The 288,358-nt window shown below is 36.0% G+C and overlaps 1 protein-coding gene and 2 long non-coding RNA genes across 3 annotated transcripts; 1 reads left to right on the top strand and 2 right to left on the bottom strand.

Annotated features, from left to right (window-relative positions):
- Window positions 1–1,971: 1,971 nt before the first annotated feature.
- On the bottom strand, window positions 1,972–139,004 carry MAP2 (microtubule associated protein 2). Its single transcript, XM_032479968.1, is given in 19 exon segments — window positions 1,972–5,903; window positions 6,108–6,220; window positions 9,644–9,725; window positions 11,662–11,754; window positions 23,853–24,193; window positions 28,357–28,504; window positions 32,952–33,013; window positions 35,894–36,028; window positions 36,204–36,410; window positions 36,606–37,308; window positions 37,310–40,362; window positions 42,105–42,350; window positions 52,011–52,088; window positions 54,277–54,390; window positions 61,865–61,879; window positions 74,985–75,269; window positions 100,820–100,897; window positions 138,310–138,374; window positions 138,645–139,004. Coding segments are annotated over 16 exon segments (5,868 nt in total). The 5' UTR covers window positions 75,247–75,269; window positions 100,820–100,897; window positions 138,310–138,374; window positions 138,645–139,004; the 3' UTR covers window positions 1,972–5,687.
- On the top strand, window positions 30,780–37,043 carry LOC116663726. The gene is made up of 3 exons (XR_004320014.1): window positions 30,780–31,133; window positions 34,520–34,523; window positions 37,034–37,043. It is a non-coding gene; the product is annotated as an uncharacterized LOC116663726 (long non-coding RNA).
- A 2,161-nt stretch (window positions 139,005–141,165) lies between the features above and the next one.
- LOC116663725 lies at window positions 141,166–158,578 on the bottom strand. Its single transcript, XR_004320013.1, has 3 exons — window positions 158,569–158,578; window positions 157,354–157,360; window positions 141,166–141,255 (listed from the first exon to the last, which is right to left on the bottom strand). It is a non-coding gene; the product is annotated as an uncharacterized LOC116663725 (long non-coding RNA).
- Window positions 158,579–288,358: the final 129,780 nt, after the last annotated feature.

The following is a 288,358-nucleotide window of genomic DNA, read 5'->3' on the forward strand; positions in this document are numbered from 1 at the left end:
AAAAAAAAAAAAACACCCAAAATACTAATTAAAAGAGATACATGCACTCCAATGTTCATAACAGCACTATTTACAATAGCCAAGCATGGAAGCAATACAAGTGCCCATCAACAGATGATTGGATTAAGAATCTGTCATACATATAATGGATATTAATCATAATAGCCATAAAAAAGAATAAAATGGTGCCATTTGCAGCAACATGATTAGATCTAGAGTATTATGCTTAGGGAAATAAGTTGGACAGAGAAAGACTAATACTACATGATATCACTTACATGTAGAATCTAAAAAATAACACAAATGAATGTTTATACAAAACAGAAACTGATGTAGGAAACAAACTTATGGTTGCCAAAGGGGAGAGGGAGGTGGGGAGGAACAAATTAGGAGTATGGGATTAACAGATACAAACTACGATATATAAAATACATAAGCAACAAGAATTTACTGCATAACACAGGGAATTATATCCAATATCTTGTAATAACCTATAATGAAATACAATCTGCAAAAATACTGAATCACTATGCTGTACACCTGAAACTAACACAATATTGCAAATCAACTATACATCATTTAAAAAAAAAGACTTCTTGTAATTCATGCTACCAGACAAATAAATGTCTTACTCCCCTGTGGTTTAAAGGCTTCCTTTAGGAAGGATAACACAGATGCTAATCTTAAAAAATTATTTAATAATAATTTGACTTGTTCAAGATGCAAATCCTACTCATGATTTTGGCTAGATTGTACCAAATCTGCATTATTGGTAGAAGAGGTAGGTTTCAGCCAAGTGAGAATGACACATGTCTAGAAAACCTCCAATTCAAAAGTGATTCTTCCACCTGTCACACATTTCTACCACTTGGTGACTAAACTCTTACATCAGAGTTGATGCTGTCCTCTCAAATAGTCTTAGGGGTCATTTTTACCTGTGAGTAGGTGGCAATGAAGCTTTCTCCTCAAGCATATTCATAGCAACTGGATGAGCTGAGTGCTTCTCAGACTTTAATGTGCAGAGGAATCACCTAGGGGAATGCTGTAAATTGGTCTGGGTGTGGCCTGAGGATTGCTCAGAACAAGCTCCCAGGTGAAGCCTGGGCACAATCTGAGCAGCAAGGAGCTGAGGATGAATAAAGATAGAGAACAGGGCGTGTGGATGGAGGGGATGTGTTTCCATGGCCTGCACAGCACCAATTTCTCTCTTTTCTGGTGGTAGCAGCCTGACTTGAATTGGAGGAAAGCATTCCAGTCCATGATTAGTTTATGTAGTTCAGATGATGCCATTCTCGCTTTCCTCTCCACCCACCCCAACCAGCTGTGATGGAGGTAGGAATGTGACCCAACCCTGGCCGATCAGCACAATTGAGCAGGTGACCTAAATAGTTCAATGATTTTCAGACCCTGCATTTTGGCTAGTGTTTTTCGGAAAGAGGCTTTTGGGGGGAGGTTGTGAAACCTAGAGTTTCCAGTGATCACTATGAGAGGGGTGCCTGCCTGAGAATGAATTCAACACAGAGGAAACAGAATTAAAATTTGGAAAAAGAAAAATTCCTGGTGACATCTTTTGAGAGCCTGGATTCAGAGTTAAAAAAAGAAAGATTCTTAATGACCTTTTTTGAGTGCCTGGCTAGATCTGCCTAGTTGGTTACTTGAGCCTCAAAATTTGCCTTTATACTTAGCCCAACTTGAGTTTCTTTCATCTGCAACAGATAGCATCCTGCTAATACAGTGGGGATAGGGCCTGACACAGTAGAAAATTCAGCATATAACTGTAGCCATCTCTTCAAAATTTTTCTTTGGTTGGATCAAGCAATATATATTATATTATATTATATTATATTATATTATATTATATTATATTATATTATATTATATTATATTATATTTATATTTATTTTATTTATTTATTTATTTATTTTATTCTTTTTTTCCCAGAGAAGAAGAAGAAACAATCCCAAACTATCAGTTAGGTGACAAGCAATTTTATTTTGCAAAACAATCACTATACAGCAACAAATACATTTGCAAATTTTGATTGAAAAACATGAACTAACTACAACCAGCCATTGAAGAAATGCCTTTCTATGGTAACAGGCTCTAGAATTATCAGAAGAAAGAAACCCCCCACAGATTTGTAGCGGCATGTTGGAACCTTGGAATCCCAGCATACAGAGTATACTTTTTGTTGATTTTTTTTCTTTTTGCTAAAGTTGAAGTAGATTTCCATGATTGACATTTTCTGAGTTTAAAAATAAGCTTTTTCCTGCAGAGGGACTTGGCCTCAACCTACATACCCAGGCTAAAAATCCTAGGTGTGAAAAACCAAACATCAGTGCTGATTTTAGTGCATCAGTCTTTGAAGGAATGCCTAGAATTTGCCTTTGCAAGCCATAAATCTATCTTTTCTGGCTACTTAGACCATGAATAGTTTACTTTCCTCCTTTGTGTGGCATGAAAAAATAGGAGAAAATACTATAGTTGCAACTATGTCAGAATCAACCACATTGAGATTATTCATTTAATACTATTGACGTGATGTTATATTTTGGCTGATAGTCCCATTTCCTTCTGTATGACTCTGAGTGTGTGGAGAAGGCCAGCTACCATTAGTCCATGTTTCCATTTAACCAAGGGCCTGCTTCAGCCTTCTTCAGCTATACCTAGTTGGTGTTACACAGGTGTCTCGCTTGTGGGTGGGATTTCAGCCCATCACCCTGCTGGAACTCAGCAGGAGAATCCAGAGAGAGTTGGTTCCTAAATGAACATGGCCTTTGAAACTCATCATGAACTCGGATCTCTCCTGCATCGTTGTAAGGTACCCAATTATTGGCTGCAGGTGACCCAGAGAGAGAGTTGGCCTTTTAACTCTTCACAGCTCTGGATTACTTATGTATCTTTAAACAGGTTCTCAAAGGCTAAAGCCAGAGAGAAACTGGCATTAATAGATCTAGAAGTGGAACTATGAAGCTTTGATTTCTAGATCAGCGTATGGATGTCCCCACAAGAGTGGTGTTCAAAAAGCTTAATTTGTGTCGTTAATCTTGAGAGTGAAGGCAAGATGGGTTCCACCCTTTCTTCCCATAAGAAGACGTTGAGCCTGTGTTTCCCTCTTTTACAAAATGATCAGTTTCATTTTGTTAACTTTTTATAAAGAACTGCATTTCTATATAAAGCAAGGGCATTTATATTTTTATAAATCATTATCATTTTGCTGTGATTTGAAGCAAACATTTATTTTAATGCCAAATCTAATTTGTTGGTACTTCAAAAAATCTTTATTTTAGACATGTATTTGTAAGAAATATTTTAATATGTAGAGCATGTTTACTCATTCTTAGTGTTCATAAACATTTTAAACCAGTTTGAAAAAAAATACTTGTTTCACAGTTTAAAACTGTTCTAATCAGCTGTTAACTTCTTTCTAGACTTTTAATCACTATCTAACTCTATCAAACACATAAGAAAATACTATAAGCCTCCACACAGCTATTCTTCCTTCTCCTATTTTCTGGTGCATTTCAAGGGAAGCTGATGAATAAAATAAAATGCCCAGATTGGTCAAATCAAAACTCAAAGCAATTATCAGGCAGAAAATAGACACATCCATAGGCCTGATTAGTCATCTCTAAGTTTTTGACTGTGCTATAAAATAACTGACCTATAAATCGCTTCAGAAACATTTGCCTACGTAAAACCTCTTAGTTGAGAATGAATGGTGCACTTTTACTCTTAGTTTTCTTTTATGGAAGTCACATTGGTTGCAGTGTCCAATGGGTCACAAAATGGGATCCGTGTGTCTCTGTCTTTGCATCCCTTGGCTTCTTTTTAAGATGCTACTATATCCTAGCTTGTTGCCTCAGTCCATGTTCATCATTTCCTCCTTTATATATGAGAACTGACTTGGCTCAAAGGGACCAAACAACTACTGGACCATTTGCCTTTAACTGTTTAGATCCAGCCTACCAGCCCTGAGCAAGGAAAAAAAAAAAAAAAAACAAACAGATAAACTACTTAAAAGCATCCATCCATCCTGGTAACTCATTACCTTATTCAGGCTATTGACTATTTCATTGCTTATTCATAAATCTAAGATGAATGATTTGTGAGAAGAAATAACTGATTTGCGATTTCTGGACTACATATAAAGTCAGAATAGTATTATCTACTGATAAATAATAGTAAGTAATACAGTGTTGCTTTATAGAGTGCAATGTTGGAGTCCTGAAAAACGGATTTAGATATCTGCATCTCCAATGCTGTGTACCTACAGCTTCTCAAAATACCATCTATTTCTCTTCAGGTCAAGGGATCATGACTTTGGGTAAGAAAGCCAAATACTTCTGTTAGATAATTTAGTAAACAGGTACTATTTGGAAGAATGGGGTAACGTGCCCCAAACTCCCACTATAAGTTTCAACTTTAGCAAATGGAAAAAAAAAAAAGGAAAAGAACTCTTAAGAAGTCTGTTTCATGAATGATTACAGGAATAAAACCCAAACTATTCCATGATTCAAAATAAGATAAATCCATAATCCTAAACCAACAATCTGTAAACCCTTTTATGTATAACTGGACCCACCCCCACAAATTCCATGTTGGTGAAAGTAAAGAAAAATACATTTTTCTAGCATCACGGGAGAGACTTGTATCTGGCACTAAAACAGGGTAATAGCTTTGAGTTGTTACAGGAAGCAACTTCATGCTAAAACTTTTTGTCTTTTTTAACTTTTTTTTTTTTTTAAAATAGGGAAAGAACCTTGCTAACATCTACTTTCACATACCTAAAATTGCAACACCAAAGGGTGCAGGAGACACAGATACTGTGAATAAGGAAGTATAATATTCAAGTATATGAGGAAGTATCACAAATGGCCACAGAGAAATATATATATATATTTATATCTATAATACTGTATCAAACAGATGGAAAGGGAATGTGAAACTGGTAGTGTGGACACACATCTAGCTGATCAACTGACATTCTAATCAGACACGAGTCCATCCTAACGGAAGTGCTTCGTTCCTAAGAGATGCACTTTACATGGCTTCCTCAACCACAGCTCAGATGCTTTGTAACTATTTTGTAATTAGTTAAATAATTTATTGGATTGACTTATACTCTGATATAACTATCCAGGTCCCAAATGTTAATAACTTAATTGAATCTTTCTTCCCATTTATACAAAATAACGCTTAAAAAAAAAAACCTTATTTCTTACACGCTCTTCCCTTTCTGCAATCAGCCTCCTTGATTTAATTTAACCTGTAATAAGTTACAACGGGCAGCTTTTATCTTTTGACCCAGCAACAGAATAGTGAAATGAGCAGCTTGGATTTTTAACAAGGCTTTTCAGAATGTAGTGGACAGCCTTCAGGCACATGAAAGGTAGAAATGCAATTTTTAAAATAATAATACTCCATGCAAAACAGAGCAGAGCAAAAATAATTGTCCAATTGTACTCATGTAAAGCCAGTGTCTTCCTGTTGCAAATGGAAATCAAGTCAATTTCTGCATATACTATTCAATTTTTTTTTATAAAATGGTAACAATTACTACAGTTTGGAAATGAGATTATTTATTTCATGGTTTGTAAAGAATGAATATAACACCTGCTCAGAGCCCACTCCTGCCAAGCGCTCATGCCTAAATAGTATTACTTCAATGCTAAGTGAGAAGTATCTCACAAGCCCTGCTTAGCGAGTGCGGCAGTGACGTCCTCGGCCAAGGTTGCAAGCTGAGGGGACTCGAGCAGGTTGATGCTTCCGGAAGAGGAGACGTTGCTGAGCCGCCGGGGGGATGCCACGCTGGACCTGCCCGGGGACTGCGTGATGATCTCGGCCCCATGGTCCACACGGGCCTTCGCGTGCTCTCTGAAGTTCAGCTTTTGGCTGTCAATCTGTTCAAGACAAGCATCAGTCCTCATTAACTCAAGCGTCTTAACTGTCCCCACGCTCTCTCTCTCTGTATCCCAGAGCTGATATGTCACTTCTATGCAGCTCTGCTGTCCCTGCTCCTTGGGAGCCGTTATGATGAAGAGTATTTCAGAAGGATTTAAGAAAAAAGACAAGATCAGCTCTTGGCTTAAGATCTTGTTTCTTACCTTGACGTTTCCACCTCCAGGTACGTGGTGAGCGTTGTCAAGCGAACCGACTTTAGCTTGGGCCTTTTCTTTGAAATCCAGTTTCACGCTCTCAATTTTCACACGCCCACCACCTGTGTATGAGAGGAGAAAGGCTTTTTACATGCCTTGCTAAAATTAAACCTTATATTTGTGGTAACTATCTCCCCAAAATGATTATAGTAGACAGACCATCTGCAAACCACAAACTTAACTCTACTATCCTTCTGACCATGGGTGTGAAAGGAATCTTTTAGAATTTCTAGCTCATACCATTTTCTCCATACCATCCAAGAGAGTGATGGTATCTTGTACCATCCTTTTTGGTACCATTATATGGATTGCTTCACACAGTAATACTTTTCTCCTCGACTCGTGTCTAGCCTAAGATATCAGAGGCGGTTTTTCTTAAGATTGTAATGGAAGTATCATATGTATGCTTCCTAAAACTTGGAACATTTAGTCTCTTGTTCCTATGGGAGCAAATTAAATTGAAACGAAGCTTGCTATCTTTTTTCATGGTACTAGGTCACTTGTCCAAAGAACAATTAGGCTAGCATATACGTGCATACGTGGGTGAGATACTCATTTGTAAATTTTCAGCATTGATAGTTTGACTGAGGAAACTGGAGTCGAGAGCTAGGTTGTTTAAGAACTTCCGTTTTAATTAGATGGAGTGAAAGGAAGAGAATTTTAGGCGAACCCATTCTTGTACAGATGCCAGAGGACCAATCCGACACTGACTCTGATCTGATGATATTGAGACAGAGATTTGATCGTGCCACTTCCTTACATGCTAATGAGTCTGACACTCGAGGACGTGCTGACAGATGCGAGTGCCACGAGCCAGCCTTCAGTGACACTCCCCATCTCTGCACGCCTTTCTCAGGCTCGTGACTGCAAGGAGTTCTACACTGAGGAGGAATTTGTTGTTTTTTTTGCCTGTTCTTGAGTCTGTCTGCTGATGTCTTTCACCTGGAAAAATGAAGCTGGATTAGATGCCTTTGCCTGTCTTGGTTTTGTCTGTGTGCATTTTGGGGAAGGCCAGTGGTGAGCCATGTGATCCTCTACTCTCATCGCATCTGTCTTGGGATTTCGGTTTGGGAAAAATACCTGAGGGACTGACTCTATGGAAACGTGGAAAAGGCTTTCCAGTTTTGGACTCTTGATGCTTATTTATCTCTGTAGATCAAAGAGAAAGGTCAGCTAAAGCTTCACAGGTCTCTTTGGCCTTGTGGTATTTTTCTCATGTGATACCTAGACATTTATATTAACATCCAGTTACCTAGCCAGGGGCACCTTGAAACCGTATGGTGTTACTGGATTACATTTTGAAGATTCACTCATTCTTCTCCCAAAGGCTTAGGATGTGCATGATGTCATTTAACTCGTGCTTACAGGAGACATGCAGTGGTCCTCCCCTCACAGGGTACGGGGCTGCTATCCTTCCTACATTTTACCGGGCGCCGTGGGTCTCACTTGTTGGTTATAACAGGATTAGTGTGATTCATAAAACATACTTGTCTTGGTTAGAGGCTGGAGGATGTTGAGCTTTCAACTAGGTGAGATTAACTTTTTTTGGGATCTTGTTTTTCTATTTTTTGGTAGCCTCTGATAGAAATGATCTTTTCAAGTTTTCTTTTATGATGATATATTGTGACAAGGTAACCCAGTTAACATTTTTGTTGAATTGTATTTTGCGAGAGAGAAGAAAATAACAATGTAATATTGACCCAAAATATATTCTAAAAGGAAGCTGGAGATGTCTATTTTTGTTGAAGCCCTATTAGGTATTTTTATGTAACTATTAGAGAAGCCCATTTGAGTTCAGAGATCTTCGCCTTGAGTTCTGAAGAATTCTGGCTGCATCAGAAATAGACACTGTGAAAGACTATAATTCTCATCAAGCTTCCTATGTCCTGAGGTGAAGCTGATAAGACCAGATATGTCAATCTGTGCCTCTGGGTGTTGAATTGTTTCCTTTATTTTCCCCTGAGACATTCCACATTACAAAGTAACTTTGTGAAAAGCTTGCTGTTGTCAAGGATCGTTGTGCTAACACTTCTTTATGGATTTAGTCATCTGATTGATTTATTATGAAGCAAGAGCTAGATTTAGAAATATGTGAGAGCCCGTGACAGTAGCCTTTTCTAACCAGCAAGTCTTACACAGAATATTTCCTTATCTATGTAAGATTTTTCTCCAGATCCCAGGTGAATTTAACTAATTGTATACTTACTGTCTTGAATTAAAGAATCCAGTATTTTCTTTTGTGTTCTGGAAGAAAAGAGGCAGTGTGGCCAAATACTTCCATCACACTGTTGGCATAGTACAAAGTAAATTAAGTGTTTGTGGTCTTAAGTTACAGACGGGCTCCATGTGGGAGCGTGTCCTTGCTGTCTCATGAATGACAGAGAAGCTGATTCCAGGGTAGCAGCTCTGAAACTAGTAATGGAGATTCTTTATACAGAGTTCCTAACTCCTTGATCTGCTTTATGAATACTCTGCCAAAGTGAAACCCAATCTCTAGACATGTTCCCAATGCATGTATCTGTTTTGAAACTTACCTATCTACCTTTGTTTTTTAACTAATAAATTCTTCTTAATAATCTGGTTAGAAATCTCACTGGGCTCAACCATTCTTTTACCTTGTTCTGATAACATCTGAGACAGCGATGAATGGGAATAACCTATTATCTGGTTTAATTAAGATGCCAAGCATAGGTGGTTAAAACTGATTGCTTCCTCTTGTCCTTCAATTGTATTTATCAATTGTGTCAAAATATTCTGAAGAAAATTACAAATTTGATAGTTGTCCATTATTTACACACGCATGGAGGTGGAATTTAGCAAAAACATATTACATGATAAGAAAAAAAGGCTCAATATGTTAGATTCACAAATTAAAGAGGGAAAAAAACCGCAGAAAGTACGAATACAATTCTACTTCAGAGCACTAGTCCTATGAGATATTCTAGAAAAACAAGAAGTCCACAGTCAAATGAGTTGGAGAAACACTGCCTTCTACTAAGGATTCACAATGCTTATTGAGCTACTAAAGGATCTGGGAAATTCAGCTGAAAAATACATTTTTTCAGCTTTGCATAAGTCCAATTCCTTTTTCACATAATGTAGAAAAACAATTTCTTGAAAAATCTTTGGAAATGCTCCTTTCAGCCCATGTGTTATGTATGACTACATGGCCCGATGTATTTTATAGGCTATGTATTTCAGAAGAGCCCCAACAAGCATGCCAAGTGTATAGAGATAAATGCATCTTATGTACCTTTTAGTTTTTAACATGTCCTATGGTATGTGGCCTGTTCGTGGTAACTTGAGTTTACTTGTCCAAATGGAGATGGCTTGAAATATCTAATTTAAGTTTCTATTAATAAAAGCATGAAGTATCAGGTTTGGAAATGTCCTTCCAATTAGATACTTCACAGCAACAAATATTTTGTTTGTCGATTTCTTGAATCCAATCAGTATCTCTCAAACTACTGAAAAGCACCATTTACCTGGCCTGTGGCGGATGTTCTTCAGGGAGCCGCATTTGGAGGTCACATGACTCAGGTCTATCTTCTTGGTAACAATCTGCACCTGTGTGAGCCACAAAAAATACGCTTAAAATAGTTTAGACATGAACAAGCCCCCAAGCTCATACATAAAATCTAGAGACATATCCAAACTCACAACATAAAGCAACATAGACATACACAGGAAAATACAGTCTTCCATATGGCCTCCCATATGTTTGGTTGGAAAGGAAAACCCAAGTGAAAGAAAGTCCTAGAATAGAAGATTTTATTAGTAGAAAACAGATCATGCCACAAGGGGACAGAAACACCTGGATTAATAAGGCAAGCTTCCCCTCAGAGAATGAAGCCACACCGTGTTAACCTTTCCATAAGCAAAGAGCCACATGAACAGAGAAATTATTCTTTAAAAAGTGATATTTTACTTAAAGGTGACCAACACTGCTCATAAATAAAAAAAGCCCAACATTGTTTTAAGAAACAACAAGAAAGCTCTAAACGTGCTTTTCTAAAATATTATCGTCATGTCTTGGCTGAATGGAATTTTTCTTGCACACCAATTTATAAAGTGATTGCAACATTTTTTCTTCTGTTTTACTTAAATGATTTTATCTTGGTTCCCAAGTGTGGCTCCTGGTTCATTTGCATCAGAGCACATGGGTATTACTGAATCGGACACTGTGGAAATGAGGCCAGGGAACTGGCAGACTTGAACAAGTGATTCTTCTTTAGGGGAAAGTTTAGGACTACTGTTTTAGAGGTTGGAAGCTCCCCCACTTACTTTAAGATCATCAGTTGTCTCAGTTTATCCTTTTCTATGTGGGTGTTTTGACCAGCAGCACCTATAGCAGAGAGCAGCTGGGTCCACCCTGCTATACCCTCAAGTTATTTACCAGGACTGAGATTGCTCCTGTGAGAGCACCACGTGGTGTGCACGTACAGTCAGGGCCACAGGGAGGAGGGCAACCACGTCCCTGTAAATACTAAGCCCTGTACCCTAGAAGGAGCCCAGCAAACCTTGCTGTGTGGTCTTCCCACATGTGACACTTTCATGCTCCGTGGAGCTACTCTGAACATCAGGTGACAGCTCCTGCTAGGAGGCACTGGCTTGTCTCTCCGTTCACTGCTTGACTTCACCTCTGCCCAGCTGAAGAACAAGGAGCCAAGACTTACTGGACAGATGAGAATTCTGGGTTGGATACTCTGTAAATTACTTGAGTCACAGATGGCCAAAATCTGAAGTTTAGGTGACAGGATCTGTAGTACAGAGAGTCAGCCTGTTCACCTGTTTCACTGTTCTAATTTTACAGAGAACCACGCTTACTTTAGCTGGAGTTTGCCTGTTTCAACTCTTCCTCAACCACATTTGAGAAACGTGGATTCATCTTTTCCTTCCTTTCATAGGATATTATTTCCACTCAATTTAAGAGACAGGAAAAAAAAATCCCATCAAGACGAAGGGTGTACTGGGACTTGAATCCTTTCACGTTGAATTACAGATGAGCCCTGCTTCACCAGCTGTGTATTATTCCAAATGATATCCCAACTCTCATGAATAATAAAGCACAAAAGATTGACATTATATACTTTGGGTACTTTCAGGCACAACAGTCTTTGCCTCAAGAGTAATTTAAACGGAGCAAGAAAAGTGTGTGTCCAGCTGACGTTCGCAGGGCAGTAGAAACAGCGTGAGAAAATACCTTGAAGCCAAAGGCCAGCAAACAAAATCGGCAAGTGAAGAGGGTTTTCCATCTCCCTGAATCCCATGGCGTACCACCTTGCAAAAGCAAGAAACCCACTGATGATCTTACAGGGAAGGATGGGAAGCCCATTACCGAGAGTGCGAGGGTGACAAGCTCCCACGCCCGGGGGACCTGTGGAGCAGCAACCAGAAAGGGGGAGTGTGCTGGGGGGGGGGGAGGCAGGAAAGGAGATGAAGTGCTGGCTGTGCACGTGTTTCCACACACTCAGGACAGCTTCCGACAGAAGCTTCTACTTACATTTCCGCCCCCAGCAGAATGTTTGATGTTATCCTTTGAACCACATCTGGACTGAACCTTGCTAAAATCGATCTTCTTGTTTAAAATCCTAACCTAAAAGGAATTGGAGGTAACTTCACTGTACATTTTTCTCTCAACACGCTGGATGGAGGGAAGCAAAATGTGTGGTGCCGAAGAGGCTCCCAACACTCTTCCACCTACGTCATCATTTAAGAGAAAAAACTAACACCGAAACAGAAGAGCAGATCTAGCATATAAACATGAGCCATTTGCCGTCCCTACACCCAAAGGCCAAATGTATGAGATCTAGGTATCCCAGCTGCAGGCAGGTGTAATCTGGAGACAAGGAGAGAAATAGAAAAGTAAAACTGAATTATCTGGGTGGAGGAGGCTTCCAATACTGTGGGCCACACTGAGACTCAGGGCCACTCTCTGGAAGGTCCAGTAGTCTAGTTCAGCCCGGGGTCCTGAAGGATACGCCAGTGCCCCATTTCCCTTACCCCCTGCAGCGTTAGCCGTCACAATGAGGAATCACCTGCTACACCTGACGTGACTGGATGATTGGTCCACGTAGCACAGGTGAGGTTCACAACTGGCCTGTCTGGATGCTACAGGAAAGGGTTCTCACTCATTCAAGGGAAGGAGTCTTGGTTTCCCAAGAGGGTCACCAAGGAGGCTCTGGGCCTCCTTTATTGAAAGGGCTTTATGATTCCCTTGCAGATGTGGGTCGGATGCCTTCTGAGAGGCCTCTCTCTGACGACTGCCATTAGCCTTGGATTCAGTGTGGAAGCACTCTTCCCATTTTGAGAGGGAGAAGACCAAGGACCATTAGTTAGCTGACTTGTACTAGGTCAGGTAGAAGTGGTCCAGGCCTTGGTTGGGCCCAGCAGATTTGAGGTTAGGGTTTATTTCTGTTTTCAGCATTCATCTTGAAGACAACAGCAAATCCAGACACTAGCAAAACCAGATCTAGGAAAGTATTACTCTGGTGCAATGTCATGCGTGAAGTACTAACGCTTGTGACTTCTTTCACGTGTCTTCTGAATTTTGCACGTCTTGGAGGGCAGATAATCAGTGTAAGCATGGAAGGAAAGGTTTACCTTTGTTGTTATTTTTTTGTTTGTTTTATTTCACTTCGGCTACAACTACCCCCCAGTAGCTAAAGAGAAATGTTTTCAGTGCTTTAGGGGGCAGTTTATCCTCATTAGAAAAAAAAAGAAAAAGAAAAAGAAATTTACCCTAAATATAAAGCTGTCTCCAAGAATGGTATCACTTCTCTTGATATTTGCAAAAAAGAGTATAAAATTCAAGAGGACAGTAAATCCTGGCTATTTTTAACTAGATAAAACTTAAATTGCAGCGTCTGCCTAACACTGACAAGATGGCTTGCTCCTTACAGGGAAGTATCACCGACAGCTCCCATCAGCAGCCCCAGGGAAGTGCCTTCTGTCAAAATCTGAATTCAGAATATTTGATGATTGGGCCACTCTTTAGGGCATAATAAAAATTCCAATTTAAAAAAATGGGGGATATCACAGATTCTGTATCTAACAGTAAGTGTAGTGGCACTGTGAGAGTTTTACATAAACAGATAGCTAAAGTCAATAAGGGTCACTACATTTCAAACCTCCCAGGTAAGTTATTTTTAGGAAGCAAATATTTTTTACTTCTTATTTCTCATAATAATACTCTAAATGATTCTCCATAAGGATCTAATAATTATTTTGGCAATGAATTCATCTAAGTCATTTTTCTAATACTCAGGGATAGACTGGGTCTCATATTTCATTTAGAAATTTTAGTTTAGAGATCATTAGAGTTCCAGTCAAGTGACTCATTACCAAGTGATCAAAAGCCAAATGTTAAATCTGACTCACTTGTTGCAAAAACGGAAATTCCAAATTCAGTTGCATAAATTTGACTCTTCACATTTAATCAACTGTTTGACAATTTTTATGATTTCCAAAACAAATGATTCAAACCCAAAAAGGACACATGCAATGCCAGCATTATTTAAAGATATTTAAATCTTAAAATCCTAAAACTTAAAGGCCAGCTTCTGTTGACTTCCCCCAGAGTTTCTAGAGAACCATAGATTTTCTAGTGAAACCCCTAGCTGGTCTTCTTCAGTGGTAGACCTCAACTCATGTATGCTCAATCTATAATGTGAAGCAGACTTCTGACATGCATTAATGGCACATTCTTTACATAGTTCCATATTTGCAATAACTTTACAGTATATTGCTTTGGTCCAAAATAATGCAAGGTATAACGTTCACCATCTTGCATGATGGTTGAGTGGACAGAAACAAAACCACTTTGGGCAGTGAATGTTTGATGTTCTTTAAGATTTATGCTCTAGCTTGACAACTCGTATCTGAGCCCCCACCCAGTCTGTGTGGCTCATGCCTCAGCAAAATTACAAAATACTTCATTCCAAACATCTCTCGGATCATTTACAAATAACGCCTTAGTTAAATCCACAAATACCAGAAGTTCTCAGAAGTCATTCCATAAAATAGAAAAAGAGATGGGTGCTGTGAAGGATAACGCTTTATTTCAGATTAGTTTTTAAAATTTTTTGATTTTTAATTTTATCAAAGTTGAATTTTAGCTCTCTGTTCTCTATGGATAAATCAAAATAAAAATTACTCTCTTTGGGGAGGAATTTTCATTGAGCTTTTGTTTTCCTAAAACCTATGTCAAAGGAAAATTATTTTAACATCTGAGAGACTGCCTAGAAAAAATATAACCAACTTATATCTGACAAATGAACTAATTTCCTATACTCGTGATATGAAGGAGAAAAATATTTGAATAATCATTATCCAAGATTAACTCTAAACCACATTTTAATCTTTATTAATTTCTTTCAAGAAAAATTTTTACTTCTACAGTTAATGCAAAGAATGTGACAATTTTTCCTTTTGCATACTTTCCAGTGAAAGTTAAATGTCAACTGGATCATCTTCTTAAAGCTCTGCCTTGTTCAAGATTCTCCCAAACTCCCTATTTCCTATTACATCAACCAAAACTTTTAGCCAGGCAATCAGAATTCTCAGCAATTCTGATTTTTCAGTCCTCTCTTAATATTTCACATTTTGTCCAGACTGTGTTACAGTCCTTACTTTAAGAGTCTTGTTTACATCTTCAAGTTCATCCCTATGTTTTCTTTATGTTATTCTCTCTTGCCAGAATGCCCTCATTCCAAGCTGAGTCTGTTAACAGATCAACCTTCAATGCTCAGCCAAATCAGTGCCTGTAGCAGGAGGCTGGCAAAAAAGGATTTCATTCTCATGGGCAAATATTGGTGACTTACTTGCATATGTCATTGATTTTTCATTTACATAAGGGTCATGTAAGAAAGAAGAGTTATAAAGAATAGGATGATGTAATTGAATAATTAATCCAAATTATTTTATTTTACTTTTTGTTTGTTAATAATTCTGTCTATTCCTCCACCATGCCAAGAAAGAACAGAGTAGCTACTTTGTGGATATTCTTGGTGTGACTCTAGCTGAATTTTATCATGATGGTTTGGTTGAAACGATCTGCCACTGTATTCTCTCTGTATGAAAATTTAATTGCTCTTTTAGAGAACTTAGCTTCCCCACCCCGCCCCCATCTAAGAAAGGACAGGCAGATAAAATGCAGGACATATGCCTGCAGGCAAGAGTAAATCTTTCTAACTAGAGGTTAGTTGGAAATATGAAAGATGTAAAATGAAAGAAAATATAATCCTACCTTATACTTTCAGTAAAACAGTTTATAAACCAGGGGCATTAATCACAATGTCAACTTGAATTTCATGAGCAAATAGGAATTTGATTTTTTTGGACACTCTCTGCCTGCTGCTTTTTTAAAATAAAAATATTCACATGTCAGCTCAAGACAGCAAGATATGAAAAGTAACTAGGAATCCAAAAGTTTGGATTCTGTTCTTAGGAACATCACAATCTGGTGCCAGGCCCCTCAGGCATCCTCTAGCTATGAACCTCAATTACAACATCATTTCTTTCTTTCTCCATCCAAGGTTGTCTTAGAAAGAATTTTTTTTTTTTTAGAAAGGTGGTGGACAGTGACACTCAATTTCAGTTTTATAGGGGATTAAGCTTTTCCTTTGGGTTTGCATCATTTCTCAGGAATGCTTATGAAGCCTTGCATTATCAAAACACTTTTCTTTCTCAAAAGTGTTTCCTATTCCATAACATTCGATTTTAATGAAAACCATCCAGCCTCTATAGAGTCCAGAGGCATCATACATTAAAACAGAAATATGATCACATCAGCTATTCCTGAAGATTAAATGTTCCCTGGAACTGATAATGTTCTTCAAAGATTCACCCATTAACAGCTCTGTGCTCTGGGCAAAATGCATACAGGTACACAAACCTTACAGTCCTTTCCAAATTTTAATGAACTCTACCTACACTGACCAATAACTTCTTTAAAACTAAGTGTATCAAATATAAACAATAAATATATTTCAAGCACATTTAAAGAGACATAATATTTTATGTCAAAACATAACAGTTCCACAGAACTCTAAAGGAAAAGGATAGGGTAGAGGACCCATGAAGGTATCAGCTCAATTCTCCTGTGTAGGCTGGGTCACAAAGCACAGAAAGTAGCACCACAGTGAGAAAACCCTAGGGTGAGTGGATAATGCTGAAACATTTGGAAAGAACTTTCTGGTGAAACAGATACTGAGTTTAGTCATTAGACCCACTGTTAAATATTTTAAGTGGTCTGTCAATGGACGCTGGAAGGAAAGTTACAGACACAACAGTTACTGTGATTCATGAAACTAACAGATAATGAGTTTTATCAAGTTCATAGCCATAATTTCTTGACATTGCATTTTTTTCTTTAGTTTCGTTTTTTAAGATATTTTAAGGAATACTGGACCAAAATGGTAAGAAAGTAACTTTTCAAGAGTCTGTTTAGTTGTTTGAAAACAGGTACCTGAGAGTCAAGGCTGTTCCCATGCCTTTACTTGGTTTGTAAAAGAATAATAAACAAAAAGACTCTACAGGTCTCAACTTTGTAAGCCTAAAGTAATAATTTTCCCATAGTTTTTAATAATTAGTATTTATGAAGTCGAGCTTGAGAACTTTGCATTACCTTACAAAAGAAACTCGAATTATAGTTATAAAAGTGCTATTACATAAAGACTGGGTCCCCGATCTCAAGGAGACTTCATTTTGAGATAATGATAACTTTAACAGCAAAAAATGCCTTGTCAATAGAAAGTAATGTATACTGGTGAAGTTTCTTTTTTTTTCATGCTGGGTTGACTGACAGTATTTTAAAGTTAACAGGGTATTTTATTATTTGTCTTATTTAGCACTTATTTCTAATCTGAAGGAGACAGAAAGAAATGACTTGAAAAGAATTTTAAATAAAGGCAAGACACTCAGGGAGGACAAGAAAAGAAAACAAACAAATACTTCTTTTCTGCCAAGACTGTGGAGACCATGTGTTACTGTCATCTATTTCCCTTTTGTCATAGAGTTCCCAGCAGAGTCTTAGCAGATGATGAAAGAATAAATATGCAAATGAGGAAAAACTAAATACGCTTTAATTGTTCTCTTTTTGTTTATAAAATTTATAACTTTATAAATTTGCCTATATGTTAAGAGCACTTGGTCAACCTTCACAGTGGTGACAATCATAATTTCATATGAGAAAAAAAAATCCTATTTTGCTATAATTTACTAGCTGTCTCCAGAATTAATTCTGTTATTTCTTGAATATAAAATTGAAAGTAACCATTCAAATGATCATGGAAAAGCCAAAAAGGTCTCAGGATAATGCCTAAAACTTTATAAGAAAATATAAAAAAGATTCCACCCCATAGTTCACTCATTTCATTCTTTCCTTCCTCTCTCCGTTGCTCTCTCTTCCCCAATTACACTCCTATTTCAGAAACACTATTTTTTCACTCAACTTCAGCTTGCCCTTGTGGCACAAATATTTATAGAATCTATTAGAGTAGCTACATGAATTTTTTTGATGAGCTGCAATGCAAAATACTGTCACATTCTAAGTAGAACCATGGATTTGAGAGCTTAAAGGTAACCCCATAGTCTATATAAATGAGGAGGTACTATGTACAAAAACAAGTATTATTTTGTTGCTTCTATTCTACAAATAAGAAAGCTAAGGACCAGAGAGGCCAGTATCTAAGGTCACACAGTAATTTAGTAGAAAACCTGTACCAAGAACTCAGCTCTTACAATTTGATCTAATACTCTTTTGGCCAAAATTCACTGTGGCCCAAACATGGGAAATTTCTTTGGGTAATAACTGTATTGGCATTAGGTATTCATACTCACTCAACAAGTCACTAGAAAGAATGCATCTCTCCATGCATATGGAATACGACCTTCATTCAACTTTCATTCAACAAATACACAGAATACCTACCATGTACTGGACCCTGAGGACAAGATGAAACTCATATGTACTGGATCCTGAGGACAAATAAAAACCACCCCTGATTTTACAGAGCTTACGGTCTAGTAGGTGAGACAAGACAGACATTAAAAAACCCAGCTATACAGTGGAATGTACAGTGTATTGAGAGGCACTGGCTACAGTATTGAGAGACATCAGATAGAGAAAAGAACAGATGCATGGAGACCAGTTAACAACTATCTCAGCCACATCTGCAAGAGATAATGTATCCTGTGCTATAGTGGTGCAGAGGAGACTAAGAGAAATGGGCAGATTTAAGAGCTGTTTGGGGCACAAAATTATTACCACTTAAAGATGGCCAGGATATGGGATAAGGGAAAGGGAGATTAAAAAAAGAAGCCTCTTAGATTTTTGATTTGGCAATATTAAAGTTCTATTATTTGAATAGGTATAATAATATTTAAAAATGATAATTGAATGTGAACTTTCTACTCTCAAACATCAATATGGCATTAATCACACTGATTTTAGAACCTGCCAGGCCTGCTTCCACCTCAGGGCAATTGTATGTGTGGTTTTCTCTGCCTGAAATATATTTCCCCAGTTATCCATGTAGCTTACTCCTTCACTTCCTTAAAATCTTTATTCAAATATTACTTCTTCAGGCATTTCCTCATCACTACCAGAAATGCAATTTCTCCTGAACATATACAAAGTCTCTTCCTTGGCTTTGTTTCTCTCCTTCATACTTTCTTACATGTTTTTCTTATATAACTTTTTAGGGGGCTTACTTTTCCTTCCAGAAATGTAAATTCCATGAAGGTAAGAATTTCAGGAATTTTTGTCTGTTTTGTTCACTTTTATATTCTCAGTACCTAGAACATCTCATGGAATATAATAAGTACTCAATAAATACCTGTTGAATAAATGATTGAGTAAATAAATGTACAACTCTGAGTTTCTGGAATTATTGAGGAAATAGAAGACAGCTCACCACGTTACTTTAAAGATGACAAGTTGATTTTAGAATTAATATTTCATTAATATTTTAAAACCTTGATTTTTAGAATTATTTTAAAAATAATCTGTTGGAAAACACAAAAAATATGAAAAAATGCAACATAACTTTTCAAATTTAATGGTCTTAACTTCTCAATGGTATATTAATATGACATATTATTTACATCAAATTGTTTCATATAAATATTTAAAAGTTCAGAGACTTCAAATTTCAGTCCTGATATGATAAACCTGGCATGAAATGGAGTGTTAGATACAATTACCATTTTAGTGCTGTGCCACAAAAGTTGAAGCAAACAAAAAAAAAGACTAAGGTATATAAAGTTGTGTATTTGTAGACAAGTGATATTCATTAAATACAAAATTACAGAACCTAATTTTATAGCTCTGCCATTAAAGGATGATACTGGAAACCCTATGTCCAAGATGTGAGGACTTTTATTTCTTTTCTGTGAAAATGTGAAAGTTAGGTTATAAGGAGCTGAATATCTCTGAGTGCCAATTTTTCTTAATTCAGTGGACCCATACAGACCTGAGAAATAGAAATGAAGATTGCTTTTTCCCTAGAATGTAAGGATATGCTTCATAGGTTCTAGTCTAATGGATTTATCTAAATAAATTTTTAAGAAATGCTATGGCAACACCGACTGGGAAAGTAACAGGCTGATAAATTCTACAAGATTCTTTACATGAAAGCTAAGTACTATTCTTTCCTTGAACAGGAACGACTTGCTTGAAGATGCCACCATCTTTAGCCCTGCTGACCTAAAAATGACTGACAGCTCCATGAATAAAGCAGAAGTCCATAATTCACAAGGCAATCAATCAGATCCATAGACATGGCTTCAAAGAGATCATGACCTACCTAACCATGCTCTCCAACAAGCTAAGTGAAAAAACAGCCTCTGTGAAAGCACCTTATTAGTAACTTTCGACTATCACAAGAATACAAAAACTCTTGCTTTGTATCTTCCTAAAGCTGGTGGGGGAAAAACAAGAAACCTGTCAAAACATGTAGGAGTACTCCATATAAATCAAAGTGCCTATAAAAAAACCCTGACTCATAGATAGAAAAAGTACCATTCATTGAGTTGTTGCTGAAATCTTTTTATACCACACATTTAGATAAACACGTTTATTTTCGTACCTTTGTTTAAACCAAGCAGCTGAGTTCTTAAAAAGCTAACACCGTGTATTCTAAAATTTTGGATTTTGATTTACTATAGATTAGGGAGCTAAGTACACTGAGATTGTTTCAAACTAATGTACTTAATAAGATAGTCTTACCTATGCCTTGAGTTAAATTAACCAGGCTCACTATCTATAGTGAATCCAAGATTGCGTATGTTCTTTCCAATAGAATGAATTTACATTTTAGCTAAAAAGATTAACTTTGTTGCTTTCTGGAAAGCTCCTTATATCTTCAGCTAACTTATCTATTCCATTAGGCATTGATTTGCCTCGCTGAACTGAGTCCTGAGCCAAGCTTCTTTGACAATAGAAAATTGGACTTTAACAGAAGAGATAACGGCCATAAGCACAAAACGTGTACATATGCTAGAGCAGTAAATGTTCAAACTGAGGCAAATAATAAAGCTTCTCTACTTGGAAAGCTGCTGAATTCCCAAGACACATATATCTTTTATTATACATCTCCTCTGCCTATTCTTAGTGATTGCACAAACTTTAAAACAACAATAATAAAGCATTTAAAATTAAATCATACACACGCAATCAAACCAGTATGAATATTATGACAATAGAGCCTGTACAGATGAACTGAATTAACTGCATTAAGGTTACATCTACCAATTTACTCCCATCTTCATTAACAAGAGTTATGTGACTGTTTTTCATTATAACTATAGATGACATGTCCATGACAAAACTTGGCTCCTATAGAAAGTATTGTTATTGTCCTGTCCTCTTCAATGATTCTGGGTTGGCCACTGTCCATTCAAATATCCTAGTATATACAATTTACAACTGGGGACAACATGCTACTGGCTTCAATTTCCCCAACAGGGTGTATTTATGAATTCTCAATCAGATAACAAGAGTCTTTAGCATATCATCTTGATAATTTCTAAGAAGCTTTAGCATAAACATTTTTCATAGTCATTTTATAAAGTTGAAACTTTATAGCCCAGTCAAAATCCCCAGTTTAACATATACAGAAAAAGACCCTTTCCTCATGCCCTGTATTTGAGAAGATCATACAGTATAAGGAGGCTTTTTGGGGAATGGTGTTAAAAATGTTGAATGAGATATTTTTCCTACCAAGGCAGTTCAGCTGTAGTGCATCTCAACTTCCCAATTCACTTCCTCTCTAATTTAAATGCATTGATACCATCCATCGCAAAATAGAAGGCAAGTACCTTCCTTCCATCTTTTTCTTATCTTGGTGAGGAATTACCTTCTGCTTCTCCAACAAAAGTCACTTTGTAACTAACTCCAATGTTCTAGATTTCTCCCAAGTCATCTGAAGCTGCGACAGGACACTTTTGCATCAGGTTAACACTTGCATTATGGAGCAAGAGATTTTCTTCAAAACAAATGACATAGTGATTTTGAGGCTATTTTTGTTCTTTCTATAATTTTTATGTCATATGTCTTCACTAGCCCTTAATTACCATAATCTCTAGGGCAGCATTAGTTCCGCTCAAAAGAACATCTTGATACCTCTTTTATGAATTACCAAATATAGTAGAAGTCAATTAAAATTAGACATAGAATTATTCACAGCCAGATATCATAAAGAAGCAGAAAGAGAAAACAAATAAGTCTACATTTTTGGTTGGTTTAACTTCATGATTCTAGCAAAGCTGAGGCTAAAATCACTTTTTTATCTTTCTACCTTAAAGAGTTTTTAAAAATAAACTCATATATTGTCAAATTATATCAATGATTATTCCCTTTCTATTAGATTTTCTTTTTAGTTTCAATAAAATATCTTTGAGATAATTAATATTCCCTTGTGATTCTAAGAAAAAACAGATTCTTTTAAGCATCAATATTTTCCAGAAGATAAGCAAGTAAATCTCACATTTAGTTAAAGAGAATACTAGAATATTGGGATATGTATAAAAAGAGAATCACTTTTAAACACATATGATAATTACTCTATTTTAAGGGGTAGCTCAAAAAAGCTAAAATGATAAACTTTCAAATTGGTACTAAATCAATTTTATTCAACTTACTCTTTTCAATGAATTATGTATAAATATAAAAATAACGTGATATTTGGATGTTTTCAAAAGCCTCAAAATACTTCCTTCTGGAAATGCAGAACTATGCGTAAATGCAAGAGTAGGAGATGTTTGGAATCATAGGCTTAAATGTGGTAGAATTTGTTTTTGTTTCTTTTTCTTTCTTTTTTTTTAATTTTGCTTAAAAAGTGTTTCTTGTAGCTCATATTTTTAATAACATTTTTCTATGAAAAATCATCTTTTTGTGACTATATGATTATAGAATGTTACAGTTGTTCTGAAAAGGGCATAGTGAGTCCTTCCTCCCTTCTTTGAGGAAAATTTTTCTTAACTCTTTGGACTTTCTTAAGCAGAATCATAAGGAGAAAGCAGAGAAGTTTGTTGCTAAAGGAAAAAGCAATATTAAATTTTGGTTTCAACAGTGAGTAGGAGTCCTTGATAGCTTCACGTTTTGGCAAGATATTTCTTCTAAACCTGCTGAAAATACATTTTTTTTTTTTTTTTTGGCATGAAAGAGGGAACCAGAAATCAGTGGCAGAAAATATAAGACACAAGAAAAAGGGCAGAAGAGAATACTGAGGCTAAAAAGAAAGCCTTTCTTGAGATATTGAAAAGGCATCACAAATTTGTTAATGTATAAAGGAAATTACTGCTTTCTCTCTTCTTTCACAGCAAGGATGAGTGTTTTATCTCTTCATTGATGATAAAAGTCAGACGGTGGGTATATCAATATCACAAGGGAAATATTAAATGATACTTGTATTGTCTCCTTCCAGGCTAATTGCTTTGTCCAAACACATAAGAGTATAAGCAAGGTTCAGGTTAAAGTAGAACTCAAAGTCCCCTGGTTGGAAAAAAAATGGGAATGTTTGCTCTGAAGCTGAAGTTAAGAGTTAACTAGGTAGAGTTTTACTAATAACTGTATTCAATACAATTAATCTTACATAGAAGTTCTAACAGAACCACACATAACTGTCTGTTAATTATCAACACAAATATCTGCTGTTTGCGATGCTTATGCGATAGCAGCCAGAAAAGAAACTTGGTGAACCATGCTCTGATCTGGAGTGAACCTGGGGAAATGGTAGAAGATGTCCTAGGAAATCCTCGGAGAAAAGGAAGGAGATAAAAATCCAATCGCTAACAGTCAAATGAGCTCACAGTCAGGATCCAAAATAGATCACTCAAATTCATACCAGAGATGTAACTTTAATCTCTTAAGTTCAAATCCACAAAGCAATAGAGGGACACTCAGAAAAGATCTGTTAGATCAATTGAAAGAGGCTTCTACATGGTTAAATCAATTTTTATCTAAAAATAACCAGAAGGGATGGATATATCATATGATTTCCACCATATGTTATAAGCTAGCTTTCTCAGATAAGCTCCAAACTCTTAGCAATAAATCATAACCAGTAACTCTTAAAGCTTCCATCTCCCTTTTGTTTTAAGAACCGTTAGCCTATTATACGAAGATGGGCCCCATGATGATTAATGGGATTTTACTTCTACAGCAAATATGGATGTTCATGTGATTCTTACCTGTCCCCCTTTAGGCTGGTATTTGATGTTGTCAGTCGATCCAATTTTGGATTTGACATTCTTCAGGTCTGGCAGTGGTTGGTTAATAAGTCGAAGCTGCTTGGGAGTCGCGGGAGATTTTGGAGGCGTACGTATAATGGCGACTTTCTTCTCACTGGGCACCAAGATGGCAGACTTGGGGGTTCCTGGTGTGTGAGGGGTCCGGGGATAGCTAGGGGTTCCAGGAGTGCCTGGTGTGCGTGAAGAATAGCTTGGTGGGGTGCCAGGAGTGATGGCGGTGGATCCAGGCGTAGTGGGTGTTGAAGTACCACTTTTTCCAGCTCTGCGAATTGGCTCTGACCCTAAATTAACAAACAAAACCACAGTGTCAGAAAGTTCCCCCTCAAGACACTGGTCTTCCCGTCGATTGTTAGAATCCATATTCATTACATTTCTAAAGTGTTCAGAATATTTAAGAATTACAGCAATGCTCAAAAAGTGAGAACCTCCTATGTTTAGATTCATAAACTTGGTGACATTCGATTGAACATGCATTGCTATCAATGCGAAGATCATACCTGGAATTTAGTCTTAATTCTCATTAGGAGTGTGTCAAAAAGTATTTTCTATTTATGTGACCATTAAGTCAGCCTTTAGTTGGAAAAAGAGCCTGCACTGAATGTTCTTTGTGGGCTCAAATTTACTGAGGGTTCCTTGATTGATATGCAGACCATTTGTTCTTTTGTGTAGTAAGTTTATTCCAAGATCCAGGTTGATATACAATATAAAACTGTGTATTTAGATCATATACTTTTGGCCTGTGTAGAAAAGTATTCAGCTCTTAATAAAAAAAAAAAAATCAGTTCTCTCCTTAGAAAAGTGGGATGTTGTCACAATTTATTCACAGTGAATCTTGTCCCAGATTGTGTTTGCATGTATTTCCTTTATAAGGAAACTTGTCTTAGCTCTTATTTACCAAAAAAAAAAAAAAAAAAAAAAAAAAGTAGGCTATTTTTGCACCTTATTCACAAAGAATCTTGCACCAGACTGTGTTTTCTTCTATACTTTTCATTACTGGTTTGCAGTTTGGAGTCAAATCAATAATCCCTCACTGTCAAGTATTCAAGATACTGCAAGATGCATTTCTTTGCCTCAACTTGGCATTAACCTCATTTTATCATTTAATTCCTTTCCCCGTTTTCCTATGCCATATTCCTCTCATATTATCTTACAAAGCACTTTTGTGAATACCAAATATTTGATAACCAAACATACACACATGCAATAGAGACAGCTCTTACTATTTCTAATTTAACAATGGGGACATTGAGGCTCATTTACCCAGATACTAAACTCTAAGCCAGATATGATATTTAGCTTAATATTTGTTGAACTTTCTCTTAACTCTAAAAATCTTTTCTCTTAAAATAATACCAATAATAGAATACCAATTTATGTTGTTTACACTTATTATACAAATTCTTTCACTTTTAAAAGTATTTTATATAGGGGCATGATTTTTTTTTTTACTACAGATTTTTATTTTTTACTACAGATTATGTTTACTTTGTAAAATCAACGAGTCTTCAAGAAATTTTGTAGAGGATACAGATATAACTCATTAATTTTTAAAGTCAATGAGGTAAAAAGGATCTTAAGAGTCTTAAGATGATGTAATTCATCATCAGTATAGAAAGTTCTTCTTGAGATGGGGGACAATTAATCTTTGCTTAAATATTTCCAAGGAGTGAAACTCAAGAGCACTTCTTAGAAAACTGTAGTGTGCAGACAAGGTAAATCTATCCACTGGTCTAGGGTACATCTCCTGGAGAAACAGAACAATTTTATTTGCTCTCTCAGTCAACAGTTTTCACGTGAAAGTTGCCCTGTGTCCTTTTGATCTTTTGGCAGAGGCAAAGCATAGGTAGACTCTTCAACTGACACTATAAAATTGGATATGAGAAGAGTAAAGTGATAAACAAGTAATTTTTCTTGCTTTCCACAAATATGACATTTCAAGACCAGGATAATACAACCACATTCAACTTGGCTTTTTGTAGCTTCCTGGCCACAAAGTTTGTTCATGGACCAAAGTTTTGATGTTGGTTTGAGTCAGTCACTATGTCCTGAAAAATCTCTTCAGAAACCTTATTTCTTCCTCAAATGTATTCTTCATCACTTCATCACTTTTGGATAACTCAGGTCTTTTGGGGAGAGGGGTCATCTCTGTATTACTTGCTGCTATACTAGCGCTGGTGTCTTTCATGGGGTCTGAACAGTAGGAGTTCAACATATTTTCTTTATTAATGGTATGAGTTTGATTCAGAATTTCAGTGTGCTGAGGTGTTTTTTCACTTTATAGAGATTGAGTTGAGGGAATATTCTGGATGTGCATAACAAGTTTTACTAAAAGAAATATAATTTTCTAATAGTAAGAGTTTTTTCTTTATCCCTAGAAAATGGCTTTAAGCTTTGAAAAAGTAAAGGATGGAGGTTTTGTGTTGGATCTGGAGAATGAGGGGAAAAAATCACAAATATTAAGAAGGTCTTAACACTGCTGTTCCATAAATATGATCAATTTTTATTATAACAAATTAGTTCTAGTCATCAAATATGACAAATTTGAGTGTTTATTCTGAAATAGAAAAGGTTAGATCTAAGTTACTAAAACAATTAAAAATATTTATGGATTACTGTATTACACTATTTTTTTATTCATCTTGTCAACTCTTAAATGACAATATCTTTCCCTCTTCTTGGGCTAAATGAAGTTCCTGCATAGCATTTTCTTTAAACCTTCAACTGCTGTACAAAATGCTAGAACATTCTGGTGTGCAGTTAAGATGAGAGGCAAATGGGAGGAGGCAAATTGCTTGCTCTGCTAATTGTCCCTATGCCTTTTAGCTATAGAAATAAAACAGACCCATGTTCTTAGATTATCGGAGTATCAGTTATGTTTATTACCAAATAATACAATGCAGCATACTTATGACTGTAAGTAAAGTTAGAAGGTCAAAATAGAATTGGCTCAGAACATAAAAAGTAATTTGTATACAGATACATTTTAAAAGGCAGAGCATAGTGGCTCAAAGATGTGGATTTAAGGAGAAAGTGCCATTTTGCTTCCACAGCAACAAATACAAGCAAAATTCAAGGTGTGCCTTTGGGGAGCATTTGGTGCCTTTATGTTGTCTCAGCATCCCTGGTGTTATTGCTGATGCCTAATTCCAACTCCAGATATTTGGAGTTAAATTCTTTTCTCTGGAGATTACTAACCCTGAAATGTCTTCTTTGCTAGTTCATTTGAATACTTTATATGCGTTAAGGTGAAAAAGAGTTACAGTGATTTCAAAGTGTTCCTAGCCCGTATTTCAAAGGATGTTAATGCTTCACGAAACCAAACAGTGTAAGGTACAATTGCTCTCATTATAGTAAGCACTTTCATTGTAAGCAAACAAAACAAAACAAAACAAAACACTGTCTAAGTGTCATACAAAATAGTCACACTTGAAGTGGGGCAATTACTATTAAACATTTAAAAAATAAGTGGTGAAGTCAACGATGATGTGAGCAGCAGCGATTTCCACCACTTTGTAATGGATTTTGAACGACAGAGATGTGATTCTCCAAATGTTTCCACCATTTTGTAATAGTTTTTAAATGATAGGGATAGTATTCTCCAAGTGATTCTACAGAACAGTTCCCTAGCACTATTTCTTCCAAATAAATATTAAGAGGATAGGTTGTGAATTTATTAGTGGGCTAAAAACCAAATTCAACCACTTACTAGCTGTGTAGTATTGGATAAGTTACTATCTTTAAAAGATCAGTTCTCTCATCAGTAGATTTAATGAGTTTTTAAATGTCTAACCATAAGCATTGTTAATTAAATTGACTAAAAAAAGTGTGTTAAGATTTTAGCATCTATATGTGATCAGTAAATGGTATTTATTTTTGTGGTAATAGAAACACATTTGTGAAAATAATTTGAATTACTAGATGGTTTTGGTAGCAACGGACACATAAGTGGATAATGACTGGAACATTTTTATATTCTTTACATAAACTGTGATAATCGCCAACCAGTACATTATGAAATCAGAAGAGATCAAAGCTATTGCACAGAATGTGCTATGTTTACAGCCCCATTAGAATGCAAATTCTTAACAAATTGAGCAGGATCCTTGATTTTTGATTGTTGATTTTCTAGTTAGATTTTAGAATTGGGAATTCTAATAAAGGTTTAGCTTATATAATAGATCTATATTTAAAGAAATCCCTGAGTATTGGTTTTCTCTACTAATTAAATGGATAATAAGGCAGCATGTATTCATTTATTCCATCAGTTGTTTTGACTCAACAGTTGTTTTGGATCCATTGGTAGTCTGGATTTCTGATTCTTAGGACCAATACTTTTAATGCATGTTTTATTTGAAGATGTAAAATATAAATACATTATAATCTACTCCACTTAAAGGATTTTTTAAAAATGATTGAAAAGGAAGCCAAACCGAAATAAACCTACTAGTGGTTCGCCGTGCTGAGGAGGAGATAGAACTGTTGAGAGAGAAGGAGTTCTCATCTCTGTCTCCCGATACACCCCGGCGAGGAGGCAGAATGGAGGACGGTCTCGGCAGAGAAGAGCGCTTTTCTGGGCTCTTGGTTACTCCATCCTGATTGGGGAAAACGAAACAATGTTGGGTTCTTGTGAATCTTCGTTTTAATGATACAAAGTGATTACATTGCTCTGGCTAATTTTTCCTCCTGTGCTTATAGATGAATTTCTTTTAAAACATCCTACTGAATTTGATATACTTAGAAGCATTTCTGCTTCAAAACTTGGAGTTTCGATTTGCCTAGAGGTTTTATAAAAATATATTACTCTGGAGTTAGTGCCAAAAATTGATTGTGAAATTCAAATTCTAGATGATAACATGAGTAAAATGAATGTACTCAGTTAAGTTTTCTGTAATTAGTAATCTTAATGAAAAACCTTCATCAGCATGATAAAATATGAATAAGAAAGGGCTGGCAGTAGGGCACTGTATGCACAACATTTAATGGTGGCTACTCGCATGTACTGTGCACTTCTGTGACAGGAACGCTAAGCACTTTACATGCTTTTACAATTTAATCTTTACCAAGAAAATATTATATTTACTTTAGAGCTGAGGAAACAGGTTTCATCAGTTTACATAATTTTTTCACGATCACTGAGTTCGTGGATAGCAGAATTAGCATGACATCCTGATGTGTCTGATGCTGAGTCCAAATTATCTATTATATTATGTATAATATAATTTAGTGTTATTAGAGTATACAATATTGTATATATGTAATATTACATAATATATTTTATTTGTATGCTTATTAAATATCAAATAAATAGTAAATTAATTATGCATGGTATACTTTAGAAAAAGACATTTTCTATTTTTTAATGATTAAACTATTCATAACTATTGAAATATTCAATTTGTCTTTGTTTTTAATAAGGTCTGTTGTTTATATGTCAAACGCTTTAGAATTGAAAGTTTCTGCTTTCATACAAGTACTGAATTGCATCCTATACCCTTCTCCCAAATTATGTTCCTTTCTGCACCTTTGATTGACTTGCTGCCTTACCTTGTTCCCTGATTCTGAGTATGGCAAACGGTCTGTGGAGCCCGCTGAGCTGGGCTGTATTAATAAACTGTCAGAAAATGTAGCCCTTTTAGTCGTACTAGGGCTGGCTGAGCTGCATCGTGGGGACTTTGTGTTACCCTGTAAGGCAGGAATCTTTGACAAGGTAGAATTCTAGCCATGAAAGAAAACAAACAAAAGCACAAAATAAACCAAACTATGAAGCAAAAGGAAAATTAAAAAAAACACATAGACACATAAGAAATTAAATGACTACTTTAAATCAGAACACATGATAAGTGGTTATAACCAATGATAGAGATGTATATTTATGTGAGAACAAGAGATTTTCACTGAACTCTTTTTAACTAGAACTAACTTAAGAATACTCATATAATGAGACTATAGATTAAAATATTACTTGTAAATTCTATGCATAAGGTCTCTGATTAACCCATAGGTCTTATAATGATACCAATACCTTGAGAGTCTATTGGAATTATTCTTTTACTAAACACAGCCCTTAAATGGTATGTATAATTGATATTTTGATTACATTTCAAGAACTTTAGAACAAAGTATATTTAAGGCCTAATAATGGAAAATACTTTTCTAAGCTGAGAAATTGTGTTTTCAGATTATCTACACTGATTTCATTAGAAAATTGCAGATTTTATATATAATGAGTTCATTTTATGAGTAAGAGACATACCAGAGACCAAGTTATACCACAGAATAACATTTTTATGTATAGACTACAGTTTGTATAATGTGTTGTAAGTTCTAAAAATGAAAGTTAGCACTGAATAGATTGCCCATAAAAACCACAGGACTTATTTTACAGGTGTTGATAATGCCTGGGGAAACTGTTGACAAGTCCGAGTGTAAGTGGGTTGAATGTGTATATACGGCTTTTGGAGAAAGCGAGGCTGGCATGCCACACATCTCATGGGAGACTGTTAAAAATATAGACAACTATGGCAAAGCTGAGGAGATTTTACCTTCAAATAACTAATATGATTTAGTTGTTACAAAAAGAGAAATTGAATCTAAGATTTTTGTCTACTTTTAATCTCCAAAGCCACTTCAATACAGGCATCAGTATTCACAGATTGCACAAATCACTTCTGGTTTTACAGACCCAGCACCTTGAGTGGGAAATGTAACTGGGTCACCACAGGTCATTCTTTTTTGATTGACGCTACCCACAAAATCACGAATTTCAAGTGTGGTATAGGAAAGAAAAATAGAGTAATTGGATTGCTTCAAATTATGAAAGACAACTACTAATCTCTCGCTATAAAACAAACACAAGATAAAATGAACAAACAAACAAACCCAAATGAAACGAAGGATTATAGATCCGGTTTACAATAAAGATCAATTAAAAAATCAGAGAGAACTGTACTGATGGATGAACTGAGTATCAGAGATAAACAAGGTTTTAGGAAACATAGGAGGAGGATCAGGTTACAAGGAAAACTGAGGAAAAAAGCTGGAAAGAATGGTGGTCTAGTCTCTCCAGAAGGATGAGATGGGCATTTACAGGGGGAAAAAAACAGTTAGTTTCGTGTCAGATGCATATGGTTTCTGTCTGAGGTGTAAGCACTGAATGCTAATTCTTCTTTAGTTACTTGAAGACCAAGGGACTTGAAATTTCCCAAAGGTTTTTCAAACAAGGTACACTTAAAAATTCTTTTCCTAACCACTATTTTAATAATAATAATAATAACAATAACAACAACTATTCCGTTTATTGATAAATACTATGTTCTAAGCACTATAGAGTGTACTGTTTTATAAAATTACCATATTTAATGTTCATAACTCACTTATGATACAGGAATTTTTACTCCTCCCCTTATTTTCAAAAAATTAAGACACAGGAAGGAAAAGATCATATAGCTAATAAATATTCAAAATTTGGACCTAGTCTATTTCACAGCCATGCTCTTAACCAACACAAACTACTAGTTCCCCATCAGAAACAGAAGGTAAAGAGTACAAACCTTGAAATAACAGTGTGGTCAAAATAAAGGTGACAATTACCAAAGCAATAAATGGATTCTATTGCTTGCCATATGTTCAGGAATATGTTTGAAAAAATATATATATATAGATCAAATATACATATATATATTTAACAATATAAAGTCCCTTGGGTTCAAGATGATATAAAAGGTTTGGCTGTCGTTGAAAATGGATTCCTATTTTTCACAATAAAAAGCAGAAGTCTAAAATTTTATCAGTTTTTAAAAAGCTAAACAAATAATAATGATGTACATAACATATATGATGGCTAAGACCCAGAACATTGCGATACATTACTAATTAACATCACTCAATTTATTTGTTGTAATTTTAGGATTTCATTAGTAGCCTTTTAATTTTTTTCTTTCAATGAGAAAGAAGTAACATATTTCGTGCTGACTTTGGTCTTTCAAAAGTTTTAAAAAAATAATTAATAATATAAAAAATAAAATTTACAAGACAAGAGGTATAAAAGACTTATAAACAAAGAAGAAGCTAAACATTAAAACAATCAAATTAAAACAATAAAAAATTTCATCTCCATAAGTTGGCAAATATAGAAAAGGTATAGGAATATCTAGTAATAATGATGAACACAGGCATGTTCATTTACAGCTAGAGGACATATAAGTTCATATGCAGCTGGAGAACCTTTCTAGAGGACAATTTGATAATATGTAGCAAAAACTTTAAATATGGACTTTCTTCTTGAAACAATGATTTCACAACTAGAAAATTATTCCTAAGGAAATGCATATGGATACATTCATAGGTTTAGCCAAAAGATTTCTACAGTAATATTGCTAAAATAATAGAAAAACAGTTTGAATGTCAAATAAAGGAAATTGATTAAGTATATCATCATAAAACAGTAAAATGCAATATTATGTAGTCACTAAAATGATGTACAAGAATGTTTAATGACATGGAAATCTTTTTATTGTTTAGTTTAAAAACTGATACACAGTATTTTCATCTTTGTTATTAAACGTATAAATGTGTAGGAAAAAATTAAAAGATTTTACATCAAAATGGTAACTGCAGTTATATTTAGATAAGGATAATAAATAATACATAACTTATTTTTGCTCATATACACTGTTTTTCTCATATTCTTAAGTGTTGTAAAATATAGTTGTGTTGATCATAATGGTTTATCTTGATTCTATGAAAAGTAAATAAATTGGGCTCCCCAATTAGCCAGATCATTGTATTGTTTCACATGTTTTTGTCTTAATAACAAAGAGGCAGCCTACATCCCAGCTCTGCCCTCACCAACCACCATCACATTCCAAAAGATACTAGGACATGATTACACTGAGAATCCTTCTGGGTGAATGAATGATTTAAAATGATTTAAAAGAGTAAACCTCTAAAGTCTAAGTTATATCTAAAATTATTAAAACATTGCCACTAATACCAAAGAGAACTTCAAATGAAGAACAAGGAAAAGGTTATTTTACTCACAGAGACTTTGTCCTTTGCCTGTTTAAATACACTGGGAGCCTGAGCTGATTCACCACCTGCTGCTGTTGAAAGAGAAGATACAAACAAACAACCCCAAACTTAGTGGCTAAAGACCACGGAAGTACATTTATAACACCTTTTGGGTATTTAGTTGTGTCAACAGACAAATGCAAAATGGATTTTGCTTATACTGAGACTCAAATTCAGTAACTAAAGAAATCTGAATAATAATATAATAGCATGTGGCTCCCACTATAGCATGTGCTAATTAACATAACCTGGTGTTTACCAGAGCACAGGTAAGCACACCAAGTCATTTTCCATCTGTTACCAATGTACCTTCGTATTACTATAGATACAGATAGATCCTTTGGAATGGAAATCACAGAACAGTAATCTGAATGCTGCAAAATTTAAGGAAAAGGAGAGTGATTGGTTGCTGGGGTTGGCATCATATAAAGAGTATTCACGGAGATTCCCAAACTCTCTTTATGTAGCCACTGGCATACCTACGGACATTTCTGCATTTTATACTCTAAACTGTCACATGTGCCAACCCCTTTCCCTCTGCACCCCTTCATTTCACAATATGAATGACACATTTGCTTGATGGGAAACGCACCATGTGAGAAGGTAAAGGAAGAAAAATAGCTTGTCAAGAAAAGAAAACATGAGAGGAATTTTAAGTTCAGTAATATAGAATATGTTTTACACATGCACTTCCTGGAGGAAATTATGACCACATCTGTTACTGTTGTTTCTCTTCGTGCTGTTTTATACCTCTGGTTTCAATTTTCAACTCCACCACCTCTATCAATAATTTCTGTTGACAACTTTCCTGACCTGACTTAAGTATCTTTCATGATTGAACATAACCGTTTGTGTTTTGGAAAACCATCCCTATTTAAAAATTGGGCTTAGAAAATAAAAGGCATAAGCTCCACCTTCGTTTTCTTTCACAAGAGAAAAACCCTTAGGAAAAAAAGTGTTTACCCTTATAAGCACTCCGAATGAGTTTCAAAAAGGTTTCTTAGGTCATATGCAGTTTAACACAAAATAATGGTCTACGATATGTTCTATGCAATTTAGGACTGGCTAGTAAGAGTATTCATGATTCTGAAACTAATTTTTTTAAAGAAGTATCACGAATGATGCCTCTTTACTGCTTTTATACTACATCTCACGTTTCTGTGACAAGGATACTTCGCTGTAAGCCAATGGCACTCTTGTTTGATACATGCTCTCTGTTTGAGTATCTTAATATTTGAATAGAAAAAAGCGAGGATCCTAATTAGTCCAAAGCTCTTAAATTTCCTTTAATGAATGAATTAAAAAGGCAGTATACTCTCAGTGTGGCAAACTGAATACCAATGACACACAGGCACTTCACCAAACCATTTGATATTTCTTCTGATATTGTACAATCTTAATATATTTTTCACCTTTTCAGGTGGTATATAGGATTTTTATGCCCAAACCAAGAGATTCTGCCTGTGCAATCATTTGTCTAACTAGAAGAAACATTCCAAGTTCAGGGAAAATGTACTAAGATGGGCTATAAGATTTAGAGATGTCATGTTAATCCTTAACTCTTAACTTAGATGAACTCCTCATTCTAAACTTTCATCATCAAAGTTTGTTTATAACTACAAGCCTTCCACTTTCAAATCCTGCCTTAACACACTAGATCTTGGGAAAAAAAGTACATGAAATGATTCCTATATGAAGAACACAAATAAAAATACTTGAAATATTTAGTGGCTACCATAAAACCATCGATTGCCTTGATTTTCTTTTTCTTCCAAGGGTTAATGCTGCTCTTAACCCTTTAAAGCCATCCAAAGATTTACATAAAGGCACATCTAATGTATAATGGGAAGGAAAATTTTCTTTTCTGATTTAGCAATCTGAATATCTTCTTTTGTAGACTCCAAGGGTGCCCCATAATCAATGCTAAAATGAAATATATTCTAAATTAAGATTATCCTACTATAACTGTACATTAAAATAAATGCTTTGCCCTGAAATTTAGGAATAGAGTTTGCATTATAGATATTATGTATGGGCTTTCATTATAGTTTGTACCATGTTTCACTCCTTCATGCTACTACTTTTGTAAACAGTAAAAAACAGGTATATTTGAAGACGACAGAACAATAAGAAGGTAGCAAAATAGAAATAAACCACATTCTAAGATATTTAGAGGGAAGGAGTTTTATCCTAGAATTCTGAATACTAAATTATATAGGGAAATATAGCAGTTTGGATCCAACATATTTTAAAGAATCCCATGGATAAAATGTCAGTTAAGAGATACAGTACCATCGTTTGAAAGCCTGGCTAATTTGGGATATGAAAAATAAAATCTGATGGGATTACCAGACAATTTCATTTTCCTTTATTTTTTCCCCTTTCATCCAAAAGCAAAATAATTTTCCAACCACAATTTTACCCCAGATTTGCTTTGCATTTTCCATCTCAAAATCACTCTGCATTCTTGGTGGTTCTCAGGAAATTTATCAACATCAGTAACAGATTTGGCAGTAACAATATAGAAAATAGGACAAGTACGTATGGGTTGAAGCATGAGGGAGATAAATAAGCAAAATAATGAGAATGCATACCACGGTTATATTCATCGCCATCGTCTAACCAAACACACAGAATGAAAATAGGAATCCCCAGAACGTGACACTAGAGCACAATGCCAAGATACAATCACTGTTAAGTCTGAGCATGACAAAGAAACAGATGGTCATGACCTCTTCTGCAGGGAGGGAAGAAAAAAAAAAGAAGAATGATACAAGACACTTAATAGCGAAATTGTTCATGACTGCTGAGATTCTTGGAAGAAAAACAAAATGAAGCTGCCACAGTAATGAGGTAAAAAAAAAAAACACGTGTCTATGTTTGCCAGCCACATTGCAGAACTGAACAGTCACCTGTCGTTTTCCGCTTAACACAGGAGAGATGAGTTGGTCTAGTATATTTGATAGCAGGTTTTAAAATGAATTTCCTGGAGGGAGAGTGGGCCTGAACTTCTGTTTTTTTAGCAAGTTCAGCCTTCTTATAAACTGCTATGAATAAGAAAACACAAAAAGCATACCATCAGGAAAAAAATGAACACTTGGAGCAAAACCAAACGAAATTTCATCAATAGTTAGTTACCACGATTACACAGTTTCTTCTACAAAAGAGTAATAATGAACTATTTCAAAAACATTTTCTTAAAGAAGTGATTGTGAAATGAACCTTTTTTCCTTCTCACTTCATCTCTGGAGACTGTGCTAGGTTCCTTTTTAGCTATTTTTCTTTCAGGAGTGGAAATTCTGCCTCTCCCGGTTTTAAAGGGCTTTTCTTTTCTATGTTTCTCAAGAGATGGTCTCCGAGCTTCCTTTTCAGCTTTCTCCTCTTTAGGAATAGTTTCTAACTGTTCTGTCATGATGCTCCGATCATCATCTGCGGATCAAAGCAAACCATGACAACAACAACAGTGACATCATTAGTAACAAATGTACAACATCCTTCATCTAGTTAACAAAGTGCAAAATCAAGAAACAAAGGGACATTGTAAAATATTTAAAACAAAAAAAAAATTCCTTTAGGTTACTGGGTTTTATCTGAAAGTAGAAAATTTAAAAAAAGATTGCACACCTTGAGTGTCCACCCAGAGGCTGTCCGCATCCATGATGGAGTCATCAATAGTGGTCTCGTCTTTGTAATCGTCATAGGTTTCTGTCTTGTATTCTGAGAGTGCAACCTCTTCTCTCTCCGGGGAAGCCGGAGCCTCTGGGGAGCCCTCCTTGGGTTCAGCCTGGGCTTCAGCTGCCTCTTCGACTTCCAGCTCTTCTTCGGCACGGGGGGATGGCCTCCTCTCCACCTCAGGCTGCTCCAGGGCTGCAAAACGCACGCTGTGGGAGCCCGACTCCCCTTCATCAGTTGTGGTTTGCACTACAGTGATGAAATCGTCCTCGATTGTTACAACGGACTCAATCACTCCTTTGTGCTCACCTGGGCAAGTCTCCACAAACTCCTCCCTGACACCTGGGACACCCAGATCGGTAATCTGAAGGGTGTCTGAGCGGAAGAGCAGCTTATCATATTCTCCCTGGGCTTCTATCTCTTCTTCCTCGCTCGGAGCCTCTGCTGGTTCCGCTCCGGCGGCTTCTGGCAATGGCTCTGCAGCATCGGAGGGTGTGACAGATATATCTGGGGTCTCTTTGGTTTCTTCTTTTGGCGGCTGAATAAATTCCATCTGGACATCGGCTTTCTCATCTGGGGCTAAATCAGCTTCTGAAACAGCAGGTGCACAGGGAATCTCCACAGACAATTTGATGGCAATCTCGTCTTGAATTAAGGGAAGATTCTGGGGAAGTTTCCTTCTTGCCCTCATCAGCTTTCAAGGACTCCATGGTGAGGCTTTCATGCTCACCGCTGGACTCGTAGGATTCTTCTTTGTCTACTGCCTCCTGGTGCACCAGGTCAGGCTTGGCCACCTTCTCCTTGACTTCTGTCTCACTAACTTTGGTGCCTTCTTTCACGTGGCCAGACTCAACTCCCATAAATGCATCTGCCTCCTGAGGTGCTGCAGATGAGGGTGTGAGGTCCTGGGTAGCCTCAAGTTTCAGCTCTGTTGCTTTTACCGCATCTACGTTTAGCCCTGAGGCCATTTGTCCAAAGTCACTGATTTTAACATCTAATTGACCCTGGTCAGCTTTCTTTGCAGCAAAATCTAGTTCCGGTTCAGCTTTTTTAGGTGGTTCAACCTCAGCTGCCTCTGGCACTGAACTAAGAACTTTCTCTGCTTTCTCAGCCACGAGAGGTGATGCATCTTTTGATACAGTCAGTTCTTTGGTTGACAATTCCTGGAGGGTTACTCCTAACTCAAAAGTTTCAACTTTATCCCCCGCCTCTTCCATTTCCTTGTCATGTTCTTTTGAATCAGTATGTTCTTCACTTTTTTCCAGCACAGTATCCAGCTTATCATTAGCTTTCCTCTCCTGATCAGGCTCCCTACCCAGTCCTGATTTGTCACCAGAGATATGTGGGGATGTGTCTTTCTCAGCACTGAACTCATCTTTGACTCTTCCAGCAGCTGCCAGTTTGACTTCAATCAATGAAAGATCTGTGGCCAAATCTCTCCGCACTTTATCATCAGTGCCTTCATAAAAGGATCCACTCTCCCCAGATAAATTCTCACTGTCTTGGACAGGTGATGGGAGTGGGACTGTGTATTTATTGAACACACAGTAGCCCAGGTCCTCAAGCTGACTGTCAGTTTTAACAATGACATGGTTCTCATCAGTGACAGGGGGCAAGCCAGTGCTGCTCTCCTCCACTACAGTCTCTGATGGGACTGACTTCCTCCTGGCAACCTCAGCATCCGCACTCACAGAAGCTAATCTTGACCTTGTGCCTGCCAGATCCAGCATTTCAGGCAGGTCAGGGGCCATGACAGTGCCGTTTTTGTAATAATCTTTGGCTAGGAAAGGTGACTCACATGTTGTCTCCACTTGGGTACTTTCCTCTCCTGGAGCTTTCTCTCCCTCTATCTGCTCTTTTTCTTCTTTGCTTTCTGTTGGGAAGCAAGGGGCTTTGTCCACTGCAGGTGTTGTGGCTGGAAGGTAATCGTCCCCTTCGTCCATGCTTCCACTAGTGTTGGTTAGAATATCAGAGGCCAGTGGAGAAAGATCGTGCCCCCGACCAAAGTTAAATCCAAGGGCGATGGAATCCAGGCAAGACATGGGCAAATTGATTGACATGCTTCTTTGTTCAATTGCAGACCTACCACCAAGTCCTAAACTCCTGCTTAGTGTCAAATCGTCCTTATTCTTACTGTGGAGATCCCTTTTCTCCCCATACACTTTTGGATCAATAGTGAACATTCTTTCTTGAGGAGAACTGGGTTCTTCAGGTAACTCAGATGGATAACTTTGTGCAAGAGTGCTATACCCTGCCTCTTGTGCTGGAACGCTGGGCTGGGATTCTCTATCTGCCGGAAGACCCTTGTCGCCATTTTTATACGTGGGAGACACGGTATCAAAAGACTCTTGGGCACTTTCTCTTGTGTCACTCAGTTCATAGTAATCACTGCCTGGCTGGATGCTTTTTGTCACTTCTTCTTTCAAAGCAGATGTTTCAAAGTACTTGGACATTCCTGACTTATCTTCATAAAATGGCATGTCAAGCTCAGCTGATGTTACAGCTCCAACGGCTTCAACTTTACTGTCTTTGTCAGCAACTTTTTCTTCAAAAGGCTCCTGGGCTGCACTCTTTTCACTCAGTGCAGCTGGTTCGGTCATGACTGTCTCCAGTGTCTTATAGGTCATGGTTGAATCAGTAACTGCTTGCTCTAAACTTACAGGGAATGAGTCCTGTTTTGATATATCTGTGGTAGGTTCCTGGCCTTTCTGGTCTACTTTTGAGTAAGTGTGCTCTGTGGAGGGCTGAATTACACCTGTTTCTTCATCTGTCAGTTTTGGGGGTTCGCTCTCTTTAGGTGTGGCTTCTTTGTCAGATACGGTTGGTTTTTCTTCGAGTTTTAGGTGAGGTTCCTTTTCAGTAAGTGTAGGTTCCTGTCCAATGAGGGTGGGAGTCTCTTTTATCTGCATACTCTCTTGCTTTATTGCCCCTTTCTCTTCTAAAACTCTCTCTGGGACACATTCTTCCACAATTGAAATGTGAGCATCTTTGGGTGAGGTAATTGCCTCTGAGGCTGGTGCTTCTGTCATTTTGTCAGGTTGATCCTTCTGGAGCTCTTCAACTTTAGAACTATCTTTGGTTGTCCCTAGGATACCAGTTTCTTCCAGAGATTTTTTGTCATCCAGCTGTAATAGGGCAGGGGCAAAGGGTGATGCTTCTGCAATGACTTCATTTTTCACAACACCTAAAGGAAGAGTGAAGCTTCCACCCTGAAAGGGACTTGGCATGGGAGAATCAAATTGTTTCCCTTCCCATTTTGGGATATCCTCCAGTACGTCTTTTTCCTTCATGGGTGTGAGGGGGCCAGGAGATACTGGAGCAACTAAACCCCACTCATCCTTTTTGGCTTCCACTGGCATTTGGATGAACCAGTCCTTTTGCTCTTTTGCAGCTGGGGGCTCTGCAGGAAGGCCAATATCAGGTACCCCTAGGCTTGGTTCTGTCTTCTGTTTCATATCTTCTAGGCTGGCTTCGAGACTGTGCCCAAACAGAGTGGGTGGTGCTTGCTCTTCTCCTGTGCCTTGCACGTCCTTTTTTTCGGGGGAAGTTTCAGTTGTCTCAGGCTGAGAAACTAAGGCAGCATGTTTAAGGTCTTCACCAGGCTTACTTTCTTTCTCTGACTCCTCTTCCTTCTTGTCTAATGGCTCGGCTGGAGAGGGAGTCAATTCCTGTTGATCTGGGAACTCCATCTTCGAGGCTGTAAGTAAACCTGAAGTAATTGGGTTGATTTTTAAACAAATAATAGGCAAGTGCTTTCAGGCAGTAAGCTTAAAATCATATTTTGAAATGACAAATGAATGGTAGGGTACAAAGAAAAACTATGAAACATGCACGCATGCTACTTATCTAAAAATCAATATGAAAATGTCAGGACTGAGATTTATTTGTATGATTGCTAAAATGAATTGCCATCATGAATTAATGTGTACAGGAATTGTAATAAGAGTACATTTTGAGTAATCTTTTTTTCTTTGTTTGGTCTCTCTAAACAGTATGTGATGTGTACCATAGTAGAAAAAAATTTCATGTGCCTTCTAAAAATTACAAATTAAAGAATACTGAATATATAACCAATGTTAGGGTACAAAAAATCTATATACTGATCTAAATATGGAAAAGAATTGATTTCTACTGCAATCAATGAAGCATTTGTTTTCTCATTTAAAAGTGAATCAGCAGGCCATGGGCAGAAGCCAATTAATTTATAATAATATGTGTTAAATAGTTTCAGTTAACTTAATCAACAAATGCCAGGACCAATTTTCTGGGCACTGAAAGGTTACTAGAATAAAGTTTTAGAAGTCATCAGAGATTAAACGTCGTTAATACAAATAAATGTTATTGACTTTATATGATATGACCTAAATATTGACAAGTCAATTTCTACCACATCTCAAAAAATTCTTAAGTCCTAATCATTACTTAGTGTGTATGGTAGATGTGAGAAAATCTGAATATACTGTTAATACTGGGAAGTCATGTGAGTAACATGATTTTAAAAAGACATTAAAATATCTTTCTCTCCTTGAAATGACCTCATTCCTTGGAACATGACCAACTAGTTAGTGAAGCACTGACCAGTCCTGGCTTTGGAGATGCTTCACAGAAATTAAATGACTCTTTTAAATTTTAATCTGATCATCAGTCCAAAAGGCTTCAGAGTCTCACTTGTCTCTTAACATCAAAGTTATTCATTGTCGTCACTAAGGCTAAATGTAGTTATCTGAAAAAGATTTGGGGAAAAATAATAAAATTCAATCATCTCTCGAAGAGCAAGTGTATGGGTCATAATTATCTTAGATACTTGTGTGTCCTGTTGTCACAACAGAAAGGAAATACATTATGAACTTTGTAGCAAAGGTTAGATGAATGAAAACTCAAGAGATATGGTGATGATCAAAGGTGTTGGCTGCCATGGAAAGGAAATGATATGAGAAGCATCAGCAGGAGCTTTTAAGGAAACCAAACCAGTATTCATTGAAGCATAAAAAAATACAGCACATTGCGGTTGCAAACAAAAACAATTCGACCACTGAAGCCTGTATGTGCCAAAATTCAACTCTACGATTTGAAAGAAAGCATATGAATTGCTGTCCCCCCTCAAATAAAAAGAAAAATATACATGTATTAGCAATGTGACTGGCAAACATTTGAGATGGGGGCGGGGGGCGGGGGAGGCGGGAAAAAAAGCTCACACAGCGTCATCAGCCTGGCTGCAAAGCGTATTGTATCATGGCAAAGTCAAACCAGGAATCGGCTGCAGCAGTGGAAAACCAAGCTGCCACACAGCACCTGCATAAGCCACACTGTCTGCTCATTAAGTCTAAAAACAGTGGTCTTGGCATCATGAGAAGACCCAGCGATGGAACAGCATTGGAAAGGCATCAGGTTGGTAAGCTGCTGGAGAGATCATTTGCAACAAAACACATGCAGATCCTAAGAAAGACACACCTTCCCCGGCAGAGGAAGGGGTTTTTACTTCTGCAGACACCTCCGTGACCTCTTTTACACTTTCCTCCTGGGGGGCCCCTGCTGGGGCACTCTCTTCAGGAACTATTTGGGCCTCCGTACTAGACTCCACTTGGCCCTCACTGAGGCCCTTGTGTTGGTCTGAGGCCTTGGCAGCCCCACACTCTTTCCCAGGAAGAGTGGCAGGTTTCTCTTCCTCAGCCATTGGACTCTCTAGCGCTTCTTCTTCTTAGGGATGAAAAAGATGTTGACATCATGACCACAGAACAACACACGAAACAACAGAAATATTATTTAATGAACACTTTCAGCTCCATTATATTGACCTCACGAGAACCTCTTTTACCATTTGGATGAGCAAATTAATATCCTAATACAATGGACATTATGTATTGTTCGCAAAATTAGTACGTATAATCTGCTAATAACGATGCCTTTTAACGTCTCATTAAAAGGCTATTTATTTTAAAACGTGAGAGCTGAAAGGGTTTTATTGCTCTGTTACCCTCAGTGCAAATGGCAGTAAGTTATACACATGTGGAAAGCTTGCTGGAAATAAGAAATGGGGCTGCCGGATAACAGATGGTTGTGAAAAGATAGATGCACTGATGATGTACTGAAAAAAACCTTCAAATTTGTTAGACATGTGCTGTTTTCTCCAATGCAGGAAGCCCCTACATACGAATTTCTGATTACTGTATTTAAAACATACAAACTTCACTAAAAAAAAATCTTTGGGAATACAAATTCTGGCCTCAAAATAATATCCAATCAACTACCTTATTATCAGCTTTATTATGAAATCCATCAGAACTATTTAAACTGTAATTTATTTAGTATTTTTAAGGCAAAGACTAGCTAGCTCAATCTGTTTTAACTTCATTGCATTTTATGATTGGAAAATATAAAAATTTTTGAGGAGTAAGTAAAATATTTTGAAAAAACAAGGTCCAGGTAAAATTTAATTTCACTTACTACTTAGAAAAATCTACCTCTGGAACGCAACTGTTATCATATTGTTTAAACCACAGAAATATCAGTAACGTAGTTCTTGTAGAGTTCCCTTTGACAATGAATAAGAAAATGTGCATATTATCATAAAGTCTCATTTCTGCAATTGAAAACAAAACCAATAAGGGAAGATAATTGAGTGTCAACAAAACTGCCAAAATATCCTCCCAGTTGATGTATATCACACAGAAAAGTGTTAACAGTTACAATGTAAAAAAATAAGTTTCTAAAGACCATGAATTACTGTGTTCATTTGTTTCTCATTTACCCTTCAAATGCCAGTAAAATAAATCCCATTTTATTGCTCGAGAAATTTCAGGGAAACAGTTAAGCTGTTTTATAGTTCTGCAAATGGAAGACTTTTATGAAATTCCTATGAAACAATTATACGTTGTTTAAATGGTCCTATGAGAAAGACTACAGATGGAAAGGAAAGGATTTTTTTGAGAAATACTAAAACTCTTAGAGGGGGAAAAGAGAACTACTTCTATTTCCTCACATTTAGCACTCAGACATTTTCATTTTTGTAATTTAATTATGTCAGTAACATCTTAAACATTCAGATTCTAATTTATTATTAAGGCCATTTTTATTATGTCATAGAATTAGAGATTTTGATTACAGCTAAGAGACTTTTAATGTAGCTGCTTTACTAATGTCACCTTATTGGATGGAATCTAATCAACTTAATTTACATGTTTTCCAAATCCATGTAACTTTTTAGCTTTCCATTTTCTCACTTTGTATAAATCATGTTTATTTTCAACAAGTGTTCTTTATTCACAAATTCACATATTTTTCTGAATTGTTTTATGTTTACTTAGTTTTATTCAATATTGATTATATTTCTCTATCAGAGTGTCTGAGCCATTGAGCTCTTGTCTTCCAAAGGACTCCTGAAGGAGTTTATTATCATGAATGTAGTTGGTGAACTACGAGTTCATTTCCCATTGCCTTGGAACCATCTACCCTTACATTAAATATTGTTCCATCTGAAAATAAACTCTTTCCTTAAGCAAGTTATTTTTCCCTATTTGAAAATAACCTCTTCACTTAAGTAAACAAGAACAAAATTAGCTCTAATTTTTTCCTTATAAAAACTACCTTGTTAGAATGAGGCAAATTGCAGCCCACTGCCCACTTATTTTATCCTCACAAGAGCCAATTATACCCTAGCGTCTCCAACTTCATGAGGCTGGAATGACCAAAGTGTTGGAGCATTTCCTTCCTTTTATCCCATTTATACCAATTTGGACCAAGATTTAGTCACTCAGGGAAGTCTCTATTGTTTCTGTAGATGACCAAGCGATTTGGAGAAATAAATTCATTCCATAACATTTACTCTACCTTAAACAGATTCTTCAATCTTTCCCCTTTAAAAAGCTATCATATTAACATAGCACTAAAAAGAAGCCTAATTCTATTTAAGTCTGGTCCTAGTAATATTATACATCCAAGGGAAAAATTGTATTCAAGGTCATCTTCTTTGGTTTGGGTAAAAGAATATATTTTTCCCCTAGTGATTTATTTGCAAGGGGCAGAAAGAAGTCATACCTCATTTGAACTTTTTTTGTTTCCCTCTCAGAAGCAGTGATACAGAAAAAAGGAAGTACTCCCATGTCTCAAATAAGGCTTCCTACCTATAAATTGTTGAGGTATGGGGACGGACATAAGCTATGTAGGGACTTCACCTCCATATGGAAAAACAGGCTCCTGTCACTCCCACCCCACATGTGATGGCACACTTAGTATGATGCATGTGGTCAAAGCTGCAGGCTGGGGAGGAGGAGCAAAAGGGGACCATGCTGGGTTCACCTTTCTCCTGGCCTAAGTGGGCCTCTGCACTCTGCGCTGGGACACTGGGGAGCGCACTAGAGGCAGTCCATTGTGAGCTGAACAAAGGATGCTCATAGTACTCCTCATCGGAATTGCAAGGGTCATCATCAGGCACAGACACCGAGATGGAGGGAGCTAGGAGTCTACGCCTCTCCCCGCTGGTGGCAGGTTCGTGGCTGGGGAACCTGTGTAGAGGACCCACTTGATCCTCAGCCCCTTCATCTACAAACAGACATACAGGAAGAAACTGCAGGGAGAACTGGACAAGACAGACAAGATCAGACAGACAAGACAAACACCTGCACAAGGACACAGGACCACAGAAGCAGCACAGCAGGATGGAGGGGAACTGGCAAGACCAAGCTGATGGAGGATGGGAGACAGTGAATGTTCCATGCTTCAGTAGCCACTGAATTTCAACTATCCCTTAAGCAATTTTCCCCTTGATTTAAATGAATCGTATGCTCTGACACACCTACTGCATAATAGACATTATCTTTATATTCCCCTCAGACAAGTCAAAATAACCACAGAAACACTGGAATAGAAACAAAGCAGTATGCAAATGCATTTTTTAGAAGAAATTCAATTACATTCATTTTTCTCATGCTTCCATCAATATATTTGTAAGTTAAAATAGAGGAAAGTCGTTAGGATCTGATGCCTGTACAATTACAAGGGAAAATAGTCCTGTTGAAGTACAACCTTAATTATCTCACATGGTTAGCATTTTGGTTAATTTAATTCTTAGTTAATGACTTTAAGCAGAAAGTAATCTTTAACTTCAATCCTGTTAAGAAAAATCTACAAGGCATTATTTTTCCTTCCTGCCTTACTAAGGGGAGCACAGTCAGGACAGCCTTTTCTTTGGATGCAAGATCCTAGGCGTCCTTTACAGCCCTGGCTCTTATTTGCATGGCTGTGAAAGTATATGGGTTTCAGAAAGTACCTAGTAATACACACTTGTTTTCTTGTGTTCTGTTTCTCTTCTGAAAACTTAATAGAGATACACTTAGTGGAGAATGTCTACAGAGTTGGCTTCAGATTCATTAAGATTTTCTTTGATGTGGTTTAATTTACACCACTGGCTTTTGGCTGTTTTTATATCTCAAACCCCTCATTGCATATTGCTCATTGAAATGCTAAAGGAACTGCTCTCATTTCTGTCCTTTCCTGTGTCTTAGCTTAGAAATCTGCATTATTTAAATCTATTTCCTTAGATACATGAGTGTATATCCAACAGTTTGCTTAACATTTGGAGTCTTGCAAACATCAATGAGCCGTGAGGATGATGACAATGAACAATATTTGGCTGCTGATGTGGTGCAGAGACTGCATCTCAGGCCTACATGGCAGGTTACTAAATTTGCTAATCACTATTTATTTACTTACATAGAGAAATAATTTTAAAATTTTATAATTTTCAATAAGAACAAAATTTGTAGTATCTCTCTGTATAATTTTTATTTCAAGCAAAATTTAAGTGGACAGAATTGCAGCATTAATTTGAAAATGCACTGTATTTTTCGGGCACTAATTTATTTTCAGCCAACCGAGTGCTGACAACTGGAAACGAGCCTGAAATCAGAGGGATACGAAAATAACATTTTCAGGAGAGAATACTTTAATCTTTTGAGCACATTATTTACTGATGGTTCCATGGAACTTGTTTCTGGATGGATGTTCAGAACTTTCTCAGCCACGATGCTTATTATATCAAGGGATAGAAGAAACCTAAAATTACATTTGATATTCTTAGTTCAACTCGGCACGATTTCTCAGCTGAGCTGACAACTGTCTGAGATGTGGCCTACAACACTGGCTGAATCAGAAGCCCTGGGCTTGTCACATGCTCCCAGCCATTCATATTTCCTCTAGTGACTCCCGAGGCTGTAGACTACCCCAGGTACGCAACTTCCTTCTAAAACTTCTAATACGTTCAACAGATTGCACAATCAATAAGTGAAAATGGCATATGTGCCTCTCTGCTTTTCAACATTTTCTGGGGAACAGAGCAGACTACTGTACAAAACTAAAGAATGTAAAGCTGAGAGCTGATAGTTTAAAGGTAATACTCCTTGGATGTTTTAACCTTTTGAAGACTTTGGCTTCCTCTTTCTTGTTGCTCTTTTTGAAAGTACCAAAACGTGGAAGCAGCCCAGAGTCTTGCTTCACATCTGTAACACTTCTAAGAAACAGTACTTTCTATTCTGAAGACTTTGCCTAATCAGAGAACAACAAAAACAACGAAAACTTCAAGTGCTTCGGTGGAAAAGTAGCTTCTCTGTAGAATTTTTCTGGCCCTTAACCAAGCAACTTGAAAAAGAATATCTGGCAAAGCCCAGTCTTCTCTGGGTACTATGAGCTGTATGCACTAAGTCTCTGTTTAGGACCTACAAGTCAGCAGCCCATCTACATAAGTCCCAGAGACGTGCCAGGGAAGTGATGCTTAGAGGATCATGACTGGCTAAGTCCAAACAGTGCACCAGGTTCCAGTGATAATGATCGAAGACAAGAGATCCTCATTTGCTACAGAATTGTGTGTGGTGGGTGGTCTTCGTTCATATTCAAATGGAGGTGCAATACATAATTATAAATAAATACATTATAGATGAATGAATGATTTACTTGGAAGTGGTTTGGGGGAAAAAAAAAAAAAAAAAGGAAATCAGTCCCGTGTGGCTTATAACAAAAAAAACTCTCCCTGGACGATCACGTTCCTTTCATAGTCCCACAGTAAGAGCCTAGATAAGAGACAGCTTTAGGGATGCAGTGAGGCTGTGTTTGCAGGGACTTAGATTTGTATTTGAATGCTGGGTAAGCCACTTACTAGCTATGACATCTTGGGCAAGAGTGGAAGTGAGTATTATCTATCCGTGTGGGTTGCTCAGAGGATTAAATGGGAATAGATCTGAGAAAGTGCCAAGTATCTCAGTTCCATACACGCTAGTCTCTGCCTTCAGTACATCAGACAAGTTGCCATGTACCTCTGCTTTTTCCTTTCATTTGACACATCAAAGCTAGACTTGAGATTTATGAAAAAAATGAATTCATAACAGTTTTGCTCTTTAAGGTCAGGACTGAATGCTTCCTTTTACTGCAAGTACACAAATTTTGAAGGACTCTGCTTTTGCCACAAAATAGAATGTTTCGTTTAATAATGTGACATTTTAAAGGACAGGGTGGCCTTATGAACCTTGGACTTTTACATAGTTCTTTTGCATAATGATAAATCTTCAAAAATGAAGCTTACCTGACTTCAGTGGAGAAACACATTCCCCTAATTTGTTTTCATACAAACTTTTTTAAAAAAGTATTTGAAAATTTATATTGGGTTAAAGTAAGGTTCCCCACACAAAATTCAGCCTTGGAATGTCAGCCCCCTTTGGTACAAGGGAGTCGTCACTTTTATGAGAGAATTGAGTCTCTCGGGGTATCAGTGACTTGGCGATTTTGCCTGTCCTGGTATCACAGCTCCTGTCCCCTGGCCTGGGACAGCTGGCTCCACTGACATTGTTTATCACCATCTCTAAGCCCTTTCCATTCTACACGTTTTTGACTGATGACTCCCCAGTTTACTGACTACGTGTGCTGCCCCAATGATATGGAGAGAAATTGCTTCAGACTAGCAGTTATAATGTGGCCATGTCACTGACACAGGGAATCATCACCCTAGGATTCTGGAGCAAACCTAAGAGGGCAGAAGGATTCCTGGTTCTGTTTTCAGATGATTCCATTATTCTTTCACGGGCTTCCAAATTCTAACAGTTGAGTCCAAATGACAACTATTATAGTCAGACCAAAAAGAAAGAGGAGATTAATTTGAAAAACATAACTAGCACAGTTTTGGTTCATTGTACCTGGGTTTCCTTTCTAAGTGTGCTACTTGCTTAATTTCTTCATCAATTTGGATTTTTTTGTTTGTTTTTTGGGGTGGAGATAATTTGGTTTATGTATTTTATTATTTTTTAATGGAGGTACTGGGGATTGAACCCAGGACCTCGTGCATGCTAAGCACATGCTTTATCACTGAACTATATCCTCCCCCCTTAATTTCTCCATCAAAATCCCTTTGTTTCCCAGGATAAGCACATATTCTGGGAATTATTAGTATTATTTCAATTATAATAAATGAATATTTATACATGATAGTAGTTATCATATTAATTATTTTTAGTGGAAGTTGTCATGCTTCCTCTTGGGAAAGAACAGCTTTTAAAATGTTTGATAATTAATAAAAAGTAAGCATATCCTCAAAAATCACTGAATTACTCAATTTAATCTAAGAGCTCTCTTACACTTGTATAAAGGACTGGATGGTGGCATTCACTCTGCCTATAGATTAAAGTTGCTCTGAAGGTGTGTCGATGAGGATAAAAATTCTCCTAGATGAAAAACTCCACCTGCTTGCTTTCTACCAAATGTGCTACGATTAACGGAATTTAGGCTTAGTCTTTACAAACCGATTGGTTTTAAAAACTGAAAAATTGAATTCTGTCTTGTGACTTTTCATTCATCTTTTCCTCATAAAACAAAACAAAATAACTTGTTATACATACTTTAAGAGTGGTTTCAAATAAAAGGGAAGGGCTAATTTGACTGTCTCGATTACATCTCTCTCACATGTTTAAGGTGTGAACATTACCTGATCTTTTAAATAAATGAAGTAGAGTTTGTAAAATACATACCTTTTTCTATATAACTCAAAAATATGGTTATTCTTTTAAAAGTAAATCATTAGGCCTTCATACAGGATAATCCTTTCTTTTGAAAAAATAAAAATAATAATTCAATAAAAATACATGTTTAGCTTGAAAAATGTTAAAAGTAAAATATACTCCGAATTGTTTTCAGTAGGAAGTAGGCTGATATTTTCCCTGAATATACTGAAATAGTTTGGGGAAAGCAATCCCGAAACGTAAGGGAATAGTTACTCTGGAAAGTGACACCTACGTTACCTAAATCATATTTTATTTATATTTTCCTTATATCCATTGTATCATCCTCCAGAAACAGACCGGGTGAATCCCCAGGTGGATGGAAGCGCCCCACTATCTTTTTGGCTCCAGCTCCCACATAAGAGTAAGAAGAGTAAGTTATGTGACATCTGGCTAACTTTGGAGTCAACAACATATCCCTCTCCGTGTTAAGAGGATTCTCTGACACTCGAATGGCCTTAAGTTCAGGTTCCGAAGCATTTTCAATGACCTGAGGGAAGTGCAGCTGTCATGGAAGGCTTTCCACTGCGTTCAGAGTGAAATCTAGGTCCCTGAACCAAGCAGCCACTGCTTGTTCTCAAACTCCTTCACTGCTCTACCCCTTTCTCACACACTGGCCGTGGGACTCCTTCAGATCCCACAGTACTTCATGCTCCTGCCACCTGAGTGCCCTTGCACATCCTGGTCCCTCTGCCCCAAATGTCCCTTCCCTCCATCTTTGCTTGGCCAACACTCCTTCAGGCTTCTGAGATCAGCTCCCAAACTGTCCCCTCACCACCCAGTAAAATAAGATTTCCCTTCTTCTATCTTGAAGCTCCTTGTTCTTTCCCTTCCTAGTGCTAACCCAATTTGAGATTATTTGTAAGTTTATGTATTGGATTTCTGCTCTCTACCAGACTAAGTGCTTCTTACAAGCAGGGACTGTGTTTGTTTTGTCCACTAGTGTATAACTAGAAGTTGAAGAGAGCAGGAAATACTGCAGGTGCTCCATAAATATGCACCAAATGAATGGATGAACATAGGCCAAAAAAGATCTTTCAAACCTATGAATTAAAAGATCAAATCACATTTTCAGGAAATTAACTAAATAATAATCAGTGTCTGTAATGACACTAATGATATGCACTGATCATAGCCCCTAAATTTTCTTTTATTCCTTACAATAATTTAGTTTGTTTAACATTATTTCAAGCAGTAAAATTAGAAAAATGGCCTCAATTTAAGAAAGACTTTGCTAAAAAATGTTTAAGTTTATAAGTGTGTGACAGAAATAAATTGTATTTATTGATAGTTTATAGTTAATAATTTAGAAAAATCTGTATTTAGGAATTCAAAGAAGATTTCAAACAGATCTAATTACAGATTGTAAAAAAGACAGTGAGTCTTTTGTGATGTTATTTATTTTTTAACACAGTAAAGTGATCTCTAAAAGGGACAACAGAAGGAAAAATAAGTGAAGAAATAAATGAATAAAATGGAGAAGTATCAAAATTTTGATTTTAATAATATGAAAACTAAATTATATTGAAACAGCAAGTGAGCTGAAGCTTTCCTCTGCCTTCTCCTGTAGCTCTCAAACAACAGACAAAAGTTAACTGATCTAAGTCAGAGAACCAATAATAGTTCGCTTTTAAACAGTGCCTTTCATCTCAGATTCTAAATGAATATTCTTCAAAGGCATCCCTCTGCTTTATCATTGAGAACTGAAAGGCTGACATGGCATTCTACGTTGAGTAAATACATAAATAGATTCATGGACAATAACAGGTCTCAGCAGGAAAGAAGTCATGATCTCAGCTTCTGGCTCACTGCTCTCAATATCAGATTCATTCACTGACTTCTTCATTTATTCATTAATATTTATTCAGAGTTTGCTATGGGCCAGGCCCTGGGGAAGCCCTTGGCAATATAATAGTGAGCAAAACAGAGACAGTTCCTGCCAACCTTTCTGTAAAAAAAGTGTCGATTCTCATCAATAAATTTATTTTTGTGCAGTCACTCTTAAGATTAAACTGTATCTTCTCCGTCAAAACATTCTACATTAAGTAAACTGACTCTCTGTAATTATTCCAGCCATTTAAACACAAAGTTATCCTTTCCTCTATCAAGCAGATTTTTCCTTTTTTATTGACCATACTTATCTTTCGATTTTGTATAGGGAAATGATTATACATTTATTTAAACTGTTTCTTCTTGATTATTTGAAAGAGACAGCTCCCAAGCTGGGTCACATACTAATCCACACTGAAGTCCAGTGCTTACAGACTGAGGTTTATTCACCCTTTATTAGAAGACAAACCTCAAGAAGTCCAACGGGCCTTACCTTCCTCCACTGCGACGGTCTGTTCTGAGGCTGGTGACGGGGGTGGAGAAGGAGGCAGATTAGCTGTCTCTTCAGCTGCTAAAGATCAAACAATGGAAAAAATGAGATACGACAATGAATCCTATTAGGCCAGTAGATGTGTAGGCTGTCCTGCCATCTGTGAAAAGGACTCTATGAGATTCGGGGAAAGAATCAATAGTAAGCTGCATTTGACTTATTTTAAGCCCCATTATCTCATTCACATATTTTTGAAAACCTAAAAAAAAAGAAGAGCATTTAGTATTAAAAAGAAGATCATTTTGTCTTCTCCATAAAAATGGATTAGACATGGCTGCTAAAATCTGATCATTAATCCCATTAATTTGTGTCTGCTTGTTCAGTTAATACAATACTTCATTCTGGTCGTAAACTACTATATTCAAACACACACACTCAAGCAGTTTAGTTTGAGTTTGGCTTGACTGACTAGAAAAATATTAGGGCTCTCTATTGTCCACATTCTTGATCTGGAAACGAATGCTATCTAGATTATATAGTGATTTCAGGCACTATATTTTTTTAAACAACATTTTGTCCACTGAGTATAAAGTCAAAGCCCATCTTCAGTACGTATTCTCAGAAAAGAAGAATGAAACTGTCACAGCCTCAGGCAACCTTCAGATAGAAACCAGTACCAGCGGGAGATGAGAAATACTCTGGCCTCGGCATTTCACATGAAGAAGGACCAAAGAGAACGTTCTAAAAGACGGAATTCATTTGCACTTAAATCCAAGTTTTCCTCTTCAAGACACTTACCCTCTTTATGACCACTCATATGAAGTTAAGGGATTTCAAAAGGAAATATTAATCAGTCAAAGCCAGTGGTAAAATCTATTTTAAAGATGATGTGGATTTTAGTTTCATAAAACACTTAGTAGAGGCAGCTTTTGGATGATAGGCAGTGTTTTAGTTCCTTGACCCTGTGGGCTTCCAAAGCATATTTCAAACTTTCAAATTAAAAACTGGGGGCAGTTTCCTTTACTTCAAATAACAGAAGTAAACCACAGAAAGAAGGTTGATGTTTTAGATAATTTTTCCTCTGTTTTATGAGAAAAATAATCCAAGAATATTTTATTGAAAATAATGAGAGTACTGTTAAGAGTAGAATTTATTATTTCTGGAAGAGGAGAAATTTTTATTGCTTGACTTTTAATAGACAATGGAGTGCTAATCAGAAAATCAAACATTAAGGATATATTAGAGTTTAGGAGAGAAAAATAGATATGTACTATTTTTAGGCTTTAAAAACCATACCTTTTTTGAAAATTGCACCTCTTGGGGAGTGATGGAAATGTTAGCTATCTTGATTGTGGTGGTGGTTTCATTGGTGCATACATCTATCAAAATTCATCAAATTGTACATTTGAAATATGTATAGTTTACTGTACAGGAACCATACCACAATAAAGGTGTTAAAAATAAACAAATAAATAAAACCCATACCTTTCTATGGATTAGTTATATGTACCTATGAAATAAACATATATATGCTGACCTAAGAGAGTTTCCTTTTTTATGTCTTTGCAGGTATATACATCTGTATCTAGCATCTGTCTCTGTCTGTCCATTTATCTATTTATCTATCTATCTATCCATCTATGTGAGAGTATGGGCAGCAGGATTTTAGCTGAGAGGGCTTTCCTAGGCAAGCACCATTACATTACCTGTTTGGCCCTGTAGGGCATTTGACTTGTGATGGAGGGAAAGGGCAAATGCTACTTCATTGCTCTTAATGAATCAAGTGAAGAGCAGTACCTCATATGGGGTACAACGTCACTGATGATTCTAACAACGTCTGGCTATAGGTTTCATGTAGCCTGTTTAGGAAGACCCAAAAGAGACTGTGGAATAGACAATCATTAACCAAACTCTGTAAAGGTAAATAATCACCTCTAACTAAAGCATTAGAATATTTCCTTTATGAGTAGAGGCCATGCCATCAAAATGCATTGGCTTTATTTTTATAACTCTCTAGTGGCCTGAAAATAAAAAATTAAGGGCAATTTAGGGGCAATATCTAATTATAAATTTATTGTCCTAAAGGTTACCCAAACGCCACAATGAGCCTGTCGTGAAATCAGGTCCCAGGGCATTGTAACAGGTGTTTGATGAGTGTCACCATCTGGGGTGAAATATGATATATGGAGTATCTTTGAACATGGAGACCTGATCCTGTGATTAGGGTACAGCAGACACAGGCCCTGACCTGAGGCTCTTTCTCATTTACCTAAAGGCAGAGCTGCAGGCTGATCTTTATGCTGGGCTTCTTTTTCTTGTTCACCTTTCAGGACCGCTACGGCCTCCGCCGTGACTACTTGAACTATCCTTGCAGACACCTCCTCTGTAATAAACAGTGACAAAATAAAATACAATGATGAGACATCCAAAACAGATAGCAAAGAAGAAAAATAATCAAACAATATAATCAGTTAGAATTTCATTTTTACTGTCTTCCCCCCTCCAAAAGTACAATAGAATTTAAGCGGCAGATAAAACACATACATACACCCCACCACAAAAAAGAGAGAGAAAAGGAGCTGGCATTCTGAGAGTTAAGCAAAATAAACACAGAATTTAAAAAACAAATGCTTTAGATACTGAAACTAAACTAAATGTGATTTAATATTTCTTTCACGTTTGAAGTACAATTTTAAGAAGCTGGAGCCCTAATTCAAACTTCAAGTATCCAGAGAGCAAGTACTGATAGGCTAATTAAAATTTCTGAAAAAGCTTTAATTTCTAAGCAAGGCTCCAGCAAATTCTCTTCATATACTTATATACCAAGTATTTTTCATAAAGCAATTTTTAAGACAATACACTTTGCATTCTTAATTTAGTTTAAACTAGGAAGGATTTTGTTTTCAACTCCTGCAAAAATGTATGGGATAATTACAATATCAAATAGTAATGATTCAGTTCACCCCTAAAAGGATGTCTTATCCTATACAATTTAATTTATAGCATCACACAATTTTAGAGCTAAAATAGCTTTCAGAGAAGATTTTGTCTAAATCCTCTCATTTTGTAGATGAGGAAATAAAGGCTGGGTATAGTTTTGAGATTTGCTGCAGTTCACACAGCTGATGGAGGCAACTGACATTATTTATTAGCACACAGGTTTCCTAACTATTATGCTATTCTTTCTCCTAAGCAGAAGAACAGAAGGAATAATGGGAAAATAAGCAGAAAATTCTCTAACAGTCACGTGTGAATGATCAATGGAAATATACGAACTCTTTTAAAGGTAAGAACCAAGGAAACATACTCTCAGACATGCTTGTCTATTTGTCTATCTAACCTGCACTATTGCTCTTCCTGATTATATTTTGAGACTACGTAACAAGTGATTGACCACGACTGAGCAATATATCTATCTATCTACCTATCTACCTACCTAGCTACCTACCTACTTACCTTCCTACCTACCTATATATCTTGTAGACCAAGTTAGATACTGTAATAGATAATTTACCTCAAGAAGATGTTTTATTTCTAAGGGACAGTACTGATTTATTAGCATTTTTGTTCCATTTTTGTGTTTGAGCAGAAGTTTTCACAGTTATTCCAGGTACATAAGTAACAGTAATGATCCCCAAAGCACTGTAAGGAATACTAACTACCACGCTAGTGAGGGGGGCGCAGAGCGGAAGACAGGGCAGAGCGGGAGACAGGGCAGAGCGGGAGACAGGGCTGGGTGTTTTCATGAAGCCAGGCTGCTGGGTAGGGCTTCTCTGAACAGTCTCTGAAAGGCTCGTCTCCCACAGTGACATTTTCAATGGGAAAGAATATTGCAAAAAGGGCTACAGAAAATTAAGTCCACTTTGAGACAGCTATTAGATGTCTACATCACTGAACGATATTATTATAAAAAGAATTAGGTTCTGAGAATTGCCACGTGCATATATTCATTTTCAATGAAACTCAGATATTTAAAAATCAGTAGAGTGATTTTTAGAACTTTTAGAAGCTAGGTGTTTTATGGAAAACTGGGTGTAACGGAGAGGTGGAGCAAGCACTGCAGAAACTGGGGCACACCTAGAACCGCTGTACCTTCTGGGTCACTCCTGCACATCTCTGTCAGCATGCGTGTATGTGAAATCTGGCACCTCTCCATAGCACCTCACAGGTACATCTTGTGCGCAACTGTGCTGGCACACAAGCCTTATCTCCTCTACTATGTAAAGTTTCTCAAGTCTAGGACTCTCTCTCTGTCATTGTTATAATTCTCAAAGATTCTCTCATTGCTCTTTACCCAGGCTGGATGCTTAACAGAACATTTTGAAAGGATGAATAATGAACATGAAAGGCTTGTTCATGATACTTACACAAATTCAGAAATAATCCCTGCTTGTTACTGTATTTACTAACTTAAGCACCCCCCCATTTATGTCATTTACTATATTCTTGTTTAAGTTTTTGATGCATTTTAGAACAGTCTTTCTTAAATGTGGGTCCCAGATTCTTCTGTACCTATTGATTAATTTTCCAGGGTCTGAGAGTAGTTAACATAAATTAAATTTGATTAAATTGAGAAAATAATCCCCAAAATATTACAAGTATCTCCTGGTTTATGTGAGCAAATTACAACTCTACTACGTTATTTCAGTCTTTGTTTGAGAATGTATTTAGAATAATTTTGACATCATGGAGAATCAGTTTACATGTTGTTGGCTAAATAGAACAGAGGTGAACTTAACACAGTAAAAGATGTATTCACACAGGATGTAGGTCAAAGGACATTATGCACTGTACAAACTTTCAAAATATTCTAAAACAGAGATAAGTGAAGAGAAAATTGAATCATTACTTGTCTCCAGGCAGTAAGGACATGTTTAACCTAAATAAAATAGACTGTATCCGCTGGTACCACAGACTTGTAAGTGATAACTTAGTTGTACCAATTTTAGATAGGAAGTACCAGGATATTTGAATTTTATTGCTTTTGTTGTTTCAGAGAACATTAACTTATAAATGTGTTTGAGTTTCATAGTTGACTAAGTTGATTTTATATTTGTATGCATCTAATCAAAACTAGTTAAGAAAATAATTTAGCCTAATCTTGGGAGAATTGACCAATTTTTTTTTCTTTAAAAGATTTTAACAGATCATAAGAAATGCTCCTTTAGGATAATCGAACAGGCTGTGTGGGTTCCAAGTTCATGACACATTATCTTCCATTTCTGGGGAAAAATAATATTGTTAAAACTTTAAAAACAGGAAGTAACATATTTTTAAATATTAATTTTACAGTGAATTTAGGAAAACATGAGTATAGGATTGTTCTGGGGGATTTCAATTGGTCTAGTCAATTAAAAATCTTCCTCTAAGTAAGGGCTGTCATCAACGCAGAGAGGACAGCTTCCCCTGCGAAGGATGGCCTTTTCCCAATGAAGGCCTAATCAGCAGAGCTCCAGAGTAAGCTTCACTCTTGTAGCCTGGCTCCTGGAAAGGGAGCAAATTCACTCAGAGTTCAGGTAAAGTTCAGGGAAGATTAATGGTAAATGTGTCAAACACATACAAAAGGCAAAGGAAGACAGTCACAAAATCAGACCTATAAAAATGATAACATAAAAGGTACACTGTGTATGTGTTATACATATAATTATACTATATATAATTAGCTATATAATATTATATATATAATCTATTCATTCCACAAGTATTTATTAAATGCCTCCATCCATCCATCCATTATATCTTTCTACCTATCTAGGGGATTACTGTCTTTTATAGTGGACATTAGAGGAAGTCGCATGAACTTTAATTCAGAGAAATGGGGCTAAAAACTCCAGCATTTCTAGTTCCTAGTTACTTCATACTAAGAAAATTACTCAAACTCATTGAGTTCCAATTCCTTGACCATAAGATGAAAATAACAATGGTAACCATCTCACAAGTTGTTGTGGGGACTCAAGTATAAAAATACGTAACAGGCCTGGCACATCAAGCAACTAAAATAAAAAGACATCCAAAAGGTTCTTCACCAAGATGTGTTTATTTTCTCCTAGCCACACATCCCTACTTTAAAGAAAGAGCAACACAAATATGCAGGAAGGGTCCCATCCAACTAGGCTAGCCCTATGATGAATATCGGATAATATGGTTAATCTGTGAGCATCGATGTTGATGGCCGAGGGCAGTGGTCTTTTTTTGTTTTGTTTTGTTTTTTTCTAGACAAAGCTAGAGGGATGTTGTTATTTATTCTCTGGCTTCATACCCGCTCCCCTGGCTCTGGAGGCCCTGGGCTACCATCTGCTCTAGATTCCTGCCAGTAAGTCCCAATTTAGGGCTGTCTCCTAGACAATACTCCTAAAGGCACAATGGCCCCCATCTACTGCTGAGAACAATTAGCAACGTGAAACATTCTTTTTGAGACAAGAAGTTAGACTGCATTTTAATTTTTCATTGCTTACTTTTTCTATCTCCTTACCCCTTTCCTACTTTCTAATCTAGTTTATTTTTTATTCCAAACATAACATGAATAAAATTCTGAATAAGACTTAGCTGTTCAGAAGAATAAAGATGAATATAAATTACATAGAAATTGAAAAAGTATGATTCATTATACTTACTGAAAGGTAACACTGATCTTCACAGCTGAAAATATGACACTTCTTACTATAATCTGAAATTTTGAAAGGCCCAATTATCTGTCTTTTGAACACTTAAAATTTCTGGAAGTGGACGTTTTTAGTCTATGTTAGAAATTGTCTTAGTTAAGGAGTGTGTGAAATATGTATTTTATTCTACTTTGTTAATGTAAGGATTTCACATTTCAGTGAGAATACTTATGATCAGTGTTTGAATATTAACTTGGTATTATTTTATCAGCCGTGTTGTTATGGTAATGAGACAGTTTCTATAAGAAATACAAAAATATCTCATGGTGTGGCTGTAAGTCATGTCATGCCTAAATGAAATGAATGGCAACTTGGAATTAATCTGATAAATGATCTGCCTGTAAATCAGAGTGAAAACATTAAAAGCAACTTCTTTAAAACAAATTAATCTTATAATCTCTAAATAATGTTATTGATTAGAGGCTGATAAAAATAAGAGATTTAAAGATCCAACCCAGGGAACAGAGCAGAATAAGTATAATGAATAATACTTTTTAAATTTCTGTAGTGACATCATGTCATCACTATACAGAGAAACATCTAAAGGTAAGAAGTGAAGTCTGTCTGATAAATGTATTCTGGGTGACAGAGATAGGATCAGTATTCATAAGAAGATCAAAGTAATCTTCACTAGATTGAATTGAATTCTGGAAAGAAACAAGGTCTTTTTCTTGTTATTGGGGAAATGTTGGTGGAAACATATACCACCAATCGGAGTAAACAGGTATAAGAAACTAATTGAGATACTCTCTCATCCACAGAAACCTACTTGATAATACCCCAAAGATATCATGCTAAGCTACATACACTCTCCCAAATAATGAATAAACCTGTGATCCAAGGTTACTGAACAAGCTGTTACACTAGGCACCTGTATTTCCTGTCAATATCATCTATTTCACATAGTAACACATTTTTCAGGTTGGAAAATTGGCAAAATAATAGATAAAGGCAACGTCCTGTCCCATTTGGATATCACTTTGATTTGTATCAGTGTAGCACAAATATTTTATATCATAGTAAGTTCTGGTGTCAGAAAACCTGGAATCAAATTCCCTTTATCTCTTAGCTACAAGTAAATGACAATCTCTCTAACCTTCAGATGCCCACCCTATGTGTAAAGGGGAACAGCAGTACCATTCATCTTTCAGTGTGTTGTGACAATTAACTGAAATATATATATATATATATAATCTCAAGTGCTTATTTAAATTATATATCACTTTTAATCACTCTTACTGTCTTGTTATCATCAAGTCTACTATCATCATTTGTAAAGAGCTGAGAGTTTTTGTCATACATTGGGACTATTCTGTCACTTTTCCCAGCGAGTACCTCCTTGCCTCAATTTTGGGTCACTGCCTAAGAGACAGTGTATCAGTCTCCTGCCACTTCTTATTCGGACTACTATGCTACAGTGCATTTCACTCTATCCGTGTACCATACTATTCAGCATTTACAGTTGGGTTGCAGCTCTCTGGTTTTTTCCAGTGATGTGATTCATGCCGCACCACCACTACGCTCCTCTGTTCACAGTATTTTACCACTTAAAATTTTGTTGACAGTCTCAGGCCTTGTTTTAGCGTGTATTTTTAGTTGTGTTATTTTGCTGTATTAATCAATCAATATTGTTTGGTTAATTTATAACAAAAAACAATGGAGTTGAAACTTTCTCAGTGGCCCTGACAATACCATCTTGGTTCTGAGCAACATACGACATCGTTGGTGTACACAGAAGTCTGATTTTGAATGTGTACCTTTTGGGTTTTCATCAGGACCAGCTGTGATTACTTGAACCTGCACAGGCTCACCAATCAGACTGTGAACAAAAGAATCCCAGCAAGTAGGCATATGCCTGAGAACATATTTTTGTTGATTTCTTTCAGGTTGTTTAAGAGAGAAGTAAGAGCCGCAGACAATGAATTCAACCACATGGGATCCAAAAGCCAGTAAGTGTTTTTGCTTTTAAGAATAATGGGCGTAATAGTGCCGTGTTAAAAGAAATGACAAGTAAGCCTACCGTATGCTTGTGAAAAAAGGAAAACAAAACAGTTTTAGACAGAGTGCTCCTGTCAAGAAAGCGTTTTTCTCAGTAGGGTACAGAATGGTTGCCTAGGAAACCGGTGCTAATTGCTACTGCTGATGGAAGCTAGTCAACAAGGAAAGCACTGTGTTAGAAGCACTCTGCTAAACAAACACCCTGGATACATTCACAGAAACAGGGAAAGAAGGAAAGCTCTTTGCTCCTACTCCGTGCTTAATCTGGAGAGTAAATGGTCTCTCTGAAGCTATTTCCTATAATCAAGTGGTGATGAAGGAAACTAAAAGAGCAGATTGTATTTTGTTGTTGTTGTTGCGTTTAGTTTCCCTGGCACCTCAGCACTAATTAGAGACCAGCACTGGCATATCCCTCCTTCGTCAGACTCCGATTGATCCCAAAGGGTCACCTTGGCCAACACTGCAGCTGTAGATCTCTGCCTACCAGCTTCGTCTTCCAAAGATTTCTTTTAAAGATTTACTGATTAAAATTAGGATCTATTTAATTTATGGGGAGAAATGCCTTTGCAGTAAAGGTAGTCTATGGAGATAAATGCATTTTAAGATGCAGAATCATGATTGCACAAGGTTTGGTTCTGACTGGTACTTAAATTTAAGAGAATTTATACTGCACCCACTACAGAGGATGGAATTTTGCTTAGTCACTATGGGAGATACAATGATGAAGAAGATATGGTATTCCTACATTTAAATTGTGCTTGAAAGTGCGGCAATCTCCTTGCCGGACATGTTATTTGTTTTTTGTAAGATTTTTTTTAGTAATGGCCATAGATTTTAGCTGATTTATCCACAGTCACTTATATGGTCCTCTTCTGAAGTGCATCTGCGACCTGGTTGGGCTAGTACTGGGAGTACAGCCTGTGATTATAGGAGAATGTTCCCTCTCTCTCCATTTTTTCCTGTTTCAGCCCATGTGTTTAAATCCACAATCTTGTTTAGACTGACAATTTAACTTACTCAGATGAAGTTTTCAGAACTTGAACAGAATCGGCCTAACGTTTAAATTTAGTCAAGGGGGAAGGCGTAGTAAATTAAGACGGTTTTAGTGAAAGGATGGTTTACTGCAGGTTAAGGGTATTATAGTATGGAATCAAAAGTAATTAGAAAAGCAAAGTACAGATCAGAAATAGTACTTACTGGATAATTTTGCTTCTAATTTTAAGGGTCCAGCAGGAAATAGGAAGAAAGAAAATTTGAAGAACATTTAAGCAGAAGAAATATAGTGAGCAAATAAATACAGTCTAGCTTTATACTTACATATTCTAGTTAAAAGTCTATGCTGTTGGTGGTGCTGGGGGATCTCAGTGTAATCATGTGTGCATATTTATATTGTTGCTTGTAGCCCATATAATAAACATTTACTAATTAAATCATGTAATATTTTATTGATCTCAATTTGAGAAAAATTTCTTGGGGAATTTGTCCCTCTGAAATTTTCAAATTGCTTTAATATGAATGAATTGAATACGATAATTAATGCACTGAGGGAATTGATAATGCTTTTAGAGCTTTGAAATGCTCAGTTTTGCATTTTGTCAAAACCATTACCACTGAACTATTCCTTGTAGACTTGTGAGAAATTGGATTATTTTCTGCATTAAGTCTTGAACACACAGTCAAAGGAATGTAGCATGAGCATTATTAATAACATTAATGAAAAGATGAAAGTATCAATAAAACTAAGAAAGCCTGAATAAATTCATCCTTAGAGTAACTGTGAGATAAATAATACAAAACGTAGTGTGTGTGTAGAACACCACTAGTGCACACAAGTGTGCATGGGTGTGTGTGTGAATGTGTGCACGTGTCAGCATTCAAGCACGTAAAGGTCTCTCAATGTCGTCAAAAGTTTCATCAGTATTTGGGTACCTCAAAGGACTTGGGTACCGGGTGCGAGTCTAAGATTTCACATGGGCAAATCACTGCTTCTATAGTTGTAAAACCTAGGAAAACCTACGAAAACCTAGAGGATATGATGGAAAGATGAGAAAAAGCTCTGGATTATAAAAAAAAAAAAAATTATTGGAGTGAATTTTTAAAGTATAAGTGCTCTAGACACCAGGGAAAGTCTTTACTATTTACCTCTATAAACTTACATAGTTAATCCAGGAAAAACTGTTACAATAAAATAGTAAAAATCACCAGCTTAGCTGCCTTTGGTTTGGTAGTTCTAACTCATCCCCAGCATGATGACTTAAGTCAATCTCTGGAGGCCTCCTGACCTGGAAGCATATGGAATTTAGGAACCAGGTGATGGGAAAATCACTTTGTTCACAATACATCACAGGGTACACTCAATCAACAAACAGACAGACCAACATGACTTTTGTGTAAGTACAGTTTGCTTAAACCTCCAGGCCTGATGTGGTTCTAAGAATGAATGTGCAAATAGCAACATACATACAACAGCCGCCTGTGTGCTTTCTTCTTAGCAAGTCTCTCAGGAACTGTAAATGTTTTAAATAAGTGATTCTCCATCTTCTACAACTGCCTGTTTTATTTATTTATTTTTTTAGCCTTTGGAGCTATATAAAATACTGTCTGCAAATATTCTCTTTATATCAGTCCTGAAAGACTTGACAGACTATGTCGCTAAGTGCACATGGTAATTCTTTATACTTTTCAAATTATAACTAAATATACATAACCTGAGAACCATGTTTCAATTATCCTGTGGGTAAAGTACAATGGAATTAATTACATCATGAAATTCTGACAACTAAAATGCTATGGTGAAAAAGAAAACAAAACAAAAAATAAAGAAGAAAGATAATTTTGAGCCATCCTCCTTTTGTCCTTTAATAATGTTTGTTAAATAAAAAGTCTAAAGAAGTAAAATTACCAATAGTTAAAGACTTTTTTTCCCAGGGTCTCTAAGTAGCAAAATCAAGAGATTTTGAAAGTAAGAAAATAATTTTTTTAAGTAAGAAAATAAGTGTTAAGTCCAATGTTATATTTGTCTTTGGTGCTATTATGATTAGCAAAAAGCAAAGACTTTAATAGAATTTTAAAATTTCTTTATGCCAAAAATTATGCTAAAATAAAAATTTCTTTTATTTTCTGGATTGATTAATCCATCCCATGGAAAATACTATTAAATGAATTTCTCTCTAATCATGGGATACAATAGGTGTTCATTATGTTAAGACAAAAAAGGGCAAGTAATTTCTTATCTTCAGAAATTTGCAAATAACACACAAATCCTATTTTAGAAAATACCCCTTAGGGATTTGCTGAAATAAAATTTTACATTAATGATTTTACTTCAGTGCTATTTACTTATTTCAGTCTATGTCTCTTCTCTGTGTACTGGGTTTCGTTGTTACCAAGCACACCTCAAGACATAACTGCAAATTGTGAGTGCCATCTATATCATACTTAAATCTGTCAAAGTACCCATTCTTTATTTGAAGACACTGAAGCTTTATAGCAGAAAGCAAATGATATTTAGGAAGTTTAAAACTGTAACTCATTATGGCAATAGCTCTGATTGTTCTATTGCAGGAGCTCAGCAGAAAGAGAAAGGTAGATCAATTTTGATGGAGCAGCAAAGCTGGAAAAAAAATGCAGGAATGGATGCTATCTGGGTAGGCAGGCTGACATGGGGAAAGGCAATTAGGCTTTGCAGTGGGGTTGCAGATCCTGAACATATGAGGTATCTGCTGGATGACTGCTGACAACCTGAAGAAAACAAAGAACCAGGATTCAGGAAGCAAATGGAAAGGTGCTCAAGGCAAGTTCTATTTACTTCATTATTTAGCCTCCCCAATAGGCAGACGTTACCATAATCATATGCTATACTATGCTCAAAAACACAGTTTCATTTGGCATGAAAAACACAATCCTATGGAAGAGATATATGGGGTTTCCTGATGGTATGGAAAATCAAGTTTCATAAAAAGGTCCTGTATTTTTCTTAGTAAAATATGGCAATGAAAAATCAATTTACTATGAAAATAGATATTATTTTCTTCCTGACACTTAAAGAACATTTCTAAGTCAGGACTTTTATCTTTTTTTCTTCAAAATGAACTTACAATTTCAATATTTCATACATAGTAGCCTTGATCATGAAGAGGTGACCAATTTTTGGTTCTAAGAATATGAATGAAAATAGCTTGGTTTTCGTGATTCATTATCATCCCCCTACTAGTTTATCAATCACTCCTTCCCAACTTTTACAGAGATCCTCCACCTTTCAAAAATGTTTTATTTAAGCTTGTATTTGGGTCTGTTTTCCTAAAGAGAAGTTTGCTGTAAAGGAAAAACTCTTATAAAACCAGGGAACTTTGTGGTTTCTGCTCCCCCCGACTTTTTTTTGGATAATTCTGAAATGCAACATGAAACAGAAAGGTGAGAATGATTTGGTTTGACAGTAACAAGGTGATCAAAAGCCATAGGAAGAAAAGTACAGTTTTAAAGTTTTAATATAATCATTCTATTAGTTGAAGCACTGTACTCAAAATTTTATAGAATAAAATAAAAGAAACATCTCAACATTTTAATCAGATAGATTTTTCAAAATATTTTCTAGCAAGCATATTTGGTAATTTTTATTTTTCTACAGACCTAGTGAAGAAAAAGCATTTTGTATTTATAAGTTTTTTCAAATCCAGTTGCATCAGAGAACGTAGGGAAAATTGAAACACCATTACTTAAGCACAGGAGATTCAAGCATTTCTAGTTAGAATTAAAGTAATGCTCTTTCTTTTAAAATTTACTTTAAAAAATTGAACGTAATTTGGGAGGTTTTTATTCCTTCACTTAAAAAAAAATTAAATTAACCTTCTCTGGTGATTCCAGGCCTAAGATGCTGAATTATCAGCTAGAGTAGCTTCAATTCACCTGTAAACAATGAAATCCAGCTAAAAAGGAAACCTGTGTCACCAAAACAGCCAAGTTCCTGGGCAGTGTTTTCAATGTTGCATTCAGATCGTATGTGCAAGTTCAAGATGGCCCACAATGCATTTCAAGTACTAAATTTTTCTTAGGCTGATGGCAGATATTTCCGTGAGGACAAAGATCACTATTATCCCAACTGAACTTCACTTCCTGGAATGTGACTCTGGAAAGTGACATGTGTACTTGCTTCGAACTCAATTCTGTTTCTTTTTTTATTACAATCAAGACATAAGAATTAGGTAAGAACTGGCCTAGAGGAACTATCTTAGATGCTTTGTGACTTAGGCTAAGTAAGTGTAATTTTTTTGAGAAAAGGTAGGTTTCCCTATATAGCTTTTGTGTTCTGGTAAAAGCTCGCAAGAGAGCTGGTTTATTCCAATCTTTTCAACGCTTTAGTCACAAATCTCGGTTTTTCGACCTAATCAGAAAAACAACTGATACCTAATTTTTAAAGGAAGAGAAAAATAAACTTGGGCTTTGAGATAAAGGATAGTAACATGTAAAATGCAACAGGAAGAAAAAGTATCCAATGAATTGATTCGTTTTAAAAATTGCTTATAAAAGTAATTGGAGTTGTTTTTATTGTTTTCCTTGTTATTTTATTTTATTATTTTCTCCTTGGAGATGAATAAAGTCTTTTAAATAATGAAATAATTAATGATTAGAATTAGAAAATGTAAATGGGAGAATCTTTCGTTTTAATATGTCAAAAAGAAAAGCTCTTATCTTTTTTTTAAATAACAAACCTAGATAAATATATCTAATTGAAATTGAAACTTTTTTTCCTAAAGTTAATGAATAAATATTCCCGTTATTCAACCAGGAAATGCTGTTTACTACCTAAGAACTCATCATTTTCAAGTCATTTTATAGACTTAAAGATGACGTAGAGAATAAAAGGACATTGGTGATATTTTATTCAGGTTGACCTTCAAAAACAGGGTAACATCTCTCCAAGACAATACTGGCATTTTCCTTAAGAAAGAGGTAATAATTAAGTCTATGACTTAGAACATCCATTTGCTTTAAGATTCAGTTTTTCCATTTGTCAGAAAGGAAATTTATGTGTGCTCCTGACCTACAGAAGTGAGGCAATCCTTACATTATAGCCAGAGGATCAACAAGAATGTGCATTGTACATTTCTCTTTGCAGGATATTTCAGTTCATTTTCTATCGAGGCCAACAAATATTACACTGGGCTCAATTTTGCAAGAACGAGCATGAAAAGTTGTTCAATATCCGTGTATGTATGTCTTAGCTGTTAGACTATAGACGTCCTTAGAAAGGTCATTTATCCTGATTTTTCATATTCTTCCCAGTTCAGTTATTTCCATCATCAAGAAAATACTTCTAATCAGATGTCTTACTGCTATCTTAAGTCAAAGATATATTTTCTTCACACTGAAACTTCACATTCATTTTCAGAATACATGAAGCCATCTGCTGTATCCTTCCACGACACTGCTTTCAACTATAGCATTTCAGAGTTCCTACTTAATTCCTTTCTGTCCTAGTCAACAGTTTTATAGTTTTCCTTTGAATCTAGCCTCTGTTCATTGTTTTTCTGTTTGCCTTTTTGGTTTCAATGTTCCTTTCTAACATAGTCTTTCCCACAAATGTACTGCTTACACTGTGGCATAATTTTTGTAGCCACATTTTGTTTATGTAATTTTCATTCTCAAAACCGAACATGGATACTAACTCTTTCTCTTCTTTATCTCAATTCAAAAACGTTTATTAGCACCTACTATAGAACATAAACACTGCTTCATATACCAGAAGGAACAAGAAGAGGAATGAAGTACAACTTCTACCTCAAAACACTTACCACCTAGTGATGGGGATTAAAACAAGGAACAGGTAACCTCAGTAAAATGTTCGATATAATCGAACATTATTAGCAAGATATAAACATGGGACATGGGAATGTTTGAAAGAGGAAGATTCATTTGAGAAAATAAAATGAATCAGCTCTGGACCTTTGATCATGGATTTCTGATCATCTCTTCTGCTATATATATCCTTTCAAAATACTTTTCCATCGCTTGTTTCACAAAGCTGCATGCGAATGAAAACATAGCAGATTGCTTGGGCAAATTAACTTGTTTTGCAAAAGAGAAGACTGTCAGTTCAATCAGAGGACTGACCATTCACACTGGTCACTTATGCAAGAATCAGTGGTGCTCACATCCTGGCACTGCCTTGACCTGTGTTTCCAAATAGAAAATTTGGACTGAAAAAATTATTGAGTCTAATTTTCAGGCTGCTGAGACTGAATCATCTCTATTATACACGATTTTTCTGAATCTTGATTGCCCCCTTATTGTGCAGTTTTGCCTAATGTCTTCTAAAGTTTGAGCATTGCTGAAATCAACTGTAAAAGCAGACAGACGCTGCACTCTCATTTCCGTGTTCTAATAATCACCTAGCATTTGCGTATTTGTTAAAAGTTGCCACAAGAGCTTAGGACATATGCTTTCCTCATTCTCTGCTCATCAGCATGGCTGGGTTTAGAGCTGTACTTTCTGTGAGGGTTGCTGGGTGGTGACTCATTCTGCAAGGGGAGCCACACAGTGAGCGGGCAGCCAGTGGGGTTCAGTGTCCTTTTCCCCCTCGGGACTCATGATGCCAAGTCGGATCATGCTTAAACGACCAGGTTTGCAATGCAGCACCAGTTGTTCTGTTCATCTGCTCCGGGTATGAATTTCCAGACTCCCCTGACAGTCAAAGCAGCGCTTGATGTAATGTGCTAAGGAGCAGTGAAGTGTGAGGGAGCGAGAGGGCTTGACACACTGAAGCGGAAAGTCGGTTCATCTCAAGCAGCTTGGGGAGGAAATAGGGAGGAGGGATGACTCCTAGGTACTTCCTGGTCTACTAATCTCCCACAAGCAATGAAACCAGACCTAAAGCCAACCCTCAAGGTGGTATGTGGTACACAGTGACAGATATTTTTCTCTGGCATATACAAGCAATATAATCAATTCATATATACATCACACTTGACCCCAAAATATATTATTGATTGATGATAAATATATTCTCTAGATATTTGGGTGATTAATTTGTTCCAAATTACTATTAAAAATTTTTTTTGGTCTTTTCTCTTTTGGGAGGAGAGAATTCTTAGAAATTGAACAAGGGACAGATAAAGGCCGTGCGTAATCCTAACCAAAAGACAGGCTTAGATGGTCCAAAAACGAATCCAGGAAGACTTGCTTCCATGACTGATTATTGTCATCTACCCACTACAAATAAAAAGATGTTATGAACTGTCTAGAATTCTTTTCTAAGTGGAGATTTTAAAACCCTCAAATAATTGTGATACATTAGAAGGAAAATATGATAACACAACATGACAGCAAATTAAACATTTGATAACGTCTTAGAAAATACAGAATTAGGGGAAAGGATCAAGTAAAAAATACAATAGTATTAAATTATACTTACATCTAGACACCAGTGAGACACAATTTTTACAAGTAGGTCTGAATTGCTCTTAGCTGAAATCTGTTGTGCTGATTAAGATTCAAATTCAACCCAGTAATTCTTCAAAAAGTGTCAGTGGACCAAAGAGAATGATAAAATACTTTCTTTTCTTTAGCATTTGTGATGTGATTCTGGCATTTAACGCAAAACAAGACAATAAAGAAACAAGAATATTTTTACAAGTGTACGGGAGGAATTTTCTGGAGGAACATACATGGAAGTACATGCGTATGCAAATTAATCTTAATTTTTAAACATCAAATTATATTGTGTTAGATAAGAACCTTGCTCTTCACAACTTGAAGTGTTTGTAGGTAGTTAAAATTCAGAGGAATAAAATCATATTTTATTTGTTGAGTCACTGGGTTTAATTAAAAGGAGTTGAGAGAACTCCTTATAATTTTCCTTAAATTTTGATTCAAAATTACCGGCTTAAGACAATCTCATCTCAACTCTAGGACTCTGGCTGAAGAGCAAAGATAGATACGAGGTAGATTTTTATAGGAAGAATTATCCTATAACTGCACATTTAAACAAACAATTGTGTCTGGTGCCTGTCTTTTCCTCCAATTTGTATAAGATTATAAGCTCTAGTTAGCAATGCCTGCTATAAACAAGCTCACATCTCACCGAGAGTAAGAGAGGCAGTTCTGTATTATGATGTCCACGTAGGCCAGCCCCCAGTTAGATTCAGGTCCTTCTATTTACCGGTAAGACAAGCCACACATGATTGAAGCTAATACCCCAAAACTGTTTCAAATGGTAGAGAAACCACAGAGGACAAAGCAAACGTGACACATACGAACCTCACGGAATGGCCTTTTCTGTCAATCCTGGTCTTCTTCACTCTTTCTAGCCCCAGATGCCTAACCTTTCGAAGGAAAACACTGAAAAGATCCCCATTTTCTCTCCTCATCCATCGGCGCCGCCAGACCCAGACACTTCACAGTGAGGCCGTGTGCTTTTCTGCAGATCCACCCTGAATGCTAAATAACTCTCCTCTCTCTGTGGAGCTCAGGGAAATGGCAGCTCGAGCAATGAGTGGTTGGCATGGCAACAAGGAAAGGAAAATCTGCAACCTCTTGCATTGTTAGGCCAGCTTGTTTATTTGCCTTGGGGGGTGGTGTGGATGGCTCAGTCGTTTCCCAGGAGAAATAGTTCTGTCCTATTTGGCTCTGCGTACATTCCTGTATATTATATACAACATGCCATAGCTTAAATGGAATGATGACTCCTACCAGTAAATCTCAAATCTGGGAATGGAGGCAGGAGGCAGAGGGGAACAAGGAGGTAAGGAAAGGCAGGTTTGAATTTTCTAAGATTGAAAAGGGAAAGCATAGAAGCTTTCAAAGGTATATTCAGATTTTTGCTTGTGAGCGATGACAACCTTTTCCTCCATTGTCTGTTTTCAAGCTTAAGTTTACAATTCCGGCAACAATAAACTTAGCTATATGAGTATATTTATCACTTGGCTGCTTGAGTCAAGGGGATGAGGAAGGGCAGGCAAGGCTCTAAAAGGGACCATGGATAACGCAGAAGACCTTTTATAGATCTTACCGCTTGGACCTGCCAGGAAAGAATCCCCGGAAATGCTGGGGAAACAGAGCAGCCCAGGGAAGTCAAGGGGCGGTTACTGAGGAAGTGCCCTTTAACCTTTACATTCACTCAAAGAGATAGCTGTGCTGGCTTTTGACGATCATGACGGCACTTTCTACCGTGACTGGTGTGTCCTACTGGTACTTAAAGCACTGTACCTTAGAATAGTCAAAATCACGAAAGCATGAGTTTAAATACTTCAAAGTTTTGACATCTATTAACTTCTCAGAATTGCCTCCTTTCTATCTGGATTTATTCTGAAAACTGGGAAGAAAGGCCTGATTTTCTGCCATGCTTAGAGGTGTGTGGATGTGATGGTTCTGCAGTGGAAGAACTGTCTTTGGTGGCTGTGACTGAGAACCGCTGCAGCTGGCTGTGCGGCTCTGAATCGGACAGTGCACAGCAGTGGAAAGGGCACTGGGCTACAGAGAGGGGCTGAGTAGCCACGTGGTCTTGGACAGGTCACTAGACTTGGAAAGAGGAGGACTTTCCTACAAGTCGTCCTACAAGATAACGTCCTTCCAGTTTTCTTGATGTTACCTTGATATAAATTGTAGTGTGACTCTGGGCCCCACCCACGAATAAGAAACTAAAGAGATGAGGCTTCTAATTTTTGCTCAGAGTTGAAACTCTGTGTGGACCAACATACATTCCTCTTGCTTGAGCAAATAAAGATAAGTGGATGGGAAAGAGAGAAAGGGTTTATTGCGAGCCTTTATAATTATTTATTCATGTTTGCAAACCAATTTTAAAATGGCTACTTTAGTCTTATGTTTTATTCACTTATCAGTAATAATAACTTTCCAAAGTGGCCTGATTTCTCAATGGTTCCTCATTTCTTTTTTTAGGCTTCTGTGTCATGGCTTCTAAAAAGGGCCCTTTAATAAGTAAATGAAAGGAAAATCCTTAAAGTAAAACAGTTATGCTATAATAGGTGAGCATATAATTCTATCTGCTTTTCTATGGATTAGCTTTAAATTACAAGGAAAGAGACAAAATCTAGAAGGGTAAGCTATAAAGAAATGTAATTCAAAGTGTTATTTCCTTCCAGAATGTCCTGCCCAACACCTACCCTCTCCCCTGTCTCCCCGCCACTGTCCCAGTGCATAAGATCAAAGTTAAGCTGACTGTAGGCTTGCATTTTTAAAAACAAAAAATTATTATGGCCCAGAAATGAAGGTGAAAAGCCTAAATGAGAGAGAATGAAGTAGACCTTTGGTTGAAGAAAGCCCACTCGGATGAAGAGATGAAGTTGGAGGGAGATGTGATGATTGCGATTCATTAATTATGTGATATTGTTTATAGAGATTAATAAAAATAGGTAACTTTAAGGAAAAGACATTTCTAAAAATGAAGAGAAGACTACAGAAAAGAAGGAAAATAGAAGAAAGATCTTTGGATTCAGCTGGCAATGGCCTGGACACTATAACATAGCCGAGGACCTGATGTCACTGAGAAATGTTTCATGTTAACAATGTCCTGAGAAATATCTGTTACAGGGGAAATTGCAATATCCCAATAGATCATATGGAATGATATGAGTGGGCTAGTACATGGCCTGGTCCTCTTTAAAACAATCACCTCAAAATACAATGCCAGCTTGTATCAGTGACTTCTATCAACAAAGGATAGCATTTTTAAAGACCATACCTGAGATTTGAGAACATTTCTTTTTCCTGGGGATGATTTTTGTTTGTAATTTGCGGAACAGTTACATATACACCATCAGTGATACGATTTATTATTTTATTAAGCTAAACTTTGGAGAGAAGTTTAATTGCACATTAACTTATCACTGAAACATCCTCTGTAGGTATGAGGAGATAATATTTTACATTCTTCCTCTCCTACCACTTTCCACATGTGGATAATTGATGGATTCAATACTTGGCCTATTATTTCTGGAGGGAGACTGGTTTAAAATCACATCAGAGTTTGGACTGAAAAACATCATTCTGGTAACCCACAGCTCGCTGTTTACAACTTTTGTCACTCTTAACAAACATATAAAACTTATGTAATTCGTCTTCCAAAGGTAATGTAAAATTCATTTGATATATGTTAAGCTGAATCAGAAATTATGTCTGGATGGTCCCGAACCCATAATTTAAAAGAAACATCTGTTAGTCTCTTTTTAATTTATGTTACTTTCTCAAGCTGGCGAGGACACACTGACCTGGCAAACAGATTTTTCTGATGCTCTTAAATACTTAATTAAGACCATTGAAAAAATGAAATAGTGAGTGATGTTGGTTCTCTATTGCTTGACCAAGTACGTTGCAGTGATTTTTCCCTCGAGTATATCACAAGCCTCCGTAATAGTCAGTGAGAGGCAACTGGTGAGAGTTCAAGAGACAAAATGAGACCTTTCAATTGCTTTCACCATTAATTTGAAAAGAACTGTTTTTTCTTTTTGCATGCATTCATTCAACCACTCATTCAACACACATTTATTGAGTCCTTGAGGCATAATGTCAAGTGCTGCTGGATATAATGATGAGAAAAATCCTGGTCTGTCACATTATCTCCTTCCTTCCCACAACCATTTTGTTTCAACACGTCCTCAACTCTTTATGCCTCAGTCCCGTCAACACTTTCCTAGTTAGTCCTCCTGACACCCAAGTCCCACCCTCTTCAAACTATATCACACTCGGCTGAAGAAAAATATTCCTTGATCAAGAGTGCCCTTGTGGTCCATGTTGACACCACCACCACCATGGATAATAATTAATAATATTGTTATTATTAAAGACATGATTTCTTGAGTCATTCACTTTATGTACTCTATCCTAATGGGATATATGTGTCTGTTGGGCACTGCACAGCATTTCAGATTCTTGAATAAGATTGGACTCTGTCACCCTCTTTTTCCTATTCCACATAAATTTCTTTCTGCAGGGTATTTGCTTTTTATCACTGCAACTGCCAAAAACCAGCTTCACAAAGATAGGACATCCTGAAAAGAAATGTGGTGCGATCTAATGTTGAAACTAAACTATCCTGAAGTAAAGTTCACACAGTATTTGACAGCCAATGAGTATCACTGTTTCCTCTGAGTATTTGAAACCCTCCTGCCACACTCCTGTGCGTGTGCTGTGGCACCTCAAGACGCTACTCTGCACAATATGGAAACTTTTTTTGGAAACAATCCCTCTTCAATTCTGCCTTTCTGTTTGGCACTTAACACACTGTATTTTGTGTTTGAATTACTTCTATGCACAGGTCTCACGTCTGCTACTAGATCAGTTGCTCCATGAAGTTCAGAGACTATGTCTTGCACATGCCCCAGCACAGAAACTAACACAGCATGCATGCAGAAAATGTGCAACAGTAGTTTGCTGAATGAATAGATTAAAAAAAAAATCACATTATGTACTTATGTAATTTTTCCTCCTTTGAAATACCTTTCCTATTTCCCCATTAAAATTTAAATATATTTTTTGAACTGAGTGTAGAGTAGATAAGCGTTGGTAACTAATTGAGTGTAAAAACACAGATCTTTGAATAAGTAAAGGATGATAAGGGGGCATCGCCTTTCTTCTCCTTTTTGAGTAGCATGTCTGCAAGTTCCTGTGTTCAAATGCATTAAATTCTGAATCACAGAAAAAAGGAAAAGAATGGAGAAGAATATTATAGGGCAGGCTAGTGTTTCCCTATGCCATTAATGACAATATTATCAACAGTAAAGAGGACTATTGGTAGAGATTACACTTTGAAAGGAAGTACTTAAGATTAAATTATATTTTGTTCTTCAAGCATCTGTATATTAGTTCTTAAAAAGCTATCTGAGGAAGTATGAAATGGTTCCTGTGTCTCTATGTGTGTTTGTTTTCTTTTCTTTTTTTCTCTTCTTAAAGTTGGGGAGATGGATCCTATATTCCTTTCCGCCCTAGAAAATAAACACGTTTCTGAGGAATCAATCAGATTTAAGTCCAATACCACTCAAGGGAATCAATAAGAAACTGTGAAGTTTTCTTTCAGTGAGTTAAAATGCTGATGGCTACTAGCAAAACACACATACACTGAGCCATTTGTCTACTAAAATTTAAGTGGTAAAAACTAGGGAGATGAGATTGAGAATACAACTAATTTGGCGGAGTGTCAGGCTAATTCCCACAATTCTTCTCTTCTTTTGGTGTCTATTTCCCCTGACCGACTAGAATTTCAGTTCTACCAGTAGGGAAAGAAGATCAGGGCTGTAAATTAATTCACTTTCACTTAAACAGACTTCAAAAGCACAAAACAAGCACTGGCAACAGAACCTGTAGTTACCTGCTGTTTCTCTGTCAGCTGAGGTCAGCTCTCCGTTGATCCCATTTTCTTTGGTATCTGAGTAGGTGCCCTGTGACTCATGTTCTCCAAAGGCGCCCTCTTCATCCTCCCTGTACGGGAATCCATTGGCGCTTCTGACAAGTCCTTCCCCTGCCCCACCTTGATCCTTGATCTCAGGTGGGTGTGGGTGTGCAGATGCCTCTGTTAGTTGAGCTGAGGTCCAGTGAGGCGCCTTTGCTTCATCTTTCCGATCATCTGCCATTCTTCAATGCCCTGTGACCTCTCCTGGGGTTGGAAGAGGAAAAATGGCAGCCATCACTCTGGGGAGAACTTATCTGGTATTAGCAGCACTAAGATAGAGAAAAGTTACAAACTCAGTGGTTAGCTATGGTCCAAAAAATATGTTCAATACTTTTACTATCAAGAGGTAGCCATTGTGAACACCTTGGTTTTTATAGATCTTTTCTGAAATATCTATTCTTTTAGTATAAGCTCACTATCAGTTCACATGTATTCTTTTTGTTTTAAACTCGTGTTTGGCCTTTAAAAACATATCTGAGCTAACTTTCACTGACATATAACGTTGACTCTACAGCAACAGAATTCTCTAGTATAGAGAAAATCTGTAGTATGAGAACACTGGATAGAAAATGGTGGGGGAAAGACTGACTGAGGGGAAATGCTGGATTACAGAGAATTACTCCAAGTACTCTTAACTTACAACTCTCTGAAACCTAGAAAAGACAACAGCCAATATATTATCCCTTCCAGTTTCTAAGATGTTCAATTCAAACCAGAGGTAGATATGTTATCTGGATACTGTGTATTAAAAGAAAGATAGTTTTGGCTTAATTGTTCAGCAAACTTTCCCAAACTTTATCTATAGATTTAAAGGGAATGGCATTTTCTCTTAGTGTAAATCTTATGTGGAAAACAAAAATTATAACTTTAGGCTTATGTCATAACTTACAGTATTATTTCACAATTAAGTCAATTAAGTTAGATCACTAACATATATTCAGTGGCTTTAAATTATAGTAAAGTTTGAATAAATCATGGAGTAGGTGTTCTGTACACGTTAAGCAAGCGATACTGCCCGGCCTTCACTTATATGCCGATGCCACTAAAGTTAGAGATGTAGCTGACAGGAGGTGATACGTCACTCAGTTTTGAAAAGCTGTTGCCAGAAATGTATCTTCACTGATGGTCTATTGTCTCCACACTGATGATGACATAGTCAATGACGGTCTATGATGGAAACTAAGAATATTTTCCTTTTTTCAGAAACAGTAACTCAAGCAAAAACTTCAAACAAGCAAACCAAAATTGTATTAAAACAAATCTACTTCTAGCTACCAAGCTCTGCTTAGTAACACTACAAATAAATTAAGCTTTAAAGAAAGTAAGTTTTCTTACCAGATTCCTAACAAGCATCTCTCTGGTTTTTTTCTTTTTTACTGAATTTTGATGCTATCCTCAGGTCCCTATTCTAATTTTCTGTTCATACCAGGAAGAACTAGATGATTCAATGTATTTAAAATAATTTGACGACAACACCAAACCTCCCCCGGGCAAATTACTTTCCATAAGGTTCTATTTATCGCCCTTATGAGCATATTTAGACAGGATATAAGAAGTTTAACTTTTAAAACACTGATTGAAGGGCTCGTGAATAAACCAAAGAGCATCCCTACACCACTGACGGTGTGCAAAGAACTGCATGCACAGAAGAGTTTCTGTGCCTGCAAAATGAGGACAACGATGCTTAGTTTATTGATTTGTTGCAAAGTTTACACAGAATAAAATGAAGGGCTCAGCACAGCCCCTGGCAGGCACGCTCAGTAAACAGTAGTTACTACCTTTGTTACTGTTGTTATAATTAGACTAACAGTCATCACACTCAATCATTAGCTATACAATATTTTAAGTTGTTTTTCTGGAATTGTTGGCCTAGGAAGGGGAGCCTGAAAACTTGCGAAGTCCAATAATAAGACTTACTTGCAAATCTGTCCCCAGATATCATAGAGAACTGAATGAATGTTCCAAGCCCAATATGACAAATGTCTGAGACATGAGAGCCTGCTGGGAGGAGTGCATCCTCAGAACTAACCCCTCCACGTGTACATCTGGAAACTTCGCTCCGTCTTTTATAAAGATGGTCCTGCAAGGTTCTAGACTCCATTTCTGCCATTGTCTTCTAGTCAAATATCAAAGGACCTAATTTGAGAGCCTAATGATTGCGTTTCTTCTGAGTTGCTGTAACATCTACATATGTCTAATGAACTGAATAAGTTATCTACATTCAAATTCTGACCTTGATCACAATAATTTACTGATAGTAAGACTGTTGGCTCAGCATTCTCATCTTTACAGGCCTTTTTTTTTTTTTTTTTTTTTTTTCCTTTACCAGAGCAGCTTAATTAAAATTTCCATATTCTTATATGGTTCAAATTATTTTTTGTGCAGAGTGAACACTTGTAAATAGAAAAAGTTTCCCATAAACAAGTACATGCCATGTTAATACTGTTTTTTCAAAAGTTACTAGGTTTTATATTTTTAGGACAGTTTTAGATTTACAGAAAAATTGAACAGATAGTAAGAGATTTTGCATGTCCCCCCCCAATTTCCCCTGTTATTAATATATTAGTATGATACATTTGTTATAATTAATGAAGCAACACCGATATGTTATTATTAACTAAAGTCTATAGTTTATTTAGATTACCTTAGTTTTTACCTAGTGTATTTTTTTTTTGTTCCAGAATCCCATCCAGGATCCTACATGACATTTAATTTCCATGTCTCTTTAGGTTCTTCTCAGCTGTGAGAGTTTCTCAGCCTTTCCTTCTTTTTGATGACCTTGAGAAGTACTGGTCAGGTAAATTATAGATGCCTCTCTATTGAAATTTGTCTGTTTTTTCATGATTAGTCTTTAATTCTGTGTTTTTGGAAGGAAGACCACCAGCAGTGAAGTGCTCAAATAAACTTGAGAATTGCTAAGTTACATGAGCAGGTATAATACAAGCTTCCTGAGAGCTTCTGCTCTCCTACTGCACATGGGAATCTCAGGGAAGGGCAGTGGTGTGCAAAGCATCCCAACCAACTGTCTACAGGAACTTTTATCTGATGCCATGTTATTAACATCTCCAAAAGGACCTGGAAAGTACGTAGATTTACACTTTAGCCCACATTTAACTCTGGGAGTTCTAGTCACAGATATTCAAAGGAAATAAAATAATACGAGCACCCACAACTTGCAGCTAAAATTGGCCATTCTTCCCCCAGGGCTATCTGGAAAAGACTTGTCAGTGACTAAAATTCTTCGTCTTGAACCTGAAAAACCAACGCTAAATGAGGAGTGTGTTACTTGGCAACCATCCACTTAAAATGTGAAGATAATTTGTTTTCAAGAGACTAGGCATTCAAAAAATGAATTCCCTAGTATTTAATACTTCAGAGTTTTGGCTTCTTTCTTTCTAATTAATCAGTAAAAACTAATGGTGGAAGAAGAAGGGGCGGGCTGGCTATGTTGATTTCAATTAATATCAGAGGCACAAATAAAGTGAATTTATTTTCTAAACGGCATCATCTGGCTTACTGATAAGACTATTCAGATAATACTCCCTAAAATGTATGCAGATTAATCAGATATCACTTTCTAATTTGTTGAGCTTTTGAAATGTACATAGTCTAACTATCTACTAAGTGACAATCATTTTAGGAGATTTCAAGCTAGAAATGGCATTGCTCTGCCAAAACTACTTTGACAGAAAATGATTTGGAATGACTTCTTCAGTTTTACTGAAAAGCAGCTGGAATTGGAGGAGACACCGTTTGCCCTCCACCCTTACAATCACAACATAATATTATTAAAATACCACTCATTCATGGTAATTTCACTTAAATTCCTAATCAATCTTTTGGGGTCACAAATGATCTCTACTCTTCAAAATGGTGTTACAACATCCTTAAAAGTGGTCGTAGCTTCCTTTAATTTCTTCATCCTGATGTATAATGTAACTTTTACCTGAATCTCTCTGAAAACTGTGCTTGCGGAATTAAAGAAGACAAGATAGCTGAGAGAAAGGCAAATCCCATCCAAATCTATAAAAGGAAACTTATGAGGTACCAGGAATTGTAATATTCCATTCCTAATGTGGAATGGGAAAGACTCTCCTCTCTCCATATTGCAAAAGACCACAAATCCTAGCTGCTCTTAACCACTGACCTACTGGGCACACAGTCCTCGGGACTGGCTGAGCGAGCTGGGAAGCTGCCTGAACTCTTCTCCTTTACCTCCTGCCAAAAGCCGAGCTTGATAACGTGAGTGAGGAAATTCCTGAGTGAGTTAAAAAAAAAAAGTACTAAGTTCAAGACACTGACCTACAGTTTATAATAAATTGCAATGAAATCTTAGCTGTTCTAAGGCTAAACACAAATGCCAATGCAAATCAGGATACAGTCACCTGCAATATGTATTTAAAAAAAATCCAAGAAGTTCAAATTTCTATTTACATGAGAATGAGGTTTTCACTCGACTCTAATATGTCATGGCTATCATGCTACATATAACAGGACCCAAGTCTTCTTTCCAAATAAGATAGACAGTTGGGAACAAAAAACCTAAGGGAAGAGCTTGTGCCATCAGCAATGTTAGTTATAGACTTGAGCGGTGAGCTTCAATCCTTGCTACCCTTTCTTGTTAAACAACTTCCTCTTGATACATGAAAATTCTGTAAGGACAGACTTGTTTCCTCCTTCATCAAAATCCCAGCTTTTAAAATTCCTAGTTCGTCTAGTTTTTCCCCTTAATAAGCCTTAGACCTGGTTCTCTCAATCTAATGCTTCTTGGTAAGAGCATACATGTTTTTTGCATCCCAGCTGTTGAACCCACTGATTATGGCTACACTCTGATTCATTTCACAGATGGATAATTATGAAAAAAAAGAATGTAAGATTCTTCAGCGTTTGGCAACCTGTCCTTAACCTTTGGTTACAATGACAGACATTGTGACATGGCATTGATCAGATTTCTAACTTGCTGATGATTCAACCTGTAACATTTTATATCATCATAATAAAACTGCTGTAACCAGAATGAAAAGTCTTTCTACAGATTAAATTCCAAGTTGGGATGGTATATGGATCAATTTCTTATCTATTTAACATATGTCAATTTCTTCAGTTTTGTTTTTAGGTAGATTTAATGCACACATGTTTAATGCTGCAGAATAAAGTAAGTACTTTCCCTCATACTGATTAGAAGGCTTGGAACCATGGAGCAGGAGCCTTACAATCAGCCAAACCTCTTAGGTAATTCTAATTAAGAAATACCAAGAAAGAGAAAAGAGAGAGAGAATGCAAGTAAAAGAGTGGAAGGAATAACACCACAAAGAGCAGATAAAGAATAGAAATAGCACAATAAAGAACAGAAAAAAAGGAAATAACCAACTCCACATAAAACATGGCTATCACAGCAAAACTCAGTTCATGGTTTGGGACAGATACATTACAATTTTCAATTACTTAATAGAAAAAATTTTATCTTATATGATAATTAATGTTGGATCCTGGAGATCCATTTATGTGTAGGTCTGTTAGTCAGCACTGCTTTCACTTAGATTTCTTGAATATTGATTACAACATGAATAATTTCTACTACAGATTTCTACTATATTGAGATTCACTTACATTTAAGTGCATCTGCCTTAAAAATCTTCCAGGCCTAAGACTATAAAGCTCTGTGTTTCAAAACTCTGAGACTTTACTTATCTGTCCAGATATTTATATGAATTCATATTTGCATGTGTGCATGAGAAAAAATTTGGATTTGCTCACAGGCAACCTGAAAGTCTACCTCCAAATCTGTAAAACCACTCTTAAAAACATTATCTTTTGTGGTATGGTTGCCCCTTGTGTAAGGATATAGACAATAAGTTAATTTATATTGGAATTTAGAAATAAGATAATATTATTTTGCTGATTTCTAGTATTTCTTAGACAATCAGGCATTATATGTGTTCCCACATTTCCCCTTCATCACCAGGAACTTCTTTAATGCTTAACAGAAGTATTTACCTCATTCTAAGGTTTTGGTACTGTGTTCTGTTTCTTATTTTATATACAATTTCATTATAAAACTTATCAAATGGTTCCTCAAGTCAGGAAGGATATATATTCTAAATAAACCATAACTGTATCTGTCACTTTCTGACATTTCACTTTAGGGCATCATTCTTTTGAGCAAATTATATAATAACTTTCAGCACACAACAGCTCTCATGCTATCCTTCATGTACATAAAGGGAATAAAATACAAAAAAGACATCAATCTTTTCCACACAAAATGTTTTCTAAAACCTTACTTAATGTTCTAGATAATGAAAGTACAATTTCTTAGAAAAAAATAACATTACTTAAATATTTCCCCTTTATCCATTTTGCCTAGAATATTCTTTTAATTACCATCCAAGCAAAAATGTTGGCAATAAGTGAAAGGTAACTTTAGAATGACAAATGACTTATCATTCTTAAGGTGGCCAAATAGCACACTTTTGTTGGTACTAAAGGTTATAAAACCATATACATACATTAGAACTGAATCTATTTAAAGGCTAGTTTAAAAAGAGAAGCATTTTCACTTGGACCTTGATCTATCATTGGACTTGCTTGCATATTGTACATAAAACAATTTGATATGCTGCTAGTATTTGCTGATCCTGTATTTTCTGTTCTTTAAAGCGAGTGGCAAATAGATATATTTACTTAAGGGTACCAAACAGTAGTTCCTGGGTACATCTGTCCTGAGGGCTTGCAGATATAAGAAAACAAGGTACAGCTGTCACATTTTCTCCACCATAAATGGAAAAAAGAAGAAGTAAACAGAAACACTCAGAAAAAAAAGGCCCTGACAGCTCTGCTGTCTTCCTGAGCTACTAATGCATTTCATTTCTCAGGGCAAATGCAGGGCTAAGAATGCAAATAGAAGATATCTATCTATATATATAGAGATATATATGTATCTATATCTATATCTCTATCTATCTATCTATCTAAACTGAAAAAAATTTTCTAATTTTCTACCTTCTTGGTTGAAAGTTTTCATAATTTTCCTTAAAAGTACACAAAGGGTTATGTAAAAGTAAGATGCACACAAGCAAACCATGATGGTAAATGTCATTTGGTCATAAGTTGGGTTTCAAATATCTGTCAAATGTTGAATGAATGAATTGTCAACCTCCTACCTCCAGAGAAAGATGGGGGAAAAAGATTCTGTTAGTCATGCATATTTGGCCAACAGCAGCTCTATCAGTGAGAGAAGAATGGCTTTGACACCTAATTTTCAGGCATGGTAGGAGAACTGGGACTCAAGTTCTAACTCCACGGAGAGCATATGAAAAATAACACCAAGTAGAACAAACTACTAGACCTGAATAAGACCTGGTACACACAGTACAGACCATGGGCATACAGGTTTAGAGGTATCTTTCAGATAAATCATTTCATCCCTTCTCAGAAAAGGCTTTAAAATCATGAAACTGAAATGCTCTTTGATGATCATCCCTTCCAATGTAACTTGAAGTGTTTTCAGGCAATAAATTAGAATTTCTGGGTATAGGGCTTGGAAATTGGCATTTTAACAGGTTCAACTCGGAGACACTGAAGTTTGAAGACTGGTGCTTTCAGGCAGGCCTGCTGCACAGGACTTCAGAAAAGAACAGGGAGTGATAGAAATGCACACACGAAACACCCCTGTAGAGTAACTGGAGCTAAGGGTTAAGGCATTAATTATATTGACAGGTCATGTGATCATTCTCACAACTAGAAGCTGAATCTCTCACTGCCTTAGTCCAGGACATTTATAATGATGTGATGGAGTCTAATCACTGCTTTTAGTCAGCTTCCTGGGAATACGCCAGTTCTCTGTTGTGTCTAATCCTACTTGAGGGAAGCAGAAATATCTCAGACAAATGTTTGAAATACCCACTGGAAAACCCTACTGCATATTGTGAAAATAGTGACTGGTCCTTGATCAGTTTATTAATATCTTCAAGATGTCTTTAGAATATTTATTTTAGATACTTCTCGGCACTTATTAATGGTTTAGGACAAAAGTACACCTGCCTAAAATATCTCAAATCCAGTTATAATCTTTACCTGGTAGATCCCGTGGAAGATGGATGTAGGGTAACAGGCATGGTGTGACCATGTGACATTCTGAACTAGCACAGCCTTCAAAGAAGTAACTGAATGATTTATATTGACATAGTAGAAATGTGTGCTGAAAATGCCACTTAGTAGGGTAGAACTTTTTCTCTTGGGATTCCCATAAAACCACAAACCTCACTGTTTTTCTTTGGATTATAACATTAGAAAGATCACAAAGCACAGAAATAGTCACTGATTATAGTTATTACCAGGCAACATTAAATACTCTCAAAAATTGGCAAAAGGAGAAAGCTTGGAAAATCTAAAGGAAAAATACACTGTGTGCCAGATAGGCATGTCTCCATTTTCATAATGCACTTGGCATGAACAGTTCTAGATGTTTTCTGTGATATGTTCTGCCCTGTCATCATGTAATGTGCCAGTTCAATAAAAACACTGGGAATATAATTTTGTACTGATATATATCCAAGGATGAACAAAAGAATAAAACAACCAGTTGTATAATACAATTAAGCATATGAATATTGTTTCCCTTTTCCATGTAGGCTCAATTATGCCTTTTCCTATTAACTACCATCTCAGTATTACAAAACAGAAACTTTTGTTTTGGTCCCTAACAATAATAGAAGTTTCTGCAGACTCCATGGCTTTAGTTACAAATGCTGAGAAGTTTTAAGCTTAAATAGATGTTGACTAACTCACTGTCACCCTGAATTTTTCCTCTTTGTCTTCTCTGCAAAAATTGAGGGAAAAGTTCTCAACGACATGAAAAGGCTGAAGATCCAGATATTTCTTTCACATCTTCTCTGCTCTTTACAGGCTGATTATAAAATACCAATAAAGATGATTCATTCTTCATCATGCACCATGAGTAACAAGCAATTCACACGAAGAGAGTGGGTGGGTGCATCATTCTTTCTGATGATGATGGACACAGAGTACACAGCAAGCCAGTGTTAAATTATTGGTAGAACTAGGTAAGGCTGTACAAATAAAGTGTACTTCCAGGCAAGTTGGAAGTGCTCAACAAATGTTACTTATTATTTGTTATTATCTTGTGGCTTTTATTTGAATATTTTTAGCAATAGGATTTGGTACATGGTTTGCCTCATATTGAAAAACTAGTTGAGGCCAGAGAGGGTAAATTATTTGGCCAAGTTAGACACTTCTAGGGAGATCTGGAATGAGAAGCCAGATCTACTAATACCCATTCCATTGCTCACACTCTCACCAAGCAGTGAGACTGGTGGAATGGGGCAGGAACTAGGAAGAGAATCCAGTCCAGATAAGGACACTAACTTCATCAACCCATTTCATTGGAACTACAGATTTCAAAGAAAAAATTAGGTCCTAAGTATATACAGGGCACCACCACCACTGAAGATCCTTTAGTTCCAGACACCTGAGAACCACCCTGTAGGGAAGGCACTGGTTGTGTGTGAAAGAGGCTACAATCTAAAAACAACAATCAGTACTTGAGGACAAGATGTTTCAGAGATTTCTTTACAGGAGGTGGGAGCAGGGTCATAACCCAGGTGAACCTAGAGGCTGTGCTAAATATCAAGAAATAAGACGCTAGAACTAAAAACAAAAAACAAACAAACCCTGAAAAGTTGGAGAAGAAAACTGAATCACGAAAAGAAAAAAAAAAGGATGGAGAATTGGAAGTAAAGGATTTATTTAAAAACTAAATACATTATAGTTTTCCATGAATGGGATCTGCTTTTAGCCATTTAAGGCAGAAAGAAAGATGAGGTCCTGGGGAGTTATGAGCAAGATCCCACTTGTAGCGTTCCTGCCACGATACCCGATCTGCTCAGTCCCTTTAACTTTCCATGAACAATTCTCCTTCCACATACACAAGCCATGTGACTGAAGCTCTGCCTTTTAACATGTTCAGAGTAAAATCTCCTTCCAAATATAGGAAGTATATATAGACTTACAGGATAATTAGTCATAGCATTTGTTTTCTGCATTTCTTTGAACTGAATGCACTCCTTTTCAGTGGATGTGTTAGGCACACGTTGAATGCTCATCCTGTCATGAATGTTATAGAATCAAGGGGATGTTGGCCTCTATGGCTGCTAAAATGCCTTGCAACTGAGATTACAAATGTTAATTCATTAAACAATTGATTGTTTGAAAAATGTCTCCTAAAGATTAATGGAAAGGCCCTATGTGTCATAGGGAATGCACTGGGGATACAAGAAAAAACATACAGCACTTAGCTGATGGAGCTTATAGACAAATCAACGACAAAAGCACAGTGTGGGTCCATGCTGTTATGCAGATTAGGATAGGAAGTTGTGGAGGCACAAGGACAGCTCCTGCCACACTGGGAGGTCAATCAATACTTCCCAGAGGAGGTAACATCTGCGTTGAGTTTAAAGGACAAGTAGGAATTAGCCAAGGAAAGCAAGGGAAAGTTTCTAGGAAGAAAGAGTCTGGATAACCACGTCCTATGTTATTTTTGACTTGGGCTAGGCAACACCTTCCAAAAAATACCACAATGAGTACTCTTTTGGCATCCCAAACTCCAGTTTTCACTCTGTTAGCTGTCCCTCCCTATTCTGCCTTCCTGAACAGACTGTGAGCTCTAGGAGGGACAGCGTTTCATCTCTGCACCACGGGCACCAGGTACTGTGTGTGGCACGGAGTATGCACAACAACAAATACTTACTACAGAAATGAATGAGGAACACGTGTAGAGCACAAGATTGTTCACCACGGTCCAGAAGTGAAGAGGGAGACAGGGAAATGAGGCTGACAGGCAGGCAATGGTGGAATCGTAACGGGGTGCAAGTAAGCCATACTTAGGCTCTGCCCCAAAGGCCAGGGGGCACCCACGAAAGATGTGGCATAACCACGTTTATTTTTTAGAATGATTGATCCAGCAATGGTATTAAAGTGAATTGGAAGAATGCATGATTGAATATAGAAGGAACTCTCAGAGATAGTCGCTTTAGAACAGGAGCGTATAGTCCTGGACTGTGGTAGTGAGATTGGGATTAAAATGGAAGGCTAGAGTCTATGTTCAAAACTTAATTAATTAAAACAAAACCTAACTTTCTTCTTTTAACAGACTGCTTATAAATTAAAGTTTCTCTATTTTATCTATCTACCTACCTACCTAACATTTGCTTTCTTATAAATTTTACTATCCATCTGCTGTGAGGAGGGGGCGGATAAAGTATCACATTTTATAATACTTTGACAGGTATTTACCTTATTATTTTCTTGAGTTCAGTTTGTAACTCGAGTTCAGATTTCTTGAGGTCAGTCACACCCCATGTTCTGAAGCGCACTCTTTCATTAAGCTGTACTGTGTTTAGGAATATTTTACTTGATTTTTGCTAAACACCGTAAGACAGAATTCTTCGTGTTTTTTTTTTTTTTGGTTCAGTATGAGCCTTATGAGGTTCTTTTAAGCACCACTTCTTAAATTTTACTTATTTATTTGTTATTTGAAATGTGACAGCAGGTTACAGATACATGAACTTGGTCAGGCCTGCATTCATCTGATGAGACACGGGAACAAGAAAATGGAGAATGTTGAGATAAAGGCAGAGAGCTCGCATGGACTTGAAGAGGCACTATTTATAAATTGCTTTAACAAAGCATGTACTGAGCCTTCATTTAACTTTCAGATTCTTACTGATTATCAACTTATTTATTATGCTTTCTAGAATCTTATTCAATAAATGTCTCTTAAATATTAGCTTTACATGAGAATTCTGTTAGGTACTAGGAATACAGCAATGATTAAATTGGATTCGGGCCACAAACAGCTCACACTATACTGAGGAGGGCGGAAGTGTTTGAAATGTATACATTACAAGATAACATGGTTAATGCAGTGATAGAGGACACGACAGGTGCTACATGAATATAAACCTTCTGAGTCACATATATTTAAAAAAGTACATGGTTATAAAATATTGGTATTACATGTATTTTTAAATATACTAAACCACTACATCCAGGGATAGTCCAAAATCTAGTTAATTATATTAAATATTAATTTTCTTCTAGGGAAAGGTAAAATCTGAGTCATATAAAAGTAAAGTATGAGTCACAGAAAGCAGATCAAATTCCTTTTTCTTTCTCTTTTCTTCCTTTTTGGATTTAGGGCAGGCCATGTGCCATATTGTGCTGCGCATCTGCTGACTGTAATTGTGACTCAGGACAATTCTGGGTTAAGTTGAAAGTAGCCTTGTTCACTCCATCAGTTGAGTTGGGCTCCAAAAAAAAAAAGAAAAAAAAACCCTTGCAGAATCCTTATCATTTGGAATTCCCTCACAACTCATGTCTGATTGAATTGGGTCAGTCAGTCCTCATATACTGTCTGACTTATCTCTTTGAATTGACATATCTTTGCATAACCCGAAGTGAATTCTAGAAAACAGTTGAACTTTCATGACTTGTGACTTGTGTTCTAAGCTTCTGGAGTGGTATGATGTGACATAAATTTGCTAAATCCTCCAGGCCTGAAATATATGTAATTAGTCTATGTTTGAGATGATTGAAAACTGAGCTGGAAAGAAATATTCAAGTAAACAAATATCCAGAATGACTAATTTTTCTCCAAAGACAAATATTCCAATTATACACGTAAAAGTCTTAGTGTACATATAGCACAGATGTGGCAATATCATACAGTGAGCTCATAGGTAAAAACGTTTTGTTATAAAAATAGACCCAGCATAGGCAAGTAAGCAAATAGGACCTGTCCAAAAGCACATAAAAACATGATTTGGAATGTAAAAAACGCTAGGATAATTTTTAAATGAAACACACTTCTGTGAAAATCATAAAAAAAGTTGAGGCACATTAATTTTTAAAATATATTCATGGTGCAGTGCTTAATTTTTATTAAACACAATACATTTTTAACACTTCATTATAACCACTGTATTGATAAATGAGAGCAACTTTATGCTTTTGTAATGGCAGTAGGAGAAGGGGAGAGAAGGTGACAGCTGATGATAAAGCTCTGGGTAGGTTAGAGGTGTGCTGGTGATAACATCCCTGAAGAGAAAAGAGAGAGAGGGCCACCGTGGACTCTGCCTCACCTGCCTGGGATTCCCGATGAACTAAGGCAAGAGGAACATGGCAGCACTAACCCTGTTTCATTCAGATAAGTTATCTCTGAGATTTTGGTTGGCACTCTTTGATTTTTAGATTTCTAATCTATAAACCCAAGAATTCACCTTAACGTTTTTTTATAGAAGCAATAAGTAAGCAAATTTGGAGAATCTTCCTGTCTCTGCCACTGTTCACCTCTAAAACATGTTTCGAAATTCTTTTTAATTCCATGCTGAAGAATTTGGGTACCAAAAGTAAATCCATAGATTAAGAAATGGCTTCTCAGCAACAGGCAAATATATGGACTGTTACTACATGGTCTTCTTTTTAAAGGCTGTTATTAAAATCTATTGTTTCAATACAATAGACTTTTGTTTCAAAACAGAGTTCACAAAATCTACTTAATAAGGTTTCTCAAAACCCTTAGACATTGATAATTACAATGAGAAACGTTTTCATTATTTCTAGAAGCCTATAAAGAAAGTGATACACTATCATAAAAGAGAAATACCAGACTATGGCATCAGGGCGTGGGTGATGGTACTTTCAGAGCATGGCTCACAGATCTCCATTTTGCCAAGTCAAGTGCTCGTAGACTAGTCATTTCCACTTGGCGGTTCTCTTGATACTGATGAGACTACTGAAAAGTATCTGACAGAAATAGATGGGAAAAGCAACAACTTCGCCCAAGAATTTGCCTCTCTTATTTTTTCAAAATCTTTCACTTCAGCTAAACTAGTAGGTAAGTCAAGGTGAGGAAATACTCCAAATTTAGGTTAGGAAGTCAGCCTTAAGCTATGTAAAAAATATAAACTCAAGATGGGATCAAGCAACTTAGTGATATAAGATAATTGCATTACTCCAAGAAAATGGCTATGAACAACTTCACATGAGATCTATATTTCCAGTGGGCATTTTGGTTGAGAATTTCTAGGCAGCAAGATTTAATTTCATCATTCTTACTTTTTCCCTCTCTTTGTTTTATCTTTAAAAAAAATAAACTAGAATGAAATGTTAACACTAACACTATATTCCATGTCTGGCATTTTAATTGTAGAGGCAAATGGGAAAAGACATTTCATTTAAACACGAATATTTTCTCAGTAAATTCAGGATAATGCAAATTATAATGCATAGCTTTATCTCCTTCAGGGCACCACAGACCTTAAATGTAAAGGAAACCAAAATCTCTTAGGAAAAAATAAAAGTCTTTTAGGAATAATTCATAAGTAAGAAAAGAGACTGCCTCACTCATGCTTAATTAAAAAGAAAAAAAAAAGTGACACAAGTGCCTTAATCATGAGCAGTAGGAGAGAGACATACGAGGTTAGAAAATGTTCTCTTCTGATGGTGAAATTTAACAATATTCATTGAACACCTATTATATCACAGACATGGTTCCTAGATGTTGAGGATATGCAAATACTAGCAAGACTCAGCTTTTGGTCTTAAGAAGCTATTGAGAGAAACCAACATGTCAACACACAGTTAGGTGACAGTATGATAAATGCTTTAGTAGAGGGATAAAGGATTCTGTGGAAGTTCTTATGAAATAAAAAAATTTACGGGAGACTTCATAGTGGCAAAGCATGCTTTTGATCTTGAAAGGTGTTCATGGTGGACAAGGGCATAATTCTATGCACATAAAGCAACACTGAGACAGAAGGGTAGACGAGAACTGGAAGTATGCTGGGAAACATCAGGGATGTTTCAGAATGCCAGAAACAGGAGTAGTGGACATGCTGCAGAAAAGCATGTGTTCAGATGATGAAACATCCTGTTTGTCAGGCTGTGTAGTATAAACTTTAACATTATTAATGGCACATCACTGAGAAACTTCAAGCAAATGAATGATAAGATAAGTCAGAGAAAGGGTTGTAGAAAGTTATGAGTCAGACACAGGAAAAGTATACAGAAGGTCAATAATGTGATAATCAATGAGAGGGCATATATGAGTTTGAATTAAAGTCGCAGCAGTGGGACTGCAGATGGGGGTACAATAGAAGGTATTTATTTTGAGACACAGGTAGGCCAATCAGTGCCCCACAGGACATGCAAAATTCCCATCCTATGAAAGTTGCATTTTAATGAGGTAATCATACAGTGATCAAATACCTAAATAAAATATTAAATTTAATATTTAATCTGATTAAATATTAACTTATATTTAAATATTAAATTTAGCATTTAATAATTTAATACAAAATTTAAGATGAGAAGAGAGGAAGGCAATATTTTTCAGAGGGTGGTCAAGGAAGCATCTCTGAGGAGGTGAGGTTGGGGGAGAAACCCAAAAGATGTGAAGGGTGCTAGCTACACAAAGAACCAGGTAAGGATGCTCCAGGAAGGAGGTGGCACTGAAGTACAGAGGCTCTGAGGTGGCAATGGGACTCTTGTGTTTGAGGCTGACTTGGAGTAAGACGCAGGAAGAGTGCTATGAGAGCTAAGCAGAGCAAGGTCGTGTAGGATCCTGTAGAACTTGGCCCAGAGTTTGAATTTATTTCTAAGTATGACGGAAAGGGAGGAAATGGGGAGATGTTGGTCAAAGGGTGCAAACTTCCAGGTATAAGACCAATAAGGCTTGGGGATCCAAAGTACAGCATGGTGACTATGTTAATAATACTGTATATTATATACTTCAAAGTTTGCTAACAGAGTAGATCTTTTTTTTCTTTTTTTCTTGAAGTTTAGTTGGTTACAATGTGTCAATTTCTGGTGTACAGCATAATGTCCCAGTCATGCATGTATGTACATATATTCATTTTCATATTATTTTCATTAAAGATTATTACAAGATACTGAATATAGTTCCCTGTGCTATACAGGGGAAATTTGTTTTTTTAATCTATTTTTATATATAGTGGTTAACATTTGCAAATCTCAAATTCCCAAATTTATCCCTTCCCACCCTCTTTCCCCGGTTACTATAAGATTATTTATTGTGTCTGCAAGTCTGCTCCTGTTTTGTAGATGAGCTCATTAGTGTCCTCTTTTTTTCTTTTTTTTTTGATTCCACATATGAGTGATAGCATATGGTATTTTTCTTTCTAACAGAGTGGCTCCTAAATGCTCTCACCACAGGAAAGAAATGATAATTATGTGGGGTGATGGAGGTATTAGTTAATGTTATGGTGGTAATTATTTTGCAGTATGTAAATGTATCCAATCACTTTGTACACCTTAAATTTACATGTTATATGTCAATTATATCTCAATAAAGCTGGGGGAAGAAGTATGATGAAAAGTCTTTGCAGAATCTTGAGAAGGGTGGTAATAACAGTTTCAAGTACCTTATGGCTGCTATGTGGAAAGCAAAACACAGCAGGACAAGAGCGGAGACAGAGAGGCAAATCTGCAGACAGAGAGCTGCAGTCATCAGCTGAGAGATGATGACAGCTCTGGGCACAAGGGTGCTAAGAGGATAAGAAGTCAGTAGATTCTGGATGCCAGGGACAATAGTTGCAAGCTAGACTTGTCATAATTTAAACTCTTGAAAAATAAAAGGAGGGTTTTCAGTGTATTATCTATGTACAAATATTTTAAATGGAAAGATGTACAGTGTTCTTGGATTGGAAGACTCAATATTGTTAAAATGACCATATTACCCAAGGCATTTTTCACAGAACTAGAACAAATAATTTTAAAATTTGTATGGAAACACAAATTTCCCCAAGAGCCAGAACAATCTTGAGAAAGAAGAACAGAGCTGGAGGAATCATGTTTCCTAACTTCAGACTAAACTAGAAAGCTACAGTAATCAAAACAGTATGGTACTGGCACAAACACAGACCCATACATCAGTGGAACAGGATAGAGAGCCTAGAAATAAACCCATGCATTTATGGTCGATTGACTATACCACCCAAAGCAATCTACAGATAAAATGCTATCCCTATCAAATTGCCCAGGATATTTTTCACAGAAATAGAACAAATAATCCTAAAATTTATATGGAATCACAAAAGACCCAGAACTGCCAAAGTAATACTGAAGAAAAAGAATGAAGCTGGAGGAATAACCCTCCCAGATTTCAGTCAATATCACACAGCTACAGTAATCAAAACAGCGTGGTACTGGCACAAAAACAGACATATGGATCAATGGAACAGAACAGAGAGCCCAGAAATAAATCCACAGGCTTACAGTCAATTAATTTTTAACAAAGGAGGCAGGAATGTACAGTGGAGAAAAGACAGTCTCTTCAGTAAGTGGTTCTGGGAAAACTGGACAGCTACATAAAAGAATGAAATTAGAACATTCTCTAACACTGTATACAAAAATAAACTCAAAATGGATTAAAGACCTAACTGTAAGACCACATGCTACAAAACTCCGAGAGGGAAAAAAAGGCAGAACGCTCCTTGACATAAATTGCAACAATATTCTTTTGGATCTGTCTCCAAAAGCAAAGGAAATAAAAGCAAAAATAAACAAATGAGACCCAATTAAACTATGTAATATAGTTACTCAGCTCTGCAATGAGAAATGTTTATGAAAATTATACATCAATACGTTACTTCCCTACAGAGCTTCACTGAAGAATTTCCCTGCCCTTGTGTTCCATTCAAGTAACACTTTTGCAGTGTATATTTAAATAATCCATAGATATACGTGTGTGTATAGGTATGTTCTATTTTAGTGTGCATGTATATTATATTATCTTAAGTTACTATATCTTTCAATACCTCTTGCTTTTAAAACAAATTTTCCTTTAGAATTCTAAGGTTTCAAAAGCAACCACTCCAGTTGTAAACATATGCCAAAAAGGAACACAAAAGCCAAAAACAAAAAAGCTTATACACTGCTTCCCAGCAGCAAGAACTGTCTAGTACCACAGCAGTCTGTCTTAGAAAAGGTCTTTCTGATTGTTTTGGCCCTTTGCTCTTTATTCAAGATTGATTACTACCGGATCTTTCCTAGAGCTCTTTTCACAATGCTTTTAAATGACTCAAGCTTTGGCACCTCCTCACTGAAGTATTTGCTTTAGTGAATTCTAAATTTCTCTTACACAGACCACAACTGTCTCAGAATCGAACTGCTTCCTACAGTAGTTACTGAACACACGGTATGACTGGTGTCTTTGACGTTCATTAAAAAAAGTGCAGGGGTTGGGCAAGAAAGGAAAAAGAGTTAAAAAAAATTAATCAGAAGAAATGAGCAGCTTTAAGTAAATCATTATACTTCTCAGAAAGAAGGATTGGACAAGACACTCAGAAGGAATCAGCCTCCAGGCTCAGCCATCCTGGACCGTTGCTTCTTACGTCTCCTCCTTCTCACACAGGCTGACGCATCACACTGTTTTTCCTTCTATACTTGTAGGAAGGACCGTTTTTATTAGGGCTTCCTCATTTTAAAATGCTCTCTGATGCCATGAGAACTTGATTAGATTGCCTCCCATTCTCAAAGGAAAAAGGAGTTTTAACCTTCCAGGAAAAAACAGTGATCATACACTTACTGCAATGCAGTATGTTCATGAAAATCCAGGTTCCACAGTCACAGGAAACTGAAGCTTTGTGACAGAGTTATTAGTAGGTAAGTTGATTTTGTAGAATGTTTAGCCGATAGAATGGCTTTTATGTGACACTGTGACACAATATTCCATTCATATAAAATAATCAGATGCACTGCTACCCTCCATGTAAACAGCAATATTTACTATTGTCCAAATAAACAGCACTGATAGAACAAATAAAAAATGTAATACAAGCCTATATATGATTATTTGTGAGTTCATCCAAAAATCAAAATTCCTGAAAATGTTTTTGCAAAAGTACTATCTATGGGTTTTTCCCTCAATATTTTACCTTTACTTATTTTTCTTTAAAAGGGCATATCTTTCTTTCAGTTCAAATTAGTTTTTATTTGACCATCCCAATTCATGTCTTTTTATAATGAATTTTAGAAACTCATCACAGTAAAATATTTACTTTGTTCTACAATGATGCTTTCTACATCTAGGAATTAATCATTTGATTCTTTTGCCAAGCAGTTATTGAAGAAAACCAACAGCAATACCAGGCACCATGCTTTTTGAGCCATTATCCTTTTGGGCACAACATTTATTTCTATAAGGAAGGTTTTTAAAAATATATTATTTGTGTAGCATTGTAAGAATTAACTTTGATAAACTGATGTACCTAATACATTTACTACTTTAACATGATATTGAAATTATGATTTATAGTTTTATCTCTATGGTAAGAATGGCATCTACTCTTGCCAGGGCTTGAGCTATTTGATCCCAAAGTGCAAATATATTAATTCTATAGACAGATTTTCCTTTGGTATAATAGAGACTGCTAATAGTGTATCAAAACCCCTTTCTTCTTTTTTCTCAGCCCCTCACAGGATGACATTTCCTAACCTCCCTTGCAGTTAGATGTGGTCACATGACTCAGCTCTAACCAATGGAATGTGAGCAGACATATGTTCACTTCTGGGTTTTGCTCCTATACAACTTCTATTTGTTCTTCCTTGGTCTCTGCCCTTCTACCAGCTGGATGGAGACAACAACAAAGTAAAGCCACAAATAAAAGGAGTCTGGATGCCTGGTTGACTATGAAGAGGAAAGACAGCCTCCCAACCCAAATGCTCACCCAGAACTGCTACATGAGCAAGAAATAAAGTTATAAAACATTTCTGAGTCTACTTGTTTTAACCATTAGCCAATCCTAGCTAATATACTTGGAGAAAAGTTTGAAGAAATGTATAATGAGATTAGGGAAAGAAAGGGTAGGACGAATAGAAGTAATAGGGTTAAACGAAACAAATTTCAGAAACGATCCCCTTTTACTGCCTGCACAGCAAATTCTGACAGCAGCTAGAACAGCCCCTGGGTGTTGGAGGAGGAAAGCGAGAGAGCCAGCATGAGGACAGAGTGTTTCCTGCTGCTCCTCCTAAATTACTTTCTTCAAGCCCCTCTTTTCTGGTATGGATGGAGCAAAGTTGGCCCAGCCTTCATGTGGTCCTATTCTAATGCTGTCTTGTGGCCAAGGTGGAGACAGAATTTGCAATCATTTTCAGAGAATCTTAGGACAGTCTGATGTCTGCCAAGGACAAAGTGAAAGCACTACCTTTTCTGAGACGGTAGAAGACAGAAGCCTTTACACCTGGTCTACTTCCTGTCTCCGCAGTCCTCTTCGTCCTCCCTCACTGTCTCCACCTTGCCTTAAAGGAGTAGGTGGCCCTTGCTTTCGTTAATGTTAATATCTCTACCTGTTCTTTGATGTATCTTTTCCTGCCTCCTCCAAAGCTTTGTTTCCATAAATCTTCCCTTGTGAAATCACAGTGTCCACATCCTCTTTCCCCTACGTTCTGACTATAAACATACTCTTTTCTTTTATCCACAATAAACAATCAGACACACAAAAGAAATGACAATTCAAAAACCACCACCACCATAAACCTGTTTTGTAAATCTGCTACCTTAGGCTACAGCTCATTTCTTTTCCACCCCTTTAATCCCTCATTCACATACCATCTACTCACTCTTTCAATCATTGTTTCCTCATTATTTATTGTTGTTATTAACTAGTAACAATAACTTACTAAATATCATTTTGTTTTGAATATAATAACATGGCTCTGGAAGCACAACTATGAAGAGGACAAAACTTTTGCCTCTGAGGACTGGGGGAGAAAGACATAGATGAAAATAATTACACAGCAAGATGATTTTCCTGTAGTTTCGATACACATAAAGGTCTATGGAAGTGCCTCCTCCCTCAAAAGGTGCAATTCACTTTTTGGGCTGGAGAAGAAAGTTTCACAGAAGGAGTGACACTTGAAGAGGCATAGGCTTCTGTAAGTCAGACAAGGGGAAAATGGGTATTCAGGCAGGAGTTGCAGAAATCACAAAGGCAATAAATAACAGAGAAAAATGTGATGTACAAAGAGAAATAATTCAGTTGAAGAAGCAGCAGGTGGTCTGCTGTGGTTAGAATGAAGGAAAGGCAACTGAGTAAGAGAGAGGGATTGGAGATTGCCCAGAAGTGGCTCCTTGAAGTCTGATTTGACGGGTCTTTAGTGAGTTTGGGCCTTTATATTATACAAAACTTTTAAGTATGTAAAAGAAATGATTGATCCATATGAAAAAGTCAAATGGTGCCAGACTGCCTGAGAGTCCGGTTATACGAGAGTCAGGAAAAGGGGGACTCATCAAAGGCCACTGAAAGATGCGGGTATGTGTACTGAAGGCCTGCGATGAGGGAGTAAGTGTCTGGCACCTGCATCATCAGGTACCTTAGTAACCACATAATCACTTTCCCTCTTCTGCTTAAGCAGAAAGTAGCCTTGTATGGGCTCTGACCCCTTCCCCAAATTGACTGAGACAAGGCTACTGCAGCCAGTCTACAGAATTTTCTGAAAGCCAACATCCAACAACATTTGGCTTTTAAGAACTCCCACAATAACCCTCCCTTATTAAGCTACTGGCAGTCATGGCCAGTGAAAGAACTCAATGCATAATAATCATTCTTTCAGTCTAAGCATTAGAAAAAGTGCTCATCAGCACCAAATTTTGGTCTTTCCCTGTCTCCATCTGGCCAAGCTGCTAAAAGGCAAGACTTAATAACAGCTCCCTCCTAACAAGAACTAGAGCCTTTTGTGGCAGGTGGTGCCCACCTCTGCCCACAGAATTGCAGCCCAAACAATCTGCTTGGAATCGCAGAGAACTCAGTAGGATGTGCTTATGACTCAGCCTGTTAAGTAGGAGGACTGTTATTGTTATTTTAACTCCTGCCAGAGTATGTGGGCAATGCTCCCTCTTTCTGTCTCCAGTTAACCATGAGACATCCCTCTTCAAAACCTCACCCCTGGAATAGGTTCTTGCTCAGTAGGAGCCTGAACAGTCTGGGGCCTGGGTATGGCTGCCAGCTGATAGTACAGATTAGAAAAGGCTTTCATAAAGGGAACATCTGATATCCTAATTTACCAGTAGACTTTATTTTTAGAATGTTTAATCTGCCTTTAAAATGATTCACATAGAGTGCCACGGACCAGAGCTGAATGCTGATGAGATAGTAATCAGAACAAGTCGAGGTACTTATTTTCGGAGAAGACGGTGAAAGTACCAGGTTTTTTTCCTCTTTTCCCTCACTGTCAGGGTACTGTGGTCCTACTGCTTGTCTTTCTCTTGCCAAATGTTCTCAACAATGTAAACACTCATCAAGTGCTGCTCCTAAGGACTAACGTAAAAATAAAACAAAAAAAAAATCAGCCTATTTTACAGAATGTTGTCTTAAAGGATAAACTTCACCCATTTATGGATGATGAAAAGATGTAAATCTATTCCGAAGATAAAGCAAAATCTAAGCAATGTCACGTTGTGGCAAGTCTTAATATTATTTAGATAAAAGACGTCATGGAATAATAAAGTAAACATTTTCTGCTCTTAAAATGGTTTTCTCATGTCCACTCAGCTACTTTGTCTCTGTGTTCTTGGTACTGTAATTAAGATTTAAGATTATATAGCAGAATCAAGCTCTGTCATAATGCTATAAAATTACATGTCACAAAGATGTATGAAAACTCCTCAGCATTTCAGAAATGACAGACTCTAATAAGACAAACTGAAAGAATCTTTAAAAGGACAACAGCCATCACTGATGTCCATTACAGATCCTGTGTGTGGCATGTACAATATATACAATATATACAATAACCCTTGAATACCTCTCTAGTCCCTCAACAAGTAAGATAGAGACACCATTCCAAACACAGCTCAGAATATCACATCTCTGACCCCAGTGGGAAGAGAAGATGTTGAAATGATATCAGGGAGGTAGAAGATGTCAACTTACATAGCACCTTGCTGGCCACAGTAGGATATGGGCTTTATTCTGACTATCATGGGCAGCCATTGGTGGATTCTGAATAGAAGATTTATATCAATTGATTTATAAAGGATCAGACTATGTGAACAATCAATTATAGGAGAGCAAGACTGAGCACAGGCAGCTGTTGCAGTGGTCAAGGTGAGAGAGAGTGGATTTCAATGATCCAGGTAAAGACAATGAGAAATGATCAGATTCTGGGCAGTGATGAGCGTGTTACTGTCATTATTTGCTATGAGGATTAAGAAGGTTAAATAATATGCCTCTCATATGTAGCAGAGGCCAAAAATAAGCAATTGTCAGGCTTGTTTAACTACTACACTTTCATGTTTACATGGGGCTTACAAAAGTCGCTATGATATAAAGTAGTAAGGCTTAAATGTCAGAGACATATACCAAACTTTACATTTAGAAATACACGTATTAGGTTTGAAATGTTCAATTCTAAATTTTACAGAATAATTAGTAATATTAGGATGTAATTGCAAAGATTTTGTCATTTACAAAGCATTTTCACCCCTATTATCCCATTCAATGTTAAGAGGACATAGCAACATGGAGATACCTAACTAAGCAGTCACATGCATAGTATCATGGAAGGAATCTCTGCTACTCCCAATAGCCTGTTTTCTTGCTCTGGGTAGATATCATGTCTTCCTTTTTTTCTAACATTAGTCCCCTCAACTCTCATAAAAGAATCCTAATAAATGTTGGTGGAATAAATGAAACTGCTATTTATGTATCAAACAGGTTAGGTTTTCCCAAATCTTTTTCTGGTAAGTGGTATAGTTTTGAAGTCTGAAGAGAGATGAGTTTGAATCCAGATTCTGTAATCACTGTATGATCTTCTAAGTTTCCTGATATATATGGGCCTTGATTTCCCATATGCAAAATTGTATTGCACTTGTGACCTGCGAGGCTTACATAAAGTCTTATCTGTACTCATATTTGTCCAGCAAAAGTTAGTTTATCTGTTTTCTCTCCTGACTCTGTCAGAGTAGAAATTTACTCCCTTCAGAAAATAAAAAATAGTTATGAGAAGAGTCTATGTCTATGAATCTTACTACTATATACTGATATTTCATTTACCTTAGATTAAATTGTAAAATAAATGTAGTGTTAGAGAAAATTAGAAAAAAAAATCCTTTTTTTATATTTCTCTCATGAGTTTTAAAGGGAATATGAACAATTAACATGCGCCAAACATGACTGTTTTTCTTTTAAGTATCTTTTAAATTTCAAGGGTAGTATTTACATTGTATTTGGGAATAGTCAGTATTTCATCCATGGGGAAATAAAACAGATTTCAATTATTGTGTTATGGCAAAAGCAGTAAGAAATGAGTACCACTAGTTAGCAAAATCCTTACAGCCAAAAAAAGCTTTTCTAATAGGAAAAAGTGAAACATAAACAGAATTGGTACGATAACACATATTAAGGTCTTCATATTTCTTATACACAAATCTGAAAGATGCTTTGAAAGCCATGCTTTAACCATTGTAGCATTAAATCTTCAAAATGCTATAAGTTATTTAGAAATAATAATCAATAATACTAAGCACCAGGTGATTGAAACATTAAAATGAGTCAATTTTATGACTGTTAGAATGAGTTAACCAACTCTTTATGTATCAATATGGATGAATCTCTAAATATAATGTTGAGTAGAGGCAAGTTGCAAAAGAATATCTACAGAATGATGTCACATATGTAAACTTTTAAAACATAAATGACTGCATGGTATATTGTTTATACACATGTCATTAAGGTTAGGAAATCGTTAAACATAGGAAGGTTATATCATCTTAAGGACTGTGCAACTTTAGGAAGAAAGGAAAGGTTTATTTCTGTAGAAAAGATTTCAAAAAAACTGAATATTAACATTTAAAAAATTTATGTGGCTGATACTTAGGTATTTATTATCTTAATATATAAATACTTTCTATATTTCACTTTGAAAATTTTGTAAATTTTCTTGATTAAAAATAAAATAATAAAGAAATAATAAAACAGTAAAGTGTACAGTGCTATGGCCAATTTGAGATTGGATATTCAGAACTTCTCATAACAAGAAAGTCAATGAAAATGCATTCTTCATTTCCTAGAATAAGAAATCACTCATGGGTATTCTTTCTGTAACATTATTCTGCTTTTATCATAGAAATTTTTTTTTAGGATGTGCATTTTATTTCAGTCATTATGGTGTAAGGAAGACAGGGGTGGCTACTAATATTATTACTGCTCATTATAGTCCCCCAGTAGTAGGTGTGCAGATGTATCCTTTAATGTGTATAGTGAGGACTGCTTTTAGCAGGGTAGTGATGGAAAAGCTTTGAATATTCAGTACTGAATGTCCTTGTGGTTGGTGAAGTAAATTTGTGGTGCTGGGGCTGAATAGTGATGACATTTGATTACCATAGGAATTTTGAGTTTAAAGAAAGATGTAAAATAAAGGATAATATTCTTTCTATTTGTAAACTGAGCTAAAGTGCATACATTCCTTTATTTACTCATGCAACCACTGTAAAGGGGCAAGTACAAACATAAAATAAATGTTGCCTATGACTCTTTCAGTAAATGCATTATGTATTTTTTCTTCCTTAAATTAGCTGTAGAATGCATGCATATTTCTCCACTATCAAAGTGAATTGATATTTATTTAATTAAGATTAAAAAAAATACGGTCAACGAAGAGTTGTTTTTCACAACAGCGTGTAACTCTTACTGCAGAGAGGATAGGGGTCTTACCTAGTCAAAGAAGTAGTAAAATGGTCAAGTTCGTTATGTTGTGTTCTCAAAGGGTTGCTAATAGGTTCTGGCTTCTCTCTGTTAAAAAAAAAAAAAAAAGAACTTAGGAAAATCATTAATTTAATCTATGATCCATGTACATCACTTATATCCTGTAGATCAATACCAACTTCAACTTGTGGCTTTCTTTTTTTATTAGGAAACTGAGACTATGAGAGGTATTCCAGGATGGTCTTTATAGTCAAACACTGAGCAGCCAGCTAGGTACTCTTCCTAGTGTTTGGAATAGAAGTAAAAATGCTAACTGTTGCAGATTTTTCCTCAGTTTTTAGCTTCACTCCAGTGAAGCTTCATAAGTATTATATCCAAGGAAAACTAATATTTTAAATTGTTAAGATTGTTTTCAGTTAATAAATAGCAGGCAATTGTATTCTCTCCCAAGAGAATACATTAGTCTTAGTAAATCATTAATTATATCCAGTGTGCTTTAAAGGACTGGGCCTCTAGCCCAGTTTGCATTGATTTTCTCCAGCACAGGATGCAGAGGAATTTTTTATCCACTAATTATATTTTCTCTAGAGAGTGTTAAACTTATTTTGACATTCAGAATCCTAAAAGTCATTCTGGATTAGTATTTCTGCTAATCCACTAGATCAATACAGAATAGTTCTTGCTGAAATGGTACCTAGAAATAAATACAGCTAGTAGGCATGTTTTGACCTCACACATAAGTGAGTGTCCTTAAGGGGGAGAGCTGGGGCCCATTTTTAAGGCCTGCTCTCTTACAACAGGTGTTTAAATCTATGCATCTCTGTGTGTTTTCATCAAGGTCTGTGTGATTTCACTCCTGGTAGAATGGACCCTGTCATATTCTCAAGGAAGATGCTGCTTTGTGTTTTTTGTTTATTATAAAATGAAAATGAATGTCTTTTTTTCTAGGCTTTATTTTATGAGAAAAAGACAAATGTCATCTGGGAATTATTTTTAAGAAGTGACTCATGGCCTATTCCATAAGGCACATAAAATTGAATAGTCATTTTAAATGAACATAGCACAGTTAGAAGTCAACATTTTATTCCACATCAAAATGATTAATTTACTTTAACACAGTTTTTGTTAAGAATATTATTTGGCACAGTTTTAGCATTGGATACATTCTATAGAATGGCTGCAACATCCCTAAAATAGTATTAACAAATATTTATACAGCATTTATTTATATCCCAATGTTTTAAGCACTTCATAGGTATCAATTCACTCATTCCCCCCTATCACCCTCTAAGACAGGTAACTCTTATTATCTCTGTTTTACAGATGAGAAAACTGAGGCCAAGAGACTTGAATTGCCATTCCCAGCACGACACAGCCAGAAAGTGGCCAAGCCTTCTAGCCCAATACCAGCTCTTTATAGACCTTGAGAGTTTTGGTTTTAGGTCTTCAACTCTGACTAAAGACAACTTCAAATATAAGGGCTTTGTGGTTTCTCTGAGAAGTAGTAGTTCACCAACAGCAACTTGCAATTTACTGGAAATACTTAGCACTTATTCAGCATATTCTGCTTCTTGAACAAATTGAAATTTACTCAGCTACAGTTCCGCCTCTGTTCTCTACACCATTATTTCTATCAGGTTTGCTTACGCCGCTTGCCAGAACCTCTTAGAGCTGGGTTAGAGCATTGTTGACAGTCATGACTGACACCTGACAAAGTCAACTGGTTAACAATGCTATTCACGATACAGAATAGGCTGAATGTTGGCATCACCAAGTAAGGTGAGTAAACCATTTAAGGAGGAACCCAAGATAAACACTCGTTCAGCCATAAACAAAATCAGCTTTATCAGCTGGTTACTCAGATAAACAGGATGTGCACGCACTTAGCTGCATATAATACATGTTTGACTGTGGTATACTTATGTGCAAGTTATGTGACACCGATGGGGTTGACATTAGAATGATAAATTCATGCAGACTTTCAGACTCTCATAAAGATATTATCAAGGTGTGTTTTTCCTAACTGATACTAAGAATTTATGTTTCATTAAGCAACAAAATACTGATGAAATCTTCCCTACATTGTTAAACCATGATATTCTTTTCATTAATCTTTGAAACACATTCTAGCAAAACTATCATTTGGTTATTTTTCATGTTTTGACAGAAACATGTCAGAAAACCTAAACACTGAGATGCCTGAAGTTGCTGGAATCCTGAATAGCACTTCTGAAGGCTAAACTTAACCTCACTGGCTAGAGTTGACTACTCAGTTAGCTCTCAAAGAAACAATAATAACACTGTTCCTTACCTCTTCTATCAGTCTGCTTTATGAGGTTTTGAACAGTTCACGTAATTCAGTTCACTTGTCCAGGATAACAAGATTTCAACTAAATTGCCAATACTGCTGGGAAAATACCCACAATCCAAGCAGTTTAAATAGGAGAGTGGCTACCAATGTAAACCATTTAGTCTAACATGCTCCTAAACTATTTCAATTCTCTAAAGGTTTAGAAGCAGTTCATTATCACTAGTTACTTGTGGGTAGCTGAAAGTCAGTGAACCGAACTCACAGATAGTTGAACAGATCAGAGAAGGATCTTCTTTCCTTGGTGCTTTTTGCCAAAGTTCCTTTTAGGAGAACATTATGTTTCTTGCAAAGGAAACATACTTCAACATATGCACGTGAAATAACTAAGGACAATTAACAAAAGCCCTCTTCAGGGTATAGTGTCTCCAGTTGACCAGAGAATCTAGGTAAGGTAGATGGTAAGAATTTTCCCTTCTAATCCCCAAACCTGCTACTCCAGGCTATTGCCAAGGACTAGCAGACTGGATTAAGATGATTTAGTAGAAATTATCTAGTCTTGTCCAAAAAATCTCAACATAATTCAGGGCAGTAAAAATAGGATACAAATAGGTGAAGGATAAAGGGCTGGATTAGTCAGAAAAGTCAGGCTTAAGTCTCAGAGTCTTTACAGAATAAAAGCTTATATCCTTTATTCTTACAAATCCTACTGTGAGTAGGGTGACTCTCCAGGCCACCTCTCCCCCAGGCAGTGACAGAGCAATCTGGGTACATTGTTCTTGTGGCTTAACTCATGGCCTCCGAGACTACTGCAGCAGGGAGCAAGGCATCTGGACGGCTGCGCTTTGGCTTCTTTAATGCTTTGACATGGCAGTGACACACATCACTTGCTCCCACAGCCTACGGCTCTGCCTCAGGACAAGGGGCAGAGAAACATGGAGGGTAAGTGGAGATGTGGTGAGTAGTAAAAATTTCCATCACAAGAGCGGAAGAGGTGTGGTGAGATGTCCAGTGGCTATTTTAGGGCTGTATTTAGATTCCCCCCTCCTTGAAAATAAGTAATGCTAAATAGTATCAGCCAAAAACGTTTGTTTCTAAATTGTTAACACACGCTGACTCTGATTGAATATATATAAATAAATATTTTATTTAATAAATATAATATAAATCGGCACTGCAATATAGAGAACCTTGGACAGCAAGAGGGCACATGTGTCAGTGTTCTCACGTTTTGATATATGGCACTGCTCCTTTTTGCTCAGAATATCTCTGAAGAAATAACACTTCTTTGCTTGACAGAAAGCCATCTGTTCATTTGCTTCTAATTTTTATGGCAACACTAACCGTTTTTAAAATGGTGCAATAAGTTAATGCAGATGTGCCGGTTCACGTGGTGTGAGGAGAAGGGACTGGGGGTGGGGGGCGCAAAGGAAACAGGGTTGCTACAAAATTGATCACGCCAGATGTCACTTAATGACTTCACTCTCTTACTCAAAACTCTTCTGTCAAAATGATAAAAACTACGTTTCCAGGCCTGGCCTCAAGGGCTCCTATGCTGAGACTATACTTCTTCAAGTTCACCCCCAACTTTCTACCATCACAAGCCTTCATATCTTCTTAGACTACTTGTTTTACAAAACCTATTAATTCCCCTTTTCATTCTAGCTTCCTATTTTTCCTCCTTCCTGCTGCAAAGCCCTCTTCTCTTTTCTCTCCCCCTACTCCCTTCTTCCTTACTTCCCCCAGGTTCAGTCACTCCTTATTGAACTGAAGCTCCCTTCTCTATGAAACCTCCCCAGTCACCTACACCTGTCTGCTGGTTCATGGTTCTTGGTTTTGATCACTTATTTGGCATTGATATGAACTATCTTGTATTATTAATTAAGGCTTGTTGAAATGGAAACAAATTCATATCCCCACCCTTTTTTTTCCTGCTTGATTTCAATCCTAGAGGTCATTAATTTCTACCAAATATATGAATTCTTTTCTTCATAGTATTTTGAATTCAAAACACATACAGACGAAGGACAAAAAACATTAAGCCATATAAAAATGTAAAATGCACTTCCAGTAAGGCCGCCATATTATCAAATTGTCTCAGGAGGTGCTGGCAATTTGTACTCCTCCCGCTGTCTATTTCCTCACACCCTCAGGAGCCCCGGGCATTATTTACTTGGTTAATGTCTACCCATCACACCCCAACTAATGTGCAAGCTCAAGAGGGCAGAGGCAATTTTCTTTTGTGCACACTCTCTTTGTACTACTATCCTCCCTGTCTGGGACCAAGCACTTATGCAATAACTATTCATCCAATGAATGAAAAATTGAGGTCTGTACCCCCCAAAATGGAAAAGTATGCTGATACTTTAATTTTTTGTACATAAACTCCTCTGTTCCAGCAATGAAATCTCCTTATCTACCTGGCTTACTGTTTTCCTGATTTGAAATTAAGTGATTAGTAAAGGCTGAATGAGTAGATAAACGAAAGAGTGCTAGCAATTTATTTTCCCAACCATTCTGACTAGAATGTGATTAAATTAGGTCTTAGAAACGAAAATAACACACATTTTGGATACGGAAGCTGTATTGGAACCCCGGCCTGGAATTCACCAACCGGTTGTGGAATACTGGGCAGACCTTCTGACTTTTTGGATCTTTAGTTTTATTAACAGTAAAATGGAGATTGTCAGTGAGACTTCCCTTACTGAGTTGCTGCAAGAACTAAATAAAATCATCTGTTGAAAGTGCTCTGGCAATTATGGGAAATCGTGATGGGTCAATATCAGTCTTCAAATAGTGTTTCTTTACCACTTTGCATGACTCCACACACTTGTGAGGAGATTATGAATTAACATGAACAAAGTTCATGCCAATACAAGATTTCTTAGCTTCAACTCTTCAGTTCTGCTTAGCTGCCAAACGCCTTCTGTAAGTTTTGAGGACACAGAGTGTCTTTGGGAAGGACTGTGCCAGATAGAAAAAGCATCTCATTCACTAATAGCCCCAAGTTCACCTGCTGCGAGCCATCTGTCAACCTGCAGCAGCAAACAGAGATTTCACCAGGAAGGCATTTGGCTGAACCCGGGCGACAGCACCAGGCTGTTTTTGAGGTCAATGTGAACACTGAAACTCCAGCTGTGGCCCAAAGAAGTAAGAATTCAACTGACTGATGTTGTTTTTCGCCTGAGTTCTGCACTCCCTGAGGTTGACATTCCTGACTGCTGGATCATTTGAAAAGGCGTGCATTTAGAAAAGAGGACTCCACCAGAGAAAGGAAAATACACGCTGTGCTACAGCCATCTGACTGGAAAAATGAAATTCTGGCAAATCTAATTTTTGCCCAAAGAGCTAAAAGCTCTGGAAGCAGAGGGATTTCATCAACTCACTGGAGTCTTAGGGAGGAGCTTACAGTGAAGCTGATTCAGGCCCCTCATTTTTTGTTGCATGTTGTTCAAGAGGCAACGCGTGATAACTTACTTAGCACAGTGGGGCCCGAGTTGGCACCCACCCTTCCCCCTTCTGTAATGCTAACTTGAAATACCTTCTTTTCCTCCCCAAGTTATTCTCTTAACAGTGGCAGCCAACAGTTTATTCCTAAAAAATTGCCAGTAATGACCCATTTTAAAAAGTGAAGATTTCTTAATGGAGTGAGAATATTACTTCCTGGCTGAGAAAATATATCAAAATAAGTGCTAGTCTTGAAATATATCTGAATCTACTATATTAAAACTCATAGGTGTTCTGGAAATTCTATAGCAATATTTATGCATGCATGATACAATAATTCCCCCATTGATATTCTTAGAAATATTAAAACACACAAGGATAGATCATTAGGGTTTCACTGAACAAAAGGGGAGGACTTGGCACGAAGACGCTGGGTAACAACAAAAAAATTGCCTCCCTATAAATAGGAGGCAAAGGAGGAGGCAGATTGTCTGCTAGGGAGCTCTTTAAAACGTTTTTTCCCTCCCTGTTTTATTATTCTGTTGGTGGCCATGCAGTTCCCTTCCTTTCTGCTCTTTTCAGAAGGGTGTTCTATTATTATGCTTTATTTATTTTGTTTAGGCTTAAGTAAATATATAGACACCACTGAGATGAAGGGCAGTTGGATTGGAGAGAGGGCAGATATCAACACAGGAGGAGAGGCACAGAGAGATAGGGACTGCGGGGCTGGAGGCAGATACCAGAGGACCCAAGCATTGCATGTACATGCAAGGCTTTTATCTGAAGCTCCTAGTGGCCACTCAACATCTATAATCAAGCTACTTGTGTCTGATTTATACAAAAACACATAAAAATAAGAGTCAATTCTAAGCTTTAAAAAAAAACAGCAAGTGAGCCAATGAGATTGCAAATATTTCAGCTGCTCTAATTACTGTTTTTTCCCAACGGAAATGTGAGGGTTGCCGATGCCCTGGTTTGGGGGGGCGGTCTCCTGGGCTCCCCTGGGATTGTATCAGCCATCTTTGGTATCTGCAGGCACAAAAGTTTGCTTCAGAGGTAGGGCTTCACCCTCACACTCTGAGAATGGTTTCTAGAGGAACTCTAGGTCAATGAAGAGGCAATAGTCTTTAAATAAAATTACTGCAACTTAAAAAATGTAGTCTTTTTAAAATTGTGGCTTCTCATAATTACACTACAAAAGACTTGGAGTCTTAGGGTGGTCTAACGCCATGTGCTGGGCTGCTCTCCCCGACTCCCACTGACCACCTCCATCTCTCCAGGATCTTCCAACAGCCTGTCCTGAGTGTGCCCTGCGCCGAGAGACTGGCATTATGTCACCTTTAGCAGAGGCTTCACGTTAAGGACTTCAGAAGTATCTTCTTTGTGAAGGAGAACAGATCCTACAGTACAGCGGTTTTGTTTTGTTTTGTTTAATTTATTTATGATTTTACATTTCCTATCTCATATCCACCTTATTTTTAATGCAATGCAAAGCTGAAAGTCATTCAGCTAAAGAAAAATGAAAAAACAAACAAACCAACCCAAAAACAGTTTATAAAAAGACAGGAAGCCATTTGTAACCTCCTCTTTGCCTTGTGTTTTGGATGCTCTATCTGGTTAGCATGGACTCAATATGCTTTTCCCACACACAGGAAGTCTGCTCCAAGCTCTCCAACTACTCTCACTGGTTCTTTGCAGATCTCTTGGTGGCCACAGAGGGGAATGTGGCCCTGATCTAATAAAAGGTAATCTTAACAATAGCCTCCAGAAATTCACTGACAGCCATCACAGTAGAGCACAGATATGAAGGGGTGAGGACACGTTAATCCCGATATAAATATAAATAATACCAAAATCTGGAATATAGATTCCTATTAAATCGTTTGTAAGAAAACAACACATATACCTCCACGGCAAGAACAAAAGATAAATAACTTTAAGTGTCAGAAGGAAGTTATAAGCTTCACTGTCCTGAAGATTCCCTTCGGAACTTATTCTAATGTTTTTATGACTTAAAAGAGCCCACACACTCTCACAAAAGACCTTTCATTTCTCACCATGTTCTTGAATATGGTATTGACTGAGTGCAGCACCACCTAACAGTTTCTAAAGTTTCAGTGTAAATATAACTGTGTATTTAATAGTCCTCTCATTCATTTAACAAATTACTTGCTACAGATGGCTATAGAACAGCCGTTTCCAGTGGGGACCATGCCATTACATGGCCGGTAACAAACGCAGTCATAACAGACCCAGGGGAAATCTCTGGTTTCCAGTTTTCCCAGAGAATTGGTTTTGAACATTATACAAACCAACAGTCATTTCTCTTAAATAATTAATTAAATAATTAAAATTCTTTTCCCCCAAATGAAATAATCTGTGGAGATATCTTAAAATAAATCATTGCCATCATAATAAAGCCTCCTTTATTTAATTTTTTAATCTGATGATTTCATAACTTGAAGTGCAAACATGTTTTTAAAATAATGACCAGAATAATAACTAGAAAATTTGTTTTTGTGACTCAAAATTGCAAGAATTGATTAAATTATATTTACTATATTAACAAAGAGATTTGAACTCTTCTCAAGTAAAAGCCTATAAATAAAGAGAAGATTGTCAGGATTTTAAAATTTGGATAAATTTCATTATTAGTGCCCAATAAAGGTATTAAATGAAATAAAACACAATTTAGGCAAGAGGGTACACACATAATATCACAGACTAATCAACCTTAGGCAAACATCTTGTAAAAGTTCATGTTTTAAAGAAACCCCACAGACCTGTCTTCCAGCACCTTTACGGGGCTACACAGAGCTTTCTTATTTTTCTGTTCTTTTTTTTTGTTTTGGTTGGTTTGTTTATTTTTGTTCAGTAGTGATACACGCTGGCAGATTTTAGGGTCACTTTATATAATGTAATGCTTGGTCTTCCTTTATATTCTCTGCTTGTTAAATTATAACAACTGGAAGCAATTTTCTTATATTTACACTGTTTCTGCCTATAAAGTATTACCTCTAGAAGCTTCTTTTAGAAACATGTCAGACAGCTGTACTTAGCAAAAAAGGCTCACGTGTTATGCTATGTTCATTATAAATCTGTAATTTTGTTGATGACTGTGGATTTCAGTGGGTGTTAACAGGGGCTGTAAGACTCATACATAACTCCTTTCATTTTATTTTTTTCTGGATACTTCTTGCAGTGGGTCACTAGTATAGCTGTTATAGCAAAAGGCTGCTTGATAGAGTGGAAAAAAAGGCTTGGGGGACAGCCAGACCTCTATGGAGCAAGTTGTTCAATTTTGTCATCTATACATTGTGGATGATAATATCTACTTGCCGACAGAATGGTTTTAAGAACTAGGGGTAGGTTAGGGAGGGTTTCTTGCACAGGGTCTGATGTCCATTCAGTGTTTGTTACATGGCACTGGTATTATCATACCACTCAGCGAACTGGGGAAGGCTGGTTTTATCAAAACATCCAATAGAGAAAAGGTGTTGCTATTTATTATGTTGCTATTTATTATAGCACTTTGTGAACATAGGTGAACATCAAAATCGCCTGGGATTCTAGTTAAAAGTTCAGACTCCTTTCTCCCATTCCAGGGATTCTGATTCCAGAGGTCTGGAGTGGGTCCAGGAATCTATACCCCTCACAAGTACTCAATATGATCCCTAAGAGGGTGATCTGGGGATCACAGTTTGAGACTAACTGACTAATTGCTATTTCATAGATAATCCTATTGCTATAATCATGATTATTTTAACTGTCACTATATCAGTTTTTAAAAAAAGAAGGATATTGTTCTCCAGATATATCTACATAGAGCTGTTAGTTTAAATGTTATTGCTATTATTGTTTTTAACTTCTATAACTGATACAAAATAAGCCCCAGTATTTTTTTCCTAATAATTTATGGATTGTTTCTCTTCTCAAAAACCCTGGCTTTTAGCTTTGTGTGTGACAGACCCTATAAAATTTAATGAAAGTTTTGGATTCACACCCTTGTAGGCATGAACTTTATTTGTACAAAAGCTTCCTGGGTCCCATTCATGTACTGCCTGGGAGACAGTGGACTTCAAGTTAAAAGCGTTTAGGTTTAGTGTGTTAACCATTTACTGTTTAGAGAACTATTTCTGTACTCTTTAGATTTTACAGGTCTACATGGTTATCATGCAATGGAAAAATACATGTGACCTTTATATACCTATTTATTGCTTCTCAAGTAGCTTTGATTGCTTATTCTGTAGGAGGCTAGGAAAGAATAGTTCTTTACAAAATTGAATTGGAAAATTCTAATGAGGAGGCTGTTTATCCTATGAAAAGAACAAAAATTTCTACTTCAGATAACAATGAATTCGGTAGAAACAAACTTTATATGCTTCCACATTAAATTCTACCACAAGTCTTGGCAAAATAGATATATACTATGCAGCAAGTCTGACCTTTTGTAATGTGTCTAAGCCCTACAAGAAAAATGTTTAGGCAATGCCCAGTTTCATTTTGCTTGCATTACACCTGGGATCAAAATACTTTAACAGTCCAGTGCTCTTAGGAAAAAGACCAAAACTATCTCCTTGTCCTGGAGTACTCTGCCTTACCTGGTCTTATTTATCTCTCCAGCCTCATTCTACACCATGCTCTCCTTACCCTCAGGTCTCCTGTTACACTGGCTTCCTGGCATTCCCCTGCACAGGCCATGCTCTCATAGCCATGAGGCCTTTGCATGTGCTCTTGCTCCATTTGGAATGCTGTTTTCTGCCCTCTTTGCCTAGTTAGTTATCAGTTATTCAAAGATCACAGCTAAATTATTATCCCCGATAAAGTCAATCCTGAATCTCTCCTTCATAGCCCTTGTCATAGTTCTAATTTTGCATTTATTTATGTGATTATTTGATTATAAGCTTATTCCCCATGAGGCTATAAGCTTCATGGGCAAGACATGGTCCTTACTTGTTTTTGCTATCCAGACTATAAGGACTTGGTGCTCTATGACTATTTATTAACCATATGAAAGAATGAATAAAAGAATGAATGAATACTTGCATCATATGGCATTGACCTAGCATCTAAAATAAGAAGAAACTCAGTAACTACCTAGACAGAGGTCTAGGAGGACCTCTTTGGGCTTCAGCTTCACATGCATAAAAGGAGAACATTTGAGTAAATAATCACTGGGACCCTTTTCAGTTTTAAAAATCAGTGATTCAACAACCAAAGGTTCATCAACCAATGAACAAATTAACAAAATGTGGTATATCCATTTAGTGGAATATTGTCTGGTCATGAAAAGCAATAAGTACTGATACTTGCTACAATGTGGATGAGCCCCAGAAATACTACGCTGAGTGAAACAAGCCTCTCACAAAAGACCCTACTGTATTATTTCATTTATATATGTCCAGAAGAAGAGGTAAAGCCCTAGAGACAGAAACTAGATTAGCAATTGCCTAGAGCACATGTGAGGTAGAAATGGGGAATGACTGCTAATAGGTATGGGGCTCCTTTGGGGGTGATGAAAATATTCTAAAATTAGATAGTGGGGATGGTTGCATGATTCTGAATACACTAAAATCACTAAACTGTGTCACTTAAAAGGCTGAATTTTATATGTGATTATATCTCAATACAGCTATTAAAAAGAAAACCAATGACCTAGTGGTTATTATATGAATTCCTAGTTTTAATATTAAAATCTAAATAATTAGGTGAATATTATTTTTTTAAAAAGTAAGTTTTCAAAGAGTTAAGCCTAAGCAGTGGGAAAATCTTCCTATAATGGAGCAAAGCATTCAGATTATTCATTCTGAATATTTCTTCATTTGTTACTGTATATTAGACACTGAATTATACCCTGTCTACTTAGATCCTGTCAAAAAATGCATGAAACACCCTCCCTGATTTCAAGGAGCTTATATAATCATATCTGGAGACAGTAATTAACTATAACACAAAACACTGGGTGACAGTATAGAAAGAAAAGTACAAACCAGGAACTCTGCTGAGTCAAAGGAAAGATTTTGTTGAATTTCCATTACTCAGGAGAGCACGGTATTTAAGATGAGCTTTATAAAGTCACATATGATTTGGGCAAGCAGAGGATGGGGGATTGAAGAAGAAACTGAGAAGAGGGCAGAAGCAAAAGAGAGAAAGAGGAGAGAATGAGGAGAGAAAGAAGTTCTCATTAGAACTACAAATGGTTGATACACAAGGAATTGGGGGAGACAGAATTGGAAATGGAGGTTGAGGCCATATAACAGGGAACTTGGAACCCTGGTTGGAAGACTGTGTATTTAATTCTGTAGTAAGAGGGATTTATTGGACATTTTAGGTACGATGTTATAAATCAGTTGTTCTTTGGGAAGATTAATCTTAAACTGAAATCAACTATCTCTGGAACAAGTGTCCTGGGATGGCCCAACAGTCTTGGGATGGACCAATGGTAGGGTGGCAGGGTGAGGAAAGCTAGTAAAGACAATAATGAAGGAACAAGTCAGCACTGCAGACTCTAATGAAAAAGAGATTTCAAGGAGAAATGGGTGGCCATGAATAATGTCTTTCATGTACATGTACAGTATTTAATCTTTGACAGTCTTCAGATGTTTTATTACTTGTCTGAGCTCTCACAGTCAGAGAGACTGTGGGTGGTAGAGTCAAGACTGAAATCAAGTCTTCATTCTTTCTACTGCATCACTGCTGTGACAAAGAGAAGTCATTCAGCATAAAGGCTAAGGCAATCATTCAATATTTTAACAAGAGCAGCACAGAAGATCGCTCAAAAAACATTTTTACCAAGTAGTAGAGTGAAAAAAGAAACACCTAGCAAAACGCTTAGAAGACAATGGGACAGAAAAATAAGGCAGTAAGTGGAGAGGACATGTTACAGGAGTTTGGATAGCAAAGGGAGTAAGAAGACAGTATCCAGAAATATGAGCAGGTTTAAGCAGTAAGCTTTTAGCCTGGGACTTTCAGAAAGAGGATTCTGGAGAATGCTGGAGTAAAAAGGTATGACTGGTCAGGATCCAGCAGTGCAGCATACTCACAGGGGTAAGGCAGCCCTATGGTATTACATCAAACACCATTGAAATGAAAGGAATAGTGGCTCACAGCGAAAGAGAATGTGACAATGAATGTATGTATGTTCATGTATAACTGAAAAATTGTGCTGTACTCTGGAATTTGACACAACATTGTAAAACGACTATAACTCAAAAAAAAAGTTTGAAGAAAAAAAAAGAAGATATCAAAAAAAAAAAAGAAATGAAAGGAATAACTTATATATCAAAAATTTATTTGATATGGACTGACCCTAAGATCAAATTTTACAGTATCTTTTCATTAATTCATCTTTGTCAATGGAATAGTTGTTTCTCCTTGTTTTTAAGTATATATCTCTTAAGAGAGTGGAAGGGAAAAATAAATATTCAGAACATCTCTCAACTTTTGAAAATGTTTTAAATGTTAAATTATATCCAATGTTTATATAGTTTCCAACTCAATTTGAACTGCAGAATGCCACCTCCTGGAAACGCACTTTGAATACGTACAGTGTAACATAAAAAAAATGTTGGCGATTAGATGAGTTTTGTTATCATTTCATTATACTAACTGGCAGATGCTATCAGTTTATCTGATCATTAAAAACAGAACAACTTCAAAATACATTTAAGGTTAATAAATGTCTCTGCTGGAGTTTAATAGGAACACAACAATAACTGATATATTTCATATCATTAATGCTGTAAGTTTACTGTGGAGTCCTCTTAAAATACAAATAACAGATCTGCATTACATTGTGTCATTCTGAGTCACTTGAGCATTTGACTTTCTGCTGTGGTTATTGTTTCTTTAAGTGACAATTTAATTACACAATTACTTAACTTCAAAAAGGAAAGGCAGTCTCACAGATGCAAAAATAAATGACTCACAGACATGATCTCAACTATTAAATGTCAATTATGTATTAGGTTCAAAATGATGTCATCAAAATAAGAGCGATTTGTCCAGAATTTTCTAAAGCTTCTCTATATGCCCAATTTAATAAAGACAGATGCTAATTAAATAGTTTCTGATTAGAGTGGGTCTGCAAAGTGAATCTACTATATTTTTTAACACTTTTTCAATTCCCTTGTTCCTTCTTCACATGTTAATACAAAGGGGAAACCTGCCCTTTAAATGTACCCCAAAACTAAATATGTGTAGTCATACCTGGCAACTCTGCATTTCTTTTATATTTTTACCCATGGACATATATTTAGAAACAGTCTTCAAGTAATCCTTCTGAAAGAGCCAGAAATCAGAAAGACTGAACTTTCTACTAAAACTCACTGTTGCACTGTCAAGCAAAAGGATACTTTCTTAATGAAAAGGCTTGATATATGATTTTAAGTGAGGAAGACCATTTTACAAATCTGGAAAAAATTTCTTTTCAATTGGATCCTCTCATCATAACACGAACATAGGTCACTGATCAATGAACTGAGCATTTATAAGATGAGTATGCACTTGAACACCCATCTATTCTCTGGTTAACACTAGCTTCTATCCCTTCTCAGAAGGTCAAGGTCTCTGCTCTTTAGTTGATTCCCAGACGACTGTCTGAAGACTTTAATAGCTGACAATACAATCTGAATTTGATACTATTCAGCTGCAAATTCAAATTGCAGATCTTGCAAAAGATGCAGGATTTCTTGAAGAGCATGAAGACAATGTTGGAGAAATGCTCAAGTAACAGACAAATCATGGAAAAATGAAGATCTGGTATGGTTAGACCAGTTTCCCAGTAGGGGTAGGGGAGAAAATCCACAAAAATGAGGACATAATATTCACTTCAGCAGATAATTGTTTGTATGTTCCAGCTACTATAAAGAAACTAGGGAAAATTGGTTAAGCTCCTTGATATTTTTACAAAAACAGTTTTTTTAAAGAGACACTGAAAAAATCAAATGGGACACGAAGGATGTTGAACTGTACTCTTCTAAAATCTGTGGGGAAATTATTCTCAACAAAACCAAACATTTGATTTATTCCTTTTTCTTAGAATCACCATATTGTTGTAATTATAATATAAATATTTCTATGAAGAATTATAATAAACCTATTTCATAATACCTAACTTTACTTTTTCGAAACTAAAGATTGTCTCACTTTTTTCACTATGTGAGTTTGACCTGTGCTTGAGGAAGAGTTTCATTAAATGTCCTCTTATCTGATACCAATTATTATCAGTTACTGAGGTCCTCTTTAAACACGTACCTTTGAGATAGGGGTTTAATGCTAAAGACCTAATTTCGAGTAAATCTACTTCCATAAGTGCTGTCTAAAAGTCATATAAAACTGTCTAAGATATTGAATTGATATAAAAATATTTTAGTGGAGAAGAGTGCTTACCAATAGCAGCTAGAAGAAACTGTATTTTAAAAACTGTTTTCTAAAACAGTCCAGGTATTTCTATGTACATTTTTCTTCTTTCAGAGCTTATTTATTACTCACTTTCTCTCTCTCTTTCTCCCCCTCTCAGTATATTTCTACTGGACTCATACAGTGAGAAATTCTTTACTATGTTTAAAATCCCCATCTCTTTGAATACGCATAATATACCATAACCAAATAGGCCTTATTCAACAGCCCCTGAAGTTCTCAGCATTTCTCTGGGGAGGCCATTACATGTGGGAGTTTATTTCAATAGCAGAAGTATTCTGTTTTGGGATTTGCCGACAGCAACACTTTGTCTTTCCTGTCCCCTTCTACAACATGCCTGGCAAACTATAATTATCAGTATTTTTTTTTTAAAGCAGGATAATTATTTGTTATTTTTGCTGAAGCAATAAAAGAATTTAACAATGTTCTCCCCACAAATAAGACTCATGCACAAAGGGTTATAGGCTTGCCTGCCTGCACAATATGGAAGATCCCAGCTGCTCTCCACCAAACGGACTGCCATTGTTAAGTTAGTCCAGTGAAATATCAAAGACAATTTTATGGGAATCCTTTACAAAAAGCTTCCGAGACAAAGCAAGATAGTCACATTTTAGAAGATCTCCCTTTCCTTAGTCCAATTATATTTTAACTGCTCATGTTCATACCAGAGAATAAATTTATCACCAAAATGAATGTTGGAAAGATTCTTAAGACCAAGAGCAAAATTCTTTTTGCTACAATTTGTGATTATGTGGATAAGGCACTGAATGCCCCGTGTGACAGTCATTTTAGTTAACTCAAGGGCCAAACTACCAAATTAGCTCATCTGGATTAGGGCAGATTAAGACAAGGATTTGTTCAGCATTCCTGTTTCAAGGGCACTGGGCACAGACTTAATGAAGCTCAGTATCTTCTGGGAATACTAAATTGAAGCTATGATTAAACAAAGGCTATCATTCTAAGAGTCTAAGTCTGTTCATCTTTCTTGGCCCAGACCCTGATCTCCAGGTTCCTCTCCTGAATGCTAGAGAGATCCAGTGAATCCCACAGGAAAATTAATGCAAACTCGTGAATGCATGCAGTATATAAAACAAAATCCTCCAGCAGACCACGGGACCTGCCAAGTCTCAGCAAGGCAGAACTCCGAGTTCACTGGAATGTGTAACATATCCCCCCAGGCAACTGCACATTCCTCTGTCCAGCAAAAGGACATCTGTGGCTTTACCTTGACATTATACAAATGGTTCCAAATTTTTTTTTTTTTTTTTTTTTGCCACCTGAGTACACAGAGCCCTTCGATTGTTAGATCAGTTTTGAAACCAGCAGCAGCAGTTGTGGGTTGTTCCACAGATGAAAAGACTGGGATGGTTACTAACAAGAAGGGTTCTTTCACAGTATTAAATTTATCCCCAAAATTGAGAGAGAGAGATTCTGTCAAAAATACGTAAAACTGTGGCTTTTCTGTTATGTAGTCAAAGAAGGATGATGCACAGAGATGAGAAATGGTTACAGAGGAACCAGACGGGGGGGGTGGGGTGACTCCTCTCCCCACTTAGTTCCTAACACTGAGCAAAAGGAGCTGCCCATTACCAAGCAGAGAAGCTTTGAAATTGTGCCCTTAAATGCTTCCTCTGTGTCTATTTCCCTCTTTTACATTACAGGGTCAATGGAACATCATTAGTGAGGATTTAAATGTTCGTGTACATTCCATTGATTGTGCTAAGCCCCACTTTCCTTAAATGAGACAATGAGACAATAACTATGAAGGCACATTGGAGGTGATCAAGTTCTCTCTGGTGATTATCCATTAGTGTCATGGTCTTCCTGGGCAGCTGTCATGGGCAACATGTGAGGCTGAAAAAACAATAATAGCTACGAGCTATGCCATATTGTACTTTTTATAGCCTTGATTAAAAGAAGGGGTTTATTTTTTCCAGAAACTTCTTAACTTCAGGTCTGAAGCCAAGGTCTGAATAGGCAATCCTATCCAGCTATTACTGGCCCCATGCTTGAAGCCAGTTTGAGTCCCGGTGAGTTAATAAAAGACTGACTGTGCACAGCCAGCTGTCCTCTTTGTTAAGGATGTCTTCTCTTTCTTTGATATTTAAGGCTGAGCAGTTTCTGCTGTAAATGGTCTCGGTTCAGACTACTAATTTTTGAACTTGAGATGTCGGCCTGAGTCATCAGTCTCCCTCCTAGGGCTGCTGGGGCGATGTTGTCACCAAAGTATCTCTTGCCAGTCTGCATCCTATTTCCAGAAATGGGGCAAGTTGTGAAGCCATTTTAGGCTTTGGTAGTAAATTTCCCATCTGCAATAGTTACTTTAGAGAAGTGGCACCAAGCCCTGTAGGTCGCTCTTCACGCTGACGAAAACCCCAGTGGAGAGCTAGCCCAGGTTTGGCAAGCCCAGAATCCACCAAGGTTGCTACAAGAACCTGAGACTTCTCGGTCTCTCGCGCTTGTCAGGAGAGTTGGTTCCTGTTCTGTGAGCTCATTAAAAGAGACTGTCAGTGTGACTATGCACTTTCATCATTGGTAGGTATTAATTATCAATACTAGTAAAAGAAGTTTAGGATTTATTTCTGTGTTCATTGACCTATTTACACTAGCTCTTCAAAGTGCTAAGATCCAATATTTTTAACATCAACAGTGAATGTAAGCTGCCAACTTTTTCTTTTTAACTGAGAGGTAATTTGTTTCATTTTAGGGGAGTATACAAAAAGCAAACAGCTGAGCCTTATTTGAGCTGAAAACTGAAGGCTAGGCATATTGGGCAATTTCTTAACAGATTAAAGTTCAAAAGATGAACAAGTAGTCTAGAAAAACAACAACAAAATTATACGGCTGAATCAGGTGTATAAATTAGTTTGGGAGATTTTTCACCACAAAATGTCTGTGAAAAGAGGAATTTATGAAGCTCAACCTTAGCTTGGAAGAATTAATGCACGTCACATAAGCAAACAACCCCTCTCATCCTTAAACGTCATTAAGTAGAGAGAGTGTTTTGCAATTTAATTTTAGTTTGTGGGTACAAAGTGTAAGTCTTTGAAAATTAAGACTTATTTTAAAAAATATTAGTACTCCTTCAAAGAAGACTAAGATGTTGAATTCCCCTTATCTTTTATCTGCAAGTCCTAGCAAAATACATACATTGCCAACCAAATGTTATCTGACCTTGCAGAACTGATTCGTAGTAAACTCAAGAACATTACTGATGGAACCCAGAATCTATCAGCATTTTTCTCATTTACACACTTGGTAAATCATTAGCAACACAAGGGGGAATGAACATAAACAAAAACCAAAAACCAAAAAAACTCTCAGGAGCATACCTTTAGAGCATATTGATTTCCAAGCTCTTTGCATTGTGGACATAATTCATAAAAGTTCTCTTTATAAATAATGAACAGCTATTTATCTTCTTTTAAAAGCAATGTTTTACATGTCAAAGGTTATTAAATATCTTATGAAAACAAACAGCACTTTTCCCTCTAGATTCAAAAATTTATTTTCCTGAAGTATGAAACCTAAAGTTAAGCCTAAAAAGAATAAGGAATAAGATGAAAATGTTCCAAAAATAAAATCCTACCTTATTTTGATTAAAAAATAAAAGAGAGGAAAAAAAGAGGGAAAACTGGAAAAGATTAATTAACTATAACTAGTGTTTGACACTAAATATAAATTAATATAAATACAAATAATTGGAATACCAGTCACCATTTATCGACTGTATCTAAGTACTGATACTGATTTGTAGTTGAAATGTCATTAGGTAGAGAGTCTGAATTACAACTCCAGTTTTAATTTGCAGATACAAAATCTAAGTCTTTAAAAATTAAAATTTGTTAAGTACTTCACAATCTTACGAGGTACTTCGCAATCAGAGTGACTTGTACTTCTCACAACTCTGAGGCAAGTGTGATTGAAACTGGTGAGAAACCTATCCCCTCAGAGTAACTGGCCAAGAGCACACATCTGTCTAGGGGGGGAAGCAGAAATCCTGAACGGACCTGAGCTATTAGCCCCTCAGCACTAGGTTTACTAGTCATAAAAAACTGAGCATGAATCTGTGCATGCAAATTCATCATAACCTTAACCTGCAGGAGAAGCTGCACAGTCACAATCCTAGCTCAACTGATGGAGTTGGGCAGAGAAGTAACAGCAGAGCATTTGAAATCAGGTAGCACAGAGCAGCATGAGCACCTGGGGGAGCCTGCAAATTCCAGGCAGCTGCCTCCAAGCTCACTCACAGTGTCTTGGCTCCACCAGCCCCACAGGTTGTTGTGCCACTCTTTACTCTGCAACAGGGACAGTCAGAGCTCCTGCAAAAGATCACATCTGTGAGGCAAGAGGCAGAGAGTGAAAACAATTGCTCAATAATTTACCTTTCTTTGACTCAGGTACCCATGGACCCTTGCAGCTTTGGGGATTGGTAGGGATTTTGATACAAGTATGGAGGGAAAAAACATCTATTGAGAATAGCTTCTGGTGGTGGATGACCCTGGAAGCAGGCTGTAGAGAAGACAAATCCTATTAAGCCAGCCGAGAGGAGTGAGAGCAGCTGGCGGGTCCGGAGGCTGCAATGGCTAGGAAAGGCTCAGAAAGATCTGCATTGCAGATAAGCCCCATGGGAGACAGCTGAACTCTTAACATCTCCTCAAGCCAGCTTCTCCCCTGAGAGCAGAGTGGCCTCAGGTGGTGTAATTTAGAAACCGTATAATTTCCAGGCTTTTCTGGTGACCTTGGGTGATCTAGCACAATTTCACCTTTTGTCTTGCTGCTTTTCACCTGTCAATGTCTTTCCTGTTTTGGTGGGGTAGGGTGGGCAGAAAGGAGGAGAGGGGCACAGTAAGCAGAACTGTGCAGTACCTTCCACACTTGTTTTATAGGTCTTATCTTTTATTTAGTGTTAGGTTATGTCTTTATCAAATTTACATCACTCAACATCAAAACAACATAAAGAAAGAACTGAGCGTCTACCTTGCCTGTGAAGAAGAAGGTGGAGAAATACAAACTTGGAAAGTCATAATATCCACTACCAGTTACAGAGCTTCTGCTATGTAAATTATCTTCATTAATTCCTGCACTATACTAATGACATTGTTATTATCATTCCTGTTTTATACAACAGAGGCTTGATAAATTTCCGGTTTCTCATAGTTGATGAGGGCCAGATCCTGGATTTGAACTCAAGGGTATCTAACTTCAAAGTCTTACTTATTCGACTACATTATAACCTAGCATTTGTTAAATGCCTTTTATGTGCCAGCACATTCTGCTTGCAAAAGACAATAATAGCTATAGCCTCCAGAAATTTCTGCTCTGTTGGGATGAAGGCAATTATAATAAATAGTTTTTTAAATAGAAGCTGTTATTATTTAAAAAAAAACTTTTTTTAAGACTTCATATTTTCTAGAATGTGTTCCCAAATAGTAATTTAGAATTCTGTAAACAAATAACTGTAATTAAAGTCTAGGAAATGATCACAAGAAAAGTAATTACTGGTAGGAAGCAGAGATGAATAGGTGGGGCACAGAGGATTTTTTAGGGCAGTGATGATACTCTGTATTATATTATACTGATACAGATACACCATTATATATTTGTCAAACCCACTGAATGTACAACACAGTGAGGGAGACAAGGTAAAAACTATGGACTTGGGGTGATTATGATGTGTCGATGTTTATCCTTGGTGAAAAATGAACCATTTTTTCATAAGTGACACTGATACTGGGGGAGCTGTGCATGTGTGGGGGCAAGAGTTAGATGGGGAATCTCTGTACCTCCCTCTCAATTTTGTTGTAAACCTAAAACTGCTCTAAAAAATAGTCTTTTGAAAAAGAGGAGAGAGAGAAAAATAAAGTAAATATCTACTTAAAAGGAGAGCACATGCACTGGTTTGGGAGACCCAGAGGGTGGATGACATTTTGATAAGTGGAACTTGACTGAGATGTCAGTTAGCTATGCTTTTTAAGGAAAAAGAAAAAAATAATGGATCAGTCTGTCAGTCAGCATTGTTCTTTGACCACCGACTCTGTCCTAGTTCTTTCAGTAGATTCTGGGGATCAGGAATGGGACAGACACTCATGGTCGTTTTAGTTTTGTTGGGGAGAGAGGCATTAAACTGATAAATGTAAGTGAGAGACACAGAGGGCTACGGGAGCACGTGCTACGCACACCTATATTAGACCACAGGCTGGGACACGGCATGTGGCTTAACCGTGAAATCTGAGACCTAACCAATGAGCAGGACTTAAGTGAGTGGAGGGGCAGGGGAAATGGGAGTGGAGTGGGAGGTGAGGAGCTTAGAGAGGATGCTTTAGGCAAAGAGCAAAAAAAAAAAAAAAAAACAAAACACGAACAGGCAATAGCCCCGAGGAAATAAACTCAGGATGGGCCTGCAAAGTCAGGAAGAAGCCAGATCAAGGATGGCCTCGTAGCAGTTTGTAGAGTCATTATGAATACTATGGCTTTAAAGACAGGCATATCATGGTTATACTGTATTTTTAAAAGATAGGTCCAGCTACTATGCGTATAATGGCTTGTAATGGAGCAAGAGTTGATCAGGAAGCGGTCACAGTTGTCAAGATCAGAGGTGATGGGAGACCAACTAACATAGATACAGATGGGGATAGAGAAATGGATGGGTTTCAAAAATGTTTCGGAAATAGAATGGATAGGACTTGGCAACAGACTGAATTGGTAAATTTTAAATAACAATTTTAATAAAAAACATTGTTCATATAACAACAATATTTGCTAAAATGACATTTCAGAGCCTTTGAAAATAAATACAAGGTTGCAGAGTTGTTGTACCAATGATGACTAGGGTAGGCTGTAAGTACTGGGAAAACTCCAAGTAACTGTGGCTTCAACAAAATGGAAATTCCTTACAAGATTATCTCATATTCAAACTGGCTGCTGAGGCTCTGGCCATAACATCTGAATTTCCACCAGTAGAAAGGAGGACGGAGTGATGAGAAGCACACTCCTTCCTTTTGAGCCGTTGGCTTAAGTTTCACAAACAACTTCTGTTCATTTCTTACTGTCCAGAAATTAGTCATATGGTTACACCTACACGCAAGGAAGGCTGGAATTCTGGATCTCACTCTGAATGGCCGTGTGATCATGAACCTCTGAAAAGCTGGAGTCATTATTACTGAGGAAGAGAGAGATCATCGATACTGCGGGTAATCTGTGCCACATTAATTATGAGCCAAGGCCATAGGCATGGATTAGAAAAAAACAAAACTTATAAATTGTACCAGCCTTTTAAAACAGCAGAAAATTAAACCACATCAAAATGAGCTCACTTTGAATTAGCACTCTGCATTTTGCCTGAGTTGCCAAGTACATTTTTTAACCTCAATTACAACCTAGATGGGCTGGCTAAGTTAAACAGAGCCTCCCCGTCAATAAATATGGTTTTGTACTGCTACAAAGCGGCCTCAGCTATGCCAATATTTGAGCATAGTTGTTTATGGTTTCATTTCCTTTACTTTTAACAGTGGCCATAAAAAGCCAAACAAATGCATTTTATTCACATTCCTTTGAATAAAGCCTTGAATTTAAATTATGTCACTGGATCCATTAACATTTAACTGTGGCTGGTGACTTACCCTCTACAGACATTCGATTTTAGAATAATAACCGCATGCATAAAATGAGAATTAATAGCACTCAGATAGCACATCGTCTGTGCATCACTCAGCATGCATTCACATTGATTTAGTTTATGTTCTGTCTGTTTGATGTGTTCTCCGTTTGTTTCCAAGAATAAAGGCTATCAATAGGAGGCTAGCTGTTAATAATTTAGGGAAAATACTCCTTTTATCAATTATCCACAAATGGTCCGCAGGACGTTGAAGTCAAAGACTGCAGTGACTCTTAACTTTCTTTCTACATTTAATTTTTTTCTTAACATTTTTTCAACTTTTACAATTAAGCTACTCTACTGTTCTCATATTCTTTATTTTCCTTTTACTGGGTCCTTCAGGTCCCGACCTCACTGAGAGAGCAGAAGCCATATGGAATAGTGACAGCTAATTAGCAGGACTAAATTACACTCACTATTACATAAATATTCACATTCTTAATTTTGCCCAGCAAAAGGGTCACACAACATTAGAACATATATTCTATGCTAAACCGGAAAATTCACATTTATTTTAACTACAGTGTATCAACTACATTCTTAGTCTGCTTTTATCTTTGCCTTTCTATCAGGTGAAAAATACATCCATGAGTGACAATGAATATACGTATGATCATGTATAACTGAAAAATTGTGCTCTACACTGGAATTTGACACAACATTGTAAAATGACTAGAACTCAATAAAAAATGTTAAAAAAATACATCCATGAACAACTGCTTATTTTAGTATTGCTACTAATGCATAATTTTTTGTTATTTTGCATTTCACACAGTGTTTTGGTTCTAGTCTCAACTTGGCAACACCTTGTAATTTCTGTTGGGTAGGGAAGGAGTTTTCTTGTAACTGGCTAATCTCCAGGTTTGAATTTACTTGTTACTCTGGATCCATGATAAAGTCTTACAGGTGAAGATAACTTAGCGGGGAGGGTTTAAGCTCAGCAGTAGAGTACATGCTTAGCATGCATGAGGTCAATCCCCAGTACCTCCATTAAAAAAAAAAGAAAAAGATAGCTTATATTTATTTTCTACTTTACAGCTTTCAACATACATTTATGTTCCATCTCAACCCTTAAAATCAGATACCATATCTATTATACAGAAAAAAAAGGCTCTGAAAAGGGAAATGATTTTTCCACTAGCTAGTGAACAGTAAAGGTAGAACAGTGTAACTAGTACAAAAAAGTGCTGCTTAAACATATATTGATGCTATATAAATTCAGAGTAAGGAAAATTAAATATGAACTGAACCATGAAGGAAGAGTCACCACACTTCTCCATTCTCCTAATTATCATTAAAACGATAAAAATGTTGAAAAATAATGTAACTCTCACAAAAATTTTGAAGATATTCCAGAAGTCAGAATGCAGATGGGCTGAGATAGACTCTAGAGAAGAAACACTAGGGCAGCTACTGCTGGGAGCACCTGAGTTGACAGCAGGTCTATCCCAAGGAAACCTGGAGAAACTCCAAACTTAAAGTCTTCTAATACAGAGTCCAGGGGGGCTGTGAGACTAGTATCGTGGTAATGCACTAAGAAACGTGATCAGAGTCATTGAGACCCTTTCTCTTCTCCTCCTTTGCACGACATTGTTAGCTGACAGAAGAAGCTTTTGCCCCCAGCAGTGCAGATAAGGACAAGTCTTTAAGAAAAGCAAGTGGTCAGTTTTGGAAACAGGTCTGATGTGGATAAATCCATGCAGAACTGAAACACATCGTGGAACGGTGGGGATCCTAACCTGCTCACTGGCCAGTTTCACCTCCATGCTCCTCCAGCAACGTCTGCTCCCTGACAGACTCTGCTCATGTACCCAGAACTAACAGTCAGCCCTCACGGGGAGTGAGAATACAGATCTGTGCAACTGCTGAGGAAACTTACAACAGCTACCTATGGTCCTCAGCCCAGTTCTTCCTTCACTAAAACAAACAAGAAGACTCTTCAAATCAAGACATTTCAGAAAAACCAGGAGCATAAATAGGAAGAATACTTTAAAAAATGACTCCTGGAGAAATAGAGATGATTCAGGGGAACAAAAGAGAACTTAACAATTACAGGTATCTTTGTCAGAGAGATGTGAAAGAATATTCCATACTTTAAAAATGAACTTCCTTCCAGAAATGAGCTATAGAAAAGTATCAATCAGAGAATAAGAAAAAATTCCTGGGAATTAACATACGATTACTCAAATAAGTAACTCACCAAACTAATTTAAAAACAGAATCGGCAGGGTTAAAGGCAAATAATAATTCAGCTGATAAGAAGAAAGAAAACTCCTTGAATGTAGAAAAGGTGAAAAAGGGATTTTAAAACTATGTGGAAAAGGAGATGAAACAGATCAATACAGTAAATCTAACATTTGTCAATAGGAATCCCCTAAATGTGAAACAGAGGCAGAGATAACCAGAAAAAGAAAAAGAGAAATAATCTCATTGCCAAATTAGATAAATGATAAAAGACCTTCATCTAGACACATCCTTCTGAAATTGCACAAAACCTCTAAAACCTACTATAAAGAAAAAAAATCAAGGTTATTCACAGAAGAATGAGAACCTGACTGACATAAGAATTCTTATCAATAATGCTGGATACTAAAATAAAATAGAGCAAAACTGCATATCTAGCCAAATTATCAATCAAATGTGAGTACTATATGAAGACATGATTTGAAACATGTAAGGACTCAAATTTATCAGTAACCTGCCATATATGAATAAATGCCTTTAGGAGAAACTCCAATAAAACAGAAATGGAATACAAAAAAAGATAACATGAGATAGAAACTACAGGGAGAGAAGAATATGGCCTAGAAGAAAGGCTGGCAAATTATGGCCCATGGGTCAAATACAGATACCACCTGTTTTTGTAAATAAAGTTTCATTGGAACTCAGCCATGCCTATTCATTTACTTACTATTTTTCTTTTTTAAACTTTTTATTGAAGTATAGTTAATTTACAATATTTCAGCTGTACAGCAAAGAGATTCAGTTATACATATTTATATATATATGTTCTTTTACATAATAGGTTTTTACAAGATAGTAAATATAGTTCCCTGTGCTATACAGTAGGTCCTTATTGTTTATTTATTTTATAAACAGTAGTGTGTATATATTAATCCCAAACTCCTAATTTATCCCTCCTCAAACCCCCCTGCTCCATTCCCACTGCTTCCCCCTTTGGTAATCATAAGTTTGTTTTCTATGCTGGTGAGTCTATTTCTGTTTTATAAGTAAGTTTATTTATATCTTTTTTTTTTAGGTTCCACATATAATTGATATCATGTAATACTTGTCTTTCTCTGTCTGACTTACTTCACTTAGTATCTCTAGGTCCAAGCATGTTGCTGTAAATGGCATTATTTCACTCTTTTTTATGGCTGAGTAATATTCCATCACACACACACACACACACACACACACACACACACACACACACACACACACACACAACTTCTTTATCTGTTCATCTGTTGATGGATTTCTGGGTTGCTCCCATGTCTTGGTTATTGTAAATAGTGCTGCTATGACTATCTGTTTCTTCTGTGTTACATAACAGAGCACATTGTAGTTGTGACAGAGATTGTATGATTAGCTGTAATGGAGATTGTATGGCCTTTAAAAACTGAGAGTATTTACTATCTGCCCCTTTATGGAAAGAGTATGGTGACCTCAGTCTACAAGAAAGAAATTAGGTTGCAAGAGATTAGAGTCACTGAATCTGAATCAGAAGAAATCTTAAGAGAACAGCAGTCATTAAAATGCCTTTCATTGGGATATGAGGTTGGGGATGGGTTTAGGGAGGAAGACTCTGATTTTATTTTGGTCCCTTTGTTTGGCTTGATTGTTTTTTACCAGGTGTAGGTATTTGGTTAATTAAAAAATAATAAACTCATCACTCATTCAAAAACATGCATTGCATGCCTACTCTATGGTAAGCAGTTTTCAATGCTCTGGGGAAAGAGCGGTGGACAAAGCAAAGTCCCCATACTTTTAGACTTTAAACTCTGGTGAAAGGAGATAGAAAATAAACAATCTTAGCACTCCTGACATTTTGAGCCAGACAGTTCTTTGTTGTAGGGAGTTTGTCCACTGTAGGATATTTAGCAGCATCCCCTGCCCTTACACATTACTTATCAGTAGCTCCTGTCCAGTTATGACAATCAAAAATGCCTCTAGATATTTTCAAATGACCTCTGGCTGGGGGTTGGGGGGAGGGATTGTATTTGGTTAAGAACCACTGGTACAGGGTAAAAAGGTTTAGGGGCCAGCAGATCAAGGTTTTACTTCAACCTCCACTAATTGTTAGCTATTAATCTTTGTGAAATAAATATACTTAACATCACTAAATCTCATTTTCCTCTTCTGTGGAATGAGGATTAAAAAAAATACTCTGCAGGTGGTTTCTGCTGCTGATGCTACTTCTCCTGTCTGTTCTCCTCCTCCTCTTCCTCTTCTTTTTCTTCTGAAAATGTATGTACGTGGCACATAGTATACATTAAATAAATACAAGCTATTATTATTTTAACTATAATTGTAGTAATGATGACGAGGAAGAGGAGAAGAGGAGCGTGAGGAGTGGAGTGTGAGCGAGCTAAGGGTGGTGAGAGATGACGAGAAGTCCGTGTAGGCCTGGGATGCTTGGGCTGGTCATGCTGTCTCCAATGAAACATTGTGATGATGGAATTGTGCTATGAGATGCCATGTTCTAGAAAAATAACATGGCTCTGGAGCACTCGAAACACAGACAGCATGACTGAGGAAGTAAACTTTTAATTACTTTTTGTTTTAACTAATTTAGATTTAAATAGTTGCCTGTGGCTAGTGGCTACCATATATATTGACCAGCACAGCTCAAGAGAGCGAACAAGAACCAGTGGAGAGGAAAAAATGGGAACACAAAGAGCTTATATTACAGTTTATACTTAAAGTGAGATTAATTGGGTGATGGTGTTTGCGGCAGGGAAAGCAGATAAAAGCATTTCAGTATCCCGGGCATGCTGTAATGAGAGCCTGGATGAGGGTGGGGGAAAGAAGAATTTGGGGAAGAGGTGGGCCACCACAACGAGAATGTCCTCAGTGCTTTCATTCCTGTTGCTGTCTGCCTCGAGACGCTGACTTCAATTGCGACCCAACTCAGTGACCTCTGATATTATTGTTTTTCCTTACATATGATACACTTCCATGTCTACCTCTGAGATCATAACCGAGATCCATGGCTTCCAGCTCAAAATTCTTCATAAGCTCTTATAATTATCCTAATAATAGGCAAATCATAATGCCTGCTTTTAAAAATGTTTCTCCATAGATCTGATTTTCTGAAGTTTTAATCACATTTTTTGTGAGCCTGGGTTCTGGCTGAGTTATCTACCACTTCCTTAAAATTCTGTAAAACTTAGAACTAACTGACAAATTCTTATTAAACTATCCCTCCATCAAGTGCTCTTTAAATCAATAAAACTACTTTTTCTGTGATTTATTTAGACTTATCTCCTTTTCATATTGAAAAGTTTAAAACCATTTCAGTGAGAACTGTTATTTTTACTAGTATTTACTGAGCTCCATGCCATGCTCATCCAGGACTCCAAAGAGCAGAGGCCTTTTGGGAGAGTAGAATAATCCATTTAGTGGAGGTCACAGCTACCTTGAAGCGGGTTCTTTATTTCAGCAGTCAAGTCAGTGCATTATTAAAATAGTCTAGATTTAGGACAATACATTCATTTATCGGTTCTGGCTGCACAGCACTAAAAAGTAAAGACTTCAGGGCCAGAACAAGGATATGCACCCAGGTTTACCATTTTCTAGTGGAGTGACTTGGGCAGGTCATTGCATTCTTCAAACATCAGTCTTCTCATTTGTAATAAATATAACAAGATCTGACACTCCTATTCCAGAGATTATTGTGAGCTTTGGGATGTGACATATTACAAAATGCTTTGTATCACTTAAAAAATTGGTACAGATTTTTTTTTTTAAATTTAGTATGTATATACATGACTGGGATATTGTGCTGTACACCAGAAATTGACACACTAACTGACTGTACTTTCATAGAAAGAAAGGGAGAAAGAAAGAAAGAAAAGCAAATAAAAAAAATCTAAATGCAACTTCTTAGCTGGTCACATTATTTTAACAATTTTATAACCCAAAGTCTACATCCTGGTTCTTTCTGTGAGCATAATGTTACGGAGTAGAACTAAAAATGCATGCACACATTAAGCTACACATTACATTTATTATAGCCCTTTGATTTATTGGGCCTTCCACCATCTTGCAGAGGAAAAGTAGAGTGGTGTGATCAGAGTTATATAAATTACTCAGGACCATGAGTGCTTGTATGATTTAAATATTTTTTTCACTGTTACGTCTCGTATTCCTCAAACACCAATATAATCTTGGAAAATCAGTCATTTTAAGGATCCCTCTCCCCAACCATTTAAAGTATTGGCTGTGTAGTTATTTGTTTTTAAAGAGTCTATAATATCAGAAATTCACCTGCATCTTTGCTCAAAATTGAGCTAACTAGCTGCTCTTAGGCACTATGTGAGAAGAATCCCAAATGCCTACGTGTTGCATCTTATTCTACATATATAACATGAACTCTTAGCATGAGAAAATCCTACAGTGAGCAAGAAAATATTTTTAAAGAAAACTAAGTACAAACACTGATTATTTTGGAAATAAAACATAAGATCTTCCTAAAGAGAAGCATTTCCTAAGTTCCTATACAATGCAAGAAAATATATTTTGGTTGTAATTTGTTAAATGGAGTAGCTTTGTTTTAACAATTGCCAGATGTGGATCAGTGTACTTCCGCTGCTTTAAATGGTCATAATCCAGAGTCATTAACACCAGAGAGAATCTGAAGAAAGGTTAATTCAAACCATCTGAGGCAGACCCAAATGGAATCCACAAAAATTGAGGATTGATTCACCACTTTTTTTTCTTTTTTTTGAGAGTGGGAGAGTTTGCATCAGAAACACCAAAGATTTCCCTGTCTAGTCTGAGACTCTGAACAATTGAATGAATGGCAAAAGAGCACAGGCATGGTATTCAAATTCCGGAAATTTTATCAAGCCCAGTTTGACTATGCAAAGAAGACCAGTACTGCCCATTATAGAAAGACTAGAGTTTCACACACACACTCATGCACGACCCTCATTTTCTTAGCTCTGACTTGGCATATGCATCAAGGGCACTTTCTGTGTAGTCAGCAAGCAAGTACTAAGATGCCTAAGACACGGTCTCTTTCCACAGGGGTTTTTCCTAAGTGTTCTCCTTGAAGAAATGTAGTTTCCAATTTAAGTTGACTTCTGTTCATATGAAAACTAATTTGAAACTTCACTGGAAGTTTCAATTTAAAGTTTCTAATGACACTGCTCATGCCTCCTTGGCTGCTGAACACCAAATCACAAAACGACTGTGACATGGTGTAAAGATCTGGTCATGACATGGTCTACAGATAGAACAAGCCTTTCAACAAAGGATAAATGTTAATAACTAGGAGGACATTAGAGATGTTTAATATGCACTTAAGTCGTTTTTTCTGGATGATGAGTATGTCGTATTTACTCAATCTGTTATTTTCTTAGACATTTCATAGCTGAAAAGTGTGGTGTGGAAGGAAGTAAACAAAGACTCCCATGCTCCTGTAGCAATAAGAGAGGATTGAGAGTTACAGCCTAGCAATGGAGGCAGAAAGATAACACCTCTACAGACGGAGTCTATCAGGGCTTCCAGGGAACACTTAGCCCCTCTGAATACTCTAATCATCTATAAACACTTACATCCTTTATTCAGAGGAATGCAGGTTGCGGTCACCAGCCAATACAGTCCTTTAAAGGGAAATGATTTTGTTGGGAAAAAAAAAAAAATGCATTCATTAAATCAGAATCTATCCTCAACAGCCTCCTGTGACTTTAAGAAGCGTCTCCCACGGCTTGTATTCAGATGTGGGTGGCAAGAAGATGGGATGTGGAAACCTCACGTTAAGCACAGAGGAACACAAGGGGTGTTGAGAGCTCGGGGGCCAGAGAATTTAGCAGGGCGGTGGTGTGCGGAACATCGAGGCAAAGAAGAGGTTAAAAGTCCAAAAAAAAATTATGAAGCAGGGAACAGAACTGGAGTTAAGAAACTGGCCCAAGGGTTATATGCAATCACATCCCCAAACCTGAGCCAGAAGAATTCATTACCCAGTATAATAAGCATTGAGCTTCGGCAGAAAGAATGAAATGTTAGTAGCTCATTAGAGCTGGTTTAATGGATCTTTCCCAAAACAACTGGCTGGAACTGCAAAAGCTCAGAAGTAAAGAGGGACGATTCTCTCCCACACCATCAAAGAGGTTTAAAAGCACATAGTGCTGCTACACTAAGAGAAGAGCTCACATTTGACTTGCTCCTAACAAGGGCTCCAATCATTTCTGATGTTTTTGGTCTAGTCATCTGGCTTCTAACCTCTTGCTAGTCAAAGCCTGGTCCGTGGTCCAGCAGCATCAACATCACCTGGGAGCTTGTTAAAATACAGAGCCTCAGGCTCCTCCTCAGACCCACTGATTTCGAATCTGCATTTTAATAAGATCCCCAGCTGATCCATCTTTGCTGTGAAGTTTGAGAAGCTTACCTCCCAGTATCTACTCTAATATCTTATCATCCGTTCTCTGCATAGCTGACTCAGTAATCTATCAATTTTGTTGATGCACTGGTTATTTACCCCCTTGTCTAGAAAGAAAGTTTCATTAAGGCAGGAAAAGGGCATGGAATTGGTGTTCAATAAATATTCACTAAATGACTAGGTGAATTTTTCTCCAGTCTAAGATAAAGTCTGGATGATAAGTAAGGTCCCAATATCTTTTCTTTACCACTAGAAAATCTCATTCTTTTTTCTCTCACTTTTATCTGTAGGGAAGGTGAATTTTGCTTGCTAAGCCCAAATCCTTGTCTAGATCTCCTTTCCATTAGGATCTTGCTCTGTAAGTTTGTCCTTCTGCTTCCATACAATGCACGCCCCCCACCCCGCCCCCTCCAGTCTCTATCTGCTCCCCACCCTTCAGTTTAGGACTTCCCACGTTAATGAGAGCAGAGCCCCACTGTAGTCACTGCTTTCCTTACCTTACGTATTCTGTCTCTCTTTCCTTTGAATCCCGGCCTTCTTAAGCTTGTTTTCCTACTGGTTTCATACCCTTATTGACTTACTCACTTCCCGAGATCTTGCTTCTGTCCCCACAATCTAACTGGTTTGAGTCAGACCCAGATTCAAATCTGGTCCTGAAACTTGTGCAATTCTCTCAGTCTCTGGTCCTTCATTTTTTAAATGGCAATAACAGACTCCACATCAGAGTCATTGTGATTATTAAAGTGCCTGTCACAGAGGCTGGCACACGCAGGTGCTAACGTGATCTCAGATTCCCTATCTTGGAGGAAAGCTGAGGCTAATTTCAAAACTAGCAAATTATATCTTACTAGGAATTTGACAATATCAAATTTAGTGACTCTGCTGTTAGGAAATATCCATTGGAAATAATTTGAAATATCGTGTAAGAGTAATGCACACAGTATTCCATTGCAGCATTATGACGATAGTGAAAAATTAGGACCAACAGGGAATAAACATGTCCGATGTCTACACAACAGAACATTATGCAGGTGACAAAATGTTGTAAGAGATGCGGAAGACACTCTGGTGGAAAAAAGGCAGAATTCAAATTGTATTGTTCTGATCCTGATTATGTAAATTTAAATGCAACAGATGAAAAGAAGCCAAAAAGTTTAGAAAGTGTTAACCACAGTCTCTGGATTGTGTAATTATGGATGGCTAATATTTCCTCCCTAACACTCTTCTGAATTTTACAAAATGTGAATTTATTATTTTTATAACAGAAAACATTACCAAAATAGACAATAAATCCAGCAGTCTTTTATTTAATCTCATTCTTCAGTTTTTCTGGAGAATTTGAATTTTAGCCTTGTTTTCTATTACTTCAACTGTCTTCTCTTTTCTTTGCCTTTTTTTTTTTTTTTTTAAATCTTCCTTTAACTTTGTCAACCTGTCCCTGATTCTGCATTCTAAATGAGAGTGCTGTCAAGAGTTTTCTCTCTGGTCCTCTTCTCATCTTTCTTGATAATATCGTCCACACTTTATCTCCCTAATTTCTCTTCTCTGCAATCTACCAGACCAGTCCACCTACACCCAGCCAACACGGTCTACACCTGCCTCTTCATTTTCTATTCACTCTCTCACTCATTCAGTCAGCATGTACTGGCTGTCTACTATGTACCACACAGTCTTCTAGAGGCTAGGGGTATAATAAAAATGAAAAAAGGCCTCTTTCCTCAAGCAGATTTTACCTACCTTCCTCCGCTTAATTTTCTAGCTATCAAATTCAAATGTTAGAGTTACCACGAGTCCTTTTGCTCTTCCTCCCTCCTACCTACCAATCAAGCAGTTGCGATTATCAGTGTATGAATTTGAGCTCAGAAACATCTTTTGTTTTCATGACCTCTTTTTTAATGTCCCACCATCAACACCCTCTTTGAGCCTTTATTTTTTCCTGGATTATCCTGTGACTGCTTCCAAGTATTCTTTCTTCAGTATACTCTCATACACAACCCTGTCTCATACAGAGCTATAAAATAAGTAATCTGAAAACACAGTTCAGGTCATTGTGGTCTCCTAATCAAAACACAGTCAAAAACTTTTCATTCAATAAGAAAATATTTCCCCAACTTGGCATTAAGGTCCTCTTCTAGTGTATTAGGTTGAACTGAATGAAATTTTAATTTTGTAGTTCTGAAAGGATAAAATATGAGGCATTTCATTTGGTCCAACCTAACAGGATTCACGTACTTTTCCATCCTTATCTTCTAAAAACACCCTTCTTCCACCCTGCATTCTAAGGTATAAATGAGAGCAGTCTACACTTTCCAACCATGTTCACTTCCTTTGGTTCATTTGCTAATGTTGTTTATTCCTCCTGGAGCTCCTCCATGCATTATCTCGCCTTTGAATACTTCTATTCATCCCTAGGTTCCACCTCAAAAGAGTCATCCTCCACAGCTGAGTCTCTTCTCAATTGTTAGTAATTCTGTTCTGCAATAAAATTCCTTAAAAAATCATTCATGTGTCTCTTATGGTACCAATGAGCCTTGGTGTGGTACTTCCCAGTTTTATTCTGCTGCTACCCAGCTGAGCTGGGAAAATGTTTTGCCATATATATTCCTTTCCAAGTAGAGCATCCTAACACGTATTTGTAATTGTCAGTGCCCTCAGTTATTTTTCTGGGTTAGTTAGTTGTACTTTAAGGTTGAATGTGGTATTTTCATGTTGTATAGACACTGTTCCCTGCTTGTTTATCTATTTTGGCCATTTGAAACTTCTGCCATTATCCCAATTAAAAAAAAATCAAACCTTTGCAAGTTATACTATTCAGCACTTGAATTCTCTGGCTAATTTTCTCGTATAGATGATGCAATTCAGTAACACTGATTTCTTTGTAACGACATAGGAGATGCTTTATGAAAAACTTTCTATTTTATCTCTAACATTCCTCCGTAAAGAATAAAAATTCTCATGTTAAATATAAAATATGTATTAAAAATATAAAACATACCAGAGCTTGAATATTACAGTTAAGTATTTGAAGATGTATTTACTCCTACCTTATACACACAAAAACAAGAATCTACGAACATAGTTTTAACCTTATTTCCATAACATATATATCATGTGCATAATAAAACATTAAAATAATGATTATGAGCCAAAAAATCTACTAGAAAAAAAATGTAGTTATCTGTGGTTAATATGAAGGACTTCAGGCCAGACTTATGTTGACTGCCCAGTTAGAATCTCAGTTCATTCATAAAATGGAGGCCATACCCAGAATTATAGGGAGAGTTAGAAATGCATTAACATACGTTGAGGGCTTAGGATATTATCTAGCACATAGTTAATAATAAAAAAATACATAGTTTTATTGATGAAAATAAATGACAAGAAAGAACAGCATTCCATTAAGCTATTATAATTCTAGAAGTTTCCTTACAGATTATACATACATATGTATGCATGTATATATATATAATGATGTCATACTCGGTAGTCTATAATAAGCAACCAAGCGTTTAAGAAGATTATGACATCATTCCTAGTATTACATTGAGAGAGAGAGGGCGGGCGTCCCCCCCCACCCCCATCTGCTGCAGCAAAATTTTGGCTGAAGGCACGAAGAGCAATAAACAATGCCAAGCCTAGGAGTAGTATTTAGGAAGCGTCCATAAAGCAAAACTCATGCTGCAGTTTGGCGTCTTTCCCCTAGCTGGTGACAGTGAAAGGGGACATTTCAAAAATTCTTTCCATCTTAACCTAAAACCAGAAAAATCTTTTTCCATATAGACTGAAAAAACTTCACACGGTTCCTCTGATTTTCTACTCAGTATTAATTATCTAATCAATTTTGATTAATTAGAGACATCTAATGAATATTTTGGGTAGCTAAAAAATGTACCAAATGTCTGTTTAACAGTGTGCAATCTCATGAAAAACAAGAACAAAATGGAAACGTAACGGAAAATACTGGCAAATTCGTTTATCCATCAAATAATTAAACAAATATTTACTGAACTGCTGTGGTCCAGGCACTATTCTATGTGCTGAAGATATGAGTAAAAAAAAATCAGTAAAGGAATTACCTAAAGTCAAGACGATGTTGATTAGAAAAACCGTGATATAGATCACTGACTCTCTTAGAGTCTAATAGTCAAATTCTTTTCTGATTTGACAATGTAACGGACTATTTGAATTCTGTAGTTTATGACACTAAATCTGTCAACATACCCTAAGATGAATTTTAAAATGGTCCCAGAAAATTTAGAAAACAAGATGCTTTTGGTGAGATAATATGTCATTTTTCCAATACCCAGACAAATTGCACAGTGTTGATTAATTCCTATTGACGATAGACAGAATACATTTTTTAGTGGTTAAATAATCACTTCATCCTTTTCCAATTCATGTAAATACCCCACAGTTCAAAGTTAATACAATGAGTTGCTAAATGAGTCAGAAGATTAGCTAACAGTCTCACCTGAAATATATACTGTACAAATTTAGTTTGGTGGGAAAATACCAAATAGACTTTTTCACCAAATATGAAATGTTTTCATTTATTCTGAGTGAAATCTAAAAAGAAAGAATAGTCCCTAGGGTTTTAAAATATCCTGGAGGAATAGTAAGTCCTATTTGGGGATTTCATACATGATTCCACTGAGTAATTTCTGAGGGAAAAAATGCAATATATTTCCTATATCTCTGAGACAAGCCTATTAGATTTTGTTCAGTATCTGAAATAATGCAATTTCCCCTTTTAGGACACACTGAATTATTTTAATGAATTCATTCTCCTATGCAAAAACATTATGTGATGCTGCCTCCACTCTGGAAGTGGGGTGACAATGGCACCTGCCCCTTCCCTCTCTCCCACAATAACTACCCACAGCAGCCAAGCCCTTGATAAGTGCTTGTGAAATGAATAAATTAAGCTTCTCATAATTACACATTGCAGAGAAAATTAAACAAGGACAATGTATTTGTCTCCTTCAACTGCTACAAATATTCACCCTTACAGGTGTACACTTGCATACTTCTAGTATTTCCAGATCAGGAGTTAAACGTTAACCATTTTTTGAGTACATTAAAAACCTAACCTTTCTGCATAAAGTATTTTGGACTGATAATCTTCAGGGGAAATACTATGTGAATGCCAAGGAAAGATTTAAAAGATGCATTGATCTTCTTCTCAGCAAGGCAGAAAAATGTCTTCCATTTTTCAAAAGGCTAATTACAAATACTGGTTTTTATTGACATGAGTATATGTTAAAGTCAAAGACAATCTTCAAGAATTAAAGAAAAGGTAATACTCATAATCAGCGCCTCCAATCAATACACATCCCGATGCTGAATTTGAGGATTAATATTTTTCATGTAAGGCATAAGGCCCAGAATCAATGATTCAACTCCTTTCACGGTGAGATGACAGATTACTTTCTTACGCTGTCAATGCCGAATGAAGCATATGTAAAATCGGGTCCTTTAGTAACTAATAACCTTGGCCTTTAAATATATACAGTACCGAAGACTGAAGCATCGGTGAAGAAGTTACCATGTTTTATTCGCAAAACCCAACAATACTGAGTCATCCCTGGGCTTTCCTCTCCAGGGCTCATTCTACCTGGGAAGGGCAAGCCATTTCAATTTAGCCATTTAAAAAATATCACTTACTAGCAGGATTCTCTCAGATAAAATCATGACTCAGTGTATTTCTCTTAAATTAAAATGATTAAATTTTTCATTAAGATAGAGAATTTTGGACATTAAAAAAAAAAACTGTTGCAATAATAAAAATCCCCCAATAAGCCAGACTGTTGATATTTGCGAACAACTTTCAATACAGACAAAAAAAAAAAAACAAAAAAAACACAATTCTTTAGACAGTTTAGGAACAAAACAGCCTTGGATAATGGCATTCTCTGCGTAGCAAGTTATACATGCTATAGACAATGACCAACGTAGGCTTAAGGATAAAAGACCAACCATAGGGAGATTAATTTAAATAGAACATTCCAAATCTTCTCTGATTTTCCCTCATTTAAACATCCAAACAAAACATGTGGTACCTTTTAATTTTCTGAATGAGTAGTCCCCAATCAATGTTTCTTCGGTTAGAGACAAGCTGAAGAGTCTACCGAAACAAAAGAAAAAAAATTCACACATAAATTTAGTAGCTAAATATTGAAAACTGTAACTCACCAGTAAGCAAATTCATTCTTTATATCCAGATAATAAATCTAAGTCTTGAAATCTGTAGCACAAAAAAACGCAGTACTTGAATTTTTAGGAAGCCCAAGAAGGAATTTTAAAGCATTTTACTTTGAAAGAATATAAAGCAGATCCTTTGAAAAACGGATGAAGCATAAAACAAAATAAAAATTTAAAAAACCCAAACCATTACCAGCGCATATGCAGCGATACCACCCAAGTCTAGCCTTTGAGAACTGCTGCAGAAGCCCTCTCCCTGAGTATTATCTCCGCGGGCTGGCTGTGACTCTCTAGCTCCAGACAGACGCAGTCTGCAAGCCACCAGCTCCTGTCTGTGTGTGTCGGGGAAAGGGAAGCTGCAAATTAGAAAAAGTCCCCGCAGTGGCGAAAAGGAAAATAAGGCGAGTGGGAGAGGGAGAGAGAGCTCACTAGCCTCAGAATTTTCCAGAATGATGACAAGCCACCCAGTTCCGCCATCATTCACTGACAATAAGATGTAGCCCTGGCGTATGATTTAGCAGTTTGCACAGGGGCTTCTGGTATCAAATGCCTGACAGGCATCTTAATTGCCTCCATCCAAGTGTGTCCCCAGGAGTCGAGTCTATAAGCCTATGAATGTCATCATCTGTTCTCCTTTGTGTTAAAGCCAGACACACACACACACACACACACACACACACACACACACACACACACACACACACCATGTTTAAACAGAGAAACTCTTTTCTGGCATATAGGATTACAAATAAGTTGGGCTACCCAAACTGGACATGACTAAACTAAACGACAGTTTATGGGAATTTTTATTATCTGCATTCGTGACATCAGAGATTCTTTGATGTTTTGTCATCGACAGATAATGACATATTTTTAAAGCTGAGTATCATATATTGCTTATTTAGATTCCAAAATAAATAACTGTGTTCACGAGAGAAATGTGTATATTTATATATATTTTCCTGTGGAAAATTCGATACCCTTGTAACTGTGATAATTACGCACTTGGCAATGGATTCCTTATGAGGGAGAATGCAGCAAAAAAACAAAGAGGATTTGGAAACCAGGGTTGATTGTGATTTCTGGGGGCCATCTATTTTATTCCATTTACATACAAAAGCAAATGGAGGTGACAACCAGCTTGAGTATTGGGACTTTGCAGTCCCTGAGGACCAAGGCAGGGAATTGAATCTCTGGCGTAATCAGTAGCCCCTTTATGTTAGCAACTGAAATTAACAGTTGAGTATCCTTGTTTTACAGCGCCCTTTATGTAGGGAAGTTACGTGTGGAATAATTCCCTACATTTATTTCCTGGACAGAAAGGATGGGGAAAATGTTAATAAATAAATAAATTCTGGCAGTATTGTCAGCTCCCTGCATCAGTGAATGGAGCAAGATTCCATGTGTACCAAAAGGGCCAGCTGTGAAGAAGGTTGCTGGGAGGGAGTATCACCATAGTTACCGGAAACAGAAAGTAGGAAAAAAAACAAGGTGATGACAGAGATGGAAGGAGACTACAGTGGAGGAAATTTAGAGGCAATGATATGCTTCATTATTCTCCTTCTGGAAAGAATCATCTCTTTTAAGCTTTATATTAGATTTTGAATGTATCTGGATGAATTTGCATTCTCTGTCAGTCACCTTTCTTCTCCATTTTTTTTATCACCAGCTAATTTCACTTTCATAATTTTGGTTCTTTTGTGTAAGATGGATCCTGCTACACCTTGCCTCTGATCATTTCCTAGATTCATGAACACCATCCATCCTAGTCCACACCCTTTGTTTCACAGAGGAGAAAGCTGAGTCCCAGGGAATCTGACCAAGGTCACAGAGCTGACTGGAGGTCCAACAGAGAGACACCATCCCAGTTTCCTGGTTCAGGTCCCCTGTTTCTCTTCTTTCACCAACTGACTTTCTTTCTGTGCTCTCTTCCATTCTGTTTGCAAGCAAAACAGATTCCAGAAACATCTTTTGTCTTTGATTTTGTAAGCCTTCTTTTACTTGCTAAAGCAGCGACCTTCCTCTTTAAAATTATGCACTGCAATCATTCTGAGGACTAGCGTTGCTTAATATCCGTGCTGTGCTGTACTGGAGGTCTGCAGAATCTGGGGTAATTATGTCACTGCTTTTCTTTCATTTCTAGTCTGTCAAGCAGAGGAATCAAGCATGATTGCCCTTTTGTGAACCTATCTTGTCGAGCCTGAACTTAATCTTCATATACTAGGCACTCTAGCATCCCTGGCATCATTCTTTCTGTGAGCATGAAATTGGGCAATCGAATTGAATCAGCCTCCCAAGTTTCCTCCTAGTTATGAGAACCTTCCTGGGGTTACCCAAAATAATGAAGCTGCAAAATTAGGAGCGCATGTAAAATTAAAACTAAAAACCAAAAAAAACCAAAACAAAAACAAAACACACACACACACATACACACACACACACACACACAAAACAACCAAACAGAAAAAACCCACTCAGAATAACCACTGGGGGGCGCAAGATTTGTTAAAAATCTTTGTGAGTTACTTAGTAAAAAATGAGTAGGATTTTGACCTTGATGTTTTACCAGTTATTTCCTTTCTAAAATGTTCTTTCAATATTCAGTTCTTATGATTCATTGCTTTTAGGTTAACTCATCGATAAGGAGAGTCATATTGCCTTTTTTGATGTCTAACATACCACCACTACTGCCCTGTGCCCAGTGTGCCGGCTATAAATTAATCACAGTAAAAAAAAAAAAAAAAAATCACCACCCTCGGTAATAATTACAAGAAATTTCAGGTTTCTTCAGGTTTCAGTGAATCCTATGTAGTGGTTAAGCTTCTTTTCCAAAAAGTGTCCCTTTAAATGTGATCTTTCTATTAAATGTCTATTTTGTCTTCAGTGATTTTTGGACATTAAGGTTATTTTTCAAAGCAAATATTTTGTTTTAATATGCTGTCCTCTATTGTTCACTTCTGAGCATAAAAATGATGCACAAGACTGTCATTTCTTGAAACATGAGTCACAATTTTATCAAGATCTCACAAAGCACATATAATGGTCTTGGTCAGTTTAAAAAAACAGCTCAGCTTCCAAAGATATGTAATAGTCTTTGGGAGTCATTTAATATTTGAGGATACCTGGTGCAGTCAATGAGAAGGGGTAGGTATATTCTTTTTCTTTTCTTTTTTTCCATTTGTTTAGTGGGAGGAGCTTTTACTTTTAACATGTCAGTTGTAGAATAAGCACTGTATGTAAAGTATAATTCTTGCCTTTAAGTATGTTATAATCTGAGAATTCAAGATGATTGGGACTTTCATGATTTTTTATGTTTATGCTTATGAACCACAACTGTAGTCTAGCACGATTTGTCAGTTAACCAATTTTAATCACACACACACACATATTTCAGACACTTGATAGGTTCTAGGTATGGGAAACAAGGGAACAACATTTCCTCCTCAAGGAACTTCAATCATAGTGAGGGGAACACAGAAGTAAACAGAAGTCCAAGTTCACACTCCTTTTTCTCACTCTGATGAGACATCATGTCTCTGTCCCTCTGTTACATCTGCTTTACTTCAGATCCTGATCCTTATGAATCTGATTTAATTATATCTCCAAATTCAGTTAGCTTACCCCTGTGGGTCTTCTGGAAAACTCTTGGTTTCATTTCTTAAGTATATTGGTCTATGTATTTCTGTTTCACTCTTTAAGTTTTTAAATTTTTTAATATTACATTTATTTATTATTATATTACTTAATTATTTGACTTTGGTGGGGGTGGGGGAGGTAGTCAGGTTTATTTATTTTTAAACAAGGTATTAGGGATTGAACCCAGGACCTTGTGAATGCTAAGCATGCACTCTACCACTAGAGCTATACCCTCCCCCTTCTTAAAGCTTTTTAGGATTATGAATAATGGAGGTATTTCTTCCTTACTTCCTTGAAGCCTTTGGTCATATATCATTTTCCCAACCAGGGCTTTCTTAACCACCATTATGAAAATTGCAGCCATGTCCTTCTCACAGCCCTTCATCCCCTGCTCCATTTTCCCCTTTTTCCATAGCACTTATCACTTTCTGCCATACCATAAACTTTTACTTATTATGTTTACTATGTATTACCTCCCTCACTCTCCTGTTCCACGAAGGAAGTCATTTCTATATGTTTGGAGCACAGATCTACCCAAAGCACCTCTAAGACAGTGCCTGAAACACAGTTGCACTCAAAAATATTTTTTGAGCAAGTAAATGTGAAAATCACATTAGTGGATGAGTAGGAGTATTTAAGCATAAGAAAAATCTTTGGAGTCTATATTGATTTCCTTGTTCTATATATTCAGTCTTCCTTATGAATATTGTCTTTCATTTGTACTATAAATCATCCTTTCCCATGGAATCAATATTTTTTGTAATTTTCATGAAAGGATATACATTTATTTAAAACAGGGACTTGTCTGGTATTGGGAAAGCTGGACAGTTGCATGTAAATAAATGACGTTAGAACACTCCATCACAGCACATACAAAAATAAACTCAAAATGGCTTAAAGACTCAAACATAAGACAGGACACCATAAATCTCCTAGAAGAGAGCATAGTCAAAACATCCTCTGACATAAAGTGTAGCAATATTTTCCTAGGTCAGTCTCCTAAGGCAATAGAAATAAAAGCAAAAATAAACATATGGGACCTAATCAAACTTATTAGCTCTTGCACAGCAAAGAAAACCATAAACAAAACAAGAAGACCAAACTATGGACTGGGAGAAAATATTTGCAAATGATATGGCTGACAAGGGCTTAATTTCCAGAAAATACAAACAGTTAACACAACTCAATAGCAAAAAAACCCAAAAAGCCAATCAAAAAATGGGCAGAAGATCTAAAAAGACATTTCTGCAAAGAAGATATGCAGATGCCCAATAGGCACATGACAAAATGCTCAATATTACTAATTAGTAGAGAAATGCAAACAAAAACTACAATGAGGTATTACCTTACACCAGTCAGAATGGTCATCATTAAAAAGTCCACAAACAATAAATGCTAGATAAGGTGTGGGAGTAAGGGAACCCTCCTACACTTTTGGTGGGAATGTAATTTGGTGCAGCGACTATGGAAAACAGTATGGAGATTCCTTAAAAAACTAAAAATAGACTTACCATATGATCCAGCAATCCCACTCCTGAGCATATGTCCAGAGAAAAATCTAATTCAAAAAGATACATGCACCCCAATGTTCATAGCAACACTAATTACAATAGTCAAGATATGGAAGCAATCCAAATGTCTACTGACGGATGAATGGATAAAGAAGATGTGGTGTATATATATATAACTTAGTCATAAAAAATGAAACAATGCCATTTGCAGCAACATAGATGGACCTAGAGATTATCATACTAAATGAAGTAAGTCAGACAGAGACAGATACCATACGGTATCACTTACATCTAAAAAAAATGACACAAATGAACTTATTTACAAAACAGAAACAGACTCACAGACATAGAAAACAAACTTACCAAAGGGGAAAGGGCGGGAAGGATAAATTAGGAGTTTGGGATTAGCAGATATAAACTACTATATATAAAACAGATAAACAACAAAGTCCTACTGTATAAGCACAGGGAACTATATTCAATATCTTGTAATAACTTATAATGAAAAAGAATATATATGTATAACTGAATCACTATGCTGTATACCAGAAAGTAACATAATATTTTAAATCAAGTATACTTTAGTAAAAAACTAAATAAATAAAATTAAAACAGGCACTTGCCTTCTACTTTCTTTGAATTCAGCAAAGTATCTAGCATGGGGCTATCAGCTCTTAAATTCTGAGAAAGAGCTTGTTTGATAAATCATACACCTATTGGTGTTAAATATGCTAAATTTTATTTTTTGATTATTAATTAATTTAATTATTAATTAATTAATAACTTTAAATTAAGTTAGAATAATTAATAAATACTGTCTCATGGCCAAAATGCTTTGAAATGGCTTTTTTAAAATTGACTATAATTACTATAATTCGTACTTTAAAACATTAATAATAGAAATAATAACTATACCATTATCTAGTACTCTTAAATTTCTTATTCTAAATGTATTTCTTTCTCTCAGGTGTACACCTAGAAATGGAATTAGTGGGTCACAAAGTAGACATATATTTAGCTTTACTAGATGCTGCCAAACACTTTTCAAAGGTGCTCATACTAATTTACACTCCCACCAGCAATGTATCACAGTTTCAATTGTCCTATCATTATAATTTTCAACATCTGAAGATGTTTATAAACTACATTTATTCCCAATGTAGTTCTTCAAGAGTAATAAGATTATGACTTGATGAACTGAACTAGCAATTCTTTTTAATAATAATAATAATAATAATAATAATAATAATAATAATAATAATAATAGAATATTACGGTGCCATTGGCTTAGAAACTTTGTTTGCAACAAATTTTAATCTATAGTGAACATTATGCAAAAGGGTTCTGGTATGAACATATTTTACAAATGTGACATGTAACCATGGCTGCATAATGAAGGCCCTAAGATGGTTATGTGTAAGGTTAATTAGTTGTAAGGGGATATTTTCCTTAAAGGGAGAAGATATTTTACATGGACTTTAAATTAATAGGCGACTGTGAAGTGAAAAACAGTGAAGTGAAAAGCTGTGCAGTAAAACGTGTATCTTAGGAATACATCAACCAGTCAAGCAACTGCATGTCTGTAGCAATACACACTGAACTGCACTGCTGTGACAACAACACAGGCAGTGAAGGTGCTTCCTACGCTGTTCCTTTCACACAAACCCGTTGCCCACTGACGCCTACCATAATCACCAGTTTATTTCAAGAACAGTCTACTTCTTTTCTTTCATCCAAATCTTACATTTCCTTTTTGGTCCATTTGAAGTTCTGTCCTCTTTTGGCTTCCATGAACTCTCCCAGCACACAGCGCCACAAAGCTCTTTCCTTTCTTAAAAATCATCATAATATCAAAAAAAAAATCACTGTGATAATATAATGCTTAATATTACACATGGCCTCTGTCTGGTCTTCAGCTTTTTATGCTCGGTTATTCTAATATTGACCAAATAAAAAAGCACGAGATATGATTCTAACATAAATGATTAAGTTCCTATAATGTGTCAACCTCTTTGACCACATTATTTTATTCAACAACTCTGAGAGTTAGGAACCTCCATTTTACAGTTGAGGAAATAGGCCCAGTTAGGTTTAGTAATATGCCAAGGACACACAGCTGGTTAGCAGTAGAACGGCAATTCAGTCCTGGACGTCTGAGCTTACTAGTTTGTAATTCAGCTTAACACTTCTAAGGTATCAGAAGAGGAGAGAGAAAATAAACAGACAATTAAGAATTTTCCATTTTTCTAAGACAAGTTCTTAAGGTAGACTATGGATTACTCTAGCTGTGCATAAAAGAGATAGTATGAGAAACAAGAATTTTTACATTCAGAATTATTTCAGATTCCATCAGTTCATATTTAAATGATGTACATCTGTGAACACAAGCATTCCTATAGTTGAGGAAGACACTGTAATTTTTTATTTACTCTCTGGTCTCTTCTTGGTAGCGTATATAGAGTCACATGCATGAGATATATGCTTATGTTGCTTTTTAAAAACTTCATTGTTTGACAATTTGAGTTTATTGTGTATGTTTTTAAACACCTTGTTACAATTAACCTATGTCTTAGGAGTATAGGTGATAAGAATAAAATACGTCTCACATAGTCAGTCACTAGCTCATTTTATTATATCAAATTAGAAATAATCAAATACCATGGTGAATCTTAAAGGTTACATCAGGGATCATCATATCACTATCATATTATGTAATGCATGTCTTATCTAAATTTATTTATAGTCAAATTTTGGTTGTGGGTAATGTTCTTCCAAATAACTCCATTCCATCCACCAAGTCTTTCCTTAAATATTACCTTCTCAAGGAGGCTGAACCTGACCACCCTATTTAATACTGCAATCTGCAATTCCCTGTCTTAATTTCCTTTATCCTACGTTGCATAATACTTGTCATTTTCTAATATACTATATAATTTATTTATGTATATTCTTTATTGTCTATCTCTCCTTATTCATTTGTAAGTTCCATGAAGGCAAAACTCTTTGCCTATTTTATTCACTGATGTATCCCAGGTGCCTGGAACTGGGCCTGGTATGTAACTGGCACACAGTAAGTATTCTTTGAGCTCACACCTGCAGGAATAAATAACTGAAATTGTAGGACTAAAACTCATACAAAAAGCATGAATTATCTCCTAAAAAACCTGAATTCTGAGCCCATCAATTGACTACACTTAAGTTTCAGAAATCACTAGATTAAACACATGGTATAAGTGTTTCATTTAGTTTATGCCTTGGTTAATATACAAGGTTTAGGTTTTTCATCTTTGGCGTATTCATAGCTATTTTGAGTACATCATTCCTTTTCAGATTTTTAAAAATAGTTATCTATGTGAAATTCTAGTATTTTTTTTTCACTTGCTTGCTAATCCCTAGTTATAATTTGCATATTTAGCTTCATCTTTCCAGTCACCTAGCAGTTGACACAGACTGCTTCCTTTCACCACCAGAGACACAACCAGCCCATGGGGAAGCCGTACTTACAGGAGAAATGGGCAAGCCATAAAAGAAAATTACGAGAATCAGTGCTGCGGAATTCTCACTTAATACAATTTTCGTTTAACAGTCAGTCAAGCGGAATCATCTTCAGGAGTTATGAATTTCTTGACTGACCTTCCTAGGAAGTAGGAAGTGAACCTGCATTTTACCTAATGTCTCCTCAAGTGGGAACACTACAGTTTAATGGAAGACTGGATAACACAAATCAAATGCCGCAAAATCAAGTGCTGTGTTGCGTGACATTACAGCTTAAGTCCTGATTTCTTTCTGAAAGCTGCTAAAAGGAGTTATTTTGTTTACTGTTCTCCAAGCTCTGAAGATTGAGTTACTTCAATATTCTAAATCTTTGTCACTCCTTCAATACTCGGCAACTTTGCAGAACTGGAAAGCTCGCAGTAATTGAGAGGTCAGCTAGTGCCAATCCATTTGAATTCGGCAATCTTTAACATTGACATGACTAGATTATTCTGAAAAGGCTTAAATTCTGCAAGCTCCTACAGCATTTCCTCTCAGTGTTTAATATTCACAGTTCAAATCATAAAACATCTGCTGTGATGGTATAATAAATGCAATGTTATAATTGAAATGATTTCTGAAAATGTATATATTACAAAAATTTATTTTGTGAGTAGCTAAAACCCACATTCTGAAAATTCATGAAATCCATGTTTATTTGATCTGCTGTTTAAGGGAGAGAAGACTCCAGGGTGACATCCACCAAGAAAAACATAGGAAGTTTCTTAGTCCCTATCATTCCTCTTCCTTCAGTCCTTGTGGCAGGGGTCATTACAGACTGGCAGGAGAGAAATAATGGACCATAGTACTAAGAACTGTGATACAGGTCTTTACACAGTTTAAATAAAACAGTGTGTCAGAACTACACACACTTTAAATTTTGTTTTTAGAATACATTCAATGGTATATCTAAATGTGCACTCAGGTCCTAAACCCTCTTATTGATTGGGGCCAAAGAATATAATGATGGAGAGCAAATCCCTTATGTGCAAAGAAAGGGGAACTATAATGATGAAAGAGTAGGGGCATTTTTATGTTTCATCCTATCTTTAGATTTCTAAGCTGCAAAAGACACTAGATAAAAGGTATACTGACTTTTAAATTACAAGGAAATATTACACATGATCAATGCTTATAAATGAATATTCTTTCTCAACAGTACCATCCAGTTGGTTAGAAAGAGTTCATGTGGGAAGGATTCTATATGGCAATGTTTGAAATTATAGTGTATTTATAATATCATTTTCCATAGTTTTGTGGTTTTTCCCCCTTTCGCTTCTAATAGCTAACATATATTTGAAGAAATAAGAGTGTTTTATTTAATACTCTGGAAAAAAAATTACTCAAGATTTTTATTCTAGACATTGTGCATCTATTGTGACATTTTTCAAATGGATTGTGAAAATATGCTCTTTGCAAAGGTAGTCATTGTAACATCAGGACAAATGAATCTGTCTGGAAAGAAATTTCCACATCCCTGAGACCACTAACTTTTCTCTTAAACCACCACATTCTTGTTGTGATTTTTTCCCTTCCTCTCCCATTCTTTATGCCTTGCCTACCATTTTTGAACTCTTCCTTCTCCTTTTACCCCACAGTCAGGGGGAGCATGGTCAAGGAAACAGGAAAATATCTAAGGAATTATTTAGACAAACTTTCCTCTACCAAGGTCCTATGGTTTCATGTTAATTGAGGGCCGACTCTGTGCGTTTTACACCAGTTTCTTTCTGTGATCTCTAGTAGACTCTTTTTGCATTGGTGCACAAAAAATAACGTTAATTTGTTTTGTGAATGTTGGCTTAGAAAAAAATGGAATTGGAGATGGGGGGAAAAGTGTATGGTTATTATGGTTACTGGGCGTTGTACCACAGCATGGTACCTATTTATTTTGAACCCAACAGAATCAAAGATGTAAAGAAAAGGGAACAGAATGCCCAATTCATAGATACCTTCCTCTGGAGCACCTATGGGCACACAGATGCCATATGAGAAAAAAGAAGAAGGTACCTCACATGACAGGTTTCTTGACAGCAAAGGCTGATTATAACTTTCTTATAATTTCCTCTTTTAATTCGGAGCTGCTTACTAAAATGTACGATTGATCAATTAGCTGATGAGAGAAGGAGAAGTGGAACCTGTGTTAAATGCACCAAAAATGCACAAAAGGAAAGCTTAAGAAATTGGCAGTCAAGACATTCCATTAAAAGTCAAGTGCAACGGGTAGGAGGGTATAGCTCGGTGGTAGAGTGTGTGCTTAGCATGCACGAGGTTCTGGCTTCAATCCCCAGTACCTTCATTAAAAAATAATAATAAATAAATAAATCTAATTACCCTCTCCTCCCTCCTCCCCCCAAAATGTCAAGTGCAATGAAAGAGAAACTTGTTTTACAATAGAGGAAAACTAAAAAAAAAAAGAGAGAGTGAAGTGAAGATGATAAAAAAAAAAAAGCATAGAAATGCTAAGACTGATGCAGTGCTATGTGCATCACCTGAAGAAAAGAAGGAAATGAAAACTGATGATGTGTGTTAGGAGGCTTAAGACACTCAAATCAAAAAGGGGAAAAGAAAGAATGTGGGAGAAGGGCAGAGAAGAGTTAGAGGAACAAGCGCTTTGGAGGCAAACAGGGTTTCATTTGTAAACCAGTGAGCCAGTCTGACAGGTGAGGCAGCCTGAGGCACTTGAAAGACCTTATTCAATGGCTGGCATTACTGAATGCCCAGCTGGGTCTGAACAAGAGTAGTTTTAAACAGGGACACTGTTCTAAAGAAATCTTAAGTTTCATGTGCCCTCCAAAGCAGCCTTATAAATCTTGAACAGCATCAATCTTCACCAACCACCTGCAATCAGCATTACTCCAGAATTTGCCGGACACAGCAGGTCCTTGACAGGGAATATTTTAATTTGGATGGCTGGCCCTCTACTCAGGATTTACATGTAGTGATGATATGCAGATGAGCTCACTTCAGTCTCATCAACAGCATAAATTAAGTGCACCCTATCGTGAGGATTATCTCGGAAAGAGAGAATGTCACCTTCAATAAATGTCACCTGGAGGTGAATGGTGCGTCTCCAGTGAGGGACAGTGAACAATACAGAGCATTTCCTCACTGCTGACTGGCTGCCTGCATTCCTTTATGTTAAATGCTTGACTACTTACATAAAATATCTTTGCTCGGAATAATTTTCTTTTTAACATCTGTGCAGTGAGACAAGAGATTCAATGGTAGCATTTTGATCTAGAGTCCCTGATACTACACACAGGCAAATGACAGGAGAACACAATCTTCAGTTCTGACCTCTGTATGAAGAGTGTCTATTTCATTAAGAAATGGTGCCCTCAAAAAAAAAAAAAAAAAAAAAATGGTGCCCTTAGTATAGGACACATGTTTTGTACCAGCAAGGATGGATTTACAACTTCTGTTACACATTCTAAGTAACTCAGAGTTAGCAAACAAAGAGCTAAAGGCCTTAAAGAGAAAGATCACAAACTTGTATGACAAATATAAGAAAAAAACCCCTTCGGGTTAGGAAGCACCAACTATGACTGATATTTTTAAGAGTTTATAAATCATGCCTGGAAATAGCTGATAGAAGGAGAACCACATCCAACTCATTTTACAGTGAAATTTAAAGACATTTGCCGTTGATTTTGCAACTCTTCTCAATCCCTATTATCCAGCCAGATTACTAGGACACCATCAATGGAAAATAATTTTAAAGTCTGAATTTAATAACAGATGAAAGCAAACAGTGAGAGTGCTCTTGAGGCCTGATTACAAGCGGACTGAACCTGTGTGAGGTGGCTGAACCCAGTGTTTATGATGCTGGGAGTTGAAGGCACCTGAGGTGGTTACATGAGGGGCAAGGACAAGTCAAAGGTGGCAGAAGGAGTCTCAGGGTCCTGCACAGCTGTTAGAAGCTCTGAACTAGGTGAATGTACGACAGTATTGAATGGAAAAGGCATAAACAGAATAGCATCTCCACCAAGGACAGATGTCCATCAAGCATATTGCAATGACGGCACATGGTGAGGGGGAATGGAAGTGGGGGTCAGAGATAAGAGGGAGAAATTAAAATAATATGAAGCAAGAACAGGGACTTTCATGTTCTGATGATCAGGTGCCCCCCAAAATGAAGACTCTGAAGAACTCTATTCTTAGAACCAGTGGGTCACAGCACCACCACCACCAATACCAGCCACAGCTACAACAGGTTACGCAACGAGGCCCTGCAAGGTTATGACATGAAATCCACCATCACTCCCTGCAGGTCCATTGATGGGGGAAAGACTGTGAAGCGGAGAGCACGGCTGTGGCTCACACTGTTTTTTCTGGACTCCACAGGGCTGTGGTAAAATGCTGGGCTCCACCCAGCATCCTGGATGTCACCTCTGTGAGACTGGACTTGGCAGTTCAGAGGTGGCCTGTGAGTCTAGTGTGTATTTATTAAGCACCACAGGTGATTCTGGTGCCACTGGTTCATGGAATACACTTTGAAAAAACATTGTAACAGAGGATTGGGGAAAAAATTAGATAATTTTCACCAAATGCAAAGTTATTTTGTTTCTTATGCCAATGAAAACAACAGGGATTCTATAAAAAGAGGGGTGAGGGGCCAAACTATGTGTGAATTTGAATTTGTGTCAAGAATAAGCATAATGAATTACCACAACGTCTTCTATAATTAAAGATTATATTAAGATTAGAAATTCATTTTTTTAAGAATGACTTACTTTATTGTTTTCCCCTTTTTCTTTTCTTTTTTTTGCTGATGTTTTCTTTCCTGTCACCCCTTCTTTACTAGCTACAGCCAGTAATGACAGGTCACATCCAGAAAAAAATTGCTCTAATCAAGGATATTTTAAGGAAAAATTAACTTTCACTTCACACTGCTAAGAGTCAAATGAAGATACAAAAAAGATCCCAAGATTGGATTTATGATATTTACTTTAAATATAATCTACAAATATTGCTGATAAAATTATAATGTTGTCTTCATCATTCTTGCTATATTTCTATCATCTCCCTGCGAGTTTTGTACTTGATGTTTATGAACTGGCAGCCACAGAAAAAAGCTGGCTCTTTCAAGTGCAAAGCAACTATAAGATGAATAAAAAACCTATTTATGTCAGATGAAAGTACAACATTACTTTAGCTCTCACAGTTTTATCTTAAGGATCAGACCTCCATCAGGGATTTGGAGACAGCACAGCCAGCACCCACAGACAAATATGCTTATATATATATGTTAACATGAACTTGGTCTACAGAGCTTGGGACTGATTTCCGAGCTTCGGAGTTCCATACTTACTGTTGAGTTAGTTTAAGAGAGGCCAAGAAATTCCACTGTGAGCTAGAGAACTATTCTGGGTTGGGATGGGGAGGTTGGCATGGGGGTAGACAGAGGGTAGGGGTGTCCTTAATCCTAAACTGGATTCAGATGGCCTCTGAAGGAGGATTGTTTGAGGACTGAGTATTTTATTCACGTGTTGACTGGATTGTTTAGAAATGATCCCATATTGATGAGAAATGATTTTTTAAAAATATTTCTACTTAGGAAAATATAAATAATAAAAGTAAGAGCTAATATTTGTTGGGTACTTAGCATTTGCCTTCACTGTAGCATTTGCCTTCACTTTACACATATTAATGGGACCTTATCATGAAACTCTTTTTATTATTTCCATTTTGTAAGGGTCAAGCTGAGACACAGAAAGACTAGATAACTTCCCCAAGGACAAACTGCTAGTAAACTGAAGCGGTTTCATGAACCGACCTAGGATGAGTTTTACCATGAGCCCCAATTTTTCTGCATATGTTTTGAATTCTTTTTAAGAGTAGCTCATTCTGCTCAGTATTGGAAAATGAGGAATTCTTGAAACAGGTCAAACAGAGCACTCTCAAACCCAATCACTTTCCTCACTTAGCTCAGCGTGCCCAACAAACACACAGGCATTCAACATCCCTCCATCTGAATTTTATGCAAAACCAAAAATATAGAAGTAAAGGACATTCCAACATAGAGCATACAATCACATCTCCTTTGTTCTTTTCCATTTTCAGCCTGGCTTCCTCTGAAGAGAGGACTTGTAAAACCATTGGGTCTCTATGTATGTCTTCCTTACTCCATCCTCATCCCTCCCTTTACCATCATGGTCAAAAGAAATAGTCCTGGCAAAGTTAAAAACAAAAGAATTGCTATTTCCTGGATATCCTGGCTATTTTGCATTCCTTCCCTAGAAATAATGAGCCGCTAAGCATCCCCCTGTTCACTGATCTCTGTCCTCTGACAATTTACCATAATCTATGCTCTCATAGGAGATTGTCATTAAAAAAAGGTTTAATTTGAGAGTATAAAGAGATGCAGAACAAGCAGGAAAGCCTGGAAATTAAATCAAATGATATTTCTAGCATGAATCTTAAAAATTAAATTATAGACAACTATGTTTTTTTTATTTGTAATAAAGTTACAGGAAGCAAAACCCACAATAATCTATTTGCCCACAATGAAACTCAAAGATGCCACCACACTAACTCCTCAAATGTGACACAGGTACTATTTTCACCAGGAAAAGTTTTTAAAAGTTACATATTTGCAAATTTTTTAAAAATTTCAGAATTCTTTAAATTACACTGTTCTTTTGTACCTATTAAACAAATGCAAAGGTAAAAATAGAAGAAATCACACGTTTATGTCTCATAACTTTTCAGGTGACCATTTCAGGTTTTTTAAAAAAAAAAAATTACAGCTGATTCATAAAATACTTTATAGAATACTTTATACTTTTCTATCTGAAGAATTGAATAACAAAGCAACTTCAGGAAAAGGTGAGAATACAGTCAACGGTTTTTTCTTCTGCTCTATTTACTCTCTTCAAGCCCTCAGATAAGAATCCACACTGTATCTGACAAAGCTGGCTTATGTTTCCCTCCCTGCTTCACACGTGTCCTGTGTCTCCTAATTATCTTCTAAACACAGGGAGACTCATTTTGGTGCTGCTATTTAGCACTGCTCCAAAAAAGTGAGTGCTTGATTGATGACCCTGGTAACAATCGCGACAGGGTGGCGCCTTATATTTTTTTTACTAAGTAGTCTCCCATCAATTACTTCATTTTACCCCCAAAGCAATGACATCTCAGTCTTGGTTTCTAAATACCATTTACCACTAAAATGAACTAGAACTTCCTGGAAAACGTTAGGGGACTCCAGGTCTGGGGCAGGGAAAGTACAAAGAGTCCCTGGACATCTTCTGTACCACAAAACAGGGAAGTGCTGAAGGACTAATGGGGCTTGTCAGGACACCTCTGCTGCCTTGGTAGGGCTCCCACTGGCCGAACTGGAGATAATTTAGGCATCAAGTACAATAATGATGGCAGTGGATTATAAGACACTGTTACGAGAAAACCCATGAATCTACAGAGATATTCTATCAGAGGTGGCGGAGGTGGGGTTGGCAGAACAGATGGAGGGAGGCAGGGCAGACAGAGAGAGAAAGAGGAAGAGAGAGGAACCTAAAGAAGGAGAGCAGTGGCAAAATCTCCTCTAAAGAAGAGTGCTAATTAACAGGGGTAGAAAGAATGAGATATATATATATAGATAGATATATATATATTTTTCAAATCACCATTGCACTCCCAATATAATAATGAACACAGGCAAGACTCATGAATTACGCTAAAACTACTTGGTGAAAGGTTGTTAGGAAAAAACAGTCCCATGGCCTCAAAGCATCTCATACAGATTCTTTCTTCATTATAGAGGGAAGAAAGTACTGACCTAACTGCCAAAAAGTTCCAAGATCACCGATTTTCCCCTCAACGTATATACTCTGAAACTAATCATAAGGAAGCTAACAAAAAATTCCATTATGTGGAATATTCTACAAGACACCTGGCCTGAAATTTCCAGAAACATTAATGTCATGGAAGAAAAAATAAAAAGTAGGAGCTCTCCACTAGATTAAATGAGACTAAAAAAACATGGCAACCTGTACTGATTCTTAGATTAAAAAAAAAAGCAATAAGGTACATTTTTGGGACAATTGAGGAAATCTAAATAGGGGTTGTATATCAGATGACATTGTTGAATATATGTTAATTTCTTGTTTCTGATAATGGTATTATGGATCTGAGAATGTCTGGGTCTTTAGAGAAAACAGAATGAATATTTAATGGTGAAGTACCATGATGTCTGCGGCTTACTTTCAAATGCTTGAGAAGAAAATTGAGTGTATAGAGAATATACAGTATGAGAGGGATAACATTAACATGGTACTATGTTAATTTGTAAATTTAATGAAGAATACACAGACATTTATTGTACTATTCTTTCAACTTTTCTGTAGCTGTAAAATTATTCAAAATTAAAAGTTGGATGGATAAAGATATTGTTTAAGTTGCAAAAGGCTCACAATAAAATGGTGGAGAAAGGTAGGTAAAATTGTTTAGAGTTCAATGTTACAAGCTGTTCAGTAGGGTTTCTCATAGCCAGGAGATCACAGAGCAGGATGAGCTGGATTCTAACTCTGGGCTCCTGAAACCATATTCTGGGCTTCTTCCACCCTCCTGCATTGCTTCTCCCACCTCTACTCTCACCTCCACATCACTTCAACCTCTTACCTTTACATGCCTAATAAAAGGGGCCCTAATCTAAGCTGAAGAATACCTGACTCATTCTCAGTCTCCAGGCCCCTTTTGATCCAGGCTTTCTGAAGATTCTAGGACAAGGAACTCATTTTACAGACTAATTTTGATGTTTGTAGACCCACTTTGAGGAAGACTAGGTGGGGCTTCCAACGATGCTTGAGACTGAAGTTGGATAGTAGCTGTACCGGACAAGAGTCCTCACTCCAGATACACTCTTGAGCGTGATTATACTCCATGACTGAGTTAGAACATGGCAGCTTAAACATCCATATGCAAGTTTTTATGTGGACAAAAGTTTTCAGATTCTTAGGGTAAACAGCAAGGAGTATGATTACTGGATTACTTAGTAAGAGTATGTTTAGCTACATAAGAAACCTCCAAACTGCCTTCCTAAGTGGCTATGCCATTTTGGATTCACATCAGCAATGAAAGGGAGTTTCTACTGCTCCATAGCCTGACCAGCATTTGGTGTTGTCAATGTTCCAGATTTTGACCGTGCTAATAGGTATGTAGTGAAATCTTGTTTGAATTTGCATTTATCTAATGACATATGATATGGAGCATCTTTTCAAAGGCTTATTTACCATCTGTATATCTTTTTTGGTGAGGTGGCTGTTCAGGTCTGTGGACCATTTTTTAATCAGGTTGTTTGTTTTCTTATTGCTGAATTTTAAGAGTTCTTTGAGTATTTTGTATCACAGTCCTTTATTAGATGTGTCTTTTGCAAATATTTTCTCCAAGTTTATAACTTGTCTTCTCATTCTCTTGACATTGTCCCTTTTAGAACAGAAGTTTCTAATTTTAATGAACTCCAGCATACCCATTATTTCTTTTACAATTCAAGCCTTTGGCGTTGTATCTACAAAGGATCACCATAACCAAGATCATCCAGGTTCTCTCCTCTGTTATCTAATAGGAGTTTTATAGTTTTGCATTTTACATTTAGGTTTGTGATCTATTTTAAGTTAATTTTTAAAAAGAGTGTAAAGTCTGTGTCTGGATTCTTTTTTTTTTTTCAGTGAAGGTTTATAAACCTTCTTTTAACCACAATCTTTATTTAGAAAGGCTAAAAGATTGCACGCTAACTTGAACAGCTAGGTTCTAAGAACTGGCTTGAAAATTCCATTTTTGACATTCTCTAAGAGTTGGATTCCATTATGTGTGCTTTGTTCTTTTTTCAGACCTCTTAACTTCAGACGAGTTGAGCAGAAATATGGCTTACACCTTTCCCTTCAAATCATTATCAGGCTCCAAACAAGGTGCTGGACCTTTGAGCAAAAAAGCAGGTTGCTGGCAATGGTACCTTTCAACTCTGGAGGCTTTCCAGGAGTATATAGGAACAAGCTGCTCCACTCACTCAACTCTTTCCAGGAATTTGACCCTGAGCAGATTAACAGGCACTGTTAAGGTAAGATGAATATATCACCATCAGGTCAACCTCACAGAGGATCAACATTATCAATTCAAGTCATCTAACAGTGACACATGAGTGAGGGAGGAGCACCCCCTCACCAAGAACCAACTGTGATGCTTGCTGGGCTGCTGCCTCCCTCCCCAGGAAAACCACTGCAAAACGAAAGAGCTGTATTCGGCCTGGGAAGCAGCTGAATTCCTGATGATTGGTGATGAGACACTGGGGCATCACTGTGATGCTTGATCTACACAGGGATAAAGCCTTGTCCTATCCTCCAACCTGTACAGTCTCCTGAGCTAAGCCAGATTCTAACAAGAGCCCTGTCCGACTATCCAGCATTTGGCACGTGTCTGAACCCTGCAGACAAGAGGACATTAGGTCAGCGCTAGAGTGTCTCGCCAATGCTTTGTTTCCAAAGCGAAGACTGCATTGGACTTGGGCTGTGCAGGTTTGTCTCCCAGATTCTTTTTTTGGCATGTGGATGTTCAGTTGCTCCGGCACCATTTTTGAAAAGATTATCTTTGCCCATAGTATTGCCTTGGCTTCTCTGTCAAAGATCATTGACTATCTTTATGTAAGTCTATTTCTAGGCTTTCAATTCTGTTCTCATTGATCTGCTTGTGTATTCTTCTGCCACTACCACACTGTCTTAATTACTATAACTTTATTATAATTCTTAAAATTGAGAAGTGTCCATTCTCTAACTTTGTTATTCTTCTTCAATATTGTATTGGCTATTTTTTTTTTTTTGCTTCTCCATATAAACTTTGGAGTCAGTTCATCAATATCCATAAAAATAACTTGCTGGAATTTTTATTGGGCTTGCACTGAATCTATAGATCAAGTTGGAAAGAACTGACAACTTGACAATATTAAGTCCTCCTATTCAAAAACATGGAATTCATTTATTTAGTTAGTTTTTTGATATCTTTGATTAGAGCTTTGTAGTTTTCCTCATGTAGACCTTATGCATATTTTGTGGGGTGTATACCTAATTATTTTTTTCATGATGATAATATAAACAGTATTGTGTTTTTAATTTCAAATCCGACTTATTCAACTGACTTTTGTATATTAATCTTGTATCTTGCAATCTTGCTATAATCACTTATTTTTTAATTTTATTTTTTAATTGAGTTATAGTCACGTTACAATGTTATGCCAATTTCTGGCTCACAGCACAATTCTTCAGTCATACATAAATATACATATATTCATTTTCATATTTTTTTCACTGTGAGCTACTACAAGATATTGCACATATTTCCCTGTGCTATACAGTATAAACTTGTTTATCTATTTTATATATACCTGTCAGTATCTACAAATCTCAAACCCCCAGTTTATCCCTTCCCACCTGCCTACAGCCTGGCAACCACAAGTCTGTATTCCATGTTTGTGAGTCTGTTTCTGTTTTATATATAGGTTCATTTGTCTTCTTTTTCTTTTTTTTTTTTAGATTCTAGATATGAGTGATATCATATGGTATTTTTCTTTCTCTTTCTGGCTTACTTCACTTAGAATGACATTCTCCAGGGACATCCATGTTGCTGCAAACGGTATTATGTTGTCATTTTTACGGCTGAGTAGTATTCCATTGTATAATATACCACAACTTGTTTATCCAGTCATCTGTCGATGAACATTAAGGTTGTTTCCATGTCTTGGCTATTATAAACAGTGCCGCTATGAACATATAATCACTTACTAGTCAAGAGTTTTCTGTCAATTCTTTTGGCTTCTCTACGTAGATGACAATATCATCTGCAAGCAAAGGCAGTTTTATTTTTCCCTTCTTAATCTGTTTACCTTTTATTTTATGTTTTTGTCTCACTGCATTAGCTAGAACTTTCAGTGCTATGTTTAAAAGGAGTAGTGAGGGGAAACATCTTTGTCCTGTACCTGATCTTAGTGACAAGGCTTCATGTTTCTCACCATTAACTAAGTCAGCTGTATGTCTTTTTAGATATTCTTTATCAAGTTGAGGATGTTAAATTATTATATATATTTTTTGTAGCTTCAGTTTCTTTCTTCCTTCCTTTCTTTCTTTTTCTTCCTTCCTTCCTTTCTTTCTTTCTTTCTTTCTTTCTTTCTTTCTTTCTTTCTTTCTTTCTTTCTTTCTTTCTTTCTTTCTTTCTTTCTGTATAGTCAGTTTACAATGTGTCAATTATTTCTGGTGTACAGGAAAGTTCAAAAGAAAAGAAAATGCCTTCTACCAAACTAGAATATTTAAAAGACATTGATTTCCTCATCTGGAAGACCTCAACAATGCCCAACAGCTCCTTTACTGATCTGAATAATCTGTAATTCTAATCTAATGACTAATACAATGACTAACTTTGTATTTCTCTTAGAAGAATAATAAGCATTACACTTATATTGCTACTTTATTTCTTTTTCATTTCTTAATAATTGAAAAAATCAGCACTAGAGGCATAATTTTTTCCATGTGGTTTATAATGCATTTACATTTAAGAGCTTTTAGAAAGCAGGTTAGAAAACTTGTAGGTTTAATATGTCAACATAGGCTGCAGTTGTTATATGCTGGGTTATCTCCAGCTGAAATATTTCTTTCCATTTTGATTATTTCTTCCATTATATGTTTCTCTTTTTTTAATAATAAACTAATAAACCAGATTATGTTGCCGTGTGTGTGTGGTGTGTGTGTGTGTGTGTGTGTAAGATGTATCAGGCTGAGATCTGGCATTACTTTTTTGGTCCCCATGTTTTTCTCTAAGCAGTAGAGGGCAGAATTGCTGTACTTACTATGTGCCAGACACTGTGCTCAGCACTTTACAAGGCTCACGTAATACGTACAAATTTAGGAGGCAGGTACTATTATGATCTCCATTTTATAAATATTGAAACCGAAGCAGAGGAAGTAAGTAGCTTGCCCCAAGAAACAATAAATAGTAAAACCACAAATCATCACAAGGAAGAATGCTTTGAAACAATTTTCTCTTATCATTTTCTTCTCAAACAGAAAATCTAGCTTTCCCAGAACTAGTACTGTTAACAGGGTAGTTAGAACACAACTGCTAACCCTGTCTGCTTACGACTGACATACTTAACAAACTGCGGAAGTTGAGAATGTGACTAGAGTTTTTAATTCATTCTTGAGTGAAGGATGGGGGTGGAATATCAGCATTCCCCAGTTTATGAAGAATATTAGATATTACTCGGGCTTCCTGGCTAGCCCACAGAAATCCATTTAACTCATAATGTGGTTGAATCATAGTACAAATCTAAGATGAAAGTGTCTTTGGGGAACACTATGCCTGGAACACTCTAATGGCTTCACAAATGCTGAATGGATGAATGAAAGGAACTTGAGTTGTAAAGTGATGAAATAAAGTTGAGTTTCTGTTTTGACTCCTTCATGTTGAATATTTATAGATAAGCATCTTCTTTATCAGAAGATTAGAACCTTTCCTGTAGTTCTCTCTGTTCTCAGTGCTAATTCATCTTACCTCCAGCCCAACCATTAGCCCTGACATCAATAAAGAACCGTATTCATGTCTTTCCACTCTCCCAGAATTTTCCGTAATACAAAGTTGTTTAGCTTTCAAACTCCATTAAAACTCACCCCACAGCAGATTCTACCTGGAATGCTGAAAAATTAAATCAGTAACTGAACTGAATAGACATTTGCTAGTATATTAGCTTTCTCAGAATATATGCATTTTAAAGGGAAATAAATCCTTGTTTATCAAATGTTTTCTATCAAATGACTCCCCCATCCCTAGGGTTCTAGGCAGTAACATAGAATCAAAAAAAAAACAGACATAAGATCATAATTATGACGGGCATGAACACCCTGTTGCTGTCTTTCTATACAAATCACCTGTGATTTTCTATTTAGTTATGAACCCTGTGAACCAAGACTATATAATTATATTTTCCTATTCAATGGCTAACCTTAAATTCTTTCTGACACTTTAAGTCCTTTCTGAAACTAGGCAAAGAATAAGTAACTAAGTAAATAAACAAGTGTGCTTGTGTGTGTGTGTGTGTGTACACAGACTGGCACCCCTTTGTAGTTCAGTGTCTCCAAAGGATTTACAAGGGCATACAAAGCAAACAGTCCTGATCTTCTATATAAAATGTGTTGAGAAAATATTAAGTACATTTTTGGATTGCGTGTGTGTGTGTGTGTGTGTGTGTGTGTGTGTGTGTGTGTTTCAACCAGTAATTGCTTGTTTAAATTCTGATGACTCAGTTTACCTGTTATTGAAATGATTCTAAAATTTTAGCCCCAGGATAACCTATTAGACCTTCATTCTTCTCCACGCTGCTCCTCAGCAGCCTAGTGTAACAGCACTTATATTAACTCACAATGAACCATGATTATACTTGTCTGAACTTGTATCCTTGGGGAGAGGGGAGTGTAGGGGAGCACGGCCCACATGGCTAGAATGTGAGACATCTGCAGCCAGAGGGGTGAGTTTCATTGGGGCAGGGCAGAATAAAAGCAGAGGATTCTTCTTGGAGACAACTGGCTGCCATGGGCTCCAAGTCTGAGAAAAGCCAGGATCGGGTGGGGAGAGTTTAGAATTAACACCCAGAAGACTGAATTTAAATGCTGTATTAGAGATCTAAATAGATATCGTGGTGAGAGTCAAAGAGCCAAAAGATCATTAACTGAAGTAGAACTGTACATTTCTGTCCATGCCTTTGACCTCAGCAGATTCCTCTGTGAACAGGTACCTTGATGCTGTCACCTTGAACACACCCATCTGACCCAGGACCGTGGTGTGTGTGCACTCCTACCTGCTCCAGAGAGTCAGTTACGTGAGTCTCTTCCCAACTCTGTGGTCAGTAGTATCACGATGGCAGCTTGAAATTGGCTCCAGAGGTAGTCTTTACACACAGAAACTGGCTAACTCTACAGTCAGAGCTTGTTTTTGTCCTGCTCAGTCTCCCTCCCTTTGAGAGCCAGGTTACCAGCAAACTACTATCCTTCGAAAGTTTCAGATTCTTCCATAAAAAAATAAATGTGTTATGTTTTATTAATACTTTAACTCTGTTTTGTGACATTCAGTTTTCTCAAATACTGTTTGTTGGATTCTCAAAAAATTCCTCCAAGTGAAATTAATCTTAATTTTAGTTAATTTTAAAAGTAGGTATGAACTTTTAAAAGAAGACATTATCTAGGGAAAGGAAATGATGGCAGTGACACAACTGCAGAAATGGTTAGAGCCACTGGACTGATGTTATTAAGAGCATAAATTCAGCATTATTTAAATATATTGTGCTCCTGGCACTGTGCTAAGTCTGTCTCTAAACCCCAGTTAAAAATAGAAGTAGATGGAATGGATGCAGGAAGTCGTTATAAGCCAAGGTTCCAAATGGCTGGAAAGACGTTTTTGCTCATAACAGGCAAGGGCTTAACAACTTTACAGTAACTTAGAAACAGTGAAAAGAGCTAAGGCTGTCTATAGTTAAGTCTTACTTTATTGTAGGTATTTTTATTTACAAAAGTTCCTATTCACCACTTTCACAGTAGAGAAAGAAATTAGAATATATGCTCTCAGTAAACACTTATGCAACCTTCCTGCTTGGCAAAAACTTCCTGTGCCATGATTCCATAACAGAAATAATTCATTGTATCGTAAAGTGTATTTGTTCAGTTCGAGCCGTTTAATCTTACTGGCATTATGGTGTACTGAGTGGTGCGTGGTTTTGGGAGAAGGCTTAAATCTAAAACTGAGTTTTGTTATTTGCTAGCTCTTAAAGCCTTGGGGAAATTAAGCAGCCTAGATTCAGTAAACCGCTACTTCACAAGATCATTATGTGAAATAAATAATTTGATGCGTACAAAGTAACAGCACATCATACCCTCCCAATAATGTTAGTTTTCTTTCTTTTGTAATAGTCCACATCACACTCTGGCTTCCCTAAAAAGGAAATCATTTACGACTTTCACAGAGAGAGCCTTTCAGTGCATGTAACTTGCTCAAAACATAGGTACTTTCTCCACCAGAACACTAGTCTTTCAAATGGAAATTCTTACTTAAATCAGAAAACAAAATCTTGAAAATAAATAGCATTATGCATTTCACTTACATTAACTCTACATATAATGGAATTATCGAAACGTTTTCTAAAACAGCACAGGTACTTTAGAGCTCTTTGGGCTCCATGCAAGGACGCGATAAGCACATTCAAAACTAAAACACCTGGATGATTATGAAGTTTACCTTAGCAAGTAAATACAGTCATCTTTCCAGAGTGAATAATGCAATATAAGAGAATGTTTTTTAAAAGACAATATTTCATGTATGCTAATTTTAAAAGGAATGAAATGAAAATTGATAGATGAAACTGGTAAAAGCAACCGATCCAAAATAAAGACTCAGGAAGAGACTGATGGACCATCAGAACACTTTTTCTTACTCGAATGATGTTGTCTAACAGATACTCATTCACAGTCCATTTCTATCTAATCCTAGGCAAGGCCCTCTTTTTGCAGGCCTCAATTTTCCATTAATAAAAAAAGACGGGTTGTATTTTTTCCTGCATAGCCCTTTAACTTTGTACCTAAATTTTTTTCTCTTTGCCGAGAGAGTTAGTGGCATAATAACATGAAATCTTTATAGGATGTCCGTTATGGTGTTTGAAACTAGAAAGCATCAGCATCGTGTATCTTCTGATTATGTTTTGCTTAGAACAAAACTGAAATGAATATGCTACAAGAAGAAATATGAGAAGGGATCAGGGTGACCTCATTGTGACTAGGAGATCCTACCTACATGAAAATCTTTGATGCAAGTTATGTACACAATTTAGCATTCATTTTGAGGGAACTGAGTTGACTAAATTTAACAAGTTTTATTAATTATATTAAATCAAGCAAAAGTACATTATGAGAACTCTGACAAGTAGGAAGTGTTTCCAGAAATATTTTATCCATGACAAAACCAGTTGTATTCTTGGGTCTCCTGAATGTTGAAACTGTTACAGCCTTTAGTTAACTGCAATAACTAATCTTGATTATTTATTAATCATCTAAAAAGTGTATCTTGCAACATTTCCTAAAGGTTCTAGGTATATCTGGTTAGCTCTGGCTTGGAAATTAAGAAATACTATCCAGGAGTCTGTTTCATATTCATCATCAGTATTTCAGAAGTATTGCTTCAGATTCAGAGAAAATGTCAAGTGCAGGAATTAGTATCAGAAAGATCAAATATTTTTGTGACAGAATATGTAACAGCTTCTGATTTCTTTGAATCTTTCAATTAACTTTTCTAACTTGACCTAGTAATGTTTTTAATAAGGCACTCATGACAGTCTACTGCTGAAATTTAGAATAAACATTACTTTATAAAGCAGGATGTATTTTATTGCTATAATCACAAACACATGGACTCCCTGAACATTCCTTTTTCCATCAAATAGATACTGTGAACAGTTTCAATGTTCTGAGTACGGTTTGATAATCTCAGAGGAGGAGCAGGAGACAGGGGCTGTTATTTTTAAATTTGGCATTTTATTAAGTATCTTATTCCAACAGCAATCATACTTTATTTCTGATGTAAAATGCAAAGATGACTAATTAACAGCTACAGCTTCCACCAGCACTGACAGCAATGAAATTAACTAAATGTTTGCTTCCTTTCTCTAAACCATCGAAAGTCCCTTTTAACATATTCTGGGAAGATCTATCAACAGATTATGTTGGAACTTTGTGTTATAAAGAATCAGCATATTTCCCAGCATTTGAAGCAGCATAAAATCGAAAGTTATTAAAAGGTGTCCAGGTAGCCTTCTCTACATAATGTCAATGGACAAAATATGCAATTAAGATTAGCTCGGCTTTCTTCACTACCAGTTGCAAAGATGCATAAAACCTTTAGTTCCCAGAGGGTCAGAAGGAGAAGCTGAGTAAACTGAAGCTGCTTTTAAAGTGTTTAACAAGGCAGAAACTGGAACGGATGTGCCACAAACCAATATCCATTACCACAAAGTGATTGCTAAATTTTCTTGTAAAATAGCTCTCAGCTGGTCTATTCAGCATCGTCCTGTTACAGCTAAAAAGAGCATCCAACTTGTGATTGTTACTATGAAGATAAGCAGGCAGCAGAATATACAGTAGCTGCAGACAAGAAAACAATATGCTTCAAGAAGTTTTCTGACAGATTTAAATCTACATCAGTGTCTCTAAAGGTCTAAGAAATAGAAATATTTCTTGACAAAGAGTGTTTTTTTCCAGACATTCAGTATGGTGATTTATTTGTCAATATACTAAATATTTTTAATTATCCCTTAAAGGTAATTGAAATTGACTTTCAAGAATAATAACACAGTTCTAGAGAGAATTTCAATGAACAAGTGACTGACTAATGGAAGGGTGCAGCTTGGTAAGGTGGAAGCCACTAGGGGCCAGTTAACATTTCTCTGCAGCTAATTGTGAGGCTTGTGCAAGTCTGTTCTAGGCAACAGATTGGTTTTCTCATTGACTGAATAGAGGTGCAGCAGAGACTGTCCACTGTCTACTCAACAGCCATTTCCCTCAGCCAGTGATTGGTTGGGTTGAGGAAATGGTTCAGTTCTGGCTAATAAAACATAAGGGAAAATCTCTTAGAGAAAGCCTTTTCTCCCAAATTAAAACACAAATCTTTGGAAAGAGAATGCCTTTACCATTCTTTTTTCCCTTCCTGGAATACAAATATGATGCCTGAAGGTGTAGCAGCCATCTTGTGACCATGAGGCTAAGAGTTGGATGGGAAAAAAGTCAACATTCTAAAAATATAGAAAGATGTAAAAAGATACAAGGACTCTAGATAGCTAATGTTATCACTGAACAATGGATTTCATTTTTGACTAATATATTTCTGACATTTTGTACTTGTGTCATAGTTTCTATGACATCTGAAAAAGCTTCTCCATTCAGATTTGCCAAAATGCGTCATAAATTCTTATGTAGATCCAGCCAAGGGCATACGATCTGCTATTCGTTTAGCAAAGGAAAAAATACAGAAAGAGGCTAGAAGGTCTAGTAAGTAGCAGGAAGAGAACAAATTTAAAATGCAATTAATTTGTGGCAGGTCATCATCTTAATTGCCCCTCTGAGCACAAGTTAATTGTACCTAGATAAAAATGCAAGGTTTGTGGAACTCCTTATTGTCCCCACCAAAGTTCCTTGTAGGACTGCCTTAGAAGTTTTTGTTACAATAATGCAAATTTGGTTAAGTCACTCAGGAAATATTTTCCTACTGATGCTTGAATCCTAAAGCCTAATTTAGTGTGGAATAATTTACATGCCTAGATGAACTGAAGCAATCAGGACACTTTGTGTCCAGATAATGAACAGCAGTCAATTTATTTCTGGTGCTTTATTGAGAAAAGCACTATATAAAGCTCCACTGTTTGAGTGGAAAAAATGGGAAAAGGAGAAGCCTTGTGTTCTTATTTCTTTCCTTTCTTCCTTTCTTCTATTTAAAGGTTGTTGCACAATGAATATCATTTTTGGTAGAGACTGACCATATTCTAGTATTAAAAATGTAAAAGAATTCTAGCCTTCAAGCACAATCACAAATTTGTTTCTATGCAATATGACAAACATTTAATAATAGTAATAATGTAAATTACAGCAACAACTAATCCTTATTTTAACATCACTGTGCTAAATAACATGGATTTCTTTTTTTGTTGCTGTTATTGACATATAATAGAATTTCTCATGTAATCCTTACAACATTTTTACAATCACTATGAGCTCAGTGGTTTTATTTTTCCTACTTGAGAGAGGGAACTCAGGCACATGGAGGTTAGGTAATATGTTCAAAGACACACAGCAAGACAGTGATACAGCAGGAATTTGAACCCAAGTGATGTGATTCCAGAACCCTCAATGTTAATGTGAAATACAGCTATTTTTATTACCAGCATAATTTTTTCTTCTTTGGGTCTTTTAAGATCTAAAATCTGCTGGTATTTTAACCATTGCTATCACTTGAATGCCTGATTATTTGGAGCTCACTTACCTTGAAATTGGTGATGACTATAAAATTATAAAGTGTGAGGAACTTAAGGACTGAGTAGAAGGAGATGGTCTGGGGACATTACAACAGCAGAGCAAACATATCGTTTTAATTTAAGTGAGTATTTTTTTTTTTTTTTTTTTGGTTTTCTTTTTGAGGGGAGTGGCTTTGTGAGAAGATCGGATGAAGAGCAGGAAAATGCCAACACCTTCCAAGCAGTCACTCCAAAGCCACCTCTGCTCAAGGGTCATGATTCTGGGAGCATCTCTCTCCACACAAGCCCTGCACCAGCCAGCATGAGTATCTTAGAAAGTGAGGATATGTTTACACCAGTTTATAGTAAACTAAAATAAAAATACAACTTAGGATACATATAATTGGAGTAATTTTTTTCCCTAGTTGAACATAATGTGAGCATTTTATTTAATTTCTTTTTAAAAATGTATCTTGTTAAAAATTTTTTTCTATTTATTTACTCACTGGAAGGACATAATGCATGCTCCATGCTTGATGCATTTTCCTGGCCAGTGGACTGTTTAAACCCACAATTTCATATTTTTGACAATCTTCCTGTCTTACTCAAAGACAAAAACCAGTAAAGAATGAAAAGAGAGTTTTGGTTACTTCATTTTTCTACAACCTGGATTATCTGGAGAATTGTTACATAACAAAACTACATGGTTTTGGAAGCCATAGCATATCATATTCTTTATCTCATTTTTAACAAGAATGGCTTTCTGAGATTCTAACAAATTCTGTATTTCTTCATTCTTAGGGGAAGGTCAGCTAACATGCAGAGGCTAGTTTTGTGCCTGACACATTTCATACTGTCTTGTTCACTACACACAAATATTTTTTTTTTGATATGTATTAACTTACAGGTGAGGCAACTGGGGCTCAAATAGATGAAAAAATTATATAAGCAGTAAGGGGCAGATTCAATTGAAATTCAGTTTTTTCTGACTCCACAGACCAAGCGTTTTTCTCCATATATTGATAATACGTAATATTATCATTACGTATTACATAATCATTTGCCTTTTTTTTAGATGTAGCATTAAAGATCCTCTCCCACACACATAGATACATATGCATATATAGATATAGATATATTTAGTTGTATAATTGAGTATATATGTATATATGTAGTGTGTACCTACATGCATATACATCCAAATATATATGTATATATACTAACATACTTACACATGTGAAATGAACATGACTATTAATTATAAAAAGCTCCATTTCTTAAATTAAGCTTGTTAAATATCATCTAGTGTTATATGTGGATTTAATTCTCACATTCAACCCACAATTAACATAATTATGCAGTTCTGATGTCATCAAAAATCCTGAACTTCACCTTTTTTTTTAAATTAGCAGTTAAAATTGTAACAAAAATAAAACACAAATGCAGCAAGTTGTGTACTATAAACAAGTAATAAGATCAATTTTAATTTCATTTTTTTTATCATCTTTTACTCCTGTAGGACAAAACCCATGATTAATTTATATAGAAAACAAACTCTCAGGTTAATAGCCTGTTAGCCATGTGACTTGACTAATAATGTTACAATACTCTCAGGTGCATTGTTACCATAATACTGTTCTCACTAGGTCAACTATTAATATTTATTCAAAGCTCTATACTCTGAAAATAAGAAAAAAATAAAGCAGCATTAAAAATAATAATTACTTGCCTCTTGTATTTTACTAGGACTTCTGTCTCTGATTTAGAGACCCAGTAGAGAAGGGTAGGTAAATTTACAAAAGTGGATGCCTTTCCAAAGGTCCATTTCATCTACAAGAGGATCCTATGGGGTAGAATCTATTAAATCCATAAGACATAGACAGATGGTAAAGTGTAAATTAAGGTTCAGCACTTTGCAGGAAACTCACAACTACCTTCAGTAACTGGTAGAGTATAAATAACCTAATTTAAATGTGTAAAATAATGCAATCCCTGCTAGATTTCCCCCACCCACCTGAAAAAGGAAATCTTACATCATCCCATAGATGAAATCCCCTAAAAAATTAACAGCAGTGTTTTTCTTTAAAAGGTGGCAAAAATAGTTTGGATTTTATTTTATTTGCTTCCCTTCCCACTGCTCCTGTTCTAATTGACAGTTTAATGAGCAGTGAAATGGCAGAAGAACATTTCAGTTTAACAAAGGCTGATGCAGTCTAGATGCTGCATATTCAAGCTCTGAAAACTCAAGTACTTGCTGCAATTGTATTTTAAGGTACATATAATACCTGCTTTGATCGCCATACAAATATTGGTGGTTTGCAATGCTGACCACACACAGAATTAAATCACATAATTGGGTTAGTGCATTTTTGGAAAATGTATGAGGAATCTAGGGTGAGCAGTCCATGATCATGATTTCACACTTCTGCCTTTACCCAATAAGTCAATGGTTTACAAGCAAATAATAGTTATTATATATTAGTGTTTACTGAATGTCAGTACTTTATATAGATTATCTCTAAATTCTCAGACAGGAAAAAAAATCTATGATGAGGCAGCTCCATTTTATAGAAGAGGTGCTGTTGGCTTCAGAGGTATATCACTTGCTCAAGGTTCCATCCTCCTATGCTGGCTTAAGTAGTGATACAGGAAGACAGAAAACATCAACAGAAGATGGAAGAAGGAACCAGCTTCAAGAGCTATACATAAAACAGTAACTATTTTAAAGCTCTTGGGCTCTATAAGTAAAATCATCCCTCCCCTCCACAGTAAAAGTGAAAAAGCATTCCTTTTCCTTCTCCACTGCCATAAAGACACCTCTCATTGTCATTTTGTTTTTCTTGTAATTTTCAAGATTGTTGGGTAGAGGAGAAGAAAGGAAGGTAGGAAGGCAGGAAGACAAGAGGAAGAAAGAAAGAGAAAGAAAGAGAAAGAAAAGGAAGGAAGGAAGAGAAAAGAAAAGAAAAGAAAAAAGAAAAGAATAGAAAAGAAAAGAAAAGGAAAGGAAGGAAAAGAAAGAAAAAAGAAAAGGAAGGTTTAAAAAAGAGATATAAACAGAATGAAATCTCTTAGAGAGGGAGGCCTTATATATTTATGACACAATTATTATTTTTAAACAATTACAAAATAAAACCTGACACCAAATTTGTATGCAGTTTTAAAGCCAAGATTTCAATCATCTGTTTTGGACACAGAGATGTAATGAGAGAAGAAAAAAAAGTATCATTCTAAACCACCCTTAAAATCTTCAAAACGTGTGGCATCTAAAGAAACCTGAAACAATCCTAAAATAGAGAAATAGATGCAAAATAGTTTTAAATGTTTTCCAAATGTGATTTTACCCACCATGTTAGTTCAGGTAGCCTTGATTATGTAGAGCAGAGTTGGGATCAAAGGATATTTGTGAATACTACATCCCATTACATACTTAATATGTACGTATGTTATATCTACCACCAAATAGGACTTGTTACAGTTTTATTTCATTAGATGATGATAAATATATTACATTGCATCTTTATTTTCTATTGAACATATTTTGTTATATCTATGATTTATAGACATTGAGATTTTCCTCCAAAAAATATGGCAAAAACCTCAAATTATTCTATTGCAAAACAATCCATTTGAACCAATCTACCATATGTTGTGAGTTCCAGGTCCACATTTAAGTGAAAGATAGAGTAAATAAAGTGAATTATATTAAAGAAGGGTGAAGTGAAAATATCTCAGACATTGGAATCGTACAAACCTGGACAGGTATCCAGGCCTCATGATATAAACTGTATATTCTTGGACAAGTTGTTTAATCTCTCTGACCTTCAAGTGTCTCTTCGGGAAACTATTAACACCTACTTTGCAGAACTACAGAGAAGAGAGTCTACTTGTAAAAGCACAAACAGAATCTCCACCCAATAAGTAGTAGTTAAGATGAATAATTAAGACTTCATAACTTCAGTAAAGCACAGATTTCTGCTTATTGTACCCCTTATCCTAATTAAGTTTCTTAAATTATAGGAAAATCTTTATTCAAAAATTCCCTAATACATTCTGAATTAAAATGATGATCAAGTGAAATGATTTTCCCCAAGATAAATTCATATCCTCCATGCTAAATTTTAAAGCTGAAAACCAATGCATAACCAAGTTTAACTAAAAAATGAGTCACTAAAAGGAACAACACAATAAAATTTTCAACATAATTTGAATTAATTTATACCTGGGAAGGCTCATGTGTAAATTAATAAGGCAATTAGAAGCATAATGAAGAAAAACAAATTCTGGTTGTTTCTGTACTAAGACTACATTTAGATAAAATGGTTAAATGAAACAAAATCTCTCATCCAATTTGACAAAAGACAAATTGCATGACTTTCTAGATGATGCACTTTAGAAACTAACTACAGGTATGTGTCTATTGTGTATGATTTCTGCACGCTTATTAGTCTTGTCTCCTTGTAGTTCAAGGGCTTTGAGGGCAATGACACTGTTATGTGCCTGGACTACAGCCCGATTACTATCTATCACACTGTCATATCACAGTATGAAGTTAGTAGTCATTCCATTAGTATTGACTGATCTGTAATTAAGCCTAGTCCTTTTAAAGGCCTGAAATAACCCTCGACTCACAATGAAGGCTAGTTAATATTCTTAAATATATTACTTATTTCCTTCACCTGCCTCTGATTCAGCCTTCAATGCATTTTATCAGGAAGCTGTTTAACTGACCAATATGAGCATAATTTACTTTCCCTTCTGCTGCTCAAGAAGCACTGAAATGATAATACTGATCATATTTAATGTTTGGCACCTGGGCCAAACACGCCGCATATGATTTTTCTCTCTAATCCTCAGGTGGAAAACAGTATCGGGCTCACCAAGATTAAGTAACTCGCTCAAGGTCACAGTCAGGTGGACTCAACCAATCCACCTCACTTGAGCATCAGTGTAGAATATTTTGATCGTGAGCACAGGTCATCTCTGGCAGAGTGTCACATTACAAACCTGTTGGTTAATTTTTGCTGAAGGGACTTGGACTTTTTGGATATGTGCCTGTGAATACTGTCTCTGTGGGATACTTTACAGGTGGTTAAGACAGTTTATGACATGATGAGATAAGTAAACTGCATGTTGAAAGTAATGTTTAGAGGAGGAAGGGAAGAAGGCAGGGGGAGTAGGTTGATATTTTGGATTCATGACCTTTGTGGTGATAGACGTTAAGACTGAAAGAGCTGTTAGTGAGTTTCCCATCATTACTTTGACATTTTTGCTATTTTATATCATTGGCTCACATGCCAACAAGTTCGTCAAATCTTTTTCAGCAAAATAGTAATAATAATGAAGTGTGCTTTATTTAATCTTTGCTATTTTCTTATTCAAAAAGAAGATAAATCAGTGAGTCACAGCTAAAGGGCAGAAGATATCTGTCTTTGTCTCTGCATGTGACTTTGGGGACGGACGGAACTGGTTATAGATTGGTTGTGGAGAAATGCCACACACATTGGAAAGGTGAATGCAAATGCCTGATATACTTTGGACTAAAATTTATATTAAATTTCCGTATTATCCCCCCTGCCTCTGCCATTAATAAAAACACACTATGAACCCGAGATGCTGACAAAAACAAGCAGGTACTTCTTTCCCAGCATGGATCACATTGATTCCATCAAATTATTGCTGAATAACCTAATGTTTGCTCATTGAGAAGGAAGTTAACTAACTCCTAAATAGATACATCTTAGAACACCCAACAAAGAACATCATTGTTGTTACTAAGTTAGTTATGGAAAAATAATCAGTGGTTCCTTCTGTAAGAATCAAGCACATTTTACTAACAACTTTTAATTCCAGACTATACCTGTACAACTGGTTTTCAACAAAATATTAAAACATCTTTTCTGTGTGATCCATCATGATGTTTAAGACAGAAAGCAGTATCATTTTGGTAAGTGATGATATTCCAGATTAACTTAAAAACTTAAATTTTTATTTAAACTTTTTGTTCATTCGACCTGCTCACCCTATAATTGTCAAGGTTTGTTATCACTTTGAGAGTTTCCTTAAAATGTATGGATTTTTTCTGTTCCTACAGAATGCCAAATATAAAGACTACATAACATTAATTGAACAATGTTTCTATAATCTATGTGAATGTACCTTGTATGTAATAACCTGTTGGGTCTAATTCATTCTGTATTCATCTCCACTCTTTCATGATTCAGCCACTCACAGAGACCTATTCATGACACAAATCAGAATATTCAGACAAGACATTTAAAGCAGCTAATATTTTCTGCAGAAAAAAATATTTTCAAGAGTATCTAAGGAAAACAATTATTGGCCTTTATGCTGAGATGCTCATTTGAATATTAAATATAAAAGCGATTTCGTGATCTTACTGTTTCTAAAGGATTTCTTTTCCTAAAGAATACCCCAAAACTGGGACTTAATTTTACGACTGAAGATTTCATTGGTCATCTTTTTCTAAGATTTTGTGATCCTCATCATTGCTGTTGACTTGTTCTGAAAAGAACTCATTAATATCATTTAAATGAATATTGCAATCTAATTATACTCACATTTAATAATCAACATCAAAATTTAACTATAATTTCTGAAATGTAATGTGCTTTTTTATGTCTGCAATGAGAGAATAGTGCAAATTTGTTATTGACAAACCCAAGAAAGACATATTTTTTTACTTGTCCAAACTACACAAAAGCCATGTTGGTTTTTGAATAGTAGATTTAGCCCCAAATCTGTCACTAACAGTGAGCTTAGAGGACACCAGAAATATGCAGTAACCACCTTCTGTGATTACTGGCTTGAACAAAGTTAGAGAAAATTTTAAGGAAAGAGAAAAAGCTAAATTTTGAAGTTTAGCATTTATATAATACAGTCCTGGGTATTTTCTCCATTAAAAATTTAATAAAAAGCTATGGTACTTTATAAGGTCAAGACCTCAACATTAACTAAGCCTTTTTAATTCTCATAACATCCCAGCAAAGTATATCTTTATGTACATGTCGTTGTTGGAATTGATGCCTAGGGCTGTATGAGAGTCCTAAATAAAGTGAAAAACCTAATATGTTCATTTCAGGGATATACCAAGGATTTTCAAAATATGTTTAACCTTAATATCATCAGTTTACTGCACTCACTATTTACTCTTGGGTCAGCGTGGTTTGATCACTTAGGAAAAAAAAAAAAAATCCTACAAAACGTATGTCCCCACGGTTGCGAGCTGCCTCAGAGTATCGGCACACAAAACTGATAAACAAATCCAATGCAGGTTGGGTGCACCTCAGTAGAGTAGAAATGGAAACAAAGGGTGAATGCAGAAACTTCCATCCTGGATAGACACAAATACGTGTTCCTTCTGCCCAGTTAACTGCTTAGACTTTTCATGAGTTTATAAAACACAGTTATAATCACATTTTAAAATTTCTTTAGATTAACAAAGAACTAAGTTCATGCTGCAAAGTGAAACTCTGAAATAGCTTCCTATTCTAATAGTTAAATATTTTCCAGGTGGGAAGGGACAGACTGGGAGTTTGAAATTTTGTAGATACTGATAGGCATTATGTAGAACAGATAAACAAGATTATACTGTACAGCACAGGGAAATATATACAAGACCTTGTGGTAGCTCACAGTGAAAAAGAATGCGACAATGAATATATATATGTTCATGTATAACTGAAAATTGTGCTCTACACTGGAAATTGACACAACATTGTAAACTGACTACAACTCAATTAAAAAAATTTTTTTCCTTATAAAAGGCGCCTGAGAGGAATGCAATTATTTTTAAATTAACATATCAATAATATTGAGTCTTAATGAGGCTTCATATTCTTTGAACAGATATCAAAACACGATTCCAGAGCTATCAGAAAAGAGGAGGTCAATAATTTTGAAGGTCTAGAAAACATGAAATAATCTCCAGAGTTACTACTGTGAACCCAAGTATATTGGAATTAAAACCACCTGTGACTCAGCCAAAGCTTTCAAGTGTGTGGTCTTTATTATTTTAGAAGCTCTGACTCCCTTCTAAATAATCAGTTTCTAAGAGATCATTTATAGTTAGTGCAGATGCATTTAATGAGCTGGTGTTTACTGATAGGTCTAATACTTTCCCAGTACAAGCTCATATCACCTATATTTATTTATTTATTTACAGGTACCTATTTTGATTTGCAGTGTAGCTGAATCCATGATTGACCCTGTAACTCTGTATCAGATCCCGACTTTGCCTGGAAGATCAGCATTTTTAATTGCCTGATTTTCCTGATTGCCAACTCAAACTCAAAATGAAGCATAATGATAAATCCATTAAAGTTTTTGGCAGGGACTACTCAGACAGCTGGAACAATAAAACTATGAAAATGTGACATCATTTTGCCTGTGTATTTTGTTGTTTGCATATGTCATAAAGAATTCAGACATACTGTGAAAACACCTAGTCCAACTTATGGTATCCACTCGGTGATTAACAAATAATTGAATAATTTCAAAATTCAGCTATCTCAATCTGAGACAGTGCTGAAATAAAAAAGCATAAAATTAAAATGCCAATTTATAATAATTTCTCTTATTCTAAGAAAGTTTTGAAAAAGCTAGTTTCTTTTTTTTTAAATAAACTTCATTCTAGGTTTACCAATGTATTACTAAATATTTGTATAAATACTTGCTAAGGTACAATGAATGGAGCAAAGACCTAAACATTTAATCTCAGTTCAGTTTTTGCTGTGTAACAGGTCAGTTTACAAGAAAGACACAGGAAGAGAGAGTAAGTAAAATTTGAAATTGAAAGCACTAAATATCACATATTAATATACACAACATAGTAAATACATAGCAGCACACAAACAGCATCGTATAACTAAGAAAACCTAAGAAGTAATACAAAAGTAATACATTATTTATCACCAATTTTACTCTGGCTGTGCAATTTTATTAATGGAGGTTAAAACTATAAACATCCCCAAAATGTACTGACCATTTTGCATTTTCATTATTTGCTTCACAGCTTTCTTTTACTCCAATTCAAAGCCTTTGATTAGTCTTACTATAGATGAAGATTGCACTGAACCAAGCATGCTGAAAAACATGTTTATGATGGATGAAAACGTGCTGAGGAGGACGTGACCATCTCTAAAGTAATACAGTGTTCTTGAGGCTCTGAAAGAACCAGACCTGCCTGTAACACTGCAAAATTTAGGATTCTGAGTGCTCCTGAGACCGAGTCTCCATAAAACAGTTCCTCGGCTGAGTTTATAATTAACTTCTCTACCCAAATCATTATTCGCTTTGTTGCCTAACACCTGTTCCCCCCAAGACTGAGGAGTATCAAAGAAAAAGGGGGGACTGAAACCGAGCAGAACTCTGTAGGGGTCCTCCCAGGTACAAAAGCCTTTCTGTGTCCCACATTTCTCATTGTAGGAAAAAGGCTTCAGCCTTCCAGACCCTCCCTGAGTTCCCAAGGGCAGTTTCAAACAGTTACTAATTAGGGAAGATGGGGAACACAGAAACAAAGGAGAAGCAGTCAAGAAACAATAGTGCAGCAATAAAGCAGGGTCCTGTTTCCTCCTCAAGGGATTTACATAATGATACATCACTGAGTTCTTCTACAGACACTAAGGGCCCACCCAGATGGAGGTCAGTAACTTCAGGCTGAGCACAAGCACGAGGAAACCAGACTGGCTGGAACCATAAGGCTGATGACTGAGATTCCGGGAACACCACCCAATTACCTCACCACCAACCAATCAGAGGAGGGTTACATGCCCTGCAGAACTTCCCCTACCCCTACCAATTTTGCCTATAAAATCTCTTCCCTGAAAACCACTGGGGAGTTCAGGGTTTCTGAGCTTAACCCACCCTTGCTTGGCTCTGCAATAAACCTTTCTCTGCTCCAAACTCCAACATTTTGGTTTGTTTGGCCTCACTGTACATTGGACACACAAACCTCATTCAGATATAAAGGATAAATAAATTTTAGTGCCATCAAGGGTGAGAACACTTATATAAAAAATATACAAAGAACAATTGAGTAGCTGTTAAAATCTGGATGAATTTAGGAAATAGTACTTTAAGCAGAAGTCAGTCACAAAAATCCACAAATTACTTGATTCTATTCATATGAAAATCCAGAACAGGGAAATCTTTATTGAGACAGAAAGTTGATTAATAGTTGGTTAGGACTAGGGTTGAGGGCACGGGGTGTAGTTTGGGAAGGTGACAGCTAAAGGGCTCAAGACTTCTTTTTTGACAGGATAAGAAGGTTCTAAAGCTGACTGTGGTGATGGTTGCACATATCTCTGAATAAACTAAAAACAACTGAATTGTATACTTTAAATGAGAGAAATGAATGGTATGTAAATTATATCTCAAAAAAAGCTTTTTTAAAAAAAGTTAAATGCAAATACTCCATTTAATAGAATATGCAAGTATTCTATTCAATAACATGCAAGTCAGGGTACGAGAAGTTGTAATCTCCTATTTCTTCATGTCACTACAGGTTATCTTGAAAACTACTGCTATTGCAGAGCAGTGATTCACTTAAATACTGAATTATAACTCTTGTGGCATTTGTGGCAATTGAGAAAAATATTCCTGTTAAATAATTCTATGTTCTCTCTGAACAAAATTGAGGTTCATCTCAAAAAAAAAAAAAAAAAAAAAAAAGTTCCTGACAGACCCAAACGCCCAGAATACTTCAAAGTCAGGAGACAGTTTGGGTATCTGATGTACTTATAAATCATTTTATAAAGTAATTTAGAAGGGCTAAGCAATGTTACTTTTGCACACTAATTTGAGGACATTCAGAAAGTCCCCCCCAACCCCGTCAACACACACACACACCAATTTCTTCTAGTAGATTAGCATCTCACCATAAGCCCCAGACAAAGTGTAAATCATAGCCCATGTGATGGGACAATCCCCAGGTTGGAATTCCTATTCTTCTATTTATCCAAGTGGCCTTGGGCAAAGCCATCAATTCTCAAGGCCTCTGACACCTTATCTGTAAAAGGGAGATCCTAACAGTAACCGGCCTGTTTTAAGGGCTAAAGGAGATAGCGCCAGCAAACAGATTAGGCATTGCTGGAGGCACACTCAAGAAATGTTATCTGTTACTAATGGCAAACTAACAAAAGGTCTCACATTAGTTACTTAACAGGGCTCAGAAACAATCAAGTTGCCCTATGTTTTAAGGTGGAGGTCCCACACATTTTGGCAGGTTATCTCAGTATTTTGCATAGCCCCTTGGGGCAGCCAGGCAGCGAGCTGGCTCCATGGAGCCCTGGTCCCTTCCACCAGCACTCAACTCCCATTCCCTCCAGCTGAACCAGGTCCCTGCTGCTACCCTCCTTGTGTGAGAGAATTCCTAGAAAAATCTCTCTCACCTGGACCAGCTACTCTCACTCTGTTTTACCCTCATTCTCTCAGAAATGGCCTTGACCTGTGAACAGCTCTGCTGTCTTCCCCTGGAGGGTGGCATTACATCAGTTTCCCTAACAAACCAATCTAGTTCCTCAGTGAACCCCCAGAACCCCCAGAAACTTCTGTTTAATCTGAACTGGAAGTAAACTCAGACAATCAGGTCTTTGTTTTAAAGGGCTGTATTCTATTAATAAAATAATCCCTCACACCTTAGAATTTTCTCATACAACAGAAAGTCAGAAGGAAATCTGCCAAAATGTGCACCGTGGCAGCACCTGGGTGGCAGAAGCGGGGCTCTATATTTCTTTCTGCTTCTTTATACTGTTCTGTACTTTACAGAATTTCCACAGTGAAAAAAAACAACAACTAGGAAACCAGAAAAAAGATTTTAAAAGATATCTTCACTGAGGAAGCGGCAGCAGCAGGGAAGAATAATGTGAAAGTAAATCTTATTTGACAAGACTTGGTTTTGAAGTTGTGAAAAGGGAGCAATGAGCACAGAATGAAGCACAGAATCCTTGAGAGAAAAGAAGTCTGAAAGGGAAAGTGGTGTGTGGGGAAGGGTGAGAGGTCCCCAAACTGCAGCTGTTTCACCAGAGAGCAAGGTAAGCCTAGTTTTTCTGGTACATTAAAAATTCACCACTGAATTCATTGGTGAAAAATTCATCAAGCTTGTTGGTCAACTAAACAATCAACCAATGAGTCAAAAGTGGCAGATGCAAGAAGCCTATAGATCTAGTCCACTTCCACTTTGGTGTAGGATGTCACTTTGTGACTCTGAATTCCAGGGGGCCAGCTAAACATGGAGACAGACGATTTAGTGAGAAAGCACTAAAAGAGGGTCACGTAAACGTGGACAGTTCCAGATTTAAGAATCTGTTTTGGTAGTGTCTTTGTCTGGTTTTGATATCAGGGTGATGGTAGCTTCTGAGAATGAAGAACCTATATTCAATATCTTGTAGTAACCTATAATGAAAAAGAGTATGAAAAGAAATATATGTGTGTATCTATATAACTGAAACATTATGCTGTACACCAGAAATTGACACAACATTGTAAACTGATTACACTTCAATAATAATAATAATAACAACAACAAAAGAATCCGTGAGCTGATATATATGGGCGTCACAGTCAGGTGTAGATGGCAGGCTCCGGATTTCAGAAAAGTCTCCACTTAAATCCAGGTGCAGTTAGTTATAAGCCGTGAGACCATGGAGAAATTGTTGAACATCATCCTTAAAATGGGAATAATGATATTACCTAGTTCTTAGAATTGTTAGAAGAATTCGATGAAATAACACATGGTTGGGCTTTAGCGCTCATTAAAAATCAGGCATGATGATGAAGATGATGATTATGATGATGAAAAGCTTATCTGAAACAAGTAAAACCTAGATCATATGAGAGTTTAAGCCATACCAAGGGCTTATTTTCTAATTAGCTGAAGGAAGGAAATAATCAACATGTGTATTTTAAAAAGAAATGACGTTGTTTAAAGACACTCAATTCTCAATAAGACTCTTCCCTGAGGAGCCTAAGATTAGTTGCGTAAGAGTGCCCTATTTTGGTTAATGACCAAAACTGTTTGTTCCTGGATAATTAAACTCACTTAAATTTAGCATTACAAACAGAATAAATATCTGCAAAAATAGTTTAAACCAGTGATCCATATACTGCAAACTTTATTATTCAAATTTCAGCATTTACTTAAATTTTAAAAACCATTTAAACTACACTGAAAAATGAGTCATATTAGTCAACCAATAAACATCTCAACAATATTGAAGGCAAATTTTATTCAACTTCTGTATCAGTATTCTCAGAGTTAATGTGCATAAATGTGGCAAATGCACATTTAATTATGTTATAACTTATTTCATGGAAGTCTCTTTTAGGCTTATAAATGTACTGTCTGCATTTTCTTTACAATGGTACTTAAATGTAATAAGAACTCAGTGGCACTGGTATGATTTCTCACATTAAATAGCTTTAAAAGCCATGCTATGAAATGATGAGGAAAACATCTTGAAAGAGGAGTAGCAGATGTTTGGGGACACAGAACGGGGACAAAATGAGCCCACATCATAAGGAGACTCAGGTGCAATAAGAACTCAGAAACAAAGAGAAGAAAATTGTCTTTTCTTTCCTATTAATCTGTTTTTTTCCCCTTCCTCTGTTTTTCTTTCTTTTTTTTTTATTTATCGTATAATCAGTTTACGATGTTGTGTTAATTTCTGGTGTACAGCATAATGTTTCAGTCACTCATATACATACATATATATTCCTTTTCATTATAGGTCACTACAAGATATTGAATATAGTTCCTTGTGCTATCCAGAGGAAACTTGTTTATCTATTATATATGGTAGTTAGTATCTGCAAATCTCAAACTCCTAATTTATCCCTTCCCAACCCCCTTTCCCCACTGGTAACAGTCAGTCTGTTTTCTATGTCAGTGAGTCTGTTTCTGTTTTGTAAATAAGTTCATTTGTGTCTTTTTTTTTTTAGATGCCATGTAAGTGGAATATGGTGGAATATCATATGGTGTTTTTCTTTCTCTTTTTGGCTTACTTCACTTAGTGTGACGATCTCCAGGTCCATCCATGTTGCAGCAAATAGCATTGTTTTATTCTTTTATTCCAGTCATCTGTCGATGGGCATTTAGGTTCTCTGTTTTTCTTATGAAGAAAAAACGGTTTGGAATTTCCTACTTATCATGTTACCTAATTTGCTCAATAAAATTTTAGCCATTTACCTGGATTTGGTCAGAAATTAAACATATCAAAGGTACTATATGACTTTGGATAGTCTACAAATTAAAGAAAAATATGTATTTCATAGCATCAGCAAAAATAGATTCTGCATAACATGCATTCAGTAGTAGCTACAGGTGCTATTCTTAACAAGTAGAATCTAAAGATGGATAAAACATATCGACTACGGTGCCAGTGATACTGAGAAGCTACTGGGATACACAAAAATGTGGGGGGAACACATATTTCATAATCATACAGACATGCGTTAAAATTCAACTGCATTTCTTATTATCTATGTGATCCTGAGTAAGTTAATTCTTCTAATGCTCAGATTCTTCAACTATAAAAGAAGGTAAATATGTATATTATTGCATGATTATAAAGAAAAAAAGTTAATACATGTCAGGAACCTAGCATGCTACCTGGAACTTCATAAATGTTTGTCCTCTTATCAACACAAATCACTAAGATTTATGATTTATTTCAAGCTGAGAAAAATACTGAGCCTCATGCATAATAGACAACTTTAAGAACTCAAATTACACAATTTGCAAGAGATATTTAATTTCCTGTCTATATTTGTCCTCTAAACATGTAACTAAACAGTGAACATTCACTGCTGCCCCAAAAATCTGCACTTCCTCCTCTGATTAACAAAGAAAAGAGACCAAATTCTAATGAGGCTGCAAATTGTCCTCTACTATCCATTCTCCCCTTTTTCTTCATCAAAGGAATCCTCAAATGTTAGTTGGGCATATGTTTATTCTGAATAAAGTCCCATTTCACTTTGAGAGCAAAGTATGACCAAATAACTAAGTTCTGGTCAGTGGGATTGAGAACAAGAGGTGTGTCTGAGCATAGGGTAGGATGGTGCCCTTCTCCTGCTCTTTCCTCTCTCTGCTCTCCAGGAATGTGTATGTGATGAGACAGCAGGCGCTGAAGCAGCCATCTTGGACATAAAATGGAAGTTGCAGGTTGAGGACAGCAGGGCAAAAATCTACAGGGCGTCTGGGTCCTTGAATAATGGTGCACTGTGCCAAACTACGCTTGACTTAAATTTACAGTTATTTCAGGTTTTTTCATCATTCTCTCATGGATGTAGTCAAAATTAAATATATCTAAGAAACACACTGCTCTCAACACTCACAGAATTATTAGATTTATTTTCCTTCCATACTTACTAATGGAAAAGAAAAAAAAATTGTCAGGCCATATATAATCCTAAGAAATTACTTCAGCTGCCCAGATGTGAGTGACTGGTCTAAAATAGATAGGAGTATAATTAAAATTTATAGTTAAAATGAGAAATAAATATCTTAGAGGTACTTAGTGACATATGTATTTGCTCAAAGTATTTATTGTTTCCCTCTGGAGCATTTTTTTATCCTGCTAATATCCTTTAGGAATTTGATGAATTTGCTTGCCTTTTACTCATTTTAAATGGAATTCTACTTTTAAAAACAATTTAAAAAGGATTTTAGGGGACACTTTGTCTTTATAAGACTGGATACACTAGTAGCATTTCTAATTATCAGACCCATGTTTTTTCTTGAAGAGCTATTTAAACGGACTTAACAGTAATATCCATGATTTTCATAGGAGATGTATGTTTTTCTCCCTCACACCAATCAATGTCCCTCGTCCCATGAGTTCAACTGCTACCTCTTTATCAGAGTGCACACTCAATTGTTTGCTGAATTTACTTATTCAGTTTAGTCAATGTGCAGTGCATTGACTACATGCTGATTTGGACTGAATACTCTGCTAATTAAATATAACCCTGACCATAACAGAATTCCAGTCTTCCAAAAGTTGCTTATTTCTCTTCAAAATGCAATGCCCTTGTTGCTCCAATATTGCATCTTTGACACCTGCTGCTGCTTCATCCGCATCCCCTCTTTCTTACCAACAATCCTTAGTTTTCACCTAGACCAGGCAAACTTCATTTTGAGGGACAAACAGGACCTTGTTACTCTTAGTTTGGACACAAAGATACTTAAGAAACCATAATTCATTGGTCTTTTCCATAAAGAGACTCTAGAGATGCGATTTTGCTTTTAAAAGTGTACAAAGAAAATGACTAAGGAGAATATGTGTAAATACTGAGGGAGGACCCTAATCCTAGTGCTCTTTTAGCCACAGTAAAAGGTCTGCAAGTCAAGTCTGCAAAAGACTGAATTGTTAATATGTTAACGAAATTATAATCAAGAGTGAAATGTGGCATCTGAAAGAGCTTCCCATAAATGATAGAAATGGTTTTAATTTTAAAAATAAATGCAACATTGTATTATTTTGTAAATTAAAGCAGATTTAGCATAAAAAAATCAAAAGAGGGACAATCATTCCTCTTTTTCTAAAACAGAATTACATAGAACGTCCAGGGAAAAACAATACCTGTATAATATACCCTGTTCTAAAATATTTTATTTTTTAGCCTTAGACCCAATTAATTATTTTGAATATTTTCTCTGAAGAACAATGGATCACTTCTAGAAGGTTCTGGGGTTGAAATTACATGTGCCATGAGGATGATGGAGGCAGCCATATAACAGGGGGCTGGGAAGCAGAGTCGAGTCTTCTAGAAAATTGACTGTGGATATTTTCCGGAAAAAGAAATGACAGCTTCTGCACTGCAAAATTCTACAAAAGCACATAATTTAATAGATTCTATCCAGCATGTCCACAACTTACTAAATAAAATTTAAGCTCCTGCATTAACCCAGATAAAGAGTTTAGTATAATAAGTCCTTACTGGATCCCCTGAAGAAATGAACTCAGAGAAATTAGAGTTTTTGAAAACCTAAAAACAAAGTCAGGGATGTAGCCTGTGTCCTGTCACTGGTTCTCCAGTTTTAGCATCAGAATCAACTTAGAGGGCTGATAAAAACCTGTAATTCACAGGTTTCTGATACCCTAAGTCTGGGGCAGGGCCCAAGAATTTACATCTCTAACATGTCCCCAGGTGTTGCTGATGCTGCTGGTCCAGGGACCACATTCTGAGAACCACTGTCCTACATTAAAGAAGAACACAAGGAAGCCAATGAAGGGGCTCACCCCTCACCCCTGGGAGAGCACAGCCACGTGCGGTGTTATACTAAGCACCTGAGAAAAAGCTACGGACATGGTTCCTTAATCAATTGTGTAAACTCACTGCAGTGAAGAAAGCCACCTCTGAGGACATGAACTATGGGAAGTGGAGAGAGAAGACAGGCAGAGTGATGTGTCTGAGAGGGGAAACCAAAGCCCAGTGGACATCAGTGAATGCATGAAGATAGTAACTAGATTTACTCATTCAATAAACATTCATTGAGCACAAACTGTGTGCCCCAAAACTGGGCTGGGGTGAGGGACTCATCAGTGTCTCACCAAAACAGGACGTGCTCCTGCTTTCTTGAACTCCATGGCTAGGGGAAAATAAACAGTAAACAATTACACAAATAAATATAAAGCACATCAGATATACCTACAATGTATAAGTGCTGTGGAGAAAAAGAACAGACAGGGTAGGTTGCATTTAAGTGTTCATTTTCCACACAGGGTTAAGTGGGAAGGATGCCCACCAGATACCAGACATAAGAGCCGCCGTAAAAAACTGAGACCATTCCAACCGGTAACTTTAGCATCCTCCAGATGCCCAGATTAGGATAAAGAACTCTAGATAGTGAGGGTGTAGAGTTCATGAGAGCCCTCCAGCTTAGAGGTCTACCGTATTTATATAGTCACAGATCCAGTTTAAGTAGGCCTGGGAGAGAAGACAAAGTATTTGTTCGTTTTGTGGTCGGTGAGCTTTATAGATTCTGAACTATACTCCATTCACAGATGTGCTGTGGGGGATCAGGCTTAGGAAAGAGGTTTGCATATTTCGTACTTCAGGTCAGAAATGAAATTTTTCTAAGACGCAATGATCATGGTCAGAAAAGAGTAATACTGTTTGGCTTAGTTATAGCTCCAATTAAAGCAACACTTCCTTCTTTCACTTTCAGTATGGCAGAATATAATCAAGACTTAGGTCAGCCAATACTTCTGAAAGGATCTGGCACAGATAATTCAACTAGGAGGAAAATTCTATGAATTCTAAGGTAATTCCTTGGTTATTTTTTCTCATATAGTATAAGAGGCAGAAGGATAGAGGATTCCCTCCCAGGCAGAGTCCTAGCCTTTTTAAATTTGTCAAATGCTTACATCATGAAATGCAAATGCTCATGTAACCAAATAAGTCTAGTATGCTCTAAACATACCAAAAAAAGGAAGGAAGAAGAAAAAAACCAAAAACAAAAAGGTGGAAAAGTATCAAAAACTCCAGTACCTCTTTTCGTGTGCTCCTATGTGGACGTTAGTTTGCATATTTGAATTGCATTTCCCTCCATTTTGAGAATTCTCCACTTTCAGACAGTGAAATAAAGTGTATATTATTATTATTTAATCTCTTGATTTCCTGCATTCTCATGAGGTCACCTCCTAGACTCTTTCCTAGTTTCCTCTTTTAAACCAAAGCTGCATCAAGCTGACTGCTACACTCAACACGCAAGTGCACAGGACTTGTGAAAAAGTGATTGGGCATTCCCAATCCACTGATGGTTGAAAATACTTTCTGAGTTATCAGCTCTTTTTTAAAAGCCCATGGTATGTTTAATTTTGTAGACCTATCTCCTCTGCATTGCTTTGTAAGCTTTGAAAATATCAAAGTCATGACACGACATGAGAAGAATTCTATTTTGACAAAATGAAAAACAGAAATTCTTCTACTCAGAAAAAAAGGAATGTGATGGAGAAAATAAATGCAAAAATAGAATTGGCTGAAAACCAGCAACCACAAGAAAAGAAGTACTGCAGGAAATGGAACTAATCAGTTACTATAGTGAAGATTTTTTTCCCAGACTTTCTTGAGGGGAAAAAAAAATTTGTAAATTGATGTAGAAACTAAGAGTTTGGACAAAGCTACGTATGTATATAGCGTTGAAGAATTCCATGTGAATATTTATTTTCTGAAAGGACAACAGAGGTTTCTATCCAGTGAAATTTCCCAAGTTAATCTCCTTGAGATTCTTCTAATATCTTAGTGAAACTTTAGTTAGGGGTTGGAGCTTTTGAAGAGTAAGGTCTATATAATGATGCCATGACACTCTTTCCAAAGGCGTGACTATCTTTGTTCCTAACTGAAGTCACTTCAAGGATCAGCTCATTGAGGACCAGGCTTGCTTTGACAGAATCTCCCTTCAGCTCAGCCACAGTCATTGCCTACAGATTATCCTTCCTTGAATTGATAGTCATCTCCACATTGGCAAATTTTGTGATATCGAAGTTGCCCCTTCCGGTTACTCTCTCCTCATAGCTTACTCATATCGTTTGGTTATTTTGGTATAAAATATCCCAATTATTTTTTAATTGCTTTATGCCTAAGAAATGTCGTTTCTAAATATGGATAAAGGAAACTGATCTCTGTATATTTTTAAATAGATTTAGAAATAATTGTTATTTATTTCCTAGGGCTTTTGGGGAAAACCAGTGTCATCAAACTTGCAAAATATTTTGTGATTAAAGTTTTTTTTTTTAAATTAGAAGCTAATTTACTTAACAAAGTCTTTGACAGGTTTGACAGCCTCTGGACATACGTGCAGAGATGGCAGATTCACGGCTATAAAAAATGGAAAATAATCTTTATATAATTTTCAGTATCATGCTTGACTTTAGTGTGTGGTGTCAAGTAAAAATGGTGCCCAGAAACTCAGACCTTGTCCTGAAACCCTGGGCTGATACAGTAACAGTATTTAAAAACTATATACATTAGAAACCATATGACTTATCTCTATTCTGTTTATATGTAAGAAAACCCAGGTCTCAGGAGTTAAAATTCATTATGCAAGATCACACATCTTCTTAGCAAAAGAGGCAAGAATTGAACCCAGGTCTCCAGATGCCAAGGGACGCTGATGGTCACTAGTTATCATGGGGTAAGAGAGCCCCAGTCACTAACAGAATAGCACAACAGGTAATGAATAGAAAAAAATTAATATGAGCCTTTTTCACACTCTTATTTTCACCCACAGAAGCTTATTCATATATAAATCAGTGAAGTTCTTGAGACATTTTATAGTCACCATTTCACAATATTCAGGGAAAAGACATAAGGATTAAAAAGAGGATGGCTGATGAAACGGACTCTGAGTCAAAGTATTTTGTGGATTTTTTTACTCATTCTCTTCATATTTCACAAATATAAGAATAAAAATTGATGAATGTGTCCTTTATGCAAGATGCTCTCCTAAGTGCACCGCATATATTACCTCATTTATTTCCTTGACTACTATTGAATCAATTTTTAATCTCAATTTTTTGAGATTATTAACATAGTCATTGTCATATAGCCATTAAGTGACGGAACAAGCACTTGAACCCATATTATTCCACAGTCTTTATTTGTATTCAGTGAAAAAAATTGCTTAACTCTTAAAAGTTATCCCCCTGACTCTGCCTACCACCTTATCATTTTCTAATAAAATATATTTCTTTTAAACAATTAGACTAAACAAGCTGCCTCTGCCCATGGAAAAAAAATTATATTCCTAGAATTAGACAGAAACAAATATTAAAATTGATTCTAAATAGAAATAAATAAAATAACCAGGATGTTCAATTGAAAATATTTATGTATCGAGCATTTAAAATGCCTTCTCAAGGTTTCCATGCCAACCTTTCTAGAATGCTAAAATAAGCTGTCAAATAACATTTACTCACACTGCATTATGTAGGCTTTTGATACATTAAACTCTTTCACTGTATTTTTTTTAATAAGCCCAATTAAATTTTGAATATTTAGCAAACGGGAAGACATAACACTGGCACAAGTCATTGGTGAGGCAGGCAATGTAGCTTTTGTTTTTCTAAATGAGAGAAGCCTTAAAAAATAGATTTCAAGGGGACTTTTTATTTCCGTTAACTTTCTTTTTATGTATATCCATAGTTAGTCATAGCCTTTGAAAATAGAGTTTTATAAAAGTTAAGCTTAAAATACAAACGGCACTAGTGCTTAGCATTGAATCTGGAGAAGACAAATCTGGAAATCTAGGGCACTTGTATCCTTGACTCAGACCACCTGACAAAGGAAACAGAAAGAAAGAAAAAGTCAAAGGGAGCTGAACACGTCTGCTTATTCCTCTTATGCAGTTTGATGAGATTTCTTTTTATTTACTGTGCCCCTTAAGGGTAAATAACTGTAGTTTCATTGAATGCTATGTATGATAGGGGCCTCTACTGGTGAAGGAGAAGGGACTCCTGTGGGTCAAGAGGGGAGGAGACAGGGACCTGGCATGTAGGTCCAGCCTCCAACAGCCAGAAGACACAGGCTGATGGCAGCCCAGACAGGGAGGTTAGAAAGGGGATGTTCAGAGCAGCAATAGAGAGGGGCACACAAGGCAGTGGGAATAATAACAACAGCAACCCAACAAGAGGAGTGAGTGACAGTGAGAGTAATCGACACTTACTGAGTACGAAAATTATATCAGGCAGGGTGCACGGTTTCAGAAAGACAGTGATGACAAGGCATAATGGTCTCTGCCTTCAAAGAACTACAAATATAATTAATAAGAAAAATAAATGCTAAGGAATGTGAATAAAGTAAAATGCAGTGAGAGATCGGTTTTGGAGAGTCACGGGAGTACATAGCCAAGACATCTAGCCCAGTGGAGTGTAGGCTCCCCTGAGAAACTGATGACTGGGCACTCATCTCAACAGAAGAAAAAAAAAATGACAATAAAAGGGAGAGGCAGTGGCAAGAGAAGAGGCTGGAGAACTATTTACTGGTGCTAACTAGCTTAAGGTGAATACAAATACCAGAATTTAATTTGTGCCTTACGCATAGGCACACAATATATCATATCTAAAGATGGGATTCAGGCAACCATAGATAAACAGGCAAAGACAACTGTAAATTCCTGAGAGTCACAACGACTCTTATTTCATGACCCACAACTGTGGGCTGTACTGAGCTGACGGAGTTGATGCCTCATTGATTTATTGGTCTGTGCTTCCTGTCTATAAGTTGTAATAGGTTTGAATGGAACACCTGGATTTCTGAAGGAGCAGCATCAATGATTACTTTCGCTGAATGAGGAAGACATAAGACTTGATCAAAGGAAAACAGACAAAGACAAAGACAAACTTCCACTTAATAGCACGTAAAAAAGACCCTAATTAATGCCTCTGCTAATAACAATTTCCTGGGAGAGCTCTACAGCAGCAAGACTCTTACATATATTAATAACTCTGAAACTTATTTTATGTTCTGATTTGAACCCTCAATCAGTGACTCTACTTCATAAAATACTGATGATATTCATAGCACTTTCTAGCTATTTTGAAAAGTATTTGTCCCAAACATTTCTTGAAACATCATATAAGATGGGGGCAATATTTTCCACAATCTGAGATTTAAGGTTCGTCAACCTACTTCAGTGACATGATTTAGTATCACTTACAGTCATCTGTAACACTTCTTCCAGCTCACTTCTCCTCCTCTGTTTCAGAGTTCAAAATGCTCCTTTATGGCCAATGCCATCATTTTTGCTCTGGCCATGTTTACAATGCTGTGACTTCTGCCTTGATTCACAAGTGCATGGCCATGCCTTTCTGCTCTGATTAGCTCTTGGTGTCCAAGTTTCTCTTTCCTTAATATGTTCTCTCACATCACAGATGAGATCCAGTGGTGAAACACAAGGAGCCCCGTTCTTTGTACGACAGCACTGGTAGGAAAGTTGCTGAAATGCACTGTCCGGTTTTGTATCCAGTGTGAGGCGTGGCTCACCAGTTTTGCTACTTCTCTAAACGTGACCGGACAAACTCTCCTCATTTGAATTATGTTTATGAAGACAACATTTTCTGAACTCAAACTTTAAATACATGATCTGCCAAAAGATTTTTATGTGTGATGTATGATTTTATTCCTATGATGTCTTGTAAAGCTGAACAACCAAATTACGTTATCAAATATTTAATCTATCATTTATTGAAAATAATATCAGAAAGAAGCTGGTACTTATGAAAATAACTGAATTTAGCATGTGAAGCTTCTCCTTTAAAATATGCTAGGGAATGGATTATGTGAAGCTTAAAATACTGATCTCAAAATCCCAATTTCTTGGCTTAATCAGATCAGACGGATCATAGATGCCTCTAGTGTTATCTTTAAAAGCGGCAGAGTCCCAGCTGACAGAATTCTAGTACGTCAAAGCCTCTCTACTGCTCCTACTCTGGGAAGTTAGAAGGGAGAGATATCACTCCTTACAGCTCTTAACAGCTGAAGCAGCTTCTTTTTTTGAAGAAGAAGAAGAAGATTAAAGAATTTACAAGAAGCAAGGCAGAAGCATAAAGACAGACAGATGAAGGTGGGAGGAAAAGGTTATGATCCAATCAGACACCTTTTATTCCTGAAGGATAAATTGTGTGGTTTCTTTGTCAAGAGAAAAAAAAGAAGAAGGGATTTGGGGACTTGACAGGCGCTGGCACACAAAGGCTTTTAAAAGCCATCAACTGATGCATTTTTAATTTGTAAATAGGTGGGGACAAATCATTTTGCAAACTGCACATTATATTCAGGGGCATCACACAAATGAGCTGTGCGGTTCACGGATGTACTTCAAAGCCTGAGTTACCGCCTGAGTAAGAACGAACAGGATTGTGCCTGACGTGTTCCCTCCCAGCACACTTGTTGGCACACTGTGGTGCTCACAAAAGCATTTGTTTAATGAATAAATAATTTACTAGGTGTCAGTTTACAGAGACTGGAAATAAGTTTAGCCTGACTCAGTACTAAAATAGGAAATTACAAAAAGCTCTAACCCTGACTTTGGAGGCAGGTTGGCATAATGAGGGATTTTCCAAAGGTGCCATGTGTGATCCTTCATCTCTCTGTCATTAATCAGCACTACTGCAACCAGACAGTAGTGACAGGATACTGTCACATATCCCAACATGTAATCAGCAGTTTTGTTCGAAGGGTATTGAGTGATACGGGCCAGGTTCGACATAAATCCAATGACACACACAGAAATTTAAAACTGTGAGTCTGAAAAGTGTAATAAAGAGCAAAGTAAAAATACAGCTAAAAACTATCTATGACACTATAACTCCTTGAGAAGTAAATGGCCTTGTGAAAGGGAAAATATTTCGTCTTGTTAAAAAATGACTCCCAGAAGGCCTTAGGTTGTCTTAAGAATTTTCCCTTAAATATACACCCTTATAATTAGAAGTCAGATCTTCATCCCCAAATTAATAGAAGCAAACAAAATAAAATACTATGAAATAATACTTCTGTTGGAAAGGCTGAGCCCTTGTTATTTCTTTTCTCCCTGCACAGAGAAATAAAATGTGTCTAGGCGAAGGCTGCTGCTTCATTATTAGTCATTATTATAGTTTTCTCCATGTCCTTCTTTGCAATGCTTATTATATTCACACACACAGATATGCATTTTAAACTGTTTCTACTAAATTTAAAGAGAAATTTTAAGAAAACAAGCAACAAGTATGGAAAAAGTATGCTGTGATTAGAGCATATGGGGTTTAGCTCTGTATCTGTATACATATTAAGAAATGAATCATTGGCTATCTTATAGGGAAGCCTGGCCTTAGTAATCTCCTGATCTATTTATCCTCAGCAGATGCTCACTCTGGGTGTAAACTGAGTGATTACTCCCAGAAAGCTCATAATTGCTGTAATTAGGGTCACATGACCTCCAGCTTGTCTTGCTTGGGGGGGAAAAAAAGCAGATGGATAAATATTAGCATTTGAATGAGCACCAGAAGTCCTTTAGTTGAGGAGAGTTTAAGTTAAATGCACCAGAAATCTGTGAATGTCCAATCTCAAACACACTTAAAGGAATAATTCTTTTTATATTGTCATTCTGCTCTCTGCAGAGGCCCACCTTCCCTTATAAAGGTCAAATCTGAGCAGTCCTTTCCCACTTATTTATCTAGCAACCAGGCTACTATGAGAGTAAGGAAAAGAGATTTTATTTAAATCTTTCCACTGTAAATCCTATTTCTTCTTTTTTTAGAATGTATTAGCAGTACTGAAGAACTGAAACCATCCATTGACTACTTTTCTTAAGAAACAATAATATTCATAGTAAGGGCAAGTACAAATTAAAAATAAGGGGCTTAATTCTCCCTGTTGAAAAATAAGGTTAGAGCCTTCCCCCTTTCCTTTTTCTTTTAGAATTTCTTGCACAGTCCCTTTCAAATGCATGGGAATCTTTATAATGGCTAATTAAGTCTTTGGTCACTCTCACATTCAGAAATGTTTTTACAAAGACTGGGGAGCCATCATTTTGAAATGCAAACATCGAGGGGGAATAGCTCCTCCATTTCCCAGTTTTTGCTGGAGAGGATTAGAGCCTAATTTAGGTTGGCTTCTGGCTCCAAGTTGTAAAACTACTTCCTGTTATAAAGGTACTAGATAGTCTCCCTCACCACTGAAGAAAGCCAATTAGCTAACACAGATGGCCATCCCAAATGCTAGGAAAATTTAGTCCTCTTACTTGAGGACCAGTTATTGTTTCTCTTGAAAGCATGTACGTAATGGGTTGTATCTGCTGGGCTATATAAAAGGGTGAAATTTCTTTTGATCTTTGCAATCTCTTAGTGGATTCCCACTGATACCCATCACATTCTAATGTAAAGCTTATTCATTACTGAAGTGTTTTTTGTTGTTGTTTTTGTTTTTGTTTTTAATGGATGTACTGGGGATTTAACCTAGGACTTCATGCATGCTAAGCGTGTGCTCTACCACAGAGAATTTTATTTTTATTTTTAAATTTTTTAAAAAGTGTTTTCTTTCTCTACCAACTTTGTGGAAAGGAGTTCTGGGTTGGGAGAAGTTTTTGTTCCTAATTATATTTCCCCAACAAATTCAATTCCAATGAACCCTTCTCCCAGGAATGGAGTCTTTTTAGATAATTTAACAATTTAAATGGTGAAATTCCAAATTTCCCATGTGAAATTTAATAAAGAGATATAGCATTTAACTTTACTATTTCATTTACCTCTAATTACAAACAAGCTTGGTTATATTAATACCAAAATAAAATAAATCCAGATAGCACAAATGTCAGTTGGAACATTTAGTTCCCATGTGTCAAGATATTAGTGTTTATTTTTTTTTCTTTTCACAAAATCTAACTCAAAACATAATTTTGTTAATGGAAGCTCTTGGAACAGACCTCCATGCTAATATTTCTCTATGTAACTATTCATCATATACAAAAAGAGCAGGAAAAAATCTCATGATGGATTGGATTCCTGCTCATAGTTTAAAAAAAAAAAAGATACACATAAAAGTAGGGCAACAAATATTTGTTGAAAGAGAAAAAATGGAAGACTGAGACCGAAGGAGAGATGGAAGAGGTAAAATTCAGGTCCAAAGTAAACTTGCTCTATATCCTCTGTTTCAGGTTTCCCAGTCCTCTGTCCTTTGTCTCTGTTCTATAGAATCCTTTTAAGAAATGCCCTTTTTCTACCTCTCACTTCTCTATTTAAATTCTAGTCACCTTTAAACCCAGCTAAAATTCCTTTTTTGTTCATGAAGTCCTTGTAAATCACAACAAATTATATCTTTTCCGGATCTCTCTAGAAAGTTATGTCTGTACTTAGTATTTGATTATACTGCCATGTATTTGTTGCTATTTATACGCATTCACTTTCCTTTCCCTTAACTTGACTACAAGCTATTGGAGAGCAAAGGAACCATTTTTAATACTTCTAAAGCATCCCCAGACCCTAGCACTCAAATGAACTACAAGTGTATTCTCAACACCTGCTTTAGTAATAACTGCTCTGTTTCATTGGAACTGCACCTTCTCATGTAGGCTTACTTCATATACGCAAAGATTTTAATATGAAGGTACAGGTAGCAACCCATGGTTTAGTAATACTATCATTTATGACTCTCATGAAACTATGAAAATGAGGAAAACAATCTGATTTCCCAAAGTCTAGATCAAGCAAAAGAGGGTTATCACCCGGGCTGTTTTACTTTTTCTTTTTTTCTTTCCTTTCAAAAAATTTCTGTTTGGCTCTCAGGCATTTATCTATGACTAGACTTTTTTCTACATAAACGATTATCTTCCTTGGGCACATTTCTTCCTTCCCCCAACCCTCCTCATCCTCCCGCCCTGTGAAGTTGTGTTCTTTGATGTGGGGTCACCTTAGCTAATGACTTCTACATCCAAGAAGATGGTACATTGTTTGGCTAGCTGGGTGGAACACCATTTATGACAGTGTCAAATGTGAAATAAAGAGGTAAGTATTAAGAACAACATCGATGTGTCTTCATGAGATACATGATGAATTGGTAAAAAAATCTCTGATCAAATCATGGCATTGAAGTAGAGAAGATACTGTGTTTAATCTAAAGAGAAACCATTTACCTTAGAAAATGTTCTGAAAGCAAAACCAAATCAAATCACATTTCAAACACTTTCAAGGTCTCAAACTGGTATTTTGCCATACACTGTGGTGACAAAACACATTACATTTCTGAAGGTTTTCTATGCTGCTTTGTTGAACAATGTAATCGACATCTGCATCTTCTTTTATATTTACATAAAGATCAATAGCTTCTATATTTTCTAAACACAAAGTTAAAAGAAGTTACGCGACTTGGTCTCATTCTTCTTCTGCAACTGAGCACCTTAGTAGTAACCAACAAGAAAGTTTACTAAAACTACCCAGGTAGAGGAAAATTAGAAAACTAACAAATATTTGCTCATCCTTTATATAATATAAAAGAAAAACAGCAATTTCACATAGGGTAGAATGATGTGTGATAGAGGTAAATAAAAACTATTTAGGCAACTCCTGGGAGCAGGGAGGTTATATTTATAGTTGATGCACGATTATTCAAGTACCAAAGTACTTATTTAGTAACATGGACTTTGTATGTTGTGCGATACTTGTATGAAATAGATGAAGAGGTGATTACACGCCACTGAAACATTTATATAATATCCTAGCCTGAATATATAAGTACAATTTCTTTAATTCATTTCACCTCAAACATACTATGAATAGGAAAAGATTTAAATTTTCATTTCCAAATAGTTAAAACAGGTAGAAAACCCCAAAGGGCAATTATTATTATTTGTGATACTAATGCCAAATGGTCTGTTAGATCTCTGAGTCCCTAAGAGAAATGGAAAGTCAAAGTGAAATTTAAGTCTTTGGATCTATAAAGTTGTCTATCAAATTAAACATCCTATTCAATGACTCATTTTTTCCGTATTTCCAAACTTATCTAAAATACTTATACAATGAAAAAAGAAACTTGGAAATAAAAATAAGAATCACAACTAGAGAAGAGAATTCTTGTAATTTTCCTTTCCCTAATGGTTTCAGAAATAAGGCCCTCCGTTCCTCCATGGATACATACATGTTTTCTATCCCTGTTGTTTAATTTAGTCACCTCTAAGGGGCTGATATTCTTTAAGGCTGGCTTAACACCCCTTACAGATGCCAGCATGGGTGTTTTTTTTAAAATGGGCAAACTCATTCTTGTACCTTCACCTCATACTTACAGAGCACTTCTGTCAAGGACCTAATACATGACAACATATTTACGGACAAGACTGAAAAAGTATTTCCACTCTATAAGTAAAATATCTTCAGGCAAAAGACATCAAGTGCATTCATTTATCATTCTTAAGATTAATATCTTATAAATGAAGCCATCATTGAACGGTGTATATATGCATATTATAAGCAAGTAATTACACTTGGGTACATGTGTATTTTTCTATTTAATATTATCCCAAAAAAGACTTTATATTTTTAAGAACTATTACATTTCACAGAGAAATAGTCTATTATAAGAATTGTGTCCAGTTTAATGACTAAGTTTCTCTATTCATAAAATGAGGATGGTAATACTTAAAGTTCCAGATATCTATTTGCCTTCTAAAAACTAGCTAGTATACTTCTTCTACTTTTAAACTATGAACTTTACTTGACAGACATACAACTTTTACCCTAAGACAGAAAGGAGAGAGAGGGAGAAAAAGAGGGACACATGAGGAGATATATAGACAAGATGTTTGTGTAATGTATTAAGTATCTTTTAAAAATTCAGCTCTTCATTAATGAGATTTAAAATAGTGGAAAGAAAAGTAAACAAAGCAAAGACTGAATCAACAGAAGTTGATGGTCATAAGACACTGAATGATATGGAGTGAAACCAAATCCATTTTGGTTTGCATTATATGTAATATTCCTTTTTCTGCTATTCAACTGATGATTTTCTAATATTAGATGAATAACTGATGAAACTTAGTCAGTCTCATATGGATTTATAGAAGCTGAGGAACAAGAAAGCATATCCCTTTTTAATAATATAAAGTTCTTACTTGCAATAAGTAGGCCATAAAAGAAATAAAGACTTTCTATATGAATGGACTCTTTCTTACATAAGAAGAAAATGTACTTCTTCTGTTATTAAATCCTCCAAACTGCCTTACTAAGATACAGGCCCAAATTAAAGTCATGGTATTCTTTAATGATGTAAATGGTCTGCAAAAAGACCAGCTGTGCTATTCTTTGGAATGGCATTCTTTCTTTCAGATGAATTCAGGAAAAGAATAAAAATTAGTTGGTCAGTGCATTAAATCCACAGGATTGATCTCATAAGCATGGGGTTTGTATGAAAACATATCCAAGGGGTTGTCTCTTGTAGCTATTTGATACTGTAAACATTTACTTAAGACAAAAAGAATCAGCTAGAATTTTCTTTTTTCTCATGTGGAAAAAAATGGATCTGTTACTTGCTATTTAAGATATTTCCAGCAGGCTGCGTTTTCCTATTTATCCTCTGTGGCATCAACAAGCCTATTTCCTCAGGATGTTAAGACTTGTCAAAATAAAGGAGCAATTCTGGAAACATAGGTTTCTGAGGCACTTCGTTTAGGTTATATGAAGAGACTGAGGAGTGACAGCAAGTTTGCCTTCACCCCCACTCCAACCTCCTCTCCGCCTCTCCCATTCCAAATCATGTGGCCTATTTCTTGACCGTATATGTTTGTAACGGGAAAGGATTACTGCTTACAAAACGAAGAAAATAAGTATTTATGATGCTTCAGAGTTCAGAAAGCTGCACACAAATTCTCCCAGGACTAACTGGTCTTTCCAGTTTGAAATCTGATTCTAGCAGCTCTATAGCTCGCCTTAAAGTGGTAAACAAATGATCAGGCATTTCACAAACCTTTCCAGAATCTCAAAGTCACTTTATCCCATTTCATTACGATAATTACAATTCTGGATATGTTTTCATCCACGAGTATATTTTTATATTATAGATGTAGGAGTAAAGTAGAATGACAAAACAATCATCCCTCTTATACCTTTACTTTTTTAAATTCCCCAAATTAAACTGAATGATTCTTACTGTTTCAGATGTCTTTTGGGTAATTTTTTGAAAATCCTTGCTGTTTTGCTCAACTTTTTCCATCACCAAGGGAGAGAACACAGTGATTAGTAATTATTACACATATGTATACATATATATTATTTAGCTATATATTTAGTTTACAAATATGTAATAAAATTGTTCATTGTTGCCTCTAATCTTTATAATTCATTCAATAAGCATTTTTGGGGTGACCACTCCTATGAAGTCCTACTTAGGACACAGGCACAGGGTGATGTCCCCAGTTGCTATGAGTTGCTAGGGGAGATAAGGCTAATCTGTAAATAATCATAATAGAAAGAAGCACGAATGAATGCTATGAGAGATGTGTGAAGCAACACGAAGCAAGTTAGGGGGAAATAGAGCTTCTCCTTGAGGTGGTAACTGAAGGTTGACTAGCTGGTCAAAGACTTGTTTGTCTTGACTCTGGAGTTCTCAAACCATTGCAGCTTACTGGTAAGACATAAGAATATCCTTCTCCCACTTCTGATTATATCAGAGTATTAGAGTATTAGCATTTTCTATATTTTTTTAAGTGAAAGTCTGCTTAATTGTGCAATATGTTGCTTAGTTTGTTAACAGTATCTTTAATAAAAGATAATAACAGCACTCAGCAGAGTAGAGAGAAATCACTTTCTGCTCAGTTTAAAGCTACTATATGGGTGTGTGTATAGATAGACAGATAGAAAGATGATTCTGGCTTCTTTCATTTACGTATTTTATGACAATAATTTAAAGATATTCATTAGTTTTATTCCCTGTCTTGGGAGAAACACCACAATGTATTACTTATGTGAAAACTATGGGAAAAAAAAGTCTTTGATAGAGATTTAATAAACGAATTGAAATCCTCCCTAGTTAAGATCTGTAAGTATGTATTATCTCATGTAATCTTTAAATGAAGTATGTTATTTTTGCTCCCATTTTTCAGATAAGATAATAAAATCAGACAACTTGTCTATAAGCAGCTCAGAAGTCAGGAAGCATAGAAGGCATCAGAATTCAAGGCAGAAGGATAGACTAGAATTAGGAGAGAGACCCAAGTCCAGGTAAAAATAATGAGATATTGCAAATAGTCTGAATGTCCAACAATGAGTAAATGGTGAAAAGAATTATGGAATATCTATAGGATAAAATATTACACAGTCATTAAAATCACATTTTCAAGAAATCAGAAGTTGCATGATACAAAGATTAACTTCAATTTTGTGAAAACAAAGCAAGACAAAAGTTGGAGGGAAATATAAAATACTGGTAGCTGTATTAATAATAAAAAAATCAGAAAAATCAATACACATTTTTTTAAAAGGTAAAAAGTGTAGTGTAAGAATCAGTATCAAGCTTGACTTCCTAGTTTCTGGACTTTACTCTGGATCCCTTTTGTAATGACTTTAGGAAATTCAACTTTTTTTCCAATCTACATTCAGTAATATTGGATTTCATAGAATCTAACATACAATCCATTGTAACACACACTTTATTTGCCACCAAGAAAGAAGAAAAAAATTTGCCAATTTAACTATGGCATTTTTTGATTTTATAGAGTTTAATGTGAAAAATGCACATTTTAGAGTAGATGAAATATTGCAAGGATATTTTGAAAAATGTTTATTAAGGTATAGTTGACATATAACATTATATTAATTTCAGGTGTACATGATTTGATGTTTGTATATATTGTGAAATGATGACCACAACAAGCCTAGTTAACATTCATCACCATACATAGTTATAGAATTTTTGTGTGTGTGATGAGAACTTTTAAGATTTAGCCTCTTAGCAACTTTCAAAGGTGCAATACAGTATTATTAACAACAGTATCCATACTGTACATTACATCCCATGACTTACTTATTTTATAACTTGAAGATTATAAATTTTGACTCCCTTCACACATTTCACAAATATATGACATCTTTATCTATTTAGCCATAGACAGACACTTAGGTTTTTCCCATATCTTGGCTATTGTAAATAATGTTGCAATGAACATGGGGGTGCATATATCCTTTCAAATTAGTGTTTTTACTTTCTTCTGATAAATATTCAGAAGTGGAACTGATGGATCATATGGTAGTTCTATTTTTAATTTTTTGAGAAACCTCCATAGTGTTTTCCACAGTGGTTGCACCAATTTATATTCCCACCAACAGTGCACAAGAATTCTCTTTTCTCCGCATCCTCTTCAACACTTGTTTCTTATCTTTTTGATAACAGTCATTTTAACAGGTGTGAGGGGATATTTCATTGTGGTTTTGATTTGCATTTCCCTGAAGATTCGTGATGTTGAGCATCTTTTCATGTACCTGTTGTCCATCTATATGTCTTCTTTGGAAAAAAAATGTCTATCATATCCTCTGTCTATTTTTTAATTGAATTGTTTGGTTTTCACTCTTGAGTTATACGTGTTTTTTTTAAAATATATTTTGGGTATTAGCCCCTTATCAGATATATGATTAGCAATTACTTTCTCCCTTTCAGAAGGCTGCCTTTTCATTCTGTTGGTGGTTTCCTTTGCTGTGCAGAGGTGCAAGCACATTTCTGATACTCTATTTTATATATCCCTATTAACAACTTGCTTTTATCTAGCAACACTAGTTATTTTTTTTCAGCTAATATTATAGAAAAAGAAGCTTTTCTATGAGGGAAATCTCTTTTTTTATTTTCCTGAAGCAAAAGAACTTAGCTCCAGTTAAGAAAAGAATAGTAATTCTCATTATATATCACATTTTGTGTTGAGAATCTGGCTGTTTCTGGTGAATTAATATATTTTTTAAAAGCCTTGTAACATCTAGCTGCTTTTCCAAAATATAATTTAGATAACTGATTACCAAATAAGTATCTTTTCATTCTCAGTTGGAAAGAGAAACAATATGGATTATACTGAACCACACATATCCAAATGGGAAGACCTGGTAATATGAGACACTTAAACATGTTTCCATTTCTATGTATATTTTATATATTTTGATCAATATATTTATTTTGGAATATGTAAGTCATTCTGACTTTTCACAATTAGACCACACTTAAAGTATGCTCACATTCCCACAAAAGAAACTCTTCATATGGAAGATGAGTAGATAACTAGATAGAGAAAAGTTTTTGTCTATTACTTTTAAAGTTTTTTTAATCAAAATCTTTTATTTCCTTTCTTTTTACATGTTTCTTTTTAGTTTTTTTTTCCTTTCTGAAAAGTGGCCAAAATGAGATAAGACTTCAAGTTGTCATGTTGATCATATCAACCACAAAACAAAAATCCAAAATGGAAAAGGACAAATACAATTTACTTTTAATTAAAATTTAAAAGTAACAATACAAAATATTAAAAATATTCCTGATTCAAAGATTTACACTTTGCCAAAAATCTCATTTTCCTTGTAATTTCTAGTTGGCAGATGGGTAGAAGCTGTCAGGGAAAGAAAATTAGCAAAAAGTCCAAAACATCTTACAAGAAATTCCATGTTTAAATGAATGCAAGTTTACATAGAATATACTGAGAAATTAATATAAAAGGAAGCCAATGTTAGTGTCTTCAGTAAATTCAACTCTAAACTATATGAACACATAATGAAACAACGCAGGTTACAAATAGACTTCTATCACTTTTATAGACATGTTGCTTGTTTTCCTTAGTAAGTTGCCAATTATCAGTAGGTATGATTCCAACATATCCTATTTTCTACAATCCCTTCCTATTTCAAGAATAAGAAAGCACAGGTTGTATATGAAAAAGAGAAATAACAGTAGTCTTGGGTACACATGCACATGCAGTGTGTGTGTGTGTGTGTGTGTGTGTGTGTGTGTGTGTGTGTGTGAGAGAGAGAGAGAGAGATGAATTAGGGGTGGAGGAGCAAGGTCAGAATTGAGGCCAAAAAAGATATATATTTACCGTGTGCCTGCTAGACACTGCAACCTGAAGGATAAATGTGGGCTTTACAAGGCTCAATTCCTGATTAATGTAAGCATAAAGGGAAAGCCAATGTTTTTCTTTCTGTTAATTATTAATCAAAAGTCTATACAAAAAGTTTAGCAACACCTGGCATTTTGTTCTTACTTGAGCAACAAAAGCCCTTATTTCTTTCAGGGTTTAGTTTTTTATTTTGTTTTAAGTCTGAATACGTGTTCTAGAGAAGAAAATAGGAGGGACAAATGAACTTCTAAGCCTGCTGATGTGAGTGCCCTCTAAGGCTCTGTTACTACTCTGAACTCAGCTAAGCTAGTTTTGAGTCTCCCAGAACCAACTGATGAGAAAACAGAACAAAAGGAATGCATCTTAAAACTCGGCTAATTAGTTGAAATTTGCAATTGATGAGCAATTTTTCAACTCTACCATCCTTATTGAAATGTGGCTACCAAACTGTGGGCTTCAAAATTATTTTGCTGTGAATTCAGAAAGCTGACCATTCTTTAAAATGTTAGCAGGCTCTACAAAGAACTCATTCTTTTGCTGTGTACTTATTAAATTAATGAATTAGAATTGGATCTTTTTATTTCATCAAAATTCAGCAAGTAAGACAGGTAAAAGAAATGAAACTTGATAAACAAAAAAATACTAACTATAAAAACAAACACTGTTCAGGAAAACATGTTTTAAGTGCCCCAAGTCTGTCATATATCCAGTTCTCACCAAGTTTCAGCATTCTAACACAACTTACAAGAGTACTCTGACCCAGTTGTCCAAAGGCCCAAGATGCCTCTATTTTATTTCACAGTTTGTTTATAATCAATATAAACACAACACCAACCTTAATTCCAGCCAGCAGTCACAAGATACTTGGGGTCAGATCAATAAATCTGAAAGACAACCAGAAAAATATCCCATAAGTTAAATTAATGGAATGCTTTAGTGTTATTTTACTAGTGAGGAAGACGAAGTTACTTGCACCCTTGCGCAGAAAATGTACTGCTGACAATACATCCACATCCATTTACAAGCAGCGGTTATATAGTTACAAAACTTTAAATTTCATGTTTTCTAGATTTCATTTAAAAACAATATTAGATGTTCAAATTGGGTCCTATTTTTATTTTTAGCAGTTTCTATTTACTTGAAGTGGAACAATTCTTATGCTCATGTTCTATCACATCAACCAAAATATGTTTTTTAAACAAATTCTGTACTGAAATGTACTACCATTTATCTTGAAAGATGTTTAACTAAAAATAATAAAGCAGATGCATTTGGATCCTTAATCGGATTTAACATCCACAGACAGTCTGCATATTAAAAGTAGCAGGATCAACAATCTGCTTAAAGGTAACAAAAGTCATGTAAGACAATTCCAATGGCAACCTAGCAATCTTTCCATTATTTTCTTACACCTAAGTCTTCCTACTAAATCATGCTGAGAAGGCATTGTCAACTGGAAGTAACCAGAAAGTTTACAAAGGGCAAAAGCAAACCCCAAACTTCTGTGCCGAAAGTCAGCCTGTCTTTTGGACAGTTAGTAAAGAAAATAACTTTAAAATGATAGAGTGGGATTCTTGGCTTGCTGCAGGGTGCATCCACGGCTAAAGCTCCAATGTGAAAAAACCACATTAGGTTTTAGAAGTATGTTTGTGAGTAACTGGTTGGAAGTTAAAATATGTTCCATACAATATTGTTGTAAGAGGTTCATTATTAGACTCCTAGATTAAGTCCAAAGGCTAATTAACCTAAAATCATAATTACTTAGTGAAACAAATAGCCTAAAATAATATTCACATATTTTGAGATATGTTAATTAGCTTGACTGTAGTAGTCATTTTACTATGCATATGTATATCAAATAATGTTGTACACCTTAAATATACACAATTCTTACTGAAAAATAATATAAAGGGAATACTAGTAAACAAAGAAGTGCGACTGAAAATGAAATTCTTGATTTGTAATCTTAAGGGCAGGTGCTTAAATGCCCTTATCATATAAGAATGAAACTGTATCCATACAATTTAGATAAAAAATAAGGATTTGCAGGCATTTTGAGGGACTGAAGATTAATGGCTTTGATATGGCTACTTCCACTGAAAATATCTGACTTCATTTTACTTTGATACAAATATTCTTTTGCTATAAAGCCAACATTCCCAAATTGTGTGCCATGGCACCCTAGGATGCCACAGTAAATTCAGAGAAGGGTGACATATTTTCAATATTTGAAAAAAAACAGTAATATCCATCAGGGACCACACAAACTACTATCTTAGATGAGTTCAGAGTTTCAATATTGGATGATGCTACATTCCTTTCAATGATGCCATAGCTTTGCAAAGTTGGGGTTTTGATGGCATTTGTGATACAAAAGCAAATACTGCATGAAAAGCAGTGTGGAGTAAGAATGAGGATGACAATATTCAATCTGGCTCTTAGGTTGGAGGGCTGGGCAGTACCCAACAGGCATTCGTATCCCACTAGTAAGTAACTATTTCTAAGTATAAAATAAACAGTTTTTTCCTTTCAATTTATGTGTATTATTTTTTTCAAAAGATGAAGAAGTTAAGACCTAATTACTTACTAAGCTAATTAAATGAAACTGTGAGGTACTTCTTTTAGTCTAGGGGTACCATGAAAAAAATTACTGAGAAACTCAGAATGTCATAAACTGAGAAAGTCTGGGACATTTTCTATTAAGCACGGCTTTTTGTTTTATTTTGCTTATTTATTTATTTTTTTGCTCCACAAATTTAAAGAAAAGAGAGAAAGCAGGAGAGATTATTTAAAAAAAAAAAAGACTAGTAAAAAGAGATATAAAAGGAGAGGATGAAAAAATTTTCCCTAAAATCAGAGGGAAAATACTAGCAGACTGGGAAGGACAGTGATTCCACACAGTGAGTGACTGAACATGTGACGGTGTGCACGGACACGTAGGTGTGCATGTTCATGTGCGCCATGTGTACCAGAGTATGCATGAACACTGGGGATGAAAGGCAAAGAAGAAGGAATGGGCATACTGTGTATGTGTACATTTTTAATCATGATGATTATCAGTCTTCATTCACTAAGAAAACGTGGTTCCCGAGTTGCCTGGAGTCAAGGAAAGACTCCATAGAACTGCATGTTTGCGTGCAGTTTTAAGTCTTGATTTACTGTTTGATCACAGCCACTTCTTGCCAAGAGCTCTTTGGCATACTAGATCGATACCCTAACATCTTAATATTCTTTTAAATAGATTGGATCTTATCTTTTTTTGCATGCGCTTTCAAATATATACTGTCACAGAAAACGCAAATTGAAACTTGTGGAGACTTTATGATGCTGGAACCTGGCTGTTTGATGTGTTCCATAATGTGATTGGGAGGACATTCCAACCTGCTCCCATCACTGTTTCCCCAACCCAAACCCATCTCCAAGACATTTTCTTCACTTTCTTTTCAATACGGCATGCTTCAGATACAAACTTTGTTTAAGATATTAATGCTATTTTAATTATGTGAACCTAGTATTTGAACCCACAGGCTTAGCAAGGTGTTCAGCACACAGAAGAATAAATATTTGTTGAATGAATGAAAGTGCTTAGTGTTGTACTTTTCTGACGCTATTGTCAAATTTAAAGAAATAGTTGAAAATTCCCTTTGTGGCAGAAATAAGAAAAAAATCCCATCCTTGACCCACTTGATTTGCATTGAAAATACACAATAGAAACAGTTTGAAGGGAGAAGAGGTGTTCATTTTTGACCTGGTGAACTCACACTGTCTAGGGATTTTTGCTTGCTTGTTTGTTTTTCTTATCTTAAGGGGAACACATCCATTTGCAGTGCCTAGAGCAGCTGCTTTGTCAAAAACTCTCTGAACCCTTTTTTTCCCCACCCAACCCAGTTATTGAGCAAATAGGCACAGCATAGTGAAGATTTATGTTGCCCTAAGGCTCAGCCCTCACTGTGAACATCTGCCGTTTCAAACACAGAGGTCAAGACTTTCTGTGTAGTATTTTGCTAAACAATGCCCACAGCATAACTCAAATGAAATTCTTTTCAATAGCATCTGCTTCCAGGCAGCTTAACTTAGCATATTAAAAGCACCGCTTCTTCATCCTCTAAGTCTCCTTCTCCACACCAAAAAGGTAGGGAAAATGTTGGAAAATAATCTTGAGAGTTAATTGCTAAAGCTTTTCCCCCCTCTTTTTCCAATGAAAAATAATCTTATATCTACTACAAATCATTTCGTGATGGTGAGATTGAATTATAAACCCTGTATCAGGCTGAAATATTCCTGTTTACATCTCACACGGAATAAAAATTGAAAATAGCAGACATATTTTTGCTATTAGATTATCAAGCTCAATTGTCAATTGAAAAACCACCTTTCACACTTCCTGTGTTTCTCTCTTCTTAAAGTTGCACAGGAGTCTCAATTTACAGAAACTGTGACTGCCTGAGTAATAGAAAAGTTGTTGCTTGAGTTTCAATTTACAGATACAAATGTAGGGACTACTACAGTTGTAAATTAGAATTACAACTTGATTCTGTTTTTAAAATATATTTAAGTGCTTTTTTGTATGTTAATAAATACAATCCTCATATTGTTAAAATACAGAACATTTTTTAAAAAAATAGTAGTTTAGTATTTCGAGGATCCAGTGTTCTTTACCATCAAAGAGCTTACTTGGAACCTAGTGGGATAGGGGTGGTTATGAAAGGCAAAAGACAAAAGGCCATGATACAAAGCAGAATATGCCACTGTCACAAAGAAATACTGACAAAGAGCTATGGAGATGAGAGATCAAAGAAGAGAGAAAATGAAATCCTGTTATATAGACAAGGATTCACAGAGAAGGTGCATTTGAGGCAGGCCTTGAAGGAGGCAAAGGATTTCAATAGGTGGAGATATAATGGGAGGGAATGAGACCAACTTAAACAATGGACTCAGCAGAAACAAGTAATGAAAGAAGCAAGACCCAAGGGATATTTGGAAAACGCCTGCAGTCCTACCTGGCTGAATTATGATATACTAGAAAAGCAATAACTGAGCCAAAGTTAGGCAGTAATGACCTTAAACGACAATCTGAGGACGATGTAGACTTAAATATTAATTCTGTGTGCAAAAGCGAACTGCTGAAAGTTTTCTATTCAGGAATGACATAATTGGGACATTTACATGGCAACACTGTGCAGACTGAATCAGAGATGAAGAGAGATTAAAGAATAGACCCTTTAGGTGACTCTTTCAGAAGTCCAAGTAATGGGTAATGAAGAGTCAGCTCGGGTAGAGACAGTGCCAACGCAAACAAAGAAGAGTGCCCCAACCACTGCATAGGAGACTGTCTTAATCCGCTCAGGCTACAGAACAAAATACCATAGACTGAGTGATGTAAACAATAGAAATCTATTTCTCACAATCCTGGGGGTTGGAAGTCCGAGATTAGGATGCCAGTTTGATCAGGTTTTGGTAAGAGCCCCCTTGTTGGCTTGGAGATAGCCACCTTCTACATCCTTACTGGGTCACTTCAAATATGGGCTCTGCCTTTGTGACCTTGTTTAACATTAGCATCCTAAAACCTTATCTCTAAATACAGTCACATGATTGGTTCAGGGCTTCAACATATGAATTCTGAGTTGGTGTATAACCTGTGGGACTTAGGGATTGGTTGGATATGACAGGCATGGGACAGGGAAAAGGAACCAAGAGAATTCTAAGAGTTGGGGACAAACAGATTCCCAGAAAGATGGTGTCATTCTTATAAACAGGGAAGGCTAGAGGGAGAACAGGTTGCTGAGAGAAAGTAAGAAGGTGATAGGCTTTTTGAGACCCATTAAGTTTGAATTTCCTGCAGGATAATCAAAGGAAGGTATGCATCAGACAACTAACTTATTCATGGAGGCTATGATTTTATGTGATACGCAGAAGTGTGAAACCTTACTTAACATTAAAACAGAAAGAAATGAACACTGCAGTGATATAATGAGGCTAAAATACATCAATATAGGATCAGAAGTGTATGTGTGTTCCAAATCATAGAATTAGGTTGTCTAGCCAGCCTACCATTATTGTATATTTAATCACACTTGGCCTTGCAGATAGGTATAACAGAGTACTGGCTCTGTGGAAGCCCATACTGTTCGTGATGAACGCCACATTCTGCCTGCCCAGACTGTGGGTGGCTGTGGGTCAGTGACCCAGCAAATTCATGTTTGTATCTCAAGCACTTAGTGTGGTATATGGTAGGTACAAAGTTGGGGATCTATAAATGGGAATGAGTCACTCCCCGGAAAAAGAGGCTGAGTCATGGGCACTCCAACTAATCTCACCTCTAGACTTCGTATTATTCACATAAAACAGCAAACCAGGAAGCGAGGCACTAGGTATGGTGCTTAATGGAATGTTCGGAACACGTACTCTGACAGGTTCGTCGCAGCTGCTGTGACAATGCTTGGAAATAGAGGTGAAGGCTACAGAGGATCAGTTCCATGCTGAGATTTTGTATCTAATTCACCCATCTACTGTCACAAAACAGGAAAAAAACGACCAGGTGATGTAGCAACTAAAAATAATAATAAATATCCATTTAAAATGGAAGAAGTTTTAAATGCCTCAGTCATGGAATTTGCTTTATGAAAACTACAGTACTATCTCTAATACAAAAATAACAATAATAGGAAATAATCTTTGTTTCATATAAACCAGGCATTGTATAAACTATGTCATGAGCATTGTTGATTTAATCGTCACAAGAACAAATAAAGCAAATACCATTATTACTCACAGGAGGAAACTAAGCTTAGAAAGATTAAATATCTGGCACCTATGGATTAAAACTGATAATTAACTGATATTACAGAAATGCCATTTATGAAGGCAAAAAATGACAACTGTACTCAGAGATAAGGTGAAATATATACATATATGTGGTACCTGGCCTGTGTATTTTTATATATTTTTTTCATCTTTTGTTTTGAAGAGAAGGCACTGGTAGTTTTTCCTGTGTGATTCCTTAAGGAATTCTAGCATATTCAAATTCAGGCAGAAACAATAAGGGTAAGCATGCTTTGGAAACACCATAAGAAAACAAATGACAAAATTTTGAAATAGGAAGCACCCAGACTCCTGTAGTTCTTTCTCTAAGTTTTTTCATGGAACAAAAATTTTGGAAGATGGCAGCATTTATTTTTTCAGAAGCTTATGGCAAAAAGGCCTAATATATCCTCATCCCACGTCCTTTTATTGTTCCTTCCGTGTAATTTTTGTGCTATCAATGTTAGGCATATAAATGGTTTAAGAAGTTGATCTGTTCAAGGCTTATGATGAAAAACAGCAGGAAGAAGTATGCTTTATTTGAGGGCTAAAATGGGTCTGAATAAGGCTGTATTTATTTTGATGAGATAGTACAGTTGAGTGAAGATGGAATCTGCAAAAGCCAATGAGCTTATTTTTTTTCTCAGTACAAAAACCTATCTGCTCACTCAGATCGTTAGTCTTCAAAATCCACGGTTATCTTTGAAATAGCTTTATCGTAAAGTGAATGCATTATTAATTAACTGTTCAAAATCTTTAATGGAGCACCTTCTCAGTAATACTTGGATTTACAGCTGAGATCTGAAAAGATGTGGGATATTTGTGAGGCCCTCACTGAGCAGGCAGTATGTACCTTGGGTCTAACATCAGGATGTTTATTTAAGATTAATACTACAACCTAGATTTTTTTTTCCAATTCAAAAAGTACACATTTTTCTAAGATTATCAAAAGGTTATTTTGTCGTCTCAGTAAAGCTTGAATTTCAAAGGAATGTACAGCTATAGGCAATCCTTAAACAATACAGTTAATCTGTTCCTCAAAACTCTAATTTCCTGAAAACTCTAGTAAGGCAACTAAAAAGCCAAACTGGAGCATTCCACACATTTCTGGACCCACTTCTTTAAGTCAGAGGCTTTCTCCAGGGTGAATTCAGGTGTACTGAATTCCTACATATGTTGCTGTTATAAATAATTTCCAGAATAATTGAATTCACTTAATAAAAATTTTCAAATCCCCAAAAGAGGTGTAAAAGGACTGACTTCAGAGTAGTTCTGAAGCGCCAACAACATCCACTTCATAAGACAGATTGAGTTGGGCCAAAGGTGACAGAGGTCCACAGCCTGGACTTCTTCCCCAAAACAGCTACTCTTTTGTGGCTTCATACTGACTGTGTTGTACTTAAAAAAAAAAGTCTTTTTTTTTAACAGGTGCAGAAAACAAACAAATGAAAAAAAGATACTGGTTGCATTGTAATTCATGCAACATCCTTCTTTTCTTTTAAGAAAAGAAAAACACAGATTTGGCCTTCACAATTTTTTTTTTTTTTTTTTTTTGCAAAGAACAGAAGGGTTTTTTTTTTTTCCGTAGTGTGATCACAAAGAAAACTTTATTGTCTTTTGTTCCCTTTTCAAAAAAAAAAAAGTCGTTTATTATAAAGAACACTTTCATCAGTTTTAATATTCCTGTTGCATTACATGTTAGATACAAGGAACCAAAAATGAGGTCAGAATTTATACATTACATTCAAACATCCTATGTCTGGAACAAATACAGCTATAGCAAAAGTTAGGATTTCCTATTAAGTCTAAAAGCATCCATGTAGAAAACATCTGCTGTTACCACACACTAAACATTAAATAGTTTCTCAGACTCTGTCATCCCTCAACTGTACTAATCAAGAGTTAAAGCTTTAAATTTCCCCCAAAGTAACAGTGGATCAAAAATCATTATAGTAGAATAAAAATAGCTTAAATTAACTGTACGTCTTTTCACTATAATTCCCATATCGGTAGTCCTATACTTATACTTCTGTTAACCAATTATTTAAAACTATGGGAAATATTACAAACAGCAGTTAAATTTCCAATCTGGTCTATTTAATCCTGAGCATAACTGAAGTAGTCCTGCTAAATAGAATGTCTATGCTGCTAAACAGAACTGTGATCCAAGACACAGCTTCACCATTATTTTACTGTAAGAATGTGTTCCCAAACAAATGAACTACACTGGGGCTTATTCACTCTTTTAACTAATGATTTTTGAGTATCTGCTTCATGGTAGGCACTTTTCAAAGGACTGGGCTATAATGGTGGCCAATAAGTTATGAAAAGTTTCCTGTTCTTTGGGAGCTTGATTCCTCTAGTGAACATAAGTACATAGGAGAATGGTCATCTATAGGAGGAAAAGAAAGCAGGGAATGGGGTGAGTGAGTGAATGGTACTTGAGAATCTTCTCCATCCCCAATTTCAGCAGCCAGAAAGAGGCAGAAGCTGAAATAACACTTATCATAGCAAGAAAGCTAGACCTTCACCCTCTGCTTTTTCAGAGGAGAACATTTTAACTGGCAGATACAAGTGTCCTTAAGTTGGAAAGAGTAAATGTAACAAATACATGTGAAGTCTGAAAGTGCACAAAAAAATACTATTTGGGAACTAGTGTGGGTTTTACTAGTAGTGTTGGTGCCAACTCTAAAACTAACATCTTATATATAGGACTTTAAGTGTTGCCACATGTATACTTGTGCTTAATCCTGTAAACAAAGGTATGCCTATTGACCTAAATTTAGTTGGCTCTGACTCATTACCAGGCATGACACCTGCTTCCCAATGAAAAAAAAGGTAATCTCTAGTAATGGGCTATCCTCAATTGTCAGCCTGCCAAAGTGTCAAATGTAATGCAAGAAAAAAAAGATAACTGAGAGACAAAAGAAAACAAATGACCTAATTTTTGATACCTTTATGAAATGAAATGTCTCCAAATAATAACATGTGATTCATTTCCAAATCTTTGACATAATATTTTTTTATAAAAAGAAGTTACAGAAGGTGGGATCCAGATTAACTCTTCTTGTTTGGGCCAGAGACAAAATCATTTACAATACACCACTGATAAAATTCCTTTCGGCACACACATCTTCAGCCAGTTAGCAGAGAGGGAAATGAGCTCTGACAGCCATCAGGCAACACCAAAACATGGTCCCATGTGACTCACATGAAGACAGCGGCACTAGCTTGTACAGCAGGTCACCCTGTCACTTCTCAGAGCCCTCAGTGCTTGATGGACCTAGGGCAACAGCAGAGTAACTATATACACTCTTGAGCACTGGAGAAAGTCAACAGGCCTCTCCCTGTTGGTACTAAGGAACCCAATTACGTGTGTGTCAGGGTTGCAGTCATGCTGCACAAATGCTATTGTGTTTTCATCTGCGAGTTTCAGTGAGCTTCAGAAACAGAGCTAGAAGATTTAAATTCTTTCATACATAAATTTTATTTTTTAACTATTACTAACAGTGGAAAAGAGATATTTAAATAATTGAAGAGGCAATATTTTCTGGCCAATCCCAAATCAAGAAGGCCAAGTTGCTAACAGAAGAGTGAAAACACAAAATAAGTATGTCCTGACTTGCAGTAATTCATTCCCAAGCAAAGGTATTGAGAAAGATAAGAGTCAGTGTAGTGGTGCATCAAAGAAACCACCTTGACTTCCTGGTACTGAAATGAAAAGTACCAACAACATTTCAGTAAACACTTGTTGCTGTAAGAAGGCAGCCTGGGCTTCCTCCTGCACTCAGGGGATGTCAGTTTACTGTCTTCACAGTCAATACAAATGGCCTCCATAAGAGTTAAAATCATTTTTATTAACAAACACAAATGAATTTTTCTTTATAACATCCTTAGATGGATTAGAGGGTCTAAAGGTCCTTACTTCTATTTTTGGAAAAGAGAACCAAGCTTAGGAAGATTAAAGGAATGTCCTAAGGTCATCTAAATTGTCAGAAATACGATGAGGTCCAGCACCAAGTTTTCTGATGGGATGATAACCTGGGTAAAGCTAAGGGGACTGGCAGAAAATGCTGCATAATCAATCTTCTGGAAGGGCTCTGAGGCTTCTACCCACCTTCCAGGCTCCATGCCTTCTATTTAATCTTCCCACGATGAAAGGATGGTTAAAAGTAAATGGTGTGTGCTCTTAAGGCAAAGCACACTGATGTGACTTGGAAATTTTTCAAAAGATTACTACAAACTCTGGCATTGCCATAAGGGAAACTGAGCAGTGGCTGATGACATTTTGGCTTCAACTTTCAAAATGCATCTTTTTCCTATAAACAGGAACTATAATAGGCAGAATATACCAACAAAATATATAGTAATTTCAAGAACAACTTTTTTTCAACAAAGGGTAAATGTGCTATTGAATTATGGTACCAGTACCAGCTTAAAAATCAACATTAAAACAAGGTACACTTTTCAATGCTGGGATTTTTTTCCTTCTTTTAGATTTAGCTCACTTTTCCGTATTTTTAGGTTTTTTTTTTTAATGAACACACATTATTCTAGTAATAAAAATATAAACAAAAATAATTTTTATAAAATATTTTTCCTGTTGTTACAATACAAAAGTCCTGCATTAAGAAATATATTCTAAAAACAGAATTTCAGATCACGTTTATAGTCATTAGTGTGATATCAATAATTTAGATTTAACAAAGTTTTAAAGACACCTTCATGACTTTATTTCTAAATGCACTGCTTTGTTAATGTGCAACTTCGCGCTTCTAAGTTCTAAAATAAGGATATTAAAAATCCACTCCTATTTAATTGATAGGGCAATTGTAGCAATAGCAAGATAAAAATTATAGGAAAACAAGATAATTACAACCTGTTTCAGATGGTACTATTTCCTTAAAAATAGGCTATGATTCTGAATAGGTAGATAGCTCATTTTAATCAGACTATTATCTTGTGGTAATTAGTATTCAAATTTTATTACTACAAATATTTTTGAACCTTCTAGAAAGAAACAAAAATTCAAGGCAGCTGCTGGTATGCTGAGAGCCTAGGCTCTATGTGTTTGAATCCTACAATTATCTTAGAAGCTAATATGTCTGAGCCTCAGTTTCCTCATTTTCAGAATGGGGATAACAATACCTATTTCCCAGAGTTCTTTGAAGATTAAATGAGATAATGTATGTTCAGGGCAAATCAGAAGGTTTGGCATAAAATAGGGGCTCCATAAATAAATTTTCTTCATTCTATAACATGCCTGTGCAAATCTGCTTACATCTTGTGACTGATACTTATCCTCACTAATAATATATTAACCTGAACACATATTGCCACGTATGTCAGATGACATAGGGTTGACCTGGTTTTTCATAAGCCAGACTCTTACAGGCTAAATGTACTAACACAGAAGTCAATGAATCTGATGTTGGATTTCTGATGGTGACATTAATGATTTTACTTAATATAGGGCTTAATCACCCATGATTATCATCTTTTTTATCAGCATAAACTTGTACATTCACTTATGCAAATATTCTGTGTCTACAACACGCAGGGTTGGATGCTATGTGATCTAAGAGACACAGGTATGCATAACACTCCACCTTCGGGGGTTACAATTTAGTAAGATCTAAGACATATGGTCAGTCTTTACCATGGTACTACAAATATTAGTATGAATAGACGGGGTGTCAACACTGATTCCACTACTGTTTTTGAGATTTTGGTCAAATAACTTAGCCTCAGCCTTTCCTACGTGTGTTCCCTTATAAGATTTATTCACATACATACAAATGCATTATTTTGAAAAAATAAATGAATAGGATTCTTACATACCTTAACTCAAAAAAAACTATAATATCATAAACTTTATATGAATAAGAAGTTCATGCAAGCCAGCTGTGCTTTTATTTATATTATATTGTGAGCTAACAAACGCTTTATAACAAAGGAGAGGATAGATTTAGAACTAAAACATATCCAAATTCTATGTTCTGAATAAAAATCTATCATTACATTTTCCTTTATTTTAGAAACCTAAAGACAACTTGGCTTCATCATTAAGACGCCTAAGTTAGGGATTTTCATGCATATAATGGTATACATGGAGTTGAATTCACCTTTTTTGAGGGGAACCAATTTTATATGCTTTAGATAGGGTTGACAACACAAAATCCAATCCCATCCCATCCCAGTCTCAGCCCTAGGAAACTACAGATCGATTCACGGATGTCATTCTCTGGGCAAACTGATTGGTTGAGAGCTGGGAATTCAGGACAAACCAAGCTTGGGTGGACACTGTGAGGCACTGCCAAAAGCCTTAATGCAATGTCCCAGCTGAGGGAAGTGCTGTTGGTAGAGGATACTCAGTACTGAGCCCCTTCAGAGACTGCCCTCTTTCCCCGGGCCACCCACACCCAATGATGGATCCACACAGGGATATAAAGACCCAGCCATCTTCACCAATGAGAGGCAACTCTGAAAAACATTCTCTCATTTGGGAAGGCTGCAACTGGGCCGGCATAGCAGCTCAACTTCTCCCTCTCTCCACTCCAGTTCCCGTCTCTCTTTCACGGGCACTGACACCAACAAATATTGTGTACGCCAAACTCTGTCTCAGAGTCGGCCTCACAGAAACCCAGTTTGTGACACAAGCCAAAGGGAGTCTTCCCCATCAGAGAATGAACACTGCATGGGAGACAGTTTCTTTTCCACTGGGTTAACTATGTTACAATCATATCAGCCTGAGGCTACTGTTCTCTATCTTTTCACTATGGAGAGAAAGCCTCGGAAGGAGCTCAGTACTTTAAGAGGAAGCAGAGCAGAGGGGAATGGAGAGAGAATAAGATGGGAAGGCAGAGAGGCAGGAAAGGTGAGAGAAAGAGGAAGGGGGAAATAGACAGGTTCAGGGAGAGGGAGAGAGAATACAAGTAAGTGAGAACAAGAGTAAGAACGAGACTGATGTAATGATTTCATTGGAGAACCTGGATCCTGCCATCCCTGTACCAGTAGAACTTCTGGTTATTTTTAGTTTAGTTTAAACTCATTTAAGATTTTTTGCTATTTATACATGAAAGATAATGATTATTATGGGTAAACACTGATAGCAAATCTTATAATTAACTTCAAGTAATATGTTTGCCTGATACAAGAAGGAGGGTCATGTTTGGCCAATGCCTACCAATGGACTATAACATAGAGTACATTAAAAAAAAAAAAAAGCTTTAGGTCATCTCAATGCAAGTTACTTTTAAAGTAAAAAACATGTGATTCCAGCAACAAAGCAACACTAGCCTGTAATCACATCTGAATATTTTGCCAGGTATCCATAGACTTAGCCAACAATTCCACACTATTCCAAAGTAATGTACAAAAAGCATACAGTAGTCCTATTGTTCCCTGTGTAAACTAGAATTTAGTCATTTACCCCCAAATGGAATAAAAGATTCTAGTTAATAAAACCAATTATTTTTAGTACTAAGTGGAGTCGACTAATCTAGATTACATTATTACATTCTAAAGTTCCTTCTCCTAAGGAAGTCTCTCATCTTTGGCCAAATATTATCATGCTTTCCCTTTGATATATGTGACTGCCTACTGATTTTGTTTTAATTAACTACTCTTAGTCAATGTGCATACTTCATTAAAAGCCTAGCAGCTATTTCAGTATGTATATTACTAAGTAAGGAATGGTGAGAAAAATTGTGAAAATGTCAAAGGCAGCTTCAACTGTCACACCTTAATTAAATTGGTATGACTTATTCAAGTTAAACAGAGGAAACAGCAACATTAATTTTAAAAAGTTCATGAGTTCAATCATATAAAAATCATTTGGGCTTTCTACTAGTAACTCAATTTTATTTCGATGTAGAATTTGAAAAAGGTTGTAATGTTCAGTGATTACACCTGCTGATGATTACATCTACTGAGGCTGAGAGAAGTTGTAACTGACAGTCTTCCTTAAAGATTTAATTAACAAACTTTAAAAATTTATTTGGCTGCATTTTTCTTTCTTTTTTTTGGTTATAGAACTTTGAGAACTAACATATTTATTGGTTTATATAGTGCAAAGTTATGCTATTTTTCCATCTCAAGCTAGAAATCAGATATATTCCATTTAATTACCAGAATCTCTGAATTTTTCTATAATTTGTTGCCTCCAAACTCTTATTACTCATTGATGTATCATGCCTTTGGCTTGGAGAACTCTCTGAAATCAGCATTGTGACCTTAAAAGATAGGGACAATAACAAAACAAATCTAACTACCATATCATTTGAGCATCAAATTTTAAGCTCTTTCTTTATTGAGTGTCTAGTCTTAGACAATTGATCAAATATCTTTACTGACATAGTTCCTACACATTTAGCAAATAGCAACATGACTCAAGATATAATTATATCGACCACTGTCAGAGTAGTGTAAATGTCAATGTAGTTGCTGTAATGAAGTATTATATAAATTATCTATAGAGTTAGTAACATTATTTCAGCAGATTCTGATGACAATTTCAGTGAAAGCCCACAGAATTCTTTCTTTTGTTAATTCTAACTAAATATAGAGCCTTACATAAATGAGAGATATGTGTCCTTTGAAAAAACTACTTTAAGGAAAATAACCACTCGCTTTTGTAACCTGAAAATAAATCAGCATATGCTAGGACATCAGAGATTAATATTCATTTTATTCATGCTCCAGAACATTTTGCTAATTACTTCTCAATAAATAAAACTGCTTAAGTGAAGGCAAGCCACTAAAACCGTGTGACTGGGTAAATGCTAGATACTTGTTTACAAAGTTGTCTTAAACCCTGGAAGAGTCTATTCAGCCTATTGAATTTCAGCTGGTCCAGTTACAGTGAGGATGTCCAGTGGGCATCCTCCCTCAAATTTAAGACAAATATCTCAGGACATCAATTTTTAAAATGCGTATTTGTATAACTAAATCTGTAGAAGTGGGAAACCTACCAGCAAAGTAAAAATGCAGAACCTTAGAGTGACTTGAAGATAGCAGTCACTGCAAGTTGGTATTTTAATAATGTATGATAAACACCAGCAGAAACTAAATTATTTACATGTGCTGGCCTGACATACATTTGGAAAGTGGACCGTGCAACCAGAGAGTCACAAGCTGTGATGTGCTCGGTGTCCACAACACAAGTCTCCTACTGTTCATATGGCAGGATCTTCTCAAGTGAGGTTTTGTAAGCTGTATTTCAAATATCCAGAAACATTCTGAGGATTTGGCAGTACTGAATATTTGCCTTTATTCGCTAAGTATGTTAATACTCACTGAGTATTCATTGCTGGGTACTCTTCTATGTACTTTGAATATATTAATTCATATATTCCTTTCAATAAACTTACACTGTAGATAATATTATGATCACCTCTGTTTTAAAAATAAAGATATTAGGCACTAAAGGTAAGAGGCATGATTAGAATTTGAATCTGAGTTGTTTGATTTCAGAAGCCGGGCTCTTAACCATGATAACTGACATCCTTCCCTTACAAGTAACTAAAGCAATAATAGCATGTTTTTTATGATTTCTTTGTTTTTCCTTTTTCTTCTCCCCACACCTAACTGATCTGAACCAGGTTCTAGAAAACTTGGCCTGAGTGGTACTTTCCTAATGCAACAGAATCAGAGTGATTTAGCAGTATTTTTAATGTCAGAACTGTCCCGGTGGAGGGAGAGAAGGAGAAAAGAGAGGTGGGGGAAGAGACGGAGGCATAGATAGAGACAGAGACAGACAAATATCCATTTACAATCCTCTTTGCTTTGGTTAAAAATAATGCTCTTTTTACCCCACTAAGTGTAATTATAAAGGATTTAAGGCATAGAGCAAGCCTCGCGTGTATGTAGCTAAAGCAGAAGAAAGAAAAAATACTTGTGTTTTATTTTTATTCTGTCCCTAATTTTTAATTGATTTTTTTAATATAAAGCCATGCTTTTGCATTATAATTTGGTTTCTTCATTTTTACTTGTTCTAGTTATCCTATTTTTTTTCCCCACACTACTATTTTGAAATCATTTAAGCATCATAAGAGGTTGCAAAATTGGCCTGGGTTATTGTGTGCCTTTCACCCGGCTTCCCCAATTCCATCATTCTTTTTTTTTTTTTTTTTTTTTTTTTGTATACGAGACAGTGAATGGATCTCTTTCTTTGTTTCCATATCTAGCATCTGAAAAGCAGAGGCAGTAATACCCATGCAGGAGGTGCGCCCCTGGCCTGCCAGGTGGCTTCACTGCTGACCGTAGAAGCAGCTGAGCAGACATCGTTAGCCCTGGCCGTGAATGTTAAACCTGCTGGCAACCTGCCCTCCCACAGGATGGTCTTCGTCATGGGTGCCAACAAGACTTGGCCTCATTTAAAAAGAAAAATAGCTCAGCCAATCTTCGTGGTGAAGTCTGTGGACACTTAACTGAATTCAATTTAGACGGGAATAAAGGATTTGCCTTAATACATGCAGAATAAAAAAAAATCTTTGTTTTTATTTTTTCTTCCAAGAGCTCACTTTTCTCTAAGGAGACAAGATGTTTCGATTGGTTTATAAGAGAGATGAATTGTAAAAAAGAAAACTTAAAAGGATTTGTATCAAGACAGATTACATTCAAGATCAATATTTAGGCGATGGGTTAAGAGAACAGCTGGCACGATTAAGGCCTGGATGTGCAGCCTGTGGTTGAAAAGAAACTGAAGAGCATTTAATCATATGGACGTTGTGTATTTTTTCACGAAATAAAACCTCCAGTGTTGCTTTTCCCAGACGAAGGTTAGTGGAAAAGCTCTGAGACTGTTTTTATTACCTTGGGCTCTCTGCCCAGTTTTAATCACCATCAGGGAAGTGGGGCTTTGACCAGAATAGTATGTTTCACTTTCAAGATAGCCAGTGGTGAGCAGTGATATATTTCCTAAATTACGGCCTGAATTTTAAGTATAGCAGAATGAGGAAAAAAAAATTGTGGGGAGGACTGGTGTAGGCTCGGCTATTTTACCTTCTTCTGTAGATGAACCTCTTCCTTCAGCATCTGTTTACTGAAATGCTTCATTCCAAAGTATGGGAGACCATCTCACGTCAGAAGTCAATGACTCAGATTTCTGACTGTTACCTCTTTTAGATGGACGGAACTCTTATTTCCAAAATTAGGATCCACAATCATGTCCCTGGAGAGGGCCTCAGCTTAAAATTCATAACAGTTTTTACAGGACTTTTTTTAAATGTTTGTTTCTTCTAGAGGCTCTTTCCTCTGTCTTGGAAGATAAAGGACTTGTTTCTCGAGACAAGAAGTTCTCACTATAGTAAAATACATTCTGTCTAAAAGGATAAAATTATTTCACTGTTGAATGTTTCTTCCACTCTGTAGGAGAGAAACACAAAGCTTTGTTTGATAAAAACCCAGCATGTCCTAACTGACTTCACATTAGTTCTCTCCTACAGTGTTCCTAGACACTCTTCATAAGAAGGCTCTGGAATATGACAGCGACCTACCTCCATTCATGTCCCTTTTACTTAGGAGATATAAATATATCCTATTATATGTAACAGAAGCTGAGATAATTGCATAGGGTTAAAGTATAAAATGTGTTAAAAACAGAAAAATGCATGGACACAAAGATTGACACTTATTTAAAATTGATACATACATAGAAGCAAAAAACTGTAGTTCATAAAAGTTTGTCTTTTTAATGGATAGGCGTGAAACCAGAAAAGTGGTTGCTCCCATTTAAACAGAGCAATAATTAATTTGACCTCTAAATTGCACTTCACTATTTGACATAATTTCTGGTTATAAGTTTTGTAAGGCCCTTCCTATCATATATATTCTTATTTAAAATAAGAATATATCAATTAAACATTTCTTACTAAATAAAAAAAATTGCTTTGCCTTAATATAAAAGATTGTGCTTTCGAGACAACTGCATTGGAGTAGAAGTGAAAAGGAAGGACTTGGCTTTTTCAGTTGAGTTAAATACAGTGGTTTAAATAAAAAGGGTAAGAAGAAAATTCCATCCATAACCTATATTTTTTGCAATAAATAAACAAAAGACAAAATCTTATAAATATGTATCTTTAAGAACTGATTAGCCCTGATGCAGTCACCGAGACCACCCTCCCATTTCCCATGGACGCTGGGGTGGGGTTCTGGCGGGGGGTCTGGCTGGGGTCCCCCTCCCACTCCTTAGGGTCTGGGGTCCAGCCCAGCTGCCAAGTGACCTTGTCCCAGCCCAGCTGCCAAGCGACATTGTCCCAGCTCCCTCTCCCCAGGTTGGTGTGAGTGTGTGAATGTTTGTGCCGAGCTTCTGTTTCATATTGCAAATATAAACAAATAAAGGAAGACAGTTTAAGACGACAAAAACCCAAAGAACTGATTAGAAGGTGGTTTTATAATCACTGACGTGATTTGTCTATGACATGTATGTGTATAAATACATAGTAGTATGTTACTTCCTTTACAAACACTTCATGACATAAGCAAATTACTTCACTACAATAGATTGTGTTTAAGAATACATAACTACAAGTCAGTTTTTCAGCCTGCTGAACCAAGATAAGGAATACTGCTAAAAACTCACTCCTCTCCACACTCACAGAAAATTATTAGGTAGATAAAATATGCTTTCAACTCAAGGAAGGATAACATAGTGAAACGCTATCACTTACAAAAGTCTCTCTTACATCACAGTTGAAATTATCCTGGTTAGAAGGGAAAGGATAAATCATGGCTAAGTTGTATTCAGAAATGCTACTGCCTGATTTGAGAAAATGATTGATGCTTTCTTTGTACCTATTTATAGGTTTAAAGTGTATTATGTATGTATGTAAGCTTGAAGTAACAATTTCTGTGCATTTTACTCACTATGTAATAAAATACTAATCTTATTTATCTGAAAGTCAGCTATTTCAAAGTTTAAGCAGCACCCCTTTGTCCTATTATTTTGTGATTCAGTGAAGTTTCTACTTGTTACTTATATGCACATTTAATTTTTGTAATAACATATTTGTAATATATATGTAACATTAAAATTTTGTAATATTTTTATAAAAACATATATAAAATATACAGCTTCCCCCTCTCTCTTTCTCATAACAATACTGATCTCTAAATTGGGGAATTCTGAATGTAATGGGGAACCATTTGTCAGAAACCAATATTGAGAATCCTTTTCCTATAGGTTATGCGTTGTTCCTGAGCTAATGAATAATCAATTATTAATTATTTTAAAGCTATATGACTACCTTTCTACCATCATGTAAGTTATATAAAGGAGTCATAATTTTCTTTTTGGCTAAGAAAAAATATCCAGCTGATAAAACATATGCATTGAAGTCACTGTCTTTAGGCACTTACCACATTTGGCTTCACTGAACTGCGATGACTTCCTAAAACTGAGATCAAAGTTAGGTATATCTGCAAAGATCAAACCACAGATCAGCTGTAACCAAAATTGCTCTGGTTCACCTCCTGGTGGAATGCCCGTATCTCAAGCTCCCCTTGGGTTAACCACCATAGGGTGCATTTAAGATAATGAGTACTGATTTCTAAATCTGACACTGGATTGGTTCAGTGTCAGAAAACACCATGAATCAGGTTTGTGAAATGTGAGCAAAGCACCGGGAGGAAGACCCTCAAGGGGTGAAACCAAAGAGAAACAGTAGAGCAAGGATTGCATACAGTAAATAAATACAGAAGCCGGAAATATTAATAATTTCCCCTAGTGAAATCCTAAGAGGAAACATGCAATACTGAAACTGCTTTTAAAAAATATATGCTATTAACAAGGTATAAATGTGTTGTCATTATTTGACAAGATGCTTTTAAGAGAATATTTTATAATTTTAGTTTTATTTTCCAATATGTTCTATGGTTCTTCTGCCTCCTAGGACATGCTATAGTCTCTTCACCCTCAAGTTCCCGACTCTGTAAGAAATGGATTTTCATCAACTAATTATTCTACATAAAAATATTCAGAAAAATATAGGAAAAAACCATTTCTATTTGTAAATAAATCTTCTAAACATCACTGAGTAGAAAGCTATAAATCAGTTTTTGGTCATTTATTTTCAGTTTTTGGTCATTTATTTTCTCAGCATAGAGTAATTAGTAAGACCACAGCTTGCCAATTACTGTGTAAAATATGTGGGATTTACAGAGGATAAAACCAGCTCCACTGATGATATTAGGTGGTGGAGACAGACCAGACCAAACTAGGTGGAAAGTCCAAGAATTGCTGAGGTGGGGACAATGTTCTGTGACACCTTGAGAAGGGTCTGGCCTGAGATAGGCCAGGGTGCAGTAGCTTGGTTCTGGAACTCAGACTGCACTCCTAGACCTCAAAAGTCTTAGTCTGAAGTTGGGAAAATCAGAAGAATATAAAAACAATAAATACGTATATAAACATCACCTGGAACCCCTTCATATTGCTTGACAATTGCCAATCCACTAATTTTCTTTTCCATAAAACAAGTCTAGACTAGACCTCTAAACACCCTTCTAACTCAATGCTAGGATTCTATTCAATGGTCTATCTTATACAACTTTACAGTTATCTGTTCTTAGATGCAAAACAATGACAAAGCAATTTCAGCAGTGGCAATAACTTTCTTTTGAGTCGTCCTAACTATTCATTCCCGTGTTACACAATCCTCTACTTTTTCCCCACCTCCCTCAAACCCATTTTAGGAGGCAAATACTCATTAGTAATTGGTGTTTAACTTCTCTTTCAAAGAGGCATTTTAATGCTGATTCCTCTGTCAGTAATTTGATGGAGTTTGCTTTCAATCTTTTAGAAACGAAAAGATTGTGGACTGAAAGCTTTCCCTTTTCCTGAGAGTCACCTAGCCCTCAGCCTGAGGAGGGTCACTTTACAAGGCCCACAAAACTCAGGGCTGGCTCTGCCCCTCAGAACTATGGACAAAAGGAAGCAGAAAGCCTGACTGTACTTTTTAGCTTGGTGCTGTATACTTGCAGTGATCCTAAGGGACCCATTTTCTCCTTAATAAACCTCGTTGCCGACTTAAATCCCTGGCTAAAGGCCCAGACGCACATTTGCTCTGAGCTCATCAGCAATAATATCCCAGAGGGGCTCCAAATGAAAATTAAAAATCAATAGCTACATAATATGTATTTGCCCTCTTTTTCATAACATATCTAGTATATTAACCCCAATGGAAAAATCTTTACAATAAAGTGGGGGGGGGGTAAACAGTGACACAGATGACTTTGAAACCCCTTTTATCCATAAAATTTGACTTATTCCTCTTTATCATAGCAGCAAAATAAAAATACCTCATTTACATGACCTTCTGTTAGGACTTTTTAAAGCCAGAAAATGCTAGAGATCAGGCTTATGTACTTCTAAGTTTATCATTAAAATGTTTCCTTATTTGGTATTTTTAAAAGTAACAACCCCTTATTCTCAAAGGATAGAAAACCTTTTTGAGATAATAATATATATCCCATGAAGAAAGTGAGCTTCCTTGTAGAATATCCTTCTTTCCCCTCTTTATTCTATTATTAAATGGGTGGGGGGCAGGGGTGTGACACCAATTACGTAAGTATTTGGATACAATGCTCCCACTAATCTTAAAAACTTTTAGTAAATAATTTTAAACTACTAATATTCTCTACTGAATTAACCTACAATTTTAGAACAATTAGTGGTCAATTACTAAAGACCTTTATTCAAGGACACGGAAACTGGTAGATTTGTGTTTTTACAAGATTAGTCTACGCCAATATGGAGGACGAGTAGACCTGTCCTCCTTTTTGTTGTTGTTGTTGCTGAACACATGGGTACAAACACTCTTTTCTTTATAAAAACAAAACAAAATACACAGAGAAATTATAATCATAACACAACCATCTATATATCTACATTCTCTACTAGCTGGTGAACCTGTTTTTAAAATTTCCAAGAAACGGAAATAATAAGTTTTTTCTCTTTTAATCTGCAAGTAATATTCAGTAACAGATAAATAGAGCATTTGTTGCATATTAATGAATGTGTAGCTTCCTGCGCTTTCCATCTGAATTAGGGGTTAACACCCCCAATTATTTTGTTTTCTTTCTTTTTAAAAAATTTTCATTTATTTATTTATTTTTTTTTTGTTTAGGGCGAGATAATTAATTAATTTATTTGTTTATTTTTAATGGAAGTACTGGGGATTGAACCCAGAACTTCGTGTATGCTAAGCATGCACTCTACCACTGAGCTATATCACCCCCCTATTTTATTTTCAATGATATATCATTGTAAAGTAACATTAAACATCTACACAAAATTAATCCTTTCTTCTACCCAATTCTATATGAAAGTACTAACAAACAGTGAAGATTCACAATATTGTATGGAAATGGTGACTCATAACAACGTAGACTCAGCTACAGATTTTAATTCACAAATATATATATATATGTATATATATATGCCTTGTGTATGACAATTGTCTCAAAAATAAAGACAATACTTGAGACAAGAAGCAACCCATTTCCCCTAATCTTGCATCCTATTACAGGGAAAATAAGTCTCTGATGCTGAGTGGATGTAGTGAAGTCAGTTAGTAAAAGATTATTAAAGCAAGCCTTTGTGTTCATTAGATAAAATAAATGGAGAAAGATCTTAAACAGTTGGCCCTCAGGAAGGTGTTCCCTTTCAGTATTTACTTTTGGAATCCTGGTGTCTTAGCCTGGGGAGAATAGAGTCAGTGTGGCCACATTCGGTCCCCCTAGCTAACCCTGGAGTTGAAAGCATATTGTGAATGGGAGCCAAGATGGAGACAGAACAGTCAGGGTGTCAATGGGGGTCAGGCTGAGAAACTGTTGGTGAGAAAGACAGGGCTTCCCCCTAATTAGGTTTTGTTATTGCCCACTATGGTTCAGTGACTTATCTCTTTTCAGAAACACAGGAAGGGGAAAGGGAATTATTAAAGAAAAAAAGGGTTAATGATTTTTTTTCCCCTAAATAGGGCAGAAGTCTGCAAGGGGGAAGAAAAAAAAATGTATGTGTAATTATAGAATAGCACAAGCTCATAACTGCTAAAGAAGACACATTGATAATATGCCGGGCTGGATAAATATACACAAGCACTTTGCCATATGTAAAATCTTTTTTTTTTTTTTTTTTTTTTTTGCTTTTAAAACAGCTCCAAGGGGCACTGTTCATCTACATTACAAGCTGCTTCCAGTGATCATCTCCTGCACAGCATTTGCCTCACCCAAAGCATTGTTTGGATTTTCACTTCTTTCAATTACAAGTGTTTAAATTCAAACATGCTATACTAATTTTGAATACTGAAGATTTGTAATATTAAAAAAATATGGGATGACTAAATTCTGAAAGAAAACATATGTGTTTGATGCAGCAAACCATAATAAAACTGGTAGGTGGGCTCTTGCGAATGTAGACCCACAGTAGAACGGAAACTCATAGTTTATGAGCTTTTATTATGAACAGGCACTCTCCCATTTACTACTTCATTTAATTGTCACGTCATTACTTGCCAATGTGAAAAGAATTTAATTTTCCATTTTGCAGGTGAAGAAACAGAAGTGCACTGAGTTAGCTAGTAAGAGGCAATGCTGGAATTCAAATCTTCCTGTGTGCAGCTGAAAGCCAAATTATTTTTATAATACTAGTCTGCAAGCATGAGCTACACTTGCCTAGGCAATTCCTAGTCTGAGTAGGAAGCAAGGCATGGAAGTTTGTGTGTGTGTGTGTGTGTGTGTGTGTGTGTGTGTGTATAAAAGAGAGGAAGATAGAAAGATGGAAACAGAAAAAGATAAAAGGAGAGATTGGTTGGGTGTGAAGGGAGGAAGTAGCCTATCACTGCTTTTTCTCTTCCTAAGATGATGGAGAAGGAAGGGCCCATTAGTCAACACTGAAAAAAGTATACTGTACATACATTTACTTGAGACTTGAGTATGGTCAGAAAAGGAGGTTTGAAAAAATGAAATATAAAAATTTGTGTCACATTAGAAACATCTGAGAGAACTAAGGATATTGAGCTGAGAGAAGGGGCATGGTATCTGTCTTCTCGTCCTGGAACAACCATTGATGGAAGACTATGAGACATACAGACATACATGGGTAGCTTAAGGGAAGAATTTGCATAAATGAATGAAAACTACAAGAACACAAGCGATGGTTTGGCCTAAGACGCTCCTTCTAGCAATGAGGAAAATGTAGGTAAGCTAGCTTAAGAGATAACCAGTTCCCTATAACACTGGAGGAATTCAAATAAGGGCTGAGTGAACTCAGGTCATAAATTTGTTTAAAGGGGATTCATGCATAAGTAACTGAACAAGATGATATCCAAGATCTCTTCTAACGATCTGATTCTTATTAATCAAATTCCATGATCTGGTTCAGTCTGGGGCTCACAGTGTGGTCCTGATAGTATCATCTTGGATGTTATGCTAGAACATTCAGAAGCAACATATCCTGGAAGTTCAAAGCAACAGAGAAATGCTCCCACATGTTGGCAGCCCCAGGCACTGGAGTTGTCAGAATGGCTCTAAATCCCATACACATTGCTTGGCTCCCTGTGCCTCTGCTTCCTGTTTCCACACCTACTAAGTAAGGGTGATATGTACTCAGATCAAAGACATCTACATGGGATAATTGGATACAATCCATAAAACCCTCTGGCAAGGATACCATATCATTATATCTGTTGGTATAGTTTGCGAAAACACAAGAGCCATAAAACTTGTGAGGTTGAGAGTTGAAAAGATGAACTCCCAATCAATTGAATCTAAGGCTTCGTGTGCTTAAAAACACTGAACAGGAAAAAAAAATCCTCCATGGAATTTTTGAGTTTTCTTAAAAACTCAACTACTTTGCTCTGAGAGATATGACACCATTAATAACCAGGTAAGGCTAGCCCAAGTTTAGACCAGTTCTATTGAGAATGGACTATTCAACTACCAAGAAAGAAGTTCACTCTTTCAAGGCCCAAGTACTGAACCCCATTATGTGCAAATACAAACATGACAAGTCACAGAGATAGGACTAGGGGGAGGAGACGAGTTCTGATTGGGACATATTGAGTTTGAAGTACCAGTGGAACATTCAGGGGAAAATGTGAACTGGAGGCTGGAAATGTTAGTAAGGAATCCAGGAGAGAAAGAGAGAGAGAGGGACAGAGATAGAGATAGAGAGACAGAGACAGAGATAAAAATAAAGATAGAAAAAGAATGAAGAGAAAGCTAATACTAGAGACTCCATTTCATTGGGTGGCAAAGGCAGGCATGAATAGCTAATAAAATCTAATTTTATTCTCAAATTTTACTCTACCGACACGGAGACAAAATCTGTAATAGTATTTTTTGCACTAAAAACTATTTCTTCATAAGTGTTAAGGGACTTTTATAGGAACCAGCCTGTTTAAAGTTTGATGATATTTGAATCTATACATTAAATGATAGCTTTAGGTAATCTGGCAAGGAAATGTTCCCCATAGCCTAGAGTAAGTGCCAGCATTTCTGATACTTTTGACTCCTTATCAAGTAGTCTTAACTGAGTCTAGACATCAGCAGACTTAGGCCTTTATCATTGAAGAGGCTTGGTTCCACCATCACACTGCTCTTGGAGAATGAAGTATAGCCCATTGCCATACTTCCATTTAAAAAATCACACCCCTGGACACTATTGGGCATTGGTTAGAACAGAAAAGGCAAAACTCTCAAGAACTGCATGTGTCTTAAACCTAAGGGCATTTACCGTCTAAACTATCATATAGACTGATGTAGAAGCCATAAATTATAGTGTTCACAACACTATATAAGGAAATGAAGCATAATACTTTTTCCACATCCTAGAGTGGAAAAAGTATTATTGTTCATTGCAATAACTTAGATTATTAGAATGGAAAGAATTCTAAAAACTGTTTACTTTTCAACATGTGCTCACTTTATACCCATGCAATTAACTTAGCTTGAAGAAATAGACTAGATTCATTTTCTGATTTTCATACAATGCCATATTTTGTGTGCCTCTCTCTTACAGTGATAGAGACTATAAAAGTTGTTACATGAATGCATTTGCCTTTTAAAATGGGAAGAAAATATTTATAGCGAATGATATATTAGTCACCCCAATGATAGATTACTCATCCACATTTTTTATTCTATTTTGAATGTGCCTTGACGATTGAGTTTATTTTTCTTTCATTTCTATTTTTTAAAGAAAAAAGTATTTCTGGAATTACATAACTCACATTTATTTTCTAAAGAAAAAAAATCTCTAAGTCAATTAACCTTTCTAAACTTTAGTCCTAACTATAAAATCTAATTATAAAGGAAAGAGACTGGATTAAATCCTCTCTAAGCCCCCTTCTAGCTCTATGCTTATATTAATAAATGATCTTTGGAAACAACTAAAGTGCCCAACAGCAAGAGAATGGTCAGTCCACTCTTACGATAAAATGCACACATCATATTATGACATGACATGAACAAGGTGGGGTCTAGAACAGTGTACAATTATTCACACACACAATTATAATAATCTGTGTGGGCCAGTGTACACACATATACACACACAGCCAAGTGCTCACACTAATTTAAAAAAAGAACACTTTTTAAAGAAAATGTTACAAAATTATTTCAGTTAGGGGAATAATACAGGCAATTTAAATTTATGTCTCTGTATTTTAAAAATTTTATTAGTTGTTCATAATGAACTTATGATACTAGCAGATTAAATCTATGTCTTTGTAACCTTTAATAGCTGGACATTTTTATTATTAAAATATTTGTGATAAATACTGAATGTGGGGTAGTTAACTGAATTCTAGATTAGAATAAATCAATCACTACTGAAATCAACCAAAAGTCTACAACTTACTATCTGTAGTTATCTCCATTTACCAGTTCATTCTTTCAGGAAAATGGAAAGGTCTCCTCCTTCAAGCTTTCTCAAACTCTACCCAAACAAAAAATATTTCCTGATAATATTACAAAATGAGTCTGTCTACAATCATTTTTCTTTCTTAAACAACATAATTTGAATAAGTCTAAGTTATTTCCATTGAAATTATTTTAAGTAATCACATGTAGGGATTTTTAGCACATTAATTCAAGGGTAGGGGATAGATGGTTATGAATAACTAATGAAATCTATATTATTTTTATTCAACGTACCCATGCCATTTCCTCCTCAGAAATTAGATTAAAATTATAGCCATGTCAACAAGGAGAAAGCTGGTCCTATTTTGGTTCTGAGATGCAAGGATTAATCTATTTTAGTGGACCATGTCAATCATGCATGAAATTTGGAATGGCACAGAGTACGCTCTCAAATTTCAGACTTGCAATTGTAGACAGATCTACTCATGATAAAAAAAATAATATAGTCCATCTGCCCTAGTCATTCATTAAACATTCCCAAATGCTGTGATTTAAGCACCTGTAACATTCATCATGCTGAGAACTGGATGTTCCTGAATGAGGGAGAAATTTTTTTCTGCCTGAAACCTTGTAAACCATCCTAAATCTAGGGACCAAGAGATAGTTCAGAAGCAAGTGATCCCTAACATTGACAATTTTATTTACTTCACTGAATCTACAGTCTCTAATCTGACTTAGGCAAATAATAGTATTTTACAGACTGTCCAATCTTCAATAAAGAGGTATCTACAGAGATAAGGAAAAGGGACTAGACAACTACCATAGATTATGTCAATTATTTCTTTTAGCAACAGTTTAAAAATGGTGTTGTAGTAGGTGACCTATGACTGTAACAGGAACTAAATCTATTTCTGATTTTTCCTATAGTGTCTCTGATATAACCCCAGTTTTCTCTCTGATCCTGTGCAGCTGAGCTTGTGTTTCTGGATTTCGGTTTCCTGATATGTCAAATATAGGCATTAGTCTTTTGGTGCACACCTTTTTATGATGTTTTACTTTAAATGTGTCATTACTGTATCTCACTGATGTATGTTATGATGATGATTACTAATTAACTAGCATGTCTTGCTTTTAATTTTTAAAAATCCAAAAGGAAAGAATAAGTTAAAAGCTGCTGTCTCCTCAGAGAGAGATCAGAAAAAAGGAGAAAAACGTTCTCAGGTATCTCCTGGCTTGGGAAGGGGACCTTACTTAGAAGGGGGCCATAAAGTGCTAAAGGGATGTATCATTAAAAGGACACTTTTTGTGAGGCAATAAAAGTTAAGAAATGGTAGCAAGCTGGGTTTTATTAGTTGCTATAAAATAAAGCAAATTAGACATAGCATGACTTCTCAGAACGAATTTTAAAAGGCCATATTACTAAGTGAAGAGTAAGTGTGAGGTGATGAGAACCAAATTATAGAAAGATTGTATAATGATTCGGTATAAAAAGTTATCTTCACCCTTTCTTCCAAATCTCCCTGCCTTTCCTCTTTTTCATCATTGATCAAAAAATCATTATGAGACAGATACTGAAAATATAGAGAGAAAAGATGGATCCTTGTCTTCAAGTTGCTCACGAGCGTGTGTGCACGCGTGTGTGGGTACGTGTGCATGGGCTCACGCACATGAGTCATTCTGCTGGGGGTTGATAAAAAAGTTGTCAAATAAACAGTTAATTACACACAAGTTCTTCCTCATTTAAAGAAGTTGTACTCCTGAAAGCCACTATGTAAGGTGATCTACAGCTGAAGATTTTAAAACTAAGTTGAGAGAAATAGTGCCAGAAAAAATTTCAGTAATCTCTTTAAAATATATACATGCTGTACTAAACCCAAGCAACTAGGGACATAACTCTAGCAAAATACTAAATCAATGATATTTCATACATCTCAAATTAGTAATAATTAGTAATTAGCAATAACTGACAAAATATTGTGGATGAGGACATCCAAAGTAAGAGGTATGCTGTGTTCTTCTAATTGGCCAATGCTTGTGTGATTTAATGACCAGCAGTTGACTTCTTCTGTATACTAAATCCCAGTTCCTTGGTTCTACCAAGTTCTTAGAGTTACAAAATACCGTACATGCTTGAAAAAGTTTGTGGCTACCTGTACATAACCTAATTGGAATCAATTTTTTTCAAACCCCTGGCCCAAAACATGGGTTCTGTGGCATTAACTCTTCAATGCTATGTCCATTACAAAGCACTGTCTACACACACTGGACCCCCTCTTCAAGGATCCCTCTGGGGTGCAGTTCTGAAACCTGTCTTTGCTTCTTGTATTCTTTTTGATCTCTCCTGCTAAGGCCTCCTTGATAATTCTACCACCTGCCATTCACTTTACTTATTTTTCTACACCCAAACACCAGTTTCCTCTTTTTTTCCCATTTATTCTTAAAATGAAAACTGGAATCAAAAGTTTCATGGTTGCCCAACAATGAACATAAGTAAAATTCATATACATAACTAGGATTTTCTATAAAGTAACTTAAGATAGGAAGGGAGTTACAGGACAGTTTTGATCTGTGTGATGAGTCATAAAATAAATAAGCCCAAGGTGCCACTGGGACTCTGAGAGTCTAAGGACACCTAACACAAAGAGAGAAGTGTAGGCAAGGTTATCTGCCAGGTGATAGTGGCACTAAATTTTAAAAGATGGGCATCAACCAGAGGAAAAAGAACAATCCTGGGGAATAACACGTCTAAGAGTGCTGAGATGTACCAGAATGAAAAAGATCACTGATTGCATGAGGAGGTTCTATGCGCTGAAAAGTGGCACAAGAAGAAACTGGAAAACCAGAGAATCAGGAACCAAGGAATCAAACAATAAAAACATTAAACTAAGGCTCTATTAAACTGAACATCTTAAGCACGGGAGTTATTTAAAGCAGTGCTGTGCCAACTGAACCTTCTTCAATGATCTAATATGAAACTATGTGAATCAGTGATGGCCCACAGAATTTTCTGAGCTGTTAAACATGGTAGCCACTGCCATAGGGAGTCTTAGAGGGAACTGAGGAACTAAATTTTAAATTTCACTTAATTTGAATTAATTCAAATTTAAGTACTCACTCGAGGTTAATTTTGGACAGCATAGATTTTTAAACAACTGCTTTACTTTTACTTTGAATTATTATGAATGGTTGTCTAGTAACAATAATTACATTTATTTATTTATCAGGCTTTCTGGAGTATTATAGTAAGTTGTTTGTTTTCACTTTCCAGTAGAACTAGTTTATATCTTTACATTTCTCATTTTTTAATGACTGACTTGAACAACTCTATTTACCATGGCCAAAGAAATTTGCTTTTAATGAGTTAAAAAATGAAAATAATAAACAGAAAGAGAAAAAAAAACCTTCCAAGTTCACCCAGATCCCAGCTACTAAGAGAACTTTTTCTCCTTGAGATCTAAGATACCTGAGTCACACAATTTATTGCACTGTGATGATTTTCTGGAGCAAACCAGCACCTCCATTATGAAACCAGTATCCACACCCCAAAGAACCAGTTTGTTCTTTGTCAAACCACTCATGTTGTTTTCCCTTGAATAGGTATAGCCTGACATAGACTGTCACTTAGAACAAAATTAGTCATACATTAGTAATCTCCATACATTATAATGACCAATTTCTCTCTTCTATGTATCTCTCCTTTTATTAATGATATAATTCCAGAATTTATTGAGAAAACTATGCACATCCATATGCACACACACAGAGACACACCAATGTAATATACTTGTATTCACAAGTAAAAATATGTCCTACTACAAACACTGATATAATTTCTAAAAAAGGAGAATTAGATGCTGAGTTGAGAAAATCCCATCTACTTATTTGTATCTCCAAGTATTTATTTTTATGAGATGAGTTGGAAACGTAGAATATCAATTAATCTAGCAATGGGTCTTGCTTGTTCACTGAGGCTGTGGTTAGTGGGCAGGACAGAGCAGGAGGGGCTGAGACCTGGATAGACTCTTTATGCAGATGGGAGGGTTTCAAGAAGGAATAGAGGCCCCTCTGAATAGTCAAACATAATGGGCCCAAGACCCATGGGACATTCAGCACAATCTCGTAGGCACAAGGATTAGGGCTTGGAAGTCCCCGGTTTCTACCAGTCAAAATGCATGGTGGCCTGGCAGGAAGTGAATATCAGAGGTCTGCCAATGAATCTCAGGTACTGACTGTCCTGAAGGACAGAAATAAAGGACCCCAGGGGTGCAAGAGAGTCCTAAGGGAGGGTCAGCTGGTTTACAGCGGAAACCAGGACACTAGGGCCATATTAGAAAGCCACGCATGAAAGCTGGACAACAAGGTCAGGGTTTGCCTGGAGGACAAGATGATGTTTCACTGTGATATGGAGTGATGACTTACAGATTACCTGTATCTTTCAACGTAGGCCAGGTTGGTCTTGAACACTGGGAAAGAGCAGATACTCAGGGAGTATATAGTCTTCTCAGTTACAGACAGAAAGAAAGTTTCAGAGGAAAATAGTGATAATAACAGCTGATGCTGAATGAGCACTTAGCACATGCCAGATCCTATTCTAGAGCTTTCCATGTCTTATCCTCATTTACTCGTTACTTAACCATAAAAAAATGACTTCATGATTTTTATCATCCCCATGTTACAGATGAGGAAACATAGGCATAAGTTATGTAATTCACCCAAGATTACAGCTAATAAAGAGTAGAGTCATAATTTCAACACAAACAATTTGACTTCATAACTCATGCCTTTAGTCACCACATCACACAGATTGGGCATGAAAGGGCCCAAGTACTGGAAAAGAAAAATGTCTAATGGAGGTAAACTTAATTTCACAAGTAGCAATAGATTTAAATTTGCTTGTCATTCAAACCTGTTCAATAATTATTCATCAGATAACATTACTGTTAGCTATTCTAAGGCTTTTATATACAAGAAATCATGTGATCTTCCCAATAGCCCTATGTGATAGGTGTAGTTATTACCCCTGCTTGACATGTGAGGAAATGAAGTATAGAAAGGTTCAGTAACTGACCCAAAGCCGCCCTAGATCCTGTGCTCTTAGCCAGTGCCCTCTACTGCTTATCAGGAAGGTAGAGGGAGCACTGTATACATTATACACCTTTGTAAGACTTCCAATATGCAGGAGTTAGCCGGTGTGATTTGGGGCCTAAAGTTTCCAGGTTTGGGACTACAGAGCTCTACCTATATGAATTATTATTGTGATTAGTAATACACTAAGACTGACTTGGTGTGAAATTCGTGATTCAGAGTATCTTTCAGCATTCCCAAACTCCCACTTGCTTTATTATTCAAAGTCAGTCACACATCCTCTTAGCCAATTCCAACCATTTCTCAATGGGCATTTTAACTCCTCAGCATGAGAGAATTCTAGTTACTGAATGATTGTGCATGGACCATATTTTGGTAGGTATTAATCTGTATCTCTGTCTCCCTGTTTCCTTTGCTTCCAATATTATTTCTACCTTTTAAAAAAAGTTTCAAACAACAGAGGGTATAGTTGGAATACATCCTATCTTCTAATAGAGGTATAACTCTACAGTCTTTGAATTGTGTGGGGAAGTAATATCCCTCCAGATCCTCTGTTTCTTCCTCTGGATAATGTACATTCTTCTGTGACTCCAAACAGAGAGATGAAGACTTTGCTAACAGGTGGATTCTCACTGGGGAACCTCCTGTTCTGGGAGACAAGCCAAGCCCTTTATAATGACTTTACTTTATCAAATGGGATTCCTGGCATCTTAACAGCAGGGACTTCTGTCAGAGGTAAAAATTTTACCCCCTTATTTGTTTTATTATCCTGATGCTTAGGACACACTAATAACCAATAGTGGTCACACAGTGTGACCTTTTTTAATTTAACAAAAAGACATATTTACCAGTCCTAGCAAAATCAAGGAAAAACATGCCATGAAGACAACGTCCTTTGCAGCTGCAATTTATTTGAATGGTTGATAAGGACATTGGAATATTGTGGCACACAGTTCCTAATTCACTTTGGACCATCCTAACTCTAGAAAGAAGTGCCAAAGTGGCAAGGAAACTCAGGTCTCTACATGCTTAGGATACATCCTGACCCAACCTCTACCCCTGCCTCCATTCCTCACCTTAGAACACTTCTCAGCTATCTTGCAGTTTTCAAAGAATCTTCATATGTTGCATTGAATTTGGTCTTCTTGATGATACTATGAAGGTTACAGAATAGATATTCTCATCCTTTTAATGGATGAGAAATTAATGCTTTGAGAGAATAAGTTACATGTTCAGGTCACAGAACTCACAATTAGAAAAACTGGAGTTGAAACCTTCCTATTTTGACCATGAATTCAGCACTTTTTTCACTACACTTATAAGTAGCCCACTCATTCAAAAAATCTAAACTGAAAGAATTTCTGTAGACACCATTAATTTGTAGTGTTTTATCATTCTTGCTTCCAAAGATGGGTGATGACAAGGTTCTCTCGTGCATATATGTAGTAATTTCCTGCTGGCTGGTTCTCTGCTCTCTAGTTGAGATACTTCAGTCAACAGGTACCTCTCCAAACTAGGTGGTGGATCATTTAAGAGGATTTTACAAGACCCAGGGAAGTGTAGAACAGATAAGCCAATACCCACGCACAAGCTATTCTGGGCAGCTGGCATAAACAACGATTCTTTCTCTTTAAGACTCAATGTCCTCATCTGTAAAACCAAGAAAGTAATAACTACCACTTCAAAACAGGTTGTAATGATTCAATGAAATGATGCATGTAAAATACACTTTTACACAATAAAACACTAAATAAATATTAATTGTAAATAAGATGGTCACTTTTTGGTGGGGATAGGATTCTCATTAAAATGATCCATCTGTTTGGGTTTTTTAAAAATCTTTGTGGGTGTGTGTATGAGTGTGTGTGTCTCTATCTGTGTGCTGGGATAAGGGAGACTACTAATTTTCTTCTCCTAAAATTCCTACAATGTGACCATTTTTCTATTCTGAATAACTTCCTTTAGTAAAATAAAGTCCTTTACAGCCCTGCCATCCTTTAATTCAATGCAGGGAACCAATCCCCTCAGCCTGAGAATAAAATTGCTAGGCTGCACTGAAAGGTTTTACAAACCCTTTCAACTCCCCCTTTCAAAGTGGCAAGAGTCACCATTTAGCATCTCAGATATGCCTTACCACATGAAGGAGTCCATTTGAGGGGTACTCAGAGGCATGAGAGGGACAAGATGTCCAGGAGCTTGAGTGACAGTTGCTTCTTTTTATTGCTGCTTTAGATTAAAGCTGCTCAGGTTTTGACCCTGGTGCTAAGAAGCTGACAGTAAAACTGGGGTAAACCAACCTAACAAGATCATTATTAGAATTATAGTAGTTGTAGTTGTAGTAGTAGTACTAGAGTGGTAGTCAGTCAATCAAGTTTAGAGCCAGGTGAATGATTAACAGGTAAGAATAAAAATCCAGTTATTCTGAATCACCATGGCCATGAAGTCCATTCCTCAGCCTGAAGATTCCTAAGTAGATTTTCTAAATAATACTAGAAGTTTTCTTTAAAATATTCATATGCCAGGGTTATCCAGCTCTAAATATATTAGAAATAAAAGCAGCTATGTTTATTAATGCTCTACATGTTAACACTAAACATTTTTGCACTTTGTCAGGAAATCTTCCTAAAGATGCATCTATATTTTGAACATTCGGAGATGACTGGAAGGAATGTGAATACAGAACAACAGTAAACAAATTTGCCCTTAACTGTAGTTATCATGAGTACAGACCTCACATAACTGAGAACAGAGCTTGAGCAATTTCAAAGATAAGACAACTTGTTCATCCTTATACTTTAATGCACCTTTAAAATGTGACAGTTGATAAAGACTAAATACCCACACAATGTAGAATAACTTATAAAAGGGAGAGTGTTACCTAAGTCACCTAATCTAAATATTTCTTTGAATCATATAAATATAGAAATCTATTAACAGAATCACATCAAGAAATCAACCAATGAGCACATGGACATCCTGAACTCAAACCAACATGAAAGAAAACAAATGTGATTTTAGAGAAGAAAGTTGATTCTAGTTGTTAAGATTATGAAATGAAATTGTAACCTTACCACTGACTACATGTGTGACCTTAGACAAAGTACTTAACATCTCCTTCACCTCAGTTTCCTCATTTGTATGATAAGGTTAATCATAGTACTTAATAAGGTTCTTGTAAGGAGTAAATGATCATACACACACTGGAAAAAGTGCAAGGCACATGTTTAAACCTCATGTAGTATGTAAAAATTAGCTATTGTCACATATTATTATATGCTCCATATTTTAAAATAGGTGGTTTTAGTTTGCCACACATGAAATTTATTAAGATATTTATCACTCAGTGAATACACTGAAGATTTTCTAACATATTAGTTTTAGATGAACAAAATCCTGCCTCACACCATGAAGAATACAGAATCCCTTTTTTCTGATTTTAGGATTAAGGTTTTTCACTTACTATGGGGCCGAGCTAATGGCATTAAAATTTGCTCCCAATTTTTAAAAAATTCCAGTAGAAAGGTGACTCTACCTAGTCCCATCTGTGCACGCTACTAATGCCCACAACATGACAATTACTCATATGAGAAACACTGCTTTTCATGACATGAAATACAGAACCAGGGAGCTCTTGGTTGGAAAAATAATTTATTAATATAAAAAATTCTAAATTAGTATTTGGTTACTAAGAGAATCTTTCTCTGGAAGACTTCTGATGTCAGATGAGCACAAAAACGTTTGGGATGATTCAGATTTATCCTTTCGGAAAACAAATACAATCATTGCCAGTCGTGGGTATTTATATGTAATCCTAACTTTCTTCCGGTCCATCTTAAATTGTTATGTCACGTTGTTGTTTATTAAAACTGTACATTTCAATTTTAAAATATTTTTATATTAAATGACTAGACTCTGACATTTTATTTTTTAGGGGGAAAACGTTTCCTTTTTGATATATGAAATCTGACTAATTCAGGATTGAATGTGCTAAGAAAAGTGCCAAATTATTATTACCGTTGCCAGTCTGTCATTAATTTCTTAAACCAAAGCATAAATATAAGATGGATAATGGCTGATTATGCGTCATTAAAGCAGAGAAATATCCAGATGTTCAGATAGTTTACAAAAGAAACAATAACATCTCTACAATTATACTGTCATTCTGAGATGTAATAACAGAGTATAAAACACAAAGACCATAAGGCACATTTCCACTGTCTAAAACACGTTTTTATATAAGCTACAGAATTCACTTTCTGGTATTCTATCTTCAAAATATAGATAAGCAGGAGAAAACAGAGGGGGACAAAGAAAACAACTGTAGGACTGGAATACAAGAATTATGAGGAAACAAAGGCTAAGGCTAAATATTTTCAATTTCTTTTATAGTAAAGAGGAAAAAATGGATGGGTGTAAATTATTAATTATAGTCGAAAAAGATCAATAGTGTTTGTAGAGGATGATGACCAACTAAGTGTATCCCCTTTGACTATAAAACAAAAGAATGCTATAAGGTTGCAGCAAAGGTGTTTTGGCAAGACATTAAAAACATTCCCCTCTGCCTCCCTCCATGTTTCAATTTATATTGAGAACTGTTAGCTGGTACTGAGTTGTGTCTACAGGCTAAGAACTGAAGGAAGAGGAACATCATGACGGATAGGACCGTGTGCTGCAGGTACCGCACATACTGCTATTGAGGATGCAAAAATTTGGATCCAACCTTTAATATACTTTTATTCTGATCCAACTGACAAAGTTTCATTCTGAAGATGTACTTTGTCAGAAATGTCATCATCAAAAGGTAGAAAGAAAATGGGATGCCTAGGGAGGTGCCCCAGGATATCATAAAGGGGTCCTAAAATACTGTGTTTTATTTTAGGTGTGTGAGAAAATACAAAATGTATAAGGAGATCCTTAGATTAAAAAAAGAAAGAAAACTGAGCTATGCTCCAAAAGAGACAGGAGAGTTCCCGACAGAAACAGAACGCCTTTCTAGAGAGAAGAAGCTGCCAGGGGACGAGATGAAAGTGGGCTTTATCTCCTTGAAGAAGTTGCGGAAACCAAACAGCTCCTAGAAACAGGGCTTTAACATCTGCATATAGGTCAACCCTCCCCCAGCTCTGTCTACTCTGAGAGATCACAGATCCAACCCTAGAGGAAAAAAATACCTATCTGTCACTTCATACCCTTCCCTACTCCTAACCCCAAAGCCTTGATCAAGTTTACTCTGAAAGCAAGACTTGCAAATAGACCTATTTTGATTTCAAGAGTGTTCTTTTGGGTCCTGAATTACTTCCACATCAACTCAGTGCTGCCTAAAATCCCTTTAACAGTCAATACAGTTTCCTACATAGAATTAGAGAGAGAAGGTTGAAAAGGTGAATGCTAGGCGACTTGCACTTCTTTAAAATTCACTGATTCTAAAACACTGTGTACTCAAGTAACAAGGGTAACTTCTGACCAGTATCAAGCTCTTCTTGAAAGTAGAGAGAGAATTAGTTTGCAAGAAAAAAGCTGGCACCTGAAGTCCAAACTGAGCCCCCCAAATGGAGCTTAGAACTGCAAATATTCTGAGAAAAAACAAAGATTCTTAGCCTCCTGCAGCTGTGCCTACAGACACTGGTTTGCTGCCAATCTGTATTAAACACTCTAACCTTGTTCAGCATGTGTATCTGTCATGGTTCAATTAGAAAAGTGGGGTTGTGATGAAGCATCCTTTACAGAGGTGTGGATAAAGTTAAGGAAACCAGCGAAGGATGTTGCTTGACCAGAGACTTGAAAAGTAGGAAGCTATTATCATCCCTGGGACGTGAGAGCAAGAAGGAACAGTGTAACCAGACTCCATGAAAGCTAGCGCCCTTGAGGAGGAGGGTGCGGGAGGGTGGGAAGGAGCATCCTCCCTACCCAAGAAACACAGGTATCCTAGGAACTTAGCAGCAAGAGGCAAGGAGGCAGAGGAGGGTTGATAAACACCTTGACTGTCTTCTTCCCCTCCCACCTGCTGAACACCTATTCTTGTTTCCCACTTGCTGAACCAACAAGAAGCCACAGGGAACAGGAACCTGGATGGGGTAGACCCTGAGGGTTACACTCTTTCCCCGCACCAGGGGGAAAGAGTCACTAGGGGTGAGGAGTAAATGATGAATCTTTTGTGAACTTTTTCTCCCCTTAACATGGCCCAACTTCATTCTGAAGACCCCTCAGTATCAAAAGATATAACATGGCAGTAACAGTGAATAAGTAACTCAATTGTTTAGATTCAAATGATGAGGATTTAGATTATACCCCTCATGTTACTAGCCCAATGGATATTGTCTTATATACTCAGCAGGGGAAATAAAAGGTAAAACTCAAACTTGCTAATAGCTTTGAAGAAAAGAAAACCCTTTCACAAGAGAGCTTAGAAATTCTAATAATTATAACTATTGTATAGTAGCCTGTAGTTTGCCATACAAGGCAAATACTTTTTCATACGATCTACTCTACTGCCCATTTTAATAAGCTACATTAAGGTGATTCTTATTAGATTCTGATTTTTTTTACTTATAATGAATCAAAAAATCATACAGAAATAGGATTTTCCAGTTAGCTACAGTCTTTAATTAAACAGTATTGTTGAACATCAACTATTTACAAGATGCTTTTAGATGATACATAGGATACTGAAGTGTAAGATATGATCTTTTTTACAGATATTCTGAGAAGTATATAAATATACTTGAACAAAAGCAAATAATAAAAAGTCTTAGGCATTCAAGTACTAAGTGATACTGTAAAAATATTTGGTCTCTATTACAGTATAGGAAGTAAATATTAGAAAGTCCATTTATAATTTTTTTTCTTAAGGGGAAAAATGCAATGAAATGTTACTAATATTTAATATGTAAGTTGACCTAGAGTCTTCACTTGGGCTATACGTCAGATGCCACATGTTACCAAGATTAAGTGACCTACCCAGAAGATGACTGCATAGTCCCTAATAAAGAGAGTAAGAGAATTTTCCTTTTGTTCAATGCTCTTGGCTTATGAAAATGTGTATAACTGTTTGTGTGCACCCAGGTCAGTGGATATGAGGTTTTTTATTTATATGCTCTAACACAAAATGGATAAGTAAATTTAAAATGTCTCCATGCAGCAACAGCAAATGGAAAGTAATACTGGAAACAAAACAATACATGGGGGAAAAAAAAACAATAAAAACAGAATGTCTCTAGCCTTCAGTACAAAATCTTTTCAAAGACAATGAAAGCCTATACACATCTGACAAGAAGTCAGCCAAAGAAACAAGCAATCATCAAGAAGTTTACAATATGGATTAAATCCAATAGCATTAGTGATAAAACTCACTCAAGTTATAGTTTCCTTTAAGATGTTAATACAATTGTGATTTGCAAGAAAAATAAATTCTTTATTTCATGCTTATCTCACTTTTTAATTTCTATTTTTATATTTATAATTATATAACATAGTTGTATCTATAGAACTTTTTAAAATACAATAAATTAATATGTATTAGGTAGTATAGTCTAGTTTCTCTTCAGATCGCATAAATCTTTTGCCCTTTTTGTATTAAGTAGTATGTTCACTGCTCTTTTAGTAATACGTATGCTAGCAAAATATTTTGAGGTCACTGGTATAGATTAAGAAGGTGGGAAGGCTTGATGGACGAGGTGGGACCTGAAATGAAAACTCAGAGTTGGGTTATAAAGAGGAGAAGGAAGGACATTCTCTGAACATCTGGTTTTCTTAATCAGTCCTTCTCAAAAGTATTTCTGTAGTCCTGGAATAAGGAGCATGACAGGTTGTTCCCTGCTAAGTGTGTCTGCTGGACCTGAAACAGCTTTCTGACCTTATTGTTCCTTCTTTCATTTAAGAAAATGTATGCTATGCACCTACTATGACCCACCCAATGTGCTGGATGATACATTGGTAAATAAGACTCAAGGAATTTACAGCCTAATAGTTGGGATTCCAATTGCCTCTTTAGGCCAAGACGCTGAACTTGGGCAGCTCCGTATCTAATTCCTAGAAAATCAGGCATTAAATAAAAGTGGACCTAATGGAGGTAGGTTCAAGACCTATCAGAGTCAGTTGTGGGACTCTAATAATGGCATTATGAATATGGGATTTAGATACCATGTCTTTGTATTCCTTTAGTCCAAAAACCACAACTATTAGCACAAATGGTATGCAGTGGCAACCACATTTTCCAGAAAAAAAAAAAAAACAGTATAATGGGTTGAATGATGATCCCTCAAAAGATAAGTCCACACCATAATCACCAGAACTTGTGAATGTTACCTTATTTGGAAAAAGGATCTTTGAAGATGTAACTAAGTTAAAGATCTTGAGATGAAAAGATCATCTTATATTATCAGATCCGTATGGCAAGTATCCTTATAAGAGACACACAGAGGAGACTGGAGAGACAAGAGAAGGCCACGTGATAACGGAGGCAGAGTGATGTAGTCACAAGCCAAAGAACACCAACCGCTGAAAGAGGCAAGGAGTTGAATCTATCCTAGAGACTCTACATCTTAATTTCAGAATTCTGGCCTCCAGAACTGCGAGAGAAAATTTCTATTAAGGCATCAAATTGGTGGTAATTTGTCACAGCAGCCACAAGAAATTAATACAAGCAGTGAAGACTCTGGAGTCCCAGTATATGGTCCTGGGATGTTGTCCTATTAATCCTTGGCATCATTAAGAATTCTGGTTTGCCAGACATGCGAGAGAATGGCTTGCATCTCTCTGAGCTAGGGCATGGAATACTATCCACTATACTCTGAATGATCAGGACATGACTGGTATTGTCTCTGATAGTACAGGTCCCTCAAATCTAGAGGGTCAGAAACAACCTGACATTGACTTAAATAGTCATGTGCTACGTGACCCTTGGGAGTCAACAAAATCACTAAAGAGAGCATCAAGACATACACAGCTGCCTTCTGCAACAGCAAGTGAGAGTGTCCCTTGAGACTCTCCAGACTCTGTGATATTCCTTCTTTCACTAACCACTTGGATTTTTAGCAAGAATTTCTCCCTATGAATGAGAAAGTTTTACTAAGATGCTAGTAAGGGAGATTTCTGTAGCTTGCTGTTAAGTACTGCAACATATTTTAGCCTGAGCAAAGTGGAAAAGGTGGAATCCTGAGCCCAAGGAGCACAACCAGGAGTTTAAGGCGACATGGTTACCAAAACTTCAGTGGTTCAAGGTATACTGGTGGGCTAGTATTCAGTCATTCCATGAAGGTGGTCTCTTGCCTATGATCAAATGAGAAGGCTTATGAGCCATTAAAAAGTCACATTTTTACCAGATAGAAAGTTAATGATCAACTGAACAGAATGTCACTTGGAGCTGAACACAAAGTATGTCTTAGGCTAGGCAGTAGCCAGGCCACAGTCTCAGTCTATGTAGAACTCAGGTCTGGGAGAAGTTGGGCTGCTACTTTGATGTCTCCCTGCATTCCTCCAGTTGTTTTCCTAGATATTAGTTTCAGAAAGGGAAAGCACGCTGTGGCCAGTGGCAAGCTGGAGCTCTGCTGGAAGAAAAGAATTGTTGGCCTTAAGGGACCTATGTAGTCTTAAACTACCTAGAAGACCTAGAGAGGTAAGATTTGGGAAAATACCTGTAATCAAATCGACACTGTCAAACCTTTGAAGTCTTGGAAAATGTATACAGCTCTCTGTATTTTAACCTGGCATGGACTAATTAAATTTTAGTAGAGGGTCAAACACTTCAAATTCTGCAGAATTTACTCTACTTAAATAGAATAACAGGATGGTGTGAGGGGGCAGGCTGTTTGACTCTCTCTGTTGTTAGTTCCATGAAGAAGAAAACAATTACTGTGATCTGAAAAAAGGCAAGGTATTTTTATTCAGACTTGAGTGGAGAGATAAGATAGCTGGGACCTCCTCTTTCACCTGCCCATTTTAATAATGTAATTTTAGATGCTTTTGTTGTTACTATTAAAAATTGTTTCCCTTGGTTCATTCATGTCTGGGTAGTTCTAGATTGACTGTCAACATAAAAAAACTTTCCACCATGATAAATTTAAAGTGAGTTTCATTTTTTTTTAATTTATTTTGTGTGTGTGTCGGGGGGGAGATGGGTGGTTAATAGAAGCACTGGGGATTGAACTCAGGACCTCATGCATACTCAGCATGCACTCTTACCACTGAACTACACCTACCCTCTAAAGTGAGTTTCATTTTTATCCAACATTTTCAAAATAACTTAATGTAGAAGCTCTATTTAAAAAAAAAAAACAACTGAGTTTGGCAATGGTGGCAGGGAAGGTAAGTATATCCAAGCTATCATTGGGATTTTTCTTTTGCAACACAAAGGAAAAATATTACAGTGTAACATTAAAGCTAAGTGAAAGAAGGTAAAAAATCCAAGGCAGATCTCTGGACACAATTACCATCAAACTGACTAAAGGCCAACATGAATCTAAAGGAGTCAGGTACGGTCTGCCAGGACCACATTCAGCAATCTATTAAGGTCTCCTTTACTTCTGTATTTGAGGTTTGTTAGTCAATGAATAGAACTCTGAGGAACTATATGAAAAGTGACACTTTTCTTAAGTAATTTCACTTCTTCTAACAACATGTCAAGCTTATAGCTATAGTATAGCATTAAATTTAATAATTGTAAATAACTACATATCTCCCAAATCCAAGTATTCTTAAATTTTTGGTTCTGATGCATCTTGTGGTGGAATACTAATATCTTTTATGGCATTCTAGAGTGGGCAGGAAGCAGAGGTACTTACATTATGATTGTCAAAAAGCCATGTGGCATTTTGTTCAGTTTATGGTATGTTTTATGGTCTGTAGACAAAAAGAAAAGAACTCCTATGTTGTCTGGTTGAGTTTAAACCCACATATTATTTAAACATGCTGCTTAAAATCTCAATGCAACATTGCTATTATGAGTAATTTTCTAGGAAGATGTGGGTGTCTGAATGATCTGCCAGTGCTTCTGATTATTATTTCCAAGTTTAGTCCTGTTGGTAGAACACGATTTTCTTGATCTTAAGCCATCATAGTTAAGATGTTACATAAAAACAACATTTTATTCTCAGTGCAGACTATCTATGTGCCCAGCGGGATCTTGTGTTCTGAGTGATTTTTTTGCTTTTCCATAGGAAACAAGAGCACTAACTTTTCTCTTGGCTCCACCCATATTTTTGGCTACATGCTGTAAATATGTTGCAATTTCTCTGCTGAAAAGCCAGTCTCATATAGCTTTAGGGTTTTAAGAAAACCCAAACACTGAAACCACACTCTGTCAATCTATTCTGAACAATGAATATGTTGTAGGTTTCACTTTCATGTGATAGTCATTATCACCACTGCCCAAGCAGAAATTTACATAAGGTGCATCTCACAGTCAGTTTGGTTGGTTTGGTTTTTTTAAAATGCAAACATAAATTCCTTTTGAGAGAGCAAAAAGACAACAATGATATTAGTATCCATATTGCCCATTAGATGTGTTAGAATAAGATCATGCTTTATTAGTGATTTTTAAAATTTCTTAAAGAGGGAGCCATTTTTAAGTAGAGCTAACTAGGTACCATGTGACTAGGTATCACAATCTGAATATTCTCATAGATTATAAACCCAAATATGAATGATCCAGATATATTATGCCCCAATTCCAAAGGCTTTAAAACCATGTCATTCTTGAAAATTTACTGATTATAGAATCAGGCAAAAGCAAGGTTGCATTCACACTAAGATGATAAACCATGTCTTCTTCAGGGTAATGTTAGTAATCTATCCATGATCGTAGCTCCTTGATTAATGCTTTTAAAAATGTAACAACAAAATACTTTCGAAAGTGTGGCATTTTATAAAATGTTTTAGAACTTAAAAATGCACTATTTAAAAATTGCTCCCAATCAAAAAATTTTAATGCAGAAACCAAGTGTTTTCCACATTTCTTCTGAGGATATCTGAACAACAAACTAAGGCTCAATGATGACTCAATTTGAAAAATATTCATCATAATTAAATTCCAGGTTATATAAACAATGCACACATCCCTGTAGAAGTTACTGTAATGGGATCTAAGTGATATTTTAATTTTAATTTTCCCACTAACAAATTATTTTAAATTAATTTTATTAAGTTGCAACCAAAAACTTACTAAAGATCTTGTTTCAAAGTATCAACCCAGTTCAAATTCAAATTTGAGACCAATAGCCCTGCCTCCTCACACATAAAACTGATTGGTTGTCTGGAAGGAACTCTAATTCAAAAAGATACGCATCCCAATGTTCATAGCAGCACTATATACAATAGTCAAGACATGGAAGCAACCTAAATGACCACTGACAGATGACTGGATAAAGAAGTTGTGGTATATTTATACAATGGAATACTACTTAGCTATAAAAAATAATAAAATAATACCACTTGCTGTAACATGGATGGACCTAGAGATTGTCATCCTAAGTGAAGTAAACAAGAAAGAAAAAGAAAAATACCATATATCACTCACATGTGGAATCTAAAAAAAAAGGAAAAAAGGATACTATGAACTCATCTACAAAGCAGAAACAGACTTGCAGACATAGTAAACAATTTCATGGTTACCAGGGAAAGGGATAAATTTGGAAGTTTGAGATTTGCAAATGTTAGCAACTATATATAAAAACAGGTTTCAAAAAAAATATATTCTTCTGTATAGAAGAGAGAACTATATTCAATATCTTGTAATAACCTTTCATGAAAAAATACATGAAAGTGAATATATGTATGTATGTGCATGACTGGGACATTGTGCTGTGCACCATTGATACATTGTAATTGAATGTACTTCAATTTTAAAAATTTTTAATAAATAAAAAAATAAAACTGGTTGGATTTAATTGCAATGTATGTTTATACTTGACCTGACAGCCCTATGTAAATGTAATTCAAAACTTTTAGTTACAGGATACTAATTGTTACTGCAAATATGTCCACTTATATTATTTAGACATAAATTATTAATTTACTTATTCACTGAGACTGAACAATATAATTAATCCCTGAGCAAAGACAAATATTGAATACAATAGACATATAAATTTCATATTTTAGTCCCCACGAAAGACTTAAAGTTGGAGGGAGGTCCTAATTTCCCTCACCGATTTGAGACAAATACGCTAAACTTCTGATCAGTTTGCTGGTTTTAATGGTTAATCTACTTGGCAAATCATTTATTGCTATTAAATTAAGTTAACCTAAGCAAAACAATATAGGTTTCAAGTACACTAGCAACCTTGTTGACCTTGTGAAATGCTAATATCATTGTCATTTAAGCAAAATATTTAACTATTATAAATAGAAAATTCTTAAATAATTCTTCCTTAGTAGTTGAATAGTATAATCTTAGAACTAGTTTTGCTTGGAGGTTTGTTTAGCGTAAAGAATTCAAAGTCATGCCAAGTGAGGAAAGTGAGACCGATAACCTGGTCCTTTGATAGCTGACTGTTTCAGCTCACCTCTTTCCTAATAGCAGTTAAACATTCTTATTTTCCAATAGCAGTGCTGAAACATTTTAGAAAACATTAAGTCTTTTTTTTTTTTTCCTGAAAACTCACTGAATACTTGACTTCCAGCGCAAAGTCTGACATTGGGCTACCATTTTCATATTAACTCTCACAAGAAGCCTTTAAGTAAGGAATTACCTAAGGTGAAGAAGTCTTTAATTTACTCAAGGTTGGGTGTAAAAATGAATTAACTGCTCTTTGAGAGCGGATGGGGAAGAGCTTGGGAGTACAGGGCAAGAACTGTGAGAAAAGCACCTGGTATACCAAAGAATTTGACTGAAGTTAGCTCCCTGGATGGAAACTCAATGCAGTAGACAAGCACCCATTCAATCAATGCAATCAGTAGCAAAAGCTAAACAGAACCATAAACCAGCATCGTTCAGTTCAACTAGTAATTATATAATGTAGTGTTTGCCAGGCACTCTGCTAGGTTCCGGATTTACAATAACGAATACATAGCTCCTTCCCTCAAGAGGCATAAACATCTAGGAGGAGAGAACTACAAAAACTGATCTGGTTTTGAAAGATGAAAAGTAATTAGCCATGGGGAAAAAAACTATAATGGGAAGAATAGAGCAAGCAATGTGTGGAGAACTACAGCAGTTTGATAGTTCCGAGACCAAAAAATAGGCAGGGACTAGCTGAAAGTAAGATGCAAGCGATAGCATGCTTATAGATTTGCATGGCTTTACTGGTTACATTATTACAAAGACAGTGAAAGATTTTAAACAGAAGAGTGATCTGACTAGACATACAGTTTAGAAAGATCATTCTGGTTCACCTAAAGACTGAATAGAGTGTGAAAGATTGGAGGCAGAAAAACTAATTGGCTAATTGGAGAATCAATTCAGTGAGAGTAGAGAGGAAAAGAAGAAAAATGTGAAAGAAATACATATTTAAGAAATATATTACGAGCCTAGGATAACTTTTCGTTTTTTATTTGGAATAATTTCATGACCTAAAATAGGGACTGCAAAAGAAATGTAGGATGGATGTTGAAGTAAGTTTCATTATAAACATGATGAGTTTCAGGTGCCTACAGAACCCAAGCAGAGCCACCTGGTAGACAGTGGGGATTATGAGTCTGACTCTCAGGAAGAAGCCCAAGTTTCAGATACAGATTAGAGTTATTAGAATTCAGGTGGTTGTAAAGCTTTGAAAATGAAACAGATCAGCCAGTTAGAGTGATGGATGTAAATAACAACTGTGGGTGTGTGTCTGTGTCTGAGTCTGTGTGTGTAGATGGTGGGGGAGATACCAAAATTTAAGTTTGTAATTAAACATTTATTTGCTAATCAAATCCCTTATTATTTCATGTACTAACTGAAATCTGGCCTTTAGCTGTTTCAACACTACAGAAATTATTAATTAGCCCATATAAACTTTCTGGTTTGTAAAACGCAAAATCATGTATGAATGTTCCATAAAAATGTATATGAGACCCCCACACCTCCAAATTTTAGAGTTTAAAGTTCTTTTTTCCTCTCACTTTCATAGTTTGTATAAAACCCAATTATAAATCAATATATTTATAGTTTTCTTTCTTTGTTGATATTAGATTTCTTCATTACAGACCATGATGTCTGATTGACACTAAATACTAGAATTAGGTCAGTTGAAATGAACATATGCCTATATGAGTTATATAGCCTTTTGGACTTTTTCTGAAGCACTTAAATTTGTATAAAAATGTAATAAAAAAAAACTAATTTGTTTGTGAAAATCCTTGGATTTGAAAACTTCCATGGATTTTTGACCTATGGTTAATACAGAAAATTCTAAACAAGGTCATGCATAATCTTTCTATTTTGTTCCCATGTGGCACTGTCTATATTGTATTCAGAGACTTCTGTTTTGATTCATGAAACCACATGAGTTGAAATGCAGCTCATGCCAGCACTATACTTACAGTCCAGCTATGGTACTAACTGCGTTAGCAGTGACTTCCTCAGCTCTGTGTACGGTATTTTCTAATTTGGGTTCAGTCCCAGCAGAGTTGAAAGACTGTTCCTCAATTAATTCAACTGCCCAGAGTACTAGACAATCTGTAGGTTGTGTCCACTTACTTTCTTGTAAATCACTTTTCCTTCCAGCCTTTCAATTCATCATTCCCGACTTGTGCATAGCAGAAAATCTTGCATCATTTTCTCACTGTGATTACACTGGGCATTGTCTGAAAGGAATGGCTCTCATTATTCCCCTCTGATAATTTACAGCTTAATTCTAGCTCCCAAACAGCTGGCCTCTGCTTTGAAAACTGGTACAATAAACCCTTTGGGCGCGCCTCCTTCTTCTTCCCTTGCTTTCCAAACATCATGTCTTCTAAAGTGCTTACATTTGAAGTGGAAGATGTTCTCAGAGAATTTAAATGGATATATGAACATCATCTAGAGCTAGCAAGAAATTTAAAGGATTTAAGTCTTACCCATAGTAAGTCTGATGGGTTGTTTTAAAACTTACCACACAAGAAATAAAATACGGTATCACATACATTAGTGAATAAAACATTATATTGCCTTTCTATTGCAAAATAATCCTTTCAAGAACAATCCTTTTTCTTTTTAAAATCCACACCAACTAAGAGAAGGGCAAACATCTGCCAAGTATATAGAGTTGTACCCCTCTTTTCCTAAAACTTTGTCTCAGTCTCACCTTTCTAACAGCTCTGATTATTGGTACCACTCATTTGTACACATTACTGTATTAGGACCTGGCTCTTATTTAAGGCTATTACATATATGTTTCCTCCCCTAAGTACTTTTAAACAAGTAAAGCAGTGATGTGATTTGGTTAAGTGTTCATGTAAAGCCTGTTTAATTATCCAAAGGATGTGAAGCTCTGTCTTCTTCAATTTGAGAACAAGCTCCGAGAAGGTAAGGATGCAGTCTTGTTTGTTTCTTCCTATTGTTAACATGGCTCATCACAGTCAGGGGCTCATAATTGATTCTTAATAAACATTTGCTGAATATAAAGTAGATGCTCACAATGTATAGATTTGTTCCTCTGAAAGGCACCTCGTAATTCCAACCTTCTTTTGTGACACTGTTACCCTTAATTAAAAAACTTATCTGTCCAGTATTCTAATCACTCAAATCTTTGGTGGGCAAAAAGCTATTTAACATAACAAACTGATTTGTGCAAAGGTGTGAATTAATACAATGTCCTTTCAATTAACCATAGAATGTGAAGTGGTCTTGGAGACAATTAAATTTATCCCCTCACTTTGTATATTAGACAACTCAGGCCCAGGAAGTCAAATGACTTTCCCAAGAACTCAATAAGAGGGTAGAGTGATATTGTTTCATATGTCTTAAAGAAAGGCAAAGATTGGGTATTTTAGACAAATGGAATTGTTATTTTCAGAGAAAAAGAAAATGTTGATTACCTCCAATCTTACTACTCCTCAAGAAGAGTGACCATTTTCCTTTTGGTATACTATTAAACAAGTTGTGTTAAATTCTTCAGTGTTCTAAACTAATTTCTCTAAAACCATTCACTCATTGAAAAATATTTATTGATCATTCCCCTCATCCACACAACTTTCTTGATAGTAGGGATATCTTGCAGGTACTGTGCAAACAAGCAAATAAACATTATGTAGTGACTAAGGTATCATATTATCTACCTTAAAATAAGACTGAACTTTCCAAAGATATTTAAAAAGTGAACTGACTCTATGAAAATGTATACAGCCTACATACAATGATCTAGAAAGAGAATCTAAACAGAATGTAATAGTGTTTAATTCATCATGATAAAGTCACTATATAGACTATAACAAACAATAAAATAAATAAGAGTCTGTAAGATATTATTTTCATTTACATCTTCCAAATAAATTGAGTGCACTGCCCATGTCTACTCATGCTGTATAATCCAGTATTAACTAGTGGGATGACTTAACATTGACTTAAAATTTTGTGAACTGCTTAGCTTTATGTCCCAAAGGGCTTATTTTCCAGCTGTTCTAGAATGACTATATGACCCATAGGGTTAGACATTTCTTGTAGACGGTAAATTTGTCCACATTGCCTTTCGCATTGAAGTTGCAACTTTGGCATGTAGACCATTTTGTTCATTCTGTTTCACTTCCTGAGGAACAACATATCCTTGTCCTGAGAGATAGCCTTAATCTGACTTCCAGATTCATAGCTCTAAAACAGACAACATACAAACAACACACACACACACTCACACACACACACACAAAACCTGAGAGATGTTTGGCAACTATCCTCATTTTAAAGATAATGAAACAAGGGCCAAGAAGGCTGTAGTTTGGTTTGGACTTAGATTTGTTGGGGGTACTACCTTTCTGAGTCTATACAGACAGCTGCCCTATGTAAATCTCTCTCTCTGTCTCTGTCTCTCTCTGTCTCTGTCTCTCTCTCTATCTTTCTCTCTCTCTCTCTCACACACACACACATACACACACAAAACACCTTATTCAAAGGAGTATAGGGATTAATGAATGTGGACTGTAGCAATCACAAGCAGTTGTGGAGATGAGCAAGGCCTCTGCAAGCTCTGAGAAACACTTCTCAACTTCCTTGCAGAATGAAAGATGAGAAATGTACCCATTACTGTCACTAAATAGATATAAACAGATAATTCATATTTAAGTGGCTAAAAAGTAGTTCTCACTTCCTCAATGTAGTCTTCATTCTACATCTACATCTACATCTAAAATGAAGTAGATAATTTGAACTGTGTGAACAGATCCATTTTTCCCATAAAAGACTCAATAAAGCTATTTTAATTTTGGAAAAAATAAACACAGGTAGTTGTGGAACTACGTTGTCAAGTGCGTGTAGTCTTATAAATGACAAATAAAACAGCATCAATGTGGGCTCACATAAATAACAACGCAAAGTAAAGCTGGAGTTACACAAAGTCATCACCATGATTCTCCTCTCTGTTCTCTATTTTAACCTCTCTAACCTCCAAAATGGAGAAGAAATTTTTACAGACCTTCAGTGATGAGTCATCATGTTTGTGTACAATTTCAAATGTTTAACTTTTCAATGTTATTAATTTTAGTGACAGAATAAAAGTCAGTAAATTATACTAAAGTGCAAAATGAAATGAAATAAAATTTTTCTTAGAGTTGCTATAGATTTTTCCAACATGGAGTCCATATTTATTCTATTATTAGATTATATTATAAATAATTGTATAACACAGTTATCCCAAATTTGAACTACTGTTTTTATGTCGACTACATCCTGTGTTGTGGATACATGCACATCTAGATTTTATGAAGATGGTAACAGTGAATCTGACCACCAGAGAGCTGTTTCACTGTAAGGTGAGTTTTCACTGGAGGACTCTGACTTGCGTCCAGAAATGGCCTGAATAAGCGCCACGGTGTCTAACTCAACAGCACTTTTCTGAGTAGGAGCATTTTCCAGACATGGCTCGGCCTGAACCAGAGCTCCTCAGCTCACTGGTGGGAGTATATTCTCCAAATATATAACCTTCTCTGCAGGTCTACGAACCTCTGAGGGGCATAATAACATGGGAAAGGCGAGATGTGTTTGTAATTTTTGCAAGAAAATCTATGTTCACTTACTAATACACACACTTATCATTGATTTTCAATGACTGTTTACTAAAGTTATCTGTGAAGTCATGCAGTCCCTTTCCAATATGGCCTAGAAATCAGAGAAGGAGTTATATTGAAATGGGTCCTTATTTCTTTGCTTTGTTTTCCAACGCCGATGTCCTTTTAAAAGTACATACTTTGCATGCACATGACATAATCCAAATAGGAGCTCATATTACTCACTGACTGCAGTTCTGTGTGGCTTCTAACTCTTTGGGGCTTCCTCAGGTCTCTTTCTGAACCCTTTGACAGAGGTGGCATTCCTCACCCCATCTCAATCAGCGTCACCCACCTCCCTTCTTTGGTATTGATATTTTCTCAGTTGTTTGTAAAAATATCTGCAACTATAGCTCCCAAACAAGTCCCTTAGTGTCTCCCTCTAAATAGGTTGATGTCTCTGTCACACCATATGTAGAAATTCGAGACCTCTCAAATTGTCTTGCTGATCTTAAAACATCACATTCCTCACCTTACTGCCCAAGTCATAATCCTTCACTGATTCCAATGGCCTTATGATAAAACCGAAACTCCTACTGAACCCAGCATTTATGGACCTCTAAAATCCAAGACCACCTACCCATTCTACTCTTCTCCAAAATGAACCCCCCAGAGCAGGCAATCTGGTTTCCCTTGTTCTTTGTCACCTCGATGCCTTTGCTTTTGCTATCATCCTGAGTGCTTTTCCAAACCCAACTATGCATGCAGCCCCACTCCAGTCCTGCTTCTATACGAAATCTTTAGCTTCTGCATGTGGTGATAGATCCCCCCTCTCTGAATAAGCATAGCACTTACAACACAGACTAGGGTTCTTTACCCTTTATCTTACTGTGTATTACATTCTTTTTAGGATTAGTTTTATGTCTTGTGTCTCTAGTGAGTGGCAACCAGAGGAGAACAATATATTGTCTATTTTACATTCCACAGCATAAGCATGGTTGTAGACATAGAAGAAAATCAATTACTTTCTTGTTTTTTTAAAACCTTTTCATTAATATGTTTATATTTGTTTTATATTTGATATTTATATTTGATATTTATTGATATCTCAATATTAAAAGGCTTAAACACAATTCCAAGAACACTATGTACTGTTTAATATGTATTTGAATTATTTGTTGGTTTGTTATTCATGTTTTTAATATTTAATTTGAGTAATTGCAAGTCTGGGAGATAAATATATCAGTCTATCTAATGGTACCATATTAAAGCTGTTTACATCATATAATTAATTAATCCTAAAAACAAAACAAAATGGAAGTCAAAAAAGAAAACCTGAAGAAAAATCAACAGTAATTCAATTCTTTACTGTAAAATAAAAATGCTATTTTCTCATAAGTTATGTGATATTTTGAAAATGTCCTATAAATAACATTATATAAAGGAATAAAAAATTAAGTTCTGTTTTCTACTGAGGAAATACCTAAGAATAAAGTAAACAGCCACGAGTTATGTCAAAAGTACAATCAATCAAGTGTCTGGCAAACTGTATTTAGCACGAAGTTGAATAAAGCATTACATTATGTCTACAAATATCTGAATAAATGCATCCGAAATTTTAGTGTAGGTAATATATAAGAGGTACACTAATCATTAACCGCAGAGGTGATTCAAGACCATCGTGAAATTGGATCAGCTCATTTACTAAATTCTCAGGACATTTAGGCCATTGCCTGTAAGAAGTAAGATACGTACAACTCTGTTATTTAACTTATTTATAAGTTTCAGTACCATGTTAGTTGTTGCTTGGCACCTGGTTTTGTTTACAACTAAAGCTGCTGTGAGGAAATAGCCAGGAAAACATTTATATTGAAACTACAGTGATTGTTCTGATCACTTTTCTCAAACATGGACTTGTACTTTCCTGCTTAGATTTTTTTTTTTTTTAATGTAGTTTCAGGTACAAAAAGGCTCCAAGGGGTTAAAATTACTCAGACATGTAATTCTCCGCTATCTCAAGAAGATGACACAATTTGGGCTACCTATGTTTAGAGAATTTATTAGATCAGATCAACAAAGTCTAATCTTGTCTCTGCCATTGATTTCTAATTTTCTAAATGATTTCTCTCTTGTGATTTAACACATTAGTGAATAAGATACAGATATATCTACAGGGACTTAGAAGATATAATTAATCTGTGAAAGCTTCTATGAGATCTCAAAAAATTTTTGCTTCTACTACTACCTTAAAAATTAGAATGCACTGCAAGTTGAATAAAAGTCAACCCCTTATGATGGTCAAGAGAACATATGTGGCCTGATACCTGCCTTCTGCTCTGATTTCTTCCCCATTACCCTCTAACATGTTCATTAGACTCCAGTGCCACTGGCCTTGTATTTGTCTCTCAGATATGCCAGGTTTCTTCTTGCTTCAAGGCTGTTGCTTCTTCTGTTCTCTCTGCCTGAAAACTCTTCCCCCAGACATTCATATGCCTGGCTGCTTCTCATTACTTATATCTCCAAGGGCAGCTCACCCCATCTCAGACAAGCTCTGTTGTTATGTTTTTGTTTTATAGTTCTTAGAGCATTTTTCATGTCGAAATGTTCATTCATTTATTAGTTTACCTGTTAATTTCTGTCTCCTACTAGTAGAATAAAAACTCCATGAGAGCAGGGATTTGAATAGTTTTTCCAATATTCTACACATTCAGAAAAGTTCTTGCTATGTATTAAAGATCCAATAACCATTTGTTGAATAAACACATGATCAATTTATGGACCATGATATTAGAAATACTTAGGGCACACTAGTTTGATATTTAAGTGGAAGAAAAACAGAGTATGTATTTGCCCTGAAATGTTTAGGATTAAAATGTTCTTCCCAAGTAAGAGCATCATTTACTAAAAAGACAGTACTTTAATTCTTTACAGAACATTTAGATTTTCAGAATATCAAATTCAATAAACCACGTCTAAGATGAGCATAGAATTTATTTTAAAAGATTTGCCTTCAAAGGTGTAGATTCCTGATGTGCTATTAAAATGGCTTTTTTCCTGTATTTATGGCTCAAAATAAAGGAACTTTAGAGGAAGACAGTATGTACAGCCTATTCTTTCACAAATGTGCATGAAATGTATTTTAAGGAATTGTGTTTCATTTATTCAGTGACTTAAAAAAATCACTCCAATTCTGACTGGTGATTAAACACGTTCTCGTAAGAAGAAGGACATATGACATTCCCTAACAGAAGGATGACATTAGAATTCCTTCACTTCCTAGATAGTGGTATAGTTTCAGTTTTCAATAATTACGAATATGTTTCCTCTTAAATATTAAGCATGATTTCTGCTTAATTTCTTTCCTCCAAGATGTTTTTCATGCCTTTCAAATATTTGTCAACTTTAGACTCTATAATGCCTAAGCAACATGGGTACAGGTGAAGCTCTACTGAACACAGTAACCATGGAAACACCTAATTCTTATTTAATTTGCTGTCTCCTTGGATGAAGCAAAAAAAACAAGAGGAATGGAGCACTGAAGTCAGAGAAACAGGAAGACATATGAGAGTTGAAAAGAGGGAAACAGGCCCAGACACAGAGGCCCACAGACTTTCTAGCTCACTTCCTTTTAGCTAAAACTGTTAAAGCTAGGGAGACACAAAATGAAAGCTATTTTTGAGCAAATTTCACAGTGCTACAGGTCAGAAAAAAAGTTTCAACCTGGCTATTTTTGTTGGATTCCCCTTGCATACAGAGCCAAGTTTAAACACAATCTCAATCAATCTGGAGGTATCAAGTATGGATAGTTCAAGTTCAGAGAAAAGCTCCTTTGCATTTCAAGTGCCCTGAATCTGGGCACACTTCCCCAGAGAGTTTAAACTTCTTTCCTAACAGATCCAAACCGCAGGAATGGCCCTGGAGCAGCAACCTTGTCAGTGTTTCCTGGCCCAGATTTCATTTCACCATTTTCAGTTGTGTAGCTGGCATGGAGCTGGTTGGAATGGCACAGAATTCTGAGTCCCTCCCTCTTTTATATCCATATGAAAGTCACAGTTGAGTCACAAAGTGGGACAGGTATGGCTGTCACATCACCCCACCCTTAGCTCAGAGAACAGAAATATAACCAGAGGTGGAAGCAGAGAGTCAGAGTGGGATGGTTCTTCACTGGCATACTTTACCAAGAGCTGAGTTTGACCTGAATAAGTCTTAGGCCTGGTTCCACTACTCAGAACCTCAGGAAAGTCACTTAACCCCTCCCTGAGCCAGTTTACTTGTATGTACATCAGAGGTTCACACCATTTGCTCTTGACAGGCCCTCTTCCTCTTCAAACGTCATCTAATTCATATACAATTAGCAAGTCTTAGGAACTGATGTCCCTTCTGTCATGGGGCAGAGGCACAGAAGTAAAGAGTACATTTTATGACATTTTATGTTTCCAGATGTATAAGTACATAATCTTTCTAACACACTAATTAATAGGGTTACAAAGAGCTACTCTGTTATACAGACTATAAATACATTAGGGAGCAAAAGGGAAAGATCTTATTAAAAATCAGTTTACTCATTTTCAATATCAGTTTTTTAATAGAAAACTCTGGATTCTTATCACAAAACCTGATGAGAATATTTAGAAGGGGCTGAAACAGGGCCGTGAGACTGTCCAGGATTGTACAAAGTTTTCATAATTTACAAATTTGATATGGACCACCCTCATTTAATGTGGTCCTACTCAAAACAAAACAAAACAAAAATCATGGAACTAGTGACTGAATCTGAAAATGATAAGAACTCTAAAAAACATACAAAACCTGTTTCACTGAAGACCACTGAATGGTCTATAATAATTTTCATCATGTAATCTATAAATGAGGCAAGTTTTAGTTTGAGACACAATGGCCAAACCCATTTAAATAAACCCAAGATCATACTCACTTTGTTGTTTCATAAGCGATTTAGCTTCCAGTAGGATGCTTAGTGCTTTCTTAATGCTTTCTTGGAAGCTAAATTTCTTAAGTTCCATCAGTCCTGGCTTCTGCTGTTTAAATGACGATAAATGCATTTTCCATACAAAAGCAGTACCACTGCACTTCTTAAAAGATAAATTTAAGTGACCAGTATTTCAATTTAGGACATTTGATCAACATCGAGATGCTTTTATTTTGAGCACAAGATTTAACTTCATCATCTGATTTAAATAATGGACAATGGAATTTGGTTATTTCTCTCCAAGGAGAAAAATACAGTAAAAGTTAAATTCATCTAATTTGATTGCATTAAAGAATACTTACGCCATTGTTTTTCCTATAAAATTGTATTTCATACCAAATTTTCTCATGTAGAACACCATAGTGTAATTTTTAATTTTCTATAAATCAACTGAGTATTTAACAATTTATCTCAACTATAAAAAATGGCACATATAAATATAAGGCTAGCTCTAATTATTATATACACACACATACACACACACAAACACATGCACACACACAAATACCACCATGCTAGCCCTTTGTGAAACACAAGGTAGACAAATTTGGTCGAATAAGTTGTTACAGATTCTATGACTCCATACGCTTGTCCACTGAGCAAAGAAACTGTATGCTACACACTGCATATTCCTGTTCAAATAATATAAGTATGTGTAGTAAATTACAGAATCAAATCTATTCCTAGCTATACTAGACGACATTAACATAAAAAGAATGCATAACTGAATCCTAAAAACTTTTTTTACTTGTTTTCAAAGTTGGCCAGAGGAATATGCTCTCATAAACACCAGGAAAAAAATAGGCAGCATACTGTTAAAAATATTGTTCTCTTCAAAAATGTATGCTCTAAAGGAAAGATTAAATTACAGTTTTGAGAGGCATGATACCCAAACAAAATAATAAAATTTCAAAGCTGAGCATCATTTAATTGTGCTGCTTTCTAGTCAATAAAATTGAGAAACATTTTCTCATACGAATTCACTATATAATTTCACTGCTGCCCATTAACAACACAATACAGCATTGTTGCGAATGTTACAATACGATGTGACCAACTATAAATTCATTAATACTTAAAGCAATGCAATGTAAAGGGTTCATAGTGGCATGATTATTCTATCTCAAACTAAAAGAGCTTGTTTGTATACTTACATACAAGTTTGCTTTAAATGTAAGAAATTCAGCAATGAAATACACTCACGATATTCAAGTACTGGGTTTTATGATCATTTTGGGATAGATTCATGATGGCTAATGATGATGCTGTACAAAGCAATATAACTGGGAATATTTTACTTAAAATTAATTTAGTTCAACTTAGCTGAACATGGTGTAATTAGCTAGCATAAAATAAAGACAATGGACTATCTGACACATAATGACTTTACCAGTCAATTTAATTTTAAAGAAAGCAGTGAAACCATTTTATTTGATGTCAGGTGAATACAATAACAAAATGCAGTTGGTTAACCAAATTTTTCATTTTAAAAGCAGTAAGTTTTATAGATGTACCAGTTTTCACCGGCAGGATTTTTCTTTTTTAACTAATTTGAAGAAGGCTGGTAGGGACACAGTTGGGTTGAGCAATTGTCTATATGATAAAGGAGTTGGGGTAAACTTGGGCACAAATAATGGAAAGAAACAAGGCAGTAACTTTTCTTCCTGATTCGGAAAGGCCTTCTAGAGGGAGGAAGCATGATCAAAGACTGGTATATAAGAAAAAGATTATTCAAGGCTAGAGGATATAAAAGTCAAGGTCAAAATAAGGGGCCAAGATAGGGATGGAGCCCTGAAAAGGAGAAGTTGGTATAAAACTGCATGTTAAATAAGAAATACAGATATAACAGAAAATGAATTGCAATAAAAATAGTAGGCTATATTTGCATTTTCTAATGATCAGTGTTTTTATTTTGCCAATACAAACTGAAAGGAAGGAGCAAAGGAAAGAAAGAAGGAAGGAAGGAAGGGAAAGACTGAGAGAGAAGAAAGGAACAAAAGAAAAGAAGAAAGAAAGGAAGGGAAAAGTCAAGCTGTGTTATCTTAGAAGTCAAATTATTTTCTCTAAAAGGCTTATTAACATAACAAAAAGCAAAAAAAAAAATAGAGTGGTCCCCTCTGGTGTGTATTAATGGAAAACAAATTGTTTAAAACATTCCCCAATATCCACAATATAAATTTAATAACCAACTGAAAAAGGAAATCTTGAGATCTTTATTTTGTCTTAATTTCCACAGAATTTCACTAAAATGAGTAAGTAAAAAGTATCACAGGTAAAACACTACCACTCAAAGGAAAGATTCAAGTTCAAAGATTATATTCAAAGTGTTTCTCATAAAAGCCAACTAATTGCGCTCACATTGTTTTAAATTTTTTAATTCACTATAGAATGGCTTCCAATAAGCATCTTTAATAAATTTTACAAGGACATACTTATGGCCTTAGCTCAAAGTAATGACAGGGGAGGGATTTGCACAAAATATTATGTTGAGGTAGAAAAACAAAACAGATTTCTTCCCTCTCCACCCACCTAGACAAAGGCTCAACTCCATCCTAAAGGGACCACAGCTGAGAACTTGCTTTTGTTCCTCATCTTCCTCTACCTCCACCTACTCATGCAAACTTTTTCACAGACCCTTTCCCTTGATTTTGGCCCTTTGTGTACCGCTTCTTATTCTGTAGTTCTTTAACTGCTTTGGTGCCTAGTATCAATTCCTGGGATTGATTATTTCTTGAGAACATCAAAAGTTGTTTCTCAAAATACTCTGAATTAAAATGTTCATATGCTGTCCAGCATTTAATGATCTAACCTCTACAGCTGATTCAGCTGACTGGCTGAAGCATTTGAGAGACTGTTAGCTCCTTCCTTATGTGTGTGTTTATATATACGTACACACTCAAAGATCGTTACATTTTATAATTCTCTAGTTTATATACATATAAATATTTATATAATCATATAGAGAGAATTTATATGGAAAAAAGAAGATAGGTATACAAGGTATATACATTAGGACATTTACATAACTGATACATAAAAGCTTGTCTTTCAGGCACTGGAACATTACCTCTGGGTCCCTTGCACATGTGTGTCATATCTCACAATAGCTGTTCATTTGAATGCTACTTCTTAGTTATTCCCCGTTATAAAAGAAAATAAATCCCTCCAACTCTATTTGTAAATTTCTTAAACCCAGGAGCCATGCCCATCATACTTTTTGTCTCTTTTGACATAGTCCCCAGTATGATATTCTCCATCTAGTAGAAACTTAGTAGATCTAAATAAAGCAAACAAGGTAAATCGGAATGAATGCTCTCCTAAACAAAAGTAAAGGCTAAATTTGTATTGAGAGTTAGTATTAAAGCCAAAATGCCTAAAGAAGACTAACATTCAAATATGAGATTAGAAAGAATGGTGTGAAGAGAGGGGAAAAATTGGTGAAATGATCAAAATACTGCCCGCACATAAGGTCTAGATTGAGTAGATCAAGGCACTGGCAACAAGAAAGGCATAGGGAGAATTAAAGGAGAAGAACTAATGTATCTGAGGGAATCAGACAAGATTCAAAGAGCTTAAAAGTATTTTTTAACTGATATATCAGAGACAAAAGAGTTTACGACTGTTTTAGAACGTTATCTTTGGATAACACTTACTAATGCATTACTAACAACTTACCTAAATGCCTACTTTTTGCATTAAGGAATATGGTATTGACCTAGGGATGGTGTTATCATCCACTGTAACGTTATTTCAAATTCTTTATCTTATTCCGTTAAAAGGAAATTAAGCATTGAAAGGAATTCATTAATCAAAGTGATCAACTTGAATGCTAAAATCCCCAAGTTGGCTTCATATGATCAGTCTCACAGGGGACATCAATGGCTATTTTAAGGATCAACATGTTGTCACGTGTACATCTAAGCAAATGCTGCAATTATTTTATTTTAAAGTCCAACAGTGCAACTACATTTCTCAGAGGCATAGCAGTCCAGTCTGTTATCTAGTTGCTAGTAAAATTCAACCCCCAAAAATGTGTCATAAGAAAATATGCAAAAATACACCAATAAGCATTTTTCTTCCTTCTCCCTTCTGATGTTTAGAAAATTTGCAAATTGATTTAAGCCAAAAGTGGTAAAGGAATGAAATTATTCCTTCGGGTTTAGAGGATGCTGTGCCAAGTTTCATTTCTGGCTGCATATTTTTGACCAAGTTCAAGATCCCTGAAAACAAATACATAAAAGAGAAAATACCCCTTTAACCTCAGCAGAGCAACATTAGTAAAGGCTGCTATGGGAAGAGAAGGCCTTCTGCCTTGAGATGGGTGTGCTCCTGGTGCTTGGTTTCCACTGAGAGGATGCCTGCTCTGTCAATGAATCTCAAGTAGCTACTATGATGAGGTAATGGCTGTGCCAGTTTCACTGGTTCATGCTCTCTCAGCACATTCTTTCTCCTTCTCCTCCCTGAGAAGGTGCTGTAAACAAGTCATCCTGGGAGAGTTGCTACAGAGAAATAATAAATCCTAAATTCGAAATTCCTGAGAACACTGGCTCTGCTTTTGATAGTCTAGACAAAACTGGAAGCCTAAAGCAGCATAGACAGAGTCACGAGTCACAAAGAAACAGCTTATTGAGGGATGGCGGGGCAGATGAAAGAGGAGAGAAACAAAGAAAATGAAAATGAATGTGTTCATTCAAAATATTATATTTTTTAAAAAAGAAAGTTCAATTTTTAAATTGCTTATATCTCCAATTAAGCAATTTTCTACTTATGGGTAAAATAAAAATAAAAAACTTTTAAAAATTAAATTATAGCATATTGTGAAATACTAAAAATTAAATTTAAATACACCACAGACAAACATCATGTACCACTTATCCTAAAAGCACAGTAGCTCTGATAATATGCAAATCGTGAATCCAGATGTAAATCTGCGATAATAATATAAAATCACCAGGAAATCAATGTTAAAATACACACACAAATATAATACTCTTTATTTAAAGTCTTTATGCTTTTCACCTTTTCTCACGGGGGAAATGCTTTTGTGGATGAAGAGGGAGTGACTGAAGCACCTATGATTGTTTGCAAATTCATAAAGATTTCTACCAAAATACATACATAGACACCAACTGTCCAGTTAAATGGATGTTTTGTGTCACATTCAGGTCAAAGACTATAATCTTCCTCTTGGGCATTCTAAAGAGCTTTTATTTATTTAATGTATTTTCATTGCCTAAAAAAATTAAAATTGCCCACAATGAAATGACAGGGTTACAGAGCTATGTTTTATACTGGGCTGGTACCTGCAGCTTCAGCATGGGATATTTTGCATAATGTGCTTCACATAAAAGGCTTTGTTCTCCATCGCCTCACTGCGGCTGCAAACCTCAATTTCAGTTTGCAGTCATTTCCTCTTCCAGACGAATCATTTTAAAATAAATAATATTTTTAACATTTAAGTTAGCACCTTACCAATATTCATCAATCCCTCTGCCTCATATCCAAAATTATACCCCAAAACATATATTTGTTTATTCACACCATAATCCCCAAACCTTCAAAGATAAACATTTGAAGATTCATCTTTTAAGTATTCATTCCCTATTGCAATATTAGGTATATAGTGTATTATATATGCATGTTTATGCCTGTGTGGTGTATACCACCACACGTGTGTGCATGCTTGTGTGTGTGTGTGCACATTTAAACAAAAACCTTTCACACTGAGTCAGTTTAAAGGGTCTATGTCCTGGAAGCATTATGCCTAAGTAGCTTACAGCTGATAGCACACAGCAACTGTTAGGAACAGGCTTGTTGCTAATGCAAGCTTTTTTATTTTCTGACAAAATCCCAAAACCCTGATGCCAGGCAGTATAACATCAATTTTCAGTTTGCAAGGATGTTTTTTTCCTGACCTGATTTGTTTTACTACCCCCACCCCCCTACAAAAACCCAAACATACACATCCCCACTCCTGGCTCCTCTCACACACTCTTTCTTTAAATTCCCATCCTTAGACAAAAGAGGAGGTTGGGGAAGAAAGGCAGCTGGCACTGCAGCCCCCAAAACGCCTTTTAAGAAAAAAAAAAAAAAAAAAGAAAAGAAAAGAATAAATGGACTGTAGATGCTGCTTTCCACCCCTATCGTTTAAAAAGAATGACTATGTGGATGTCCAAGCTCATCCAGACTCATTTTTTCGCGTCCCGCCCTCCAACAAGACCAGATATTAATTTTTCATTTTTCTAAAATTATAAATATTCATCAATCTTGCTCTTCCAGCTGTTTCTGGGAGAATTATAGGGAAAATGATTACAAACTGACAAAGCTTCCCTAACTTACTCATTCGTCAGTGTGCAGTTCTCTACAGTTAGATGGACCAAAAAGAAAAAAAAATCCTCTACCTCGAAATCCCTTTTTCCCCATTATTTTTGTATAATTCACTCCCTGTCTTTTTAAAGCTCAGGTAATAATAGCTCTCAAGACAGGTAACCCAACCCGACTGGGCGTTTCAAAGTGGTACCTACCAAGGTCACACACTCGTCTACAAATCTAGAGGCCAGGTAGCTGCCCTGATCCCCTGCTCTATGGTAGTGACACCCAGAGAGGCTGGGCCTGAGGCTTCCGCCAGGTGAGAGGCTGGACAGTTCGGTCAATCTGCGCCTGCTTCCAAGGCCAGAGGACGAGACAGCCACTTCCCATTCCCGCTCCTTTCCTGGGCTCCTTCTACGCCGTGGGCGAGGCAGGAGGAGAAGCACCCTCTGTGGAACCAGAAGTCGGGACGGCTCTCTTACCTGGACGCAGAACTGGATGCACACGCGGTCAGTCGCCGCTGCCACCGCTCAGGGACCTGAGGACCTTCTAGAGAAGCAGCAGAGGGGGAGACGGGACAGGGGAAGAAGGAGAAAAATAAGGAGAAGGAAAATTAAAAAAGCGGAAGGGGAAAAAAGAAAAAGAGGAGGAAGAGGAGGATGCTGCTGCTGTCCTCGCGGCCGCCGAGAGCCCGCGCAGCCGGAGCGCCCGGCCCAGTCTGAGCGCCGCCCCGGCCACCGGCTCCCCGTGCTGCCGCCCCGCCCCCAGCAGGCCCCGCCTCCTGCCCCCCGCAGGCCCCGCCCAAACCCGCGACCCGAACCGCGGGCACAGCCGCACTGTCCGGGAGGGGGAGCGAGGCCGCCCCGCCGCCCCGCCTCCCGCTGCAGCCCGCCTCCCGCCGCAGCCCGCCAGCCTCCCGGCGGGGACCGCGACGGTGGCAGCCTCAGCGCGCCGGCCAAGCGCAGGCCACAGGCGGGCCTGCGGCTGCGGGTCCTTGTCCAGAGAATCCCCCTCCACAACCGCTACCAGCAACAAAGTGAGACCAGCGCCCTCGGGACAGAGGAACCCGGCGCACCTTCTTTTCTGACGTCCTTGAGGAACTCAAGGGGAGTGTCAGCTTTAGTCTCTCAGGGAGGAGTCCCCCATAGACGCCCCCCTCTCCCTGCTGGTTGCCCCTCAGGGGAGGAGGCTCACTGGCCTTGCCTCTTCCACAAACCTAAGGACAGCTGCATCCAGAAAAGAGGAAAATTTGGGAGAGCCATGAGTACAGAGAACAACTTCAGTCGGTACTGAAGGAACAATGGTTGAAGGTTTAGAGAATTCTAGACCGAACTCTGTCACTAATTAGATTCATTCATTCATTCAGCAAATGTTTCTTGAAACCTGCTGTGTGTCAGGCGCCATTCTAGGCAGTGTGGAAACAACAGTGAATAAAACAGAACCTGCAGCCCTCTGCCTTAAAAAAAAAATCCCTGCCTTCATGGATGTTACATTCTGGATATCTGAGTGTTTGATGCAGACTCAGTTCATTTAATCTAAATCTCAGTGTATGAATGTGTCAAATGAGGATTTAAAAATGTCAGTCCTAGCCTCTGGCATGTTTAATATGAGGATATAATTAGATAATGAATAAGAAAAGTCTGAAGAACATGAAGAATAATACAAGAACAATGAGTTAGAGAGCACAGAAAATATTGACCTTGAAATGTCATCATTTAAAAGAATCACCACTTAAATACTTCTGAAAGAGATATGACCAACTGAGAAAACAGATGATTTCTTTACAATGGAATATTCTTAAGAGAATAGCACTTCATCATAAGTACGACAGGTAAGACACAACTTAGAATTGTTTCAAGATTCTATATGGAGTACTAACAAAGTGTTTTTAAGGTTAGTCAGGATAGTGAGGTGTGGTCTGTGCAGTATCAACAGTAATTATAATTTGATTATGTCATTTAAATTATCCATAGAGTCCAATTCCCTCAATTTTCAGATGGAAAAGGAGATCGAATGATGGGAGGCTGTAAAAATTAGAAGCCCTAATACAGCAAAATCTGAAATCCTGGCCTCTAAAATCACACCCCATGCTTTGTGTATCGTTTCCTTCTGTCCAGCTTCATCCCATGTCCCAGCAAAACCTGTGGTGAGGTTGGAAGTATCAGCGCATACCAAGTAGCAGGGAGGTTGAAGGACTTAGGATTCCTCCTCAGAAGGTGGCCTTGATTGAGAAGAAGGGAGTCTTACGGCACTATGAAATGATACATAGGATATGGATGAGGGGGAAGGATATAGCTCAGTGGTAGATTAGCATGCATGAGGTCCTAGGTTCTATCCCCAGCACCTCCATTAAATATAAGTAAGTAACTAAATAAACCTAATTACCTCCCTCCAAAACAAAAAGATAAATGCATAGGATATGGTTGGAAGGAAGAAGTAAGAATCCTGCTAGAGTGTTAGCAGTTGACATTCACCTATTGAAGGACATATTAATTGCTTCTAATTTGAGGCAGTTATGAATAAAGCTGCTGTAAACATTCAAGATTAGGTTTTTGTGTATTTTGTGTATTTTCAACTCATTTAGGTAAATACCTAGGAGCTTGATTGATGGGTTGGATAGTAGACTATGTATAACTATGTAAGACGGTGCCAAACTATCTTCCAAAGTGGTTATACCTTTCACCAGCAATAAATGAAAATCCTGTTGCTCTACATCCTCAACATCATTTGGTGTTAGTGTTCTGGATTTTGACCTTGCTAATAGGTGGATATTTGTACCTCATTGCTGTTTTAATTTGCAGTTCCCTCATAAGATACGATTTTGAACATCTTTTCATATGCTTATTTGCCATCTGTGTATCTTCTTTGATGAAATGTCTATTTAGATCTTTGGCCCATTTTTTTTTAGGCTGAGTTGTTTATTTACTTATTGTCAAGATTTAAGTGTTCTTTATATATTTTGGATACAGTTCTTTATCAGATATGTGTTTTGGAAATATTTTCTCCCAGCCTGCGCCTATCTTTTTATTCTTTTAATAGCAGGGTTTTTTTTTTTTAATTTTAATGAAGTCTAACTTATCAATTTTTCTTTCATGAATTATGCTTTTGTTGTTGTATTTAAAAACTCTTTGTCAAACCCAAGGTTACTAGGATTTTCTCCTACATTAACTTTTAAGATTTAATAGCTTTGTTTTACATTTGGTTCTTAGTCCATTCAGACTGCTCAAATAAAAATACTATAAACTGGGTTGCTTATAAACAACACTTATTTCTCTGATCAGGAGGCTAGAAAATCTTAAGAGCATGATACCAGCAGATTCAGTGTCTGGTGAGGGCCCACTTCTTCATAAACAGCACCTTCTTATTGTGTCTTAACGTGGTGAAAGGGGCATGGGAGCTTTCCAGGGCCTCTTTTATAAAACACCAATCCCACTCATGAGGTTTCCCCCTTCATGACCTAAGCACTCTCCTAAAACCCCACCTCCCAAAATCATCACATGGGGCATTAGGTTTCAACATATGAATTCTGATGGGGACACAAATAATTCAGTTTATAGCAAGGTCTGTGATTTGTTTTGAGTTAATTATTGTGAAAGGTGCAAGGTCTGTGTCTAGATTTATTTTTTGCATGTGGATTGCCATAGTTTTCCACCGTTTGTTGAAAAGATTATCTTTTCTCCGTTTGATTGCCTTTCCTTCTTCATCAAAGATCAATTAAAAATATCTGTGTGAGTCTATTTTGAGCTGTTTACTTTCCCATTGGTCTATTTGTCGTTCTTTTGGCAATACTACGCTGTCTTTATTACTGTAGCTTTATAGTAAGTCTTGATGTGAGTTAGTGTCAGTCCTCCAACTTTGTTCTTCTTAAAACCTGTGTTGGCTATTCTGGGTCTCTTTACTTTTCATATAAACTTTAGGATAACTTTATTCGTATCGACAAAGTAACTTACTACAACCTCGATTGAGATTGTGTTGAGTCTATGGATCAAGTTGGTAAAAAGTATCTTGACAATACTGAATCTTCCCATTCATTTATTTATATTTTCTTTGATTTCCTTCATGAGATTTTTTTTTAAGTTTTCTCATACAGGTCTTACACAAAGTTTGTTAGATTTATACCGAAGTATTTCATTTTTTGTTGCTAAGGTAAATGGTATTATGTTTTTAATTTCAATTGCTTATTGCTGTGTATAGGAGATACTGACTTTTGTATATTAACCATGTATCCTGCAACCTAGTTACAGTCTCTTATTAGTTCCAGGCAATTTTTTTTAGTACATCCTTTGGAATTTTCTAGGTGTACAAACATGTCACCTGTAAATAAAAAATTTTATTTCCACTTTCCCAATCTGTATACTTTTTATTTGGTTTTATTGTCTTATTTGCATTAGCTTGGCTTTCCAGTATGATGTTGAACAGGAGAGGTGAGAGGGGACACTCTTACCTTGTTCCCAATCTTAGGGGGAAAGCGTCTAGTTTCTCACTATTAAATATGATGTTAGCTATAGATTGTAGATGTTCATTATCAAGTTGAGGAAGTTCCCCTCTATTCTTAGTTTTCTGAGAGTTTTAATTGTGAGAGGATTTGATTTTATCAAATGATTTTCCTGCAACTATTGATAAGATCATATGACCTTTTTTTAAACTTTACTTATTTATGTATTTATTTTACAATATCATATTTTTTAAATTGAATTATAGTTGATGTACAGTATTAATGTTACAGGTATACAATACGGTGATTCATAATTTTTAAAGGTTATACTCCATTTATAGTAATTATAAAATATTATCTGTATTTCCCAAATTTTACAATACATCCTTGTAGCTTATTTTATACCTGATAGTTTATACCTCTTGGACTTTTCTTTTTTATCCTCTTGATGTGACAGGTAAAATTGATTGATCTGTTAATATTAGAATAGTATTGCATACCTAGAATAAATTACACTTGGTCATGGTATAATTATTTTAATACATTGTGGATTTAATTTGCTAATATTTTGCTGAGGAGTTTCACGTCTATGTTCATGAAAGATGGTTTTCATTTTTTGTAATTTCTTTGTCTCATTTTGGTATTAAAGTTATGCTGGCCTCATAGAATGAGTTAAGAAGTATTCCCTCTGCTTCTATTTTCTGGAACAGATTGTATAAAATTGGTGCCATTTAAAAATATATATATTTGGTAGAATTCACCAGTGAAACACTTTGAGCATGTTGCTTTATGTTTAAAAGATTGTTAATTATTATATATTAAATAGATATAGGCCTATTCAGATTCTGTTCTCTTTGAATGAGTTTTGATAGACTGTATCTTTCAAAGAATTGGTCCATTTCATCTATGTTATCAAATATGTGGGCACAGAGTTGTTAATAATATTTCTTTATTTCCTTTTAATGTCCATGGGATCAGTAGTGATGACACCTCTTTCATTTCTAATATTCATAATTTGTATCTTCTCTCTTTTCCTTGGTTATTATGGCTAGGGTTTGTCAATTTCATCAATCGTTTCAAAGAACCAACTTTTGATTATGTTGATTTTCTCAATTATTTTCCTTTTTTCAATTTCATTGATTTCTGCACTGGTTTTATTGTTAATAATAGTTTTATTATTAATATACGCATTTAGTTCTATAAATTTTCCTCTAAGCACTGCTTTTGTTGTTTCCCACAAAATGTGATAGGCTGTATTTTCATTTTCATTTACTTCAAAATATTTTAAAATTTCTCCCAAGGCTGTTCTTTGACCCATGAGTTATTTGGTCTGTTGTTTAATCTGTAAACATTTGGAGATATTTCCAAATATTTCTGGAGTAATCTTTCTGTTATAAATTTCTGGCTTAATTCCACTGTAGTCTGATAGCATACTTCTTACTATGTCTACTCTTAAATTTGTTAAGCTATCTTACTGAATATTTATCTGCAATGTTTTGTTTTTAGTGGGCAAGTTTTACACACATCTTTAAATTTATCTCTAAATAATTCATGTTTCCTGGAGCTATTATAAATGGTACTGGTTTTTTATTTTAATTTCTAATTATTCATTGCTTGTACATAGAAATACATTTAATTTTTTAGAGTAGTCTGGCATTCTATGAATTTTCTAAACTCAGAATTTCCAGAAGCTGTTCGGGTAAATATTTAATAGGGTATTCTGTATACACAATGTTGTCTGCAAAAACAGTATTTTTTCTAAACTGTATGCCTATTTTTTCTTTTTCTTTTCTCTTGTTGCTGCAATGGCTAGCCCCTCCAGTACAGTGTTAAACAGAACTGATGAAAAGAGGATGTCTTTGCACTTTTTCTGATCTTAGGGGGATAACATTCGGATTTTAATCTTTGCCTATCACGTTAGCTGTAATTTTTTATACATACCTTTTATAAGATTGAAGATGTTCTCCTGTATTACTACTTTGCTGAGAGTTTTTATCATTAATTTGTATTTGAATACTCTCTACTGAGATGAAAATATTGTTTTTTTCCATTATTATCCATTATTCTAAATGTATGATAAATTACATAAAGTTTTGTATGTTAGACCAATGTAGAATCCTGTCATAAATTTTGATTTGTTAATTATATACATATATATGTTAGAATTGTTCTGCAAATATATCTTAACGAATTTTTGCATCTATGTTCTTAGTAGTTTTCTCTTTTGTGAAATCTTTCCTTTTTTTTCATCAGGTATTGCTGGACTTATAATAATTGGGGAGGTTTTTTTTCTTTTCTCCTCATCTATATTTAAAATTAGTGTTATTTCTTCCTTAAGTGTTTCATAAAATTTACCACTGAAGTGATGTAAATCTGAAACTTTCTGTGTGGGGAAGTTTTTTGTAATGAATTCAATTTTCCTAATAGATATAGTGCTATTCAACTTTCCTATTTTTTCTTGAGTCAGGGATAATTTATGTCCTTTTAAGAAATTACCCATTTTTTATAAATTATTGTCAAATTTGCATTCATCAAGTTATTTATTATCCTTTTATACTTTTAGGATCATTTTGTATCATTTAGTGAGCCCCTGCTTTTATTCTTATAATTGATATGTCTTTTATTTTTTTCTTTATAAGTCTGCATAGAGGCTTATAAATTTCAATGATTTTCAGAGAGCTAGCTTTTAGTTCCATTGCTTTTCTCAATCATTTTGTCTTTTCCATTTCATTCATTTCTGTATTTATCTTGATGATTTTCTTTTTTTCTTTTATGGTTTTAAATTTGCTACTTTTTGTTAGCTTCCTGGGATAAAAGTTTATATCATAAAGTCTAGGCTTTATTATCTCCTAAAATAAATATTAGAACTGTAAATGTCTCTCTAGACATAGCATTACCTTCATTCTACAAATTTTGGCATGAAGTGTTTTCATTGTCATTTATCAAAATATATTGTTATTTCCTTTGTGACTGTCTCATTTGCACATAGGAATGTATTTGAAAGATACTAATTGATAATCAACTTATAATTTAATTCTATTGTGGTAGAAAAAATACTTTGTATGATTTTAATCCTCTTAACTATTTTGAGGCTATTTTGTTAACTATTTTGTTTTATGGCCAAGTGTAGAGTCTCTACACTTAATGTTCTATGTGACCCTAAAAAATGTGTATCAAAAGTTGACTCAAAATGGATTAGAGACATAAATATAAGAGATAAAATTACAAAAGTAGGAAAAAAAAAAAGAAAATCTTTTTGACTTCAGACTAGGCAAAAAATTCTTAGGCATATCACCAAAACTGTGATACAAAATGAAAACAAAAATTGATATCACCAAAATTGAAAGCTTTTACTCTTGAAAAATTTCATTAAGAAAAAAAAGCAAAAAAAGACAAGCCAAAGACTGGGAGGAAATATTTCTAAATCATTGTTGGAGGTGATCATCAAGAGGGCATGACAGCCAGTTGCCCTTTGTGCCAAACAGGCAATCAGAGGCTCCTCATCCCTGCACCTGTCATTGGGATGTACTTTCTGCCCACTGTTTGCACCGTGGGAGCCATTTTCAAGGACACAGCCTTGAGAGAGCGAAGTGTTGTTGAGACTCTCTGGTTGGTATATGTGACTGAACCAAGTTAAGGCCTTTATATAAACTTCTAAAATTCTGACAAGCATGTGCCCAAGACAAACCTTGTATGTAAGTTTCTTTGCTTATTAGTCCTGCCATCTAGCAATCTGGAGTATTCTGCCTCTTTTTCCAGTCTCTTCCTCCAAGGGCCAGTTTCAGATTTCACCTGGGAAGCTCCTGAGTTTGCAAAACAACAATTATATGTCCTATAAAGGTTCTTGTATACAGAAATTAAAAGAATTCTCAGAACTCAATAATAAGATAGACAACCTATCTTACGCCCTCAAAAGACTAAATATTTGAATAGATACTTTACCAAAGATTATATAGTAATGTCTACTAAGAACATAAAAAAGATGCTTAATATCATTAGCCATTAGGAAAATACAAATTCAAAACATGAAATATCAGTACTTACACACTAGAAAGGATATAATCACAAAGACTGGAAATACCAAGTGTCAGGGTGGATGTGGAGAAAATGGAATTCTCATACATTGTTGGTAAAAGTTTAAATTGTACACCTACTTTGGAAAAGAGTTTGTCAGCTTTTAAAAAATTTGATGTGCACTTATATATAACCTAGGTATTACACTGTCAGCTATCTCTCCAAGAAAAATTAAAACATATCAACACAAAGATGTTTATCTTTATGTACATAGAAGCATAATTCATAATAGCTGAAAATTGGAAACCACCCATATGTTAATAAACTAGTGAACAGATAAACAAATGTGACATAGTTCTACACTAGAATGCTATTACACAATTAATGGGACAGAATACTGATAAAAGCAAAAACCAAGATAAACCTCAAGGACATTTTGCTGAGTTAAAGCAGCCGGACACATTTAGGTGTTTGATTCATTTAGAGTTAATTTTGTACATTGTGTGTGGTGCAGCTCCAAGTTCATTCTTTTGCATATCAGTAACCAGTTGCCCCAGTACCATTTCCTGAAAACCATTCCTTTGCCATTGAATTGTCTTTGCACTACTCTTTGAAAATCAGTTGACCAAAAATGTGAGGGTTTATTTCTGGAATCTCATTTCTGTTCCATTAATCTATATGTCCATTCTTATGCCAACACAACACTGTCTTAATTACTATAACTTTGTAATAATTTTTGAAACTGGTAAATACGAGTCTCAATGATAGGGACTGCATTGAATCTATCTATTAGATTGGGAATATTGCTATTGTAACAATATTGTCTTCTAATCCATGGACACAGGATGTATGTACATTTGTTTAAGTTTTTATTACTTTTTCAGTGGTATTTTTAGTGTACAAGTTTTATACTTCTTTTGTTAAATTTATTTCTAAGTATCTTATTATTTTTGATGTTATTACAAATGGAACTATTTTCTTAATTTTATTTTTAGATTATTTGTTGATACTTTATAGAAATATAATGGATCTTGTTTTCTCCAGAGTTGCTGAACTCATTTATTAGCTCTAGTAGTTTTTTGTTAATTCCTAGGACTTTCTATATTCAAAACCATGTCATCTGCTAATAGATACAGTTTTAGCTCTTCCTTTTTAATATGTATGTCATTATTTTTTTTCTTTTCAGTTTCCCTAACTAGAAACCTCATTACAATGCTGAATATCAGTGAAAGCACACATCCTTTTCATGTTCCTAATTTTAGAAGTAAATATTTCAGTCTTTTACTAGTAAGTGTGATGTTAGCTGTGGGTTTTTCATGAATGTCCTTTATCAGGTTCAGAAAATTCCCATCCTTAGTTTGTTGAGTGTTTTTCTCGTAAAAGGGTGTTAGATGATGTCAGATGCTTTTTCTGCATCAGTTGAGATGATCATGTGGTTTTTGTCCTTAATTATATTAAAATGGTTTATTATATTGATTGATTTTCATATGTTGAACAAATCCTGCATTTTCTGAGATTAGTCACACTTGATCCTAGTGTATAGTCCTTTTTATATTTTGATAAATTTGAATTGATAGAAGTTTGTAGAGGATTTTATTTATAGATTTATATTTCAACCCTTTTGTATCTTTGAATATAAAATCTTTCTCATATAGACAGCGTATATTTGAAACAATTTTTAAAATCCATTTGCCAATATCTACACTGTAAAAATCCATTATATTTAGTATAATTACTGATAATTATAGTTTACATTTATATTACTGATAATTTACATTTTGGATGCATCTAGAAGTTCCATTGTTTTTGACTTTTCCGATTTTATCTTCACTGTGTTCATATTTTTCTTTAAACACTAGAACATTAATATTTTTGCCTTTTTAAGACCCAGTCATTCCTAGTTTCATCATCTCTCTTATTTCTGATTTCTTTTACTTTTGGGTAATATTTCTTTTTGTTATAAGTCTTATTTTCTTGCTTCTTAGCCTAACTAGTAATTTTTGATTGGCTGTTGGATATTTATTTCTAATATAAGCAATTAAATTAAAATCCTCTCTAAATATTGCTTTAGTTGCTTCTCATCATTTTTATGTTGCATTTTTATTATCTTTAAATCCAAAACATTTTCTGATTTCTCTTGTGATTAAAATTGTATCATTTAAATTCAAAATAATGTGTTGTTTATTATCGTAGATATCTTATTTTTTTATTGATTTCTAATTTATTTTCACTGTAGTCAGAGAGCATATTCTGAAGGACATTTCTTCAGCCTGGCTGTCCCCAACCTGAGGTCATAAGGCATTTTTCCATTTAATTTCCAGAAGCTTTTTTATTAGGTTTTATTTGTAGATGAATAATATACCTGAAATTAATGTTGATGGTATGATATAAAAGTCTTTTTTTAAACCATGAATTTCCTCTTCACTCAGCACCATTTATTGAAAACACTCTCCCTTTTCAATGAGTGTCACTTCCATCAAAATTCAGGGATCTAATATCTGTGATTCTGTTTCTGTATTCTCTATTTTGTTCTGGTCTATTTATTCCGTGACAAGAGCACACTGTCTTAGTTAATATAGCTTTATTTTCAGTTTTGACCATTAGTAGAATACACACTCAAAACAGTTGGTTCTTCTTTAAAATTATATTTTTTACCCTTGAACCTATACATATTCATATACTATTTGGAATTAGTATACTAAATTGTACATTATGCTGAGTCTGTAGATCACTTAAAAAAAATCAACAACTTGAACTAGGTCTTATTTGATACATTTCAGTAATTTTATATCATTTTATGTGAAGAGATATGGCATATTTTGCATAATTTGTAGAGATTGATGTTTTCTTCTCATAAATGATATTATTTTAAAAATTGTTTTTGAATATTTTGTTGCTGATATCTAAAAATGTAATTAATTTTTATATAAATTTTCATCTAGTGAAATGAATAACATAAAAAATAACCTTCACTTTTTAATTCTAATAATTTCCCCTAGAAATTCTTTTGGAATTTTGTATTCACAATCATTTTATCTGTTTTATTCCTTATTTCCAATCCCTATAAATTTTACTTTTTTTACTTGACTTTGTTACCGGCAAGGACCTCCAGCACACTGTTGGATATGTCATGATATTACATACCTTTCTCTCATTCCTTATCCCAGAGAGAATACTTTTAATATTTTACCATTAAGTATGATGTTTATATAAATATGTATAAATATTTTTGTAGACATCCATCATCAGATTAAAAATACTACTTACTATTTTGAAAATAATTTTTAAAATTATGAATGGGTATTAAATTTATCAAATGCTTTTTATATATTTGTATTAGTTTTCTATTACTGCAATAACAAGTTGCCACAAATTTAGTACATTAAAACAAGACAAATGTATTATCTTGCACTTTCATAGGTCAGAAGTCTGGCATGAGTCTTTTAGGGTTAAAATCAGTGTCTGCAGATCTGCCTTCATTACGAGAGGTTGTAGGGGAGAATCAGTTTCCTTCCTCATTTCAGGTGTGGTCAGAATTTAGTTCTTTGTGATTGTATAACCAAATTCTCTCACTCCCACCTCCCCAGGTTGGTTGCAAACTGAGTACTATTTCTAGCTTCTAGATACTACTGCATTTTTTTTGCCTTCTATCTCAATCTTTAAAGCTTATATGGGTGGCAGCAGGTGGTGGTAGGGGCAAGTTCAATCTTTCTTACATTACGTCTCTCTGACCACAGCTGGGATAGGTTCTTCACTTTTAAGGACTCATGTTATTTGGATGGACCCACCTGGGTATTGCAGGTTAATCTTCCCATCTCAAGGTCCATAAGCTAATTATACCTGCAAAGTTGTCTTGCCACGTAAAGTAACATATACACAGGTTTTGAAGATTGGGTGTGGACATCCTTAGGGGAGGGGAACATTATTCTGTCTGCTACAACTATTGAGATAATTATATAATTTTTCTTTTTTTATTATGTTAATATGGTGAGGAGGTTTATTTATTTTTAAATGTTATACCAATCTTAAATTCCTGAAATATATTCAGCTGGATTATGTGTATCACCTCTGTTATATGTTGTTGGACTTGGTTTGTTAATACTTTACGTTCATGTTCTGTGTTCACTGTCCTACACCTATGTTTATGAGAGGACTTGATCTATAACTTTTCTTTGTTGTAATGTTCTTACCAAGCATTAGTGCCAAGTTTATTTGGTCCTATAAGACCATTTTGGAAATTTTCCTTCTTTTCTATCTCTGGATGAATCTGCATAGGTTTGGATTCTTTTTTTCATAAATGATTGGAAGAATTTGCCATTGATGCCTACCTAGGCCTGATATTTCCTTTGTGGCAAGTTGTTAAATTAGAAATTAAATGTATTTATTAAATGTATTTAGATTTTTATTTCCACTTGGATATATTTTTAATATGCTGTATTTTTGCAGATTGTTGTCTTGCTCTTCTAAATTTCCGGATTTATTGGTATTAAGTTGCTTATGATATCTTAATTATTTTGCATGTAATTTTTATTGATAATATTCATGATTTGTACCTTTTATGTTTCTTTTTCATAAGCTTTCCAAGGCCGTGTCATTTTTTTAAAAAATTTTGTGTAAAAACTTTTGCACATCTTTATAAATTCACTAAACACAAATATAAGTAAAATCTCATACTTTGGGGTGGATAGGAATTAAAAATAATTATTATTGGTGCTCTCCCGTCCCAAACATTGTGCAAAGTTTCAGGATCTTAAATGGTGGCCAAGCATAGTGAAGATCATAGCTGTGGTCATTGATCAGTGGATCTCACTGGATAATGTGGCCATTGTCCAGCTAGCTTGGTCCTTTTAGGCTCTGCTTCTCTGTTGCTTCTAGTCCATGCTTGGTGTTCAAGAGTCTTTGAAAGGACTGGGAGCTAAGCATCCAACTATCTCGGTGTACCACACAGATGCCCCCTTGTCTTGCCCTATTCTATGTCTCACTGGGCCTTCTGAATCCTGACCTCTTTCCAATATTGAGAATACTTTTCCTCTTCCCTTTTGCTGCCCTGGAAGGTACTCCAGCTATCCCTATCTGCCTCCATGCCACATGGACAGGCTCCTTTAGTGAGTGTAGGCATTGACAAGAGTCAGGAAGAGCTGTAGAATGCAAGCAACTTCCACTCTGTGCCTTTTAAGATATTAAGGGCTTGGCTGGCTTCTTGGAACTATTGAGGTGTGCCTAGGGCAAAACACAAACCAAAGATTCAAAAAATTATTCTACTCCACTGGCATAACAAAGGCCTTCTCTTGGCTTCAGCAGGGCAGAGTTTTGGTGACTACACTGCAGATTGTGTATGTCCTTTTATCTGGGTGAACAAAGCACACAACATTATCTTCTTGATTTTCTGACTGTACATAGACTAAAGATCTGATATCCTTTTCTAACTCAGCTTTTGTAATTCTAATATAAGAGAAAAAGGAAAACACTTCTTCATTAACTCTAAAAAGCAATAATTATAATAGTTTATAATTTATAGTTGCTGATAAATACCTCCTATAACATTAGTGAACATTGGTTCTCTGGGCTGGTTATTTTATTTTATTGAAGTATAGTTGATGTACAATATTATATGTTACAGATAGTATAATATAGTGATTCATAATTTTAAAGGTTATACTCCATTTATGGAGTATAAAATACTGGTTATATTCCCTGTGTTGTATAGTATATCCATTTGGTGTATTTTATACATAATAGTTTGTGCCTTAATCCCCTATCCCTATATTACCCTTCTCCTTCCTTCTTCCCACTGGTAACCACTAGTTTGTTCTCGATATCTGTGAGTCTGCTTCTTTTTTGTTATATTCACTAGTTTGTTGTTTTTTTTAGATTCCACATATAAGTCATATCATACAGTATTTGTCTTTCTCTGTCTGACTTATTTCACTCAGCATAATACCCTCCAAGTCCAACCATGTTGCCACAAATGGCATAATGGCCTTCTTTTTGATGGCTGAGTAGTAGTCTGTTGTACTATATACCACATCTTCTTTAATCATTCATCTGCTAATGGACACTTAGGTTGCTTCCATATCTTGGCAATTGTAAATATTGCTTCTATGAACATTGGGGTGCATGTATCTTTTTGAATTAGTGTTTTTACTTTTTTCAACTGTATACCCAGGAGCAAGACTCTATTATTTTTAAAGTCATTTTGAAAAACCAATTTTTGTCTTTGTTGAAATAGAAAATAATTTTTTCCTATCATATTGATTTTTTCTATTACTTTTCTTATTTACGTTGTACTACTTTCTTTGAGTTTCATATGGCATTCTTTTCCTAGCTTCCTGATATAGAAGGTGAGATTCTTTTCTAATATATACATTTAAAACAATAATTTTCTATCCAAGCATGGTTTCAGCTCCACCTGATAAATATTTGTCATATTTTAACTGTCATTTAGTTAGGCATAATTTCTATTTTCCTTTGTAATTTCCTTTTTGTCCCATGGGTTATTTAGTATTGTTTCATTTCCAAAAAATTTTAACATCTTTACATTACAGTTTTGTTATCGATTTCTAGCTTTTTAAAAAAAAATTTGTCTACTGTAGTCAGAGACTACTCTTTCATGATGCAGCATGTGGTTAATTTTGTCAACTATGTCATTTGCACTTAAAGTTAATGTGTAATCTGCAGTTGTACAAGTCACTGTTTCTTATATATATATATCTACTAGATCAACCTTTAATTTATGTTTTTAAATATTTTCTTTCCTACTGATTTTTCATTAGCTTTTTCTGTTAGTTTTTGAGGGCTATGTGTTGAAACTTCCAATTGTGATTACTTAATTCTTCTTTTAATTCTACTCATTTTTTAAACATTTTTGAACATTTATTCATTCTCATGGGAGAAATATTTTTCATTAGCTTTTTAAAAAATTGAAGTGTAGTCAGTTACAATGTGTCATTTCTGGTGTAAAGCATAATGTCCCAGTCATACATACATATACATATATTCACTATCATATTCTTTTTCATGAAAGGTTATTACAAGATATTGAATATAGTTCCCTGTGCTATACAAAAGAAATTTGTTTTTATCTATTTTTATATATAGTAGTTAATATTTGCAAATCTCAAACTCCCAAATTTATCCCTTCCCACCCCTAATTCAACCAATTTTTGCTTTAAATATTTGAGGCTATGCTAAACACATTCAGAATGATTATATGTTCTTGATTGATTGGCTATTTTGTAATTATGAAATATTCCTCTTTTTGGTGGTTATATCTTAAAGTCTCCTTTGTCTTATATTAGAATACCTCCATCAGCTTTCTTTTGGCTAGTGTTCACATGGCATTGTCTTTTTCCACTCTCTTTCCTTTTAGTCCTTTTGTGTTCGCTTAAGTCATGAACAATTTGTATGCAACATTGAATTGAGTTTTGTTCTTTTTCCAGTCTGACAATTTTAATCTGTTTTGTCTGTTTCTATTTACTATAATTTACTTACTTTGAAGGCTAAATCTACCATCTTATTATTTGCTTTATATTTGTCCAAACTACTTTATGTTCTTTTTTCTTTTCTTTTTTACCTTTACTTGGGTTAATCAACTATTTTTAAATTTCATATTACCTCTATTATATTGTTATACATTCTTTTATTGGCCTGTTTGTGGTTATACTAGTGATTACAACCTGTGTACATACTTCCACCACTTCCTGGAAATGCAAGAAACTTAGAATACTTTAATTCCACTCTTATCCCCTCCTGACTCATTTGTGGAATTGTCATATATTTTACTTCTCTGGATATTTAAAAACACAAAAATACCTTATTATTACTGTTGGTTTATATTATCAATATTCATTTGGAGCTACTTTCATACAGATGGCTGAAGTTAAATTAAAGAGGCTGAAATTTCTAGCATCTCTTTACATTATTCAATTTTGAGTTTTCCTATGGAAAACAAGAGTATTTCTGTCTGAATTACCTTGCAGTAAACAAAGCCCACTCAGAATACTTTAGGCAGAAAGGGATTTAATACAGTAAATAAAATATGTACACACTTTTAGAACAAGTAGAATATGGGGCTCAGGCCTGGCCTTCAAATGAGAATGGGAAGGTCACTTCTGGGTTGGCCAATCAGGGGAGCTCTTACTTCTGTCACAACCAGAAAGCTACAAATGGTGAAGCCACTGTTTGTAACTAACAAGTTTAAGAACAGTGCCCTAAATGAGATTGTATTATCAGGGAACCACTCCTGTTCACACCACAGCTGCCTCTTGCCAATCATGCAGCTAGTGACAGACAGAAAATCCAACATCTCCTCACTTCCACTTGTCAACAGCAATAGCCAAATCACCAGCCTTAATTCTTCTTTCTAAATGGCAGAAAGTAATGAACATGATTTCCACAGCCTTATCTACAAGAGCATGGGGCATGTGCATGTTTTGGTGTTCTAACTTCTGCAATGCGATGAGGTTGAAATAAATGCTGTGTGCCCATGTATCATATCCAAATGGATTACACTGTAATATGAAAACAAGCTGTTCTTCAAACATGAGTCATTATGATTTAGTTCTTCTCAATGCTATGTACAACTCAGCACTTCAAAAGAAGCCATTTGAAAATGAGACATTGCTATAGAGAATTAATAAACCGTCTCTGGTGCAAAATAGCACTTTTCCTGTTCTGTGTGAATGATACTCTCTCACTGATCAAGGATATTTTGGCTGCCCCTCCAGTTTTGCAGGGCAATGTTCTAGTCAACATAAAATGAGGATATTTATTCTTGTGAAGTGACAATGCTCTGAAGAGATATAGGATGAAGATTATAGCACAGGATACCATAAACTCTAGCTGCCAAGAGAAGCAAGGTTACCCCTCCGTATCTTGTCAGGTGCTTAGAAGCCAACTATAATAACACTGATCAGTTAAGCTGCTCTTACGAGCTGAGTACAATTGTGCTGGAAAAGGCACAGGGTCAAACTGCTCCTGACACACAAGTCAGTTTGCCCCAAGTCCAATGGGGATAATTCAGAGGTTTTGTATTTTTCCGTCAACAAACAACAGTACTTTTGTGCTGCATTTAACCGGCCCTGAGTTATGATGATTGCTACTGAGCATGCTCAGACCTTGGGCAGTGTGAAATTCCAACCCACCTCCAATTCTGCAGAAAAACGATTTCAGCACTGCAGCAGCTGCCTATTCACTATACTTATGCAAAAGTAATATTGGCAATACTTGAGAGTAAAAGAAATGATAAGTACAAAACTACAATATGATTTTAACAATTATAGATCATTTATACTCTCTTCCTAGTGTCTCAGATTCTCATCCTTGCAAGCCCACCTAACCATACACACACACACCCCCACTCAAAACAGCAACACGTATTTAAATGATGACCTCATACTTAGAGTAGCCAATATAATTATGAAAAGCATTTCTGGTTTGAGTGTAATTTTTTCAAAAATCATTATACTTGGCAAGGTCATAAGACAAGGTCTTCAAATATCTAGAGGCCAAATAATTTTGCACTGACTGTTGTGGCACTCTGAATAAGTCTTTGTGTTTTAATCAATAGGATTGAAAAATGCAGAGATAAATGTAGTTTGACATAAATTGAAGAGTACCAGAAGCCTCCTAGTCATATATGCTGCCCCAACCAGTCCATTGCCATTTTATTGTGAAATTACTAAGAAAAAAGAGGAAAAAAAAAAACCAAAACAGTTAACTATGCTGTGACCTAAGCTATATTGGACATTTGAAGATACATTATTTCTCAAATTAAAGAGGTAAGCTATAACACAAGTCCCAAAATACTTGTTTATCATCTGTTTTAATTTAGCTCTTTCACATGAAGAATCCAGAACACATGTCAGCTTAAAAGTCAAGGAATTAATTTTATTTTAAATAAAATAGAATATACACATATTTTACCATGCAGTAACTTTTATTATTTAAATCAAACTAAAATCCAGGCTAACATGTGAAATCTTGACCAAGCTGCATTAAAAAATTTATATTATATGTTTTAATCACTTTTTATTACACAAGTCTTTAAACTTTATCCTTAAATAAAAGTATTCACAGAAAGTCAAAATAGTGTTTCTGATTCTGCTCTAAATTGAGCTAATAAAATAAGTTGGATGCCTTCTAATCACCAGTTTCATTGAAATATGATTTTTGCATTGCATTGCATCTAATATTGCATCTACTATTTAAAAATAAAGGTTGAGGAAAAAAGGAACATCATCATTATTATAATGAGTTAAATATGATTATTTTTACAAAGAATGCTTTTGCTAGGAAAGGTCTTAAAGACAGAAGAGCTCGAACATTTCATGAGGCATTTTGAGTACCAAGTTTAACAGAGAATATCATGGCAGTTCCTAAAGATGGAAATGAAGCAGCTATAATACTACTTCCAGTGTGAGAATATACATAACAATGATATTTGGGGAAGAAATGTGAAAGTTTACAATTGTTAAAGTGAAAATTGGATATTGTTCTCGATAAAGTTCTTTCCGTTTGAACATACTGATATCTTTACCTAGTATAATTTTCTTTTTTTGACCAATTGAATTTCCATTTATTCCCTTTGTGTGTGTGTGATTCTTTCTGAGAAGTACAGGGTCCTCTATTGGAGCATTGTCTTCCTTGTACGTAAGCATGTACACATTCCTCTTACATTTACCAAGTAATACAGTCAAGTTAAGCAAAAAGCAATTCTTTCTTATGTTGATACAAGTTGGTGAGGTGTTAGTCGTGTGTAGAAGGTGATACCATCAAAAATATTCTCAATCTCTACCAAGTAAAGTTTCATCATTTTTTCAAAGAATTTCTGAGCTGTGTAAAGGCTTACAGCTTCTTATTATTTGAAGACTAAGAGAAAGGAATGGCTAAAATTTGCTCCATTAAAGATTGAGTTTTATCAACCAATCTAACAAAAAATGAGAAAATATAAACAATGCCAAATAGTTCATTTATTTTAAAAAACCCAACTGTTCCTCACAGTTTTTATTTCTTTAGATCATGCTCTAAAAGTGCCCCTTTTTACCAATGATAATGATGATTAGTGAATAGTTAGTATTAGTGCTTTGTTCAACGCAATTCGTAAGCAATTAGTATATATAGGGCATTGTGCTGGCTGCCATGTAATATGTAAAGATAAACCAAATGAAATATTCGAATTTTTAGAAAAATGCATTTTTGTGTACTGTGTGCTTTGCTCATACTTCCTCATACATAGTGACTGGGTCTTGCTTTATAAACATGCAACATCAGCAGTCACCTGGTTGCTGACAATGCAGAATGCATTAAATGATAAGGATAAATAAATGGATTCTACAGATCTGGTCTTGTGAATCAGAAAGGAAGTTATTCAGAGCTTAAAGTAATTTTGTTATGGGCAAGTGAGCATAAAAGTTATTTTTCTGGTTGCTGATGCTCAGTGACACCAGTAAAGTCACTCTGTATTCTCCACTAGATAATTATCCTCTAGTGCCCTTTTCTGAAAATGCATTTATTGTTCTCTGGTATGTCTTCCTTTACACAGACAGTTCTCCAACCTTGGCGTTCTTTAATCTATTGCGATTTTTCCCCACAACATTTCTTTGTTACTAGGCTTTCAAAATCCAAATGTTCTAGTGTGTCTTTTTTCCCCATATGCTGCTTTAAAATGTGATTGTCCTTATATCTCTCTCAAAACCATTTTCTCCGTTATGAATATTTCTCCTAGCTAGGTCATTCACAGCACGATTTGGTGTCTCCTTGGCAACCACATGGTCTTAACATTTCTCAGTATCCTATTTCACTCCCACTCATCTCATTTCACTTTTTCTTTCTAATCATTAATCCTTGAAATGTCTTCACCCAGTCCTTATCTTTGTTTTTATATCCTCCATTTTAGTTAGCCACATTCTCAGGCGTATTCTGCATCCTAGTCTTTTAATGGCATTAATTAATAAATTAATTTTTTTAATGAGACAAGGATCAGATCTATTTAAGCTATAGATAGACAAATCTCTCCTACAATCCCTTTTGCTGAATTATTAGTCTTTACAATTTCCAGTTGAACTAGAAGTTTGGTTAATGAGGGTGATGCCTGATTTTCCCATATCAAGATTATAACCTATTTTGATCCCATATACAAATCTGAGATTTAGACAGGCAACCAGGTTTTATGGGTCTGCTCTACACTGAAAGTGAGTTGCTATTTCTAACCAAAAGTTAGATAGTAGAGTGTTTAAAATAAGAGGCTTTGAAATCACAAAAAATTGCTAAGTTTGAATCCTGGCTCTACCTCCTACCAGCTGTGTGATGTTGGGCAAAATACACAGACCCTCTTACCTAAAGTAGGAAAACAGTATTCTCCTTCCTCACTGAGTAGTTGGAAGGATTAATGGAAATAATGTTATATACAGCAAGTAGTTAAGAGCTTAAGACTGTAGTAGCTTTTAATGAATAAGACTTCCTTATTCATAGGATAATTTGAGGCCTCTATTTTGAGTATATTTAGCCCACATCCAGTTAACAGTTGATTTTCTAACTCCATCTTAGAGCACCTTATAGAAAAACCAAGGTAGTATTTTAAACTACTTTCTTCTGCCCAACACGGATTCAATAAACCGTAAATGTATGTTTTTATTACCCTTTTTGTGGCTCTAAAAACTAGCTTTACTAAGTATTTAATATTTAAATATTTTACCTAAAGAGAGAAAAGAAATATGCAGTATCATCTGAAAGTAAGAACATAGAAATACATCTTTCATTGTATTGTTTTTCATTTGTTTGTCTTCAGTTCCTCTTGTGTTGAAAATTTTGCAATTTTCACACAGCCCTAGAACATGCATTATGTTGCAAACTTTGCATATGTGATATCATGTACTGTTTTGCTTTCTGCAGTCATGGGTTTGCTATAGTTGTAACTATTAACTTCACTGGGCCTTGGAACTTTCCATGACACTAATACTTCACAGTTACGGAATAGAAACATCATAACATGAAGGAGTCTGTGTGAATGGGGAGGACATATCCCCAGTCCCCTGAGTCTTGTCTAGCTACTGATTGCCCACACTTCTTCAGTAAACCTCTAACTCATCTCTTTGTTTTCTTGCTGAGTTAAACATAGCTGAAATACTATCAGGTTTAATTTTATGTTAGACTTACTGTTGTTTTCTTCAGAAACTGATGGATCCATTGTTTTGAAGTTTCAGTCCTATGAAAGAATACATCATAATCTGTGTTATTTTTTCTCCCAGTTACAAATAAATATATAACTTTGTGCTCTATGTGTAGATTTCACAGGATTTCAACCCACCCATTCCTTTGGTACTGACATGTTTTATATTTCTGTTTTCTTCTCTCTTCATTGAATAATGTCTGTCAGTGTTCTCTTGAAAGAACTGGTGCAGAGTTATTTCAGGTTGCTGTCCCAAGGCTGGAATGCTCTGGAATGCTTAGCCTTTGTATTATACATGGCTTTTGTAAGTCTTATTCCAATAACCTACATGTAATCTACATTATTTGTTTTAATTGAAGTTGCATTAGTTATGGGTGTAATGTTGTGAATTTAATTTTTTTACCCTTACTCCCATCTTCAGGGTGGAGTTGAAATTTTATCAGGCATATATATCTTTCTACAACTGAGGCACCTTTATTTATTTAATTTTTTGTCTTGTTTTTTCTTTCCTGAACCAAATATAAATGACTAAAGAGCTCTACAAATGGACATGCTTTTTGACCAGCAATTCCATCCACACATAGGAGTAACATTAAAATAAAAATGATAGAGATTTTATGATAGAAATGTTCATTGTAGCTTTGGTAATAATGACAAAATTTGGAAGCAGCCTAAGTAACCATCCAGATGGATTTGTTAAATAAATTCAAGTATAACATTATAATGGGATAATATGCAGCCATTAAAATGATAAAAATAATATAATGAGCATTAGTATGTGCTAGGTGCTAAGCTAAGTACTTTATGCATAATCCCATTAGTTTGTACATCAGTGCTAAGAGGTAGGTGCTTTTATTACCCTCGTTATATTTATAAGGCAATTAAATCTTAGAGAAATTGAGTAAGCAAAAGCACAAAAGTAGTAAGTAGCAAAATATAATTCTAGAATTTCTGACTTCAGAGCTCAGGATCTTGATCTGTAGTCTGTCTTGAATTTGTAATAGAGGGAAAAATACTCATGATATATAAGATTTACTGCATGTAATATGAAATAAAATGGGTCTTTTATTTATTTAATTTTTATTTAAATTATTTACATTTTCTATGCCCACATGTTATATAAATTACTGTAAAATAAAATAATACATGCTGAAATAAAAGTATGAGAAAATACACAAAAGACATTGTTTAATACAAATGTATATGTAAATATAAAATACTTCCCCTAACTACTTTTCTTTAAAGTCATGATGTTTTAAAATTCTTTTCAAAATGGCTATTCTTTGTAACATGGTCAAAGGGCTCAGTGCCATGAATGTAGTTTTCCACTTCATTTCTGTTCAATACTATAAATATTTATTATTCTTATTGACTGTGTCCCCCATTTTATAACAACCAATTAGACACCTCTTTGGATGTACATCAAGTACACTTTCTGCTTTAAAGCCAACAAAGTAAAATGCCTCCTCCAGTGTTATTTTCTCTTAACTATAAGTGGACATCATAACCACTCTTTCTTTTCAAAATCCGCTGTAATTATCCTTCAGGTACATTTTGTAGGTACACTCTAACCAATTTTTAAAGGATGGTGATATTTTTACTGAACATGCCTATATGTATTTGTTTGAGATCTTTCCTATAAAAGTGAATAGAAATAACCTAGAACTGTATTATATTTCTTCCTTCAGTATACTTAAATATTTTATTCACTCAAATAATTTTTGTGATCCTCCTTTCCGTTAATTCTTGTCTCTTATTGTTTCTGTCTGTCTGTCTCCCCTCTCTCCATATGTAAATATCTGCATATACTTCTCTCTCTCTCTCTCTCTCTCTCTCTATATATATATATATATACACACATATATCTGTATCGATATCCAAAGAAATTAACAAACTGATTTCTA

This window comes from Camelus ferus, chromosome 5 (genome assembly GCF_009834535.1).
Source record: "Camelus ferus isolate YT-003-E chromosome 5, BCGSAC_Cfer_1.0, whole genome shotgun sequence".
In the NCBI taxonomy this organism is placed as follows: domain Eukaryota; kingdom Metazoa; phylum Chordata; class Mammalia; order Artiodactyla; family Camelidae; genus Camelus; species Camelus ferus.